The 288,358-nt window shown below is 33.9% G+C and overlaps 11 protein-coding genes and 7 long non-coding RNA genes across 23 annotated transcripts in view; 8 read left to right on the top strand and 10 right to left on the bottom strand.

Annotated features, from left to right (window-relative positions):
* LOC135844559 (uncharacterized) overlaps positions 1 to 75,632 on the bottom strand; it is a 76,048-nt gene extending 416 nt beyond the window's left edge. The window contains exons 1-3 of one of the 3 annotated variants that reach the window (XR_010558569.1): positions 75,012 to 75,632; positions 1,244 to 1,878; positions 1 to 507 (exon numbers count right to left, since the gene is read on the bottom strand). The exon at positions 1 to 507 is cut by the window's left edge and continues 416 nt beyond it. This is a non-coding gene — a long non-coding RNA (uncharacterized LOC135844559). Of the gene's footprint in view, positions 1,879 to 75,011 lie in introns of all 3 variants that reach the window. The other 2 variants (XR_010558568.1, XR_010558564.1) reach the window with 2 other exon arrangements.
* A 413-nt stretch (positions 75,633 to 76,045) lies between these two features.
* LOC135841850 (uncharacterized) lies at positions 76,046 to 77,655 on the top strand. The gene is made up of 3 exons (XM_065359059.1): positions 76,046 to 76,807; positions 76,879 to 77,080; positions 77,148 to 77,655. Exons 1-3 carry the CDS (start codon positions 76,291 to 76,293, stop codon positions 77,272 to 77,274), a joined length of 846 nt encoding a protein of 281 aa, XP_065215131.1. The 5' UTR covers positions 76,046 to 76,290; the 3' UTR covers positions 77,275 to 77,655.
* A 22,575-nt stretch (positions 77,656 to 100,230) lies between these two features.
* LOC135844552 (cytochrome c oxidase subunit 2-like) lies at positions 100,231 to 101,732 on the top strand (the record flags this gene model as incomplete). Its single annotated transcript, XM_065362778.1, is given in 1 exon segment — positions 100,231 to 101,732. A coding segment is annotated over 1 exon segment (651 nt), but the record flags the coding sequence as incomplete, so codon positions are not given.
* LOC135843236 (cytochrome c oxidase subunit 3-like) lies at positions 101,732 to 102,436 on the top strand. The gene is given in 1 exon segment (XM_065361056.1): positions 101,732 to 102,436. A coding segment is annotated over 1 exon segment (705 nt).
* A 5,983-nt stretch (positions 102,437 to 108,419) lies between these two features.
* Positions 108,420 to 110,437, bottom strand: LOC135844540 (uncharacterized). The gene is made up of 2 exons (XR_010558560.1): positions 109,582 to 110,437; positions 108,420 to 108,749 (listed from the first exon to the last, which is right to left on the bottom strand). It is a non-coding gene; the product is annotated as an uncharacterized LOC135844540 (long non-coding RNA).
* Positions 110,438 to 112,290: 1,853 nt separating this feature from the next.
* On the bottom strand, positions 112,291 to 113,240 carry LOC135844547 (uncharacterized). The gene is made up of 2 exons (XR_010558563.1): positions 112,697 to 113,240; positions 112,291 to 112,622 (listed from the first exon to the last, which is right to left on the bottom strand). It is a non-coding gene; the product is annotated as an uncharacterized LOC135844547 (long non-coding RNA).
* A 3,696-nt stretch (positions 113,241 to 116,936) lies between these two features.
* LOC135844528 (uncharacterized) lies at positions 116,937 to 117,771 on the bottom strand. Its single transcript, XM_065362755.1, has 2 exons — positions 117,667 to 117,771; positions 116,937 to 117,554 (listed from the first exon to the last, which is right to left on the bottom strand). The coding sequence occupies exon 2, from the start codon at positions 117,536 to 117,538 to the stop codon at positions 117,071 to 117,073; it is 468 nt and encodes a 155-aa protein (XP_065218827.1). The 5' UTR covers positions 117,539 to 117,554; positions 117,667 to 117,771; the 3' UTR covers positions 116,937 to 117,070.
* A 3,102-nt stretch (positions 117,772 to 120,873) lies between these two features.
* LOC135844505 (uncharacterized) lies at positions 120,874 to 121,869 on the bottom strand. Its single transcript, XM_065362728.1, has 3 exons — positions 121,721 to 121,869; positions 121,484 to 121,630; positions 120,874 to 121,405 (listed from the first exon to the last, which is right to left on the bottom strand). The coding sequence occupies exons 1-3, from the start codon at positions 121,751 to 121,753 to the stop codon at positions 121,160 to 121,162; spliced, it is 426 nt and encodes a 141-aa protein (XP_065218800.1). The 5' UTR covers positions 121,754 to 121,869; the 3' UTR covers positions 120,874 to 121,159.
* Positions 121,870 to 126,751: 4,882 nt separating this feature from the next.
* On the top strand, positions 126,752 to 127,570 carry LOC135844515 (uncharacterized). The gene is made up of 2 exons (XR_010558552.1): positions 126,752 to 126,900; positions 126,970 to 127,570. It is a non-coding gene; the product is annotated as an uncharacterized LOC135844515 (long non-coding RNA).
* An 11,555-nt stretch (positions 127,571 to 139,125) lies between these two features.
* LOC135844522 (uncharacterized) lies at positions 139,126 to 141,895 on the bottom strand. Its single transcript, XR_010558554.1, has 2 exons — positions 140,471 to 141,895; positions 139,126 to 140,284 (listed from the first exon to the last, which is right to left on the bottom strand). It is a non-coding gene; the product is annotated as an uncharacterized LOC135844522 (long non-coding RNA).
* Positions 141,896 to 143,174: 1,279 nt separating this feature from the next.
* LOC135844477 (uncharacterized) lies at positions 143,175 to 236,449 on the bottom strand. 3 transcript variants are annotated; one of them, XM_065362696.1, is made up of 17 exons: positions 236,067 to 236,449; positions 234,689 to 234,816; positions 168,052 to 168,066; positions 163,288 to 163,546; positions 161,128 to 161,195; positions 158,811 to 159,029; positions 158,564 to 158,697; positions 158,392 to 158,476; positions 158,207 to 158,302; positions 157,911 to 158,083; positions 152,347 to 155,290; positions 150,011 to 151,459; positions 149,706 to 149,903; positions 149,446 to 149,617; positions 149,201 to 149,356; positions 148,976 to 149,125; positions 143,175 to 144,860 (listed from the first exon to the last, which is right to left on the bottom strand). In XM_065362696.1, the coding sequence occupies exons 1-17, from the start codon at positions 236,149 to 236,151 to the stop codon at positions 144,520 to 144,522; spliced, it is 6,672 nt and encodes a 2,223-aa protein (XP_065218768.1). In that variant the 5' UTR covers positions 236,152 to 236,449; the 3' UTR covers positions 143,175 to 144,519. The 3 variants fall into 3 exon arrangements, with proteins under 3 accessions (XP_065218768.1, XP_065218774.1, XP_065218783.1); XM_065362702.1 differs by lacking the exon at positions 168,052 to 168,066; XM_065362711.1 differs by lacking the exons at positions 168,052 to 168,066; positions 234,689 to 234,816; positions 236,067 to 236,449 and adding an exon at positions 229,497 to 229,523.
* Positions 172,008 to 175,358, bottom strand: LOC135844466 (uncharacterized). The gene is made up of 4 exons (XM_065362687.1): positions 175,015 to 175,358; positions 174,549 to 174,886; positions 174,135 to 174,404; positions 172,008 to 173,970 (listed from the first exon to the last, which is right to left on the bottom strand). The coding sequence occupies exons 1-4, from the start codon at positions 175,057 to 175,059 to the stop codon at positions 172,206 to 172,208; spliced, it is 2,418 nt and encodes an 805-aa protein (XP_065218759.1). The 5' UTR covers positions 175,060 to 175,358; the 3' UTR covers positions 172,008 to 172,205.
* LOC135842674 (uncharacterized) lies at positions 175,699 to 187,239 on the top strand. The gene is made up of 10 exons (XM_065360247.1): positions 175,699 to 176,863; positions 176,955 to 177,071; positions 177,142 to 177,192; positions 177,263 to 179,247; positions 179,347 to 179,753; positions 185,532 to 185,811; positions 185,897 to 185,930; positions 186,229 to 186,326; positions 186,410 to 186,560; positions 187,172 to 187,239. The coding sequence occupies exons 6-10, from the start codon at positions 185,734 to 185,736 to the stop codon at positions 187,237 to 187,239; spliced, it is 429 nt and encodes a 142-aa protein (XP_065216319.1). The 5' UTR covers positions 175,699 to 176,863; positions 176,955 to 177,071; positions 177,142 to 177,192; positions 177,263 to 179,247; positions 179,347 to 179,753; positions 185,532 to 185,733.
* LOC135844499 (uncharacterized) lies at positions 220,327 to 229,689 on the top strand. Its single transcript, XR_010558549.1, has 3 exons — positions 220,327 to 220,489; positions 220,635 to 220,811; positions 229,112 to 229,689. It is a non-coding gene; the product is annotated as an uncharacterized LOC135844499 (long non-coding RNA).
* A 12,957-nt stretch (positions 236,450 to 249,406) lies between the features above and the next one.
* Positions 249,407 to 270,012, bottom strand: PGAP1 (GPI inositol-deacylase). 2 transcript variants are annotated; one of them, XM_065362651.1, is made up of 16 exons: positions 269,713 to 270,012; positions 269,377 to 269,618; positions 258,379 to 258,532; positions 258,078 to 258,298; positions 257,723 to 258,001; positions 257,286 to 257,459; positions 256,738 to 257,009; positions 256,470 to 256,620; positions 256,097 to 256,362; positions 254,936 to 255,061; positions 254,580 to 254,798; positions 254,213 to 254,398; positions 253,764 to 253,923; positions 253,454 to 253,653; positions 253,228 to 253,332; positions 249,407 to 251,128 (listed from the first exon to the last, which is right to left on the bottom strand). In XM_065362651.1, exons 2-16 carry the CDS (start codon positions 269,527 to 269,529, stop codon positions 250,741 to 250,743), a joined length of 3,054 nt encoding a protein of 1,017 aa, XP_065218723.1. In that variant the 5' UTR covers positions 269,530 to 269,618; positions 269,713 to 270,012; the 3' UTR covers positions 249,407 to 250,740. The 2 variants fall into 2 exon arrangements, with proteins under 2 accessions (XP_065218723.1, XP_065218732.1); XM_065362660.1 differs by lacking the exons at positions 269,377 to 269,618; positions 269,713 to 270,012 and adding an exon at positions 266,582 to 266,700.
* LOC135844459 (uncharacterized) lies at positions 266,847 to 268,738 on the top strand. Its single transcript, XR_010558531.1, has 2 exons — positions 266,847 to 267,069; positions 268,118 to 268,738. It is a non-coding gene; the product is annotated as an uncharacterized LOC135844459 (long non-coding RNA).
* A 321-nt stretch (positions 270,013 to 270,333) lies between the features above and the next one.
* Positions 270,334 to 280,345, top strand: LOC135844450 (pyridoxal-dependent decarboxylase domain-containing protein 1). The gene is made up of 15 exons (XM_065362673.1): positions 270,334 to 270,502; positions 270,672 to 270,848; positions 270,926 to 271,128; positions 271,211 to 271,400; positions 271,480 to 271,621; positions 271,703 to 271,830; positions 273,813 to 273,893; positions 273,989 to 274,090; positions 274,174 to 274,275; positions 274,366 to 274,437; positions 274,518 to 274,616; positions 278,818 to 278,976; positions 279,039 to 279,270; positions 279,343 to 279,495; positions 279,602 to 280,345. Exons 1-15 carry the CDS (start codon positions 270,467 to 270,469, stop codon positions 279,922 to 279,924), a joined length of 2,199 nt encoding a protein of 732 aa, XP_065218745.1. The 5' UTR covers positions 270,334 to 270,466; the 3' UTR covers positions 279,925 to 280,345.
* A 3,356-nt stretch (positions 280,346 to 283,701) lies between these two features.
* On the bottom strand, positions 283,702 to 286,763 carry LOC135844432 (uncharacterized). The gene is made up of 3 exons (XM_065362638.1): positions 286,682 to 286,763; positions 284,543 to 286,486; positions 283,702 to 284,429 (listed from the first exon to the last, which is right to left on the bottom strand). The coding sequence occupies exons 2-3, from the start codon at positions 285,774 to 285,776 to the stop codon at positions 283,867 to 283,869; spliced, it is 1,797 nt and encodes a 598-aa protein (XP_065218710.1). The 5' UTR covers positions 285,777 to 286,486; positions 286,682 to 286,763; the 3' UTR covers positions 283,702 to 283,866.
* Positions 286,764 to 288,358: the final 1,595 nt, after the last annotated feature.

Raw genomic sequence — 288,358 nt, 5'->3', positions numbered from 1 at the left:
GTACCTAGGTATCATCACGGTCTATCCTAGGGAAGTCATCCAAGAGGTTACCTACGTAGCGAACTCGACAAGCCATCGAAATCAGGGAAAAACTTGGCACAATAACGAAAATAGGTACTTAGAGATGAAAAAACTTGTGAAGAAGTGAGAAACACATCTTGCTGTTTGGATTTTCTGTTTAGATATAAATATGTAGTAGGTAAGTAGGTAGACATCAAATACAAAGCTGAACAACTGATGGAGATGTCACTGTATGCCCCTAGCACGTACATAATAAAATATGAAGCGCACTTCGAAATAAAATGATGTATTTAAACATATCTACAAAAGAACAAATGTGTACAGGAAATAAAAACGGTAGAAAATCGCCATAATGCGAACGTTAGCGCGATCCGAACATTAGTTAGAATATTCGAAAATCGGAATCACAAGTATAAAAATATTACAAAATCATCTTCGATCTTAATTGACTTGACGAATACAACGTATCTCTATGAGACGAATTACCTGTATTTACAACGAAATAAATAAATGGATGGGTAATTCTCAAAAAAAGGTAAATATCGTGTAAGGTAAACTACCAATGGACCACTTTTTTACAATTAATCGTCAAAACATCATTCATAACTCAATTTTGATTTTTTTAAAAATAATCTTTGACGCTTCCTCTTTCACTTCAAGGTGTTCAGTTTTGAAAAAAAGTAATTTTCATTTCCCGAATTCCTATTTGAAATACCGTCTAAAAAAAGGCAGTTTTTGAAGAGGTACCAATTAAAAATCATGCAAACATGAACGGAAGCGTTTAATTTTTTTTCACTCTGAGACCAGTTATAGTACCCTGAGAACCACATTAGAAAATTTTCATCATCAAAATTCACAAATGAAGCACGGAAATACAATGTCGGCTAAAGTTGTACTATGGAACACCGAGAGATAGCGTTTTCTATAAGATGTACCTGTTATGCGAACGCGTTTACGCTCTCCCATAAAAAACGTGAATGGTGCTTAGCCGACATTGTATTTCCGTGCTTCAAATATTGAAGTTGAAAAACTACCAATTGTGGACTGGTCGGTAATTGGTACCTGACAACCCCTTTGAAATTGAAAAATTCATAGGAGAAAAAAATTAGCTACCAATTTCAGATCAAACCAATTACGGACCAAAACTGAATTTCACAATGAAAATATATATGGTATTGTGATATACTACTATGCCGTATGTTACATGTATAGGGGAACCCACCTGGTAACACTGCATTGTACTGGCAACACTGCGTTCTGTATTTGTAAGCTGGCCGCTTGAGCTGAGCTACGAGTGTAGGAAACGTCAGTAATGTGTTCCAGTGCACGCGGGCATGTTATTCATCTGCTAATCGGTTAATTCTTCATTTAGTACCTATATAAGTTTTACTCTCCAGTGTTAAGTGTTTATGTTTAGTACTCGGTTTAGTTTAGTTTAATTAGTGTTATTTAGGATTAAGGCCAGTTTGGTGAGAAGGATTAGTGATCTACTCACAAGGGATGGGATGGTGTCCCATTCCACCCAAAGGTAAGATCGTATCATTGAATATGACTGGTACTCTCACCGGAGAGAACCTTTTTACACCATACACCGATCGAGTGTACTAGATTAGTAATACACTCAGTAAGTTTGTTTGACGAGTGAATTTGAGCGTAATTTTTGCAATTTGATCGCCTTTAGTGAATTCGTGTTTTAAAATAATGTTTTCTGAAACAAAAGGATTCAATATCACAAGAAATGAAAGTATTTGCGCTATTATTTGGTGAGTTTTTACCGAATTTTGACCTCTCAGAGACACTAAAACGATCGTAAAATCTGTCTGTAAGTACTTAGCTCGTACAATTTAGTTCATTTTTCTTCAGGACATTAAAAAAAAATTAAAAAAAAATTAAAAAAAAAATATAAAATTAACTAAAAATTAATTAAAAATATTTAATATATATAGGTATTGGTATCCAGACATGTCAACTATTGAATGGGTTAATTTTACTATACAAGTGGACTGACCAACTTCTCAACTATAGTTGACAAGTCATGGGTTAATTTTACTATACAAGTCAACTATGAGTTTTCAGAAACTTCCACCAGAGGGCGCATGGCTTAGAAATCAAGGCGCGAGGACGAACACAGGGTCTATAGTCAATTTGTAGTGAGTAGAATGCGATGTGCTGGTGGAGATGTATGCAAATACATCGATCCTGAGTGTACACGACAACAAATTTGACTTGAAATTTTTCAGTATTTTATTGGCCTATGGAAAATTTAAAAACATCAAAAATTTTTATGCTGTTTAAGCTTTCTTTTGGTGTCTTAACTTTCTCAAAATTCAAATTACTTTGACTCCATTTTCAAAAATTTTCTTCAAAATTTAGCCTAAAAATCTGATTACTTTTTTCAAAACATAGATTTTTTTAATATTAGACTGAATCTGCAAATAAAATTTTAATAAGTGATTTAGAACAGAAATTATACCAATTTTAAAGTTTTGTCCACTTTTCTGCATATATGCCAAGCATAGTTGACATGTCTGGTCGCTAGCAAATATATATATATATATATATATATATATATATGTAAATATAGTGCAAAACGAGATCATAAATATATATACATAGTGCAATACGAGATCACCGACTCATTTTTGGTGATCTCGGTTTTTTTTAGATGGCGCACGTTAATAACGAGATCACCTACTACCCCTGTGCAAAGTTTCAGCTATGATCTCGGTTTTAGCGTGAATCATCTACGGATATACTTTTGTAGTTGAGTCGGATGTTCACTCGCAGCGCCGCGGTCGTGTCGTCGTATATTTCGCGGGACACGCCGCGCGCTAATACCGAGATCACATTATTTGACAACGTTGCATGCGTACCAATGCGGTTGTTTTTATTTTAGGTACCTACGTGAGATTTTTGAAAAGATGTTCACTACCTATCGGCTATAATTATTCACAATAATTAAAGTTTCGAATTATTTTCTCATGTGTTATTTCCTCATTCCAGTGAAAGTTTTTGGAGCTCAAGTTCATGTTCTAATTATTGTGAATTTTTGAAAACCAAATTTTGTTTTTCTTTTACTCGTTAGTTAATGCACCTTTTTTGAGCAGTGAAACTTACTTTTTTCGCGAATCGAATCAAAATTTTGGCAAGGGGGTTTGTAGGGCGGCGAATTTATTTTCGATGTCAGATTCTCATTATTGCGCTTTCTTCTCCGTAAAAATAGCTCAATTTTGAGCTTTAAAATAAACTATAAAAAATTGATGAAATATTGAATTTTTAATGACGTTTTCTGACTAATTTGAGATCGCTGGGCACGAAAATTACCATTATTTCGCAATTCGACTGGTAGTTTGCGAAATAATCACAATAAGCCAATTTAAAATGGAATTTTTCAGGCTCAAAATTTTAAAAAAAGATCCAAAAAAATGATTGAAAATTGGCGAGCTTTAACTTTGGAAATCGTTTTTCTTCTCATAGGTAATTCAATTTTTTTTGAGTTTTAGTACTATTTCTAGTACGTGTAGTTGAAGTTGACTTTCTTAGATCTAAAATTTTCAAAAAAATTATCCAGAAATATCGGATAAATTTAATTGGCACACATGAACTTTGTAAATTCCTATTTCTAGCCATAGCATAATTTTCCTAGCGTTTTGGTGGGATTTTCTATAAGCACAAGTGCTTGAATTGGTATTCTTTGAGCGCATTTTTTTTTAGTCGCTGGAAAGAGTTGAAAAAAAATTTGATGTACAGCTTTAACTTTGGAATCCATAGCTTTTTTGACTGAAATTTCCAGTAGGTACACACATTTAAAATTATTATTCTTGCTGAAGAGAACTGATGAAATACCACGATATTTTTGAACGGGACATGTCCACACAGAAAAAGATGCGAAGATACCGCTCACCCAAAGTTTCAGGTGTTAAAGTGCATTTTTTGAATCTTGGAAAATTTTCAGAAAACAAATTTGACTTGAAAAATCAAAATTTCACCGACTTGACCTTTAACTGTCAACCCTCTGAATCGTTTGGAAACGCTTCAAATTGTTTTGAGCATTTCAGGTGTCTCCTACGTACATTAAAAGCTGAGATTTCCTCAAAATTCTTCCAAAAGTTAAATTTTCAAAAATCTGCTGTATACTTCAAAACTGCTCAAAACCACTTCAAACTATTTCGAATCGATTTATTGGGCTGAAAATAGGATATAAGTATTATGCTGAATTTCAAGTTTTCAGGCAATTTAGAGATACCTATGTATTTTAATTTTTTTCTAAATTTTTATCCCATATTTGGTTTTTAAAAATTCACTAAAAATTAGAAAATACGCTTAGGTGCTTAAAATTTTGGCAAGGAACTTAATTTTTCAGGCTTTTTCAATCTACATAGCTTTGTCTCGTTCATAAATTTTATGTCAATTGGAATACCTCTCTGAAATCATGTTTAATTAGAAAGAATGATTTCCTAGTTGAAGCTGCCCAGTCATATTTTTCGATTTATTTCCGGGTGATTTTTTTGGGCCCAAATGTAGGCGCATGTTCAGAAAATCCCATCAAAACCTGAAGAAAATGTTGCTACATGCAACTGAAAAGGAAAATTTTCAATGTTTACCTCTTCTCAGGATTACATTTTCGGCTGTTATTGGATCATTTTTTTCAAATTTCAACCTAAGAAACGCCATTTTAATTCCATTGGGCAGCTCGCGCTTAAAATGGTATTTTCAGGCATAAAGTTTTCAAAAACTTATTCAAATAGTTTGAACTTGAAAGTCGTCCTTTCTTTGCCTAATGATAATTTTCCGAGCATTGTGGTACAAATTCTTGCACATGTATTCAGAATAATAATTTTCGAGCCCAAAATTTTCAAAAAAAATTACCGAAGAGATTTTGAAAAACTCAATTGAGCAGGTTGAATTTGGGAAATTGCTTATCCCATTCATTGTATTATTTTCTTGGCTTTTTGAAAGTTTTCCAACACGCGCGCTAAAATTGTATTTTTTTGGACTCAAAAATGTTGAAAATCATTCAAAATCTACTAAAAATTTGATTGGAAACTTTAGAAATTGTTTAAGAAATGCAGAAATTACCCAAAATCCTAAACTGGCAAAAAATTTGTTGAGAAAACTACTGATCATTTCAGACGATTTCCAAAGTAAAAAATTCCTTATTCCGAATTTGAAGCTGCCTAATCCTTTTCTTTCAACATGTACCAGCGATTTTTTTGAAAATGTTAGCCCAAAAAGTAGCTTTGGATTTTTTTTTGAAGTTTTTGGATCTAAAAAATATACTGTACTGAGCACACGTATCAAAAATTGCATTCAAAAATCACAGAAAATTATATTACGAGGAGAAAGGGCAATTTACAAATTAGAAGCTGCTCTATCAAATTTTTCAAAATCATACAGGCGGGCGAATTTTTTTCAAAATTACGTGCTCCGAAAAAAACATTTCGTTCCATCATGGCTGTCCAAACTGTCGGAAAGAATTTCCAAAAACTGAAGCTGCATAATCGATTTTTAAAATATTTTGGAGTGATTCATTCAAATACCTAGGTACCTAAAAAGGCTAAGAAAATTTCATAGATCAAATTACGTCGCTGAATTTTTTGGTGTCTTCTTAGGGTAATTTTTTGAAAACTTTTCGATTACGTGTTTTTTGAAAACTTTTCGCACATAATCGCATAGCAATGCTGAAAAATCATTGTATATGACAACGGAAGGACGATTCCCAAAGTCAGAGCTCCCCAATCAAATTTTTAATTCGATTTTGGATAATTTTTTGGAAAACTTTAGGTCATTAAAATAAAATTTTAGAGTGTGAGTGTTGGAAGTTGCTCGCAAAAGGCTACAAAAACTAACTAAAATGATTACCAAGTGTTAGGTTATGTAATAACATTTTTTTTTACAGTTTTTGGATATTTTTTTGAAAATTGTGGCCTCAAAAACTACCGCTATGGGCTTATACGCACAGAAAATCGTACCAAACGTTTGAAAAACTAATGAACGGCAAGGAAACAACGATTTCTAAATTTTAGAACTTCTAGATCAAATTTTTCAGTCATTTTTGGGAAATTTTTCAAACATTTTGAATCTGAAAATGCCATTTTTGGGTGCATGTTAGAGATCGCTTTCAAAATATTTTTTCAAACAAATTTTGGCCCTTTTTTCCGAAATTTGGGTACCCAAATCACATCAAAATTGTAGAATAATTATAACCTGACGAAAAAAATAAAGTGAAGTTACCTATTTAAGCACTTTTTGAATATTTTTTTCAGAATTTTGGGAATGAAAACTCCGTTTATAATGCCAAAAATTGGGCGTCAACTGAATTTCATCTTTTTACCTCAAACGGAGGCGGGATGGTGAATTTTTAAAATTTTAAAATAAGCACAAACTCGAATAAATCGATGCACAAAAATAATTTTCAAACTGGAATGCACAAAATACCAGGTACTTTATCGATCATGAAGGTCATTAACAAGCACCAGTTGCGACTGCGAGCACGCAAGCTTAAGAATATTGGAACCGGTTTTACGGCGTTTTTTGGAAAATTGAAATTTCTAAAAAAGTAGCTGGAAGCTTCAAAACCACTTGAAACCACCTACAGTCCACTTCATATCGTATTGAAATTAATTTGCGGAGTAAATTTCGGCTTTCTAACTTCATATTTGATAATACATTTATAATATGAAAATTGAAAGTTGCAAAAATCTGCTGGAGACTTAAGGAATTTTTAATAAAGTTGCGGGAGGTTCCAAAATGACTTGAACCCTCTTGAAGTCGTCTTCAGGGAGTAAAATTCTTGTGCCAAGTAAATTTCGACTTTCCATTTCCATTTGATGAGAATTTCAAGTTTCAGAAATTCACTGGAGGCTCCAGTAATTGCTAAAAAGTCGCAAAAGGCTCCAAAAAACTTGAAATCCACCTGCAGTCGACTTCGTAGCGTATTGAAATTAGTTTGCTAAAATGAAGTTTGGCTTTCTAACTCCATTTTGATGAAATTTTGTGGAAGTTCAAGTTTCAAAAATCTGCTGGAGGCTCCAGAACTATTTAAAATGATTTGAAACAGTTTCCAACCGCACAACGATAGGAAAATCGCCATAAATTATAAAGCAAAGAAAGGACGATTTTCAAGCTTGAAGCTTCCCGAATTATTTGAATAAGTTTTTGAAAATTTTGTGTCTAAAAGTACCGTTGTAAGCACAAATTTTGAAAATGGCTTTTAAAAGGAAGCTGCTTAATAATTTTTTTTTGAATCCTTTCCATTGGGTACAATTTCCAAAACGCACGCTCAAAGAATGAAATAATTTGGGCTTAATTAAAATTATGAAAAAATCATCCAAACAAAGTGCAACTGCAAAATTTGATTAGGAAATTTCAGCTTCAGAAATCGCTTTTTCTCGTAGTACACCTGCCAGCCCACCTAATACAATGTTTTTAACATTGCTTTATAGTTTCCGATACAATTGTGTTTAAATGGTGCTTCTTGTTAGGTTAAAATTTTCAAAAAGTATGCAATAACAGCCGGAAAATGTAATCGCGAGGAGATAAATATCGGAAATTCTCCTTTATTTTATGTAGTTGCATGCAACTATTAACATTTTACATTACCAGAAGAAAAACAATTTTCAAATTTAAAGCAACTCCTTCAATTTTTTTGGAAATCTTACAAACGATTTTTTTTCCAAAATTACGGGCGCTGAAAAAACATTTCGTTGTAACATAACTATTGACTGTCCATGACTGTCGAAAACAATTTCCAAAAGTTGAAGTTGGCTAATCGATTTTTGAAATCCTCTACAGCGATTTTTTCGAGTGCCTGAAAGGGGAAACATTTACTACTGTAAGTTGAGTTGGGCAACCGAATTTTTTAATATTTTTTTGGGTAATTTTTGGAATATTTACGCCCCCTAAAAATATCATTACCTGTGGGTAAACGCGTAAAAAATCGCATCACAATGCTCGAAAAATCATTGTATGACATAGAAATTATTACGATTTATAAATTCAAAAGGACTTAAGCTCGATAATTTTTACTAATCAAGTATGTACTTTTTTCAAAAAAGCATCAATTACCAAAAACAGTCAATTTTGAATTTTCAAACATTCGCCAAAAATCAAAAAATGAAGTTAAGCAGCTGAAAATGCGGTTTTGGGGGTTTTAGACCATGCTCTTTTCAAAAATCGCGGTCTCGTTCAAATCGGAGTGTGACACCCCAAGAGGTTCGCTTGTAAGATCCGATCTGATCAAAACCGGGCATTCCTTGTTCCAATTGGAATTGAGCAAATTACTAGATTAGGTCTGATCAGACGTGATCAGATCCAATCGTTTCCTCATGGGTGAGCAATCAAATTTTTGACTTCTCTTGGATTTTTTTTGAAAATTTTGGGTTCAAAAAATATCATTAAGGGCAAACGTATAGAAAATTGAACCAAAACACTCAAAAAATTGTTAGACTTACGACAAAAAAAGCAGGACTTTGAAGTGCAGAGCTTTCGATAAAATTTTTCAGCTGCTGTGTGCTTATAATAATTTTGTGCTCAAAATGTACTCCTCTTGGGTGTGCGTTAAAAAAATTGTAGGTACTTAATGTAAGGGGTTTAAAGAATTTGACTGAGAAGTTTCAATTTTAAAAATTTCGTTTTCCAAGACACAGTATACATTTTTCAAGACAATTTTCGCGTTCCATGACAGACGCTTAAAATGGTACATATTTTATGATTCAAAGTTTTGAAAATTATCCAAAAATTGATGAAAAATATGTAGTTTGGAAAGCTATGAAGTAGAAAATCATCTTTTCTTTGCCAAGCGATAATCTTTCGAGCGTTGTGGTGCGATTTTCTAAAATTTCGTCTTAAGTGACATTCTTTGTGGCCCAAAATTTTCAAAATAGTAACGAGAAAGAGTTTGAAAAATTTGATTGGGCAAGTGCACATTTTGAGCATTAACTTTTCAAGTCATTGTAGGTATTATTTTCTGAGCGTGAGTGAATTTTTCCCTCAGGCGAAGCGAAGGCAGAAGCTTTCCGAAATTTCTTTGAGAAGTAAAAAAAAGATATTTCTTATATGAGGAGTTGGTCTATATTTTTTTACCATCAACATTTTAGAATTTGAATTGTTTTTGCTTTGAAAATTGTAATCATTAGACTGAAAATCAAACAAGTTTGAGGAAGCGAGGGCAAAAGCGTTAGAAAATTATTATTTCGAGAGGTAAAAAAGCTGTATTTTCTGTGTTTTTTTACGGAGGTGTTTAGTCTAAGATTTGATTGGACCAAGTCCAATAGGGAAGACCTGTTCAGATCTGACCAACTGAACAAATCTGAGCAAATCTGAAGAGATCTGATCTTTACCAGGCCAAGATCAGATCCGATCAACACTGGACATTCCTATGTAGTTCTAATTATTAGAGTTGGGCAAATTAGATTACATCTGATCAGACGTGATCAGATCCAATCATTTTCTCTTAGGTATGGAATCACGTTTCTTGATCTGTATTGGATTTTTTTTTGGAAATTTTGGAATAAGTCGGAAATTGCTTTCAATAAGTATGCCAAAGAAATCACACCAGGTACAAGTATAAATAACAATACTGTAATTTAAAACATTCCAATCAATTTTTTTTGAAAGTTTTGGCCTCAAAAAATACGCTTTTGAGCACGCATATTCGACATTGCACACAAAATTTTTAAAACTTATATTTTGACAGATAAAAGAAAATTCTGAAATCGAAGCAACACTTCAGCCTTTTTTTCAAAGATTTGTGCTCAAAATCATAATCAAAACGCTAGAGAATTTTACTGTGATTAGAAAAAATTATTTCTAAACTTTAAGTGATCGAATTGAATTTTTTGGATTTTTTTGGATGACCTTTTGAGAATTTTGGAAACGAAAAATTCCATTTTGAGCGTAGGTATGAGAAATGGCGCAATAACCTCAGAACAAATTGAGATAATTCTCAGAAGTATGATTATTAAAAGTAATATAAAACTTGCATAAAATTTATTTAAGAAATGGTCAATCACGCAACTGAAATAATTCCAAGCTCTTGAGAAATAAACCCCGACCAACAAAAATCAATCATCAATTTATCATCATTAAGAACGGCAACAGCGCACTGATCTCGATCTATGCTGAATTTATATTCGAGAAAAGTATATATATAAATGGATCTCGGTTTCAACGTGGATCATCTGATCTCGGATTCAGCGTGTGCTATATACTTTCAAAAAAATGCACAAATGTTCAAAATAGGGACAGAAGTGCCCTCTATACTTCTCCAAATGACACAAAAACTTGGAAGATTTCAACATACACAGATTGAACACATACATTATTGGGCTTCACCGAAGTGATCTCGGATTGCACGTTGTATATGACTGATCTCGGTTTGCTACAAATATGTCTATATATATATAGGTATTAGTATCCAGACTTGTCAACTAATGAATGGGTTAATTTTACTATACAAGTGGACTGACCAACTTCTCAACTATAGTTGACAAGTCATGGGTTAATTTTACTATACAAGTCAACTATGAGTTTTCAGAAACTTCCACCAGAGTGCGCATGGATTAGAAATCAAGGCGCGAGGACGAACACAGGGTCTACAGTCGATTTGTAGTGAGTAGAATGTGATGCGCTGGTGGAGATGTATCTAAATACTTCGAACCTGAGTGTACACGACAACAAATTTGACCTAAAATTTTTCAGTATTTTATTGGCCCAATGAAAAATTAAAAACATCAAAAATTTTTATGCTGTTCAAGCTTTCTTGTGGTGTCTTAACTTCCTTAAAATTCAAATTACTTCAACTCCATTTTCAAAATTTTTTTTCAAAATTTAGCCTAAAAATCCGATTACTTTTTCCAACACGTAGATTTTTCTAATATTAAATTGAATCTGCAAATAAAATTTTGATAAGTGATTTAGAACAGAAATTATGCCAATTTTACAATTTTGTTCACTTTTCAGCATATATGCCAAGCATAGTTGACATGTCTGGTCGCGAGCAAATATATATATATATATAGCCGCATACAGGCAAACTCGTAACGTTTTGTATAAACAGCAATCTCAAGACCCCTCTATAACTTCGTTGCTGTGCATGCGCTCGACGCGTCACCCCATAGGCCTGATAGTACTCGATGTTAGGCCGCGTTATATTCGTTAACTCGATTTTTTGGTGACCGGTGGAAAGTGTCTCATTGCCGAAACATCTATTTTTCAAGAAAGCTTTTTTTTTTTAAGTCTCATATGTCTCTGTTTTTCGCAAGTACCTTTTTAACAAAGCATCCTACAAAAAAATAACCAGCTCTGAGCAGAAAGGAAATTTTATTCTCTACAATTTCCTTCATGGCATTTTTTTTCCTAGGATGCATATTTTTCCCATAAAATCGATGTTTAGGTTGAAAAACACGAAAATTCGGACCTGTATAATCAACTCTAGATTAAAATTGAGCAGTCAAAAATTCATTTTAGACGATTTTTGACCACGCCATGTGAAAGAGGAGACCTTCAACCACCAGAATCACCAAACAGAACTTGAAAAATGAATAAAATGGTTCTTGGCAATAAGCACCTTTTTCTCATGTCCTCGTAGATAATAATTAGGCTATGCACTCATTTGAAAATTGAGTCAAATGAGAAATTGTATAAACAGCAATCTCACGTCCCTGCTCAAACTTTGCCAGTAGACTCCCCACACCTTGTAGATTCATATAGCACCTCATCGCAAAGTCACGTCCTAAAAAGGTTACGAGTTTGCCAAAACGTTATGAGTTTGCTGGTTAATCTAGAAAAAGGTTACGAGATTGCCCCCTAGAATATGTATATATATATATAAATATTCTAGGGGGTAAACTCGTAACTTTTTTCTAGATTAACCAGCAAACTCATAACGTTTTGACAAACTCGTAACCTTTTTAGGACGTGACTTTTCGATGAGGTGCCATATGAATCTACAAGGTGTGGGGAGTCTACTGGCAAAGTTTGAGCAGGGACGTGAGATTGCTGTTTATACAATTTCACTTTTGACTCAATTTTCAAATGAGTACATAGCCTAATTAACAGGTATGAGGATATGAGGAAAAGGTTTTTATTGCCAAGAATCATTTTTTACGTTTTTTACGTTCTTTTTGGTGATTTTGGTGGTTGAAGATGTCCTCTTTCACATGGCGTGGTCAAAAATCGTCTAAAATAAATTTTTGACTGCTGAATTTTAATTTTAAGTTGATTATACAGGTCCAAATTTTCGTGTTTTTCAATCTAAACATTGATTTTATGGGAAAAGTATGCACCCTAGGAAAAAAATGCAATGAAGGAAATTGTAGAGAATTAAATTTCCTTTCTGCTCAGAGCTGGTTATTTTTCTGTAGGATGCTTTGTTAAAAAAGCATTTGCGAAAAACAGAGACGTATGAGACTTTTAAGAAAAAGCTTTTCTGAAAAATTGATGTTTTGGCAATGAAATACCTTTCCACAGGTGACCCAAAAATCAAGTTAACGAATATAACGCGGCCTAACATCGAGTACTATCAGGCCTATGGGGTGACGCGTCGAGCGTATGCACAGCAACGAAGTTACAGAGGGGTCTTGAGATTGCTGTTTATACAAAACGTTATGAGTTTACCTGTATGCGGCTATATATATATATATATAGACATATTTGTAGCAAACCGAGATCAGTCATATACAACGTGCAATCCGAGATCACTTCCGTGAAGCCCACTAATGTATGTGTTCAATCCGTGTATGTTGAAATCTTCCAAGTTTTTGTGTCATTTGGAGACGTATAGAGGGCACTTCTGTCCATTTTTTGAACATTTGTGCATTTTTTTGAAACTATATAGCACACGCTGAAAGCGAGATCAGAAGATCCGCGTTGAAACCGAGATCCATTTATATATATACTTTTCTCGAATATAAATTCAGCATAGATCGAGATCAGTGCGATGTTGCCGTACTTGATGACGATAAATTAGTGATTAATTTTTGTTAAGTCGCGGATCATTTCTCAAGAGCTTGGAATTATTTCAGTTGCGTGATTGACCATTTCTTAAATAAATTTCATGCAAGTTTTATTTTACTTTTAAAAAATTATACTTCTGAGAATTGTTTCAATTTGTTCTGAGGTTATTGCGCCATTTCTCATATCTACGCTCAAAATGGAATTTTTTGTTTCCAAAATTCTCAAAAGTCATTCAAAAAAATCCAAAAAATTCAATTCGATCAGTTAAAGTTTTGAAATGATTTTTTCTAATCACAGTAAAATTTTCTAGCGTTTTGATTATGATTTTGAGCAGAAATCTTTGAAAAAAAGGCTGAAGTGTTGCTTTGATTCCAGAATTTACTTTTATTTATCAAAATATAAGTTTTTAAAATTTTGTGTGCGATTTCGAATATGCGCGCTCAAACGCTTATTTTTTGGGCCCAAAATTTTCAAAAAAAAAATTGATTGGAATGTTTTAAATTACAGAATCGTTGTTTATACCTACTTTGTACCGGGTGTGATTTCTTTGGCATACGAATTGAAAGTAATTTCCGATACGAGCCTATGAAATAACATTTCTTGGATCCGAAATTTAAAAAAAATTATTAGCACAAAACAGCTCAACATTTTTACCACGAGGCTCTGCACTTGAAGTTGTGCATTCTTTGTGGTAAGTATAGGATAGGCTAATAATTTTCTGAGCACTTTGGTTCCACTTCATAATGATACGTTCGCCCATAATGGCATTTTTTTGAACCCAATATTTCCAAAAAAAAAATCCAATAGAGATCAAAAAACTTGATTGCTGACCCAGGAGAAAATGATTAGATCTGATCACGTCTGATCAGATGTAATCCAAGTTGCCCAACTCTAATAATTAGAACTAGGAATGCCTAGTGTTGATCAGATCTGATCTTGGCCTGGTAAAGATCAGATCTCTTCAGATTTGCTCAGATCTGCTCAGTTGGTCAGATCCGAACAGGTCTTCCCTATTGGACTTGGTCCAATCAAATCTTAGACTAAACCCCTCCGTAAAAAACACAGAAAATCGTAAAGCTTTTTTACCTCTCGAAATAATAATTTTCTAACGATTTTGCCCTCGCTTCCTCAAACTTGTTTGATTTTCTGTCTAGTGATTACAATTTTCAAAACAATTCAAATTCTAAACTTTTGAAGGTAAAAAAGTATAGACCAACTCCTCGTATAAGAAATATCTTTTTTTTTTTTACTTCTCAAAGAAATTTTGAAAGGCTCGCTTCGCCTGGGGGAAAAATTCACTCACGCTAAGAAAATAATACAATGACTTGGAAAATTAATGCTTAAAATGTGAACCTGCCCAATCAAATTTTTCAAACTCTTCCTCGTGACTGTTTTGAAAATGTTGGGCTCCAAAGAATGACATTTAAGACTACATTTTAGAAAATCGCACCACAACGCTCGATTATCGCTTGGCAAAGAAAAGACGATTTTCTATGTACTTCAAAGCTTTCCGAACTATTTTTCATTAATTTTTGGATAATTTTCCAAACGTTGAATCATAAAATACAAATATGTACAATTTTAAGCGCCTGTCATGGAACGCGAAAATTGTCTTGAAAAATGTATTGTATAGGTACTGTGTCTTGGAAGACGCAATTTTTAAAATTGAAACTTCTCAATCGAATTCTTTAAACCCCTTCTATTGAGTACAATTTTTTAAACACACGCCCAAGAGGGTTACACTTTGAGCACAAAATTTTCAAGAAATTATAAGCACACGGCAGCTGAAAACTTTTATTGAAAGCTCTGCACTTCAACGTCCTGCTTTTTTTGTCGTACCTAAGTCTAACAATTTTCTATATGTTTGTTCCTAATAATATTTTTTGAACCCAAAATTTTCAACAAAAAAATCCAAGAGAAGTCAAAAAATTTGATTGCTCGCCCACGAAGAAACGATTGGATCTGATCACGTCTGATCAGACCTAATCTAGTAATTTGCTCAATTCCAATTGGAACAAGGAATGCCCGGTTTTGATTAGATCGGATCTTACAAGGGAACCTTTTGAGGTGTTACATTCCGACTTGAATAGGATCGCTATTTTTGGAAAGAGTATGGTCTAAAACCCCCAAAACCAAATTTTCAGCGGCCCAACTTCATTTTTCGATTTTTGGCTAGTGTTTGAAAATTCAAAATTGACCGTTTTTGGTGATTGATGATTTTTTAAAAAAAAGTACGTATTTGATCAGTAAAATTGATCAAAATAAGTCCTAAAACTGATATTAATTCCCAAAATCCAGGTTTCATCATTTTCAGCCATTCTGGAGCCTCCAGCGCGATGTTCAATTTCTCAAGAATTTTGAATTTGCTCCAGAAGGCGTGAATATGAAGTTGGGCAGCTAACAATTGAGTTGTGTGTTATACTCGACCTATTTCAAGCCCTCTGAAGCAAATTCAAAATTCTGGAGAAATTGAAAATCGCGTTGGAGGCTCCAGAATGGCTGGAAATGATGGAATTAGGATTTGGGGAATTAATATCGGTTTTAGGATTTATTTTGATAATTTTTACTGATGAAGTACGTACTTTTTTTTTAAAGAGCATCAATCACTCAAAACAGTCAATTTTCAAACGTTCATCAAAAATTGAAAAATTAAGTAGGGCAGCTGAAAATTTGGTTTTAAGGGTTTTAGACCATGCCCTTTCCAAAAATCACAGTCCCGTTCAAATGGGAGAGTGACATCTCAAGAGGTTCCCCTGTTAGCCTGATCATTATCAGATCTCTTCAGATTTGCTCAGATCTGATTCAGCTGGTCAGATCCGGTCAGGTCTTCCCTACGATCTGATCAAGTCTTATCAAGTCTGATCTTCAAATCTGGCTAGATCCAATATGGATTTCCCCACTTGATCTGACCATGTTTGAGTAGACATTCCCGATCAAAGTTCTCATCTGACGAGATCTGATTAGGAATGATCAAATCGATTTTTGTGTACAATTTCCAATACCATCGCTCAAAATTGATTTTTTTTACTCAAAATTTCAAGAAACACGCTATAATCGCTGAAAGATTTTTCTAAAGGTCCTGAACTTGGGAAACAGTATTGCGTAACTATGCTATGCTATGGATTTATTACTTTTTTGAGTAAAATTTCCAACACCTGCACATAAAGTAGGGAAGGTAGTATTTTTGTGGTCTAAAATTTTCAAAGAAATATCCAAATACCTACAGCTGAAAAGTGAGAATGGGAGCTCTAAATTTAGAAATCGTAATACGCGCACCCATAAATTATTGTTTTTGTTAAAACATTATCCTCAAAAAACCAAAAGTTCAATTACCCAGTTGACCAAATGCTAGCAAATTTTACGCTAGCACGAATGGTGCCGGAATTTGAGACACTTTTTTTAAAAATGCTAGCAAATCAGTAGTGATTAGGTCGCATTAGCGTAGCAGAATTGAGCACAAACAGCTAGGGTATAGCTAGCATAAAGCTAGCGAAAATCTAGCATTTTGTTAGCACTTTGCTTGCAATTCTACTACGTAAATGCGACTAAATCGCGACTGATTTGCTAGCATTTTTAAAAAAAGTGTCTCAAATTCCGGCACCATTCGTGCTAGCGTAAAATTTGCTAGCATGAGGCTAGCATTTTGCTAGCGCAGGAAAAGTTTGATGATCAGGAAAATTATTTTTACTAATTAACTTTTAAAAATACTAGGAGGTGTTTTCAATCAGGTCAAGGTAGTTCTCCAATATCCAAAAATAGGCAACTGGCCTCCTATGCTAGCTCACCGCTAGCATAGCGCTAGTGAGGTGTGCCAGAGTAAGTAGAGTGGTAGCACTCTTCTTACTATCATACAAAATACTACCTTGAGCTTATATTCAGATTGACTACATACTTTATCTAAGAGTAGCAAAGTATACCATGAGAGAGAACAACGCTAGCAATTCGCTAGCATTAAGCTAGCGCTTGGGTTAGAAGTCTCTTTATTGAAAAATAAAGTTTTTTTTTTTAAATTAAAAAATTGCCAAAATTTAAAATTTAAAAATTAAATATCAAACAAACTAAAAATAAGAAATTTCAAAAACATTTGAACAACATTTTTAATGAACAAATTATACATTATAAAAAATGAAATAATTACGAGAATGATTTTTCAATAATGGAATATTCTTCAAAATTATTGTTCAAAGTTGAAAAGTAGCCAAAATGGAAAGGAAAAATACCTACCTGTTAAAATGAAAAGCATTAACAAATTTGAAATTTTTTTAAAAATGTAAATAAACAAATCATTAACAAATCATTGAGAAACGAAAAATTACGTATTTAGGTATCTGTTGAAAATATTTAAAAATTCCATTTTAAAAATGAAGATATGGAAGTATTTTTCTGAAAAATGGGTGAAAGAGATTCACTGAAGTTTTTCTGTACTTGCATGAGTAGGCTATGAAGGAAATGCCAGTGAAAAACATGCTAGAAAAAAAATGCCACATATACTTGCTCGCATTTTGCTAGAATCTAATTCCATACAGAAAGCTAGCTGAAAAGTGAGGGCAATCAGCTAGCGTTTTTCTATTGCTAGATTGCAAAGTAAAAGCTAGACGAGAGAGACTAGAGATCTGCTCGCATTTTACTAGGATTAGATTGCTAGATAAATGTAAGCAGATAAATGCAAGCATATTGCTAGTGTAGAAAAGCAAGCAATTATCCGTTAGTAAAACGCTAGCATTAAGCAAGCACAATTAGTGTGATACAAATGCTAGCTGAAAAAAGCGAGAGAATTGCTAAAGAATTGCTAGAACATAATTTGCCAGAAAAAAAGTGCTAGCAAATTGCTAGCTTTTTGCGAAAGATTTAATGCTAGCTACAAAAAGCTAGAAAAATGCTAGCACTTTCCCAAAACGTGAGTAAAATGCTAGCAATCCGCTAGCACTTGGTCAACTGGGTAGTCAACACAAACTGTTCAGTTAATTTTTTTAGTTTCTTGGAAAGAATTATGTACATAGTACATACCAACACGTGTGCTATAAATGGTATTTTTAGACTCAAAAAAATTCAAATATGATCAGAAATTAAATTAGAAATCTTCAACTTGAGGAATTGTGCCCTTTTTTTGTCATATTACCTATAACATTTTTCCGAGCGTTCAACTATGGAAATTATTTTTCCTGGCACTTTTTTTACTGGAATTTTAAAAAAAGTTATCCATGAATGACCGAAAAATTTTACTGGTAAGTTTTACTGTTGAAGATCTTCATTTATAATAAGAATGTAATTTTTTGTGGCGATTTTGAAAGCGATCACTAACACGCACCCCAAAATGGCATTTTCAGACACAAAATGTTTGGAAAATTTCCCAAAAATGGCTGAAAAATTTGGTTGAGGAGCTCTAAAATTTAAAAATAAGTATGGTAGTTGTTTCTTTGCCATACAGTAATTTTCCAAATGTTTTGGTCCGAGTTTCTGTACGTGAGCCCATAGTGATAGTTTTAGGGACCGAAATTTCAAAAATATTATCCAAAAACTGTAAGAAAAATTTGATTACATAACCTAACACCTAGTAATCATTTTTACTAGTTAATTTTTGTAGTCTTTTGCGAGCAACTTCCAACACTCACACTCGAAAATTTCATTTTAATGGCCTAAAGTTTTCCAAAAAATTATCCAAAAGCGAATTAAAAATTTGATTGGGGAGCTCTGACTTTAGGAATCGTCCTTCCTTTGTCATACTATGAGTTTTCAGCATTGCTATGCGATTCCATAATGACAGCTTTTGGGTCGAAAAGTTTTCACAAAATTACTCAAAGAAAACACCAAAAATTTCAGTGACGTAACTCGATCTATGAAATTTTCTTAGAGTTTTAGGTAGGTATTTGAATGAATCACTCCAAAATATTTGAAAAATCGATTATGCAGCTTCAGTTTTTGGAAATTCTTCCCGACAGTTGAGACAGTCATGATGGCTTAGGTAGCTTCAACTTTTGGAAGTTGTTTTTGACAGTTTGGACAGTCATAATGCAACAAAATGCATTTCCAGGGCCCGTAATTTTGAAGAAAAAAAAACGCCTGTAAGATTTCAAAAAATTTGATAGAGCTACTTTAAATTTGGAAATTGCCTTTTCTTCTCGTAATATAATTTTCTGTGATTTTTTGGCGCAATTTTCGAAACGTGTTCTCAAAATGGCGTTTTTAGATCCAAAATTATGAAAAAAATTATGCAAAAATGACGAAAAATGAAATTGGTAAGCTGTAACTGTAGGAATTGTGTCCGTTCTTTGCCATACGATCATTTTCTGACCATTTTAGTACGATTTTTAGTAGTGCGCCGACCTTATGTTATTTTTGAGCACAAAATTTTCAAAAAAAATCCCCAGAAAATGTTGAAAGAAAAGGATTGAGCAGTTTCAACTTTAGAATTGGGAATTTTTTGTTTTGGAAATCGTCTTAATTAATCTGAAATTTTCTCATCAAATTTTCGTTAGTTTTGGATTTGAGGAAACCTAATGAAAATTTCAGACATGGGAAATGAATTTTCGACATAATTGTGCAAAAGGTTTCAAAAAAATTGATTGAGTAGCCCTGAATCTTGCGTTTCTTAGACGATTTTCAAAATTCAAAGTTTCTAATCAAATTAAATCTTGAATCATTTTTTGAAATGAGTCCAAAAAAATGCAATTTTAGCGCGTATGTTGAAAAATTTTACTCAAAAGGCCAAGAAAATAATACAATGACTAGTGAAAATAATTTACAATGTTGAACCTGTCCTTTCAAGTATTTTTAATTTTTTTTTTTAATTTTGAGTTTAACAAATATTACTTAAGTACCTATTACAAATGCACGTGTATAGGATCATTATAAGGGAAAGAAAGAACGATTTTCAAATTGAAAGCTTCCCAAATTATTTGAATAAGTTTCTGAAAAATTTGTGTCTTAAAATACCATTTTAAGCAATCATTTTGAAAATTGCTAACAAGAAATTGAAAAATCATATTTCAAGTTGGAAAAAGCATTTTGTAAAGCTGAAGCTGCTCAATAAATTTTTTTGAATCCTTCTAAAACGCGATACTTCAAACTGAAATTTTAAAAAAAGTTATCAAAAATGAAAAAATGTTCATTTATAGTGGAATGTAATTTTTTGCAATTTTAAAAGGAATTTCTGACAAGAGTGCCCAAAATGGAATTTTCAGACCCAAATTTTTGAAAAATTTGATTGAGGAGGTCTGAAATTTAAGAATCGTTGTTTCTTTGTCGTATGATAATTTTCCTATACGTGCACCCATAGTGATAGTTTTTGATGCCAATTTTCAAAGAAATATCCAAAAATTGTAAGAAAAATTTGATTTTATAGGTAGGGAATCTAACTCTTGGTAATCCTTTTTACTAGGTAGTTAATTTTTGTAGTCTTTTTTCAACACTCACTCTCGAAAAAATCATTTTTATGACCTAAAATTTTCCAAAAACTTATCTAAAACGAATTAAAAATTTGATTGGGAAGCTTTGAGTTTGGGAATCGTTCTTTTTTTGTCATGCAATGATTTTCCAAGCATTGTGATGCGATTTTCTATGTTCAAAAAATTTCCCAAAGAAAATATCAAAAAAGTCAATTGCATAACTCAACCTGGTAAATTTCTCTATGGCAGCTATAGCTGCTAGAAAAAATCACTGTAAAAGATTTGAAAAATTGATTAGGCAGGTTCAACTTTTGGAAATTGTTTTCTACGATCTGGGCAGTTATGATACAACAAAATGTTTTTTCGGGTCCCATAATGTTTTTGAAAGAGCCGCTTTAAATTTGGAAATTGTCTTTTCTTCCTGTAATATAATTTTCTTGTGTTTTTTGTGCGAAATTTTCGAGACAAGTGCCCAGATGGCATTTCTAGATTCAAAATTTTCAAAAAAAAATCACCGGGATTATCAAAACATTTGACTGAGCAGCTTCAAATTTGAAAATTATTCTTCCTAGTTCAACATGGGTTCCTTACAAGACAGATATCCTAATTCCACACAAGACAAACCTAGTTTGAAAAAGCGTGAAATATTATACTGCCAGCCAAAATTTTAGGTGCCTAAGCGCATTTTTCAATTTTTGGTGAATTTTTAAAAACCAAGTAAGGGCCAAAAATAAAATAAAATCATCTCCAAATTCACTGAGAAAGTTGATATTTAGTATGATTTGATATAGTCGGGGAGCCCGCTTAAGGATCTATCGCACCTTCCCCCCTCGTCGATCCTCTGGGGCAACTTTTTTCTTAAAGGGGGAGTTCTGAGGAACATTTCTAGCCCTTGTTATCAAAATAAAAGTGGCCCTACTTACAAAATGGCGGCCATTTTGATTGACAGATCAGTCGAAATCGTAGATTTTGCGTTCCAACATAGGACTTGCACAAAATTTTTCAAACCGTATAAAGATGGATCGAAAGATCAGGAAAAAATTTATCATCTGACAAAATTTCAAGTGCCAAAGTGCGTTTTTCGATTTTTAGTGAATTTTTGAAAATCAAATTTAGTCCAAAAATGAGGGAAAAATCAAAATTTTACCAAATAGACCAAGAAAGCTGAAATTTGGGATATACCCTATTTTTGACATGCCAAATCGATTGGAAACTGTTTCAAACCGTTTTGAGCAGTTCTGGAGCCACCAGCAGACTTTTAAAACTCGTACAAAATTTCATCAAAACGGAGTTGGAAAGCTGAAGTGGGTTCAAGTCATTTTGGAACCTCCAGCGACTTTTTGAAAATTACTGGGGCCTCCAGTAGATTTTTTTGAAAATTGAAATTCCCGCAACATTTTACCAAATGGAGTTCGCTAGCAGAAATTTACTTCGCAAATTAAATTCAATACGATATGAAGCCGACTGCATGGTGGTTTCAAATGGTTTTGAAGCTTCTAGCTATTTTTTGGAAATTTTAATTTTCCAAAAAACGCCATACGACCTTTCAAAAAGTCGCTAGAGGCTCCAAAACGACTTGAAATCCATCTGCAGTCGACTTCGTAGCGTATCAAAATTAGTTTGCAGAGTAAATTTTGGCTATCCAACTCCATTTGATGAAATTTTGTGGAAATTTCGAGTTTCCAAAACCTGCTGGAGGCTCCAGAACTGCTCAAAACGGTTTGAAACAGTTTCCAATCGATTTGGCATGTCGAAAATATGGTCAACTTGTTCTGAAGCCTGCGGTCGTGTTGATATTTCAGTGTCCCAAAAAACACCGTAAACTCTCCACAAATAAACTCTAGCTCGTATGCTCGCGATTGGTGTTTGCAAATTTCCGCTTGGCGGATTTTACACCATTTTTCCAAATTCTGTGTGTATTTTCGTACAGCGATTTTCTATTTGAAAACTTGTAGGTGATTTCTAGTCATTTTGGGGCCTCCAACGGAATTTCTAATTCTTTACTTTTTTTCAATGAAGTATGAAATCGCTGAACAAGGTTTGATTCCAAACTAGCACAAACCGATTTTGGAAAAAAGGGTATATAATTTGTGAAGTTGGTCATCATCGTGAGTGTACTTGGCAAAGATACTTTGAACACACTTTTTGGCGTTTTTTAAAATGCTGGAGTTTCCAAAACAGCGCTGAAGGTTCCATAATGGTTTTACACCACTTGCGGTCAACTCAACATGTTGAAATTGGGGTACCTGGTACCTACTCAGCTATTCAACATCTCCTGGCAAAATTTTGAGTAAATCTTAGCTGTCAAAAATCTGCTGGAGAGACCAGAATTGCTCAAAACGATCTGAACCCATTTCCGATCAATTCAGATGTTCAAAAGTACATAGAATAGAATCACGCCGATATTCAGCTTTCTATATCAAGTCGGTAAAATTTTGATTTTTTGAGGCAAATTTGTTTTTTTTTAAATTTACCAAAAATCAAAAAATGCTCCCCAGCGCTTGAAACATTAGCTAGATAGTATCTTTGCATAGTACTCTACTAGTTTCGTTCGAAAATTTTGGGCCAGTTTGTGATATCTTTATAGCAACAATTATCATTTCAAATGAGAGTACTGGAAATTGCAGTTTAAAAAGCTGGGAAAATTATGTTCTAAAAACGTTAAAGCTGTACATTTAAATTTTTCAAACCCTTTCCGGTTATTAAGAAAAAAATTGCGGTCAAAGAATACCATTTCAAGCGCATGTGCCTGTAGAAAATCCCATGAAACGCAAGAAAAATAAAAATAATACTATGGCAGAAAAAACAAGTACCAAAATTTATGTGTGCCATTGGATAATTTTTTGAAAATGTTGGACCTGAGAAAAGCCACTTCAAAGGCACTTGACCGAAATTGTACCAAAATGCTAAGAAAATTCATTATGAGTACTTCCTAGAAAAAATGATTTCCAAAGTTGGGGTTTTCCAATCAAATTTTCTGTCACGTTTTTGGTTAACTTTTTTTTCTTCAATTTTGAGGCAACAAAATACCATTTCAACTTCGCTTAATGGAAATCGCACCCCTTGAAACTAGAAAAAAAAAACAATTTCTAAGATGGAAACTTCCCAATAGAACTTTTCATTTCAAAAATTACTGCTTGAAACTGACAAATAACATTCCGAAAGCTTCAATTTTGGTATTCAAAAGTTGAATGTGGTCTCAGGGTGTTTACACAATTTTTATTTGGGGGAACTTTTTATTTTTTCGAAATTTCAATCTTCAGAAATTGGCTTTGGAAAAATTTTAATTTGTTCTGATCTTTTGATCAAATTTGATTTTCAAAAATTCACAAAAATCAGATTATGGACTTCTGCACTAAGAACTTTCACTGAAATTTTTCCTAACATGCGAAAATAAAATTCAACGCTAATTAAATTGTGAACAGCCGATGGCGAACATCTTATAAAAAAATCTCACGTACCTACAATAAAAACAACCGCATTGGTACGCATGCAACGTTGTCAAATAATGTGATCTCGCTTATAGCGCGACGTGTATCCCGCGAAATATACGACGACACGACCGCGGCGCTGCGAGTGAACATCCGACTCAACTACAAATGTATATCCGTAGACGATTCACGCTAAAACCGAGATCATAGCTGAAACTTTGCACAGGGGTAGTAGGTGATCTCGTTATTAACGTGCGCTATCTAAAAAAAACCGAGATCACCAAAAATGAGTCGGTGATCTCGTATTGCACTATGTATATATATTTATGATCTCGTTTTGCACTATATTTACATATATATATATATATATTTGCTAGCGACCAGACATGTCAACTATGCTTGGCATATATGCAGAAAAGTGAACAAAACTTTAAAATTGGTATAATTTCTGTTCTAAATCACTTATTAAAATTTTATTTGCAGATTCAGTCTAATATTAAAAAAATCTATGTTTTGAAAAAAGTAATCAGATTTTTAGACTAAATTTTGAAGAAAATTTTTGAAAATGGAGTCAAAGTAATTTGAATTTTGAGAAAGTTAAGACACCAAAAGAAAGCTTAAACAGCATAAAAATTTTTGATGTTTTTAAATTTTCCATAGGCCAATAAAATACTGAAAAATTTCAAGTCAAATTTGTTGTCGTGTACACTCAGGATCGATGTATTTGCATACATCTCCACCAGCACATCACATTCTACTCACTACAAATTGACTATAGACCCTGCGTTCGTCCTCGCGCCTTGATTTCTAAGCCATGCGCCCTCTGGTGGAAGTTTCTGAAAACTCATAGTTGACTTGTATAGTAAAATTAACCCATGACTTGTCAACTATAGTTGAGAAGTTGGTCAGTCCACTTGTATAGTAAAATTAACCCATTCAATAGTTGACATGTCTGGATACCAATACCTATATATATATATATATATACATATTCTAGGGGGCAATCTCTTAACCTTTTTCTAGATTAACCAGCAAACTCATAACGTTTTGGCAAACTCGTAACCTTTTTAGGACGTGACTTTGCGATGAGGTGCTATATGAATCTACAAGGTGTGGGGAGTCTACTGGCAAAGTTTGAGCAGGGACGTGAGATTGCTGTTTATACAATTTCTCATTTGACTCAATTTTCAAATGAGTGCATAGCCTAATTATTATCTACGAGGACAAGAGAAAAAGGTGCTTATTGCCAAGAACCATTTTATTCATTTTTCAAGTTCTGTTTGGTGATTCTGGTGGTTGAAGGTCTCCTCTTTCACATGGCGTGGTCAAAAATCGTCTAAAATGAATTTTTGACTGCTCAATTTCAATTTAAAGTTGATTATACAGGTCCGCATTTTCGTGTTTTTCAACATTAACATTGATTTTACGAGGAAAGTATGCATCCTATGAAAAAAATGCAATGAAGGAAATTGTAGAGCATAAAATTTCCTTTCTGCTCAGAGCTGGTTATTTTTTTGTAGGATGCTTTGTTCAAAATGTATTTGCGAAAAACATGGATGCATAGGACTTGAAAAAAAAAGCTTTCCTGAAAAATTGATGTTTCGGCAATGAGCAACTTTTCCACACGGCCCCCAAAAATCAAGTTAACGAATATAACGCGGCCTAACATCGAGTACTATCAGGCCTATGGGGTGACGCGTCGAGCGAATGCACAGCAACGAAGTTATAGAGGGGTCTTGAGATTGCTGTTTATACAAAACGTTATGAGTTTGCCTGTATGCGGCTATATATATATATATTTGCTTGCCACCAGACATGTCAACTATGCTTGGCATATATGCAGAAAAGTGAACAAAATTTTAAAATCGGTATAACTTCTGTTCTAAATCACCTATCAAAATTTTATTTGCAGATTCAGTCTAATATTAAAAAAATCTATGTTTTGAAAAAAGTAATCAGATTTTTAGGCTAAATTTTGAAGAAAATTTTTGAAAATGGAGTCAAAGTAATTTGAATTTTGAGAAAGTTAAGACACTAAAAGAAAGCTTAAACAGCATAAAAAATTTTGATGTTTTTAAATTTTCCATAGGCCAATAAAATACTGAAAAATTTCAAGTCAAATTTGTTGTCCTGTACACTCAGGATCGATGTATTTGCATACATCTCCACCAGCACATCACATTCTACTCACTACAAATTGACTGTAGACCCTGCGTTCGTCCTCGCGCCTTGATTTCTAAGCCATGCGCCATCCGGTGGAAGTTTCTGAAAACTCATAGTTGACTTGTATAGTAAAATTAACCCATGACTTGTCAACTATAGTTGAGAAGTTGGTCAGTCCACTTGTATAGTAAAATTAACCCATTCAATAGTTGACATGTCTGGATACTAATACCTATATATATATATTTGCTTGCGACCAGACATGTCAACTATGCTTGGCATATATGCAGAAAAGTGAACAAAAGTTTAAAATTGGTATAATTTCTGTTCCAAATCACTTATTGAAATTTTATTTGCAGATTCAGTCTAATATTAAAAAAATCTATGTTTTGAAAAAAGCAATCAGATTTTTAGGCTAAATTTTGAAGAAAACTTTTGAAAATGGAGTTGAAGTAATTTGAATTTTGAGAAAGTTAAGACACCAAAAGAAAGCTTGAACAGCATAAAAATTTTTGATGTTTCTAAATTTTCCATAGGCCAATAAAATACTGAAAAATTTCAAGTCAAATTTGTTGTCATGTACACTCAGGATCGATGTATTTGCATACATCTCCACCAGCACATCACATTCTACTCGCTACAAATTGACTGTAGACCCTGCGTTCGTCCTCGCGCCTTGATTTCTAAGCCATGCGCCCTCTGGTGGAAGTTTCTGAAAACTCATAGTTGACTTGTATAGTAAAATTAACCCATGACTTGTCAACTATAGTTGAGAAGTTGGTCAGTCCACTTGTATAGTAAAATTAACCCATTCAATAGTTGACATGTCTGTATACTAATACCTATATATATATATATAGATTTATTCAGGGCCCATCTGGCATCTTTTTTTTTCGTTAAACGGTAATCTGGCTTCTTTTTTACAAAGTGGCATCATTTTACGGATGCCGGATTAACATCACTGTTTTTTGGCCAAGTCTAGTCGTATAGATGCCGGAAAACTGGTCAAATTGTTGATGCCACAATACCATATATACTACCACCCCTTACCCCTATGATGTACGCTCCAAACGGGTAGAGTGCGCTGCTCGAGCGTTTGTATGACGGTTTTGGAATTGTTGTTAAGGGACAAACTCGCATCAATTTTTGGCAACGGTGCTAATAGACGATAAATGGTAATGCGCCATCATAGTTTTTCCTGGAAAGGCTGATGCATTGCTAGGACGATGCACAGTTGGCTGTGAGCACCCTCAAAACGCCTGTAATTCAAAAACTTACAATGAATCCTAAAACAATGGTACAGTAATATTCTCCCTTATGTTTTTGGGGTCGCAGAACACGAATTTGACAATATTTTTTTTATAGGGGTGATGGGTGAGGGGGTGAAGGGGGTGAAAAATTCAAAATTTGACAATAATGATGTGCGATATGTCGAAATGTATGTTTTTGAGGGTGTAGATCACGAATCTGACAATATTTTTTTCGTAGGGGTGAATGGTGGGGGATGAAGGGAGTGAAAACGGTGAAAAATTCAAAATTTGACTATAATGATGTGTGATATGTCGAAATGTATGTTTTTGAGGTCGCAGAATACGAATTTGACATTATTTTTTTCGTAGGGGTGAATAGTGGGGGGTGAAGGGGGTGAAAAATTCAAAATTCGATCATAATAATGTGTGATATGTCGGAATGTATGTTTTTGAGGGTGTAGATCACGAATCTGACAATATTTTTTTCGTAGGAGTGAATGGTGGGGGATGAAGGGGGTGAAAACGGTGAAAAATTCAAAATTTGACCATAATGATGTGTGATATGTCAAAATGTACGTTTTCGAAGGTGAAGGAAGGGTGAAGGGTGGGGGATGAAGAATTTTATGTTGAGGAGTCGTCAAATTCCCGGTAAGAAAAAATTTGTAACATTTTAACAAAATTCACTACGATTTTTCACTACAATTGACTGTGGAGGTCGTTGGGTCACTTTCGGTCAAAAATGGCAATTGACAACTTGAAATACACTATCTCAAGAATTACCAGCCACTGGAATTTCCCGATTCACCCCTACGAAAAAAATATTGTCAAATTTGTATTCAGCGACCCCAAAAACATAAGGGAGGATATTATTGTACCATAGTTTTAGAATTCATTATAAGTTTTTGAATTACAGGCATTTTGAGGGTGCTCACAGCCCACTGTGCGCCGGGACGTTCCAACTACTATCTCGAGTGTTTTAAATTTTTTTCGTTCAACTTTTTGATGTATTGCACCTTTGAAAACATTGACCTGCTTTTGACATTTTTTGAAGTCCATTTAATCAAATGTTTGCTTTTGATTTGAAATAAAATAGCATTTGCCTACATGTAGCAGTTGTTTAGCGACCTTTGCAAAAATTCTTGGTGTTTTTCTTGAACCATATTGAGCTTTTGAATGCGATAACCTACTTTTGAATTTATTCAGACTAATTTTATCAAACTTTCGCATTTCTTAGGAGAAGGGAACGCTAATGACAGATGTAAAAAGATTTTCCGGCGACTTTTGCAAATATTTTATTTTTTTTAGATTCGCTTTGGAGTATTGATCTTTTGAATGAGCTGTACACGTATGGGAAAACTATTTCCATCTCAAATTAAATGCGCAAAGTCGATTTAAAGGGGTCTGAAAAATTTAAATCACTCGCAAAGATCGTCGAATTACCTTTACACACCTACCAAAGCGTTTCTATCTCGATTCAAATGCAAAAGCCTGATTTAAAAACTTCAATGGTTGATCAAAGACAGAAAAAAAGTACAAATTCTCGCAGAATTACTCGAATAACCAGAGATGGGGTGATTCGAATCGCGCATCAATTTTGAATCGCATTCAGAATCGAAATTTTACCAGAGCTGGAAATTCAAGGTTTACTCTGTACTCCACTATCAACAAGATGTAAAATCCACTGTAGATGGGTTCAAATCATTTTGGAGCCTACTGCCTTTTTCTTTGAAATTTCAACAAAATTTCTTCAAATGGAGTTAGAGAGCCAAAATTCAATCTGCAAACTAATTTCAGTACGCTATAAAGTTGACTGCAGGTGGTTTCAAGTTGTTTTGAAGCTTGCAGCTACTTTTTGGACCTTCATGGATGACAGAGACACAAAATTTTTAGTCTTGCTAAAAGTATTTATTTGCCGAGTATTTTTGGAACTTGAATAGCACATTTGTGGCTCAGGCTCAGGCCTGTCTGTTTTTTAAAAATCAAACTTTTTAAAAATCTATCATTCAAACTTTAAAAAATATTGATCAGTAAAAATGATTTTTACTGACCAATGCAGTAGATTTTTCACTGTTTTGCAGTAAAAAACTACTGCTTTTAAGAAGCCAAAATGTCGTGACTGCTAAGCAGTGAAATTTCACTGCTTCAAATTTAGAGAGTAGGTAGCTGTGTTGCTTCGATTTCGGAAATTGCTTTATTATCAGTGATAATGTAAGTTTTTAAAATTGTATGTACAATTTCGGATACATGCGCTCAAAATCGCAATGGTAGGTAGTTTGAAAGAGCAGGCAAAAATTCATCACCTGTAAAAATTTCGAGTGATAAAGCGCCTTTTTCGACTTTTGGTGAATTTTTGAAAATCAAATTTAGGCCAACAATGAGGGAAGAAATCAAATTGACGTACTCGTAGAAAGCTTAAGTTTAGGGTATACCCTATTTTCGACCTGCCATATCGATTGGAAACTGTTTCAAACCGTTTTGAATATTTCTAGATCCTCCAGCAAATTTTTGAAACGTGACGAACTTCATTCCGCAAACTAATTTCAATACGCTACGAAGTCGGCTGCAGGTGAATTTCAAGTGGTTTTGGAGCCTCCACTGGCTTTTTTTAAATTACTGAAGCCTCCAGTAGATCTTTGAAACTTGAAAATTTTCACAAAAATCACATTAAATGTAGGTGGAAAGTCGAAGGGGCCAAGTGATTTTGGAGCCTTCAGCAACTTTTATTCCTTGAGTCTCCAGCAGCACATTTTTAAAACTTGAAATTTTCACACAATCTTATCAAATGGAGTTAGATAGCCGAAATTTTCAATTCGATATGAAGTGGACTGCAGTGGTTTCAAGATGTTTTAGAAGCTACCAGCTACTTTTTTGAAATTTAGATTTTCCAAAAAAACGCCATAAAACTCGTTCAAATAATCTAAAGCTTGCTTGCTCGTGAGTGGTGCTTGTTAATGACCTTGACAGATTACGTACTTACCCGTTATTTTTATTTAAAAAATCGGCATCGCGACTCCTGTTTGAAACGTATTTTTGTGCATCAATTTATTCGATTTCACACTTCTTTGAAAATTTCAAAAATTTACTCTTCCTCCTTGGTTTGAGGGAAAACGATACAATTCAGTTAACATCCTCTTTTGGCATTTCTCCGAAATAGATTGCTGGTAGTTTCAATCCATTTTGGAGCCTTCTACACCTTTTTGAAAACTTTAGTTCTTTAAAAAATGCGACAAAATCTGCCCGGATTGATAGTGCGTACTGCGCATAGTGAATTTCGGCTTTCCAACTCCATCTCATGAATTAATTTTATTAAAATTTCAGGTTTCAAAAATCTCCCGGAGGCTCCAGTGATTTCTAAAATATCGCTGGAAGCTCCAAACGATCTGAAATTCACCTGCAGTCGACTTCGTGGCGTATTGAAATTAGTTTGCAGGATGAAGTTTGGTTTCGATGAAATATCATGGAAGTTCAAGTTTCAAAATTCTGCTGGAGGCTCCAGAACTACTCAAAACTGTTTCAAACATTTTGCAATCGATTTGACAGGTCGAAAACAGGGTACATCCTAAATTTCAGTTTTCACATCAATTTGATTTTCTCACTCATTTGTGGCTTAAATTCGATTTTCAAAAATTCACCAAAAATCGAAAAGTGCACTTAAGCTCTTGAAATTTTTGACAGGTGTTAAACTTTTGCCTGCTCATTCGATCTTACGAGCAAGTCCTATGTTGGAACGCAAAATCTGCAATTTCAGCTGATCTGTCAATCAAAATGGCAGGCATTGTGTGCGCATGGCCAGTTTTTTGAGGACAATGGCTAGAAATGTTCTTTAGAACTCCTCCTTTAGGGAAAAATTGCCTGGGAGGATTGGCAGGGATGCTCAGTAGATCCTTATGCGGGCCCCCAACAATTTAGGCAGCTTCAACTTTTGGAAATTGTTTTCGACAGTCTGGACAGTTATGATAACTTACAACGAATTAATTTTGAAAAAAAAGTGTCTGCAGTATTTCGAAAAATTTGATAGACCTGCTTTGCATTTGAAAATTGTCTTTTTTTCTCGTAATATAAATTCTGTGATTTTTGAGCGAAATTTTCAAAATGTGTGTTCAATATAGTACATATTTTTAAATCCAAAATCTTCAAAACAAAGTTTCCAAAAATAACGAAAAATCAATTTCAGAAGCTGTAACTGTTATTTTTGTGCACACTGCTTCAACTTTGGAATTAGCAATTTGTTTCCTTTGGAAATGTCTCAAATAATCTAAAGTTGTCTCTTCAAATTTTTTTGTAGTCTTGGATTTGGGGACATTTTTTTTTGAAAATTTTAGGCCTAAGAAACGTAAATTTTCAACATCAATTATTCAAACTTTAAAAAATGTTTAAATTCGAAAATAAACTCCTCACATAGGTAGTATACAATTTTATTTACTTCTCAAAACGTGATATTTTGAGAGCTATTGCCCTCACATTGTTCGGACCTCTTTGCCATTCTTTTTCAAAACTGAAACTTCTAAAAAAATCAGTCAAATTTTGAAATTTTTAAGCCAAAAAATTGGTGATTTCCCATAAAAAACATCGCTCTTTTACTTATCAAAATAAGAATTTTCAAATGCTTTTGCCCTTGCTCTTCTTAGGCTAATTTGTTTGTTTGTTTGTTTTATTTTTTTTACAAAATCGAAAATGAAATGTTCTTATATGTAATTACAGTCAGGGAGCCCACATAAGGGTTAATTGCACCCCCTGCCGATCCTCCGGGACAACTTTTTTCTTAAAGGGGGAGTCCTAAGGAACATTTCTAGGTCTTGTCCTCAAAACAAATGGCCCTACTTACCCTACTTACAAAATGGCGGCCATTTTGATTGACAGGGGTTAGCTGAAATCGAAGATTTTGGATTCCAACATAGGACTTGTAGAAATCTTTTAAACCGCACAAAGGTAGATCGAAAGAGCAGGCCAAAATTCATCACATGTCAAAATTTCAAGTGCTAAAGTGCCTTTATCGATTTTTGGTGAATTTTCAAAAATCATATTTTGGCCAAAAATGTGAGAAAAAATCAAAGTTTTACCAAATTGATCTAATAAAGCTGAAATTCGGGATATACCCTGTTTTCGACCTGCCAAATCGATTGGAAACTGTTTGGAGTCGTTTTGAGCAGTTCTCAATATGCTACGAAGTCGACTGCAAGCGGATTTCAAGTCGTTTTGGAGCCTCCAGCGACTTTTTGAAAACTACTCGAGCTTCCAGTAGATTTTTAAAACTTGAAATTTCCCCAAAATTTCATCAAATGGAGATGAAAAGCCGAAATTAACTCTGCACTCAAATTTTAACACCCTCTGAAGACGACTTCAGGTGGGTTCAAGTCATTTTGGAGCCTCCAGCGAATTCTTGAAAGGTTTCATGGCGTTTATAGGAAAATTTAAATTTCCTAAATGTAGCTGGAAGATTCAAAATCTTTTGAAACCACCATGCAGTCGACTTGATACTGTATTGAAATTAGGCAGAGTATTTCGGCTTTCCAACTCCATTTTGATGGATAATTTCAAGTTTCAAAAATCTGGTGGAGAATCCAGTAATTTTAAAAAAGTCGCTGGAAGCTCCAAAATGACTTGAACTCACCTGCAGTCGTCTTCAGAGGGTGTTAAAATTTGAGTGCAGAGTTAATTTCGGCTTTCCATCTCAGTTTGATGAAATTTTGGGGAAATTTCAAGTTTCAAAAATCTACTGGAGGCTCGAGTAATTTTCAAAAAGTCGCTGGGAGCTCCAAAACGACTTGAAATCCGCTTGCAGTCGACTTCGTGGCGTATTGAAATTAGTTTGCAGAATGAATTTCGGCTTTTCAACTCCATTTGATGAAAGTTTGTAAGAATTTCGAATTCCAAAAATCTGCTGGAGGTTCCAGAACTGCTCAAGACGACTTCAAACAGTTTCCAATCGATTTGGCAGGTCGAAAACAGAGTATGTCCCAAATTTCAGCTTTTTTAGGTCATTTTTCTCACATTTTTGGCCAAAATATGATTTTTGCAAATTCACCAGAAATCGATAAAGGCACTTTAGCACTTAAAATTGTGATGAATTTTGGCCTGCTCTTTCGACCTACCTTTGTGCGGTTTAAAAGATTTCGGACCTGCTTTTTAAATTTTTTAGAGTCCATTTAATCAAATTTTTGCTTAGCAGTTGTTTATCGACCATTGCGAAAATTCTTAGTGTTTTTCTCGAACTATATCGCGCTTTTGAATACAATAACCTACTTTTGAATGCATTCGGACGGCTTTTTATCAAACTTTCGCATTTCTTAGTACAAGAGAACGCTAATGACAGATGTGAAAAGGTCATTCGACGGTTTTTGCGAATATTTTAATTTTTTGTAGTGTCGCTTCGGCATACCTAGTTACTGATCTTTTAAATGAGCTTTACGTAGGTATGTGAAAAGCATTTCCATATCGAATGAAATGTGCAAGTTCGATTTATAGGGGTCTGAAAAATTCAAATCACTCGTAAGGGTCGTCGAATGACCTTTACACACCTGTCAAAGCTTTTCTATCTCGATTCAAATGCGAAAGTCTGATTAAAAAATTTCTGTGATTGGTCAAATACTGAAAAAAAAAAAATACAAATTCTCGCAAAATCACTCGAATAAGTAACATTAACTAAACTGTTGAATAAAATTAGACAGCTTTTGACCTAATTTTGAAGTATTTTATTTGAACTGACGCATTCGATTTGAGATAGAAACTCTAGATCACGAGTCGTAGGAGATTGATTATGGCTGAGGCATCAAAAATATATGAGGTAATTTGGCATCACTCGTATACGTGGTAAAGTGGCTTCATGAAGTATATAGGGTAACCCGGCATCACCAGTATATGTGGTAACGTGACATCATGAAGTATATGTGGTAAAATGACATCATGAAGTATATGCGGTAACCTGGCATCACGTATATATGTGGTAAAGTGGCTTCACGAAATATATATGGTAACCTGGCATCAATCTTTTTGGCAACATCGCATGATGCCACAAAGTCGTTTACACACCAGAAGCCACATTACCAGCAAAATTATTTTCTGCATACCTGAACTTCGTAAGTGAATATAAGTCTTCAGTTGATAAAATAAAACATAACTGTGCCTTCAAAGTTGAAAAAGTGCAACACTGACATAGGGATGCCAGTCTCCCGTATATATTCTTGGATGCCAGACTACCATCCAACGACTATATATATATATATACATATATATATATATATATATATATAGGTATTAGTATCCAGACTTGTCAACTGTTGAATGGGTTAATTTTACTATACAAGTGGACTGACCAACTTCTCAACTATAGTTGACAAGTCATGGGTTAATTTTACTATACAAGTCAACTATGAGTTTTCAGAAACTTCCACCAGAGGGCGCATGGCTTAGAAATCAAGGCGTGAGGACGAACGCAGGGTCTACAGTCAATTTGTAGTGAGTAGAATGTGATGTGCTGGTGGAGATGTATGCAAATACATCGATCCTGAGTGTACAGGACAACAAATTTGACTTGAAATTTTTCAGTATTTTATTGGCCCATGGAAAATGTAAAAACATCAAAAATTTTTATGCTGTTTAAGCTTTCTTTTGGTGTCTTAACTTTCTCAAAATTCAAATTACTTCAACTCCATTTTCAACATTTTTCTTCAAAATTTAACCTAAAAATCTGATTACTTTTTTCAAAACATAGATTTTTTTAATATTAGATTGAATCTGCAAATAAAATTTTAATAAGTGATTTAGAACAGGAATTATACCAATTTTAAAATTTTGTTCACTTTTCTGCATATATGCCAAGCATAGTTGACATGTCTGGTCGCGAGCAAATATATATATAGACATATTTGTAGCAAACCGAGATCACACATATACAACGTGCAAAACGAGATCACTTCCATGAAGCCCAATAATGTATATGTTCAATCCGTGTATGTTGAAATCTTCCAAGTTTTTTTGTCATTTGGAGGAGTATTGACCGCACTTCCGTCCCTTTTTTGAACATTTGTGCATTTTTTTGAAACTATATAGCACACGCTGAAAGCGAGATCAGAAGATCCGCGTTGAAACCGAGATCCATTGATATATATACTTTTCTCGAATATAAATTCAGCATAGATCGAGATCAGTGCGCTGTTGCCGTACTTAATGATGATAAGTAGTGATACATTTTTGTTAGTCGCGGTTTATTTCTCAAGAGTTTGGAATTATTTTAGTAGCGTGATGAACAATTTTTTAAATAAATGTTGTGTGAGTTTATTTAATTTCCAAAAATCCTATTTTTGGGAATTATTTCAATTGTTCTGAGTGTTTGTGCCATTTCGTATACATGCGCTCAAAATCGAATTTTTTTGTGTCCCAAATTCTCAAAAAGTCCAAAAAATTCGATTCGATCAATTGAAGTTTCGAAATAATTTTTTCTAGTTATAGTAAAATTTTCTAGCGTTTTGATTTTGAGCACAAATCTTTGAAAACCAAGGCAAAAGTGTTGCTTTGTTTTCATAATTTGCTTGTATCAGTCATATTATAAGTTTTTAGAATTTCGTGCTTGATTTGGAATATGCGCGTTCAAAATCGTATTTTTTGGGCTCAACACTCAAAAAAATTCCAAAAATGACCAAAATATTTGATTGGAAAGTTTGAAATTGCAGAATCGTTGCTTATACTTGTACCGGGTGTGATTTCTTTGGCATAACTCGACCTGTTTAACGAGTTTATCCACATTCGAGCCGATTTTGAAAATAGTATCACATAATATAACACGAAAAATTCAGAAAATTGCGCTGGAGTCTCCAAAAACGGCTCGAAACAGTGAAATTCACCCTCGAGGGTTAATTCTAGAGAAAATACGATTCGTGCAAATTTCAAAAATTTCCTCGCAAACGGGAAACTTTTGATTTTTTGGATAGGTATTTTTAATATGAAAAAAGCTGATCAAAAAACCACTCTTGAGCAGTCACTCCCTAAATCGGCTCAAATGTGGATAAACTTGTTTTTGACCAATTGAAAAACGAATATTTGTGTTTGAAGATCTATTAAGAAAATTAATCATGAGTTCAACCTCTGAATAAATGGTGATTCAAAAGTTAAAGCCAAAAATATGAATCGAAAGCATTTCCAAGAATTTTTGAAAGAGCTGAAGTGTTTTCACCGCGGAAAATATTGTGATGTAGCTTTCAAAGTCGAAAAGAAAATTCCTTAACGCGATTTTTATTTTTTGACCAATCAGAAATGAGTATTTCTGTTGAAAGATGTTTTAGGTTGATGCATTATAATTAATAGTGCTTTCAAAATCGAAAAGAAAATTAAATAGGTAACAAGATTTTTTTGACCAATCAGAGACGAGTATTTAAAGCAAAGATACTTCGAGTCTCAACTCCAGCTGAAATCTGTTCTTCTCATTGGTCAAAAAATGAAAATTTCTCATTCAATCTTTCTGAGTTTCAGTTTCAACGGCTACTGTGCTGTTTCATGTATTTTTCAACATTTCCCTTTTTGGATTTTGGAAACTCGTTCGAAAGCGAAGTGGAACCTTTGTTTTGCAAAAACCCTGCAATTTTAATTTCAGTTCTTTTCGTGATTTCGGTACTGTGTGATTGATATTTGCTTTTGACCAATCAGAATCAAGAATGAGCTATTTGATTATTCATCTGTTGAATAATCACTTGGAATATGGAATCACCCTTGATAATCAATCACAAAATATCATGAAACTATACCTAAAATAATAATCAACTAATGATTTTTCAAAAAAGTGTGATATCCAGCTTATCATCAAAAAATGATCACTTGGAATGTTGACCGATGTTTGATTTATTTACTAAATCATTCTCTTATTGCGAACTTTTTTGATTTTTACCCAATCAGAGAAGAGTATTTTCGTACATTGAAGAACTCGATAAAAAACGTCTCGTTCTTGTTAATCGTTTCGATTTGTCGGGTTTGTGAAGGAACAAATTTAGAATGAAATTTGTAAGATCGGAATTTCAAGGGAGACTCCAGAATGGCTGGAAATGGCGAAATTTGGATTTGGGGAATTAATATCAGTTTTAGGGCTTATTCAGATCATTTTTACTGATCAAGTAGGTACGTATTTTTTTAAAAGCATAAATCATCAAAAACAGTCATTTTTAAATTTTCAAACATTCGCCAAAAATCGAAAAATGAATTTGAGCAGCTGAAAATTTGGTTTTGGGGGATTCAGACCATGCCCTTTCCAAAAATCATGGTCCTGTTCAAATCGGAGTGTGACACCTCAAGAGGTTAAACCTCTCCATAAAAAAACACAGAAAATACAGCTTTTTTACCTCTCGAAATAGGAATTTTCTAACGTTTTTGCCCTCGCTTCCTCAAACTTGTAAATTGGATTCGAAATCTTCAACTTTGGGAATCTTTTTCTTCTTTGCCATATAGGTAACAATTTTCCGAGCATTGTTGTGTAGGTACGACCTAATGTTATGTTTTGACCCCAATTTTCAAAAAATCTCTCGAAAAGGTTCGCGAAATTTGATTGGGCAGCTCCGAATATTGTATTTATTTTCTTGTAGGTTTAGGGTTAGTTAAATAGGTACCATTTCATGGTTGTGCATCAGTAATGGTACCAAATCACTACAAACGATATGTAGGTAGGTATTAATATAACCAGAAAAGGCTGTTACCAAAGTTATAAATTTTCCTGAAATTTTTTTGGTAGCTTTTGGATAATTTTTGAAATTTTTGGCCCTAAATCAGTTTTAGCGCGTGCTTTGGAGAATTTCAGTCCACACACTAAGAAAATAATTTTATGACAATAATGCCTAAGATGATCAATCTTCAAATCCAAACCAAGCTAATCAAATCTTTCAAACTATATCTCTGACAACTTTTTGAAAACTTTAGTCTCAAAAAATGTAAAGTATCGGTGCGAGGTTCTCAAACAAGTATTCAAAAAGTACTTAAAAATTTGATTGAATAACCTACCCTTTATTTTTCCCGCCAGGTTATAATTTTTCTAGCGTTTTGATGGCATATTGGTACCCAAATTTCCGAAAAAAAGCTGAAATTTGTGTGAAAAATTTAATTACGTAACATCAACTTCGAAAATTGCTTTTCCTCGTCATAATACAATTCTCTCAGGTGTTCGTGTGCAATTTCCAATACGTGCGCTCAGAATAGCATTTTTTGTACTTAGAGTTTTGAAAAATTCATCCAAAAATCACCGAAAAGTTTTACTGGAGAGTTTTACCTTTAAAGAGCTTTATTTATAGTGAGAATGTAATTTTTTTGGCGATTTTTGGTAAGCAATTTCCAACACGTTGCTCAAAATGTCATTTACAGACCCAACACTTTTGAAAAATTTATTTAATAAGACTGAAAATTTTGGTTGAGGAGTTTTTAAATTTAGAAATAGTCGTTTATTTGGCGTATGATAACTTCTCAAATGTTTTGGTTCAATTTTCTATACGTGCACTCGTAGTGATAGTTCTTGAGGCCAACATTTTCAAAAAAAATATACAAAAATGGTAAGAAAATTTGATTACATAACCCAACTCATTCTTGTAGCTTTTTGCGAACAATTTATAACACTTGCACTCGGAAATTTTATTTTTATGGTCTAAAATTTTCAAAAAAATTATCAAAAATCATATGAAAAATTTTATTGGGAGCTCTGACTTTGAGAATCGTCTTTTTTTTGTCATAAGTTCAATGATTTTTCGAGCATTGTGATGCGATTTTTTACGCGTTTACCCACAGGTAATGATATTTTTTGGGGGCGTAAAATATTCCAAAAATTAACCCAAAAAAATATTTAAAAATTCGGTTGCCTAACTCAACCTAGTAAATTTTTCCCCTTTCAGGCACTCGAAAAAACCGCTGTAGAGGATTTGAAAAATCGATTAGGCAACTTCAACTTTTGGAAACTGTTTTCGACAGTCATGGACAGTCAATAGTCATGATACAACAAAATGTTTTTTCAGCGCCCGTAATTTTGGAAAAAAATCGTCTGTAAGATTTCCAAAAAAATTGAAGGAGCTGCTTTAAATTTGAAAATTGTTTTTCTTCTGGTAATATAAAATGTTAGTAGTTGCATGCAACTAGAAAGGAGAATTTCCGATGTTTATCTTCTCGCGGTTACATTTTTCGGCTGTTATTGCATACTTTTTGAAAATTTTAACCTAACATAAGAAGCACAATTTAAACACAATTCTATCGGAAATTATGAAGCAATGTTAAGAAAATTGTATTAGGCGGGCTGGCAGGTGTACTACGAGAAAAAGCGATTTCTGAAGTTGAAATTTCCAAATCAAATTTTGCAGTTGCAGTTTGTTTGGATAATTTTTTCATAATTTTAATTAAGCCCAAATTATTTTATTTTTTGGGCGTGCGTTTTGGAAATTGTACCCAATTGAAAGGATTCAAAAAAAAGTTATTAAGCAGCATCCTTTTAAAAGCCATTTCCAAAATTTGTGCTTAAAACAGTACTTTTAGACACAAAATTTCCAAAAACTTATTCAAATAATTTGGGAAGCTTCAAGCTTGAAAATCGTCCCTTCTTTGCTTTATAATAATTTATGGTGATTTTCCTAGCGTTGTACGATTGTAAACTGTTTCAAACCATTTTAAATAGTTCTGGAGCCTCCACTAGATTTTTGAAACTTGAACTTCCACAAAATTTCATAAAATGGAATTAGAAAGCCAAACTAATTCAATACGATACAAGGTCGACTGCAGGTGGATTTCAAGTTTTTTGCAGCCTTTTGCGACTTTTTAGCAATTACTGGAGCCTCCAGTGAATCTCTGAAATTTGAAATTTTCATCAAATGGAAATGGAAAGTCGAAATTCACTCGGAACAACAATTTTACTCCCTGTAGACGACTTCAGAAGGGTTCAAGTCATTTTGGAGCCTCCAGCAACTTTTTTTAAATTCCTTAAGTCTCCAGCAGATTTTTGAAAGTTGCAATTTTCATATTATATTATCAAATGGAGTTAGAAAGCCGAAATTTACTCTGCAAATTAATTTCAATACGATATGAAGTGTACTGCAGGTGATCTCAAGGGGTTTTGAAGCTTCCAGCTACTTTTTAGAAATTTCAATTTTCCAAAAACCACTGTAAAACTTGTTCAAATAATCTTAAGCTTGCGTGCTCGCAACTGGTGCTTGTTAATGACCTTCATAATCAATAAAGTACCCGGTTTTTTTTATTTTCAAATCAGTGTATTCCAGTTCGAAACGTATTTTTGTGCATAGATTTATTCGATTTTGTACTTATTTGAAAATTTTAAAACTTCACCACTCCGCCTCCTTTTGAGGTAAAAAGATGAAATTCAGTTGACACTCAATTTTTGGCATTACTCCGAAGTTGAAAAATCATATTTCAAGTATAGGTAGGGAATCTAACTCTTGGTAATCCTTTTTACTAGGTAGTTAATTTTTGTAGTCTTTTGCAAGTAAATTTCAACACTCACACTCGAAAAACTCATTTTTATGACCTAAAATTTTCCAAAAACTTATCTAAAACGAATTAAAAATTTGATTGGGAAGCTTTGTGTTTGGGAATCGTTCTTTTTTTGTCATGCAATGATTTTCCAAGCATTGCGATGCGATTTTCTAAGTTCAAAAAATTACCCAAAGAAAATATCAAAAAATTCAATTGCATAACTCAACTTGGTAAATTTCTCTATAGCCTTTAGCTGCTAGAAAAAAATCACTGTAAAAGATTTGAAAAATTGATTAGGCAGGTTCAACTTTTGGAAATTGTTTTCTACGATCTGGGCAGTTATGTACAACGAAATGTTTTTTCGGGCCCCATAATGTTTTCGAAAGAGCCGCTTTAAATTTGGAAATTGTCTTTTCTTCCTGTAATATAATTTTCTTGTGTTTTTTGGTCGAAATTTTCGAGACGAGTGCCCAGATGGCATTTCTAGATTCAAAATTTTCAAAAAAAAAATCACCGGGATTATCAAAACATTTGACTGAGCAGCTTCAAATTTGAAAATTATTCTTCCTAGTTCAACATGGGTTCCTTACAAGACAGATATCCTAACTGATATAAAATTTCTACACAAGACAAACCTAGTTTGAAAAAGCATGAAATATTATACTGCCAGCCAAAATTTTAGGTGCCTAAGCGCATTTTTCAATTTTTGGTGAATTTTTAAAAACCAAGTATGGGCCAAAAATAAAATAAAATCATATCCAAATTCACTGAGAAAGTTGATATTTAGTATGATTTGATATAGTCGGGGAGCCCGATTAAGAATCTATCACACCTCCCCCCTCGTCGATCTTCTGGGGCAACATTTTTCTTGGGGAGTTCTAAGGAACATTTCTAGCCCTTGTCATCAAAATAAAAGTGGCCCTACTTACAAAATGGCGGCCATTTTGATTGACAGATCAGTCAAAATCGCAGATTTTGCGTTCCCAAGTGCCAAAGTGCGTTTTTCGATTTTTAGTGAATTTTTGAAAATCAAATTTAGTCCAAAAATGAGGGAAAAATCAAAATTTTACCAAATAGACCAAGAAGGCTGAAATTTGGGAAATACCCTATTTTCGACATGCCAAATCGATTGGAAACCGTTTCAAACCGTTTTGAGCAGTTCTAGAGTCTCCAGCAGACTTTTAAAACTCGAAATTCCTACAAAATTTCATCAAAATGGAGTTGGAAAGCTGAAGTGGGTTCAAGTCATTTTAGAGCCTCCAGTAGATTTTTTTTGAAAATTGAAATTCCCGCAACATTTTACCAAATGGAGTTCGGCAGAAATTTACTTCGCAAATTAAATTCAATACGATATGAAGTCGACTACATGGTGGTTTCAAATGGTTTTGAAGCTTCTAGCTACTTTTTGGAAATTTTAATTTTCCAAAAAACGCCATACGACCTTTCAAAAAGTCGCTGGAGGCTCCAAAACGATTTGAAATCCACCTGCAGGCGACTTCGTAGCGTATCAAAATTAGTTTGCAGAGTAAATTTTGGCTATCCAACTCCATTTGATGAAATTTTGTGGAAATTTCGAGTTTCCAAAACCTGCTGGAGGCTCCAGAACTGCTCAAAACGGTTTGAAACAGTTTCCAATCGATTTGGCATGTCGAAAATATGGTCAACTTGTTCTGAAGCCTGCGGTCGTGTTGATATTTCAGTGTCCCACAAAACACTGTAAACTCTCCACAAATAAACTTTAGCTCGTATGCTCGCGATTGGTGTTTGCAAATTTCCGCTTGGCGGATTTTACACCATTTTTCCAAATTTTGTGTGTATTTTTGTACAGCGATTTTCTATTTGAAAACTTGTAGGTGATTTCTAGTCATTTTAGGGCCTCCAATGGAATTTTTAATTCTTTACTTTTTTTCAATGAAGTATGAAATTGCTTAACAAGGTTTGATTCCAAACTAGCACAAACCGATTTTGGAAAAAAGGGTATGTAATTTGTGAAGTTGGTCATCATCGTGAGAGTACTTGGCAAAGATACTTTGAACACACTTTTTGGCGTTTTTTAAAATGCTGGAGTTTCCAAAACGGCGCTGAAGGTTCCATAATGGTTTTACACCACTTGCGGTCGACTCAACATGTTGAAATTGGGGTACCTGGTACGTACCTACTTAGCTATTCAACATCTCCTGGCAAAATTTTGAGTAAATCTTAGCTGTCAAAAATCTGCTGGAGAGACCAGAACTGCTCAAAACGATTTGAACCCATTTCCGATCAATTCAGATGTTCAAAAGTACATAGAATAGAATCACGCCGATATTCAGCTTTCTACGTCGGTAAAATTTTGATTTTTTGAGGCAAATTTGTTTTTTTTTTAAATTTACCAAAAATCAAAAAATGCACTCCAGCGCTTGAAACTTTAGCTAGATAGTATCTTTGCATAGTACTCTACTAGTTTCGTTCGAAAATTTTGGGCCAGTTTGCGATATCTTTATAGCAACAATTATCATTTCAAATGAGAGTACTGGAAATTGCAGTTAAAAAAGCTGGGAAAATTATGTTCTAAAAACGTTAAAGCTGTACATTTAAATTTTTCAAACCCTTTCCGGTTATTAAGAAAAAAATTGCGGTCAAAGAATACCATTTCAAGCGCATGTGCCTATGCAGAAAATCCCATGAAACGCAAGAAAAATAATACTATGGCAGAAAAAACAATTACCAAAATTCATGTGTGCCAATCACATTTTTCGGATATTTTTGGATAATTTTTTGAAAATGTTGGACCTGAGAAAAGCCATTTCAAATGCACTTGACCGAAATTGTACCAAAATGCTAAGAAAATTCATTATGAGTACTTCCTAGAAAAAATGATTTCCAAAGTTGGGATTTTCCAATCGAATTTTCCGTTACTTTTTGGTTAACTTTTTTTTTCTTCAATTTTGAGGCAACAAAATACTTACCATTTCAACTTCGCTTATTGGAAATCGCACCCCTTGAAACTAGAAAAAAAAACAATTTCTAAGATGGAAACTTCCTAATAGAACTTTTCATTTCAAAAATTACTGCTTGAAACTGACAAATAACATTCCGAAAGCTTCAATTTTGGTATTCAAAAGTTGAATGTGGTCTTAGGGTGTTTACACAATTTTTATTTGGGGGAACCTTTTATTTTTTCGAAAATTCAACCTTCAGAAATTGGCTTTGGAAAAATTTTAATTTGTTTCGATCTTTTGATCAAATTTGATTTTCAAAAATTCACAAAAATCAGATCATGAACTTCTGCACTAAGAACTTTCACTGAAATCTTTCCTAACATGCGAAAATAAAATTCAACGCTAATTAAATTGTGAACAGCCGATGGCGAACATCTTATAAAAAAATCTCACGTACCTACAATAAAAACAACCGCATTGGTACGCATGCAACGTTGTCAAATAATGTGATCTCGGTTATAGCGCGACGCGTATCCCGCGAAATATACGACGACACGACCGCGGCGCTGCGAGTGAACATCCGACTCAACTACAAATGTATATCCGTAGACGATTCACGCTAAAAACGAGATCATAGCTGAAACTTTGCACGGAGGTAGTAGGTGATCTCGTTATTAACGTGCGCTATCTAAAAAAAACCGAGATCACCAAAAATGAGTCGGTGATCTCGTTTTGCACTATGTATATGTATTTATGATCTCGTTTTGCACTATATTTACATATATATATATATATATATATATATTTGCTTGCGACCAGACATGTCAACTATGTTTGGCATATATGCAGAAAAGTGAACAAAATTTTAAAATTGGTATAATTTCTGTTCTAAATCACTTATTAAAATTTTATTTGCAGATTCAGTCTAATATTAAAAAAATCTATGTTTTGAAAAAAGTAATCAGATTTTTAGGCTAAATTTTGAAGAAAATTTTTGAAAATGGAGCCCAAGTAATTTGAATTTTGAGAAAGTTAAGACACCAAAAGAAAGCTTAAACAGCATAAAAATTTTTGATGTTTTTAAATTTTCCATAGGCCAATAAAATACTGAAAAATTTCAAGTCAAATTTGTTGTCGTGTATACTCAGGATCGATGTATCTGCATACATCTCCACCAGCACATCACATTCTACTCGCTACAAATTGACTGTAGACCCTGCGTTCGTCCTCGCGCCTTGATTTCTAAGCCATGCGCCCTCTGGTGGAAGTTTCTGAAAACTCATAGTTGACTTGTATAGTAAAATTAACCCATGACTTGTCAACTATAGTTGAGAAGTTGGTCAGTCCACTTGTATAGTAAAATTAACCCATTCAATAGTTGACATGTCTGGATACTAATACCTATATATATATGTAAAAAGCGTGCAAACCGAGATCAAAAATATATATACATAGTGCAAACCGAGATCACCGACTCATTTTTGGTGATCTCGGTTTTTTTTAGATAGCGCACGTTAATAACGAGATCACCTACTACCCCCGTGCAAAGTTTCAGCTATGATCTCGTTTTTAGCGTGAAACGTCTACGGATATACATTTGTAGTTGAGTCGGATGTTCACTCGCAGCGCCGCGGTCATGTCGTCGTATACATCGCGCGTTGCGTTTCGCGCTATAACCGAGATCACATTATTTGACAACGTTGCATGCGTACCGATGCGGTCGTTTTTATTGTAGGTAGTTACGTGAGATGTTTTATAAGATGTTCACCATCAGCTGTTTACAATTTAATTAGTGTTGAATTTTATTTTAGACTGTTGTGAAAAAATTCAGTGAAAGTTTTTAGTGCAAAAGTTCATTATTTGACTTTTGTAAATTTTTGAATATCAAAGATCCAATGATCAGAACAAATCAAAATTTTTCCAAATCCAATTTCTGAAAGTTGAAATTTCCAGAAAATAAAACGTTCGCCCAAATTCAAATTGTGTCAACACCTTGAGACCACATTCAACTTTTGAACACCATAATTGAAGTTTTGGGATGTTCATTTGTTACTTTCAAGCAGAATTTTTTGAAATGAAAAATTCTATTGGGAAAGTTTCCATCTCGGAAATGGTTTTTTTTTCTAGTCTCATGGATCTTACGTCATCGGGTGGGATTTCCAATAAGCGAAGTTGAAATGGTATTTTGTAGCCTCAAAATTGAAGGGAAAAAAAGTTATCCAAAAAGTGACTGAAAATTTGATTGGAAAACTTTAACTTTGGAAATCATTTTTTCTGGGAAGTACTCGTAACTAATTTTCTTAGCATTTTGGTACAGTTTCAATGGCTTTTCTCAGGTCCAAAATTTTCAAAAAATTATCCAAAAATATCCGAAAAATGTAATTAGAACACATAAATAATGGTAATTGTTTTTTCTGCCATAGTATAACTTGGGTTTCGTCGTATTTTCTACAGGCACATGCGCTTGAAATGGTATTATTTGACCGCAATTTTTTTTTATTTAATTGCTGGAAAGGGTTTGAAAGGTTCAAGTGTACAGCTTTAACGTTTTTAGAATGTAATTTTCCTAGATTTTTTGACTGCAATTTCCAGTACTCTCATTTAAAATAATTTTCTATAAAGATATCACAAACTGGGCCAACATTTTTTGAACGAAACTAGTGTACTATGCACAGATATCTAGCCAAAGTTTTAAGCGCTGAAGTGCATTTTTTGATTTTTGGCAAATTCAAAAAAAAAACAAATTTGCCTCAAAAAATCAAAATTTTACCGACTTGATATAGTACTAGAAAGCTGAACATTGACGTAATTCTATTATATTTTTAAACATTTGAATTGATTGGAAATGGGTTCAAATCGTTTTGAGCAGATCTGGTCTCTCCAGCAGATTTTTGAAAGCTTTTCCTTTTCGATGTAGGGATTCGAAAATTTTCCAAAAAGTTTCTCCAGGTAATGCCAACATAAAATTTTGAGAAAAAATAAAAAATGATTTTCTGCACAAGTTGTGACAATCACAAATGTAGGAGTGACATAATTACCTATCAAATCAAAAAATTTTTGGTCAAAAATAAAAAGATGAACGGTGGGGATTTTCATTTGAAAAAAAATATCATTTTTTATAGAAATGAGATATTTTGAAAAATTTGCATGCATAGCTGAAGATATAAATGTTCAAAGAATCTAAGTATAATGTGAAACTCACTCACTTGAGTCAAATTTCATTTTGGAATTTTGGGTCTGAGTGAGATACCTACCTACTGTAGATCTCACCTCAACATACAATAAAAGATCGACTGAAAAAAGTTCCAAATCAAAATTTCATTTAACCTGATAAATTTTCACCTCGTGTTTTCAAACTCTTGTAGCCGAGATCTTTATAAAAAGTTTTCTAACGTGGGCTTTTGTTTTGGAATTACAATTTGAGCGAGGACCTTGAAAAGTTTTACAGAAAATGATATTTTTCATAATGGACCTTAGAACAACATTGAAACTTAATTTCCGAGATAATTGTTTTTTCAAATAAAAATCCCCACCCCAAATATTTTTGTGATTTGAAAATTATTTCACTCCCACATTTGTAATAGTCAAAATTTGTGCAGAAGACCATTTTTTATACTTTTCCCTCAACATTTTCGAATTTTGACTTCAATATTTTTTGAGGCAATTTACCTATTACTCAAAATTTTCTAATTTTTATGTTAGCATTGCTTGGAAAAACTTTTTGAAAAACTTTCATATCCCCACATCGAAAACTATTTTGTAAATTGGGATAGAAAAAAATGTCTATTTTGAGCATTTCCTCAAATTCCAAAATGAAATTTTGAGTAAACCTCAATTTTTTTTTTGAAAATCTGCTTAACGAAGTTATACTCCTTCCCATATAATGAAATTTTTGGATCTCAAAGGGTTAAGGATAAATGATACCCTATTTTTGTACCACCTCTTAACATTTTCATCAAACACTTCTGATGAAAAATAACCAGCAGAGCTTATAGACCAGAGTGTGTAGAATTTAGCGAGGTACTCATAAATTCTCTTTGATGAAAATTAGCGCTTTGAATTCTTAAAACTGAAACACACTTTTAAATTTTCAATAAAGAAAATCTACTTAAAGTCACATCACATTTTTCAAAGTCATCACAACCATGAACATTGAATGGAAAATGAAGCATTGATGAAGCTATTCAATTTTCAAAGACTTGGTGTTTTAATATGTATGTACAAGAGCACAAAACATGCTATTGTCCGTCCAACATAGCTCCAGCTGAATTGTGTCAGTCCGTCAGTCGCATTTTATGGAAACTAAAAAGGAATAACAGAAGGGTTTCCCAATTTGGATTTTTTTTTTCAATAAATATTTTTTCAGCCAATCAGCTATAAATAAACATGTAAAAAATACATAGCCAATCATTTTTACTTTCTAAAAATTTTGGGAACCAAAAAAATTTGGAAAAATTAGCTGGAATTCGGCTTATGCAAATGACACAATTCAGCTCAAGCTATGTTGGACGGATATAATTATGTGGTTTTCAAATCGATTCATAACTTTGGTGACTCATTTTTCGCAAAGTAAGATGAGGAGGTTTCGCGAAATTGAAATAATTTCAAAAAGGATTTAAACATAATCGTCGTCCATTTAAATTAAGTACCTAACAAGAGACCTACCTGAAGTGGCAGAAACGAAAATAAACGAATCAAAGCTAGATCGAAATAGGACCACCTCAGGACCACAAATCCAAAATATTTTCAAGTGCTGAAATGGATTTCTCGATTTTTGGTGAATTTTTGAAAATTGAAAAATCCGAAAAATCATCAAATAATACCTACCAAAAATAGAAAATATTGATTAAAAATGGAATTTCCTCGGGAAGTGGTTCAGATGGCGTCCCTAAAGCCCTCATTTCGACCATTCTAGAGCCTCCAGCGCTTTTTATAAAGTTATTTGTGCTAAAGTTAATTTTTATATACTTATCCATTCTACAGCAATTTCAAGTTTCTAGAGAAATGATAAAAAATCGCTGGAGGCTCCAGAATTACTGGAATTGGGGTTTCAAGAATTTCGATAGTCGTAAATGAGTTAGGCACGCCATCTGAACCACTTCCCGAGAAAATTCCATTTTTAATCAATATTTTCTATTTTTGGTACTTAGGTATTATTTGATGATTTTTCGGATTTTTCGATTTTCAAAAATTCACCAAAAATCGAGAAATCCACTTCAGCACTTGAAAATATTTTGGATTTGGGATCCTGAGGTGGTCCCCGTTCGATCTAGCTTTGATTCGTTCATTTTCGTTTCTGCCGGATCAGGTAGTTCCCTTGTAAGGAATTAACATTTTATTGAACAAGTTTCAAGTGTGACAGATGAGGAAAATAAATTTATTTTTGAAAGTTCAATATGTCTTGTAGTAACTGGGCTGCAAATAAACTTGTTGAGAACTGTGAGGGGGAAGGGACGGAGGAATAATTTTATAATCGTGTGCGCTAGGCGCTGTAACCAACACTAATGAAAATTACTCAAACTGATTGAATGCTTCCAACAATTTTCACGCCACCATTTTTTTCAAAAAGGGGCGAGGAGGAGCTGCACTAACGTTGGGAATAGCTGCACTAACCTGCACTAACGACGCACAATCGATGTATATGGGTTTCACCCAATTTCACGTAATGGGTGGGGCCACTGAAATATACCTAAATGTAATTTTTTAGCCTCTTGGGAGCAATTTTAAAAAAGCTTGCTTAAAATGACTGTTTTTAAAAACTTATTCAAATTAATAGTTTGGAAAGCTTTGAATTTGAAAGTCGCTCTTTCTTTGCCTTGTAATAATTTTCTGAGTGTTGTGTTACGATTTCCTGCACGTGCATTCATATTAATATTTTGTTGAGCCCAATATAAAAAAAAATTGCCAAAGAGATTTCAAAAAACTTTATCGGGGATGCTCAACTTTAAAAATTGTTTTCCCTAGTCATTGTATTATTTTCTTGCCCTTTTGAATGGAATTTTCCGACACGGGCACTAAAATTGTATTTTGTTTTGGACTCAAAATTTCAAAAAAAAAAAAAACATTCAAAATCTACCAAAAAATTCAATTGGAAACCTTCAAAGCTGCCTAATTCAATTTTTTGAAATTCCCAATTCCAAAGTTGAACCTGCCCAATCCTTTCCTTTCGGCATTTTCCGGGGATTTTTTTTGAAAACTTTGAGCCCAAAAAGACCAAAAATAACATGAGGTCGCGCGTTCAAAAATTCGTACCTCGTAATACGTTCGGAAAATTGTCATATGGTAAAGAAAGGATACAATTCCCAAAATTACAGTTTCCCAATCTGATTTTTTGACATTTTTGGATACCTACTTTTTTTTGAAAGATTTTAAATCTAGAAATGCCATCTTCGGCACTCGTTTAGAAAATTTCACCCAAAAATCACAGAAAATTATATTACAGGAAGAAAAGACAATTTCGAAATTTAAAGCGGCTCTTTCAAAAAAATGATGGGCCACGAAAGAACATTTTGTTGTATCATAACTGCCCAGACCATCGAAAACGATTTCCAAAAGTTGAAGCTGCCTAATCAATTTTTCAAATCTTTTACAATGATTTTTTTTTAGTAGCTAAAGGCTATAGGGAAATTTACTAAGTTGAATTATGCAACTGAATTTTCTGATATTTTCTTTTGGTAACTTTTTGAACATAGAAAATCGCATCGCAATGCTTGAAAAATCATTGCATGACAAAAAAGGAACAATTCCTAAACTCAATGCTTGTCAATCAAATTTTTAATTCGTTTTGGATATGTTTTTGGAAAATTTTAGGTCATAAAAATAAATTTATCAAGTGTGAGTGTTGAAATTTGCTTGCAAAAGACTACAAAAATTAACTACCTAGTACATATAAAGGATTACCAAGAGTTAGATTCCCTGGACCTACAAAATCAAATTTCTCTCACAGTTTTTGGATATTTTTTTGAAAATTTTGGCATTAAAACTATCATTATGGGCGTACGTGTAGACAATCAGGCCAAAACGTCTGGAAAATTATCATACGACAAAGAAACAACGATTCTTAAATTTCAGACCTCCTCATTGGGTCTGAAAATGCCATATTTTGGGCGCGCTTGTCAGAAATTGCTTTCAAAATAGCAAAAAAATTACATTCTCACTGTAAGTAAATGAAAATCTTTAAAAGTAAAACTTTCCAATAACATTTTTTCGTCAATTTTTGGACAACTTTTTTAAAATTACAGTGCAAATTATTCCGCGTTTTAGAAGGATTCAAAAAAATTTATTGAGCAGGTTCAGCTTTAGGAAAATATAATTTTTCAACTTCTTGTTAGCAATTTTCAAAATGCTAGCTTAAAATGGTATTTTTAGACACAAATTTTTCAAAAAACTTATTCAAATAGTTCGGGAAGCTTTTAATTTGAAAATCGTCCTTTCTTTCCCTTACAATGATCCTACACGTGCATTCATAATAAGTAATACTTATTTGTTAAGATCAAAATTTAAAAAAATTAAATAAAAATACTTGAGTGATGGACGGCGGAATTACTTGTATTTAATTTAAATGGAGGTGTGAAAAAATTTCACTTAAATTCTTATCGAATTAAAGAGGCATGAAAAGTTGACTCGAATTTGAAACGATCGTATGAATACAAATTGTTTGATTAATCGAAACAATGGCAGGTATATCAGGTTCAACTTTGGAAATTATTTTCCCTAATCATTGTATTATTTTCTTGGCCATTTGAGTAACATTTTTCGACACGAGCACTAAAAGTAGGTATATTTTTTTTGGACTCATTTCAAAAAATGATTCAAGATTTACCAAGAAATTTGATTGGAAACTTTGAATTTTGAAAATCGTCCAAGAAATGCAAGATTCAGAGCTACTTAATCAAATCTTTTGAAACCATTCGGACAATTCTGTCGAAAATTTATTTCCCAGGTCGAAAATGTTCAAAATTTACCCCAAATCCAAAACTAACGAAAATTTGATGAGAAAACCTCAGATTATTTAAGACGATTTCCAAAATAAAAAACTTCCGTCGGGGAGCCCACATAAGGATAAATTGCACCCCCCCGTCGATCCTCCGGGACAACTTTTTTCTTAAAGGGGGAGTCCTAAGGAACATTTCTAGCCCTTGTACTCAAAAAAAAAAGTGGCCCTACTTACAAAATGGTGGCCATTTTGATTGACAGGTCAGCCGAAATCGCAGATTTTGCGTTCCAACATAGGACTTGCTCAACATTTTTCAAACTGTACAAAGGTAGATCGAAAGATCAAGCAAAAATTTATCACCTGTCAAAATTTCAAGTGCCAAAGTGCGTTTTTCGATTTTTGTTGAATTTTTGAAAATCAAATTTAGGCCAAAAATGTGGGAAAAAATCAAAATTTTACCAAATTGACCAAGAAAGCTGAAATTTGGGATATACCCTATTTTCGACATGCCAAATCGATTGGAAACTGTTTCAAACCGTTTTGAGCAGTTCTGGAGCCTCCAGTAGATTTTTGAAACTCGTAATTCACACAAAATTTCACCAAAATGGAGTTGGAAAGCTGAAATTTATTCTGCAAACTAATTTCAATACGCTACGAAGTCAACTGCAGGGGAATTTCAAGTGGTTTTGGAGCCTCCAGCGATTTTTTGAAAATTACTGGAGCCTCCAGTACATTTTTGAAACTTTAAATGTTCACGAAATTTCATGAAATGGAGATGGAAAGCTGAAATTTACTCTGCGCTCCAATTTTAACACCCTCTGAAGACGACTTCAGGTAGGTTCAAATCATTTTGGAGCCTCCAGCGCCTTTTTGAAAATTACTGGAGCGTCCAGTAGATTTTGGAAACTTGAAATTCCCGCAACATTTTACCAAATGAAGTTGGCAAGCTAAAATTTACTTCGCAAACTAATTTCAATACGATATGAAGTCGACTACATGGTGGTTTCAAATGGTTTTAAATGGTTTTGAAGCTTTCAGCTACTTCTTGGAAATTTCAATTTTCCAAAAAACACCATAAGACCTCTCGAAAAGTGACTGGAAGCTCCAAAACGACTTGAAATCTACCAGCAGACGAGTTCGTAGCGTAGTAAAATTAGTTTGCAGAATGAATTTTGATTTTGTGATGAGCGGATATGCCCTGACCGCCTACGCGTTGCTTATTGTAATTTCCCCTCAACGTAGTTTTATGATCTTGCCGGCCTTAGGCAAGATTATGCGAATCTTACTGTAGGGGCGTGATCAAGGCTATCGTGCGACAATTCTGTCGAAGCAGAGGCTAAGCTCCTGCTTCGTATTCTCTAGAAAAATCAGTCTTAAAAGTAACGAGTTCGCGATAGTTCCTCTTAAGCTCACCTAACCAGCTAAATAGATGACCAGGGAGCCCTGCCTAGGCTCTCTGGAAATCAAACATTGAAGTACCCATCTCTGGATGGTGATTTTGTACTTATAACGTGTCCGTCGTTAATTTCCTGCGTACGGGCATGGTACTATTTTATATAACGCGATCGTCGTTAATTTCCCGCGTACGATCGTGGTACTTTTTTAGTCACTGGTATTGATTTATCCGGAAATCATACCTTTGTCTCTACAAAAATGGATCTCCGACCCAGACCTGCCGAAGCGACTATTATTGGGGTCGCCAGGGAGAGGCAGGCAATGTGAATATTGCTAAACAGAAGTGTACTCAGACCAACCTAGGTAATCGTGTATCCTTTTATTCAGGGTTACGTGCACCCTTAATTTATCTAATTACGTTATAATTATATCTTACGTAATTGTATTAATTGGTAGATGACGATGTGTTAATCATTTACCAATTGATCTATTTGTACCTTAGAAGCTGTTGTAATTCGCCTATATGTGTACTTTAATTTATCCACCAAACCAATCTTCCGAGCCTAGCTTGCTAGCTCGCGTGCGTTGTACTTTGCCGCCTAATCTTGGCCGGTTAGGCATGCCATTGTATCGTCATGGCAAAACAGAATAATTTACGTTTTGACCCTTTGTAAATTATTTGGTATAATCTGCTCATTTTTGTATATATTTCTTGATTAAAATAATTGTACATAAATGCTCCTTGAGTTATCATTTCATTGAACCCTAAAAGGTAACTAAAGGATTGTTCTTAAGTGAATAGTGTAGTTAGATTGACTAAAGTCTCTCCATCTTGAGCTAAGCAGGCGTCTAAGAAAGATTTTCTCTCTTAACGAATATTTCTTAGAATTAGCCTAACACAAAATTATAGGAATTTCTCTCATACTCGATAAATATCACAATCACTACCATAACTAGTCTTTCTCCTCTTCACTATTACATTTTGGCGCCCAAAGCGTGAGGCATATGCTTTGACTTACGTATTCTTGTGAAATTAGGGAGGCCTACATTAAGCAATTGATGCTAACGTGTGTCTTTTGTGTAGGCCGCACTTTCATTGATTTTCACGAGTTATTTTATTCACAGAGAATGATGGTACTCCCCATTATCCTGGATAGGTTGTCTCCTAAGTGAATAATTTACACGTGAAAATCTTTGGTTTTTCTCTATAGGGAGGCCTACATTAAGCGATTGATGCTAACGTGTGTCTTTCGTGTAGGCCGCACTTTCATTGAGTCTCATGAAGTTATCTTCGTGAGATTCTTTGGTTTTTCTCTTCACCTGAAATGCGTAAGACCCAAAGTCATAGGCCTAGATGCGCGAATCCATCCTAAATTTTTCCTTTCCGAAATCCTAATCGCCTCTGAACCCAAAAAGTTCCCTAAGAACACGTTCGAGACGATTTACTATCCTTGTAACAAGTCCAAGAATTTTTCAGATTTCTTGGCACGCAAAATTTATTCTTTCCAACACGTTTGATCATTTTTTGAACGGAAAAAGCTCGGAAAAATGAGCACAGTTCAATACAAAATTAACTCTTTATACTAGTTCGTTTCGAAGTTCTGTTTAAATTCATATGAGCTAGGTCTAAATTATAAAAACTGTCGTTTTTTGAGCAATTCTGTGGAGAATATTTCGACACATTGCTGGCAAAGAGGAATTTATCTGAGCCACAGTGAATCGAAACATTTTCGGATCTGTCGTGAAATACATCCTAGCGAAGATACGAAAATAATAATGGTAATTGGGTGAGATTTCATTTGTGACCCTTTTCGCCGAAATGGCATTAGGCTAACGAGTGATTTCAAACTTGAAAACCAGACTGAGAGAAATTTCAATCTTGATCACATTCGCCGAAATGGCATACGGTCTATGAGCGATTTTAATCTCATAAAAAACATCTGCAAAATCGAGGTATTGTTCACGTTTTGCTCAATAAAACGACAACCCAAAATATTCCCGCCCAATACGGTGTATGGTATCTTCGAAAAATGGAAAGTTTCGAAATATTGTCCACTGAAAGATCCTATTTGACAGTCATTTTTCAGACGTGGAATTTGATCTGCTCAAGTAGAATCGGATTCGTCTTTACTTAGCCTAGGTTAGAATATTTGCCCCTAATAGCTCTCAACCAATGCTCTTTGTTTCGTAATTTTCTTCGGAAAAGGATGAAACATCATAGCATGAGGTATTGATATTATCACAAGCATTTTTCTCCCTAAAAACGAGAGTTATGCAACCTGATAATACCAAGTAATTTATTTAACTTTAGTTAAAGTACCACCAGGCATTCGTTGTGTTGAAATTTCGTGATCAAAAATGAAATTTCAGGGCAATGAAAACCTGTACATATTGTTTAAGGATCATTTTCATACATTTATGAGAGACTTAAAAGAGATGTTACATGTCCAAATTGACTATTTTCATGTAGTCTGGCGCCTGACGTGGTATGAACCCCTTTCGGAAAAATTCATACATGTCACGTCTCTTCGAAGTCAGAATATTTGCTATTGAATTCCGAAAAAGTGAAAAAATGATGCCTTTAAACAATATACCCAGCCCTATAATCTAGTCAGCTTTTTAAGCTAGTTATTTTATAAGTTTTCAAGCAATACTTTTCGTTTCTGGATTTTCAAAAAAGCATGCATACGAAAATGTAGAGATGACAAGTATTGAACAAAGGTATTATTTGAGAATTCGTTTCTATTTGGGAATTCGTTTCTGAACAATTACGAGACGAAAATCAAGTAATACTCTGTATGTATTTGTTTTTCAGGATCCCACCTTCTAAATTCATTTATTTTTCGAAATTATCTCGCACTTTTCAGGTGCAAAGTCCAAAATTCGTTCCCGAAAACGCAAAATCTGAGAGACAAAATTTTACAGTGTCTGTGATCTTTCAAAATTTTTTCAAAGCGAGTTCGTTTTAGGCTAAAAGAACCATGTTTTCGAGTATTTTTTCCATTCTTAGAGCTAAAATTCTACATCATGGTACATCCATTTGAAGCGGATGTAACCAAGGCCAAATTCAACTCGAAAACAACTTCAAGGATTTTCTTCTAGCTTTGAGCTATAAAATTAATTATTATTCAAGGATTTTTCTCTCGCCTTGGATAATAAAATTTTGCAAAACAACGCCATAAATCCTAAGCTGTCAAAAATCTCTCGCTTAAGACTATTAAATTCGTCATTTTGGCCATGATCTTAACATTGCGCCAAGGCTAAAGCCATCTTAAATCCGCTATTAAATCCATTGAAATAACATGCTCAAAGGATGCCGCTATGTCGTCCTAAAATTTTAAGGTTCTTCTCACTCACATTCGGCTATAAAATCTTATTTTTTAGCCTTCAACCAAGGCCAAAATCGTTATAAAAATCCGCCCAATATTTCGATCAAAGAAGCCGAAATTACTATATAAAATTTGACAAGGTCTTTTTTCTCGCTTTTGGTTATAAAATATATTTAAATCGCCAATTTTATAGCTTTGTTTTTAGCGAAATGGAGCTATAAAATTATTCCTCCCATTTAAACTGAGTATAATAAAATCTGTTTGTCAGGCCATAAATCCATCTGCCTTGATTTTTACGAGGTCCAAAATTATTTAACATCACCGACCAAGGTCTAAATCGCCGTAATTTCGAAATACATGCGGCGAAATTCAAAGAAAATACTCTGAGAATTATACCTCCCTCACCCCACCGCCTCCCAGGTAATTTTTATGTAAAAATTAATAGTTTTGTTTGTCAAGTTTAGATGACCACAGGTGCAAAAGGCGATGATATTTACGACCATATTTTCGGAGATGAAAGGACAATGCCGACCCCTCAAGGTCCGATTTGGTAACCCCACCTCTGAAGAAGGAAAATAGCGCCAATATCACGGCCATTCCCCACCAACGCTCCTAATTTTCGTGGTCAAGTTCAACTCAGAATCTGATCTGGAGATTAGTGTGTGCAACGCTCCTGTGACCAGTGGAACTCTCTTCTTGACTTTCATGTTCACTCCACCAGCTCTAAACACTCGCAGTAGGGTAAGCAAATCTAATAATTTTTTCAAAGCTTTAGATTTTGATCGAATTAACTCTTGTAAAAAGTCAATCGCAAATATGGACAAAAATGGTAAAAACATCCAAGACAATGACTCTTCATTCACCAGTATTCAATCGCATGACAACGATAAGAATGGTTCATCTGACGATGAAAACACCTCCTTGCCATTGTCAGACGAGGGAATTGATACTCAATTCACCCCGCCATTTAATTACGACCATCTAAAAGATACTACTGATGCCGAAGTGTACAAAATATTCAGAAAAACCTGGGACTGGAATCAAAAAATCCAAACCGAAGTTCGAGCCAATCATGATGAGATCAAAACGGAACTGGCAAATACCAACCAATTAATAACCACTGTTGAAAATGTCGCTAAATCTGCCAATAACAAGGTTGACCAAATTGCTGTAAGATCCGAGAATACCATGCGAACTACAACTGCATGGTATGAAGAATTGACTCAAAAATTGAATTCCACCCATATCTCGATCAACGAAACCAAGAATAAGATCTTCGAAAATAAATCCGAAATCAAGAATATCTCTGAGGCAATTACTCAGATGAAAAATGATACGAGAATGCGTGATGAAGGATGTACAAAAGTTATCGAGGAAATCAATTTAATCAAGGACACGATTCGGAGAACTCCTTTCTCTAGCCCACCTTCGAAGCCAAAACCATTTATTGTCGATGCTGGATCAGTCAAAAATTCAGGTGTCTGTTTCGATGACGATCAACTATTCTTTCCCCACGAATTCCTGGAGGAATTTGATGGATATTTCGAAGAAACCAACATTACCGAAAGACATAAAATTTTGGCATTCAAGGGAGTCATTTCCACATCCGATAAATCGTCATTTTTGGAAAACGTTCGTGGTGTTGAAAAATACCAGGAAATAAAAGACAGATTTCTTGAATACTACTGGGATCGTAGAGCCCAGAACGAAGCGATGAAATACTGTCGGTACAAATTCATCTATACCAATGATGAAAAGGATATGGTAAATCAAATGACTAGATGGGCTAGGACGTTGAGGCAACGCCAATACGCCAACAACTCTGAGATTATAGATATCCTAATTGGAAAAACTCCTAGGGAATACCACCAACAACTAAAAGAAGATGGCCAATCCCTGGAACGATTCCTTCGAAAATTGAACCAGCTCACTAAACTCCAACGTGATCCTGATAATGAAGTCCCCATTCAATTTCGTCGAGGTAATAAAAGATTATATGACGATAGCAATAACTTGACTCCTTCAAAACCACGCTATACCTCCAATCAACCACCTAAAGAAGACCAATTGCAGACTCTCGCTAAATTATTCTACCAGAAAGCGAAGTCTAACACCAACCAGAATTACGATCGTACGCCGCTCCAATCCGATAATCATCAAAATATACCGAAAAATTCACAAACTTATCCTTCAAAAGATAAGTCCGACAAAAGGGATCTGGATCAAACCACCCCTCCGCATACTAAAACTCCGCTGAATCAGAATTCTACTTCTTGTCCAAAACCATTTAATATCGACAACAAAGGAAATCTCATTATGAAGAGACCTAATCAGAGAATTCCGCCTCAAACCCAAGTAGCTCCGGTTCAAACAGTTCAATTTGATGAGGAAAAGAACGAGTACGTTGTAATTCAAACTCCGCAAGAAGATCTACACGAGCAAGTAGCGATATGCAATATGCTAAACACCATGTTTCCCGACGACACTAACGATCTAGATGTCCAAACTATCACCGCTGCTGTTCAAATGCTGACAGCAAAATCCTTATCGGATGAATACGATGAAGAAAAAACTGCTTCGGGAAACGAGAATCACTAGGTAGCCGTGGGGCACCGCCTAGTGCTATGAGAGCCCCAAATGAACCATCCTTAGACAACTTTATCTGGGTTGGCGATGGAATTTCCCACTACATGGCCAGAGGAGAAGTCTCATTTGCTGCTGACCTCCCAAACTACCTACGTGATCAAATTGCATTGGAAGAACTGCTCCGTAGACTATCGAAAGCAAAATTCCCAGTTAACTCAGAATTTATACTATCTGCTGCTCAACTCGAGTTAAATTACTCAAGAAAACCATACCACGTTATCCAGCAACAACTGAGCAATGTAATTGACTACCTGCTCGCCACTGGCGCGAAAAGCATAATATTGCTATTTCCATTAGTTAAACCAAGAGGAGAAGGAGACTTCGACATTAAATTACATCGTTACATGGATTTTAAGAACATGTTCTTACATATAGCAGCTGACCCTAGGGTCATTTTTTGGAGAACACCATCGATGAAATTTCTGAAAACTGAGAGAATGCAGAATGCGGAAAGATGTTATCTACGACCACAGATAGGACGAAATAATGAAGTCCTACCCGACCTACAGAAATTCCACTATATTTCATCGTTACGTCGATACTTTCCATCCATAACGGAGTACCGCGATGTACGTAATTGCATTATGTCATCGCTTTGTCATTTCGACAAATTTGTAGAAAAAATGAAAAAGTTGAATCTTCGTAACATTGAAATAATACCAGAAGAAGAAGAGGATCAAGTAGTACCTACCACCTCTAACGAGAAACGTGAAGAAATCGAAGAACAGGTGGAAGTTATGCAAATTACATCCTGCAAAGAAACACCTGCATTCGATAATATTAATTCGCCAATGAATCAGAGTCTAGGCGACCTATTACTCGCCAAAATAAATGAACAAAAAACACTTCCTTCTGTTGGAAATAAAAGAAAACGAGAATGGAAGAAAACACAAAAAACAAATAAAAATGTTCATTACATCGATGCCATAGACAACGCGTCAGTCGCACTCGAAGAACCTGATTCATCGACCTCTTCTCAACTGGTTACGGAAAACACCGACGATCCTGCCTGCGTCATCCCTGTGCTCATCGGTGCTAGAAAAGTTGCCTTACAACTGGACTCAGGGGCACTTCCTAATGTAATGACTCGAGCAATCGTAAAAACGTTCATTGAGGAAGCCCCTGGATGGATAAAATTCATCAAGTTAAAACGCAAAGTGCAGCTTAAATTAGCTGATAACTCGTTAATTCGTGCAGCTACCCATATCGTTGAAATTCAAATGATTTTGGGCGATAAAGAAATAAAGGTACCTTTCTACATCATTGACGCACCTGGCCAGACATTCATTCTAGGTAGGATATCAATGGACTACCTAAGAATGACATTGAATGTACACGATCGAGTAGCAGAGTGCAATCCGTCCTTTTGTGATAAATTTTCAATTTCATTTATGCACCCAGACAAATTTCAAAATGCTCTAACTGTCTTTGCTTTGGAAGCAACTTTCGAAGACGAAGATGGTTCTGATTATGATATATCTGATGACATGTCAGAAACGAAATATACTATTGCCGAGCAGGAGATTTTCGATGAAAGAAAACTTGCACAACAAACCTTTATTGAAAATTTACACAACGATCTTCGAAATGCAGCGAATAAAGATCGAATCACACAGGAACAGGCTAACGAAGCATTTGATAGACTCCAGATATTCGAAGATATTTTTGACCTAAACCCTGGTAAATACTCTGGGGCAAAAGTCAAATTTAACTTTGAGGGCGATGAACATCTTAAGCCCTGGAGAGGTGAAAAATTCCGACCGAGCAAAAAACTATTACCTGCGTTACGAAAAGCGATCATTAAAATGCTAGCTCTCGGAATCATTCGCCACTCCCATTCGTGTTATATCAATACTCTCGCTCCTGTTGTGAAAAAGAACGGAGATATACGCCTCTGTCTCGACGCAGACGAACTCAATAAATACCTGATCAATGTACTCACCGAGCCGAATACAATCGCCAGCATGTTATACGATAACGCTGGTGATATATTTTTCTGTACCCTGGACTTTACCGCCGGATTTTGGCAACTCGTACTTGAAAATGAGTCCCGAAAATTTACTGCATTTCAAGTTGAAGGCCAAGTGTACGAGTTTACCAGACTCCCATATGGACTGAAGATTTCTTCGGGAGAATTCGTCCATATGATAAACCAAGTTATTGAAAATGAAGACGGAATTACAAAATACGTCGACGATATAAAAGTCTCAGGTACCACTTTTGAAGAAACTCTAGAAAGGCTCGAAAAAGTTTTCAACCTAATTCGATTACATGGCTTGAAACTTAACCCGACTAAGACCCAATTTTTCCGCGACAGTGCAGATCATCTAGGTTTTATCATTTCCGACCTAGGAATTGGTAAACAGAGCGAAAAGATCAAAAAGCTCGATGACTTTGAGAAAAAGCACACAAAACGCGGAAAATTCTCGATTAAGACTAAAAATGATATTCTAGCTCTGATTGGACACACTGGATTGTATCGTGATTTTATTCCGGAATACTCCCAGATCGTGAATCCAATCTACAACCTAACGAAAGGTGATGTGCCAGTAGAGTGGACAGAAGTCCAACAAAACGCCTTTGAAAAACTTAAAGAAGAATATCGAAAAGACTTCAAATTAAGACAAGCTCCGAAGTCAGGCGACCTCTACTTGGACACAAAGCTATCAGAAAGCGCTATGAATGGTGTTCTATTTTACATGGAAAATGACGAAAAACGTATCATCTTATTCGTATCCATTGCATTTAAAGAGCACCAGAAAAACTTCACTCTTTTCGACTGTGAGACCATGTGCCTGGTAAAATGCGTCCAGAAACTACAAATTTGGCTTCATGGTCGAAGAGTTCATATAAGGTCCAATTTACTACCCATTATCAATCGCTTTCGAGAGATTGCACAAACACATCGCAAGGCAGCTCACTGGATTACTGTCCTGAACTGCTATGACCTTATTTATGACATGAGCCTATCCAATAACGCGCTATATAAGATTAAAGCACCTGAGCTAGAAATCAATAACATCAGTACTCAAACACCTGTACTACCCGACGAAGTAATATGTGATCCTGATATTATTTACGACTCTGAAGACCGCTCACTTGAAACAGACGAGGTACTATTATCATCTGATAAAGAGTTTGCCTCTGAACCAAACTCCACTGTTCAATCACAAGCTCGAGAGACAGAGGAGCCTGAATTTGAAACCGCCATTGAACCATTCGAACTCAAATTTTTGGCAGAAAATATCCCTGAACTACATCAACGCCTCAGGAATATCTCGCATTATCAACAAAACAGCCAGATGTGCAAACGTCTTGTGGAAATTCTTGAAGAGAAAATTCCACCTAATAATAAAAAACAACGAGATATCCAGAAAAATAAACTTTCTAAGTTCGCAGTTTGCAAAAACGCTTCAGGTGATAAAATTCTTCACCGAAAACTCGAATATGGTTCTCTAGTACCCTGTCTGCCAGATGAGCTCTTCTACGACACGGTCGATTATTTACACTGCGCCTATGGACATATAGGGGCTGCCAAGCTCGATGTTATATTTCGACGAATATACTACCATGTTAATTCACTCGCTTACATCCGAGACATATGCAACATGTGCATCATTTGCAAAGTTAATAAAAACTATGCAAATCATAAGACCATCGAATATGCGCAGATTGAAGCATACAGTCTCGCTGATGTACTATCCGTCGATTTATATGGCCCCCTACCTGCCATGAAAAACGACCCAAAATACCTTTTGGTCGTCAAGGACGTGTTTACAAATCGAACGTGGCTTCGTACACTTTTCAACATCAAGAAAAAATCGATTTGTCAACAAATGACCACCGTTATTCTTGACATTGAACAACATCAAGTAAAAATCAGGAAAATCATCACTGATAATGGTTCCCAATTCATCTCGGAATCATGGTACAAATTACTTGAGTCATTCAACATCCAAGTGGCTCATACAAACGCCTATAATCCTCAATCGTCATCGGTTGAGAGGACTATGCGCTGCATAGGTGACAAATTGAGAGTGAAAATTAATAAAACATTTGATCCGCTACGTTCGCACTCTGATTGGCAAGATTTAATCATTGAAATTGAAAATGAATTAAATAATACGCCTACATCCTTTGGCTTCAAACCCAACGAAGCCTGGGGCATGACAGATCCAATCAGTTTGCTATTTCCACACGAAACAACAAAGTTCAACTTTGAAAAAGAACTCACTAAAATTCATGACAAGTTAGCAAAACGTGAATTACCCTCTACCACGTCAGAAATATGCCTACGAGAAGAATTAAACCCAGATGTAGATCTCGTATTTGATACCGACGGTTATGTACGCGTTACAGCCGACGGTGCCTGTTCTAAAAATGGAGATGTAAATGCTGTGGCTGGTATAGGCATTTGTTTTGCACCTGATTCTGTCATGAATATCTCTGAACGTATTACACATTCTCAATATCCACTCTCAAATAACCTAGCTGAGCTCGTCGCAATACGCACAGCTCTCGAAATCCTCAGAAAAAATGAAATAAAAAAGACAAAAATACTGAGTGATTCGAACTACGCCATTAAAGCGCTCAATAACACCTGTTCTTTCTGGCAAACCAATAACTGGAAAAATTCGCGTAATAAGCCTGTTCATCACGAACACCTATTTAAGGAAATTTTAGAACTAAAAAAGGACTTTGATAACGTCGAGTTCATACACGTATTTGCAAGGAAACATGAATTTACCAATATTATTGCTGACTCCCTAGCGAAGAAAGCAGTCTATACAACCGAACAACATCAAATACGTACTATGAACATGACTCATCGTCAAACTGTAGAGACCTTTATTCGCGAAAAACGAAGGTTAAAACGAATCGAAGATGAATACGCTTTTAATAAGTGTCATCCCGATCCTACTTTCTTTCAACCAGGTGATTGGGTGCTTATGGCAAACCATAAACAGTCATCCTCCAGCAAGCGTACGTCTGGAAAACTTTACCAGAAAAAGACAGGTCCATTTATCGTGATCCAACGAAACGGACACAATTGTTATTTGCTACAGCCTACAGACGACTCTGATATCAATAGAGTCGCAAATGTTCGTCAACTGACTCTGTTTGTGACGAAAGAAAACTTACAAAAGCTGAGAAATGAAGCCTGTCTCAAATCTGGACTCGACTCTCGTTCCCTGGAACAACAAATAAAGGAGTTCCTTACTGACTACCAAAATGACTCAGACGATGAAAGCGAAGACGAACCTCGCTTTGACTCAGATCAGGACGACATCTCTGAGATCATTATAAGCAATAGAGACTTCAAACGCGCATCCGAAGCAGTTCTCAAGGAAGTGAATAAAACCGCTCGAGAACTCAGGATTGCTGCAAGACAGGAACGAGAGAAAACCACCAATCTTGACACCCGACTACCAGGAGGTTCAACTTTATTTCAACCTCCCCCCTCTACTTCTTCAGGGGCACCTGCTACGCCTCAAACCGAAAAGAAGAAAAGGGGCAGACCTCGAAAAATAAGACCCGAAGATGAAATTCAAACTTTCGAAGAAAGTATTAATCCAACCCCCAGTGACGTCATTTGCCTAGACACTCCATCCATCTCCCAGAACGTGAATGAAGACGATTCTCAAAGTACGAATTTTTCTCAAAATTCTACTACTTCGCAAAACATATTGGATTCAGGGTTCAACGACTCTCTACCTGATTCTCTACCCGAGTCACAGCAACTAATCGTCATCACTCCGAAATCTGGGTCAAAAGCTAAACGACCTACCTCCCTCCCTACTCGAAAGCGTTCGGAGCGGCTTATGGAAAGGCAAATGCGTCCGGGTACTCGCCAACACTGGAAAAAGGCTCTTGGCACGAATTTTGTAAATTATGTCTCCGACGACGACCAAGAACCAGTGGCTCGCTTTTACGATATGAACCCTGACGAAAAGTCAGATACTGAGGAGGAGCAATCCGAATCAGGTAATTAATTTAACCGATAAATATGCCTTAAAAAATGCTTTAATTTCGCTTCGAAATCGTTATTTAACCAAACTAAACAACCCATGTTATCTCATACTTGAGCATAATAAAGAAAACTTACAAGGTCATGCACTTGATCGCATCTATCCTTCCATACCATGGGTTGCAACTTATTCTCAAATGCCCTGTGTAGACTATTTACACACGATTTCGACTTTTGGCGCATGGGTGTCGATATACTAGACACACCTTTGTCGACCAAATTCATGTTGGTCATTTGAACGTGCATACGATACTGATCACTAACCAGTACAGTTGTCACATAAATCGTGCATTTTTTAATCAAACTGGTATCGTAGTCGTTGATCCAAACTTCATCCAGCCTTGCCAATATGAATCAAGTATTCGATAATGCACCTTGGTTTGTGTAAATGCCACCACTATACACTGCCTTAGACACTTTCGCGCTTACAAGTGTTGATTTTTCATCAGTGTTGTCGGCAGCCTCCTGCTGCATTTTTCAGTCATATTGGCATCGACGGCTTATTTTCAGCGAAACCATTCTTTGATCGTCATATTTAATAATCGAATCAGTTTCGCCAACGCCGAATTTTACACTCCCAGGACGACATAAAACATCATCGGTTTATCCGGATCTTTAATAATATTGACACAGTACATTATTTACCCCTAAGTTATCTATATGAATTCGTCGTAGTAATAAGACGAACCATATGTTGCGTTAAAGGCCGCGTAGGTAAACAGCCTCGCTCAACTAGGGTAGCGGTTCACAACCTTGAACTGCTTACCTACTGCTGTTGTGACGAATACGACGAACGACCCCGCCTAAAATTCCATCAAACGTTTTGCCGACACGTCTGTTCGTTCACCAGGAAATAACCACGCGACCATTGACTTATGCACTTCGTAAACAAACAATACACAAACTCCTTTTCCGATGATTTCTAAAATTTCGGAACGGTTATCTATTTATTTACACTTAATGTCTCATTAGCCAGACACAATTTCTAAAATAAAACACAGAAATGCATTTCGATGCATCGTGTGAAAAATGCACTTTCATAATCCTGCCATGGTCTGGCACTTCTCTTTACACAATACATTGCTTAGATAACCTTAATTATATCACCTCAAGGAACCTGGTCACCTAAATTTTTTTTTAATTTCACACTAATGCTCCATAGGTAGCCAGGAACTCCTAAAAAACCACGTTTTTGTGGGGCAGTTGTTATCATAAACTACCCCAAGTAACCATTACCGTTATTGGAGTGATTATTCCAAAATTTCTTTCACAGATGTCCCATGGATAGTTGCTCCAATAACCCCTTTTTTATCCATGTTTTCGTGGGGCAGGTGTTAACATTACCTACCCCAATTTATTCAACACGCCTGTGAGGGGAATTTATCGATTCCATTTGCTAAAAACACTAATGAATCGATCCCCCTCACACCTTTTTTACATCTTATACATTTGGTGGTCATTAGAAGAATCTCTTCACTAATGCCTTACGGCCACCACTCAACACTTAGATATCGCTTTTGTAGATTAGCCACTAAATTGCAATCAAATGCCCTAATAAGCTACTCTACATCACCATATTACTCTCATTGGTTACCTGAAAAATTCTTTACTGAAACCCTCTAGACTAGCCAACTAGAATGGATGCCAGAAAAACGCGGTTCGTATACATATTTCACAGGTCAACCATCTAAAATAAATTACGACTCCCGAAAGTAGCTAATTCGTGAGTATAAAATTACTACGTCAGTAGTGTCACTCAGTCAGTTCGAAAGAAGAAGATTTCGTTGTATTTATATTACGAAATCTCTAGCTTCTTAAATGAAATCCAGCAACTGACCAGCATCACCCATAGTGCCCATATGGCACAACTTAGTTTTTAAGCTTATTAGATTTAGATTTTATTCTTAAGATTAATATGAACCAAATACCTCGCGTATTTATTTTAGTCTTTCTAGCAAGGTACTTGAAACAACTTAGTATCCAGACCAGATTACACTCATTCGACCTCCGATCAATAGTCACAGTTATAATTGTCACCGCAATACTGTTGCCAGTACCAATACGCAATACACCCATCTGGAACGTCTCCTCGTTCCTTGCATCAACGAAAAATCTACACACCAACTCGTAGGACCGCTACATACTTACACAGCCGCGGCTTCAAATTACAAAGTCGCACATCATTTACTTTGATGCCTGGACATTAAAACACGCACATTCGTAGTAGGTAATTATGAGAGCAAATAGGATTCGACACGCTCGTAAAATCGAATTCGAGGACCTTTATTCCGCCTCTTCGCACTCTGTCTTTTGAGAAATTTGTCAACAAAATACACGATCTCGCATCTTTGTATAAATGATGCGTCTGCATATCTTTGATAAGCAGTTTGATTTCAATGATTTCATTCATTTTCTATTTCATAATCTCGTCGCGATATTAATTACGACGATTCATCGTTTTTTACACAGCTCAGACAATTTCTCAATCGACTAAAATGTTGCCAGACCCTCGAAATCTATGCTAACCAACAAGGCGGTATAGGTTTAAAAACGACACTCTTGCTCTCTCTCACGTCCATCCATCCATCCGTTACTCCATAAAAGTCAAACCATTTTTCCAAAATATCCACCTAACCTTCCAGCCTCGTTTACGCCGTTAATGTTCAATTTTATGCGTAAAAGGAGGGACATTTTTTCCTATTTCGACTACCTATTCCATACTCCTCTCTTGAAAATTTGTCCATATCCTAATCTGAAAATTACGATTCCAACTCCACTGTTTCTTTATCTAATCATTCTATTTTGTGCGACCTGAGAGAAGCAGACCTCGATTTCGTGAACGTTGCTCCGAAGGATACTATTTGCTGTGGCGAGTTGTACTTTATCATATCCGATACGTGTATTAACTTTATAATTTTGCTTCATTTGTGTACTGTTGATCATCTATTGTTTTTCTGTTTTAAAACGCAGAGAACAATACCTAAATTGCTGATTTTTTTTTGTATTTCAACTCATCGTGTTCTTTCCCTACCCTATGTCTAACGTAGAATTGATTTGCGAAAGGTGTCGATTGCCCCTGGCCATCTCAGGACCAGCAACGACACCTGCAGATCCTGACGACTTTGTGGCGATGTCGCATTGCCGACACCTTTATCACCTTCGATGCATCCTTCGTATGCACCAAGATTCTCCTTATATCGATCAGTCCAACATTAAAGTCACTTATTGCGAAGGCAATAACTGTAAAAAGGCAATTCGGGGAACCGAATTCTTCGCCATACATCATTCCACACGACCTGTCTATTTTCCGACTGAGAATCAATACATTTCCGAATTGACTATGCAACTATCCGCGCAGCGAGACTACACCTCGCGCATGGAGACTGCGTTTATCAATGAAAATTTAGAACTTCGCAGCCGAGTACGCGAATTTCAACAGGAATATTCAAATCTCCTAATGAAATATAATAAAGTGCTCGACTCTTCGATCGGAAAACTTTTTGATAATATTAGGCCAATGTTGCATCATTCAGGCGCTACTAGTTCGCGCGCCAATCCTAATATTCCAAATCTCAGAATGATTGCACCTGGGCCATCGACATCCCGCCAGGTACCGAATGCGTCACCTTCGCCCCAAGTTCCAACCTCAACCACGGCACCTTGGCTACTCAAAGCAAATGCTTTACCTCAAACTATCGATCAAACACCCCCAACTCCAGCTCCTACCGTGGTAGAGATGGACAATTCCAACAAACGTCCTATTAGTATTTCGTCATCGGAAACTCCTCCACCTCCGACACCCAATGTCGTAATTCCAGAGACTGCTAAGACACCTCGTGAAGTTACGCCACAGAAGCGCCCCCGAGGTCGTCCTCCGAAGAAAGTAGCGAGCCCCCTTGCAAGTCAGAGGAAGTACCACCGAGCTTATTTTCGGCGTTTCGGTACAAGTTCTGCTGCTCTTCGTCCATACTATCCCATCGACTCGTACCCACATTACTTCACAGCGGCTGGATACGAGCTCTATGAGGATACATATGTTGTAGCATATTTTGCCTACAATGTTTTGTTAATGGGCGACGGCCATGCGGAAGGCATAGCTCGCTACCTTGGCAATACAAAACCATATGAGTCGCAATTAGACCGTGAACTTTATTGCCGAGATCTGCACGTTTCTGAATTACTAGGATACCTCTTTAAATTCGATAGCCTTCCACCTCGCATAATGCTTTCGATAGGAAATTTCGATGTCCACCAACGTACATCATATGAACTTTTCTATCGTGATTTTAAACGATTAATCGCATTATTTCGCGAACATTTGGTTCAACAGGTGTTTTTACTACCTTTGATACCATACCACCAGGAAGGCAGAGACTCGTTCGATATTATAAACGACATTTTATCCCTTGACTGGTCCTCAGTTCTTCGAGGCACTTTTATTTGCATACCAGACGTGTTTGATGTATTGCATACTCAACTCGCTGGGCGCGACCCACTTGGTCCTTATTACCCCACGTGTATGTATAAAAACGTGGTACTAAATCTGAAAGATCGATTCATCCCCATTATCGCCAGTCGTCGTATTTCTAATCCATCATCGGATATTGAGCAATCGTTATCCGATCACGATGATGTACCCCCTCCTAGATTAGTTCCAGATACACCAGCGTCACCGGTTCCGGCACCACCTCCTCCGGCCATCTTAAACTTGTCAAGGCAAAATGCCAGCTCGGTACCACCTGCGCCTATAGAGCCGTCTTGCTCGTCCGTCCAACCAACTACAAACATGGGAAAGTTGGACAAAGTACTACGTCACAAAGAAAATGTGCCTTTACCTGCTGACGACAACGGTATCCGTGAACAGCATGAACATTGGTTCAATCAATTGTTCAAGATGCCCACTGAAGATGATCATCTGACTCGTCTGGAACATCAAGTGAGCTCTTTTAACCTGTTTAATATTAATATAGCGCAGGCATCGACATCGGCAACCACGATAGCACCACCCAGAAATTGGGTTGGAGAGATAGTCGCTGAGAACGACAATGAAATTTTGAGACGCGCCGAACGTCTAGACGATTTGAAATCGAAAAAGGATCAACAGCCACCGGAAAAGAAAGAGTAACGTATCTTGGTCATGACATGCCAAACATCATGTCGTTATTTCACCATTATTAACACGCTACGCTTACTTACCCCTCTCTCTTTCAGGTGCATATGACCACTGTAAAGTGGCCACAACGTATGCCTTTAATTTTGTAAATATTATTTCTCTAATGCTCTCTTTGTTTTTTGTACGAGTACTCTATGACCTCAAGACAACGTAGTTTAATGTGTACATACTGTTGCCTACCTGTCAATAACGCCTGTTACATCGGCGATGAGATACGATACCTATTGTGGAGCTTAGAGATATTATATCGCCCACCTGATCGAGATAAACTTTGTCAACTACATCGACAATTATTATATCGTCACCGAGTTCGTAAATTTTGTATAAAAATTTGATAACATTTGAAACGTGTAAAATGTACTCTTGTAAATGTGTATTTTGTATCAACCTGGTTCATACTATGTTATAAGTTATATGTGTAATTTCTGTTAGATTTACGATTCAATTATTATTCATATTGTCAATACATGTTCCCCCCTCTTTTCCAATAACCAATAACCGTTTTTTCTAAATTCTTCCCGTAGAAAATAAGCTAAATTTGCCACCAGGTGTGACGTTAAACGACTTGGTTTTGTATATACTATTTTAAGATTTAAAATTACGAATTTTTTCAATTTTCTTTTTTCTATCCCCTGTAAATCGTCACACCTGCAACTATTTATACATCCCCGTAATTGAAGTGGTATGACTTTCTAAATTTTAAACGTTATAAAGCACGCTTTTCGAAAATAACGATCATAAACCGAAAATATCCGGAATTGTGGCCAGTCATACCCTAGTGAAAATTTTTTACCATCGTCAAAATTCTAAATTGTTGGGCTAAATTAAGCTGTTAGAGTGAAAGATGAGCTATCGCACACGAATACGTTATCAACATCGATGTATTCGTTCCAACCTGCTAGAATCGCCGTAGCCTACGCCCCTTGCAGCTTTTTACTTAACACAGATTAAAAAACAAAAATTTATAAGAAAATTATGTTGCTTACTCAGCCAAGAAATTTTACACAGCCAGGAATCGCGTTATTGGAAGCTTTTATGATATTACGTCTACGATTTTTTCGAATACTTTTGCCAATTCGCATGAGGTTTCACTACCTCTTTTTAAATAATTAAATCAAATAATATGTATTATGTTATTAAGCAATGCGAATTAATTTGAAGATCTCCACCTCTATGGAGCACATTCAAAAATTAAAAAACTAAAAAATGCTTCCTCTTAAGGTAGGTTCCTTCTGATGCTTTTGCATCTTTCAATTTCGTCTCTAAGCTCGCTTTGAGCGATAAATCTAGTAATGAATAAAAATTTCTTATTCCAAAAATCGCAAAAATTAAAAATGCCTAGAATTTTCTTAAAAAATTATAAAAAAATATATGACGCCAACTTCTCTTAGGATTCGCAATCCAAAAGCCACACCTTTTTGGCCCTGTTGGGAGACTATGGCTTTTTCTTCTTTATATGTAGTAATTTAGTAGGTGATTCTATGCGGTTTATTCTGCATGCTACTAGCCTTTGCATTCAAAGGACTTAATATAAAAAATAATGCAACTCATTTCGCGCTGTTGCGAAATATACGAAATGAGTATAAAAAACACTTAGTAGCTTCTTGCCTATCACTAGACTATCGAGGAATACATCCTCTTGATTATGGATCCATACGTTTCAGTCGTGGATCCACGTTGCCTTACTTGCTAATTACTACTTATTTATTATTATTAAAATGACATTTACTTAGCCAAAAGCCAAGTCACCCTCCAAATTTTACTCCTCCGTATTTCTTTTTTAGCACTCTTTTATAGTACTAGTTTGAATATTAAGAGTGGTCTGATAGTCTGCGGACAAACGCACCAAGTACGGAGGGGCAGTGGCTTGTCCCTAGGGTCAGGTACGTTGAGGGGTGCGGGGTGGTCAAAGGTCATATCCCTAGGGTCATCTTTTCTTTTTGATCCGTGCTTTGAACATTTGTCCTACTTCTGGTCAAACCCACGAAGGGGCATTTGTGATGAGCGGATATGCCTTGACCGCCTACGCGTTGCTTATTGTAATTTCCCCTCAACGTAGTTTTATGATCTTGCCGGCCTTAGGCAAGATTATGCGAATCTTACTGTAGGGGCGTGATCAAGGCTATCGTGCGACAATTCTGTCGAAGCAGAGGCTAAGCTCCTGCTTCGTATTCTCTAGAAAAATCAGTCTTAAAAGTAACGAGTTCGCGATAGTTCCTCTTAAGCTCACCTAACCAGCTAAATAGATGACCAGGGAGCCCTGCCTAGGCTCTCTGGAAATCAAACATTGAAGTACCCATCTCTGGATGGTGATTTTGTACTTATAACGTGTCCGTCGTTAATTTCCTGCGTACGGGCATGGTACTATTTTATATAACGCGATCGTCGTTAATTTCCCGCGTACGATCGTGGTACTTTTTTAGTCACTGGTATTGATTTATCCGGAAATCATACCTTTGTCTCTACAAAAATGGATCTCCGACCCAGACCTGCCGAAGCGACTATTATTGGGGTCGCCAGGGAGAGGCAGGCAATGTGAATATTGCTAAACAGAAGTGTACTCAGACCAACCTAGGTAATCGTGTATCCTTTTATTCAGGGTTACGTGCACCCTTAATTTATCTAATTACGTTATAATTATATCTTATGTAATTGTATTAATTGGTAGATGACGATGTGTTAATCATTTACCAATTGATCTATTTGTACCTTAGAAGCTGTTGTAATTCGCCTATATGTGTACTTTAATTTATCCACCAAACCAATCTTCCGAGCCTAGCTTGCTAGCTCGCGTGCGTTGTACTTTGCCGCCTAATCTTGGCCGGTTAGGCATGCCATTGTATCGTCATGGCAAAACAGAATAATTTACGTTTTGACCCTTTGTAAATTATTTGGTATAATCTGCTCATTTTTGTATATATTTCTTGATTAAAATAATTGTACATAAATGCTCCTTGAGTTATCATTTCATTGAACCCTAAAAGGTAACTAAAGGATTGTTCTTAAGTGAATAGTGTAGTTAGATTGACTAAAGTCTCTCCATCTTGAGCTAAGCAGGCGTCTAAGAAAGATTTTCTCTCTTAACGAATATTTCTTAGAATTAGCCTAACACAAAATTATAGGAATTTCTCTCATACTCGATAAATATCACAATCACTACCATAACTAGTCTTTCTCCTCTTCACTATTACAATTTCCTAGTTTCTACCTGCGTTTGATGAAGTTTTTAGGAAATTTTAAAGTTTCAAAAATCTACTGGAGGCTCTAGTAATTTTCAAAAAATCGCTGGAGGCTCCAAAACCACTTGAAATTCCCCTGCAGTTGACTTCGTAGCGTATTGAAATTAGTTTGCAGAATAAATTTCAGCTTTCCAACTCCATTTTGGTGAAATTTTGTGGGAATTACGAGTTTCAAAAATCTACTGGAGGCTCCAGAACTGCTCAAAACGGTTTGAAACAGTTTCCAATCGATTTGGCATGTCGAAAATAGGGTATATCCCAAATTTCAGCTTTCTTGGTCAATTTGGTAAAATTTTGATTTTTTCCCACATTTTTGGCCTAAATTTGATTTTCAAAAATTCAACAAAAATCGAAAAACGCACTTTGGCACTTGAAATTTTGACAGGTGATAAATTTTTGCTTGATCTTTCGATCTACCTTTGTACAGTTTGAAAAATGTTGAGCAAGTCCTATGTTGGAACGCAAAATCTGAGATTTCGGCTGACCTGTCAATCAAAATGGCCACCATTTTGTAAGTAGGGCCACTTTTTTTTTTGAGTACAAGGGCTAGAAATGTTCCTTAGGACTCCCCCTTTAAGAAAAAAGTTGTCCCGGAGGATCGACGGGGGGGGTGCAATTTATCCTTAAGTGGGCTCCCCGACTATTATCTTATGGCGAAGAAAGAACACAATTCTTACAGTTACAGCTTTCCAACGTCATTTTTGCATGATTTTTTTTGAAGATTTTGGATCTAAAAACACCACCTTGAGCATGCATTTCGAAAATTGTGCTAAAAAATCACAGAAAATTCTATTACGAGAAGAAAAGGCAATTTCCAAATTTAAAGCTGCTCTATCAAATTTTTCGAAATCTTACAGGCAATTTTTTTTCTTCAAAATTAGGGGGCCTGGAAGAGCATTTTGTTGCATCATGACTGTCCAAACTGTCAATAACAACTTCCAAAAGTTGAAGCTACCTAATCGATTTTTCAAACCTTTTACAGCGATTTTTTCAAAGATAGAAAATTTACTGGGTTAAGTTATGTAACCAAATTCTTTTCTATTTTCTTTGGACAATTTTTTGAAAACTTTTCGTGCCAAAAAATATTTTTTTGAAAAATTTTAGGTCATAGAAATGAAATTTTCGTGTGTGAGTGTTGGAAGTTGCTTGCAAAAGGATACAAAAATTAACTAATAATAATGATTTTATGTTATTTAATCAAATTGTTCTTACCATTTTTGGATAATTGTACATGAAAAGCTAAGAAAATTAAGCATATTATTATGACTTGAAAAATGAAAAGGCAATTTCCAAAGTTGATGCTACAGAATTAAGTTTTTTCAAACAAATTTTAGCCTTTTTTCGAAAATTTGGGTACCAAAATCGCATCAAAACGCTTGAAAAATTGTAATCTGACAGGATGAGAAATGACGAAACAACCTGAGAACAATTGAAATAGGAGTAGTAATGGGGCGCCTATGGTACACTCGAGGTACTTTAATTTTTCGGCGAAATTAAAATACCTCGAGTGTACCCCAGCAGCTCCGAGAATGCGTGAAGCGTGACACAAACATTTTTAATACTTGATGATGATAAAGGCATGAATTTGTATTGTTTTTTGTTAAAATTTTTAATGAAATGAGATCGATCAAACAGGAGAAGGGAGGACCTTGTCACCAATTTTATTCACAATCGTTTGATTTTATTTTTTTCAAACTTACGTTGCGAGTGTTTTTCTGCCACCTAAACAGCCATTATCGAGAGTCTCCGTGACGTGAAAATTACTTGTTGAGAAAAATAAATACTGAAATTGCTAATTGAAAAAAATTATTGTTTCGTCGATTTTTTTAAAATTTTAAACGTACGAATTTTACTATCCTATCAATTAACACGTAATTCATTCAAACACGAGAATCGAAAGTAAATTCATTCTAAGCTTAAGTAAATAAGAATTCGTTGAAAATAAAAAGTGTATGTGAACATCTCGACGCAATATTAATACAGGAAAATAAAATTACGTTGAGTCCGAACACATCGTCATAACACTCGCGAATTACTGACTGATGCAAAAAAAAACTCTCCTGTTGGGCTGCGATTGCAATAGTTGGCACAAACAATGTCGGATAATTTTAGATGCAATCATGTGTGTGATTTATTTTTTTTGATGAAGCTCGACAAACTATAATAATTAAAATTAATACCATGTCATTTAAGTACTCATTTAGTCTGATTCAATGCGTTTAGTAGATTTTGGCACTTTATCAAAACATTAAATGAAACAATTATACGTTGAAAGATTTTTTTTGGAATTAATTTATGTCTCGGGAGTATGCAGCTTCAAAGGGAAAAGATATTATTTTTCAACAATGCATATAAATGTGCAGTTACAATGTATCTAGTTGACAAATCAGTCTTAAAAATATTATGCATGTTAGGTGTAAGGAGGTGTGTGTGTGTGTGAGAGAGAGAGATGCAAAGAAAATGTCATGCTGCAAATCTGCAGTCAAGTTTTATGAAAATATATTTTTTACGTAAAAAATATTATGCATGTTGTTTCTCTGTGAGGTGTAAGGAGGTGTGTGTGTGTGTGTGTCTGTGTGAGAGAGATGCGAAGAAAATGTCGTGCTGCAAATCTGCAGTTTATAAAAATATATTTTTTACATAGTGCAGTTAAGTTTAAGAAGAAAAACAATTAATAATTTTTTGCACACCAAGAAATTTGAGCATATAATGCATAATTTTCTTGATGCTAAGAAAATAGCCATTTCCATATTTGTACAAGATGACATCTCTTGTACGAGTATATAAACTCGAAATGCACTGTGCATTCTTCAGTACTCAACAACTACTCTGTTTAAAGTAACTTAGTAAAGACCTAGTATTTTCATTCGCGGTAAAGAGTTGATTATTTTCATTCAGTTCGGTACAACTCTCCGAAAAACAAAGTTTCATTTTTTCATTTACTGTGTCAAAAAAACTGAGTTTTAATTTTTATTACAAATGGATAATGCCCAGTCACCCCTATCGGTGTCAAGCATGTCAGCGGATGAAGAGGGGTCGCAGTCGCCGATGTCATTGCTTTCTTTTGAGGATCAATTCCCACCTACACCGCCGGGTTCACCATCTGCGTCGATTGTATGCCAGCCTTCTACGTCAAGAGAGATGGCTGATCAATCGACACTATATAGACAACTAGATGACTCAATATTATTATGTGATGAAAAACAGCGAGCTGTTGCTGGAAGCTCCTCTATGGATCCTTCTGCTGCTCCTCCTGTGCTTAGAGAACTAGCATTTTTGACACTAGATGATGATAAACGTATGCAACTGATCATGAAAGACATTGATAGCATATGCCAGGGGGTGAAGTACCTCCCCTTCCTCAGCTTAACCCGACTGCCTGAAAACGTTCTTTTTACTGTCAGTGACGTAACTAAAAGATATAAGGGCAAGGACAACGCGCCATTTACCGGAATACACATATCTTTAGACAACCAAATAAGGACGAGCTTGCCAAGTAAGCAATTTTTTTATAAATTAAAAGTCAATCAATTTGACTGAAAACTAATCATAATTTAATTTGTACAGAACGTATTGAAGAGCAGTTACTCAATAACCTGGAATATTTCAACATTTTCTCTAGAACGGCTAAAATTTTCGAATACAAGGGTATAAGGGAGCTGTCGAATAAGAAGAGTATGGCCCTTATTAAATTCAGGAGTATTCACCTTAACGGATGTCTTTGTGACGACTGTACATCCTGTAACTGTCTCTCAAGGAACTATGTCGAGTAAGACTTATCATTTTTTAAATATTATTTCTTTTTTTCATTGATTAATTTAATGTTTTTTTTATAGATCAGTAATGTGTGAATGTTTCAAAACTTTGAAAGTAAACGACGGAGAAAAGATGAAAAATGTCATCACTGCTGTACTACCAAATATTTCAAAGAATTATATCAGTACTTTGATAAATAATCTTTGAGTTGTTGCGTTCTGTACAAATTAAATTATGATTATTTTTTCAGTCAAGTTGATTGACTTTTAATTATTGGTTACTAATGTTATTTGTTAATTTATATCACTAACCCATACTTAATTTATAAAAAAATTGGTTACTAATGTTATTTGTTAATTTATATCACTAACCCATACTTACCCCCCACTCCACCAGTGACTCATCCCTTCTTTTTTTTTGCGGTCGTAGTGGGATGAGTCACAGAGTCCCTAGTGGATGATGTATATCTCTTACGTACGTGGTGGATTTAACACCTGGGGGAGGTGTTATTATATAATTAAGTATGTACTATTTTATTTATTGTTGTATGTGAAAAAAATGAATAAATATATTATGGTTCTACTGAAACACACTTGTGTATGTTAATTCACCATGGTTCTCAATTACAAAAAAAAGCAAAATATCCGCCTTACTTGAACTACCTGACCAAATTTTTGAAGATAAGGACACAACAACTTGTTGTATCTGTATGGATGATGAAAAATTTTTCATATACGAACCGTGTGGTCATTTTTATGTGTGCAAAAAATGCAATCAAAACATAAAAAATTGTCCAATCTGTAGAGTTGAAATTACTCTTAGTTTTCCCAAAACAGCTGTTATTCAGTAACATGTGCAGTAGACATTCTGATTAGATATTTTAAATTTTTTAGGTACTGCCATTTCTCCATGTCAATTGCGAGAAAATCATTTTTTGATTCCCACACAAAATCACACAATTCTATGAAAACATCCAGATCTAAACCAAAAATTTGTTCCAAATGGAAAATTTCAAGATTATTTTGATTCTGATGGAACAGTATGGCATAATTCAAATGAAAACGAAGACATGATGGTACATTTTCATATTTTTTGCACAGATAAATGCATGAAATATGCTTTTGAAGACAGGTTTCCAATTGTTTACTATCTATTCCATCAAAAATGACTAAAGAAAAAAGTGGAACATTTTTTGGCAGGGTCTCACATTTAGTAGCCTTTAATTCAGAGAATTTTTCAAGTTCTTTTGAACAAATGAATACATTCTTTATAGCACAATGTTTGATAATTCGAGAAAGCAGATCATATTTTTTGTTGTCACCAAGGATAACACATCTCATAACAGTAGGAAAGAGATCCATTTTAATGAAAGAAGTATCTCATAAATGACTAGTATTTACTTATTTATAGATTCCAAATATTGTTTTTTTTGCAATTCTTCCCTGTAGAATGCGCTAGAAATTAAATAACAGCTTGAACCTGTATTTATAGCATGAACATTCATACCCTTGCTTTCCACAGTGTTTCTTCATATTTTTTTCTCGGTGATCTTCTGAAGCATGGTCTGTTACGATCACGATAACATTCAAGGCCTTGCTTTTTACAGCGCCTACATATTTTCTGCTCACTGTAACATGTAGAACATGCTTCACACCCATCACAGTAAAGGGTATGAGGGCTACATCTATCACACAATCTACATTTTTTACAAAACCATTCTGGGTAACTGAAATGTTTTTGTAAACATGATAAACAACGAGTGGGAGAGAGGTCATCTAATAATTGATTGATCAATGTTTTAGGAATTGGGAGTACTTTGAGTGGTAGGTATGAATTACATGTTTTAAGTATTTGCCATGAAACTATTTTTTTGCACTTCTTTAGTAAGGATTCAGGTTGAAATGGCTCAATATTATGTTTAAGTAGAGCCAAAATCAAGTCTGTCTTCTTCAACTTATCATAACGATGTATTCGTTTTAATTTTGAAGGACCATAATGTGGTTGTGATGAAGCAAGTTGTTTGAGCTGAACTAGAGTAAAGCCTGTAAAAAGTATGCTATTGTCAGGCTCAATATTACCATCAATCAAAGCATTAATCAATTCCTGCTTCCCCATCTTGTTGTAACCAGGCACAGAAAGAGATTTTGCAATACGCTTGAGCATAGGAAGGGTGTATCCTTCGTACACTTCCATCTCAAAATGATGAATTTTTTCAAATTTCACTCTTATTTATAGATTCAAAATTTTGTTTTTTGCAGTTCTTCCCGGTAGAATGCGCCAGAAATTGTTTCACCGTTCTTATCAATTAAATTATATGTAATTGGATCAGTGTATCGAATGTGCTTAACAATAAATATTTCATTAGTCCATCTGCTGGAATATTTGTTGGAAAAAGTACTCAATTTTTTTGTTATACGCACCCGATCACCTAATTTGAATATTGGTTTACCAAGATTCAGCTTATCCACAGGATATAATTTTGTAAAAATTTCCATTTCATTTTGTTTGGTCACTTTAGCAGGCTGCATACCAATTGAACGGTGAATTTTTACATTATTGTACTCGTGAAGTATATCAGGTAGATAGGTTACCCACTTGTGATTATTATTTATTTCAAAAAAGATTTTCAATTTTTCATTCATGGTTCGATTCCATCGTTCAACAATGCTAGATTTAATTTCATTGAAGGTATGATACATTTTGATTTTATTTTTTTTGAGCATTTTTTTAAATGTTGAGTTTACAAACTCTTTGCCCATATCAACATGTAACAGTTCAGGTTTACGTTTTGAGTTTTTCAATATCATTTCAAACCCATCAGTAACCTCAGCTGCATCCTTTTTCTCCAAAGCCACACTCCAAGCGTATTTACTGAAGCAATCAATAACATTCAGCATATATTTGTAACCATCATTTTCCTTTGCATAATTCCTCATGATTAGAAGGTCAGCAGCCCAAATATGATCTTTTCCATTGGTGATTATTCTACGTGTTCTGAATTTTTTTCTTACAGCTCTATGTAATTCAGTAGCTTTTTCAAGAGCAGTTTTTCTCATGTTTTTTGGTGTACTAGTCATTTTCTTCTAGATTTACATTTACACATACAATAACTGAAATGCCAGCACTTTCTGCAAGCTAATCCATCCACTTGATAGATGGGAACAGTGAAACATTTTTTCAGGCAACAATAATACACTCCATTTTCTTCATACTCTGGTAATTTAATTACTTCTTGTTTTGTCTTACAACAACAAGTGAACATGAAACTCATTTCTTACAAAATTTAGATAAGAATAATAAACATAAATGTCCACAAATTACTTGATTTAATTTTTGATCTTGAACATAATTATATGAAATAACTGCACCTCTATTTATGCCTAAATAATTGCATAATTCCTGTGGCGGAGGAGCTGCAAATGAATCATAGTATTGTATTTTGTCCCCTTCTTTGAAGTAACAGGTCCAATGACTTCCTCTTCCTTTTGAAGTGTCTAAATTAACAACTCCTGATTCATTTTTCAAAATTCTCTTAGGAAGGGTGTCCCTCATGAAAACACCTCTGAAGTGTGGAATAGCTAATTTATCAGCATACCATAAAATGTCGAAATTACTCAACGGAGTGTCTTTTTTTTTTCAATAATTCTTGCAAAAGACCATTTCCACTCAAAGCTCTTGGTTTTTTTAGGATGTATAAACCTTTACCTTTTGGGCTCGTTGAAGACTTTGGTTTTTTCTTCTTTGAGCTAGACTTTCTCTTTACACTTCCTCCAGTTAGAGCCTTAGGTTTTTTGAGAATGTATAAACCTTTACCTTTTGGGCTCGTTGAAGACTTTGGTTTTTTCTTCTTTGAGCTAGACTTTCTCTTTACACTTCCTCCAGTTAGAGCCTTGGGCTTTTTATTCAAATATAAACCTGTACCTTTTTTCTTTACACTTCCTCCAGTCAAAGCTCTTGGTTTTTTCAGGATATACAAACCTTTGCCAGCTGTTTGCTCTTCTAAAGCATGATTGTGGCGAATTTTCTCTTCAATCAACCTATCATTAGCCTTTTTGTTGGAGTAACTGTTGTAAACAGTTCCTAAAACACTAGCCACAGCTGGAGCAGCTGCTAAAAGCAGAGGCAAAAACCCACCTTCTTTAAAATGTTTCAGTTGTTTACTGGATATTCTCAATTTCACTGTAGCATTGTTTTTACTTTCCGCAGTTTTGATCTTATTAATTTGATATTTAGTCAGAGGTAAGTGTGTTTCATTCATGGCAGAATTTTTGGACCTCAATAGATGAACAGTCACTTCAAGAGGTTTTGTCGCATTGAGAACTCGAATTTTATCATTTTCACTCAAATTTATTGGATAATTTGTTGTTCCAACACCAGCCCCTACTTTACGTTTTACCTTCATTGCATTTGTTGTCAACCAGGCCACAGCTTTCTCCCCCAAGGAGGCATCAGGGGCAGAAACACGTTTCCACGCCTCCTGTTCAAGTTTATAGTCAGCAGCATGTCTTGATTTCAAATCTTTATTTTTACTATAAGCAATGTCATGCTGTAATGCTGCACTGTCTAATTTATTTGATGGTTTTATACTTTTTTCTAAACGTAGATCTAAATTAGTACCAGGACCTAGGAAATTGTAACCAGGCAAATGAAGCTCAAATGGTAAATTATTGATTAGCTTATTAACAATTCCACCACCCTTAGTGGTCTTAGGGAGATGTTTTTTCAAATGAAGAAGTCTTTTTTCTTTATAATTCATTTTTTCTCTCAATTCTTGCAATATATTTACAAGTTCATTGAATAATGTTGGATTTGTATTACCAGATCTAATTTCACCCTCCACTATTAATAAACGATTCCATAATTCTTCTGGATCATCGTAATACACATACTCTACTGGAGAATTGGTTACAATTTTTCTCAAACCTTCTCCAGTTTGAGCACTAGGTATTAAAGATGAAGCATTATCCAGTTCTTCTTGCAGTGTTGGAGGTTTTTTTGGTACCAAAATGTTTTTTTTCTCCAGTAATGGTTTAATTATTTTTTTATACTTTGTTGCTCTACTAGCCTTTACTTTGTTTTTTTTTGAATTACCTTGAGCATAGGTTTCTGTAACCAATACTATTTCTCGATAATCTCGCAAATCCTCTTGGGTATAGTTTTTTGGATGTTTCAGTGTTAATAATTCCCACAAACCTTCTGTTCCAGGAACTCTAAAATAATCATCTTCATTTTTTGGTTTTATTAGAATGTCATCATAATCCACTATAACATTTGCATTACCAATTTTTAATCTTTGATTTTCAATGTATAAACCATATGAGTTATCAGTCTCTTCACTTCTCTTTTTTGATGCATAATAGCTCATGTATTTTGATGCAATAGGTCCAAAATTTTGGATCAAATCAGTTTTTTCCTCTATTGGAGCTGGAACCAATTGATTGCTGATTTGAGTCAATGGTTCTATCAGAGGTTTGTATTGTTTTTCCAATAAATCCCTTTGTGTAGCTACTCCAGTATGTATTTTTTGAAATTTTTCTTGCAGAGCTCTACTAGTCTCCACATATTGTTGTACTTTCTTATCCATTTTTTAAAAATTTATCACAATTACTACCTATTTATGTTTTTTTATGTCTACTTTTACATCAGGCATGCTTTTTGTCTTGTAAACGTCAACTTTTTTATCAGCAAGGCCTGTTAGAACTGATTCAAATGAGTCACTGTTATGTGCCACATACTTTGAAACAGCGCTATCTGCGTTAATATCATTAATTATGATGAAGATGGCATTTGATTTGCATTTAGAAAACATATTATCTGCAGGTAAATTCCCCTTAACATTGGAATAACCTACAAACAAATTCAATTTTTTCTCAAAATCCAGAAATGTGTGAACATTTGTTGTGTCAACTGTATTCATTGCTAGATTAGGATATGTATCTTCATGACCTATGGGTAATTTTTTAAGGATGGCTACTGAATAAAGCGGTAATTTGAATTGAATGATTCTAACATTTTTACTGTAAGTGCAAAGAAAGAAATTTTTTATTTTTTTTTCACCATGAGTATATATGCGGATGAAAATCTTATCATCTATGGTATTATCCAATAAACTCTCCCAATTAAAGTTACTAGGGTTGATATGTGTATTGAATGCTTTCTCATCAATCAAAATACCAATTTCAACAGGAGGGTCCTTATACTTGACCTTCAACTGATTTTCTAGAAATTCTATTCTCTTCTCTAATCTCTCAACCATCATCGGTATACAGGTCTAAAATCTAAAGTTAAATTAATTTCTTCGTCACGAAAATTGATCAAATTATCCTTTTGATCACGGATTGTTACAACCAGTTCGTAAATTATATCAGTATTTACTGGGAAATAACAAATTGGTGATGGTCTAACAATAATTTTACCTCCTAGACTTGATGGTTCCAGAGGAAAATCATACAGAGTATTTACATTAATTTTCAAATCTTCAATATTTGACTTAACAAGATTACAGCATACCTTTATGGTATTTATGCTTAAAATGTCAATTGGTGCATCTGAATATGCTTTTTCAAATGGTGCAATTCTTCTTCTTTTTGAAAACCCTAAAACTTCTCCTATAGATCTCTCATGGGTGAAATCAATGAACCAACTGGAGGATAGTTTAATCTTAAAAGTAGGCTTTGATAACATAACCTCAGTTTTAGATTGCTTTATTTCGGAATAGTTATTGTTTATTGCTGTTAGCAAGTCATCTAATTCGTAATAACCAGGTACAATAGCAACATTATGGGCTATCATCTCAATTTTATTTGTGGTCGCATTAGTCTTTGCCTGTACAAGAGGAAAAACATTATTCTTCTCACTGACATTGTATAATGTATTCCAACATGTGAAATGTTTCAATCCCACTTCATATGGTCCATTGAGTACAATACCATCACGGTATTCTCGAATAATTTTTGATGTTTTATTTCGAAGGGAAATTTGAAAGGCCATTTTTTATCATGTTTTTTCAAGAGAATAAAATGCTATTTATGCTTTCTGTGACCTTGAAAAAAATTTTGACCAAAAAAAAGCTGCTTCCAGTTCTTTTCAGAACTAGAAACAGCTGTTTTTGTTGTAAGCTGATTAGCCCTGAGAAGGGCTGTTTTTTTGTTGTTTTTTCATCTTTAATTTGACCTGAAAAAGGCTGTTTTTTGAAGTTCATCTCTATAAGTACATGCTTTCTTCAAAGCACATCTTAGAGTACTATGTTTAGAGAACACAGAAAGATAGCATGGATTTTCTTCAGTGAATGAGAAGTAGTGCTCATTATTTCCAGTATCTAATGTGTTCAATTTGTTGACCTGATTAGATGAAATGAAACAGACTTGTTTCGGAGTGTTATTTTTAAAAACATAATCCAGATCTACCACATGCACTGTATCAAAAAGTAAATATCTGAGGAAATTAACCCTCTCACTTCCTTTAATGTATACTTTATCAGCATTTTTCAGCCGATTCCTAATAGCACATTTCACATCAAGTTCACTATAAACACCACAATTCCAAGGTATACCATGAATGTAATTTTTCAGATAATCTACTCTACTCTGCATTTCTGGCTCTAATTTTGAAAATGGAACTTTATTTTTCACCACATAATGGTAAACATTATTTGTTTCTAGACTGGCAATGCAAACTTCTTTCATTAAAAACTTGTTCTTTAAGGATTTGAATCCTTGAATGTCAACAACAAAGGACCCCATGTTGTAAGATGATTTCTTAGGTAACCCTCTTGCTATTTATAGTTTTTTTATGAGGGTAGGGGTCATTCACCTTTTTCAACTGATTTGAAATATTCTTCCACTTCTTTTTTAATCATACATTTCTCCTCATATGTTTCAGGAGGATGTAGTAGTTCACATAATTTATAATAGGCATCATATAATTCTTCCAAAGATCTCGCATTTGTAATAGTGATTTTTCCAGAGGGAAAAATAATCATTGTCATTTCATCTCTATACACCAAAGCTGAGAAAAGTTCTGGCTCGTATTGAACTTTGTGTTTATTTTTCTTGTGAAGTTGATAAAATTGGAACATGGATGGACATTTGATCTTGATTTTTTTAAATTTGAAACTCCAAGAGACATTAATTTTAGCAGTACCTACAAAATTTGAAATTTTAAAATTTAAAAATTTCACTGGAAAACCTAGTTTTTGAATTATCCTAGCATATCTTCTTGCTGCTATATGTGTACTTTCTTCATCTGTTGTGCCAGTAATAACTATTTTTCCTGAAGCAAAAATTAATGCAGTACTTCTTGGTTTTTTCAACCTCATTATTATAGGATTAAATTTTTTAGGATTATATTCAACATTAAATGCATTTGATGCAATATAGACTAAATCTAATCTGCATCCTAAATTCACACTTGACATAATGTTCTTCACTTGAATAACCATTATGAAAGAATGAGGCTTGATAAGAAAACAAAACCTATATTTATAGCTCTGAAATCACCAGGTTGTGGAGAGGGTTATAGCTAGCAGCGCGCTCTACAATTGTCACACAATGAATTACCAGATTACTGGGAGTAGCTGAGTCAAAATCCATATCTATTTTGAGATTTACTAGAGAGTCCTTGATAGTATCTGGTTGGTGTGAACAGTCAATAGCAAAGAGAGGATATTTGTTAGCAAAAGCATTGTAGTCAATCATAGGTTTAGTTTCTAAGGGATTTTTATTGTAATAAGAGTTTTTAAACTGTGTGAACATGTGATAAGCAGCACCCAATCTATACTCATCAACATTCAAATTCATGGGTTCTTGAGGGTAGTATGTGTTATTATTGATTCGAACATGAACACTTCGAACCTTTACAGCATCATACTGAGCATTATCTTTTTTAAAATCATTCTCCCTTTCACTTTGGAATGCAACCAAAACATACTTTGTTCGAGAATAGGCAACCTGTAGGTCCCATGTAACATAGGTTCCACTTGGAGGGTTCAAAGTCTGATACATCCAATGTCTATAGTGTAATTGAAAAGTAGTATCCTTGAGAATCTGATTTCTGAGTTGAGTGGTATATTCTAGCCCAAATTTAATTTGAGGCATGAACCATTTAATTGATTTGAGATTAATTGTCACCTTATTATATCCTTCGGAAGGAACATGAAAAACATTTAAAGGCTGTGAGTGATTTGATTTGTAGAAAACAAGTTTCTGTTTCATATGAGGTATGAAGTCTAAGTTATCCTCACAGCTTCCAAACAACATGGAAAGGGGGATTTGAAGTGAAAAGTTACCCTTTGTATCCATAATGTTGCTAGCATCTTCTTTACCTACTCCAATTGTCCAACCAGCCCTATTATAAGGCATACCATCATCAAAGGAAACTAACCCTTTCATTTGAGCAACAATTCCAGGTTTTCGAATTACATCAATTTTAACCCCTCCTAACTCATACTCTATTCTGTCAAAAAGGTGCAAAAAACCCAAGTTAACCACATCAATTTTAGCAAAATCAAGGGTTGTGACCTTGGTTTCTGATTCAGTTGTTGTTGTAGTAGCTGCTGTAACCTTTGCCACCTCAATTTTCCCACTAATTGATAAAAAACTTCTTGATGGATGAGTCACTATATCCTCATTGTGAATAGTGATACTGAATTCCACCCCAGAATCATTAATATTCTCAGACACTGGGGGTTGGTAATCAACAAGTTCAGATCTTTCAATAAAATTTTCCATTTTGTCAATGATAATATTGTATAGGTGTATAGCTATTTATGCTTTTTTCAAACAATATTCAAATTTTTTTTTATACCTACACTTTTCTTCCTCCAAGTCCACAGTGAGAAATCCAAATGGTTCTTTCCAACACATATCACATAAATTACGAAATTTTTCAAATTGCCAATCTGTTACATATTCAATGAAAATTTGACGCAAGTTTACTAGATCCTGCCTAAACAAGATCAAGTAGTTGAAATTCTCACGGATGCCTGTTTTCTTGGGGATTTTGGTGTAGGTTTGACTTAGGTAGAAACAAGAAATATTACGATGTCTTCCTCTCAGGAAAAAATTTGCAATTTCATCCTGGCTTTCACCTAATACATCATCAAATATGATAATTGAATTCATTTCTAGTTCCTCTGGTCTTGAAAGGTTGGTAGGTAGCAAATGAGTGAATTTTATTTTATTTTTTCCCTTGTTACTATTGTATTGATTGATTAAATCTTCTAAAAGCCTATATTTTTCCTGATATGCTGTTGTTGAGCACAGGTATAAATTTGTGAATGATCTCATGTGTAGTAAAATGGTCATCAGTACATTTGATTTTCCTGAACCACTTGGTCCAAAAATACCACAACGTAGAGTATTTGGAAACATCTCAACCTCACGTTTTTTTTGTGAAGTTGTGTCAAAATTCATGACATCAATACTATTTTTCAGTTTAATCATTGTTATTGTTTTTTTTTTAGATTTTATTAATTGTATTTATACTCATTCCATGATTTCATCTTCAATCATTTCAAACCAGTCAAGAAACTCAGCAACTCTTTTTTTATCTTGGTCAGTGGAGGCTAAAGTTGCTAAATTATTTTTCAAATAATACGCATCAATGAAGGAATATTTTGTACCCTCACACATATTATAACCATCACAAACCTCATCTTGTATGCTAGTCCAATCATAGCCACCAAGATGGTCTTCAATTTCACATCTACAAACTGGTAGTAGATGTAAAACAAAATTACTTTTCAAGTATGTCACTTCATCAGTTATATCATCAGTGAAAATGGTAACTTGAAATGTTTTGAGGCCAGTTCTATATGAAACCTGCTTCTCACCCCAAAATTTATAAGTTTTCACAAAAATCATTTTTTCAAAATGAATATCTCAAAAAAAACACTAGGCTACTATTTATAGGTAGGTACTACTACTTCTTCTACAACTTCTTCAAGTACAACAGCTACCTCTGGAGGTTCAAGTTGAACTGGAATTTCCTCAGGTACTGTAGGTTGAATTACTTCCTCAGAGATGTTGTTAAAAAAATGGACCATATTTAAAATACCTTCTCCATAATATTTTTTAATTTCATAGAAAAGTTTCATCACAAGTACATAATCCTTATGAATTCCAACTCCATCTTTTTCCATCAAGAACACATCTTGTAAACAGGATTTCAATTTATTTGCTTCATTTTTCCTCACCTCCTCAAAAATGTAGTAGTAAATTTTTTCAGCAATGGGTGTGTATGTCGCAAGCAGATCAGCTGTTTGCATAACACAGTGTACAAGTGAGAATAATTCAATCCACTCATCCCTATTCAAGTGGAAAGTTTTATTGATTAAAATATTCCTATTCCCATCAGTACCTAGTGCAAAGTGAATTTCAACCAAATGATTGTAGTCTAAGTAGGGTGAATCTACTTTACCTGTCTTAAACCACTCATCAATTACCATTTCATACATAAAACCTTGAAAATCATCTGGTTTCAAGACTAAAAGTACAGAATTGTTATGATCAGTAATTTTTATCAGAGGAGTAAAGATTTCTACTTGACCTATGTAAGGATATATGAGTGCTGGGTTACCAAGACCTACATATATCTTTCGTCGGTTTGAAACCGGAAAATAATTGTTACAGATTAAATCCATTCTTTAAAAATTAATTCAAAGTTAAGAAGGTGTACATCTATTTATAGTTTTTTTCACTGTGTCCCACCATCCGCCCGCGACTAGCATTTTTTTTCATTATTTAAAGTCGCTCACAGTGACCTACCTACTTAAAAACCATATGGAGTAGTGTTGAAATCCTTACAAATTAATCGTTTATCAAAGTTGAAGGACAAAGTCTTAGAGTCAGGCTTATTCAGCAATTGTTTAGAAACACGGTCACGATATATTTTTGAATTCTCAGTTTTAATCTCTTTGATTTCATCATCCACCATTTTTTCAAAGGCTTTACCATTAATACTTTTAGCATTATTCTTGTGAAGGCGGAAGCCTTTTGCTTTGGTACATTGATCCCCCTCATTTGTTATGTAATAATAGGTCTTAGGGCCAATGGTTACAAATTTTTCTATGAAAGCCCCTTTTAATTCATCATTCCATTCACCTAATAAGTCCCCAGTTTTGATCTTATTTTTTTCATTACAAAGGTATACTACTGAATCTGTATCACAATAGATAGCATCTTTACCTAATTTATCCAAGACTTCAAATAAACGCAAACGAGCATTTGAGGTGGTAAACAAAGCAATCAGTACATTAGTGTTGAAACAATTTTTGATGAATTGCTCCTTGTAGATGTAATTGACCTGAATCAAGTCTTCTGAGACAAAAAATGTATTGCTTATTCTTATACGTTCATCTAGTAACAACTCATAAAATCGTGATGGCTCAGTAATAAATTCAGTTTGTGTGATATTTTGCCTCTGTCCAAATTTTCCATACAAGGAGTTCATACATAATTTGGACAAGTTTCTTTTTATAGGATTTGGCTTAATATTAGAGAGGTCTAATTGTATACCTTGTCTACTTAAAATATCTTTAGCATACTCTTCATTTGAGGGGTAAGAGTGAGGACTACTTTCTAGCTTGATTTTCATAAAATCTTTAATATAATCCTTGAAAATATTGTTACTTGCCTTAAAATGCCATACTTCATAAATTTGTTTGATTTGATAACCCTTTTCTAAGGCTTTAGCAACCTCAATAGTACTCCATGTACCAATGAATGCTCTCTCAGATTCATTATGAATACACTTATACAATTTATTTTCTGCACACTTACAACACAGACAAAACAGTAATTTCTCCACTGATTTTCCAATTCTTACTTTTGTAGGTAAAATTGGTATATGTAAACCACGAGGAGCAAGAATTTTACATTTGATTATTCCAAACCAGTTTGGGTTATAATATGTGGGGTTGTAATATTTTATAGGGTGGCCTACTGGGAAATCGTCATAAAACATGACAGTGGGATAAAGAGAACAGACATCAATATAATTGATTTTGGTAGTTTCTGTTGAGGTTGCTTTGAGCCTGAAAGCCTCAACTCTGCCACCATAATAAGCATCCCTACTTTTTATAGGCTCAACTACCTCAATATCTTTATAAGTTTTATACAAGGGGGAATTGATCCAATCACATTCCCACATTTCAACCAAATTATAACCAGCTTTCTTAATATTTTCTGATCGTTCCAGAGTTTTTCTATACAAATCACCCATACATTGTTTACTCTTAGAATTAAATCTATCAGAGGTAAAACATTTAGGACAACCATGCCAAAAACACCCATGAAATTGATATACAGTCTTGGTACTGTTATCATAACCATCCACCTTAGTACCACAAATTTTGATTTCACCACCTAGAGTAGCACTCTTGATATTATCATTTTCAAACGATTTTAACCATATTATTGAAGATTTTGAATACTGATCACTAGTATCGTCATCAAGTATACCAAGCAAGTTAGGCTTTAAATATTTTGACCGAAATATAGCCATGCATACTCCTGGCAGGGTCATGTATCTGAATGGGTCCACATTGGCAATCTCCAAGAATTGCTCCCTCAATGCCATACAACTGCGACGTAAAATGTCAACATCCGAGTCACAGTACTCTTGGATTTCCTTTTGGAAATCAAACACATAATTTTCCTCGACTCTTTCCTTGTACCATTCCTTAAAGGGTTCTCTGACCTTCTTCATCATTGTATCATAACAGTAGTACTCTCTATCTGGAATGGGTCCAACATAATTTTGATTTTCCCTTGTGTTGAATAAATGAGGAAAATATCCCTTTTTCAGTTCAGTGAGACCAAATGTTTCTGGGAAAGAAGAAAGGGGTGCTGAGATGAAATTATGTGAATCAATAATTTTCAAACCAAGAGTAGGAACTGCTAGAAGCATTAATTTACTTCCACTATAAATTGTATAAGGCTTCATTGTGTTTTCTACCATATATTGCATTATGAAGTAAGAGTCATATCCCTTGGCATAATGAGCAATTGCAGTAAAGCCTCTATGTCTAGTGGAAATTAACCATTCACAGAATTCATTATTTGTTTTGAAAACAAATTTCTTACCATTAAAGTAATGAGCAATTATTAAATTTGGTATGTGTACTCCATCTTCCTGTGTAGCTTCATAATCAAAGAAAATGTACTTTTCTGTGTAAGTACATTTATCATTAGCTGTTCTACAACCACATGATATTCCTAATGTCTCAAAATCGCTTTCATTTTTGTGAAATTCCTCAGAAGAAATAGTAGAATGAAGCTTGGGTTCCAATTTTTTATATAGTTCATATATTTCTTGAAATTTGTACCTATCACCACCTTTATCAGGATGATGTGTCAAAATAGCTTTTCTGTAATTATTTTTAACCAACTCAGAAAAGTTTGTGTTATTTACAACACATTTTCCACATTTTTTACATCCCTTCTCACATCTACCTCCCCTTGCAGACTTGATTTGTAAATAACATTGGTGTGTGGCAAAGTGTACAATTTCTTTACAATTTTGACACAAACGATAACCACATTTATGATAATGTTCACGTAAACATATTTTTGAGCATATTTTACACTTATATGCTACATAGCAAACACCGAATTCATGTTCTCTAAAACAGTCTTCATTAAAACAATCTCGATTACACTCATTACAATGAATTGTATTTTCAGTGTTAAGGTCATGTGGTTCTCCCATGCATAGGAGACAGGGTGACTTTTTGTTCTTATTCTTGCATTTATGTTCCCTATTTTTATTTTGATAAGGTGTGTTGCAATCATGACAGAAATATGACTGTCCAAAGAATGCTTTCATTTTACATATCAAGTCAAAATGGTTACCCTGCTTATATAAGAAAATTTTAATTTCCTTGTCTTCTCTACCATTATATATGACAGTGTTGAAATTTTCGGCACACACAATTTTAATTTGAATGTCCAACAATTCTTCCACCTTTCTAATGTCCTCCAAGGTGAACCCTTCTTCATTATAATCATCTAACATGGAGCACAACATTTGCGCAAATTCTCCTTGAATCTTTCTACCAGTTCGGATTTGTTTTATGTCAGATGCATTTAATTTTATTCCCAAAATTTCATCAGTATGATAAGTCAAACCCACAATAATGGCACGAGGGGCACATAAATTATCAGAATTTCTAATTTGTACAATGCTACGTTTTGTTCTCTTATCACGAGCTAAATTGAGAATTCGTTTTGGATTTGAACTTCCACGGGGCATATTTATAACATTTATGTGAAATATACATTCTTCAATATTTATGCTGTCATCTGAGGTAACAATTTGCTGTAATTTATCAAGAATTTTTTTTGTATGATCATCACATCTATATCCAGTAGAGACACAATGGAAGAACTTTGGATTACTCACGACTAAATTTAATTTATCACCATCCAAAAAATTAGTTTTTGATTTACCATATTGTACCATTTCCTCTAAAGCTTCCCAAATGACATTCTTCTCTTCAGATGGTAATTGCTTCTTGATTTGAATTTTAATGCAAAGTTCATGAGCTTTATATTTTTTATTATAACGTGTTGATATATTTCTTATGTTGATGTACTTGAATGTATTATGATTCTTAGATTTAGTTGAAAACAAATCCTCTGAGAAGCCTGCTCCAAAGAACATTGGTTTATAAAATCTGAAGAAGTCCTCTAAGAAATGGGTCCATATCGACTTCGACAGTACCAAAGTTGATGTAGCCTGCCTCATGAATGGGTGAGGCAGGTGTAACTTTAATTCGGGGAACAAAAAAAAACCTCGTTTTCTTGGAGTCATACAAAAATCCAACTTTCGTGGGCGAGTGGGTTTCCTCTGAAACATCGCTTCACTCAGTACAATAGCTTGTTTAGTTTCAGGTTCTTCTGATGGTTCAGGCTCTGGTGTTTGTTTAGGCTCCTGGTTGTCCAGTTCTGGCTCTGGTGCTTGTTCATGTTTTGGAGGGGTAGGGTGATCATCATCATCATCACAATCTTTATGTTTCAGTATGACTGCTTGATCAGCATCTTCCTCTTTGTCACTAGATTCATCATTAATAATATCACTCAACCATTTAGGAATCTGGCGAGGTTTTCTACATTTAGTGAATAAACTACTATTAAAAGGGAAAATATTTCCTAGCTTAGGTTCTAATTTTTTCTTAGGTTTTAAATTTTTCTTAGCATAACTATCTAAACTAGCCATATAATTAGCCAAACCTGGCTTTTGCCAGCCATTTCTAGTATATTTATTGAATAAACTACTATTAAAAGGGAAAATTTTTCCCAGCTTAGTTTCTATAATTTCCTTAGGTTTTAAATTTTTCTTAGCATAACTGTCTAAATTATCCATATAATTACCCAAACCTGGCTTTTGCCACCCATTTCTAGTATATTTATTAAATAAACTACTATTAAATGGGAAAATTTTTCCCAGCTTAGTTTCTATAATTTCCTTAGGTTTTAAATTTTTCTTAGCATAACTATCTAAACTAGCCATATAATTAGCCAAACCTGGCTTTTGCCAGCCATTTCTAGTATATTTATTAAATAAACTACTATTAAATGGGAAAATTTTTCCCAGCTTAGTTTCTATAATTTCCTTAGGTTTTAAATTTTTCTTAGCATAACTGTCTAAATTATCCATATAATTACCCAACCCTGGCTTTTGCCACCCATTTCTAGTATATTTATTAAATAAACTACTATTAAAAGGGAAAATTTTTCCCAGCTTAGTTTCTATAATTTCCTTAGGTTTTAAATTTTTCTTAGCATAACTGTCTAAATTATCCATATAATTACCCGAACCTGGCTTTTGCCACCCATTTCTAGTATATTTATTGAATAAACTACTATTAAAAGGGAAAATTTTTCCCAGCTTAGTTTCTATAATTTCCTTAGGTTTAATCTTATTATTCACTAATAAAATAATTAAATCTGTCTTACATACCTTGTAATGAAAACGAAGAGAGTTGAGTCTAGCTTCATCACGTAATTTTTTCACAGTATAGCCCTGAAAAGGGCTGTTCTGAATCATTCTGACAAATGACTGGGCCATTTCAAAATCAAAAATCAGTATAATATTCAGGTGTATCCAAATTGGAAAAGTGAGCTCAAATCACAAGGTACTCTTATTTATACTTTTTTATCCAAAATTCTGACCAATCAGAAAGCTGGATTTCATCCCCACCACTCTTAATTATTTTGGCAAAATTCCACTAATCAACAAAATGGTATCCTCTTACATTTCAATTCTATTTTTAGAAATTTCATCAGAATGTAGTTTCTTACAAAAATTCTAAAAATAGAATGGAAATTTAGGTGGGTAAAAAATGTCCATGTTTGGTCATCTTCTCAAATTTCCATTTCATTTTTGAAATTTTGCCAAATGAATGTGTTTTCTTTACAAAAATTCTAAAAATAGAATCGCAAGAGATTTATTTGAAATCATCACAGTTTTCCGATCAAAAGCAAAATTTATAGATGAATTTTTAGATAATATTCCCACTTTAATAATCAGCTCAAATGAAAAATGAAATTATCACTTCCAAGCTGTTTCATGATATTATAGATAATTGTAAATTAATGCTCCGTGAAAAAATTATCGAAAAACGGGTAGAAAATAATTTTTTCTACACATCTTACACCTTTACGTGATCTCACTGCCAAGAGTGAAAAAAAAACAATAATAAACACCACGTGCATTTTTGGTAGACTGCCATACATTGTACAAATCGTTGCAGTGGCTGATTATTTTAGACCAAGGTCAAGATCCTTGCACTTACAGAGTACAATGTCTTCATAACGAAAATAAAACCGTATACACAAATATTGAAGAGCAGCATGCATGGTATTGGCCCAGATCCAAATTCATACAAAACCAGCGGTACATAAAAATTAAATTTCGATAGAAGAATAGAGACTATTCGTTTATGAAAACATTTCATGTGGGATTTCAACGACTGTTCACACGCACACACACACACATACACTTTTCGCAAAACGTCATCATCAAGTATTTTAATTTTAACCGAAAAAATGCATCGCGCATTCTCGGAGCTGCTGGGGTACACTCGAGGTATTTTAATTTCGCCGAAAAATTAAAGTACCTCGAGTGTACCATAGGCGCCCCATTACTACTAATAGGTAATTACCAAAATATGATATTTAAAAATAAAATAAACGTGCATGAAATTTATTCGAAAACTAAACAATCACGCGCAACTGAAATAATTCCAAGCTCTTGAGAAATAAATCGCGACTACGAAAAATGTATCACCAATTTATGATCAATAACTACGGCAACAGCGCACTGATCTCGATCTATGCTGCATTTATATTCGAGAAAAGTATATATATAAATGGATCTCGGTTTCAACGCGGATCTTCTGATCTCGGTTTCAGCGTGTGTTATATACTTTCAAAAAAATGCACAAATGTTCAAAAAAGGGACAGAAGTGCCATCTATACTTCTCCAAATGACACAAAAACTTGGAAGATTTCAACATACACGGATTGAACACATACATTATTGAGCTTCACGGAAGTGATCTCGGTTTGCACGTTGTATATGACTGATCTCGGTTTGCTACAAATATGTCTATATATATATTTGCTTGCGACCAGACATGTCAACTATGCTTGGCATATATGCAGAAAAGTGAACAAAATTTTAAAATTGGTATAAAATTTCTGTTCTAAATCACTTATTAAAATTTTATTTGCAGATTCAGTCTAATATTAAAAAAATCTATGTTTTGAAAAAAGGAATCAGATTTTTAGGCTAAATTTTTAAGAAAATTTTTGAAAAAGGAGTCAAAGTAATTTGAATTTTGAGAAAGTTAAGACACCAAAAGAAAGCTTAAACAGCATAAAAATTTTTGATGTTTTTAAATTTTCCATAGGCCAATAAAATACTGAAAAATTTCAAGTCAAATTTGTTGTCGTGTACACTCAGGATCGATATATTTGCATACATCTCCACCAGCACATCACATTCTACTCACTACAAATTGACTGTAGACCCTGCGTTCGTCCTCGCGCCTTGATTTCTAAGCCATGCGCCCTCTGGTGGAAGTTTCTGAAAACTCATAGTTGACTTGTATAGTAAAATTAACCCATGACTTGTCAACTATAGTTGAGAAGTTGGTCAGTCCACTTGTATAGTAAAAATAACCCATTCAATAGTTGACATGTCTGGATACTAATACCTATATATATATATATATATATATAGCCGCATACAGGCAAACTCGTAACGTTTTGTATAAACAGCAATCTCAAGACCCCTCTATAACTTCGTTGCTGTGCATACGCTCGACGCGTCACCCCATAGGCCTGATAGTACTCGATGTTAGGCCGCGTTATATTCGTTAACTTGATTTTTGGGGGCCGTGTGGAAAAGTTGCTCATTGCCGAAACATCAATTTTTCAGGAAAGCTTTTTTTTTCAAGTCCTATGCATCCATGTTTTTCGCAAATACATTTTGAACAAAGCATCCTACAAAAAAATAACCAGCTCTGAGCAGAAAGGAAATTTTATGCTCTACAATTTCCTTCATTGCATTTTTTTCATAGGATGCATACTTTCCTCGTAAAATCAATGTTAATGTTGAAAAACACGAAAATGCGGACCTGTATAATCAACTTTAAATTGAAATTGAGCAGTCAAAAATTCATTTTAGACGATTTTTGACCACGCCATGTGAAAGAGGAGACCTTCAACCACCAGAATCACCAAACAGAACTTGAAAAATGAATAAAATGGTTCTTGGCAATAAGCACCTTTTTCTCATGTCCTCGTAGATAATAATTAGGCTATGCACTCATTTGAAAATTGAGTCAAATGAGAAATTGTATAAACAGCAATCTCACGTCCCTGCTCAAACTTTGCCAGTAGACTCCCCACACCTTGTAGATTCATATAGCACCTCATCGCAAAGTCACGTCCTAAAAAGGTTACGAGTTTGCCAAAACGTTATGAGTTTGCTGGTTAATCTAGAAAAAGGTTACGAGATTGCCCCCTAGAATATGTATATATATATATATTAAATATTTTTAATTAATTTTTAGTTAATTTTATATTTTTTTTTTAATTTTTTTTTAATTTTTTTTTAATTTTTTTTTAAAAATTATTTTTTTTTAAATTTTATTAACCTAAAAAATTAAATCATTATTTATTTTTAAAAAATTATAAATATTATAATTAATTATAATAATTTTTAATTATTAAAAATTTTAATTTAGTTTTTATTAAAATTAAATTTTAAAATCATGTTTAATTTTATATTATATTTTAATTAAAATTAAAGAAAAATAAGCTAAAATAAGCTTTTGAACTCATAATTCAAATATAAATTATTTTTTTTTCTTTATATAAAGAATTTAATTCTTTAATAAATTTACAATTTATTATTAATTTATTTATTTATTAGAATTAACTAATCTATTAATTTTCAAAAAATTAATTTTAAATAAAATGCCTGATTAAAGGATTACTTCGATAAAGTAAATTATATAATAAAATTATTTTTATTAAATTTTATTTAAATTAATTATATTTATATTAACATTTTTTATATATAATTTTATTTTTTTTAATTATTATATTATCCATAAATAATTGATTTATATTATGAATTTTTTTAGAAATTACTTTTTTTTATAATAATAATTATTTCAATAAATAAAATTTTTGAAGAAATTTTTATTTTTTTATTAATCAACTTATTTTATCGATAATATTATTATATTTTATTATATTTATAAATTCATTTTTTTTAATAAAAATAAATTTAAATAAAATAATAATATTATTAATTATTTTATTTAAAATAAATTTATTTCCTTTTCATTATTGAATTATTAATATAAGAACAAAAATTAATTGAATAAATTTATTTATTATAAATTTTATTAATAAAATTCCTATTTTAATTATTATTTTTAATTTAAATAATTCAAATAATTTTATTTATATAAATTTTTTCTATTTTTTTTATTCTTTAAATTATATTAATTTTAAAAAATTAATTATTTCTTTATCTTTAATCAATTTAAGATGATTCATTAATTCATTAAATTATATTATAATATTATTTTTAATTTTTTATTTTATTTATAATTTAATAAATTATATTTTTATAAAAATAAATAATTTAAATAATATAAATTGAATTAATAATTTTTATTGAATTAATATAAAAAATAAAATTTTTATAATTTTTTTTATTATAAATATTATTAGATTGCCCCCTTGTTTTCTATTTTTATTTAAATGAATATTAATTAATTTAATGATAAATAATTTAATCATATTAAATTTAATTTATTTAATTAATTTAATTTATATAATTTATATAATCAAATTAATTATTATTATAATAATTATAATTAATTTTAAAAATAAATGAATAAATTTAAATTTTAATAATTTATATTTTATTATATTTTTTATTATTAATTTTAACTTTATTCTTATTTTATAAGATTTTAAGTTAAATTAATAAACTATTAATTTTCAAAATTGAAAATTTATAAATCTTAAATTTAATTTTAAATTAATCATTAAATGAATATATTCAACTAATCATAAAAATATTAGATTAATATACCTTTTATTTGGATTTTGATCTGGATTAATGGGTTTATCAATAAGATTTATTATTCGAATTGAACTAATAAATTTAAATAATAATTTTAATAATAATATAATTTATTATATAATAATTACTATTCATGCTTTTATTATAATTTTTTTTATAACTATACCTATCATTATTGGAAGATTAAGAAATTGACTTTTACCATTAATATTAATATCATCAGATTTAATTTTTCCTCGATTAAATAATTTTAGATTTTGATTATTAATTCCATCACTTATTTTAATAATAATAAATATAATATTATCTAATAATATTAATACCGGTTGAACACTTTACCCCCCTTTAATTAATCAAAATTTTATTACATTAAATTTTATTATTTTTTCTTTACATTTAAATGGAATTTCTTCTATTTTTAGATCAATTAATTTTATTTCATCAATTTTTATTATCAATAATAATAATTTTTTTTTAAATAATATTACTTTATATATTTGATCTATTATTATTACAACTATTTTATTAATTATTTCTATTCCAATTTTATCAAGAGCAATTACTATAATTATTTTAGATAATAATCTTAATATAAATTTTTTTAATCCATTAGGAAATGGTAATCCAATTTTATACCAACATTTATTTTGATTTTTTGGACACCCAGAAGTTTATATTTTAATTTTACCAGGTTTTGGAGCTATATCTCAAATTATAAATCAAGAAAGAGGAAAAATAGAAATTTTTAGTAAAATTAATATAATTTTTGCTATAATTTCAATTGGAATTTTAGGTTTTATTGTTTGAGCTCACCATATATTTACTATCGGATTAGATATTGATACACAATTATATTTTATATCAGCTACAATAATTATTGCTATTCCTACAAGAATTAAAATCTTTAGATGAATAATAACTTTAAATGGGAAAAAAATTCTTAATTCATCTATTAACTTTTGATCAATTGGATTTATTATTATATTTACATTAGGAGGATTAACTGGAATTATTTTATCAAATTCTATTATTGATATTAATTTACATGATACATATTTTGTTGTAGCTCATTTTCATTATGTATTATCTATAGGAGTAATTTTTTCAATTTTTTCAAGATTTATTTTTTGATCACCGTTATTATTTAATGTTTCTTTAAATAATAATTGATTAAAAATTAATTTTTTTAATCTATTTTTATCTATTAATTTAACTTTTTTTCCTCAACATTTTTTAGGAATAAATGGAATACCTCGTCGTTATATTATATATTCTGATTATTTTATTTTATGAAATAATATTTCATCAGTTGGTTCATCTATAACAATTATTTTTACTCTAATTTTTATTTACATTATTATTGAATCATTAATATGTAAACGTTTAATTATATTTAAAATAAAATTTTTTAATATTGAATGATTAAATAATTCACCTAATTTAAATCATACATTTAATGAAAATTTATTAATTATTAAATAATTAATATGGCAGAATAATATGCATTGAATTTAAAATTCAAATATAAATTAAATTTTATTAATAATTATTTCTTGATTTATAATTTATTTTCAAAATAATTTTTCTTTTAATATAATTATATTAAATAAATTAAATAATTATATTATAATTATTATAATAATAATTATATTTGTTATTATTTATATAAATTTATTTATCTATTTAAATAAATTTAATAATAAAATATTAATTGAAAATAATTTAATTGAAATTATTTGAACAATTATTCCATTAATCATTATCTTATTTATTGCTATACCTTCTATTAAAGTTTTATATTTAAATAATGAAATAAAAACTAATATTTTATCTATTAAAATTATTAGAAATCAATGATTTTGATATTATGAATATTTAAATTTTAACAATAAATTTAATTCATATATAATATATAAAAATAATTTTAATTTTAATATAATTGAAACAGATAATAAAATAATTATTCCATTTAATATAAATTTACAATTAATTTCAACTTCAATAGATGTAATTCATTCTTGAACTATTCCATCTATAAATTTAAAAATTGATACAATCCCAAATCAATTAAATAATCAAAACTTTAAAACAAATAAACCTGGATTAATTTTTGGTCAATGTTCAGAAATTTGTGGGATTAATCACAGTTTTATACCTATTCAAATTGAATCAATCAATTTTAATTTTTTTATCAATTGATTAAATTAAATTTAGATAATATTAATCTTTTAAATTAATTCAGTTAAATTAACTTCTAAATAAAAAAATAGTTAATAAATACAATATAACATTAATTTGTCAAATTAAAATAATTTTTTTTTATTATTCAATTTATACCTAATATATGAATTTTATTAATAATTTTTAATATAATAATATTTTTAATAAATTTTTTCATTAATTATTTTTCTTCAAATAAATTTAAATTTTAAATAATATATTTACAATTTTTGATCCTTATATTATAAATTATCCTATAAATTACTTTTTAACAATTATATTTATAATTTATTTATTTAAAAAAAATTTTTGATTAAATAATTTAAATATAATTAATCTATTTAATAATAATTTTAATAATAATATTAATCAAAATAACCCTATTATAAATAAAACTATTTTTAATTTATTTATTTCTTTATTAAATTTTTTTTTATTAATTAATTTAATAAATCTAATTCCTAATTTTTTTTATATTTCTACTTATATTATTTTTACTTTAAATTTTTCTTTTTGATTTATTAATAATTTTTTTATTTTTAATTTAAATAATAACATAAATATTTTTTTTATAAATTTAACTCCTAAAAATACTCCTTTATTATTAATTCCATTAATCAATCTAATTGAATTAAATAGATTTTTTATTCAAATTTTAACTTTAGCTTTACGTTTAATAATTAATATAATATTAGGTCATATTATCATTAATTTAATAAATAATTTAATAATAATTAATATTTATATATTAATTGAAATAATAATTATTTTCATTCAATCTTATGTATTTTTTATTCTTAATTTATTAAACTCTAATAATATATATTAAATGAACTTAAACAATTTTTATTTTAATATTAAAATTTCTCCTTGACCAATTATAATTTCTATTAATATAATAAATATAATATTTAATTTAATTTTATTTTTAAATTTTAAATTTAATATAATAATAATTATTATTTTATTGATTAATTTTAATACAATAATATTATGAATTAATCATATATATTTAATTAATTTTAAAATAAATTATTATAATAATTTTATTAAATTAACTAAAAAAAATTTTTTAATATTATTTATTTTATCAGAAATAATATTTTTTTTATCATTTTTTTACATTAATTTTTCTATTTATTATTTTAATAATATTATATTTAACTTTACTAATTTAAATATATTTAATTTAAATTTTTTTATAGCTCTAATTAACTCATTAATTTTAATTAATTCAAGTTTAACATTTATAATAACTTTAATATATAATTTATCATATAATCTAAAAATATTTAAATATATTAATTTAACAATTATATTAAGTTTATATTTTATTATTATTCAATTATTTGAATATAAAATATTACAATTTAATATTAATAATTCAATTTTAATATCAAATTTTTACATACTAACTTCATTTCATATATTTCATGTAATAATAGGATCAACAATTATAATTATAATTAAATATTTAAAATTATCTTCTTTAAATAATATAAATTTAGAATTTAAAATAACCTGTATCTATTGACATTTTATTGATATAATTTGAATCTTTATTTTTTTAATTTTTTATTAATATTAAATATTTTATTAATATATTATTAAGTATATTTAATTTCCAATTAAAAAGATATATAAAATAATTAATAATTTATTAAAATTTATAATAAATATTTTTTTATTAATTTCATTAATTATATTAATAATTAATAAATTAAACTTAAAAATAAAAAATAATAATTTTATAAATAATATTGAATGTGGATTTAATAATATAAATAATAAACATATTCCTATTTATAATAATTTCTTTATAATTATAATTATTTTTTTAATCTTTGATTTAGAATTTTTTCTTTTAATTCCTCTAATTCTTTTATTTAATAAATTAAATTGATTAAAATTAATAATAATAATATTAATTATTTTTTTTTATTTATTTTTCTTTATTATATGAAATTAAAATAAATTGTATTAATTGAATTAAATTAGATAAATCTTATTATTTGCAATAATAAATTATAATAAATATTTAATTATATTATCTTATATAAAACCAACTTTAATTTCGACTTAAAATTATGAATTAATTAAATTCATTATATAAAAAAAATATTTAATTGAAATTAATATTACTGTTAATAATATAAAGAATTAAAATTCCAATTAAGATAAATATAAATTTAAGCTTCTAACTTAAAAAAAAATAAATTTTTCATCTTTCATTTTTATAGTTTAAAATAAAACATTATATTTTCAATATAAAAATTTATTTAAAAATAATTTATTAACTTTATTTTTTCAAAATAATATTATAATTTTAACTATTTAAATTACTTAAATAAAAAAATTAATATAAAAAATAAATAAATAAGATTAATTAAATTGATTTTATTTAATAAATTTATTAATAAAATTAACTTAAAAAAAAATCTAAAAAAATAAATTTCTAATCAATTTAAAAAAATTATATAATTTAAATATATAAAATTTAATAATTTAATTAAATTAATTCTAATAAACGAAGTTAATATTATATTTAACATATTTATTTTGATTAAAATTTTTAATTGAATATTAAAAAAATCTAATATTAATAAAAATATAAAAAAAAATATTATAATAAATATATATTTCATTTTTAAACTAAAAAAAACATAAATTAAAAAAAAATATAATTTAAATAAATATTTTATTAAAAAAATATTTAAAAATAATATAAAAAATAAAATTAAATTAAAATAATTTAAATCTTTATTATTTATATAATAAACTAATATTCTATTAGTTAACAATAAATTTAAAAAAATTTTCATTATATAAATTATTCTAAAAAAAAAAAAAAAAAATTATTTATATACATTATAAAAAAATATTCTATAAATAAATCTTTAAAATAAAAAAAGATATAAAAAATATACCTATTATAATTAATTTTACTATAAAAAAAAAAAAAATAAAGGTAAATATATATTAATAAAATTAATTTACGAATATCTTGAATATCAAAATTAAAATAAATTATAACTCCAATACATATAAAAATTATTGATTTAAATAATGCATGAATCATTATATATATATATATATATATATTTGCTCGCGACCAGACATGTCAACTATGCATGGCATATATGCTGAAAAGTGAACAAAATTTTAAAATTGGCATAATTTCTGTTCTAAATCACTTACCAAAATTTTATTTGCAGATTCAATCTAATATTTAAAAAATCTATGTGTTGAAAAAAGTATTCAGATTTTTAGGCTAAATTTTGAAGAAAAATTTTGAAAATGGAGTTGAAATAATTTGAATTAAAAAAAAGTTAAGACACCACAAGAAAGCTTGGACACCATAAAAATTTTTGATGTTTTTAATTTTTCCATGGGTCAATAAAATACTGAAATATTTCAAGTCAAATTTGTTGTCGTGTACACTCAGGATCGATGTATTTGCATACATATCCACCAGCGCATCACATTCTACTTACTACAAATTGACTGTAGACCCTGCGTTCATCCTCGCGCCTTGATTTCTAAGCCATGCGCCCTCTGGTGGAAGTTTCTGAAAACTCATAGTTGACTTGTATAGTAAAATTAACCCATGACTTGTCAACTATAGTTGACAAGTAGGTCAGTCCACTTGTATAGTAAAATTAACCCATTGATTAGTTGACAAGTCTGGATACTAATACCTATATAAATTTATTTTTATATAAATAAAAAATATTATTAATCTTATATGATTTATAGTTGATAAAGCCATAATTTTTTTAAAATCCATTCTTACAATTATATTATAACCAAAAAACAATAAAGTTAATATAGATAAATAAAATAAAATATTTAAATTGATAAATCTACTAAATCGAAATAAAAAATATAAACCAACTACTACTAAAGTAGAAGAATGAACTAATGAAGAAACAGGTATTGGAGCAACTATTGCTAAAGGTAATCATAAATTAAATGGGTATTGAGCACTTTTTAATAATAAACTAAATAAAAATCAATTACTATAATTTAAATTTAAATTTAAAGATAAATTTAAATTACAATAAGATAAAAAAAATTAAACTTAATAATATAAAAAATCTCTTAATCGATTTAATAATATAACAACTAATCTAAAATTAATAATTTTATTTCTTTTATAAAATAAAACTAATAAAAATGAAACTAATCCTAATAAATCTCATCAAATTAATATACTAAACAAATTCAATCTAAAAATTAAAAATAACATAATAAAAACAAATAATAATATTAAATAATTAAAAAAAATTATTTATATAAAAAATCCTATATAAAAATTATTAAAAAAATTATTATTAAAATAAATATAAAAAATAGATTATATTTATCAAAATAAAATATTAAATTAAAATTAATATAATTAAAATTTAAAAATAAATAAGTTAATATAATATTCTTATTTATAAATAAATAAAAAAAAATTATTTATAAAATAATTAAATTTATTTTTAATTTCACAAATTAATTTTTTTCTTAAAATATATAAATATAAAAAAAAATTAAATAAATCTATTTTAAAAATAAAAAAAATATTTATTATAAAATAAAAAAAAAATTATATAAAATTTTATATAAATTATATTATTTAATATTATTAAATTATTATAATTAAATAAAATATAAATAAAATATTTTAAATTATACATTAAATTAATTATAAATATAAAAAAAATTATAAATAATAATAAATAAAAAAATTTATATAAAAATACTATTATAAATAATTCTCTAATAAAACCTATTATAATAGGACTATTTAAATTAAAATAAATAACAAAAAAAATAAAAAAAAATATTATTAAATAAATAAAAATTTCCTTTAATTAAAATAAAATTACGATTAAAATATAAAATATATAAAATTCCAATAAAAAAAAATATCATTATTGAATTTAAACTATGAAAAATCAATACAAATAAAATAAAATTTAAATTTATTTTAAAAAAAGAAAATAATAAAAAATTAATTATATTTATATAAATCAATGAAGAATTAGCAATCATTAATTTAATATCAAAATTTAAAAAATTCATTAAACTAATTAAAATTATTCCATAAAATCTAATTGAAAAAATTAAAACCTTTAAATTAAATAAATTATTATTAATTAATAAATTAAAACGTAAAAACATAAATCTACCAATTTTTAATATTAAAGATGATAAAATAACAGAATTAACAATTGAAACTTCAACATGAACTTTAATTAACCATAAATGAAAAATAAATAAAGATATTTTTACTAAAAAAAGCAAATAAAAAATTAATAAAACTCATAATTTAAAATTTAAAAAATAAATTAAATTTAAATTTAAATTAATATCTATATTAAAAATAATTTACAAGCATGAAACAAAATTTGGCATGTTCTCCCTCCCCACGCCTCACCTCTACACCTACAAAAAAAAAGTCCAGATTCGAACTCTGCGGAGTGAAAAACATGAATTGACATATTACAGGATAATATAAGCAAAATCTGAAATTTTTCCCCTCCCCACGCCTCACCCTCCATCTCTACATGAAAAATAACGCCAGATTCGAATTTTACGACCTCGAAAATATATGTATTACCAATTGACATATTACACATCGATGAGGGTCTAATCCTAAGTACTAGTAGGATAAACATTTTTGATCATCCATTATGGGAGGGGTATGAATACGTCATAGTCCGATAAGGACAGTGACTCAGTACATCTTCTTGTGTTCATGATTGTTGATTATTAAACGTTTTGCTCGTTACTGTGTATGTTCTTTGTTCGCTCTCATACCTCGTATCTCTCTAAATTTGAAGCAGTCAATTTTATTACAGTCTTATTCGGTAAATTTGAAATTGTATAGAAAAAAAACGCGTTATTGAAAGTCGATTTTCATTATTTTATTCTAGGGGCGGACATAGGTTCAAGGTACATGCTAAATTAGCTGATCAAGTTTCTTCAAAAGCTCTGTGTCAGCCCCAATTATTTTTGCAATTTTTTTCCGTGTATTGAAAAATTTTATGAGAAAGGTGTCTCAAAATCGAATTATGATATTGACTTTTAAGGAAAACTTGGAGAATTTGGAGGGAAAAGGGCGGCCTTTCACATTATATCATCACTTTTATTACTGCAATTTTTAAACAATTTGCTGTAGGTAAGTAAGTTATTGTGTACAATGAGCAAGTTCAAAAGAAAGAATTTTTTTCATTTTTTTTCAGTGTTGGCATATTGAAAATTTTATGAGAAAGGTGTCTCAAAATCCATTTACGATGTCGAAAACGGCGGTTTTTCACATTAGGTAATAGGTATATCATTACTTTTGAGAATGAAATTTCTAAACAATTGTTTTTTGCGTAAAAGAATTTATTTTACGTTTGCGTTGGTGGAGCTGGAGAGCGGGGTGTTACTTCTTTTTTGGAGAATTTTTTGAGGGATTGTTAAATTTTGTGCAGAATTTCGTAAAAATGGCACTTTTTAAACATTTGTGCCTGTAAAAGGTCGCAAAGTTGAAACTTGGAATAATAAAGTGAGATATTTGTGTTCAGAGTGAAATCGTATTGCTTTTCAACACCTTGTTTGCAATTTTCGTCACAACTCATTTTAGGGGGTGTGGCGTCCCAAAAAGCTCCAAAAAAAAGGGGCAAGGCATGAACGGATTTTTGCAGATTTTGGATATGTTTTTACGTATTTACAACTTCGCTGATGCCTACATTTTTTTTATCGGTAACACGCCAAATCTCCCGCACCATCAATTCACACCTTGGGAGTACTAAGCTTACATCACAAAAAAGTGAAATTTTACAGGAGAGTGATTTTCTTTTTTTTAAAACTTGATTCATTATTTTCATCAACTTATAATTAATTGTGAGGAATGAATAGCACTTCATTTTAAAGATCTGGTATCCTACCTTCATTTAGCATAAGAACACATTGAAAAATAAAATCTTAAAGAGGAAATATTTCAATGTTTGGAAAACATTTTGAGTTATAACCTTTCATTAAAATTGATCTGGAGGCGAAAGGAAGCGTCCAAAAAAATTTCATGTTATCAAAGTTATAGATAATTAATTTTCTAATCTACATACTTAATGTCGTTAATTTTTTTCTAGATTGCTTAGTTTTTGAGTTTTTCTCAAGAAACTAAAATTTCATTATAAGTAGTATGTGCAAATTCATTTTTCTGAAAAATGATCAATTTAAAAAAATTTTTCCATTTGGTACAAACCAATAAAAAATAGGTAACTTTCTTGTGATTATTTCTGACAAACATTCAAAACAATCAAAACTGTTTTTTAACACTAACTTTGTATTATGTACAAAATTTACTCAAAAAGGCGGAGTTTTTTTGAAAGTGCCCTTATAACTCCAAACAACTTGCAATGTTGATGGGATTTTGAGTTAGGCCATTCGAGTTTTTACAATATCTAGATAACGTACCCAACTAAAAGTGTTATTTTTGGTTGAGGGGGGGGGGGCATACAAACCCCTAAAAATGCAAAAATGTTAAAATCTATTTATTTTTTTTGAGGTGTAACCTTATTACTTCCAACGTGCGATTTGTACCCAAAAACGGCTCAAGAACTTCTTCAACTTGAATTCTTCGGTGAATTCTGGTATGAGCTCGTACTTCGTGTATGGCAGATTCTGTTTCGGCAACAAGAAATGTTGCACAAACTTGAAATGAAACAATTTAGCTTTATGGACGAGCTTTTCGATTGAGCCCTTTCGTAACTCTACGGACATTTCTTGATTTTGTAAGCGACTGAGGCAGCAGGAATTAGCGAATCTTTCTGTTCGTGTTGATGTCCCTCTGGACAGATACCATTAAACTGTTGATAGAGCAAACAAATAACAATTCTGTTAGTTACATGAAATCTCGAAAACTATTTGTAATACTACTATATCTAGAAATCTAAATCTAAGAGACAGGAGGAGGATCGGGGGGCTTTTCTTTGACGATTTCGTAGATATGTATGTAAGTAAGTGTTTGATATTTTCTCGCATTTTAACACTTGGATTATCTATGAGTTCCAGCTCATACACGTTCGAAAAATGGTTACCAATAACTTGGAATGGACCATGCCATTGGTAACTGGTAAGACAGCTTCGATGAAATGTCAATTTCTTTATTCGATAATATTCGTTGTCGGAATTGCCATTACCGGCAACTCCGCTGCTAAGGCTTTAGGCAGCCATATCACATGAAATCAGCTCCAAGTAATAAATCAAACTCGCAAAAATCGTAATAAACGAGAGATAAATCAGTTCAAATCATTGTAATATTATCGAATATTACACAGAAAACATGTCAAAAAATACAATATAAAATAAGATATAAATCAACGCGAAAAACCCACATCTGTCTTCATAAATGGAAAATCTTAATTTACTTGAGCCAAGATTCAAAAGTTCCAATAACCAGCACGAATCTAGTCTCAAGTAACGCAATCTAGCATCCATTTTATTCAATTAGACGAGTGACCTACTAGATATAGGGACCTATACCACAATACATAGGTAGACTATATATGTAAACACTCGAAACCTCGTCGGCATGGTTGCGGGGGCTAACGCCCTCGCTGAAATGTGGCAATATTCAGGGAAAATCTTGAATTAAACATCGGTTAATAACTAAAGTAACACCAGGTTTAACAAAATTACCTATTACCAGCTTCTTTTTGATCGGAGTTTTCTTGATCGGCTTTTCCTTGATCGGTTATTTTTTGATCGATTTTTTTTTTGATCTGTGTGGGATGCGCAGCGAACTTACTTCGTATTGCTTCTCGATAATTTAAAAATCCACTTCTATTCCGATCAGCGTCTATAAAGTCCCTTCTGAATATCTGATAATTCAAAATCATACCTATGTCTGCATAATATTGCCACACCTCATTGAGCGAGAGATGTCCATCATTATCAGTGTCTATCTTACGGAAGTCTTCTAAGAAGTCACCTGTGAAGCCGGAGGGATGTATCTGAATCGTAGCGAACTTACTTCTTCGTGCTTCATAAAAACTTAAGTATCGATCTCGATTCCGATCAGCGTATCCAAAGTCCCTTCTCAATTCGTAAATATCGTATGAAATGCCTAAATCTCTATAATAATGGTACACGTCCTCAAACGAGAGATGCCCATTATTATCACGGTTATCCTACGGAAGTCATCCAAGAGGTTACCTACGTAGCGAACTCGACGAGCCTTCGAAATCAGGAAAAAACTTGGCGCAATAACGCAAATACATATGAAAAAACTTGTAGAAAAACACATCTTGCTGTTTGGATTTTCTGTTTAGATGTAAATATGTAGTAGGTAAGTAGGTAGATATCCAATACAAAACTGAACAACTGACGGAGATGTTACTGTACAGTGTACATCCCTAGCACGTACAAACATCTTATATCTATGTAGTACTTAAATTTAGGTTTCACTTAATGAATTGCAGAGTAATAAATCTCGATGAATCAAATAATTACCTCATTATAAAAGTGAAATTCATAATTTAATTAGAACGAGTTCCGTTTGAGAGAAGTAGTATAATAAAAATTTTTGATTATTATCCATTATTGGAGGGGTATGAAATACGTCATAGTCCGATAAGGACAATTTCTCAGTACATATTCATGTGTTCATGATTTTGATTATTACCTAATCTTTTTGCTCGTTACTGTGTAGGTAGCTAGGTACCTACCTATGTTCTTTCTTCGTTCTCATGTACCTCGTAGTTAATCGAGTCTATTATGATAGCAGAACTAGGTTACCACTGGATCGCGTTTATGTTCATGTTATTAAATGAAAATTTGTTGTGAAATAAAATCAAAACATAGGTATTTCGAACAGACGATTTTGTGGCATTTTTTTTTAAAAACAGAAGTTTCTAAAAATCTACTGGAGGCTCCAAAACGGATTGAAATTACCTGCAGTTCACTTCGGAATAATGTTAAAAATTCTTTGATACATTTTTTCTCGGTAACACGCCAAATCTCCTGCACCATCATTTGTACCCAATGTTGAATGCTTTCAAGAAAACAACACAGCTGATAGGTAATTTATAAGAATCAATGGTACATAAACTAAACACTTCGGAACCTTGACATGGTTGCAGGGGCTAACGCCCTTGCTGACATGCGGCAAAATATAGGGAAAATCTTAAATATTAAACATTGGTTTATAACTAAAAGTAACACTAGGTTTAACAAATTACCTATTTTTGATCAGTATGTACGGGAATCGTAGCGAACTTACTTCTTACTTATTGCTACTACCCTCCTTCACGAAAAGTTCTAATCCTCTCTGTCCCAATCAGCGCACACAAAGTTTTTTATCGATTCCCGACGATTGTAAGTATGTAGTTCCTATTTTGGAATAATAACTCAGCATATCCCAAACGTCGATATGCCCATCATGATTATTATATCTATCTTATCGAAGTCTTCTACACATGAGGTTACTTTTGAAGGCTCATCTACTACGGGGAAATGTACGCGAAACGTATTGATTTCATTATACTCCTTCATGAGTATTAAAAAATGGGAAATATATAATCGAACGATAAAAAAGGTGGTTAGCACGATAACCATTCGAACGATAAAACGTGGCTTAGTAATGTACTTACCTCAACCTAGTTTAGGTGGTAAGCACAGAATTTTTCTACCATTGAAACAGGTTATTAGCCCGATAATTGTCATTGATAAACACGATATTTTTCATTGACAAAAGAAAACGCTGGCACACAGTGGGACAGATTCATTTTTAAGGGTGTCAAAAATCATATTTCAGAAATGAATGCAAATTTTGACGTCAATCTTTTTGATACACGGGTATTTTAATGCGCTGAATTCATTTTTGTCGTTATTTTTGTTCGAACCTCAAATGGGGGCTCCAGGGGGGTGGGGTGCACAGGGGTAATTATTTTGAAAAAGTCGAGTGGCGGGGTATCAATATGCACATTTTTTGAGCTCCAGAATTCATTTTTGACGTTATTTTGATTCGAAACGAAAATGGGACCTCAGAAGGGGGTGCAAAGGCCATCAAGTAGGTAAAAAAAATAGAATATTTCGTTATTTCATTGAAAATCTGTGATTTTTCCAAGTCCAATTAGGGGAGAATCGGGACATTTCGGGAAATAGTATTAGGCTCAGGTGAAAATTTATCGAATTCCAACTCTCCCTTGGCAGCAAAATCCATCCCATTGTGTCAAAAACGTAAACTAGGTCGTCCGGCGTTATCTCGTAAAGCTTTTTTGAAATAGGTACCTACTAGAACACTTCATTTTTTATTCATTCGCGAAAATCTTATACTTTTTGTCCTTAATTTATCTTTATTTATCATTGACTTGACATCACTTATTTATCGTTCATTCTGTCAAAAACTTCTCGTGGAAATTGTTTATTTTTTATTGTTCTTACTATCATATTTATCTATGTATATCGTGGATACCTACTACCTAATTTATCATTCGTTTTTTAAGAAATCGTGCAATACATTTTTTTATTGTAAAATAGTTACACTTTTTTATTGTCCAATCTTCTTTTTCATCGTGAATACTTATTTATCGTACTAAGCCCCTTTTTTAAAGTAACGATAAATTGCACCTTTAAAAAATCCATCTTGATTCCGATCAGCGTGTCTAAAGTACCTTCTCAATTCCTAGTAAGTACATAATTCCTAGGTACTTCTCTACAATAACGCCGCAACCGCAACTCTGTTAACGAAAGAATGCTCATCATCATTAGTGTCATACTGTCTATCTTATTGTAGTCCCATACTTAAGGTTACCCTGGAAGCTGTTTATGGCGGCACGTTCTGGAGAGTGAATCGTAGCGAACTTATACTTGGTCCTGCTTCATCATGATTTAAAAATCCATTTTTATCCTGATCAGCGACTCTGAAGTCCCTTCCCAATTCGTGATGATCGCAACTAACAAACAAAATGTTTATTTATCGAATAGTATACCTAGTCGTCTATGAGGTTATCTTATTCGAATGGCCTGTCCCAATAAGACGTCAAAATCGCCTTCAGGAACAAACTTGACACAATAATGAAAACACAAATAAGAAAACTTGTAGGGAAACACGTCTCGGTGTTTGGGTTTCCTGTTTAGATGTAAATAGTAGGTAATACAAAACTGAACAACTGATGTAGATGGTTTCGCTTAAGGAACTACACAGAGTAATAAATCTCAATGAATCAAATAATTAGCTCATCATAAAAGTGATCATAATTCAATTAGCACGAGTTCCGTTTGTGACAAGTACCTATAGGATAATAAAAATTTTTGATTAGGTATCCATAAACTCTACTTCACGGACAACTTTTGTCATTGAGGTTATCAAAACAGGATAGCTAGTTACCTAACTAATCTAAAGTTGAAATTTTAAAATACCTACAGATTATTAGCATCTCGTAATATCTACTCGTAGTACCTAAGAACATGCTTTCGTCATCGTGTAGTTTCAGGGTTCAAATCTGTTTTTCAACAACATTTTTACTTGGTGAACAAACATCAGGTATTTTAGTAATGAAATTTGACATTGTTTTCGGTTGCTTATTTTGAAGATGTTTCTTCAGGTTTTTTTTTCAATTTTTATCCTGTCCCCTGTCGTATGAACTAATAGGCAGGTTTTATCAAAACGATGTATTCGCCAATATGTACAGTTTGTTGTACACTATTCAACTGTCTCAGTGCAAACTTATGGTCTAACTTGATACTAAGTAAATTATTAAACAGTATAAGAACGTCATGTGTCCTACTTCCGAGACAAATTTTTTCTTAAAGGGGGAGTTCTAAGGAACATTTTTAGCCCTTGTACTAAAAAAAAAAGTGGCTCTACTTACAAAATGGCGGCCATTTTGATTGACAGGTCAGCCGAAATCACAAATTTTGCGTTCCAACATAGGACTTGAACAAAATTTTTCAAACTGTAGAAAAGTAGATCGAAAGATCAAGCAAAAATTTATCACCTGTCAAAATTTCGAGTGCTACAGTGCGTTTTTCGATTTTTGATGAATTTTTGAAAATCAAATTTTGGCCAAAAATGAGGGGGAAAAAATCAAAATTTTACCAAATTGATCAAGAATGCTGAAATTTGGGATATATCCTATTTTCGACATGCCAAATCGATTGGAAACGGTTTCAAACCGTTTTGAGCAGTTCTGGAGCCTCCAGTAGATTTTTGGAACTTGAAATTCCCACAAAATTTCATCAAATGGAGTTGGATAGCCAAAATTTATTCTACAAACTAATTTCAATGCGCTACGAAGTCAACTGCAGAGGGATTTCAAGTCATTTTGGAGCCTCCGGCGATTTTTTGATAATTACTTGAGTCTCTAGTAGATTTTTGAAACATGAAATTTCCTCAAAATTTCATCAAACGGAGATGGAAAGTCGAAATTCCTTCTGCAAACTAATTTCAATATGCTACAAAGTCGACTGCTGGTGGATTTTAAGTCGTTTCAGAGCCTCCAGCGACTTTTTGAACAGTCGTATCAGTCGTATGGCGTTTTTTGGGAACTTGACATTTCCAAAAAGTAGCTGGCAGCTTCAAAACCCTATGAAACCACCACATAGCCGACTTCATATCGTATTGAAGTTAGTTTGCGAAGTAAATTACAGCTTGCCAACTCCATTTGGTAAAATGTTGCGGGACTTTCAAGTTTCAAAAATCTACTAGAGGCTTCAGTAATTTTCAAAAAGTCGCTGGAGGCTCCAAATTGACTTGAACTCACCTGAAGTCGTCTTCAGAGGGTGTTAAAATTGGAGTGTAGAGTAAATTTCAGCTTTCCATATCCATTTGATGAAATTTTGTAAAAATTTAAAATTTCAAAAATCTGCTGAAAGCTCCAGAACGGCTGACCGGTCAATCAGAATGGCCACCATTTTGGAAGTAGGGCCACTTTTTTTTTGAGTACAAGGGCTAAAAATGTTCCTTAGAACTCCCCCTTCAAGAAAAAATTTGTCCCGGAGGATCGACAGGGGGGTGCAACAGATCCTTAAGCGGACTCTCCTTATTTTCCCTGTTGAATTTATGGAAGTTTCAAAAATGGATTTTTTTGGTTTAAAGAGGAGATAAAAATCAACCCGAGCAAAGCGAGGGCAAAAGCATTTAAAAATTCGTATTTCGAAAGGTGAAAAAATGATGTTTTTAAAAAAATTGTTCACCTTTTTAGCTCAAAATTTTAGAATTTGAATGACTTGTTTTTAAAAAATTTCAAATTTGAAAATGAAAAGCAAATAGACTCAGAGCAGGGTGAGAGCGATAGCTAATTTCGAGAAGTAGAAAAATACTTACTTAACGTTGTTTGAGATGAAAAGTGTGTTTTTTGTGGTTACAACATTTCTTGAAATTTGAATACTTACCTAATAGATTTTTATAAAAATTTGATCTAAATTTGAAAAAAAAACCACGGAGGCCCAAGTGAAGTGAGCGCAGAATATTTCAAAAATTTGTATCTTAAGAGGTAAAAAACAATGTTTTTTGATGTGACTGATGAGTTTATTTTTTTCACCACACAATTTTGGGATTTGAATGTACTAAAATTGAAAATTTGAATTTTTAAAGAAAGAAAACTGGCCTGAGCGAAGCGAGGGCAAAAGCTTGCAAAATTTTTTTTAGAGAAAGTGAAAATATCATCTTTTTTGGTTTAAACATGGCTGCGGGGTCCCTTGGGGTCTCGGGGCCCCTGGCGATCGCCAGGTAACATCATAGGCCAGTCCCCCTCCCTCTGGTGACTGTGTACTTTTTACTGAAACGCTTATTAATTCTGTCGTTTTCTTTCTTACAAATAAAATGTCCCGGTAAACACATAGTAGGTGATACGCCAGCGAATAGAAGGCGATCATCCTATTGGCAGCCGGCGTTGAAATAGAACGCGATTCGAAGGCGAAAATCGCAATGATGTTTTGTTTTGGTTTTTTCCTAGTTTTTACTTTTTTCTACCACATTAGAATTAGAAAGTATTCTTTACACTGATATTCTTATGGTATCACCAAAAAGCCTTTCAAAACCCTTAACATTGGAAAAAGTTGCATTTTGGTAGGCATCACGGTTATCGAGTAATCCACTGCTGAAATTGATGATATTTCAAGTTCACTGAAAACTTTGACACCCCCTAGTATAGCCTTTAAAAAAGGGCTAGAGGGCTGCGATTTGCGCCATTAATCATCCCTTCAGAAGGTCTTTCCACAGGAAAAATTTCAAAAAAATCGCCGACCCCTCCTACCATTTCTGGGTCGAATTTACGATTTTTAGTTTAGAAAATAGTGAAAAATCAAAATATGTCCAAACTAACCTAGAAAGCTGAAAGGTACGCATCTTTTTTTTGATCCAACAAATCGATGAAAACCGTTTCGAACTATTTCGAGCGGTTCTGGAGCCTCCAGTCTTATTTTCGATATTCCAGCTTTTGAAGAAACGCTCTAAAACCTGCCCAACTTATTTATAGGTATTCATATTTTATAGCTCGTATAAAATTACACAATTGATGCTTGTCAGTGACTTCTATGACCGATCACACACCATTTTTCTAAAATCGATTTCTGATGATTCGAAATCATATGCTCCTGCAGAAATTTCATAATTTGGCTGGAGAGGCTCCAGAATGATTTGAAACCATCTCGTACTTAAATTCATTCTCGGTGCATGTCTTTTTTGTTGTGATTTTAGTTGTGATTTAGAAAAAAAAATCGATTATTTTTCAATTAAATGATTGAACTGTCTTAAAATAAAGATTATGTTTTCTAATGCATCGGTGCGTTGAATTCTGCAGCTGAACTAAGTATGCAAAGAGCTTTGCTCAAACCTTCAAAATCTGGCTGTTTTGGGAGAAATTGCGAATATACGAAAATTACGAGGCCCACATCTTCAGCTTTTTGTAGAATTGTTGAAGAAATCTCGTCAAAATGAAATTTGAATAAAAAGTCAAAGGACTTCACTTCATCTTTGGTTCAAATGAGTATAAAATAACTCTCGAGAAAAAATAATAACTTCAATAAATAATTCGAGAAATAGGTACAGCTACTTTTTAATCACATTTATTTCGAATAAAAATTATACTAATACCTACAATTATACAGTTTCGTCTATTTTAATAGTTTATTCAATAAGTAAGTACTTAAGTAATTCAAAACGAGACATTCGCATCAAAAAAATTTACGCATACCTACCACTCTTGCCCCATTTTACATTGGATGCATTAGCGTTTCTTTTAGACCTGTCACGAGTGTCACGCCTTACGATATTTCCAAACCCATCGTATCCTTCAAACGGAATTTCTTGAAACGAATTCGAATTCCCTTGGAACGGATCTTCTTGAAACTGATATCCTTGATACTGATATCCTTGAAACTGATTTCCTTGGGATGAATTTCCTTGATGCGGATTTCCTTGATATTGATATTTTTTGGGTGGCACCAATTCAACGTCTTTTGTGAGGATACCTGGAGTAGATTCTACTTCTCCGAAATCAAGGTCGGGATCGTCGAATTGCAAGTTCGCGCAAGGATCTGTTACTATCGGTGCCGGTTTAGGACGAGGAGGATATAAATCCCTTTCCTTGACGATACATCTGCACTTCATCACTTGTTGATAGCATCTTTCGTCGGGTCGGTCGTAGTTCATTCCGATTTGCTGGATTCTGTAATGACAAAAATTTCAAGTGTTTAATATCGTTTTATACTTACAATTTGCTCGACGAGTTGGAGAATTAATCTGTTATAATTTTCATAATAATAATGCATTAGGTATACCATTTTGAAAAAAATTGTCGATTGATATGCACTGGTATTTTTTTTCAAATTTGAAATTACAGTTGAACTGTCCGTTTGTAAATCAGAATACTGAATGATTTTTTTTCTCTCGTGGCTGTCGTATTTATAGTATCGAATGCGGCGATATTATTGTTCAATGTTTTGTTTTAAAATTTGAAATATTTATGTTGTTACAGCCTATCTCGTTTTGTTTTGGTCATTTCAAAAAGATGATTTTTTGCGTTTGCGTCTTAAATTATTTGAGATTTGAATCAATCGATAAAATTGATTATGAAGTTAGGTCAATATGCTTATAATTCGAAATTATGTTTGGAAAAAACAAAAAGAAAAAATAAAACTCGATGTTGAATATTATTGACTTTGGATGTATTGTAAACATTTTTGCCGGCGAAAATGAATTTAGGTATAAACATTTTTTGGATGGATCAGTTCATTTTTTCAATCTACATATTTCATTCATGCTCAATTGTTCAAAGTAGGGTTTTTAGGGATGGAGAGAAAGTTGAAATCGAATGTTGAATTTTTTTGGAACATTAAATTTCAATTAAATCAAATACTTGTCTTAAATTTTTTGAAAGAGTAGCGGATAACCGGGTGGAATGGGCTCGGTTGAAGGAGACTTTCGCTCGACAGGGGGCTTGGCATCGGAGATATAACATTTGTACATGTAATTGAATGGTGCTATTCAAGAAGGTCCTATCGACCGATAGGACCTTTTTGAGGAGTTCATGAAATTTGAATCTCTGACATTTTCTGCACACAATGGTGCAAACCGCAGCTCACCATGTGGTGTTTTTCACAAACAGCAGCCATATGAATTTGGTGAGGACGGCTCACCACAGTGACTTGGATGGCAAAAAAAAGGGTGCATGGGGTTTTACAACAAAACTCAAGAGTTGGAAGTAGTGATTTCGTAGTAATTTTCAACGAGGAATTCGAATCCGATGTCCTTTTTTTTGCCCGACCCCTTGGGAGAGGGGAGTGGGGTGCGACGGAAATCAAATTTTCTAAAAATGACAAAAATCGAGTGATTCTGAATTTAATTTTTTCCTCAAGAGTTGGTGTTTTAACCTTGTAAATTACGTACCTAACAAGTTGTCTGAACTATTTCATGTTTTTGGTGGGTTTGAGAAGGAATAAAATCGATTTTTAGGTGGAATAACCGCAAGAAGGTCTTGTCGTTTCAAGAAGGTCCTATCAAGGTCTCTTTTGTAAAGCGCTCCCATGGAAATATTGGTGGTGGAAAAAAAAATTACTACGCAGGAAATAAATAGTGGAAAGATGCTTCTGTTCAACAAAAAAAAACGGAGCTCGCTATATCATTGTAAACCAAAATAGCAAAACACTGAAATATAAAAATGTGTTTTTCTCAAAACCAGTTTTTTGGCGATAGGACCTTCTTCAATAGCACCATTCAATTGTTTATCTGTATATTGTGTGCCAATAAAAAAAGTTTTTTGATTTTGATTTTTGATTTGATTTTGATCATTTGTGGGATGAAGGAAATCGTGCCAATTATTTGCAATTCCTCGTTCATCTCAATTAGGTATACGCATGCGCTACCCAAGTACATTTTTCAATTTTTGTACAATTTTTGAAAATTTGTGAGATTTAAGAATTGAGTGTAGGTAGGTGAGAAATTTTGTTGTTTTTTTTTCAACACATTGAAAATCCTAATTAAATGGAATAAAAATTCAGAATCTTCCATTTCTGTAGAAAATCATTCGTAACTTCCCCTACCCTCTTCGTTATCTTGTTATTCGATTCCTTGATTTGATTCATACTACTTTCAAGCCAATTAAGACGAGCACAGCTATTCCCAAAAAAGTCCATATTTTCAATAGATGCAATGGAATTTTTGCAGAACATGTAGGTAATTAACAAAGCAATCGCATGTATGATCGACATCCAGTTGGATTTAAAATACAAGTCAACTGTTGTGCAAAAACCGATTTTTCAGATTTATATTTCAAGATTTGATACCTACTTACTTAACCTACTCTTTCTGTAAATTTCAGCCATATTGAAAAATTCTGTAAAAGAATAAACTTCAACAGTCGAAAATTTGGTTCGAAGAAGTTCGCATGACATGACATATCAATAAGTACCACTTTAGCTTAATTCGAGTTGACAAATTATCAATTCTGGCTGTAGATATTCCGAATTTTTAGAAAGTTTTTCAAGTAAAAGATCTCATCTAGGTACCCGGTATGTAGATAATTGCTAACGATTTTCAAAAAACATAAAAAATGTCTAAAAAGTTGAAAAACATTATAAAATTTTAATTGCCTAATAAATTCAGTTCTTTGAAACGTCAGTCACCTTAAAGGAAATGCTGTGTATGCCCATGAAAAAAAATCATCATTGTGCGTTACCGATAAGACTTCTGGGATGCCCTGAAATGGAAAATTTGAATCTGGGTGCAGTAAAAGTCAAAAAGTGAACCACGGAAGATCCACAAAGCTAACCGATGTTCAATCACGACTCAACGAACCCTTTCGAGCATTTCTGAACCTTGAACGGCATTGCCTTTAAGGTGATGAAATAGTAATTTCATATCTTGAGTTTCCTGGAAGAAATTTTTGCTGTTCTAGTGAAAATTGTGAACATTTTTTGTTAATTTTCTCGGATTTTTTTTTTTTTTTTAAATTGACTTTTTCAAAAAAAAAATCTAAACGAACTTGAAAAAAATGTAAGCATTGTAAAGCGGTAAAAAAAATCCCATGAGGAAGGGGGATTTTGTGTAGGTATAACATTGTGCAAATTAATTTAGACATTTAAAAAAAAATGAAAAGAATTTCATTTTTTTTTTTTAAATTTTCTGATTCATTAATGCAAGTATCATTGAGTATTTTCTAAAACTGGTCATTCTAGAAAAAATCGCTAGGTACCTATCTTTTAGCATATTTTTCAGATTATCGGATAAAGTAGGGGGTAATCTTGACGGAGTTAGGCAAGGCCAAGAGGTATGGCCTCTCTGCATTTGAACTGGGTCACCAATGCATTATATTTTACGAGTATTCCCTTCCCAACTACTTGCTGGTGTGAATATTCTGAATCAAACGATGAAAATAATGAAATTCCTGCATATTTTTTTTTTAATTTTATTTTCTTTTGAACATTTTGAAATCGATTCTTTGATGAAATGCTGAACATCCTCACTTCATATTACTAATTAGTAATATAATAATAATCGTGTATTTTTTTTAACAATATTTTATTTGCGTTAATTTTTTGCTTTATCGATTGGAGTACAGTGTTCATCTTAATTTTAATTTTATATTAGTGTACTTTATATATATATATATAAAAAACAGCCATTTGAATAAAGTTGTGTAGTGTGTACCTACTACCTACTGATGCAGCAATATTTTATCCTTATTGACGACGGCGACCCATCCACCCATATAAAAATTTAGGTATCGAGGATGACTCTGGGTACACATGTACTGGGCCTTTGAGTTGATACGGATCACTGTCCAGAGGACCTCCACGATTTCCGTATACTAGCTGGATCACCATTCAGTTGATATGGCGCATTTCCGTGTATTGGTCCATTGGGTTGGTATTCCACACTACTCGAAGAAGGGCCGGAGTTAGTGTAAATTTGACCCTGTTCGCTTCTACCCAAAGGACTGCTTTGATTTATTATAACTTGTTCATCTTCTACGGACTGATTTGGCGGTTTATTTGAGTACGGGCTACTTCGAGGCATTGCCTGTGAATAGAAAATTCTGTTAAAATTGTAACGTATCAATGATCGATACATCTAACAATAAGTTCTCTGTTATCATACCTGATAAGTTTCAGCTGGTGGAGCTTGAGCTCTAATCGGATAATATGCTTGCGGTGGCGCCGAATATCCAGCATGTACAGGTTTTTCAACAGAGAAACAACTAGGCCTACTACATTTTCTTATTTCTTTTTTGGTGACTCGTTTTGGCTGTAACCATCACAACAATATTTTGTGACCATGAATCTTGCAAAATTATAATAAGAGATTGAAATAAATTTATATAAGTCGACTACTTACTCTGATTGTTAGCACCCAGTTATCGCAATCCATTTTTTACAATTTTAAGTTTTCACAATTGATCTGTATGATTCGTTAATGCCACGATTAATGACCCACTTTCTTTGGGAGACTCCTTTTTTAAAGGATTCTGGATCTACGAGTTTGGAAAATATTACTCTGTACGATTATTTTCCTTTCAATATGTAAGTGTTGTGATTTTCAAAATAAACAGCATGTTTTGGAAAAACATCCGAAATAAATAAACACTCTCTCTAGTTTATATTTTGGAATCATTGGCTCGGAATTATGTAAACATTTATATTGTGCGTAGAAGTCAAGTTGAAATACGTTACGTACACAATGGCAAATTTTCCCTGCCAACACCATACCGAGAAGTATTGAATCAATTTTCTTTCAGCTAGCGTCCGATTATAACCGCATCAATTCTCAAAATCAAAATCGAAATGATTAATAGTTCAGTGGCAAACTGTAAGTAAGCGGCAAATTATGATAAAGCTTTGAAATTTGGTATGATGAACAAGGACACCAAAAGAAAATTTTTAAGCCCGGGAGGCAATCGCCAAGTCCCATAGGAGGGGAATGGGGGTGATTTGGGGGGAGGGTTCAACCCCCCTTTTTTCCAAATGGGGCTAACGGGGCGATATTGGTGTCAATTCCATATGATTGAACCCCGCTGAGTTCGAAAATATCATTACTTTCAAAATCTGAGGAAGAGGCATGCCTCAAATTTGAGATTTTCTGAGTAAAGTTTTTGCATTTTTCTCAAAAATACCCCAAAATTACAGTTTTTTAACCCTAGACGACACGCTGACCTTCCATCGACATTTTTATGGTCATTTTCGGATTCTACAGGTCAATTACAATGCGAATCGACCATCAATACTTTCGCATACCTCTACCGTGGGTGTACAGAGGGGTCTGAAGGGGTTAAAAATTGACGTTTTTCGGCATTTTCTCGCAAAAATCGGGGTTTTTGAGCTGTGCACCGGATACAATTAGCGGGAGAAGGTTCTAATGTCGATTTTCGAATACTACAAAGCAAATACCATCGAATAAGACTCGGAGGCACTTTTTACACCCCTCCTGGGAGGTAGTAGAGGGGGTCAAATTTGACCCTTATCTTGCTTATGTTGAATCAATTTTAGAAATGTAATCAACGTAAGTGTACATTTTTTTACTACCGAGGTAATGATGTTTGTATCAATGTTTTTTGTACTGTAGAACCTAAATTTGCAATCATTTTTTCGATTCCAAGGGGAGGGGGTGAGACCATATAGGGGAGTAGGTCTACATTTCACAAAAAATCGACATGTATATCAAAATGTAGGTTTTCAAGGACGCTTATTTCAGAAATGCTATCAATTTTTCATTTTGGTTGAAGCTAAGGGGATGATACTGCATTCAAGGGGTGGGGGATGAAATTTTTCACAAAAAATTGACATTTATATCGACATTTGGGTTTTCAAGGACGCTTATTAAGAAATGCTATCAGTTTTTCATTTTGGTCGATCCCAAAGGGATGATACAGCATTCGAGAGGTGGGGGATGAAATTTTGCAAAAAAAATCGCCATGTACAAAAATCTTTTTCTTTCACTTACGTTTTGTGTTCCGGCTCAGAGAAGTGAGAGTCTGAATAAATAATTCGACATAATTTTGTTCAAATATTTCCGATTATTCGTGGTATTTATGTGAGTGGCTAGTTAACAGATGAAGATTTTTTAGAATGAAAATTGTGGCATAAAAAATTTGTGCATCTTGAGTATGATTTTACTAGGGGGGTTGAACCCTCCCCCCAAATCACCCCCATTCCCCTCCTATGGGACTTGGCGATTGCCTCCCGGGCTTAAAAATTTTCTTTTGGTGTCCTTGTTCATCATACCAAATTTCAAAGCTTTATCATAATTTGCCGCTTATCGCCCAAAATATACATTTTGCCACTGAACTATAAGTATTTGTGGTGAATTTAAGAGAATTTAATGATGAGAGTGAACTATTTTTTGCTGAGAATTTTTTTCAAAACATAAATATTATTTTGAATCAGAAAAAAATTGTATGTGTTTATTCAAAAATTTTTAATAATTATTGATTCTTCATTTTTCTATTCACTTATTTGTTGCGTACTCTGAATTATGACACTGTAATTTTTTATAGGTATTTTTGTAAATTAATGCTAATCCTCCAATATTTTACAATTTTTTTGGCTTGATTTTTTTTCTGGAGTAGAGTAATTATCTTGATTAGTTTTGAGTAAAATGAAATTTCATCGCAATTTTTGCAATGTTTAGCATATAGTTTCACCAATTTTAAACTAAGGTTATGCGCATGCATAATTTTTATGGAATTTTGAAAAAAAACATTTTTTCCATTGTCTTGCCAAAATGTTGCCATTTCTGTAGGATTACTTCACAAAATGTCTTATCGTGGTCAGCTTTTTTTAATTTATGCTCATTTGTTCCTTTTAGTACAATTTTCGCAGCAATGGCGTAGCCAGGAGAGGGTGATGGGGGCCATTGTCCTCATGCGAGCAAACATTTGAAATAAAACATGCAAAAATGGACGTTACTTCGTTTTTTGGAGACATTTTTTGAAAAATGTTCGCTCTCTTCATTTTTATAACATCCTCATTCAATAAAATATCTATACATCACGAAAGGTTTTCAAAAAATTATCTCTAATTTCAATTTTTCATGCCTAAAAATCTGATTCATCCCTCTTCTTGCGAAAATCCTGGCTACGCCATTCTTTGTTATCGCAAGTACTTTGTTTTCAATGATTTTTATGCTACCTAGTGCCAGATAGGTTATTTTAGACGGAGAGCTGGGAAGCCATTCGTATCGCACCTGTGGAGTAATAAGGTTACATCTCAAAAAAGTGAAATTTTACAGGAGAGTGATTTTCTTTTTTTTTTTTTGGAACTTGTTTCATTATTTTTATCAACTTAGAATTAATTGTGAGGAATGAACAGCACCTCATTTTAAAGATCTGGTATCCTACCTTCATTTAGCAAAAGAACTCTTTGAAAAATAAAATTAAAGAGGAAATATTTCAATGTTTGGAATACATTTTGAGTTATAACCTTTCATTAAAATTGATCCGGAGGCGATAGGAAGCATCCCAAAAAATTTCATGTTATCAAAGTTGTAAAACATTAATTTTCTAATCGACATAATGTCGTTAGTTTTTTTCTAGAATGCTTAGTTCTTGAGTTTTTCTCAAAAAGCTAAAATTTCAATAGGTAGATATGTGTGCAAATTCATTTTTCTGAAAAGTGATCAATTTAAAAAAATTTTTCCATTGGGTACAAACCAATAAAAAATGCACATCTTGGGACCATTTCTATCTGACAAACATTCAAAACAATCAAAACCGTTTTTTAACACTTTGTAATTTGTATATGAAATTTGCTCAAAAAAGGCAGAGTTTCTTGAGATGTGCCCTTATAACTCCAAACAACTTGCAATGTTGCTGGGATTTTGAGTTAGGCCATTTGCGTTTTTACAAGATCTAGATAATGTACCCAACTCAAAGTGTTATTTTTGGTTGAGAGGGGGGGGAGGGGTCATACAAACCCCAAAAATGCAAAACCATCAAAATCAATTTTTTTTGAGATTTACTCTTATTACTCCCGAGGTGCGATATTAACTGTATGCACAAAATGTCAAATCAAACCATAATTCAATCAATACCTTCAATCGTTTCAATATGATTTATTATTATTTGATTCAAGATGAAAATACACCTTAAAAGGGACTAAAAATATAACTACATATAATCTAAATCATTTCAATATAAAGAAGGGCACTAGCCTAGCCCATACTATACAACTATAACTTGCTTTAATGAATTAGGCTATAACAATCATCTGATGTACCTATATAGATACCATATTTACAGAAAGAGTAGGTTAAGTAGGTAGGTATCAAATCTAGAAATATAAATCTGAAAAATCGGTTTTTGCACAACAGTTGACTTGTATTTTAAATCCAACTGGATGTCGATCCTACATGCGATTGCTTTGTTGATTACCTACATGTTCTGCAAAAATTCCATTGCATCTATTGAAAATATGGACTTTTTTGGGAATAGCTGTGCTCGTCTCAATTGGCTTGAAAGTAGTATGAATCAAATCAAGGAATCGAATGACAAGATAACGAAGAGGGTAGGGGAAGTTACGAATGACTTTCTACAGAAATGGAAGATTCTGAATTTTTATTCCATTTAATTAGGATTTTCAATATCTATGTTGGAAAAAAAACAACAAAATTTCTCACCTACACTCGAATCTTAAATCTCACAAATTTTCAAAAATTGTACAAAAATCGAAAAATGTACTTGGGTAGCGCATGCGTATACCTAATTGAGATGAACGAGGAATTGCAAATAATTGGCACGATTTCCTTCATCCCACAAATGATCAAAATCGAATCAAATCAAATCAAATCAAAAATCAAAATCAAAAAACTTTTTTATTGGCACACAATATATGTACAGATAAACAATTAGATACATGTACAAATGTTTATCTCCGATGCCAAGCCCCCTGTCGAGCAAAAGTCTCCTTCAACCGAGCCCATTCCACCCGGTTATCCGCTACTCTTTCAAAAAATTTAAGACAAGTATTTGATTTCATTGAAATTTAATGTTCCAAAAAAATTCAACATTCGATTTCAACTTTCTCTCCAGGATCCCTAAAAACTCTGCTATATGTAGATTGAAAAAATGAACTGATCCATCCAAAAAATGTTTATACCTAAATTCACTTTCGCCGGCAAAAATGTTTACAATAAATCCAAAGTCAATAATATTCAACATAGAGTTTTATTTTGTCTTTTTGTTTTTTCCAAACATAATTTCGAATTATAAGCATATTGACCTAATTTCATAATCAATTTTATCGATTGATTCAAACCAATCTCAAATAATTTACGACGCAAACGCAAAAAATCATCTTTTTGAAATGACCAAAACAAAACGAGATATTGTAACAACACAAATATTTCAAATTTTAAAACAAAACATTGAACAATAATATCGCCGCATTCGATACTATAAATACGACAGCCACGAGAGAAAAAAAATCATTCAGTATTCTGATTTACAAACGGACAGTTCAACTGTAATTTCAAATTTGAAAACAAATACCAGTGCATATCAATCGACAATTTTTTTAAAAATGGTATAATGCATTATATTATTATGAAAATTATAACAGATTAATTCTCCAACGAAATTTTTGTCATTACAGAATCCAGCAAATCGGAATGAACTACGACCCGACGAAAGATGCTATCAACAAGTGATGAAGTGCAGATGTATCGTCAAGGAAAGGGATTTATATCCTCCTCGTCCTAAACCAACACCGATAGTAACAGATCCTTGCGCGAACTTGCAATTCGACGATCCCGACCTCGATTTCGGAGAAGTAGAATCTACTCCAGGTATCCTCACAAAAGACGTTGAATTGGTGCCACCCAAAAAATATCAATATCAAGGAAATCCGCATCAAGGAAATTCGTCCCAAGGAAATCAGTTTCAAGGATATCAGTATCAAGGATATCAGTTTCAAGAAGATCCCTTCCAAGGGAATTTGTTTCAACAAATTCCGTATGAAGGATACGATGGGTTTGGAAATATCGTAAGGCGTGACACTCGTGACAGGTCTAAAAGAAACGCTAATGCATCCAATGTAAAATGGGGCAAGAGTGGTATGCGTAAATTTTTTTGATGCGAATGTCTCGTTTTGAATTACTTAAGTACTTACTTATTGAATAAACTATTAAAATAGACGAAACTGTATAATTGTAGGTAGTATAATTTTTATTCGAAATAAATGTGATTAAAAGGTACCTAGTATGTATTTCTCGAATTATTTATTGAAGTTATTATTTTTTTTCTCGAGAGTTATGGTGTGTGATCGGTCATAGAAGTCACTGGCAAGCACCAATTGTGCAATTTTATACGAGCTATAAAATTAATACCTATAAATAAGTTGGGCAGGTTTTAGAGCGTTTCTTCAAAAGCTGGAATATCGAAAATAAGACTGAAGCTCCAGAACCGCTCGAAATAGTTCGAAACGGTTTTCATCGATTTGTGGGATCAAAAAAAGATGCGTACCTTTCAGCTTTCTAGGTTAGTTTGGACATATTTTGATTTTTCATCATTTTCAAAACTAAAAATCGTAAATTCGACCCAGAAATGGTAGGTAGGAGGGGTCGGCGATTTTTTTGAAACTTTTCCTGTGGAAAGACCTTCTGAAGGGATGGTTAATGGCGCAAATCGCAGCCCTCTAGCCCTTTTTTAAAGGCTACTAGGAGTACTAGGGGGTGTCAAAGTTTTCAGTGAACTTGAAATATCATCAATTTCAGCAGTGGATTACTCGATAACCGTGATGCCTACCAAAATGGAACTTTTTCCAATGTTAAGGGTTTTAATAGGCTTTTTGGTGATACCATAAAAATCAGTGTTGCCACTTTTTTCCGTACGAAAAATTGGCACGAAAAGTTTCAAAACGTTGGTTTTCATGTGGTTCCGACTCTCAAAAATTCTAAAAAAAATATATATATTTTAGACAACTTTTCATGCTGAACAACATATTAAAAAATTGGGATGGCATTACTTCGTAAAGTCGATTTAAAGAAATTAAAAGTTTGCAAAAACTGCGATTTTTTGATTTGAGACATGAAAAAAAATTTTGACTGGCAAAGTTGACCCCTATTTTTTAGGAACCGTTGAAAAATTTGAAAAACCCTCTTCACTCGTTGAAATAAACTCATGATCCCAATGCGGACTCACGCTGCTGGAAAATCGTTGGGGGAGGTGGCCGGCGGCGCACCATCATGAATTCTTTTTGCGGCGGCGAGTCAACCACTCAGAAATCCATTGGCGGCGGTGTGAGTCGCAGACCTCGACTCACTGCAGCTTTTCTTAAAAAATGGATTTTTCACCATTTTTTGAGTATAATTAAACTACTTCATTAAGAAGAGCTATAGCTTCAAATAGGGCACAAATCATGCTGAAATTTTGTTCAAATATACTTTGAACATCGTAGAAGTGCCTTTTGATATTCGTATTTCTATCTCAGCTTTTGTTTGGTTGTACTTATAAATAATATACTTACTCATCATTTTTTCAAATTTTCCCATTTATCAGTATCTTTAAACGCACCTCAAGCTTGATGTAATTGGGCTACAAAGCTCAATTTTTGCATGAATATCAAGTTTGTGGTGGAGAAGTGTCTTTTGATATTTTGGGTCAATTTTGAGAATTTTTGGGCCCCAAACAGGGGGGGGGTGCAGGGTAAATTTTCAAAAATTTTACAATTTTTTGCCCTTAGTCAGTAATGACTAATGGTTAACAAATCAAAGCTTTATTCCAAATTTCATCGAAATTGGTTCGGCCATCCTTTTCACTTTGAGTGGAACTTGAAGAAGAATTTTACCAAAATGACAAAAACCTGAGTACCTACTTCAAGTTCAAAATTCGCGAATTTTCATCGTACAAAAATTATTCTTATATATTCTGAATAAGGAAAAAACTATTCTTCCGTTTTTTTGAATAAACGCATAGTTTTTGAGAAAATTGCGTTGGAAATTTCGCGGCTAACATTATGAAATGATTTGAGAATATAACTCCCTGTGGCGTTGCGCCGCCTAGGGTAACGCGTTTCATGACGCGTTTGAAACCGTGGAAGGGCGGGGTGGCAACGCTACCTCGTCACCTGATACCCAACTCAAAGTGTTATTTTTGGTTGAGGGGGGTCATACAAACCCCAAAAATGCAAAAACATTAAAATCAATTTTTTTTTAGGTTTAACCTTATCACTCCCAAGGTGCGATTTGTAGGCACTGCACGAATTGCGTCCCAAGTAATATTTTGTTAGCCACGAATTGCGTCCCAAAGCAACCATTTTGAGATCATTAGAATTGGACACGAATTGCGTCCCAAGGTTAGGGTGTTAGATATGTTGGATGGTCGTTTTTAGAGAAATAAGAAGAATATGTACAAATTAACGTATACGAATATGCGTTGTTCTGACTTCGATGGGACCTTTTTGCTTTTCATTTGTGGAGCTGAAATTTCTAAAAAAAAAATCATTCAAATTATGAAAATTTTGAACCGAAAAAATCAATCTCCTCCCATGAAAAATAATTGTTCTTTTACTTATAAAAATACAAATTTTCAAAAGTTTTTTCCCCTGCTACGCTTGGGCCAATTTGTTTATATTTTGTTTTCATTTTTATAAAACGAAAAAATTCTGCTTGAGGTTTCTAAAAATTGAAAAATGAACATGCAAATTTTTTATAAGTCATAATGGGCTATGAATATACGTAACTTAATGGCTACTACCCATCGTATGTGTTGAGTACTTATATCAAGTGGCAAAATTGTCTTCTCACTCTTCATTTCACATTAAAAAGCTCAATGTTATAATCGGCAAAATAGGTATAGGTATTTTTTTGTCACATTAGTCGGCAAATTTCTGATCAAACACCCCCCCCCCTCCCCCAAAGAAAATGCCTGGTTTCGTCCCAGGACAAAATGTTTCTAAATTTTGACATTGGTGGTTTTTTTTAACAAATCCCCCACGCTCGATTTTTTCATTTTTCAGCATTTTTTTTTTTTTTTTTTTCAAAACCCTGGGACCCTAGTGTTGTGTTTTCAATTCTTTTAGAGTTCAAGCGTATGGATATCAAGTTATTTGAAATAACATTGGTAATGCAAGACGAAATGGTACTCCTTACTTTGTGAGTACATTTTTTTTCTATTTTGACCCACTTCTTTTGTTTAAAATATACCTGCCCCAGCGGACGCAATTCGAGCCTACCCATTTGTACCACCCGTGGCGCGGGACGCAATTCGTGTCCAGCCGATTTGTACCCAATGTTGAATGCTTCCAAAAACAACAACAACAACAACACAGCAGGTAGGTAATTCATAAGGCCCGTAACACACTACTGCGATGCGATGCGATGCAACGTTTTCAAACGTCCCATCGCAATGTTAGTTGCATTGAAGTATATGGCGGACAACACACTATGAGATGCGATGCGATGGGACGTTTTTCAGAAGGCTAAATCCTTGCAACGCGTTGCAAGGTTTGTAGTTGATGTACAAAAGTCTGAGACGTCGCATGCGATGCTTTCCTGTGATTGGTTGATTTTACCTCCACGAATTGTGATAATCTGATAAGAGAGATGCACTTGTAATTTTAGCAGTACATGAACGGAAAAATTATTATTGTGATTTATTTTCTATTCTTTTTTGAAAAGATTTCTTCATCACATAAGTATTATTGAAAAATAATAGCAACACTTGAGAATATTAAGCACACAGACAAATGATTGAAGTGCAAGTGAGTTGGCCAAGATCACAAAATTTGACTTCCAAATTACTTCCTACAATGGAAATACAGTTCTCGCTATTATTCTTTAGTGACAAACCACAAATTTATGATTCTTCTACGTTATTTACAAGATCAAAATTGTTAATCTAATTCGGGTGATGGGTACATGATAACGTTGAAAACATGCACACCACGGAGATATATTATGTAGTGTGTTGTCTTATGTTGAAATGCGATGCGATGCTACGTTTTTGAAAGCATCGCATCGCATTGCATCGCAGTAGTGTGTTACAGGCCTAAGAATCATATAATACCACTAGAAACCTTGGCATGGTTGCGGAGGCTAACGCCCTCGCTGACAGTGACAAAATTTAGGGAAAATCTTAAATTAAACATTGGTTTGTAACTAAAGTAACACTACGTTTAACAAATTAAGTACCTATTACCGGCTTCTTTTTGGTCGGTCTTTTGTTTATGGTTTTTTTTTATCTGTATGGGATGCGCAGCGAACTTACTTCGTATTGCTTCTTGATAACTTAGAAATCCTTCTATTCTGATCAGCGTCTATAAAACCCCTTCTGAATATCTTATAATACAAAATCATACCCATTTCTGTATAATATTGCAACACCTCATTTAATGAAGGTTGCCCATTTAACGAGGGTTGCCCATTTGACGAGGGTTGCCCATTTGACGAGGGTTGCCCATTATTATCAGTGTCTTTCTTACTCAAGTCTTCTAAGCGACCTGCGAACCTGGAGGGAAATACCTGATCGGTACCGAAGTTACTTCGTTGTGCTTCATAAAAACTTAAGAATCCATCTCGATTCCAATCAGCGTATGCAAAGTCCCTTTTCAATCTGTTATAATTGTATAGAATGCCTATATTTCTATAATAATAATACACCTCCGCAAACGAGAGATACCCACTACATATTATCATCGTCTACCTTACTGAAGTCATCCAAGAGGTTACCTTCGTAGCGAACTTGACGAGCCTTCGAAAACAGGCAAAAACTTGACACAATAACGAAAATACATATGAAAAAACTTGTAGAAAAACACATCTCGCTGTTTGGATGTAAATATGTAGTAGGTAAGTAGGTAGATATCCAATACAAAACTGAACAACTGACGGAGATGTTACTGTGCATCCCTAGCACGTACAATCATCTTACAGGTAGGTAGTACTTGAATTTAGGTTTCGCTTAATTAACTGCACAGAGTAATAAATCTCGATGAATCAAATAATTAGCTCATTATAAAGGTATTCATAATTTAATTAGCATGATTGTTGATTATTATTCGTTGTGCTCGTTACTGCTTTCTTCGCTCTCATGTACCTCGTAGTTAATCGAGTCTATTATGATGGCAGAACTAGGTTACAACTGGATTGCGTTTTTGTTCATGTTAAATGAAAATTTGTTGTGAAATAAAATCAAAATACGTTTCGAACAGATTTTGTGGCATTTTTTAAAAAACAGAAGTTTCTAAAAATCTACTGGAGGCTCCAAAACGGATTGAAATGGCCTGCAATTCACTTCGGAATAATGTTAAAAATTCTTTGATACATTTTTTTCTCGGTATAACACGCCAAATCTCCTGCACCACCATTTGTACCCAATGTTGAATGCTTCCAAAAAAATATAAAAAAACAACACAGCTGGTAGGAAATTCAGAGTGTAATTTTTGTATGATGACCCAGTGTACTTGACAACAACACTAGACATCATAAGGGAATCGCGATTAGTCACAAAAATTAATAACTATGTACACAAGAATGCCTGAGCTTTTTCAAAACTTTAAGCTGTCAGCTACTCATACTTCTAAAGCACATCTATATAAATTTCACACATCGTTCGTAGCAATTTGGATAGTGAAAGGAGTCCCGATAAGGCCACTTTTTGGGCCCCGCACAGTTATCTACTCGACTACTCTTGAAATGTTGTAATGAATGCGGTCTGAATGTCCCAAATACGAATCCGTGGTTGGTTAACCCAAAATGACTGTTTTTTGGGCTCCAGGGGTTCCCAAAGTTGTGAATAAAAAAATAATTTTAGGAACCACTGAGTATTATTTTCAAAAACTTTTTAAGCGTAAAATATCTGTTTTAACCAGATAAACGTTATGCGAGGTGATTTTCCTATTTTCGATCCTCAAAGGCAGACATTGGGGGGTTTCAATTTTGAGAACATTTTGGAATCGTCATATCGACCTTACCCCTTGAACCCGGCTAAAAAGCTTTTTACAGTTCATTAGTATCCGAATGACCTTCATCCTACCAAATTTTGAGCTCAATAAAATTTTCCGCTGGTACTCAAAAATCCAATTTTCCAATTTTTTGTAATTTCGATATTTTGGGAACCCCTGGAAAACTAGAAACCTGCGATTTGCGTCAAACGTAACGTTTTGAGGTATATACCTATTCAATAATTTAGGTGAAAAAATTAAATTAAGCTCCCTGTCTATTCGTAATTTTGAACCCCTTTTTTAGAGCCCCCCGCTTTAGGCACCCCTAAAAAAAGCGTTTATGCATATTTTTTCAAAAAAATTGAAGAATTTATATTTGAAACACACTAGCAAGTGCTCGATAATTTTTCATTTGATTTTTCCTCCAGATCTAGCCGACGGTAGTATGTATTAATCGAATAGGCATCAAGCATAAACCCTTTAGCCAAAATTTCAGCTGCTCAAGTTCATGTGTTGGGGAGAAACGACCATTTTTTAAATTCCTCGAAAATATGAGAAAAAAGTAAAAAATTCTGCTTTCTGACTGGAAGGCCAGATCCGGCCAATAGTAGTGTGTGTCGATTTGGTATCTAGCACAGATCGTTTGGCCAAAATTTGAGCACTGCAAGTGCATTAGATGAGCTGCTTTAACAGGGTTTTCAATTTGTTCAATGACAGGCATAAAAAACCAGATGGACAAAAAATATGATTTCTGATGATAATTCCAGATCCGGCCGACGGTAGTATTAATCGAATAGGCATCAAGCATAAACCCTTCGGTCAAAATTTCAGCTGCTCAAGTTCATTTTGTGAGGAGAAACGGCCATTTTTCAAATTCACCGAAAATAAGAGAAAAAAAGTAAAAAATTCTGTTTTCTGACCGAAAGGCCGGATCCGGCCAATAGTGGTATGAGTCGATCAGGTATCTAGAAGACTACCTTTGGCCCAAATTTTAGCTCCGGAAGTTGATACGCGGGAGAGATGGATATTTGTAGTTTTTTCCAGTTTTCTGAGTTGAACAGCTATACCTGTGTACATAAAACTTCAAACACTCGCCAAGAATCGAAAAATAAACTTGAGCAGCTGAAAATTTGGGGATGGGTGTTTTTTGAGGTCCTCTTTCCAACAGTTCAAGTTTCATTCAAATGGGAAATTATCGTGCGGGGGGCTTCCCTTGTTAGCACCTATCCTTTTTGAGAGGATAAGTTATTTCTTTGAGTCATAATTTTCCTTTTCAAGAATTTTGAGTTCAAAATTACTTAGTTGGAGATTTCTCAAATTGCTTCAAAAAATTTCTCGTACTTTCTTTATTCTGGTCATTCAAAACTCTTTCATAGTCGCTTTTGGTGGACTACAGGTAACTACAGGCGATTTTTTCATGATTATTCGGAGCAATACCTGTTTTCTTTATCTGGTAATCTTCTTCTTTACAATCACAAGAATTCTACTTTTTCAACTTGGTCGATCTCCTTGTTCTCATCTTCATCCTTTATTAGACCTGTGAATGAATTCTCACAATGCTCTTTCGGCAGTTTCGGCTCAAAAGTCGTTTTCAATCATCTTCTGGTTCTTGCTTTGTGAACTTTTCAAAGATAATCTCAATATTTCCAATTTTAAAGAAGACATGACTTTCTTATAAAGATGAAGGTGATCCGATAGAGAATTAAATTCTCTACAATTTTGTTCATGTACAATTTTTTCCTAGGACGCTCTGATTTTGAACTACACCTCTGCGAAGTCGAGCCTGTTCTGACTTCCCCAAAATTGGGATGAGTCAGAAAATTTTATATTTTACTCCGCCGAGCGAAAGCTACTGTTACAATCACGTTCACATTTTAACCTTGGGTAAATGAACCCTTATGGGAGCCTACATAATAAATTTGAGCCATATTGGTTCATTATTGGGAGAGTTACAGCTGGTCAAAGTTGAGATTGTGAAAAACCCGTTCTGACTTACCCCGGTGCACCTTATCATTTGCAGTACCAAAAGAGGATACTTGATACAAATTTGACACGATAATGCAACATATTTTTTAGATGAATGATGGAATGAGTTTTGAGTAAACATTAGACCAGAGTTCACCAGTTACCTAAAGCTTGAGGAACCAATCTTTACCTATCGGTGACGACCTGACTAAATTTCCATATCCATACAGTTTTTTAGCTCTTTTACCTGCTATAGAAAATTTTAACAAAAATAAAAAATTTCAAAGGGGGTATCCCACCTGGCAGAAAATTTTTTAACTAAACAAAGCTAAATCGAAAGAACATGCAAATATGACACCATCCAAAATTTCAAGAGCTGAAACGCATTTTTCATTTTTTGGTGAATTTTGAAAAAAAAAATCAAATTTTGGCCCAAAATGAGAAAAAAAATATCAAAACTTCGCTGAATTTATCTAAAAAGCTGAAATTTGGAATGTGCTATAATCATGACCCGCCGAGTCGATAGCAACTCTGCAGCCTCTAGCAGATTTTTGAAAATCGAAATGTCCACTAAGTAGTAAGTAGGTACCTAAATTTTACACCAAATGAAGATGGGATTGGAAAGCTGAAATTCACTGTACCCCAATTGCAACTCGCTGATTTGACTGACAATGGTTTTGAACTGTCTTGGACATTCCAACCGCATTTTGAAAAATTCCGTTTTCGGAAATTGCATAGAACCACCTCAAATCAATTTTTGCACTTATGCTCGCGATTGGGGGTTGTTAGAGACTCACTCGATCAATCAGGCAATTGCACACTGTTTTTCCAAAATTGTCGTCAGCCAGTTCAAAATCGAATTTTTGTCCAATGATTTCATAAATAACCTATCGTGATCTTATGTTCTAAATTTAATTTTGGGCAAGTCCTATGGTATTTTTTGGAATACTGAATTTTCCAAAATGCTGGATGGGATCTCCAAAACGGTTTGAAAGTGAAACCAATGCCAGTTGACTTGGCATGCTACAATAATTAACAAGATACATACGGTTTAAATTTCAGTGTTTCAAATTTCAAGAACGGTAGGTTTACATAAATAGGTAGGCCTAATGGTATTCTTTCACCCTGATGCATGCAATTTATGCAACTCTTTCTATGAGTAAGTATTTTTTTTAAATATGAAACCAATGAAGCTGAGCTGGAAATATGCCAGAGTAAAGTTGGAGTTTCGTGCATGTTTCTGAACTTTCAAGCAGGAAATAATTTGTTCTATTCTGTTCTGTTTTGTTCTGTTCTGTTCCTGTTCTGTTCTGTTCCGTTCACAAACAGGTTTTCTTCCGATTTGTTTTGTTCTGTTTATTGCTCAGACAAAATCACGACATTTTTGTGTTTATGGTTCCTTTTATTTGTTCAGTTCTGTTCCGTTCCACCAGCCCTGCTTTTTTTGAGTGATAAATGCTTTTCTTTTGCTACTTTTTCGTAATTTTTTTTGCGTTTGAATATATGTAATACTGAATTTTTTTCAAGTGATGACATACTTACCAATTACCTACCTGTGAATTTTTTTGAAGTGATTTCAAGTGAATGATTTGTGGTAACTACCACAAATCATTCACTTGGTAGGTAATTTAGATCGGAGTGCTCAATGAGGAACTTGTTTTGATTGAGTAGGTACCTATTTCAAATGATTTTTTTGTAATGCCTAGCAACTCCCGAATTTTTGATAACCAATTTTTTTGGCGATTGTCAGAATGAATTTTCATGTAACTAAACGTATGTAAATCATGTTTGTTTGGACTATTTTTTGTGCGGTGAAATTATGTATACATGTAAGAACAGGTTTTGCCTCCTATAGGTGTTTACTTAAGGAGAGAGAGGTGTGGTGGCAGGCTGATTCGCCCATAGCAAAAAAAAAAAGAAGGAGAGTAACTGTCGCATCTGATTTGTGCACTGGATAATTAACTGATCTTCACGGAAAAAATTTTTAACAAAAATTATTACTTGTCAAATAATAATAAATGTCAGCAAAAAAATATACCTATCCTGAAATTAGGTAAAATTTACTAATCTCATAGTAAAAATCACTCAACGTGTGGTTCAACCAGGGTTTTATTTTAGTATTTTGTACCTACATACTTATAAACTAAATTTCAGATTTTTATATTATGTAACTACCATTTTCCTTAAATATTACAATCTAAGTATGGTGTAATACCATTTACCTATTTTATGAAATTATCCCACATATCAGCAATGTAAATCACTTTATTGCATTAAGTAGGTACTTGAATTAATTAATTGAATACTTCCGCGAGTAGTGAATCTACGAATCTGGTAATTATATCAATTTAAAGAGGAGAAAATGCTGAATACCTATTTAGATAATTGAAAAAATTGGGTGTTACTACCTACCTATGTATTCTTGGTGGATTTTCAAAAATAAGTTGCAGAATAATGAATAAACACTGAAAACAGGTGGAAACTGTTATTATGAAAAATAATTTGTCGCTTTGGAAATCATCAAAATTATTTTTTTTTATACAAAAAAAAAAAAACAAAAATTAGGTAAATTATTCTCTTTGAATACTGGCTTTTACAAAATTGCAAAACACCCTTCCATTTTTGGGTAAAAACTTGAGAAACGCAATTTCTTCCTGTACACTCTGTAGTCTGTACAACTTACTGTACAAGTGGACAGGTTTAATGCGCTCACTCTACAAAACGGAACTAAGCGAGGACCACTGAGAGGCCTGGAAATTTAAATATTTGACATCGAAAATTTTTGTCTTCCTCTACACTGTCTATATTGGGAGGTAACATCCGGCAATGGTAAAATGACGCGAACTACACGATTAAACTTTTATTACTCGTATTATACTTGTAGTTCACAAGCTTATTTTAAGACTGAAGTTTACTCTAAAATGTACTGATATTTATATTAGAATAAAGTAAAAGTAAAAACCACCACTAACTATGTATATTTGTGAGAAGGAGAAGAACAAAGGTTTATTAAGGATGAAATCGAGAGTTATGTAAGAAAAGGAAAAGTGAATTTTGGAAGACAAGATAGCTAAAGGTTAAAAATATATAGGCAATTAGTCTATTGTAAGGGTAGGTATATAGGTATATATACAGGGTGCCCAGAAATATCGAGTTCCCCTAAAAAAGTTTTTTACTAAAATAAGGTGCACCGGGGCAAGTCAGAATGATTTTTCGCAATTTCAACTTTGACCAGCTGTTACTCCCCTTCTAATGAACCAATATGGATCAAATTTATTATGTAGGTTCCCATAAGGGTTCTTAACCTATGGTGAAAATTTGAGCGCGATTGACACAGTAGCTTTCGCTCAGTGGAATAAAACATAAACTGTAGATCACAAACGGAGCGTCCTAGAAAAATTGCATAGAAACAAAATTGTAGAGAATTTAATTCTCTTAGAGAACACTCTCATCAGATTTTCACTAGAACGCACGGTTCGTCCGCTATATGCGAAAAACTAAGAAATAGAAAGTCTGTATTTTAGAACAAATTCAAAACAAGTTCAAAACAACAACAAAATACAATTGAACCAAAGACATCTAAAATGAAACTGAATCGCGAAAATTTTTATGCCGTGATGAAGCAGAGGTAGTACCCTCAAATCACCTTTAGTGGCACTTCACCAGATATAAACGGGTGCCATTTATCGGCACGACAGATTAAATGATTGAACGACAAAAAAAAAGTGTTTTGCACGACAGATGCTAACGTCCCAAAACCACTTTTCTAACGACAAAAACAGTTTTCAACCATTGCACGACAACAAAAATTTAAGTGCACGCCAAAAAAATCAAGTGAACGCCAGCGTATGCCCGACAAATTGAATAAAATGCATCGACGACTTAAGGAAATGAACGACGACATAATGATAAAAGCGACGAATTTATTCACAAAATTAAAATTTCCAAAAACAATTAATTATAAAGATATCAACGTAACATAAGAACAGTACGAATAATTATTATATAAGAAGTGTCTTTTTTGACTTGTTTGGTCTACCCCTCTTCCTCTTCTGCCCTAGAGGCACATTTTTTGCTTCTATTGCAAGGTGTCCACTCATTTCTGGAAATGATTTTCCCTGACTTTTCCAGGTTTTCGAGACCATTTTTTCCAATTTTCTATGCTTACTCCACACTTTAAAAAAAAAAGTTTTTTTTGAGGAGGGAGGGCGAGAACTTCTGAAAATTTTTATTTTGAGATGCCTTAAAGACGAGTTTTTTTTAGTGCGAAGAGTTTATTGTTTGGTTTTTTAAATTTTAATATTTGAATGATGTTTTTTTGAAGGGAGTTACTTTTGAAAAAGAAAAGAGAATAAGCTCGAGCGAAGCGAGGGTGAAAGCTTCCGAAAATTTGCATTTCAAGAGGCATGAAAACGAGTTTTTTATGTGAGGACAAGAAGAGTTGACCTTCAGAAGAACGGGAATCTTCTACAATGGGGGACATCGATAACAGCCCATTGATACAACTTCGTCCAAATTGGTAGTGAGATGGCCACCTCACTAGAAAAACGTACTTACACAATTCAATCGGGGAATTTAAATACATTCGTCGGGCTTTCCCATGTTCGTCGTGCATTCACTTTCTCGCGGCGTGAATTTTTTATCCTTGTCGTTCGAGGTCTGTCGTTCAATGCTGCTGTTTTAATCACCAAAACTGTCGTTAAATCGCTGTCGTTCAAAAACACGATTTCGTCGTGGGATTTTTCTGTCGTGCAATTCACTTAATCTGTCGTTCAGTTAAAGTTTTCCCGATATAAACCACTAGGCGCTAGAGCAAGTTTTCTAACTTACCCCGAATTCCAACTTCCCCCAGTGCACCTTACTTCGGTTGGTCACAGTGAATGATAATAATGATAGCACATCATTGGTTGTTGGACTGGAGAGATAACATTCCACCAATCATATGCATCTATTTCACGTTGCCAACCTATATTTTTAATGAAAAACTTTCTTAGGGGTACTCGATATTTCTGGGCATCCTGTATACTTATGTATAATAGGTATGATACAATAAACGGCAAGGCTATAACAAACAGTAATTAGAAGGTAGGTAATTAAGAGGGTTAATATATGAGTATTTACATAGTATAGTATACAGTGGTGCGGACATAACAGATAGCGTTATGTTTACCTCACCCGTATACATCAATTTTCGGGGCATATATCCACGGACTGGGATCATCTGTGTTAATCTGAAAGAAGTACCTACCTCGTACGTCTATTATTTCTCTGCGACTTAACAATCTATTTCTATTCAGATCAGCCTTTCTGAAGACCCTTCTCAATTCCTCAATAGTGTAAGGAAAACCTACTAATGTAAGATAACGCCGCACCTCCTTAAACGAGAGCTGGCCATCATGATTAGTGTCTATCCCATCAAAGTTGTCTATGAAGTCATAAGCCATCGAATTCAGGAACAAACTGGGCACAATAACGAAAATACAGATGAAAAAACTTGTAGAGAAACACATCTTGCTGTTTGGATCTTCTGTTTAGATGAAATATGTAGTAGGTAAGTAGGTGGTAGATATCCAATATAAAACTGAACAACTGATGGAGATGTCATTATACGTACCTGGCATGTGCACCCATCTTGAATATATGTAGTAAGTAGGTACTTAATTAAATTTAAGTTTCGCTTAATTAACTGCACAGAGTACCTAATAAATCTCAATGAATCAAATAATTAGCTCATACCTAGTTCAATTAGCACGAGTTCTGTTTGTGAAAAGTAGGATAATAAAAATTTTTGATTATCTATAAGCTCTACTTCAAGGACAACCTCTCGTTACCCTAATACATAAAATAACATAGCCAACTCCATGTTTTCCCTAAAAATGAGTTATGAACGCCATCTGAAAAGTGAACACTTCGTAGTTTATATACGCAATTTCCGACCTTGAAAATACCTCTGGTGAATTCATCGGTGCGCTAGGTATTCACATTTGTTCCATTCAAAGAGGCTTAAAACATACATACCTACAAAATGAAAAAAATTGTTACCGATTATCTTTTTTTTTTCAAATAAATAAGTATAAGTATAGTTGGTTTTCAAAGGTGACACTGATATACAACTTCCATGGATGCTCATTAGAGAGGTGCAGGGGTGTTTCAAACTTTTTCAACATTTTCCATTTTCTATCTGAAATGAGGTACCTATTATGATTGTGCATGATTTGTAATGATGATACTATCAATGAGGAGGTGCTGGCTGGAGCATTTCAAAATTTTCGAAATTTTACAATTTTACCAATAAATAACTGGACAGCCATGCTTATGTACAAGTGGATATCAAATTTGATGGAAAGGCCCAAGTGAATTCTTAACAAAAAGTGCTGGGAAGATTCAAAAATTTTAAATTTTTTTCCAAAATGAGGTAGTGCCAAACTGACAAGTGTAGCGAATACAAAATCACTAGCCAGCGTTAAATTTGCCCACAAACCCCCGTGACTCCAAAAGGGGCACCATGGGGGCTCATCCACACATTTTTGGAATTTTCAAAAGATAAATTTTCACATCTCCTGGACCATAAGACTGACTGGCCAGTGTCTTTTCATCGCTACCTCGTTTTGTTGGTGAAATTGGAAAATTTTGAAACACCCCAGGACCTCCTCATTCGTTGTTATGGAGGTTTCCTAGTCTATGTACTTTCAATATTCCCTCATCATCACATCTTATCTTATGCACAATATTCCACTTGCCGCTATCTTGTATCTCACTTCAAAATTAAATCAAGAATTTCAAATTTGGGAACTGCCCTAGTATAGGTACCTCCACAGTGAGCGTCGCTGGTATTGTATTGTGTAGGTAGGTAAGTACTTGTATAAATAAATAAATATCACATCTGTGCGCAGGCATTTTTGTTATAATAATAAAATATATACTTGGAAAATAAAAATTAGAATTATAGAGAATACATTCATCTTGTAACTAAGGTACATGAACTCCCCCCACTGTCCTTCACTATTTACTTGTAAGTGGAGGATTAGTAGTTTGGTACTAAACACTTGATCTGGAACTATGCAACCTGGTTTTCATTAATTATGCTGACTTGGCTCTGCGTGGTTGTATGCATTTCACTGTGGGTGAGGATGTGGATGTGGATAACTTCAGCCACGTTGGTTGAGCGAGGTTTTGGAAAATAATGGAATTAGGCTATGTACCTACTCATTCAAAAATTGAGTTAAAAGTAAAGTGTATAACTGTATATACAACAATCTCATATCCTTGCTCAAACTTTGCCAGTAGGGTAGACTCTCTACACTTTGTAGATTCATATGGCACCTCATAGCAAAGTCACTTCCTAAAAAGGTTACGAGTTTGTCAAAACTTACGGGTTTGCTGGAGTATATTAAGAAATAGGTTACTAGAATGTTGCCTAGCACATTTCATATGTGTTTATGTACCAATTTTCAGGCGGATTAAATTCGAAAGTTGCATTTTTTGAAAAAAGTTCATTATCGCGCAGGATTCTTGTATTACTGAAATTTTGAGATTCTGAGTTCTATCAGAATCGGTTCAGGTGTTGCTGAGATAATAATTATGTGTATTTCAGTTTAATTGGAATTTCAAGGCAGAGACATTTTAATATCACCGATGAAAAAAATTAAAATTTTTTCCGTCTGAAGTTGTCAATTTCGTTCGACCTTTCCACAGTTCACTACGGAATACTCGTATCGTATACTTCCCTCCGACCTAACCTATCATACAAAAATTCACGTTGAAATAAATATATGTGAGGGCGCATACGGAAAGGGTCCTTATGACCAAAAAAAAAAAAAAAAAAAAAGTTCTCTAAAATTGTTGTAGGAACCCTTTACAGAGTTCCTACAACAATTTCAGAGAACTTTTTTTTTTTTTTTTTGGTCGAATTGTCTCTTTTCGTATGCGCCCTCACATATAAACTCCAGAAATAAATCAAAAATTCATTTAATAAATTTACACTTTATAAATTAAACGATTAAACAATATCGTTAACGCTTATATGCGTACGATTTTTTAAAAAAAAGTATACACATGATGAAGAACGAAGAAAAAAATTACGTAGTACGTACATACAAAAAAAAAAACAAATATATACAAAGCACCACGTACTTCTATAGGACGGTTACAAAAAAAAAAATATATTAACAAAAATTATCATAATATACTCAACAATAACAACGTTTCAATCTCAAATTGATACATTATAGAATACCTACAAAATACATACGTAAAGGAACATGACTGCATAGAGATTAAAATATTGAAAAAAAGAAAAAAAATACGACTAAAACAATTCACTATTTTTACACGTAAATGTAAACAAAAACTTCTCCGATCTTTATACATTTGCTCTAGCATTAAAATTTGTAAAATAAAATAATTTTAAAAAATACCCGAATTGTATTCGGTTCACAAGTGCTCATCCGGAACACCTGATTGACTGGCAAGAGAAAAGAAAGCTAATAAAGTGCAATAAAATAATACGTTTCAGCTTAAATGTGGATAAAATCTTACTACCTAATAATAAAATTTCTCAATACGTACAATTATTAATCATAAAAACATAAAATAGAAAAAGAAAAGATAAAAGTACATAATTATAACTAGGTAGGTACTACAAAGTTTTTAAACCCTAAAATCACAGCTCACATTGCAATTTTACGAGATGTACGTAATACGTTCAAACGTGAAATCGAAAATGCAAAAAAAAGTATCTTTATACTCGCACGATTAGTCAAATTATTCATCGAATAATTCATACATTAAAAAATAATTTGACAACAATTACCATGTTTAGCGTATTTTCAACTTCAAAACCATATTTTTCATTTGTCATTCGAACGTTTATGTGGTGGCATGGAAGACAATAACCGAAACTGAAAAAAAAAGGAGGATAAAGGAAAAGCATTAGTTTGAATTTAGTCGATGATATTAGAGTTGAATACGTAAAAAAAAAAAGTAACAATTAAATACAGTGAGAAAACACAACTTTCAAACCGCGTCAATACAAAACAAATAAAAGATAAACTAAGTAAATAATACAATGATCGAAATTTTTCTCAAATAATCAACAATCAATGATCTTATTATACACTGTAAATCATCAGCAACTAACAATCAAGCATTGAGCATTAAAAATTCAACACATCGAATACGTTATTAAGTAAATGTAGGTCAAGATACATTTTCCAACAACACTAAGATAGAAATATCACAACACAATCGTAATACAAGAACCATTACAAAAAAATGAACCGTATCACCAATTTCAGCTCAGGCTACACTAGCCGATGTTAAAGATTTGGGTAATTCAACCACTGGAGATATATCGCACGATTTGAAGTTAAGCCCGTAATTAAAAGCGTTATTCTCAGCATCTTCATCGTTCACATTTTCATCCGGTTCTTCTTTAGCGTTGGTAATAGTTGTTGTACTTCGTTTATCTTCATTTCTGGCGCTGGCGTTTCCGCTCAAATCTAATTTCAAACGATTTTTCGTATGTTTCAGTTCGCCGAGGCCGGGAGATGGTAAATCGACGTAGTCGTCGCCAACTTTTGATCCATTTTCTATTCCTTTGGCATTCAAATTCAACTCTTTGAAAGGATTGCACTTTTCTGAAAACAGAAATTATATTCCATTGTTAGTCAATGGCACGATAACTGAAACGATCCCATTTAGGTAGATGCCGCCAGCACTGCATGCCTATATCAAATTAAAAGTTGCAGGTGCACCTGCACACCCCTTTTTCCCACTGTAGAAGAAAACCTTGGGTAATGCTGGCGGCATAGTAGCACTGCCCATCACAAACGTGCACTAACGATGCACAAACGATTTAGTTCAGTGGCAAAATGTATATTTTGGGCGATAAACGGCAAACAATGATAAAGCTTTGAAATTTGGTATGATGAACAAGGACACCAACAGAAAATTTTTAAGCCCGGGAGGCAATCGCCAAGTCCCATAGGAAGGGAATGGGGGTGATTTAGGGGAGGGTTCAACCCCCAATTTTTCCAAATGGGTCTAACGGGGCCATATTGGTGTCAATTCCATATGATTGAACCCCGCTGAGTTCGAAAATACCATTACTTTCAAAATCTGAGGAAGAGGCATGCCTCAAATTTGAGATTTTCTGAGTGAAGTTTTTGCATTTTTCTCAAAAATACCCCAAAATTATAGTTTTTTAACCCTGGACGACACGCTGACCTTTCATCGACATTTTTATGGTCATTTTCGGATTCTACAGGTCAATTAAAATGCGAATCGACCATCAATACTTTCGCATACCTCTACTGTGGGTGTACAGAGGGGTCTAAAGGGGTTAAAAATTGACGTTTTTTCGGCATTTTCTCGCAAAAATCGGGGTTTTTGAACTGTGCACCGGATACAATTAGCGGGAGAAGGTTCTAATGTCGATTTTCGAATACTACAAAGCAAATGCCATCGAATAAGACTCGGAGGCACTTTTTACACCCCTCCTGGGAGGTAGTAGAGGGGGTCAAATTTGACCCTTATCTTGCTTATGTTGAATCAATATTTTAGAAATAATGTAAGTAATCAACGTAAGTGTACATTTTCTTACTACCGAGGTGATAATGTTTGCATCAATGTTTTTTGTACCGTCGAACCCAAATTTGCGATAATTTTTTCGATTCCAAGGGGAGGGGGGTGAGACCATACAGGGGAGTAGGTCTATTTTTCACAAAAAATCGACATGTATATCAAAATGTAGGTTTTCAAGGACGCTGATTTCAGAAATGCTATCAGTTTTTCATTTTGGTTGAAGCTAAGGGGATGATACTGCATTCAAGGTGTGGTGGATGACATTTTTCACAAAAAATCGACATGTATATCGAAATGTAGGTTTTCAGGTCTAAGCGTGCATTTACATGGAAATAGTGTCTTTGGAATGAAAAAATGAGATATGAAAGGCATTGTTAAATTATCATGATTGATTATGGAATAGTAAAATCATATTCAAGATGCACAAATTTTTTACGCCACAATTTTCATTCTAAAAAATCTTCATCTGGTAACTAGCTACTCACGTAAATACCACGAATAATCGGAAATATTTGAACAAAATTATGTCGAATTAATTATTCAGACTCCCACTTCCCTGAGCCGGAACACAAAACGTAATTGAAAGAAAAAGATTGATGTACATGGCGATTTTTTGTGAAAAATTTCATCCCCTACCTCTCGAATGCTGTATCATCCCTTTGGGATCGACCAAAATGAAAAATCGATAGCATTTCTGAAATCAGCATCCTTGAAAACCTACATTTCGATATACATGTCGATTTTTTGTGAAAAATAGACCTACTCCCCTGTATGGTCTCACCCCCCTCCCCTTGGAATCGAAAAAATTATCGCAAATTTGGGTTCGACGGTACAAAAAACATTGATGCAAACATTATCACCTCGGTAGTAAGAAAATGTACACTTACGTTGATTACTTACATTATTTCTAAAATATTGATTCAACATAAGCAAGATAAGGGTCAAATTTGACCCCCTCTACTACCTCCCAGGAGGGGTGTAAAAAGTGCCTCCGAGTCTTATTCGATGGCATTTGCTTTGTAGTATTCGAAAATCGACATTAGAACCTTCTCCCGCTAATTGTATCCGGTGCACAGTTCAAAAACCCCGATTTTTGCGAGAAAATGCCGAAAAAACGTCAATTTTTAACCCCTTTAGACCCCTCTGTACACCCACAGTAGAGGTATGCGAAAGTATTGATGGTCGATTCGCATTTTAATTGACCTGTAGAATCCGAAAATGACCATAAAAATGTCGATGAAAGGTCAGCGTGTCGTCCAGGGTTAAAAAACTATAATTTTGGGGTATTTTTGAGAAAAATGCAAAAACTTCACTCAGAAAATCTCAAATTTGAGGCATGCCTCTTCCTCAGATTTTGAAAGTAATGGTATTTTCGAACTCAGCGGGGTTCAATCATATGGAATTGACACCAATATGGCCCCGTTAGACCCATTTGGAAAAATGGGGGGTTGAACCCTCCCCTAAATCACCCCCATTCCCTTCCTATGGGACTTGGCGATTGCCTCCCGGGCTTAAAAATTTTCTGTTGGTGTCCTTGTTCATCATACCAAATTACAAAGTTTTATCATAATTTGCCGCTTACTTACAGTTTGCCACTGAACTAATTAGTGAATATTTCAACTTCAAATTTGATATGGGCAGTGCTGATGGCATCTACCTATGAAATTTCAAATGTGAGCCTCGAAAATGAATAATTTTTGCCCTGTTTTTGACTAACAACCACCTCCTCTTCTTCCCCCATTCTTCTAGAAAGTTTGAATTTCACACATCTAGATTGAGAAATGTTCAGAAATGTTTCCGTTACAGATTTTTATTTTCTAACCAGATTTCATCTCTCTCCAGATCTTTTTCAAATTCATGGCGCGCATACTTCTGATGATAAGTGGATAATGCTATTCAAAAAAAACACACACACACAATAGAAATGGGTACCTGGACCCAAATGAAAATAAATTCATTGAATTGGTCAGTACTGACTCAAATTTTTTCAAAAAAAAAAAAGTAACTTTAGTAATCAACAAAATTCAAAAAAATGACCAAAAAAGATAAAAAAACTTTAGAAAAACATTTCAACTCACAAAATAAGTATGTAAAATAAAATAAAATAACCAAAAAATCCAGCAAATCTCAATTTAAAAAAAAAAAAAAAAAATACGAAACAATAAACATACTAATTTAAATCTAATAATGAAACTCGACTGAGATTTTAACTACACATTAGCACAGAACAGGACTTTTTGGCAATTACTGACAAAAAAATATACATTTTCTAAATTTTTTTCAGAAAAGTGAGACTATTTCGCAATTTTCTGATAATACAGCAAGACTTGTTGCTGGCAACTTTCAGCGTTAAATTGACTATTTTTTATGATTTTTGGAAAAACAGCAAGATTTAACCACGTTTAGCAAAAGACAGAGCTATTTGCACAATTTTCTGCAAAAAATAAAGACTTCGTAGCAATTTTTGAAAAAAAAAGTTGAAACTCTTTCGAATTTTGTTGGCAATAAAGTGTAACTTTTCAACAGTTTTTGGCATTTTTAGATGAAGAAGCATAATTATTCAGTAATTTTGGTAAAATGCGAGATTTTTTGGAAATTAGTAGCAAAAAAATGATGAACAATTTTTATTTTTTTACAACCATTTGATAAAAAAGTGACTTGAGTTGAATCACTGTTTTTGATCTATGATTCGAATCCTATTTTTCGTGATTTAACCAGACCCTCGTTTTTGAAGAAGGTAAACACGATTGCAATTTTGGAATTTTTAAAAATTTAAGATTTTCAAATATTGAAAAAAACAACAACAAACAAGCCTTAGATTTACAATTCACCTGCCCTGATTAGTTCAGAAACTCGAACGTTGACATGATTTAATTTTAAGCGACCAAAGTTGATTACAAAGTCATCTGGAGCAACTCGAAATTGATCACAATCGATTATAGGCATCAACTTTGTGTACGAACTGATTTTTAAATTCGTGCTCCAAAATTTACTCTTGTAGAAAATTTAAGCAGGCCTTCAAAAATTAGTCAAAAATTGAAAATTCAATTTTGGCAGCTCAAAATCTAGTTTTGAGATATGGATAACATGATACATATATCAGAGAGCAGAATTTCAGCGCAATCGAAGACAAATCAGTTTTAAAACAAATAAATGACACAGTACTTACCAGAAATTGTGGTTTCTTCGTTACGTGTATCATTGCTGAGAGGAATGGAGGAAGAGGAGGAGGTGGTGGTCGTCGGCGATGGGACACTGGACGATCCAGGACTAGATAAATAATACGTCGAAGGGTTATCTTCGATAGCTGAAGTTAATTCTGAAACACGTACAAAAAGAATCGAATAATTTCATAATCGAAGGATCACACATCATTAAATTTTAGTGTTCTTACTGATAGAAGCATCCAAGTCATAGGCACCAATTGTATAGAATCCTAATTTTGTAGAAACACTATTGCCCTTAGAAGTAACCGTGGTTGGTAGACCTGGATAAGGCATCAGATCATCACTACAGGTCTGTGACTCTTCGCAATCATCCAGTTCCCAATCTGAGTAGTAAAACGTACAGGTAATTCATGAAATAAGAAGTTAACTAAAGGTCTAGAAACTAAGACATCGAGAAAACTAGATAATTTACCCGAAAATGATGAATAATCTGCGTATAAGTTATCTCTGTCTAAACTCCACAATCCGAGCATACGATCTTGAAGTATTTCATCGTAAGTTCGAACGTAATTGGTTTCATCTTTGGGATACTCATAAACGCAGTGGTATTTCTGCTTTTTAAACGAGACGTTCTTCTTGACACCCTAAGCAGTTCGAAAATCATGAATTAAAATAACATCAACTTTTCGAAATATAAGAAGTACACTTATATATGAGGAGGGGCATCCTTACTTTGATTTTTTCTTCATTCTTGAGAGCGGATTTCTGCGGAACAGCTCCAATATTCCACGAATATGGTACAAAGTCAGCCAACTCTTCGTCATCTTCGTCGTCATCGTCGTCATCATTATCGTCAACATCGTTACCGTTCTCGTCTTCGGAATCGTGATGGAATTTTTCTTCATTAGCGTTATCGTCTTCGTTAGTTTTCTGGAAAAAAAAAAAAAAAAAAAAAAAAAACGAATCCGCATTAGGTACATATAATACATAATTATGAATGGAAGAAAAACAATCACCAAATGGACCAATGTTCTCACCTTCCACTCGAATTCATCGTTGGTACATTGTTCTTCACCGTCCTCAGACTCGGTGTCAGATTTAATATCATCTTGATCGATAGATCCATCTTGACTACCACATTCGATGAAAGAAGTGGACATCAAATCGTTTACGTTGATTTCTTTCAGACCAAAATTGTCCAAATTTTGCGAATTGAGGAACGCGTTTAGAGGAGGTTTCCACGTTTTCTCTGAACTTTGGTTCGAGTTGGCAACGTACGAATCGACAATGTTTTTCGGACTAGTAGGAGAGGTTTTGGAAACAAACGCGTAGTTGTCGTCTTTTACCAATGATACGTGGAAGTTGCGAATTTGTTTGCTGGTGTTGCCGAACAGAGCTAAAGAATTTTTCACTTTGGTTCGAGTCGAATCGAAATTATTGGATGAGTGAATGCCAGCTTCGTCATTTTCACGATGAGTTTCTGATTTTGGATCAGTCGAATCGATTTGATCTACATCTATCGTAGTATCTGCGCTATCATAAGGTTCAACTGCAATCGGTTTTTCTTGTTCGTTAGTCGGAGTTCGATCATTAGAGTCGCACAGTTCGTCCATCGGGGGCCAATTTTCAGATTTAAAATCGGCAGGTAACGATTTACACTCCGATTCGGAGATATCGGACATGCTGTTAAATTCGACCAACGAACACGTATCGTGATAAGGTAAAAAGAACGACTTAATCCAAGAATCATCTCGGACACATTGAACCGGATCGATGAACTCGTTAATCGCGGCGGTAGCTGCCGCCGAATTATCACGAAATTCGCGTGAATTCTTCAGCAGTTCGTCGATATTGGTGATGGCCTTCTGATAATCGTTTTTATTCGACGAACTCGGATACAGCAGCGTATTCTCCGGCGTGTTCAGATGTCTGGTATCGCATGACGAGGATTTTTCATCAAATTCGTCGAAGTTTTTCGACGACGAGGGAGATAGAAATACATCCGATAGATTACCAGATTCCGAAGACGAATACGACAAATGAGCTCCAGTTTTACTACTAGTGCCTGGTGAAAGGCTATCCGGAGTTGGAACGCTGTCTGAATCCAGATTATCAGCGATTTCTATCGTATCGTCTTCGTTTTCTTCGATTTCGTACGTTTCGTTGAGTTTCGGTTTCAAGAACGATGCCAATGTGGCTGATTTCGAATCGCTTTTGTCGACGATAGACGCTTCATTGGTAAGAGTGTTCACTATTAGAACGTCGTCTTCGGGTAAGAAGTATTTTTTAGATGTTGAGCAGTCCTCACTGTCGCTGTCGCTGCCATCGCCACCGCCGTCGACATCCACATCTTCGTCACTGGAGCACATTGAACGGATTGACGATAGTGAAGAGTATTCTTCTTCTTCTTCTTCCAGAATTGGTGACAGCTGCGAAGGATACGTGTTGTACTCGATAGTGATTCTGGGGTTTTCATCCGACGATGCCTATTAAGAGAAAAGATAGAATTAAAAATACATAGGTACGAAGAGACTGAAACGATCGAAACTTTTGAGTTATTCCGAATCAAATCAGGCCAGCTTTGGATTCAAGTACTCCGATTTTGCTTTTTAGTGACTTTGAGAGGCTAGACACATGGGTCAATAACCTTGAGAGGCTAGAAAGATAAACTCGACAGCAGACATACAACCTTAGGAAGTCACACAGGTAGGTAAATGCCATTCAGAATTTCGAGACGTAGGTCAATGATTTTAATAGGCCAGACAGACTGGTCAATGACCTAAAAAGGCCAGAAAGACAGACAAATGACCTTGAGAGGCTAGATAGGCTGGTCAGTGATCAGCGACTTTGAAACTCCAGACAATATCCTCTGTGTCTGTATCCAAAATTGCAGATGCTAAAAATCAATTTTGGATTTTTGGCGAATTTTTGAAAATTAAAAAAAAATTTCATTAGGTAGATAATCAAAGAGAACCAATTTGAATGATTTCCTCAATAGTTGTGAAGCCTCCAGTGATTTTTTAATTTCCTCCAGAAATTTCAAATCTCTCTGGAATGGTCAAAAATGAACTTCGGCATCTACAACTTGGGTCGGTGATCATTTGACACCATTTCGACTGTTTTAGGTAGTACCTGAAGAATTCCGCAGGAATGAGTTCGAAAGTAAATTTTTAACTCATTTGCATCCAGAAAAAGTGAAAAAATCAAATTTTCAAAGAAGATAAATATAAACATAAAGCGTGTTTTTTCGACAATATGTTCAGACTTTATGTGGTGTATTTACGTGATACCCATTCGAGGCTGATTTGACGCGGAATGACCCTTTTTGAAACCGAAAAATGGGATAAAATGTACTCTGACGCTCAACACTTACCTCTTCCTGCGGTTCAACGATAGCCAAAGTCGACGACGACGTGTTCGGTAACTTTTCGAGTAATTCGTTTCGAATAAGTTCGACAAATTTCTCATCCATATCTAAACGTCTTCTATAATCGTCGTCGATCGGAGAAGGTAGCCAGCTGGACTCTGACGAATCTTCATCGCCTTCGCCATCGTCTTCCTCGTTGATCGAATACGGTAACGAGATAGGTTCGCACAGGCCTTCCAAAATATCGCTAATTTCGTACGCTTCTTTCGGATGTTGCTCGTCGTCAACATTTTCTTCGATTTCATCTGGAGAAAAACTGCGTCTTTGTTGCAAATCTGAGTTTTCTTGGTCGATGTTGTTTTCGGTAGAGGATTTCAACTGTTCCATTTCCTTTTCTAGTTTCGGATCGACGGAAAAGAACAGCTGTTCGACTTTGACGAAATTTCCACTATCTGTGGTCGGACTGTCGGAAGCTGTGGCAGATTTGGAATCAAGCACGGAGGGGCAGTTACCCGAGTCCTCGGATACTTGCGATTGCAACTTGACGCAGGTATCTTCGTCAACTGACAACGAGACTTCGTATTCTTCGGAAGTGGCGAACGACGATCCTCGTCTGGATATGGCGCCGTTCTCATCTTCCATCGGTTCTTCTATTTTCACTGAGCATTCGAGTTCATTGTCGACAGTTTGGTCATCGGGTAGTTCTTCGATTTCGATGATTTCGTTGACAACTTGAGTTGCTTCTTTGTCTTCCTCCAAACTGGAGCAGTTATCGTCGCTGTCGTCAGCTACGAATTTGGCAATTACGTCTTCCAGGCGATTTTTTACCTCGTTCATTTGCACCGAAATCGAACCTTCGAGCGACTTATCGCTGCTGCCGTCTCCGCTGTTAATCTGATCAGTGCCTCGGCCCGAATCATCTGACTGGAAAGGGCACGAATTCAGGGTCGCGCAGTCGCCGCTGCGGAATTTCTCCAAATTATCGAAACTTTCGCAAGAGCAATTATCATCCAGACATCGGTCTTTACAACATCTCAGACACTCGTTGTTGCTGAAATGACACTTGGCAAAGCAATAGTCGCAATACTGGGTTCGAAAACGAGTTTCTGGGCCTCTTCTGATATCTTCGTCGCATTTATAGAAATAATCGTCGCATTCGTTGAGGAAATCGTTGAGCGTACGAGGCGATTCTTCGTACTGGACATCTTCACTGGGTTCTTTGCTATCTTCGGGCTGGGCTTCTTGAGCGCTCGGTTTGGCATTGGCAGCGTCGACTAGCGTGGTCTTCAGACCTTTGAAAAATTCCAAGGTGTGACTTTCCGAAGGCCCTATCACCACCGAATCGAGATCGTTGGCGCTAGATGACGCGTCCGAGTCGTCGTTCGACGCACACGACTCGGATGACGAGGAAGATGAGGACGAGGAGGACGAGTAGAGGACGTCGTACGATATAGAGGCGGTCGTTGGGTCGTTGACGGGTGATAAATCTTCATCATCGTTGGCATTCTCGCTCGAATCGTTTGCGTTTACGTCGGCCACCCTATCCTCCGTTGTACGCGCACACGATCGAGCTTCATCGACTAAAAAATTACTCTCGTCTGATTTGGATTTTTGGCCTGCCGCTGCTGCACCCTCGTCGCTCGTCTCAGCCGCACATACCACTGGTAACTTGTTATCGGCGCCGCTACCGCTCGCTTCGGCCACATTTTCACGACTAATTTGACTAGAAATTTGCGAAGAACGTTTTTTCGAGGCTTCATCGGCTAAAAAATGGCCACCTTTGGAACCGCCGGCGCCGTCTTTACTCGCAACAGAAGGTAAATTGGCGCTCGTCTGTAACGACATGTAGCTCAGCGAGTCTTCCAGGTCACCGCCTGCTGTGCCGCTGATTTTGGCAATTTGGATTTTTTTCAACGTCTCCTGGAACTGTTGATCTTTCTCGACAACCGGTAGATTGCTTTCGCTGCCGAAACTCAAACTATTCATCAACGAGGACGCGGTCGCGACCACGTTACTTTTAGACCCTCGACGGGTTGACTTGAAACTACTTTGGCGGCTGTGAAACGAAGGCAACGAATCCGATTCGCTACTTTCGCTGCAGTCGATATGCGTCAAGATCATCAAATCGGCGACGCTCTTCGATTTTTCTTTAACCTTTTCGGTGAATTCGCCTCGTTCTATGCGTCTGCGCCACATCTCGTCTTCGGTATCCGTTCCCAACGAGTCGATTCTTCTCGTCAATGAGTTATCTTCGATCAAACTGTCCGGCTGGAAGAGCTGATGGTTATTCCAAAGCACATCCGAGTCGGTATTCGACACCAGTCCCAGTCGGAAGTTCAGCTTCTGCTCTTTGCCAGATCTAACGGTGCTGCTGCTGTCGCTATCTCTGCGTTGTTGGTACGCTTCTCTGGGGTACCAAGAAAACTCGCCGCCGCCACTGCCGCTGCCACCAGCATATTCGAAAACGTCGTCTCCGCGCCGACCCGAGCAAATATTATCCAAAGAACCGTGCAAATTTTCCAAACTAGGCGACCGATGATGCTTCATGGAAACCGGAGATGAGAATAAATCAGCGGTAGAGCTGTTTGAGTATCGCCTCGAAGACGCTGGCGAATCTCCGCTGCTGTATTCGTCGTTCATGACTCGATGTCTAGGTGAACCGGAGCTGGACTGTTGTAACTGCTGCAGAGATAGACCTTTAGATAGTTTCGGATTATCCAAGTCGATACCCGAATCGTTGTCGCTTTTGCTGGCTAGTGCGAGTCGCCGTCTGTTTGACTTATCGTCATCGTTATCGGTAACTGGGATCGAGTTCGGTTTCGACAAATGCCATCTGGAGTCGAAATCTTTATTCTTGAATCGGTGCAATAACGCCGACAATGCGTTGATAACGTGAATAAACGAGGGCCGATCCACGTAGTCTTTCCAACATTCTTTCATTATTTCGTATCTGTAAAAAAAAAAAATTGTAGAAAAATGTTATTAGTAGGCCTACGTAAATAAATACTGCTGTATTTCACATAATTCTGATGGAAAAGTTGAAAATATCTTTGAAAAATTCAAATATAGATCCGATATTTCTCCAACAACGGGGAACTGATGGAAAATTGTTAAACTGCGCAACGCTAAATCGAAAGAGCACGAGGGGTTACAAAAAATTTCTGGAAGTTTCAAAACGACCTAAAACCATTTCTAGTCGATCCGACACAGCAAAAATAGGACATAAACGGAACTTTAGCTTTCCACCAAAAATTTCATGATTTAGTAGCTGCCAAAAACAATTTTGAACCTTACAAACGTTCAGTCAAAAATTCAGTTGCCAACGTGCATTTCTTGAATTGTGATACATACATAATTTTTTTAAAAAATATGTGTTTCACCAAAGTGAAATATAAAGCTGAAATTCGGGAAGTATCCTAAGTATTTACAACCCCCCCCCCCCCCCCCGGTCCCTCCTAATAAATTAGGAACGTTTTCAACCATTTTGAGCAGCTCTGGAGCCTCCAGCAGATTTTACACACATCAATCAAGATTTCAGTCACCGAAGTGCATTAACATCAAATACGGCTTAATCAAAATTTGGTAAATTTCGCATTTTTGCCTCCCCCCTCCTCATTGAGTGTAAATGGTTTCGAACCATTTTGAACATTTCTGCATAATATGTTTGAAGGTTGACATTTCGAGACAAAAAATTTATTCGATGAAGTTACAAACCAAAATTTACTTCATAGATACCCTAACTTCAACATGCTGGGTCAACTGGGAGCGCGGTTTCAACCCGTTTTAAAGTCTCTACTCTCTAGCCATATTTCAAAAAAATTCTAAATTTTCAAAAAATGCGATTTTGGAGCCTTCAGAAATTTTTTTAGAAATTCCAATTCTCCGACAAACAGTCACAAAATTTGCCGAAATGAACTTCAGCACTTATAATCACATTTAGTGCGTGTAAGTAGGTAACTCGCTTGACCAATTGCTCAGTGTCATTCCATGCCAAATCGGCGGATATTTGCACGAGGGGTCTTCGATTTTTTTCAAAATCAGATCATTTGTAGAGGTCATCAAACGATGACGAATGACACAAACCGGACATTTTTCGATTTTTTTTGACGGAGCTGTGGCGCCTCAAAGTTCTCCAAATGGCTGAAAATGAAAAATTTCAGTTGCAAATTGCTCCGGTTGTACGAGGTATAGAATTTTCAACTTTTTTCAAATTGTAGTACTTTGAGAGGGTAATCGACGAATGGTGTTAAAATCAGTGTTGCCACTTTCAAAAACCTAAAAAAATCGATTTGAAAACTTATACTTTGAATATAACCATGGTCTTCGAGAGTAAAAATTCTGAAAAAAATTCTCAGTTTTAGTCCTTTTTATGTAAAATAACATATCAAAAATTGGACTGGTATTTTTTTCATTTTCGAGAAAAAAAAATTACAAGTTTTACAGTTGTTGCAAAAATACCATCAGAAACCTAAAAAATGGAAATTTTTGCATTTTTGAAATATTTTACCAATTTGTAGACGAATATGGGAAAAAATCCCCCTCCTCCCCAATTTGTCAACGAATCGACGAAAAGTGCAATTTTTCGTGCTATACCTAATTTTATTTTAAGAGTGAAGTAAATGCATTTTTCGTCGATTCGTTGACAAATTGGGGAGGAGGGGGATTTTTTCCCACATTCGTCTACAAATTGGTAAAATATTTCAAAAATGCAAAAATTTTCATTTTTTAGGTTTCTGATGGTATTTTTGCACTAACTGTAAAACTTGTAATTTTTTTTCTCGAAAATGAAAAAAAATATCAATCCAATTTTTTGATATGTTGTTCTACATAAAAAGGACTAAAACTGAGAATTTTTTTCAGAATTTTTACTCTCGAAGACCATGGTTATATTTAAATTATAAGTTTTCAAATCGATTTTTTTAGGTTTTATTTTGAACGTGCCAACACTGATTTTAACACCATTCGTCGATTACCCTCTCAAAGTACTACAATTTGAAAAAAAGTTGAAAATTCTATACCTCGTACAACCGGAGCAATTTGCAACTGAAATTTTTCATTTTCAGCCATTTTGAAAAACTTTGAAGCGCCACAGCTCCGTCAAAAAAAAACCGAAAAAAGATCCGGTTTCGGTTTGCGTCATTCGTCATTGTTTGATGACCTCTACAAATGATCTGATTTTGAAAAAAATCGAAGACTCCTCGTGCAAAAATCCGTCGATTTGGCATGGAATTACCCTCACTGATTTCCCAAAATTGGTTTTTGCTGGTTCAGAAGAGCATATTTCACAAATTATAGGGTATCTACCAAATTCTAATTTTGATGATTTTTTTTTCTGATTCTCGGCCCTAATTTTATTTTTGAAAATTCTTCAAAAATCGAAAAATTCACTTTATTATGGGAAGTTTTGGCTGAAGATGTATTTTCGCATTATTTTTCGAGTTTTCTTTCTAATTCAAATTTTTTTCTGTCAATTTGGATACCTCCCTCGTAAGATGGCATTACTTATCGTATCATCATCGAGGATACCTCAAATGCGACCAAAGAGACAAGCAACGTTTTTTTCTACTCACATTTCCTTGGTAAATGGAGTCCTCATTGAGGGACACGGCAAACGCAATCCTTCGCTACCGAAAACTCGACTAATTACTTCATCGTTAGATAATTCTTTATACGGTAATTCCGCCCATTCTTCTAGTTCCCACAGCAGAACTCCATAACTCCATATACACGACGCTCCAGTAACCTATAAAACACATAGTACCACAATATGTAAGCATAAGTACACATAAGATAGGTATAGGATAACCAAGACATGCATCTGGTCCTGTCATGTCACGTCACATAGTGCATATCGCACAAGCATTACCTGTTGTGGTTCTATGGTGGTTTCAGTACATTTCAAAGTTTCTGGAGCGCACCATCTAATTGGTAGAGCGATATCGCCGTTAAAATAATATTCTTCCTGCAAAAAAAAAAAAAAAAAATCATTAGGTCTCATTCAAGATACGTACTGCGGGACGACTCAATTGACCGCTTCTGCGACTACTGTACCTTGTAATTTTGCAAACTTATCCCGTAATCGCCGACTTTAACTTTGAGATCGGCACCAACCAAGCAATTTCGAGCCGCTATGTCGCTGAAAATGACACGCTCGTTGAATATGGATCGCACTCATAAAGTCGTGAAAGATGACTAAGTACAATATAAAGGTAAGTAAACTTACGTATGGACGAAGGTATGTTGTAACATGTAGCTTAATCCACTGGCGATATCGATGGCCATCCTTAAAATAACACCCTGATATACCAATGCATCTCTATTACCAATGTTCTGTTTGAGGTAACTCTTCAAATCACCCTGAAACATGAGAAACCAATGATGATGAGTAAAATTATTGAACAAGAATAATAAACATAACAGATCCATAATGTTTAATTAGATAATCAGTAATCGACTAATCGCACACTTACATTCGAGCAAGCTTCGAAAACCAACAAGAAAGGCACATTCTCCAAACACCGGCCTAGCAATCTGAGCACATTGGCATGGTTTAGATCTCTGTATGGTTTGGCTTCTCGAAGGAAGAAAGCTTGCTCAGACGGGCTTGCGTCTTCTTTCAGTATTCTAACGAACACTCGGTGGATTTTATTGCTGTTTGCCACGATGCCACGAGCTTCGCCTTCCACCACCTGAGCAAAGGGTCGAAGATAATTTCATACAAATCGGTTACGAATGGTTACTAGGGTGTACCTTATTCAGTTATTTATATGGTGAAAAATTCGTTTCAAATTTTTTTCGCTCCCACCCCCCACCCTCGTTCCAAACGTGACCGCAGGTGAGAAAATAATACCCTGAAAATTTCAGCCCCCAAGGGAGGAAAAAAGTCGTGCCGGTGGGCTCCCTAATTTTCCCACAGGTATATGAAAAAATCGAAGTACATATCAAGCAAAATTTATAAAATTGTGAACTTTCTAGTTCTAACACCTCAGTCAAGTCCTTACTTGAATAAAATCAACTTATATACCAATTTTAGCCCCGTATTATCTCCACCCAAGACTAACCAGTGAATCAGAGGGGAGAGCTCTTATTTATAATATGTATATGTATACCTACTTAGGTATACTTGTGAAAAAATATTTTAATGACGCCCTAAATATTGTTGTTGGGTTTCATGAGAAAAATGTCTCCAATCACGTTAGTGAAAATAAGTCGTGCTAGGGAGCACGCCTCTCCCCCTCCCCCATCTCAAAATATATAAGAAATCAGAAAAATTGAATTTTTTACCTTTATTTAAAAATAATAATCCTTATTATAGATTTGGTCCATTTTCATTAGAAATGCTGTTAAATATTTCATGACCTGTCTACATGATGAAAATGTGGAACTTGTCTCTTTCGTCAGAAAATGAAAAAAGATGAATAATACTAGGCACATTTTTTCTTCCATATTTTAATCCTTGGATTTGGTCGATCTTCATCAGAAAAGCGTTATGTAAGACTTTTAAAAACTTGTAGAAAAAGGACCAATTTCTGACACTTTGACTTTGAGAAACATTGAAGCGGACGTTTTGTAATAAAATTATGTCAAATTTTCACAGAACACTTATTGACGTTCTGACATATTTTAATGCAAGACTTGAAAAGTTGGAAAAAAATCTTCAAGAATCCCTATCAATGAGATTTCATTTTTAGGTTTAAAGCAAAAAAACATATCCACGACTTGAAACTATCTTCGCAGAAGAGACTTTACCTCCATTCCAGAAATTTTTTTTCAACTTTGCCCGGAGGGACTGAAGAAAGATTTTTCTGGAAAAAAGATCATCTAGAAGCATTCTGCTCAGAGATAAAAAATGTTCATCTAATTGCGAGTACCTAATACCTATAGATATCAATTTTCATCTTTCTCGATATTCTTCAATTTTGAGGGTCTCATAAAAAGGGGACCACCATCATTTGGATGACGATGACAAGAGGGTGTTATTCTTGAAAAAGTGGTTATCTAAAAGTACTCTGCTCAGAAATGAAACATTATCAAAAAATTTGTACAGATATAAATTTTTCATTTTTTTATTGATTTTTTTCAACTTTGAGGGGCTTTATAGGTAACCAAACCAACATAATTTCGGAGACCGAGAGGGAGGTTTTTCTTGAAAAAGTGCTTATTCAGAAAGATTCTGCACATAAATAAAAAATATTCAAAAAATTTCAACAGACATCAATTTTTAATAATTTTTTATTTTTCCCAAATTTGAGGGGCTCCATGCAAGAGAGCCAACATCATTTGGGGGTTCAACAATGTTGTTTTTTTTTTTTTTTGAAAAGGGGATTATGTAGAACAAACTCTAATGTAGAAATGAGATATTTTCAACAAATTTCCCATAATTTTATCATCATTTTTTCCAACTTTGAGGGGCTCCATACTAGGAGGCCAATATGGTTTGAAGGGCAGGGAAAGTTTTTTCTTGAAAAGAGGATTATTTAGAAACAGTCTAGCGCAGAAACAAAGAATTTTCATGAATAGAACATTTCTTTGATTTTTTCCCACTCAGGGAGCTACCGGCATATGCACCACTTCTTTTAAAGCTGGGGAAAAATGAAAAACAGGGAATTATTTTCTCACCTGAGGTCATGTTTTTTGGGGGGGAGGGGTGGGAGCTACAAAATGCCAACTTTTCAAAATAAGGTACACCCTAATGGTTACTTATCCTTTAAGTACCTACATATTTAGATAGAAAACATGATTATTCATGCAAGATTACAATACATGAGTTAGCATCATCTTACATACCTTGCCGAACCATCCTTGGCCACATTCTCGAAGATAATGCAGTTGGTCTCGAGGGAAATCTTTGTCACCTGTAAACAAAATGCAAAAACTTTCATTACATTTTAGCTTTTATCAACTTCAGCCGTCTGAAATTTTATTATTTTCATTCTTTCTGCATGGGCCATACAGTGATGTTCTAATTAAAAACAAAAACGAAAACAAAAAACAATTTCTTGTGATGAAAAAAGATTGAAATTTGAAAATTTTCACCCAACATTCTGCACGAATAAGTAATCGAAATTATTGCAAAAATCCGCCATCTTTTGAAACAGATCTGAAAACATTAAATCCAAATCTTTTTACCATACCCTCCATACAAATGCGTTACTTAGGCAGTTACCCAATAAAGTTACGTGTTTCTAATGACTGAGACTACCATAACGCATTTCTCCTCTTTTAATAACTTCCTGAACAACTTAATTTGTGAATTTCTCCAAATTGGTAATTTTCAACGATTTAAATAACATTCTGGTGTTTTTATTTCATTTTTACAGGTTTTTAAACAAGTTTTGTGCAATTTTTGTCAAGTGTTGCAAAATATCACCAAAATGTCACCATTTTATGCACAAAATTTTAGAAACCGAACAAAAGGGAATCGATAGAGGACCAGAGGGCTCTAAAATACACCAACAGCCAAAACATGAGGTGCTGAAATTCATTTTTTATTTTTGACGATTATATGTATTATTTAAAAATCGAAGCTGAAATTTGATTAGTGCTCTATTTTCGACTTCCCGAGTCGATCAGTGATGATTTCTAGCTGTTCTAGAGCCTGCAGCGGATTTTCGAATTCTCCTGTTTTTGGGGGAAAAAAGAAGAAAAAAGCTACAAGTGGAGTGAAAATTAAATTCATCATTTATAACCTCGACTACACCATCTTTGTGACCAATTCGATCAATTTAGACAAATATTTCCCAACGAAAGTGAAGTTTTTTTTGAAGGTGGTGGAGGTGGAAATGTGCAACCGAAGATTTGCTGACTGATATGAAAAAAATACCAATTTTGCCGAATAAAACGAAAGATGAGAAAACAATTCTGTTAGGTAGTTGACTGACGTTATAGGTAAGTAGGTCTTCTTATAGCCTATCATGACCTGTAAAAAAATTTCGTTTTCCCTGTTCAGTTTTTAGAAGCCTCAAACATGGAGTGTTTTTTTTTTTGTAAGAGAGAAGCGAAGGCGATAGTTTCAAAAAATTCGTATTTTGATAGGTGAAAACACAATGTTTTCTATAGGAAGATTTCGGCCAGTTTCATCAAAATTTGTCGGCTTGCCAAACTTTTCTGATTTTTTCAAAATTTGACAACTTAGAGGCTACTTCTCTTCGTTAAAAAAAATAATAATACTGACTGGAGAAAATTTTGGATTTGAACCGGCACAAAAAAATTTTAAAATACGTATGTGTTGTGCCTGAATCGACCGAATGGATCACAATGATGGAAAACCCAAGTTTATAGGCGCTGAATTTCATTTTTATCGTATTTACAGTATTTCTTTCGAAAACTGCCAAAACTGGAGACTCTGAAAATTGTTTGGAGGCTCCAAAACAGATAAAAACCATTACCAATTAAGTAACCCGAGTGGTTAAGAATAGACTACAAACCAAATTTTAACTTTCCAGATCAATTTGGTAACATTTTTTCATTCTTTCCCATTCTTGAAAATTTCTCAAATCTCAATAGAGAAATTATTCCCACTTGTGAAATTTCTATTTCTTATACCTAGGAAAAAAATTGGAGAATATGAGATATCTGTGCCAAAAATTTGAAATATGCTGGTCATACTTCAAATGACAAGAAAAAGGGATAAAATCTATAAAATTGCTGTCAAATAGTTACGAGTCAGAAAAAGGAACCTTCCACACACGATCAGCTCAACTCCACATAAAAACGAGTCTATAAAACAATTACTCGAGAAATTTGAAAACCATCTGATTAACCTGGTTAACCTTGTCGAACCAAGCAAACACATAAAATTTCAAACAACTATTCGAATCCGAATACGATGAAATTAGTATCAGCGCACATTTTCTTTCCATTTTTCACTCAAGGGCAAATTTTTGGTAAGATACGCACGCAGACATGGACGAAAGAAATGGAAGAAAAAAATTCAAAAACACTCACCAAGCCAATCTTGAGAAACGCCAACTCCGTCAGTGTAAACGTTGAATTGCGGTAACCTTGGATTACTTTTATTCGGCAAAACTCTGGGCAATGGTTCGAAGGTGACCACGGATTCGGGTTGCTTGGACGACGTCGACGCGCTGCTGACAAACGACGAAAAGATCGAATATCTCGATGGTTGCTGATTGATCACCTCTTGCAGCGGATTAACAAAATCCAATCCGACGCTGTTGGCATTTGATTCCGGATTCCTGAATTCCTGCGCAACCAAAAAAAAACACATTTCTGATTAGTACATCGTTGAGTTATTTTTTTCTCCGGCAAAATTTTCTACAAGAAAAGTTGAATTATATATTTAATATTTAGATAAAGTAAGCAGACATTTATACATAGATAAGCGATATTCGAGCAATTTTCAATTAAATACGGTCCAATTTTTTTGACTATGTTTTCCTAAAGAAATATCCTGAAGCCTGTATCACCTATACTCTTCTAAGTAAATCTCAACCACTTTACCACAATGAAAGTACTACGCACGCGCCACTACACAGTACACAGCATGTCAAAAAAAGCAAATACTTATTATCGTTATGAAATCTTTCAATATCCATTTTCATTAATGTAAACACGAGGCGTTTCGATGCGATACGAGTAAACGTACTCACCGTTAAATTAACTTTCGCTCTATACTAGCGCTAAATAGCTCGCAAGGGCAAATGTTAAAGAAAATAATCTCGCATAACTACACCTACACGTTTCACGCGTGTATTCATTACCTACCTAGTACCTAATACCTATGTATATGTATAATTATACCGATCACAACAAATTTGTAAAAATCGTATATGTATACATAATATCATTCATTTTTTTATTCGAATATCGTGTCAAACTACTAAAAAACTAAAAGAGAAACAAAACATCAATCAAGCACAATATGAATAGTATCGGTTTCAATATGTGTTTTTCAATCGAACAAATTAAAAGGCAATCTAACAATAAGGTGATTTTACCGTTAACACAGTGCCTTATTAGTGATGGAAGAGTCAGAAGGAATGATCGTCAATCAGAACGAAACTTCGCCTAGATGTTGCAAATGGAAAAGCAACTTGCAGCTGATACTAGCTTTTTCTGGCATCAGCCTGATCTGGAAATTGAAGGGGCCGGCCGGGGTATATGGATACTCGAATTCGAAAATTCAGTTTTTGACCATGGATTCAGACATAAACTTATCGAGACGAAAAAAACAAGTTCTCGCACAAAATTGTCTATCTCTAAGACCGAAGGAGTAAATACGCAACCATATTTTTGCGAACAGAATAAACTTTTTTTTGGCAAATTCCTCGGATGACTCCTATTTGAAAGTTCCAATGGTACCGTCCCCTCCCCTCCAAAAATTTGGCCGAAAAAATTTAAGCAAATACTTCAATTATTTTTTTTGAGTATCGGTATCTTAACACAAAATAAGGAAGGGCTGCGGATAATTGCTCTAAAAATTATTTTCAGTAATTTTTAGACATTTTGACGTCGCGCAAGTTTCTTTAATGGGAACCAACATTTTCAAAAACAGCGAAAATTCGTCTGATCCAATGACTTTCTCGACTAAAAAACTGAAACAAAGGTTCTTGAGTTATAAACACAAATGTTCAATGTTTTCAAAAATTTTGAGGCACACAACCTCCAGTTGAGTTTCAGAGCTAAAAAAAAATATATATGCAAAATGTTCGAATAAGAATATAATACTGATCCTCAATATTTTGAGAACTCCCCCACCCCTCCCATGATCGTTATTAACTGATATAAAAACATTTGAACTGTATGAAGTGAAATCTAAAAAGCATGTAAAAATACCTCACATCACCAATTAAAGTTTCAGGAGCCAACTTTCATTTTTTGATTTTTGACGAATTCTTGAAAATCAAAGGCCCGAAGATGTGAAAAAGCAAAATTTTACCAAATTGACACAGGAAGCTGAAATTTAGTTTGCGCCCCTTTTCAACCACCCAAATCGATTGAAAACCGTTTTGAACAGATTTTAGTAGTGCCTGCCGGAGCCTCCAGCAGGTTTTTAAAAAGGTAAAAATTTCTAGAAAAATTTACCCAACGACGTTGAAAAGCTAAAATTCATCTTTACGTACGTAGATCTTGGAATTTTCTGAAATTCACATATTGTAGTTCCTTTGAGTTGAAATCATCCCAAAAAAAATTTTAGCCCCCCGCGACACGATGGGGCTGAGCCACGTGGCCTCAAAGTAGGGTCATTTTAGCTAAAAATTCACGTTTTACAGGTTAAAAGCTCCAAAATAGATCTTTTAAATTTAGCCTTAGCACAGAATCTCCATGTGGGGTTCATTTTTTTCTTCGGGGTTCACTTACGTCTCCGACAAGTCCTAGAAAGTATGCAAATTGCCAATTTTTAGGTGTCGATGTCGCGAAAACGTTTCCACAATTTTAAGTGAATGATGTTTTTTAGGGGGACATGTGGATGTACTAATGACCCTATACTTCAAGGCCACATGGCTCAGCCCCATGGCGTCGTGGGCGGCTAAAAAAATTTTTGGTGTGGTTTCAACTCAAAAGGAACCACATTTATGTGAATTTCCGAGATCTACGTTTTTTTTTGACCCACTCTAATATGTACCTATTACTATTTTTTTGCATGGGTTTCAACTTTCAAAAATCTGCTGGAGTCTCCAGAACTGCTCAAACCGGATCAAAACCATTTCCAATCGATGTGGTGGGTTGAATGGGAAATTTTTACAAGAAAATCAGTAGATGAATACGAATTACCACAGAAGTAGGCCCCCTAGTTAAATTATATTCATGAAATTTCCTAATTTTGAAACCATCATCCGAAGTCTGACAACGATAAATAGGTACGAAATTATTCGATTTATCGTTAAATGGCCAATGTCTGGAGAATAGATAGTCAATAGGTAGTCACTATATTCTACGTATACGTCGTATACCTATCAAAAAAAAAATCTACGAACAAATACAGTAATGTCCTATAGGTAGGCTCAGACAGCGTTAACGACGGGCTTCGTACGACTATAAAAGCAAAAAACGAGGGCGTAACCGTCGAGCTACGAATCTGACCTCTTTTAACTTTGAAACTTGTGCGCGTTAATACGAATTAATTATCTAAAAAAAAAACAACAACAACAACAACAACCGCGACGACTACAGTTGAGTACACAAAAAAGCCACTTTTCAGTAAAATCTTCAAGCTCGAACACTAAGCAAAGTAAAATAAAAATAAACATGGATATCGAAAAAATTAATGGGAGTGTGGCTGTTGGCTTCATCACTTATTTCAATTGACATTTTCGGCGAGATAAGTCAAGTACATCTACCTACTGTACAAATTCAACGTAATATCACACATGAAGTGCACTCGTACATTATTTTCATCAATTTCGTAGCACACGATGGGATACAGGCAGTAGGCACTAATTGTCTAGTGCGTTATTAGATAATCATTTTGCAATCGAATACATCAGAATCGGCTAGAAAAGGCGACCTCTCGTCGTATAGCGGGTTTCTCGCATGCAACATTTATGCTTCCCACCTTCTCCTATGAGTGGGTTTTCAATTGAGCCCACTCGGAAGAAAGCTTGAACGAGTATTTTGAAAAATGCATTTAAATTTATACCTATTAGGTATTCCTTCGGTATTCGAGTTCGACCTCGCACATGACCTAGCTTCGACAATAAATTCGCAACCGAAGTTCATACTCGTGGTTTTAAGTTTGCGAAATTACTCACTTCCACCTCGATCACGTTTCTCGATTGGATCATTCACTTTACAAATGATAGACCAGGGAAGAAGAAATGAGATATTCTGACAAGAGAATCACTTGAACTGACACACTTCGATTCAAATGAAACCAAGTTGTATAGAAAGAGCATCGTTAAAACCCCGTACCCAAAATTTAAAGAGCTAAAGTTCGTTTTTGGAATTTTGAAGAATTTTTCAAAATTTAAAAAAAGTGCAATTTTATGAAAAATTTTTAATTATAAGAAAATTTTTGGGCATAATTGCATCGGTTTAATATCCGAGAATCGCCAGTTTTAGACCATTTTGAACCCTCCAGTGAATTTTCAATTTTCTCTAAAAATATCAAATTCCTGTTGAAGGGCCAAAATGAACTTCAGCCACTATAGCTTTACATATTTGATGCTCATTGGGCACGCTTCCGACCGGTTTAGATCTTTTTTTGGAAAATAATCGCTTTTTGGCCATTTTCGATCCTCACAGCAATTTGAAGACTACCTGCAGACTCAAAAATAATCGAAAAGCCATTATATTCAACTCGATCCGTCATTCAAACTCATCCAACAATATGTCAACAAAAAGAATGCACTAATAAGACGCGAACGTTGACGTAAATTTCTACAAAAAACATATTACATACCTAATTTGAAAATTTTCAAACATCCTGCGATAAGAAGCGTAAAACTGAATTTTATTATCATGCAAATGTTTGAGTCATGCTATACGAAATACAACAGAATAAAAATAAAAACAATAAATACATATTAATTTCTCTCGTATTGTTGTTCGCTAAAAGAACAACGAACAAACGACAAGATAATACCGGTATCAAAAAGCCTCTAATTACAAGCAAAAATTACACAAAAACCTATTTCAAGCGAATAATCAATCAGGCCAGCTTCAATATTTTCAAAAAATTCGCATTATAACGACTTAGGTAGGCCGAATTTCAGATAAAACTGGCGTAGCAACAGTTGAAAAACTTACCGGTTCATCATCCTTCTATAAACGATACGATAGCGTGCGTAACAATAAAAATACACATAAATGACAGTACTTTTATGAATTATTATGATTACGATACGTGTGTATAATACTACAATACTCGTATTATAAAGGGGAATAACTTCGCTATAGAGTCGTTTTATATATGTACCATTTAATTACTCGCAATCTCGTTAGTCGGTGCTGCAGCTATAAAATGCAACAATCATCAGCCATAATCAAAAATTAATTGTAAAAAAAACGGTCGTATAACATACGTTTACGAACTTGGCGCATTGTCTCCTTCGCCTCCGCCAGTCCACCTTCGCAATTTTAAAATCGCCTAAATCATCTAAAGTATTCACACGCTGTGCAAGTTATACGAGGTAATTCCGCAATATATCGCACTTCGAAAACTGTTATCTTTTTTTCCTCTTTCACCTCTCCCTCTCATCCTCCTTTATACAGAAAGATACTGTAGCGAACGTACAGGAAGAGAGGTACCCGTTACGCGAATTTTCACATATATTTGCGACAATCAGCCAAAAAAAACAAAAAAAACAAAAAAAAAACGTACCTAAGATTTAAATTACGAACATGGAAACTAATTGCTTCGATAACAAACGACCACAATTGGAACGTCCACATTAACGCACGAAAAATGTACTCGTATAATAATTAAACGAGCGTAATAATAATTATTTACCCAGTATTATAATTACTCTTAATTTGCAAATTTTGCGAAACCATTGAAATACAAAGCCAAGTAAGTATGTAGCGGGATATCATAGGTGATTTGGTCCTCGGATTTTGAAACTACAACTAAGTATTGGGAGCTGTTTCTGAAGGGATGGAATTTGTCAGGGTGTCCAACAAGATTTACAAATATCAAGAAGCAGAGCTTTTGACAGGACATTTTTCAAACACTCGACGACTCCTTTATAGGAGAGGGTGTTCAAAATTTTTCGCCTTAATTTTTCCCTTTTTCATTGTCTTTAGACAATCTAATTATTCGGAGGGAGGTGTCAAAAATTCTTTTACCATTCGAATTTTTCATGGGCGAAGTATTCCGCAAACACTTCGTGGATTTTTTTGAAAGAAGAAAGAGGGGTCAAAATGTTTAATATTTCACACCTAAATATTTCACTTCTCCAGTTAAGTAAACAAAAACGCTCGAAAAAGTAATCAAAAAAGTGACAAAATGAGAACAAAACAATAATGCACAAAAAATCACAAAAAACCAGAACATTAAGAAGTACAAACTGAGATAAGAGGTTGAACTATTTTGAAACTTTCTGTCAATTTTTGGCAAAAATCGAGACCTTGACAATTTTAGTGAAAAAAAGGTGTCTTTTAGTCAGCAATTTCTGATAAAAAAGCGAGGTTTTTGAACAATTTTTGAGGTTTTTTTTTCTAAAAGCAAAACTATTTGTAAAATATTGGCGAAAAAGTGACACCTTTTCAATAGTTTTGCTAAAAAGCGAGAATTTTTTGTATATTTTTTGAAGGTGTAAGCGATACAATTAGTACATTCTTTATAAGAAATGAAAATTTCAAATCAATAATTCTTTCTTCTAAATATTATTCTTTAAGAGCTTTGATGATTTTCTTTTTAAATTTACTCATGTCTTAAAATAGAGTGTTTCCTCGACTATTTTTTTCAAAACTATCCAAATCTTCAAATTGTGATTTTGTGTAGAAATAGCTCAAACGATATTCCAATAATATTAAGTATGCAATTTTCGTTAAAATTTGGTCGAAGGCTTCGAGTTCCATCGACGCGGATTTCACTTCTATTTCACCAGGAAATCGATTTGTATACTGGTAAAATGTGATCTTACAGCTTAGTAATAAACAAAAAAGTAAAACTTTTAGCTTTTGGATAATTTTTTGAAAAAAAACTCAAAACTTTTGAAGCCTTTTTTTCCAAAAGCGCTATTTTCATTTTTTAGCAAGAAATGAGACATATATACTCGATAATTTTAACAAAAAGCGTAATTTTTTTTTACATTCAGCAACTTTGGTAACTACAGTATTTGTTTGCTTATGATATTTTCATGCTCAGAATTGTTCTAATGACTTTAGGAATACATTTGAAATAAATCTCACACCAAATAATAATTACTTTCGAACTGAGAAACATTTCGATCTTTAAAACGCTCTCCTGTAAAATTTGCAATATACCACTTATGCCGTTCTTTCCCTATACCCTTCACTTACCAACAATCCGTGAATTAGAATATTTCATAAAAATCATTGTTTCTGTACGAAAACGTAACACATTTTTACACCAAAAAAGTCGAAAAAAAGAATTTCTCCCATGGAGGTAACCAAACACTTTGGAATGAAAACTCCGAAAAATTGTGCTACATATTACGCCATCATAAGGAGTTTCCAATTTTGCAGCAATGTGGTTTTGAATGTGTTACTACGTCAAGCCCGTATCCAGGATTTCCTCCTGGGGGGTGATGAATGACTCATAAGTAGGGGACAAAAATCACAAAATTCTCAATGGGCCCATTATGTATAAAAATTTCAATAGTATGCACATTCAGACATTTTCATGCTGAATTTCAGATGAGGTTTTTCAAATTTATCCAGTAAATTGTTTAAGTATACCTATTTACTCGTATAATGAAATTCAGACAAGCACAAGCGAAGCGAGGGCAAAATTTTGGAAATTTGTCAATCCAAAGAGTAAAAAATACTACATTTCTGATTGTAAAATTGATTTTTCTGGATTTAACTTGACACACCTCACGTGTTCAGACTTGAATTAGTAGTTTGTTCAACTAGGGAGCAATAATGATTTTTGACGATTTTCGAGGTTTATTGCCCAAGAATCGCGAGGAAAATAATTCAAAATTGTCAAAAATCATTTTTACTCCTGAGTTGGATAACATATTTTTCGTTATGAGGGAGAAAAATCCCAGTACCTATTCAATTCCAATAATGATCAGTAAGCTGGAGCAAAAGGAGCACTTTTTCTCCCTTATAATCGAAAAATATGCTTCCAGAAATTTCAATTTCAAAAAAGGAAAGCAAACAAAAGCATTGGAAATTCATAATTCAAGAAACAAAAATAATTAGTACATAGATTATGCAACTACCTAGGGAGATAATGTGATTTTCAATGAATTTTGAAGTTTGTAGCAAATTATCTCCCTAGAAACGTAAAACAACATGTTTTTTTCCTGTGATTCAACGCAAGAAATCGTAGGAACTTATATTATCCGAAGAATTTTTTGGCCCTGGGGGGTGATTGTACCCCAAATCACCCCCCCCCCCCCTGAATACGCCCTTGTAACTACGTACATACATAAAGTCTTGCAATAAATGATTTCTGATTGTTTCTTTCAATTATTGGTTTATTTTATTGAACGCATTGTTTTTCTATCGAGTAGGTATGTGTTCTGTTCATCATGTTGCGTTGTAATTTTTCTTTTTGTTAGAATCTTGTAATTTTCTCTTTGCTAAAATGTTGTAAGTTTTTTTTGCTCTTGGGTAATTCATGGAATTCATTTAAAAATATTGAACTACAGAAAAAGTCAAGTACGAGTAACTACTTCATTCTACCAATGGAATTATGGCAGAGAACTCGAGATTCTTGCGATAGCTCAGATCGTATAACTAGATTCAAATTTCCTGAAAAACATTGATAGCCCAAAAATGAGTACCATAATTACAATTTTGTTTCAGTTTTCGCTTTAATTTTGGCGTTTCATGTTTGAACAAGTATGAATAGAAATTAGAGAACTACTGGCCTTATGTCTTGAAATGGAACCCTTCGTTTGTAATTAATAAAAATTATTATTTGTTTGCTAGGAAAAAAAGGAAAATCATTTCAATTTCCAAATGAATGGTCTAAAAATGCAATATTGCATATTTCAATTTCTTGAACTTTCCCAGCTTGATTTTGAAAGATCAAATGTCGCCAATTTCACAATAATACAGACACAGGCATTTGCAACTGTATTTTTTCCAACTTTTCAAGTATAATTAGTGGGTAAGTATCTATAAAAAATGGTGAACTTGAAAATAACAAAAGAAACTTCACTAAACAGCAAACAAAATAATTAGATTAGGTACAAATTAGAATAAACGTAAAAGCAAATCAAGTGCCAAGAGCTATGTTCTCTGTAACACAGTAATGAAAGTCAATGCGGTGCTTTGTTCCGTTTTGCGTTGGTTTTTGCATATTGGTGTTCACCACATCCGTGATTGTATGATCTTTTCAAGGGTCTTCCACTCCGTACTCTACCTACACCACCTACACGTGATTTCCTTCTAGCAATTGAAGTAGACTGCACATGGATCGCTCCTCTTTTATTCTTACGTATTTGTTTTGCAAACTGATCGAATGCTGATTCAATCGAGGCATCTGTGCTAAGTTTTTCGAAGTGTTTAAAAAAATTCTGAGTGGCCACGTAGCCACTTTTTGTCTGGCATACTTGTCGAATTCTCATCTCAAAAGTTTCCAGTTTCTTCTCAAGGAAATCTCCAGGAATAGAAACATCAGCATTTGTATCAATCACATCAAGTTGAGCAGAATTGCAAGGTTCTTCAATAATTTCAATGCTACCAGTTTGTGATGTTGAATTTGATGCACAGAAATTCAAATCAGTTGAAGTAGAATCGGCAGCAGTAGGTACAATTTGATCGTTTTTGATGCGACCATCATTAGTTGTAGGTAAATACCAGCCAGGAGGTACATTCGCAGTTGTTCCTGTAGCTAATGCTTGCAATGCAAGCCTCTGCTCCTCATTTTCAGCGCCAAGATAAGAATTATCACTATTACGCTTCAACTTGGTTAAGACAAAGCTCTGGTGTTTACAGGGAGCGCCATTTATTCCCATGTAGCAGGTACATATCCCAATACTGGAATCAACAGTGTAGGCTGTATTCTTCTTGGAATTAATCACAACGTGCACATTCTCAGAAATGGTGCGGTAATCAAGATCAAGTAGTTTTTTCGGGTCAATTTTGTAGTGTGTCTGAGTACATACATTTTTTCCAGAGGCAAAATCAATCATTTTTCGTTTGTAGTAATTGTCTAACCTCGTTAAGATAAAATCGATCAACTGAATGACATTAAATGCTCGTTTCCGATGAAAAATTTTTTCCTTGAGTATACGCATGGCTGATTCGGCATAACTGTTTGTATCATTTACTCGGACTACACCATCTTTCCAAAAGCACAGAGCCCATTCTTCACGAATATTCCAATAATCACTGAAATATCGTCCCACCTCAGGGTATTTATTCATAGTGTGATTTTGTACCATCAGCATGTACTTCTTTTGCAGCTCACCTTCATCATTTGCATATACGAGGGCCTTGAATAAATGATAAATTTCATTTTTATCATTTTTTTGAACACCATTTTCACTTTTATATAAGAATCTCCAAACACTTCGTAATATAAGGAAAATGCACAGCAATACATTGGCCTGAGGAAAAGCGCAGCGTAAACCATTTCGTTCTGATGAAGAGTGACCAGCTATGATAATTTTTGGACCTTGTTCACTTCCAAAAAAGGCACCTTGTCCGATCAATTTTTTCATCATGTTGATACCCAAGGACACAGCATCAGCTTTCTCTGTAGTAGTTACAATAATTCCAAGAGGCAGTGCACCAATAAAGCTGTGAGTAAGTAAAACGAATACTCTGTATTGTTGTCTGTCAAAATTCTCAGTTGAATCAACAAACGCAAGCTCAGCACTGTACGGCCACTTCTGGTGAATTCTTTTCATAAAAGGAGTTACAATTGCAACAACTGGTTTCTGTTCATAAAGACTAAATTCAATATATTCGGCATAATTTTTCTGAATTTCTGGTAAATGAGTGCATAATAGTGAGCTCTCTTTTTCAGCATCATCACAATACATGCCAGACACTGAAGTCCGAATTGAATTATATAATCTGTAATAAAAACAACACAGATTGGTGTTTGGTGCCTATTGAATTGTCAAAATGTATAGTAGGTATGAGCATAGCAGCTATATTACTGTTTACTAGTACAGTACCATTTATTACTTGCTTGAATTTTTCAAATCAACCTCAAAGTTACTGAATTTCAAACCTACCGATAACACCATTGCAGATCTGGGCATTCAGAACGATCAGAAATGTGAATAAAATATTCCTCATCGCCGTATTCTGCAAACAAATCCTCTTTATGAGTATCAAGAGCAGACATTGGACTATGACCATTTTCAAATAACGCAATAAACTTTGCACAAATTTCATCGGACACATCCTTGTATTTTAAATGATCAGCACATTGAAATGCATGATTATGCGTTGAAAGAAATTTGATAATAGTTGGGAACTTTGGAAGGTGGTGATCTTTGGACCTGTGAATTTAAGAAGTATTCTGATCAATAACCATCACTTAACTGTATAGGCATTGTGGTATTTTAATTAATTAGTCATGAATAAAGTGTTTGCTGCTCACATACACTCTCAGGATTATATTTCTGATAATTAAATATACAAACCTGCACCTATGGCCAATTCTTTTCACGGTGATTTGCATTCTAGCCTGACAATTTGTATGCTTCGAGTGCGGCTTTTTGGTATCACTTCTGACTCGCATATTCGAGCTTTGACATCTATATTGTGTGTAGAATATATTTCTTGTTCCTGCGGACATATCTTTGGGGGATGTTCTTAATACACGCCATGTTATATGACATGTATCATTCATGTATTTTAAAAAATGATCAACTTCAGCAACAGTAGTCCAGTTTGCTCGAAGGGTCAATGTATCAGATTGTTTACAGACATGGAAATGTAAGTTATCCTGCACACTGTTGTTTTGAAGAATACCGCATGCCTGACAAGAGATGATGAAAATATTAGTTAAGAGTGTTGATAGCTGAACTGAGCAGTGAATAAATATATGTAGATACTTGAAGTGGGATATCAAAAATTATGACAATGAAATTGATATGAATAGCTTACTTTTAAAGCACAAACTTTTTCTTCGGGTGACAAATCACATTCCATTCTCTGGCGATTTGCGATGAATAAAAGTATAATAAAATGTGAGAGATGCGATATTGGTGATGTTTACATTGGATGAGAGTTGATATGCCCGTGCTTGTGACTGGGAATGGCACAACTAGCGTACACAAAAAAAAGTCACCAAAAGCCACACAAAAATTTAAACAAAACTGTAATTACTCATTGTAAGGTTATCATTGTTTTTCAGGAAATCTGAATCTACCTAGTTATATGATTTTCACTATCGATGAGTGTCATGTTCTCAATTCCACTTGTAGAATGAAATACCTAGTCTATACCATAGTCAAGTTTTTCTGCAGTTTGATATTTTTCAATAAATTCCATAAATTACACAAGAGCAAAAAAACTTACAACATTTTAACAAAGAAAAAAATTACAACATATCTATGTAGGCATTGAACAGAACACATACTCGATAGAAAAACAATACGTTCAGTAAAGTAAACTAGTTGAAATAAATTATGAGAAATAGTTCATTACAAGACTTTATGTAAAAGAACATCCAAAACCACATTGACCAAGAATTGGAAACTCCTTATTGATGTCGTCATAGCACTTGGTACATCCCAATGTTTTTTTTCTTCTTCAGAGTTTTCATTTAAAAGTTTTTGTTTAGGTAGGTCTAGGTACCTACATGGGAAAAATTCTTTTTTACAACTTTTCAGTGGAAATAGACGAATTTACGTATAAATTTTGATAAGGACTTTTGTTGAATAAAATAAAATTTCTCATCTAATGGTGTGCAAATGTGTTGTTATCGCGCGGAAACCACGATTTCATGAAGTATTCTCATTCACGGATTGTTATGTAAGTACACATTGAATTGAAATAATTTCTGCAAATTTTTAGTGAGCACATAGATGTTCCAAAATACCAAAATGTTCAGAATTTTATCCTAGTCAAAATGATTTTTATCAAGTCATTGAATCTTAAAGTTGTGAAAAATGGTCATCCGGAGTAAAAATCAAGCTTTGAATTGGAATCACTTGAAAGTAAGCATTTTAAAAAAGAGAGATATGTATATGTATATTCGCAATTTTGTCCATTTTGCCTTCTTTGTTTTTTGTTTTTAACTCCAACTTCTAAGCTTACATAGTTTTGAAAGTAATTGCAGTTCGAAGTCATCAAAAGTGGATGATCCGTGTACTGCTAATTACCTAGTAATTTAATGATAAGTAAATCAACTACAAAATGATCATTCGATTACTTACCTCAAGAACACCTACAAGGTAAGCAATAGGGCGGGTTGAAACAAAACGTAGGTCTCAAAATTTTGTGAAATTCAAACATGCGGTTCCTCTCGAGTTGAAAGAGGCCAAAAATGTTTGCTTTCCCCCCCCCCCCACGACACCATAGGGCTGAGCCATGGTGCCTCAAAGTGTGGTCATTTTTATTTTAGCTAAACATTCACGGGTGTTAGGTTAAAAGCTCCAAATTTTTTTTTTTTTTTGGTCTTAGCACTCAACCAGTTAAGTACCTACCCCTACCTAAATCATTTATCGCTGACAACCATCATCAATGACCGAATTTTACATGATTATTTTTGATATTCAATAAGGTATGTATTTAGGTTGTAGCGAACACTAGGTAGGTCTAGGTACATACACATTGCATTAATAGCTATATAATGTAAAAACAAATATGTACGTACTATTCAATTTAAAATCATCATTCCACGATGAAGGAAAGTCGAAAGAGGACTTATCAAAAGAATTGAAAGAAACTCGAGAAGAACTGAAAAAATCTAAAGAATACGAAAAAGTTTTTTCAAAAGAACTTCTCGGTGGTAAGTTGAAAAGTCGATGTTTTTTCCTTTTCACTAAAATCTATAGACTATTAACAATTCGGGGTAAATTATAATATTGTTTAATTTTCAGATTGTGTATTTTGAAATGCTTCGCCCTGAGAAAGCTACAGAATTAGCGAAAGAAGTTTTCAAACGCTGAATGGGTATATGGTATCGGGTATTTATTATTTCGCTGAATCCTTTATAGGTATAATATCTACTGATATTTTATGTACACGTGTTATATTTTCATTTTGATGTATCTTTTATGAATCTAGATAAGGAAATAATCACTCAGTTTTTCAAGAAAATGGAATAAAAATAACATAGTAGGATCTCGATCATCTAATGTAAGGTGTGAATTGTTTATTGTATAATAATGCAGTACGCTTTCGACAGAGATGAAATATAGGAAGTACCTATACACTACACGAGCATGAGCACGCGGATGAAGAAAAATTACGTATTTTAAATAATGCCTATGCCTATACACAGGAAGTCATCGCGCCGCCGCACAGAAGCTCAGTCGGATACGAAGCGTAGGAAGCCCGCGTTCAACAAATGAGAAATAACTAAATTTTTTACGTATATGTATTGGACTTCAATAGAGATATAGGAGCATTTTTATGTCAAAGCTCCAAGCTGCACATAGGCTAAGTAAGAATTCTGTTACACAAGAGCGGAGCAATTCACAAAAAAAAATTGCAAAAGTATCGATTAATGACCTAATCGCAGGGTCAATGCCACGTTTACGAGTACATGAAACGTACCCGTTATTATTATATGTACGTATGTAGTCTGAAATCGCGATTGTCACCATGTTGGGAATTATGTATTTTCAATCAAGCATCGAGATATTTTTGTAATTAGGCGATTACTGTATCTCGTTATCGATCATGCGGGGAAAAGTACTTGAAAATGTAACAGCTCGTTGCGATTAACGTTGGCGAATTACCACCACAATTACGATCGATTATCAGATTTCTTTGTACCTATGTACTGCACTACTGCTGGAGAAGGGCAAGAAGGCGTTATCAGTATTCAAACGAGAGAATTTTGCTGGTATCATTTTCCCTTTTCACTTTCAACAAAGGTGAATTTTTTCGCGTGAGTAGAGTTATCTATAGAAGACTGGCTGCCTTTGGCCAAAATTTGGGCTTTAACAAAAAAAATAAAATAAAGTATTCACATGCACACATTTTAGCTTTCCAGAAAATAGCCAAGAAGAACTTAAAAAAAAAATTATTAAAAGAACCCTACTTTGAGTACTCCTGACTCACAATCAGTTCCGTGCGCTTATAGGTCTCAAAATTTTTCTGTGTAGTTTCCCTTTCAAAGCAGACTTTCTCAACAATTTCTATCAAAATCTAGGACATTCGCTTTCATACGACTCTGATGTGTTATCCGTCATTTTGTCTCGTTGTTAAAAGGGTTAAATACTTAATGTAGATATATTTTTGAAAAAAAAAAATTATTTTGTGCCAGAATTAGGTTTTGAGATATGAAGGTTTCAATTTTTACTTGTCATCATCTTCCCCACTGGGGAGAAGGGCTAAAAAAAATTGAAAAAATTCACGTAGCTAGATAAGAATAATGTCTCCTCTGCAAATTTTGGGTGAATTCTAAACTCGTTGAAGTATTGCCATTGTGTGCAAGAGGAGAGGGTGGGGGAATTTTTGTGGCTCCGAGATTGTTTCAAAGGTACCCGACAATATTTTGTCAAAATTTCAAAAATCTAAGGACAGAGGCATGCCACACCCTTTAGTTCAACCTTAGACTCATTTTTTAAAATTTCCGACTTATCTGAGTCTTTCCGTGTACTCTTAAACTCGAATGCATTTTTTCTGAGTATATCTAAATAGGAGAATTCAAACGATGAAAATTTTTATACTCGGAGGGATGGGTATTTTCAAAATTTACACGAATAGCTGTATCTTGTCCACAAATTAACCACTAGAATCCGAATTTTTCCATTACGGGCCATTCTGGAGTCTGTAGAGCGATTTTCCAATTCTACGCAATTTCGAAATTCGTCTAAAAGGAACGAAAATCAACTCGGGCAGCTAAACATCGAGTTGTGACCTATGCTCGACTTATTTGACGATTTTGATTTCCAAGCGGACACCTCGACTGGAGAACGATGGTTCAGAAAACACACTCAAAGTGGCCCTGTGTAAACCGGTTCAAATGTAAACAAACTCTTTAAACAGATATATCGATTTTCAGCTGTCCTAATTCATTATCCGCGCATTTTTTTGAACGAGTTTCAAAATTCTGGAGGCTGAAAAATCATTCTCTAGTAGAAATGTATCCCGATTCAAATGAACACCTTGTAGCTCGCTGGAAAGTAACAAGAGAAAGCGATCTATGGTTATCATGAAATGGTTAGTTCGCGTAATATTTTCATTGTATTTGTCGTCACTCGTATGACCACAAATAATTAAACCTTGATAGTTCAGTAAAATAATGTTGTTATCGTATAGAAAAAACGTTGTCACCAAGAATTTTGTCTCATCTAAGCGCACACTACTCGCACAGCCAAGATACACCCGATCAATGTATCATCATAGGTAGGTATACTACACTTTATAACAAATTAACTTTTGCCTGCTGTCTGCAAAACAAAACAGAAAAAATACAAATCATCGTATACTGGCGCTGGCTGACTGGTGAATATTGTCATCACGGGCAGGTTCATTCAACTACGGTTACATCGCTTGATACAGAATGAAAATTGAGTAAATCGCCAGCTCGACTATAACATGGACGTTTTCCGACTCGCAAGCTTATACGTGATTCGCGGCTGTTCACATTTAATACGAGAAGTACTCCTCTCTCCTTGGTGCAGATCTGAAAATATACTCCGCAGAAGAAAACATCTCTTCCAGTAGTGAGTACCTCTATCTTGGCTTCTCGATATAATACGCAAGTTCAGTTAACGAGATTGAAATAGCTTGAATTTTATGTGTACTATATCGGACCTTATTCGAAACTTGTAAGTGAAGAACCTCAATGTACGAGTGCACGGAACGAAATACGTAGTAGCGTATCTAATACCTTTAGTTTCGCTTCTCCTCTGTGTCGTCCCCTTATTATACGTACCTTCTCGTTCTCCTCCCGCATTTTCGTATTGCCCATTCCACATAGGCAAAGGTAAGGTACTAGCTAGTTGTACAGCTACGAAAAATAAGCAAGCGAAATTCAATCGAGGTTTTTTCTGTTTCTTTTCTCAACCACGTATGTAAGAAAATGATCACGTCGGTGTTGTTCCTAATGGTACATAAAGAGCCCATAAGAGGGGGAAGGCTAGAATAGAGGGAGCCAATGTGGCGTGAAAGATTCGTGGGAATTATATAAGCCGGCGTCGGCGACGAGTTCAATTTTATCGACATTATGGCCGGTAATTTGAAATTTTCGCGGAAAATTGTATAATGCAGAATGGTGAGTCGATACCTACTCGTATATATATAGAGTTGGTACCAACAAGAGTATCATAAATTAGACATTGTACAGTTTTCAGAGCACCTACGCTAACACAAGCCACACAGCTAAAGGCTACAATGCAGTGTTCATCGAATCGTATTCTAACATTAATCGCCTATAAATCATTCACGCCACCTCAAATTAATGAATTCCACAATAATCATACTTTTAGGATTTAATTTTTTTTTCTTGAAATACTGCACGTTTTTGGTTCATCCAATAAGAAGTGGTACAATATTTCGAGGTGTTTGCCTGAAATTTGAATAAGAACGTGATTTTTGCGCTCCCTCTCACACCTCCACTCCAAAAAAAAAAACTTTCAGCCATCCAAATTGATTTTCTACGGTTTTGTCGGATGCTCAAAAATTCAAAATTGACCCATTTTATTAAAAATAAGTAAATATGTACGAGTATATTCAATAAAATTGATGAGAATTAGTCTTGAAACTAAAAAAAACTCTCCCAACCCGAATTCTGCCATTTTCCAGCGATTTGTTCTTTTTTTTTCAATTTTAAAGTTGGTTTAAGTAATTTCTGTTGAATTTTAAAATTTTTTTGTAGTTTTCATTCAGCAATTTTAAATTTTTTTGAAGTTATTTTTGGAAAATGTTGATTTATTCAATTTTGAAAATATGTATTTCATCAATTTTTGGCGATTTCCTAGATTTCGTTCGATATATTTCACTCAAATTTTGAAATATGTACATAATTTATCAAACTTGATTTATTTTCAACTGTTTTTACGCGGATTCTAAAACATTTTTCAATCAATTTTCGCAAAGTTGCTAAAGTTGTGCCGATTTTTCTTTATATTATGATAATTTTCTGATTTACTCGTGAGAACTGAGAATGTTCGTTAAATTTTCTATACCTACTCTCAGGGACTTTCGCAAGATTTTACTCAAATTTTGATCAAGTTTTGGTTGTTTTTAGATTTTTTTCTCATTCCAACAAGTTTTAACGATGCTTTAATCGATTGTTGCAAAGTTTCGCGTAATTTCACCGAAATTCCATCAATTTTTAGAAACTTTTAAGTGATATGTCTATGCCAATTTCATAAAGTTTACGATACTTCACGAGATTTTGTCACGATTTCATTTCATTTTGAATATGCATAAATCAATTTATCGTAATTTTCAATAATTTTTCTTCGAGTAAAAGAGTTTTGGCGATATTTTGCCTATTTTTCGTGAAGTTTCATCGCTTCTCTGACATTTCAACCATTTTTATGGCATTTCAACAAATTTTAAAGCAATTTTCAAAAATTATACCCAATTACGCTGATTTTGTTTTTATCGATTCAAGGTATAGGTATTCCTACAGGTTGCCCAGAAATATCGTGAACCCCAAATAAAGTTTTTCATTAAAAATATAGATTGGCAACGTAAAATACGTAGATGCATATGGTTGGTGGAATGTTATCTCTCCAGTTCAACAACCGATCATGTGCTATCATTATTATCATTCACTGTGACCAACCGAAATATTTGGCAGAAAACTTTTTTAGGGGTTCGCGATATTTCTGGGCACCCTGTACGTATCTACAAATAATTCGATAAGTTGGAATTTTAATAATACTAACTTTTTGAATTTTTGACAACTTCATCATTCAATTTTGAGGATATTTATTCAACTTTTGACCGATCAAATGATCAATCTAGTCCGTGTAGCTACTTCATGCGTCAAAAACTCGTCCAACATACGACTCGTCACGAGGAAAAATAACACAATTCGAGCGAGCTGAGCATCCAATCGACTGGGTTGTGATACGAGCGTCATTTGACGGTTAGTTTCTTAATGCTTAAGAGGCGTATTTAACAATTTACCCCATGTTTACCCTTGGTTTGCCTTTTTTGATATTGAAATTTTCCTCTTACAGGAAAAATGACAGCCGCGGGAAACCAACGCCTTGTTCGGCGCCTATCGACGCGTTTCTTTCGTTTTTCCGCCGTCTGCTCTTTCTCTTCTCTTCCTGTCCTTGTCGCTCGTTCACTATCAATCAAGGATTATGGCTAATCGATACAAATGTCGAGATATAACGAGTAATTTTTGTTCCTAATTTCAACGTCGTCGTTGTTGTTTAAAAAGTCGTAAAAATAATGATACTCGACACGTCGAAACTGATTGAATAAGAGATGATCAGATCAACTCTGATCGATAGACAAAATTGTTCATCAGTAAGAGGAAAAGAGGACCTCTTATACTCTATCGTTGTTAAACAAAAAGAAACGTTTTAGAGTAGAAGATGAACTGACTTCTTATTCTTTCGAACAGTTCAATGACCTTTCGCAAAACGTACTGACATTCTCTCGACTTCGATGTGACTAAATTAGATTCGTATTTGACGAGGACAATGTCGCGTACTCACAGCAACTAGCGTATTTTCGAATAATCTTGTTAGTTTGACTGTTAATTTCGCTTCGTTTAGTCACAATTCACTTTTTGTTTTATCTTAATCGCGCCACAGGGCAGGAACTGAATAAACTTGGTTTGACGAGCTCGCGTTTGCGACACCCGGAAATAACACACGATTACAAATTTTGCCCAAATGAGAGGGGGGAAAGATTACACTATCTAGTTCTACTGACAAACTAACCAGTCTGATACCGCACGATAGGTGTATGACTGTATATGTACATAAATCCGTAAAGTATTTTTAAAAAGAAGAAAAAAGTGGCAAATTAATAGTACTTTGACCTTGAAACTGTACCGAATGACGAAGGTTAGAATGATTCATTGTGGGAATGATTTTTGCACACACATACCTACATGCGGCTACTGTGTCGAAGCGTTCCACAAAGTAAATACACGTATGGGTGTCGAGTATATTCAAAAAAATTGATGAGAATAAATTATTTAAACTTTAGTAACTAAAAAAAGCTCGAAAAATAACCAGAATGCAATGAAAAAGATACGAAACACACAAAACAAATTTAATGCAGAGAAAAATGACCAAAAAAAAACTAGTGAGATAGCTGGACTAATTTTGAAACTTTTGGTAGGTAAGCGAAAACTTCTTGATACTTTTTGGGAAACGAAGTAAGAATTTTTGCAAATTCAAAAATAAACATTTTTAGCAAAAAGCAAGACTTCGACAATCTAAGAAAAAAGCAAGACTTGGTGGCAATTATTGGAGAAAAAAATACTTTATAGCGATTTTGGACAATTTTAAATAAGAAGAGGAACATTTTGGAATTTTCTGCAAAAAGCGACACTCATTCGCAATTCCTATAGAAAACGAAAATTTATGCAAATATTTGAAAAAGTGAGAATTTTGAGGAAAATGCGCAGTAGGTCTCAGAATGTCTTGAAACAGTGGGGTACAATATTAGTGGGGAATCGATATTAGTCTCGGAATCAATTTCCATAATTTTCCAAAAATAAATTCGAGCAGCTGGAATTTTATTACATGTAAGAGTTTGAGCCGATCTCGCCTCTCAGTTGGCTAGACTCTTTCCAAAATATCTCCTATAGGCAACATTTTTTTCAATCACTTTACTGAAATTATACTATTCGAGCCATTATGCTGAAAAATCAGAAAATGTGATTCGGACATGTAAATATATACTCATGTCATGTCAGGTAAAAGCAGGTAATATGAGGGGTTGCTAGTAATATGGATTATGGGGTACCCACTTTTTTCCTATTCTATGGATGCTATCCAACAGGAAAATTTAAGGAGTGTTTTTAAATGATTCTAAGATGATCAGACCAGACCCGGAGGCGATTGGTCACGTGTACTCTTTTTTATTTGTCGGTGGCGACTTTTTCGTGCAACCCCAAAAGAGATACCTACGTCAACTGTTTTGAACATTTTTGCGAAAAATATATATTTTTTTGAAATTTCAAGTACAGTGCCGGAAAGAGCCATGATTTTACTATCTATTTCATACTTTACTTTTTCAGTGAATTGTTTTTCTCAATTGAAAAAAAATAGAACATTTTTGACGTTAAAATTTTAACAATGCTGGTAATATGGGGTGCCTCGTTTTTTCGCAGATTTTTGAAATATTCTGAACCAAAAATGCCTAAAAAAAAAACACCAAAAGACTGACATGTGTAAAAATGATGAATAAAAATCATTTTTTAATGTTCGTTTTATTCGTTTATCTTCATTTTTACAAATAGATACTTCATGTTATCTACCATTTTTTTGGTAAATTTTCAATAATTTTTTCAAAAAAATCAAAAAATTACGACAAAAATCATGGGAAACCATAGTTTGTGCGTGACATAAATGTAAAAACTGGAAAAAAAATATTTATTGGCTTTTTAAAAGTCATTTTATTGGTACACCATATTACCTGCAACTTTTTGAAATGTTTGATTTTGAACTTTTTTTTTCAAACAGTATTAAGGAGCGTACACACGATCCAATATATTTGACAAACCAGGTTTGTCAAATTGACATCGTTGATAAAATTTATCAACATATAATCAACACATATTTGGTTGCATGGAAAGTCAAATATATTAGATCATGTAAACGCTCTGATAATTTAAGTTTTTTTTCCAAATTTTCAACGTTTTGTTGATCGATGACACCAATTCTGAAAACAGAAATTATTTATATTTTCAGAATTATTTTCAGAGTTGTGTCTATGGTGTCTCCGATCAACAAAACGTTAAAAATTTGAGAAAGACATCATCAGAGCGTCCACACAACCGAATATGTTTGATTAAATTCAATTTGATTTGACAAATCGAGTTTGTCAAATATATTGGATCATGTGTACACTCCTTTAAAGATTCGGCGTTGACGAACAAGTGTTGCACTCTGGTGGTGGAATGTATGAAATACATGTTATCATGCTGAAAGGGCATGAAAGGGGGACATTTCCACACGCGCACACTCGATTTGTCGAGATGCGAATGAATGCGATTCTCTACAAAAAGTCCCCTTTTCGGAATTTCTATCACGAATAGATAGGTAAGTAAATGTTTGAATTTTCGATTGTCGCCAAAATTTTTATTTTTCATCAATTTCTCTTCGTTCTGGAAGAGTTTGAATCTATGTACCCCATATTACCTGCGCTTACCCTACAATATTCATGACCTGAAATCGAAGCATTTTGGTGCGATTGAGCGTTGAGAGAAAAAGTACAGAAAATCTTCCAAGTAATCTTAAGAAATTAAATCTCATACCTCTAAAAAAAAAAAATAATAAATAAAATTTGAATTTTAGATCGATTTGAATCTGAAAATAGTTGGCTATGAAATCCGCCAACACGTTAAATTTCTGCAACTTATACGCGATGCACAATTGCACATCCGTTCATTAGATAATGAGCTGATTTAAATCAACGTTTGCAATACGCGGTACAACACGTTCGTACAAATATCTCTGCCACAAAAAGTGATTTACCTAAAGACAATTTTCTATCAAGATGCCTATAGTGAATTCTTGTTGCATCTGTTGCTCCTTGCGAACGGGCACAATTATCATTTTAATCGTCACTATATTGGTAAGTTGAAATAGGAATGTATCTACCACTTCACGCCTGCAATATTTGCACAAGTAAATCTAAAATTCATAACATTCGTTTACAGAGCACTGGATACATTTCAGTAGGAAACAAATTGGGTAAATATCCAAGTTGCAATCATTAACTATGTAGTTAGTTGTTTTTTGTTTCTTTTTTCTCAACAGAGTAGAATAGGTAAGTAGTAAGTATATAATGTCAAAACCGGCCAAAGATGCTAGAAATTAATTGAACGCGCTGTACTCGTTGAGCTTTGTGAATTTCATCATGTTTCAATCAGTTCATCAAAAACGCTTCGAATTTTGATCGAAATTTGAAACATCTACGAGCAAATTTTCAAGACTTGCGACATAAATGTAAACATTTTCAATTAATGAGAAAAAATTTTCAACATTTTAGTGGAACAGCTTAGCCTGGGATTTATTAAGAGCATGACGAAAAAAATCGCCGTGGCGTATTTGGTGTGCGCTTTGCTAGGAATTTTTGCTGTATGCGTGGTAGGCATTAAAAACTGAACATTACGAGGATTTTTTGGATTCGTTACAGCTTGATATAAGTAAATGAGCTTTTATTTTTACAGGAACGGGCGAAATTTTTTATACCGGTTTTAATAGGGCACGCGGTTATTTTGATCGTCTATGTAGGATTGACTGTGCTTATTTTGTTCAACGGGTCAGCTGCGAAGCCTACTGATAAACCATTGGACTTGGGTAGTCACATAATCTCAACTAGTAAGTAATTGTTTATTCGGTTCTATTTATTCTGATCAAGCACATGATTACTAGGTATATCATCATAAACATCAACAGTAGGCTTAGTATAAATTTAGGCCACGCGATAAATTAGCATATCTCCTCAAAGTATACTTCTACTGGTATCTGTGAACTCAGTGAAGTGCCCAGTAAGCATTGTAATGTCACTATGACATCATGCAATATCACCGTGGAGATATGTAATATTGCATTGTGATGTCTCTGTGACTTACTAGTGATGTAAAATTATGATACTTATTTGAAAGAAAAAATTAAATTAAAATGATAGAAATTTTAATTTAACAAATTGAGAGTGATGTTGTAAAATGAAAAATTTAATTTTTCCAAAAATTTTCTCTCCTCTCAACTCCTAGAGTTTGGAGTTGAGATTTGAGACTTATGACATGACTCTGCCCGCAACCTAATTGTTGTCTTTGATCAGTATAGGTATTTTTGAGAGTGAAGGATCGTAAAAAGAAACCTCAGTAATAATTTGCAAAACTACGCAACGTTTCGTCTTGTAAATCTGCTCGAGTCGTAATTGTGTTTTGTGTATAGCCTAACGTTGTTTGTTTTTATTTTTCCAACAGTTTTACAATTTTATTTCTTCATCGTCTTATACAGTTATTATCAAGAATTGACTGGAAAAGGAGAGTAACCATCGGTTGTATACGAGAAGAATATCGCCCAGTAGATGACACCTGGTGTGATGAGTTTCATCGTGTGCATTACCTAAATGCAATATTTTTCCAATTGATTTTCTATTTATTATCATTTTATGTATAGGTAATAATAAAATTATTGTTGTTGTTATTGTTATTGTTTTTTTTTTTTTCAATGAAGGATTACTTAGTGAATTTGGTATTTATTATACGACAAATTGAATGTTTTGTGAATTACTATTGTCTGACGCTGACAGAATTTTATGTAGGATTCTAGTTGAAAGTTGAAACTTATAACAAAATTCATCTACAAAAAGAAAATTTTCGAATTTTTATTTTTTCCTCTTAAAACATAATGCCGGTCAAAAAACAGGTATAGGTACATACTAGGTGTAGGTATCCCAACTAGCAGAAACTAAATTTCCGAACATAAAGCTAATCGAATAAACATGCCAACGAAAAGAATTTTTAGATTTGTAGCGAATTTTTGAAAATAAATCAAACATGCGATTAAAAATACAAAAAATCCAAATTTTTACAAATTTATCTACAAAACTGAAACTTTGAATTCGCCGATATAAAACATTAACAAGCGAGGTCCGGGGGACCTGGCAAGAGGGTTCCCCGCCCCCAGATTTGCATAAAAAATCCAATGATTAATTTTTTTCAGATTAAAATTCTGTTCAACCATACACAGGAATAAATGTACATACAAATCCAAAATCGTTAATAAGAGTTTTTCAATAATTCAAAAGTTTGAAAGCAAAAATTAAGAAAATTAATATTCAATTTGTACATCAAGTTTTGTTTTTTCTTTTTCTTTTCTTCAACACTGTGGAAAAGAAAAGAAAAATGAGAAAAAAAAGGCATTTGTTATCGTGAATAATATTCGAATTTATTTTTCAGATTTTTAGTGTCCACAATTTGGCAGCTTTTTCATAAAATTTTTAGGTATAAAAATATTGATGATACAAACTATTCGCAAATCGCAGTAGGTTTTCGGATTATTTAACCTCAAACAAACGTTCAAAACAATAATAAGAAATTTAAAAAAATACTCGTTCTCTTCGATTTTAATTGGGAGAACCCTAGAAATTGTTGGCTGATAAAACCGAAGTTAAAATGCTCGCTTTGTTGAAGAAACTGAAAGTGACTTGGCAAGTAGAAAGGTCTCTTATGTGTAACGTAATATGCAACACGTAAGACACCTTTCTAAATAACGTGACGCACTGAAGAATTCTTGAAAGCGATTTTAATAGGGTTCCCCTTGGTGGAGGAACCCTAAAAATTAGGTACATGAAAACATTTTTTCGAAAGCAATAAAATCATCAAAAATTACAAAAAATAACAAAGTTGCACGCTAATTCTCGAAACTTCAAGTCCAAAATTTTGTGCACCCTCTCTTCACCTCAAACATTCAAAAAGAATCGATTTTCAATTTATCCGTTTAAAAAGTCCTCTCTTTGTTCCAAAAAATAGACCAACAAAAGTTCTTTTTGGGGGTGAAGGGACTGCTTATAGAGTTGTGATTTTTTTTTGACCGAATTTTCTCGAGTCAAAAGTGTCCATTTGGCGGGAGGGGGGGGGGTCAAAAATTGAAGTTTTTGGCACAATACTCGAAAAGCGTCAATTTTATTTGTCAAAATTGTCGGAAAATGTTCGTTTTAGGTCAAATTGTCAGGGAGCGTTAATTTTAGACGAGTTGGCAAAAAGTTTTAATGTTTTTTAATCAAAACTTTCGGAAGATAGTTTTTTGATGAAATAGTCAAATTCATTCAATTTTTTTCAAACTCGCAGGGGTGTTGGACATCACTAAGGGTTATTCTTGGAAATTTTTTTGACATTTTTTTAAACTTTCAAACAGATTTTTTGGTCACTTCTTTCAGAGGGTTTTTTTTCTCGTATCCGGTCGACATGCCTAAATTAACATGAAAAACTCAATCTAAATCTTAATCTAAATCTAAATCTAAATCTGAATATCCTTCTCTTGCCAGTACCCAAGGAATCTAACTGCTTCATCGTCAAGTAGCGTCCGCTTTAATTTTTCAGGATTGATTTTTCCTGATAAGTGATAATTCACACTTAGATAAGTGTTTGTCAGTCTGAACATCGCCGCATTCACACAGATCATCATCAGCCAACTGCCATCTATGGAGGTTGTACTTAGATCATTCCTTCAATTTTTGGCTTCCGGCTTTCTCTGTGCCTGTGTGTTTCTTGAATGGCGATCACGTCTATGTTCAGGTTCTCAACTATTTCACCTAGTATAACTTCCTTCGGCCCTGACAGGGCCTCTATGTTTATGGACATGATCCTTAAGGAAGGTATCCTCGTCGGAGGCCCTGAGAAGGGCCGTTTTAACCCGGGCGTAGGGTGCATGATCGACCAGTGATGGGATGATTGGCCAGTAGCTGAACTACTGTTTCCAGGGGGCGCCAGCTTATCGAGACAATTTATTCACAGTTCTTTAAAAAAAGGCATTCGCGGAGGCTCATCCTTTGCCCTCCCCTTCAGAGGTGCGATTATGAAAAATAGGTACTTACATACGATATTATGTATCTCGCCTAGAGGTACAACATATATTTTTTTAAATAATTTTCTATACCTACTGGTGAAACACCTTTAAAAATGCAAAAAACTTATTTTTTCGTGGTTCTTTTCGCCCAAATTGATCATTCTAACTTCCTCTATGTTTACAAAAAAATTATTCTCACCATTTTGGGAACTCCTGAACCCACCACCTTCTGGGCGATTCACCAGGTAAACTTGACCCTGCAAAACTAAATGGGACACTTGACGACGATGCAATCAGATACCTCATAAATATTGACAAGAGAATGGTAGGTATTTAGATTCAGTTTCATCTTTTGTTTTTTATTTTTCATGTTATGTTCTGCAAGTCGACTGCTGATACCAGAAAAAAAATCTAAAGACTAATATGAACATCATAATACGTAAATACCAATTTCAGGGAAATTTGAAGTTTCCAAATTTTTCTCATTTTTTCCAAAGTCAGATTTTTTTCAGCCTGGAAAATAATGTACTCATCGTCACAAGTGAAAAAAAAAAACAAACAATCAACCATAGATAAGTTGAAATTTTCACCGAAAACTGAGGGTGCGCTTACTTTAAAGTACAAAACACATTATCATGTTACATACGAGTAAATCGAAAAAGTACTTATGTAGAATGAAGTACAAATTCTGATCTGGAATGAAATGAAATATTGAATAGAGGTATTTAGTTGAAATGAAATGGGAAAATTGACGTGAAAATGAAATTCAGTATTGAAAATTTGAATACTCTCTTGCTGTTTATTCTAAGCGTACCTCAAATTCTCAATGATGGCTTCAATCGCAACGCAAATATTTGGCCGCAAACAGAAAATTTTCTGTTCAGCTCGGTCCCTTCTTTCGGTGAACAGACTAAGCCTGGTACAGACGATCCAATATATTTGACAAACTCGATTTGTCAAATCAAATTGAATTTATCAAACATATTTGGTTGTGTGGACGCTCTGATGATGTCTTTCTCAAATTTTTTAACGTTTTGTTGATCGGAGACACCATAGACACCAACTCTGAAGATAATTCTGAGAATATAAATAATTTCTATTTTCAGAATTGGTGTCATCGATCAACAAAACGTTGAAAATTTGAAAAAAAACTTAGATTATCAGAGCGTTTACATGATCTAATATATTTGACTTTCCATGTAACCAAATATATGTGATAAATTTCATCCAATTTGACAAGCCTGTTTTGTCAAATATATTGGATACGTGTGTACCAGGCTTAAAATTGTTTTTTTTTTCAAATTAAATAGCGCGAAAATAAAAATAGTTGGCTATGGAATATGATTGTTGTGTTGCGCTGTGTAACGCGCAATAAAAGTTCCATTGCATTTTCACAGTACCCCTTGAAAATAATTCATCTTTGCTACCGAAGACTGTATTCTTTGATACGACTTTTTCTTTAATTGTGAATTTTTCAAATATACAGCACAAGGCACAATATACCAACATAAGCTGTTCGATTTGAAAGGTGATCTTCCAAGAACATGCCTTACCTACGAAATTGCTGTTGCGGACTTAACGATCTGAGATCCGGCACAGTTATCATTCTGGCCGTCTACTTCTTTTTCGTAAGTTAAAACGTACATATATGTAAGCTGTAAGCATTATCCGTCATCTTATACACTCGATAAAAAATCAAAATTCACGAATAAGTAGGTACGTAGGTAACTATTTGCGAAATTCTACATCAAACTAACAATCTTTGTTTATTTACAGTTACAAGTTTCACCATATGTGTTCGCAGGAATGGGTAAATATTTCAATTAAAGACGCGAGTAGTTCATTGTTTTTTCATTTATAAATAATGTACCTATAATTCATAACTCAGACTCGTATCTTTTATGAATTTAAATAATCATTTTCTGATTAGCTGGTCAAAAGGAACTGAACTTATTCATTTACGATCTACATTTAAAGGAGGGGCTATACTGAATTTAAGAATATACTTATTCCCTTAACTTATACTTTAGCTTGGTTTATACTGAATTTAATGTCCGTTAACCTAAAATTTGCCTTTGTTTAACTTCTAGGGTTAAGTTTAAGTTTACGGTTAAATTCAGTATAGCCCCTCCTTCAAACGTTTACAAGCGATTTTCAAACATTTGCGGTTTGTTGTAACAAGTCCAATATAATAAATAGAGAATTTTTGACATTTCAGCTTTTCTGGTGGGCAAATTACTGGGAGCAGCAGTCGGCATATTAGTTCTAGTCGAGGGTATATGGTTCTACGTTGCAGTTTACGCAGTATACAAAGTAGATATTGAAAACAAAACAAAAACATTACACTGTATTCGTTTCGAGTTGAATTATAATTAGGTAATGTTGTGTTTGTAATTTGTATGTTACAGACCCAAGCTAATTTGTTCTTTCAGTACGTAGCAGTACACGGAATTCGTATATTGTTATCTGCGTTGGTTATCCTTATTCTGATAGTGAACGGCTTTCCAGAATATCAAGGAAAAAGGTTGGATAAAGACTACGAGCAGGCAATAGAAGTTACATTGGTTGTTTTGATAGGTACGCGAGTGTTGCTTCATTTCTTTTCATTACTTACTAACAAGGTCACATACGGAAGTGTTATCCTGGTTGTGGGGGGGACACACTTTAAGGCAGTAGTTCAATCACGATTGTGCCGTACAATAAATGGACAATGGACATTCTATGTGTAGAATAGACTGAAATCCTGGAAAAATATGTAGAATGCGTAGAATAAGTGAGCAGGTGACATTTTTGAAGATTTTTTTCATCATTTTATGTTAGAAAATTGACAAAACGTTAAAAATCCAATTAATCGAAATTGTGAATTGAAAAAACGTAAAAACTTGACCTAATAATAATTTAAGCATATCGGATCTAACTAAAACTGAAACATGGTTAAAAACTGCATGAAACTAAAAACGAAACAAGTAAAACTGATTTTTGGTAGTTCATTTTTTCAATAAATTTCCAAAATATTACGAATTTGACGAGGAAAAAAGTGAAACTAAAAGTGATCTGAAATTAGCAAAACTGAAAAGCAAAAGTTTTGCCATCACTGAATCTGATCAAGTGATGACTGGGATGGTTTCAAAAAACGAAACAATGAGTAAAAAAATAGAAAAACAATAGAAAATGATCACTCGAAGCATTATGGTCCTTAATTTTCAAAGTATTACAAATCAGAATGTGGTAGTTATTGCTGCATTCTACGTATTCTACATCAAAATGTAAAATAGACAATTTTACGCGTAGATACCCAACCCTGAGTTCAATCACACACTCTACAGCAGTGATCCTACGTGCTACCAGTCTTGGGAAACCTTTTATAAGACGAAAAATTCAGCCATAAAACATCCGAGGGTCGAGGTATGAATTCCTACGTAGCCTTCGTGGAACAAACATTCGACGCCCGGGCGTTTTCTCGCAGGAAAATATTCAAAAACGAATTGTCTACGAGTAATGTCAACTGGTGGCACCTGTAATTATTGCACTAGAATGGGTAGGTGGACTACATACTTCCAAAAAGGGTGCCCCCCACCCCCACCCCACACACTCAATTTCTTAATTACATTTACACAACAAAATTGACAAAATGAAGATTGCGTAAATGAAGGGTGCGGGGTACACTTTCAGGAATTAGGCTGGTCCACCCTCATATTCTACACGTAATGGTCCTAGACATTTTTTTTTCAATTCCACGCGATAAAACGTCCGGGTGTCGAATGTTTGTTCCACGAAGGCTGCCTGGGAATTCATACCCCGACGCACGGAGGCTTTAAGGCTGGTTTTTTATTTTCATTTTTTTCCTAACCTGGTAAGCACGATTCAGGAGCATATTACATCAACATGCGGTAAATCTAATCGAAGAAATTTTTGGAGGGAGGGGAAGGTGAAATGATGATATTTCATCAGGGTTTTCTTTCCAAAAACACCGCTGTTTTCGAATTTCCAACTGAATACTGAACAAATACCTACATATTTCATGAAATAGCATTTTGAGTTTTGTGATTCACTCAATCTTTAATATTATTTCGTTTGCTTTTTTGTTTTTGTCAATAGCCATCGAAGGATATTTTTGTCTGGTGATGTACAGTAGGGTGGCCCTTAAAAAAATTTTTGGAATTTTTTTTGGGACACCCCCTAGTTTGGTGCTGTTCTATGAGAAAATGACGTACACAAATTTTTAGCTCAATCCATGCATATTAACCCGTGCCGCACGCCCCTTTTTGAAATGTAAGCATCAGGCGCGCGAGTTCAGGATTTCTCCACGATAACGCGTGGGGAATGAGACTCCTTGTACCCCGGTCCTTTATTTCTTACATGTTGTAAGTTGGTTGTTGATTCCAGGTAGCTTATCAAGTTCTTTATTGGGTGTATGCATGCATAGGAGGGAAGAGAGATATGTCCTTGAAGATCAGTGTTTGGTTTTCCCCACTATAGAGATCAGTTTGCTGCCAAAAATTGCCAAATAGTACCATTACTTTTTGTCCATTATTCCTAAAAAGGCTTGAAGTCCATTCTGTTAATTTACCATGAAAAAAATCTTGCTACATAAAAAGTTTCGCTTTTGAGCTGAGAATTGCTATGAAGTCCTGCTTTTTCCTGAAATTATTGTCGCAGTCTCGTTTTCTATCAAAATGGCAAAAAAGCTCACATTTTACCAAATTTATGTAGAATTTTCTTTTTTTGCCAAAATCTGCTAATAAGAATTGTGTTGTTTTTTGCATCAAAAAGCTCCCACTCTTTTCCAATAAATTGTTCTAATGTGTAGTTTTTTGCCAAAAATCCCTAACTAACAAACAAGCCATTTTTTTTGCTGAAATATTCAAAAGTCGCATTATTATTCTCAAAAATCGCGAAATTTTCAATTTTTAATCCAAAATTGCCAAAAAGTACTTCCTTGGCATGTACCTAATTGCCAAAGAGTCCCGCTTTTTGCTAAAATTATTGAATTTCATTTTGACATTTTGATTAAAAGTGAAAAGTTCTAGTTTTTTTGGTGATTTTTTTGTGCATTAAAATGTATTGCACATGTTTTGTCACTTTTTTGGTTACTTTTTCGAGTTTTTTGGGTTACTAATAAATGAATGCTGGATTGGCCTTTTTTTTTTTTTGGAAAAAATGAGTACGAGCCCTGCAATTTAAAAAAACTATTGATTAAATTTTAAAAATAATTGCTGATATTAGAAAAACCCATTGTTTTGAAGTAAATAGTTCTATTTTTTGAATTATAAATTTTCCAAAACGTTTGTTTTCAGTTCGCTTGGGTCGTTTAAATTGAAAAATTATATAAAATAATACATAAAATAAAAAAAAATCGAATTAGTATTGTATTTTTTTTCCAAACAGTATCACTCCCTTTTTTAACATTTTATACCCATCAATTGGGTTAAAATCTTGAGTTTTGTCTCAAGAATTACAAATATTGTCGGCAAAATGACATGAACACCTCACCCCAAGCAGCATGACTTCGAACATCCTCTAGTTAGGACAAACCCGAACGTTTAAGATTGAAAAAACAAGTTGAAGTTGAGGCGCGTTAATGTACGTTTCGTTTGACACGGGTCTGTAGTGGAATAGTACTGAGCTCGCGCGCGTGACGCTATCATTACAAAAAGTGGTGTGCGGCACGGGTAAATATGCATCGATGGAGTTGAAATTTTTTATGCGTTATTTTCTCATGGAGTGGCACCAAACTAGGGGGTGTCCCGAAAAAAATTCAAATTTTTTTTTCCCACCAAGTATAAATAAGGGCCACCCTAATGTACAGTTATTATCAACAATTGACTGGACAATAGCTGCGTAATTTGAAGACCTTAATAGACGCTAGACGCATACGATAAATTTAAGTACGTCATGTAAGGTAATATTTTGAAAATATAGTTCTTTGAAATTATTCAGATTTTTCATTCACGAATACGTATTTTGGAATGTTTTTTCGAGCTCCTCAACTGGTAAATTTTTGAGAAATTTCATAGTTGGTACCAACGAAAAATCGTAAAGAAATGCAACATATGCTTTCTAGCTAATTGCTCGATGAATCAAATATTACCCTTTCCTCCTCTCCCCCCCCCTTATAGGATGAAATACCGTATTCGAGTAGAAAAATAAATTTTCTCGTTGAATAAAATATAATACTAGCTATTATTTTTGTAGAGCTCTTGATCAAAAAATAAGAATTTACCAATATCAAAAGTCCAATTGTTTTGAAGTGTGTTTTTCCCATTGAATTTGAGCCGCAGTGATATTGTACGTACTACGTAGGCTCACTATAGATGAAAAAAAAAATTACCTAGGTATATCGATAAAAATAGTTTTGTAATTCCCACCATTATCGAGATGAATGAAGATACGATGCGGACAAACAACAGCTCAATACAACTCGTAGATTGGCGGTTTAGTTTGGTTATCTAATAAGTATCTAATCACCTGTGAGTTGCAGCGAATGCGGATACGAGGCGACTTTGCATCGTCAACGCCGCACTGACCACCGCGTCGTCGCTGTTCAGTGTTCATACACGAGTACGTCCAAATAACAAATTTTTCCATTCATTGAAATAAAGCCACATCGTATGTATAAATCGTCCAACGTCCCTATTTGGGTCACGAAAGCGCCAAATAGTTTATTTTTGTCGGCAGTAATGAGCGAGCGGTCGATTAGCCACCGCTGCGGTGTCTTTTTTACTCCGAAAGTCAGCAGAAGACGCGTGGCTCAGTCAGTGAAGGCGAGAAAAGAAATCTACACGGTGTACTATGAAGAATGTAAACATGGAATGTGTCCTGTCCATGTACCGGGTGTTTCGAAACAGGAATTGATAATTCATCTGATGATACAATTTTTAAGCAACACAAATGTAAATTGGTTTCCCGATCTTAGAAATTGAAGAGGCGAAGGCTATCTTCGTTCCACTTAATATCCGTAGGTACAAATCACGTAGTATCAGAGTTTCTACATACGAGTAATATAGCCCACTAAATTAAACTCAACACTTTCGATCACTTGGAAACCAACAACCCCTCCCCTCTCCTGCCCAAAAAAAAAGAGGAGAAATTGAGTTTCTGGGCGATAAATCACTAGAAAATATAATGATTGTGATTTCTAATTGAGTATCGTGCAGTCTACACTTCTTCAAACCGCATTCGTTTCAAATAAGATAAATTAAAGGAAAACTTGAATGATGAGTTTCGCGCGTACGCAAAGGTGCAAATTACTCGCGAATTTTTGCGCTTTAAAAAATCACGAATGACTTACTTATTTTAACGAGTGATAATACGATTGTACAACTCCAATAATAATAATTCGAACTCACCTGAAACAGATAAAAATACAATGTCAATTAGCTGATCTGAACTGATTACTGAACAATTCTACATAATATTAATTACAAAAGAAATTTATTTATGACGATCAAAATTGATGCATGGCTCTCATCAATCAAAAAATAGGAAAAAATTGCCAAAATTTTCATTTTTAGAAAAGAGTACACTCGAGAAATTTTGGAATTTTAAATCAGTCTTATATCTTCCATTTTGAAAATCATCAAAATTTGATTGAATAAACTGAGACAGATATATGTATGTACTTGGCTCACATTTGATTAGGTATTATACCTTTTTTCTGGCGAATTGATTTTGGGTATAATTACTGAGCACTCGAGGCTATTTTGGAAAATTCAAAACCCAACAAGCCCTACAATTATGTACCTACTTATTTAAATTTCGGACAATTGAAATTTTTCTGGGAGCTTCACTTTCTGACTATTATGTTTTAAAATTACAGTAAATTGATTAAGAAAAAAACAACATAATTGAACAAAGTTTTGCAAAAAAATTACATAAACATTTGTGAAAATGTCATAAAAATAGTTGAAATTGACTAAAAATTGGCGAAACGTCACGGAAAATTGAGAAAAATTTAGCAACACAGCTCAAATGTAGGGTACGTAAAAAAAATTGTTGAAAATAATGACGCATTATTTACAATATCATCGAAACGGAATAATTAATGCTAACAAGGGAACCTCTTGAGGTGTCCGCCTCCGATTTGAACGGGACCGCGATTTTTGGAAAGAGCATGTTCTAAAACCCCCAAATCTAAATTTTCAGCTGCCCAAGTTCATTTTTCGATTTTTGGCGAATTTTTGAAAATCCAAAATCGACTATTTTGGTGATTTATGCTTTTTTTAAAAAAAAGTACGTACTTGATCGGTAAAAATGTTCAAAATAAGTCCTATAAGACTGATATTAACCCCCCAAATCCAAATTTCGCCATTTCCAGCCATTCTGGAGCCTCCAGCGCTACTTTTAAATTTCTCCCGAATTTTTAATTTGCTCCAGGAGGCGTGGATATGAACTTGGGCAGCTAAAAATCGAGCTGTGTGTTATTCTCGAACTGTTTAACGAATTTATTCACATTTGAACCGATTCTGGAAAGGACACCTCAAGAGTGGTTTTTTGACCAGTTTTTTTTTTCAAAATAAAAATATTCAAAAATCAAAAATTTCCTGTTTGCGAGAATATTTTTGAAATCTTCCACATTTGAGGCGATTCTGGAGGGGCACCTCAAGACAGGGTTTTTGACCAGCTTTTTTCATAATAAAAATATTCAAAAATTAAAGGGAGGCCCCAGAAAGGCTGGAAATGGCGAAATTCGCCCTCGTGGGGTTAGTTCATGACGAAATACTGCGATTCGCGCAAATTTCAAAAATATTCTCGCAAAAGGGAAATTTTTGATTTTTGAATATTTTTATTTTGAAAAAAAAAACTGGTCAAAAACCACTCTTGAGGTGCCCCTTCCAGAATCGGTTCAAATGTGAATAAATTCGTTAAACAGTTCGAGTATAACACACAATTAGATTTTTAGCTGCCCAACTTCATATTAACGTCTTCTGGAGCGAATTGAAAATTCTGGAGAAGTTGAAAAGTAGCGCTGGAGGCTCCAGAATGGCTGGAAATGGCGAAATTTGGATTTGGGGGGTTAATATGAATTTTATAGGACTTATTTTGAACATTTTTACCGATCAAGTACGTACTTTTTTAAAAAAAGCATAAATCACCAAAATATTCAATTTTGGATTTTCAAAAATTCGCCAAAAATCGAAAAATGAACTTGGGCAGCTGAAAAATTTGGGGGTTTTAGAACATGCTCTTTCCGAAAATCGCGGTCCCGTTCAAATCGGAGGCGGACTTCTCAAGAGGTTCCCTCGTAAGAAAAAAATCATAGAACTAAATACCTGAAAACGTCCAAAACTTAATGAAATATGCCGAAATGTGAGTAAAATTCTGCAAAAGTCACTTAGATTATTGAAGATTGATGAAATACTTATTCTAGACATGACATTGCAAGAAAATATATACATACAAAAATTGCGTAAAATTTGAAAGAATTTGTCAAACTAACTTCTCTTAACATCGAATCATAATTTCAATCACCCTCAATCCGGGTGAATACTACATGTACCAACAATTGATTTGAGATGCAATAAATAAGGTGTAAACCAAATTTCAGCTTAATTTGATTTGTTCCTGAAAAATGAGCCAAATTTACAGTGGAAAAATTTAAATCAATACCTCAAATTAGGTAATGACAGATGACTCGAGTTCAGAGTGTCTTTATTTCCAACCTTCAAGCAGGGAAATAGGGAATGAAGTACATCGCAAAAGGCTGCCAAAAGAGGTTCCCGTGCTCATTATTCTAAATATTTTAATTTTCATTATATCGTTATACTTAATTAAAAGTAGATAAGACGACTCTCAGGCAGGATGCGAGCACACACCGCTGATCAACGTCAGACGTTTTCATCGATTGTATACATAGATCCATTTATCTAACCAAGTGGAAAAAACAACGAGAATTGGCGAAGGCCTTCATAACGTTTTAATTTTACGTGCGTCGAATTAACGAGAGAGAAAAAATAGCAAAAAAAACACATGCAAATACCACCGCTATCGCTGTAGGTATCGATGTACAACATACTCGTACATTCGACTAGCGGATGGATTTTTTCCAACGTGTATTTTTTATTTTAATTTTTTCTTTAACCCGTTCTTTTATTATTCCTTCATCGACATATCGGTAATTTTAGCGGCGTTTAAAAAAAACAACAACATCGAACTTCTGAGCGTCGCGACGATGCTTCGTAGAAAGAAACACACGTTATGTTGTACCCTCCCAGATATACCTATGTACCTACCTATAAATAGCATAAGCATAAACTGTGTAAATTTACTGCACGAGTATCTCACATGGTTTTTCATCCAGTTTACCTAATATGTACAAATATTTTCACATATCACCGACTAATCAGAAAATTTGCAAACTTGAGCGTTTACTAAATTATACAAAAAGTCAACCCTTTAATTATGTATTGTCACGAAATTATCTCTCCGGAGAAAATGGATCAAATGGTATTAATTAGCGGATATGAAGTGTCCAAAACAACACGCCATCTACTCGTAATTGCGTCACGTTAATGGCGAATTTCAGTCAAAAAAAAAGTCTTCCTCACTTTTCGTCGCGCTAGCTCGATTTAAAAATACTCGTACAATTTGGCCAAATCAATAACAAAAAACAAACTACTCGACGAATTCGTTGATATGTCAAGCTACCGCCATTAAATTAAAATCTCGATCGTTAATAGGCATAATATGGGAATTATCGTTCGAGTGCGACATTCGACATTGCCAAACGAAAGAAAGAATAAAAAAAAAAACGAAATAAACATTCGAATATTGTCATCGTTGACTTGGTTATCTTTAACGTTGCGTTACAACGCAAAACGATAAAGACGAACGCGATTTTTCGGCAGTCTTAACATGAAGAAAATCATTTCACTTCGAATAATGGAAAATTTCACAGATTTTGTGTTCATGAACTTGAAAAGTATCGAAGTCACGAGCACGGTTCTAGTCTCGATGACAAAATATGCCAGCATATACTTAACTACGTAGAAAATCAAAATTAATTAAACACAAAGTCGAAATTATACACGCTTTTCGCTGTGTATCTAAATCCATTACTTTTTGCATCCCAAACAAATGCAAAAAGGCTACATATAGGTACGTACATCATCGTGTCACAGAGCACAGAGCTCTCGTGCATGATACATGTAAATGTGAGTTCATGTATACGTATAGCTGGCTTTATTATATTCCGACGAGATTTCGTTCAGATAATGCACTCTGCGATGACATCTCTTCAGTGCATATGTAGTTAGGTACGTATACACTACATATACCCAATACTTATGTACTTTTGGAAAAAAAAAGACGACGCAGCTGATGTCTAATCTAAAGCAATTCATATATTTCGTATAACTCGCGTGTACGTTTGTAAAAATGCTGTCGGCGAGTCGAAGCGAAAGTACACATGTGTCTTGTATTTCGAAATCACCAGCACACAACGTGACGCCGGCAAATGAAAAAAAGCATCGCAGATTCGTAGTTTGCTGTACGAAGGAACGATGCTTTTTGCATAACGTATGATTTCGATTTCACAACAAACTTTTCTTTGTATACGACCAATAGATACGTACAGCAATTAAACTTTAGAAATAGGTGTAGCTCAGTCACACGCATTGAGATATGCAAAGGCTGCAAGAAACGCAAATCTAAAACACCAGCAGATACTACGAGTAAATTCCAAATTTTATGCTTTCAAAACCAATTTCAACGTTCGAAAAACGAGACAGATTTAGACGGCTCACCAGTTTCAGAAGGAGAGAGGCTCCCTTGAATGGATAGGGCATGTTAGAGAACCTAGTTCGGACATCAGAGCAGCCACCTTCTCGTCATTAAAAAAAAAAAACCTCGGTAGGACTGACGAAAAGATGGCTCTACATATCGCACCTCGGGAGTAATAAAGTCACATCTCAAAAAAAATCGATTTTGATGTTTTTGCATTTTTGGGGTTTGCATGACCCCCTGCAACCAAAAATAACACTTTGAGTCGGGTATGCTGCTTAGATCATGTAAAAAATGCAAAGGGCCTAACTCAAAATTTCTACAACATTGCAAGTTGTTTGGTGTTATAAGGTCACATCTCAAAAAACTCCGCCTTTTTTGAGCAAATTTCTTACATACAAAGTGTTAACAAATAGTTTTGATTGTTTTGAATGTTTGTCAGTTAGAAATAGTCACAAGGAGTGCATTTTTTATTGGTTTGTACCAAATGGAAAATTTTTTTTAAATTGATCACTTTACAGAAAAATGAATTTGCACATATCATGAAATTTTAGTTTTTTGAGAAAAACTCAAAAACTAAGCACTCTAGAAAAAAACTAACGACATTACGTCGATTGGAAATTTAATTCTCTACAACTCTGTTGCCATGAAATTTTTTTTGGACGCTTATTTCCGCCTCCAGATCACTTTTTATGAAAGGTTATAACTCAAAATGTTTTCCAAACATTGAAATATTTCCTCTTCAAGATTTTATTTTTCAAAGAGTTCTTATGCTAAATGAAGGTAGGATACCAGATCTTTAGAATGAGGTGCTATTCATTCTTCACAATTAATTATAAGTAGATAAAAATAATGAATCAAGTTTTAAAAAAAAAGAAAATCACTCTCCTGTAAAATTTCACTTTTTTGAGATGTGACCTTATTACTCCCGAGGTGCGATATGCAGCCAAAAAATAAAGAAAAATCATATTAGAAGATAGAACATCGGTAGAGCTGTTTAGAACGCTCAGTCCTAACGCTAGAGCACTCCCCTCTCCACCCCACCACATTTTTAAAAAATCTTCGGGTGGAGCTGGTAAAATGGTAGCCCTACCAATGCGCTCAAAAGTCAGTGAAAATTATGTTAAAGGATCTAAAAAAAAAAGTATCGATAAAAGCTGTCCAGAATACTCAGTTTGATGTTAGACCACTTTCTTTTCCCCACCACCAAAAAATTGTTTTAGCCTGTCTGGTCATCTGTCTGCCTGTCTGGCCACTCAAGGTCATCTTACCCGTGAGGCCTGGTCATTTATCTGCCTATCCGCGGCCTCTCAAGGACAATAACCTCCCTGTCTAGTGTCTAGCTTTTCAAGTTTATCTGTTTGTCTGACCTTTTAAAGTCATTGACCCGTGGGTCTGTCTTCTAAAAGGTCACTGACCTATACACTTAATCTGCCTAGATCATCTCGTCTGCCTCTCTGGCCCCTTAAGGTCATTGCCTTGTCTATCTGCCCTCTCTAGGCTGCCTGTTTGCCTGGCTGGCTTGCTTTCCAAGGTCATACGTCTGCCTGACTTCAAATCAAATAAAGTTCATTTTTTTGCAATAGGCAGCGTATATTATGCTGTACTTACAAAGTCAACTTATTAGCTAACATTACAGGAGATAATAAAGATACATAAAAAAGAAAAAAAAATGAATAATAAAATAAAATGGAGGCGCCGGAAGATAAGCACACATATTTAAATCTAATATAGGTAGGTATCTTAAAAATAATAGTGCACTCAGTTATGTAACAACGTCCATATACTCAGTGCTGTAAAGTCATCTGCAACTACCCCATGGGCAGAATAAATCGGAGATAAGGCCGTTTTTTTCAGAAGCGCCAGTAAATTATGCGGCACTATGAACAAAATCATCAAAGCGGCCGTGTGTTGGTTCAGAGAATTATTTTGTGTCAATTTCACGTAAGGTAATATTGTTGTTAGTGAGTTCGCAATTACCTATTTGCATACGTCTATGCAAGTTTAGTTCTTTCCAGAATTTTGAATTTTGCAGAAAGTTTTTTGTGTTGTGTTACGTACTGTGGAATGTTAGGGTTTTTTCCTTTTAAATGTTCGTTTATTCATATTAGGTGATATTGGGTGACCTGCATAAGTTGCACAATGCACAAGTTACATGCTGTGTGAAGTGTGCATTTTGCTCTCATTACATTTCAGACATAATGCAGCAACTTTTGCAGAACTCCCAAAATCACCTATTATTTAGCCTCACTTTTGATATGTTTGACAGTTGAAATTTGAATTTTTCAAAATGTGATGGGTTTAGTGATGAAGCTCAGTGAATTCAATTTTCATCTTCAACCAGTAAAATATTTCAAACACTGAGAATGAAAATCAAATTCACTGAGCATCATCACTAAACCCTTCACATTTCAAAAAATTCAAATTTCTACTGTTGAACGTATTGAAAGTGGACGGCAGACCGCGCGTTTCAAATACACGCCCCTAAAAGGACGACTATGTGGCAGTAAAAATTGCGGCCTTATGCGCGCAAATGCGAATATTTTTTTCAGCACTCGGATTAGCGTCACAATTTTACGCACGTAAGTCCGAAAATTTTTAGTGCCATATAGTTGTCCGTTTACGGGCGTTTTAAAAAAACGGACTTCAAATGCCCATAGGGTAGGATCAAGTTACTCCTTACATTTTTTGGAAGGTCATTGACGTAATAGATAAAGAACAAAGGTCCTAATATTCCCCCTGTGGAACTCCTTGCTCAACTGGATATTGTTCACAGAAATGGTATGCTCCATTTATATCTTTTGTCTTAACAATTTGAGTTCTATTTTTGAGAAAGGATGCGGTCCAGTCCAAAGCCACCCCTTTAATACCATACTTTTCTAGTTTACCTCGCAATATTTTATGATTAATCATAATCAAATGCTTTTGAAAGATCACAAAATATCCCTATTATGTCATTTTTGTTGTGGAGATTTTCCAAGATATTGTGAATAAGTTGGTAAATGGCACTCGTTGTATTTTTGTTTTTGCAAAATCCAAATTGGGAGCTGTGTAACAAATTATTATCACTGAAAAACTTGGATATACGTTTATAGAATAAGCTTTCTAGAACTTTGGAAAACACTGATGTTATAGATATGGGTCTGTAATTATTCATGGCACTTCTATCCCCCTTTTTTAACACAGGTGTCACAATATTGACCTTCAGACATATTGAAGAGGCTGGCTGATGGTTCAGCAATGCGCGGCGCAGCACTGCTATTTTCACTATATAGGTATCACTGGTATCAAGTCCATGGCTATATGTCTGTTCTCTTGAGGTCATTAATCCATAAAGGCTTCTCAATGTAGTCTTTCTGGCATTTTGGAGTCACTCACCAGCTTGCTTGACCTCTCAAGGTTGTGTGTGTGCCTGTCTTGCTTCTCAAGGTCGTCTGTCCGTTTGTCTGCGACTTTTTGGACAACTCGCCAAAAATTGCCACTCTCTGATAATTTTTTTCAAAAAAGGAATTTTTTGACAACTGTAGCAGGAACAGGATTTTTTGAGTAATTTTGGCAAGAACAGCACTGTTTGGACAATTTTTCCCAAAATTGTCCCCTTTCGACAATTTTACCAGAGATGGACACTTTTTGAAAATTAAAAAAAAAATAGAAACTTTAATAATTGTGCCAAAAATGACGCGTTTTGTCATTTTTTTCTCAAACATTGAAACTTTTTGACAACTTTTCCAAAAATTGATATTTTTTGACTTGGACAAAGGAAAAAAAGCAGAACCTTGTTTAGAAATTTCGGAACAAAAAGAGAAAGGGGACAAAAAATTGTGAACTTAGTCAACTTTCGAGAATTGGCGCATGCCTTCAAAAAAGGCCTGCTCATCTCACATAGAAATTTGTAGTAATTAATGAAAAATATCGTGCAAACCACCTATTATATCGTTCAATTGTATATTTCCTACACATTTTTTGTAATTTAGAAGCCATACAAACTTCAAAAATTTTATTGATTTGAAATTTGAAAATTTGGAGACTGTGCGAACCACAAAAATTGATTTGATTTTGCTTTTCCATAGTTAGGCCATTAGAAATCCGAAAAACGATTTCTAATTTAGAAATTTGGAAACTATGCAAGCTCCAAAAATCAGTTCGAAATATTGTGATTTCGAGGTCATGCTCTAGCTCTAAAAATCAAATTAGAATTTCGTATCACAGTTTTCAGTGCAAATTTTTTTAAATAAAAAATATCAAGGCGCAAATTAATGAACACATTTGAAGAGTGATATTCCAAAACTCGCTTTGTCCATTTTTATCAAAGTTGGGTTTTCAGTGGTACCTGGTAGATGAAGTATTAACTCACATTCCTACATCATCAACCTACCAAAATGAGGTGTTAAACCCACCTAAATAGCCAATTCACTAAAAATTTAAAAAAAAAATTATGTTCCAAAACGTGCTTTGTCCATTTTTATTGAAATTTTTTTAGCAGTATTTAGTGGATGAAATGTATACCTACACTCCTACATCATAAATCCACCCAAATAAAGTGCTAAACTCGCCTAAAAAGCCAATTTACCCGTTTAAAAGGAAACTGTTTTTCCTCTCTCCTGAAAAGTTGTGAAAATGGACAAATCGAGTTTTGGAATATCACTTTTCATTTTGTAAAAAATTGAATTTGAGTTACAGACGTTAGCTAATATCAAATAATGCTAAATAACGGAGTTCATTATTCAATTTTTTTTAAATTGAGCCACAAGGACCACATATCTGCCTCCCTCCCAAAACGCACGAATTGACTTTGGGTTGGAAAATTATATTTATTTGATTGCTTTATTGTTACGCCATTATTTCCAGAAAAAGTTAATCCAGAAGAGGAACTTGTCAACCAGGCCACTATCCAAATTCAACTCAATTAAGAAATGTTTGATGCATACTTGTAATTAGCTCGTATGAATGTAATTCTTGGCATTTTTTTCCCCTCACAGATTGAGAAACGAGATAACGCTTGGCGCACATTTTTGGCTAAGTGCACGTGTAATCAAAACACTCGAAAGAAAATGTTAGCGATGAGAAGAAATTATTTCCCTTTTTCCTACCGCATTCCCTACAAGGTAGTGTGCCTATACTTACGAGTATAACGTTCTTGCAACTTTTTCACCTTAATAATATTGATACAAATACCTACGGTACATACACTTTGGCGTATTTTGTGCGAGCAAATTTGTAATGTACCTTTGCACAATATGCGTTGACATGTAATGTAACGATGACAGGATGCTGTGTTCGTAAATACTCGTGCGTATACATTACGTACGTATGTTGATAATTACATGCGAAAGAATGATGTTTGGCGCTTGGTGCTTTGGCATGACGCATTCTCGTGGCGAGACGACAATGTTTCTTTGCTTATCCGACGTTCAAATTAAATACACATATTATGTAAATTGTAAATGCATTGCATATCTATGAGAATTGTGAGAAGGTAAGGTATCGTATTCGTGGGCATCACAGACACAGATACATATGTCAGATAAGTACGCCGTTTATACAGAAGAAAAAGTGCGAAAAACACGCGGCGTATTTTAATTACTTTCTATTGCGGCGAATATTCTTTTTTTATACTTATCTTTAAAGCGTGTTCATAAAAAACCATCTGCGGTAGCTTCATCGTAGACATCGCGTTCAATTTTACTCGAGTCTCGAATAGATGTACGATCGATGATTATGTCTTTTTGTAACTGGAACGGAACAGGGAACGGGAACCGAGAGCCACGTTTCGATTCTCGTCAGCCAGAATCATTAAGTGGTGGTATGGTTTAATTGATGATAGAAAAGACTTTATACACTGCACACGTTCGTATTTGATTAGTTTTCATAAGACTTTCGTCTCAAATCATCTGAAATAATAACAATAGGAATAATTGCACCCCCCCCCCCTCCGATCATCTGAATCAATTTTTTTCTTAAACGGGACATCCCAAGGAACATTTTATAGCAAACTTGCCAAAAAATTGAGCTTATCAACAAAATGGCGGCCAGTTTGACTGACAGGTTAGTCGAAATCGCAGATTTTGCTTTCCAAACATAGGACTCGCACGAAATTTGTTGAACTGAACAAAGCTAGATCAAAAGAGCATAAATTTAGACCAAAAATGAGAAAAAAATCAAAATTTTACCAATTTACCTAGATAGCTGAAATTTTAGACGTACCCTGTTTTCGACAGCTGAAATTTTAGACGTACCCTGTTTTCGACCTGCCAAATCGAATGCAATCGGTTTCAAACCGTTTCAAGCTGTTCTGGAGTCTCCAGTGGATTTCTGAAACTTGAAATTTCCACAAAATTTTATTAAATGACGTTGGAAATCCGAAATTTACGCTTTACTCCAACTTAAGCATGCTATGAAGTGGACTGCTGGAGGGTTAAAGTAATTTTGGAGCCTCCGGCGACTTTTTAAAACATGAAATTTCCAAAAAATGTCATCAAATCAAATGTAGTCGGAAATCCGAAATTTATTCTGTAAACTAATTTCAATCTACACTATACAAAGTCAACTGCAGGTGGATTTCAAGTCGTTTTGGAGCCTCCAGTGGCTTTTTGGAAATTACTGGAGCCTCCAGCAGATTTTCAATGCTCAAAATTTCTATGAAATTTCACTATACGGAGTTGGAAATCCGATTCAACGCGCTATCAAGTCAACTGCACGTGGGTTCAAGTCATTTTGGAGCCTCCAGCACTTGAAATCCAGCTGCAGTCGACTTTATAGGGAATTGAAATTAGTTTACAGAATAAATTTCGGGTTTCCAACAACATACATTTTTCAAAATGACTTAAACCCACCAGCAGTCAACTTTATAGCGTGCTCAAGTTGAAGTGCAGCGTAAATTTCGGATTTCCAACGCCATTAATTTCAAAAATCCGCTGAAGGCTCCAGAACAGCTCAAAACTTTCCAGGTGAATTGGGTAAAATTTTGATTTTTTTTTCTCATTTTTAGTCTAAATTTGATTTTTTTAAATTCAATAAAAATCAAAAAATGCACTTTGCCACTTGAAATTTTGGCTGGCGATGGATTTTTTACATGCTCTTTCCATCTAGCTTTGTCTAGTTGTTCATAAAATTTCGTGCGAGTTCTATGTTTGAGAGCAAAATCTGCGGTTTCGACTGACCTGTTGATCACAATGGCCGCCATTTTGTTAATGAGACCATTTTTTTTTTGTCAAGTTTACTTAAAAAAGTTCCTTAGAGGATGTACCTTTTAAGAAAAAAGTTGTCCCGGAGGATCAGAAGGGGGGAGGAGCTATTATTCCTATTGTCATGCCAGACTATATGTGAGGGCGCATACAAAAAGGGACCATACGACCAAAAAAAAAAAAAAAAAGTTCTCTGAAATTGTTGTAGGAACTCTGTAAAGGGTTCCTACAACAATTTCAGAGAACTTTTTTTTTTGGTCATTTGGACCCTTTCCGTATGCGCCCTCACATATATTATTTGTACTAGAAACGTCACTTTAGTCTATTCAGTGCCTATCATTCGCATGTCGGATGTGCTGTATGTACAAGTGAGTACCTTAGAGTCAAACCCAGAATTCTCCACTTTTCGTCATTTTGAGAAAAACACAAAAAACTGCTAGAAGGTTGGTATCAGTAGTAGCAGGTTTCTAATCTCGTCTATAAATAGTGCTTTGGGTAACAATCGAATTGACGAAAAAAAATTTTTTTTTCAAGTCTTTCCATAGCAGTAATTCGCGATACCATTTTGGAGAATTCTGGTTTTGACTCCAAGTCTGTAAAAAATCAAAAAAAATGTCAAAAATACATGATAAAATGAGGGATAATTCTGGATTCAAGTCTGTTGAAAGTATCTCAAGGTTGTTTACAGTCGACTGGAATAAAAAAAAAATTTTTTTTGAAGTATTTTTTTCAAAGTTTGACTTGAACCCGGGACTTTGGACCCCCTCACCATCATGGCATCGAATGGGGTAAAATGTAGAATGGCAATTGATGCGTACCTACTAACTGTACCCAAAACAACCATAATCTCATTTTTGAAAATTTTGGACTTTTTTCGGAATTGGACTCGGACCCGGGACTTTGGACCTCGCTGACTGCGTCATTATGTCAGATTGGTAAAAACGGAGAATGGCAATCGATGCATACCGACTAACTGTACCCAAAACGACCATAACCTCATTTTTCAAAAATTTGGAGAATTCTGGGTTTGACTCTAAGGTACTCAAGTATTGTATTGAGGTACGTGTAGGTGCGTTACCCTATTCAAGTACCTATGTACGATACTTTGAAACCTAAAACACATGACACATGAAGAGGTATGTTTGGACGTCATTGCATCAGACTATCGTCGTATACTTGTCTATGACGAATAACGCAGACATTGTTCTAGCCAGCTTGATTATGTAACCTGGAAATATTCATACCTCCAGTCTAACGCTATCCATGTCTGTGTAATCAAGCCGATGGCGATTGTTTCTGCGACGACTGATGATCGAATCGTGCATCAACCTCAGGTCTTGGGCTTTGATTCGATTCGCAAATCTTATCATTACAAGTTAATCGACGCTGTAAACAGTCGAACTCGAATACCGAACGATGTTGTCGTGCCGATCGAAAAACAGTAATTTTGTAAATCTACTGTCGAGTTTAATTTAATTATTCGATCGACCGGTGTCGAGTGGCCAGTTCGAAGGGGCTGGAATAACCTTGGACGACATTGTGGCAATTTGTCGATGAAAAATGACCGCGATAAAAGTCCATTTGACTAGAATACGAGTACATAAAATAAGTTCAGTATACGGCACTGCACGCTAAATAACTATAGGTCGTTTTGTGCAAGTAACAGTATAATTAGTTTGCGAGTAAATTTCATCGCTTCCATCTTCGTTTTTCACTGAAAAAGAGCCCCATCGAACGGGTAATTTTTTTAATGGATGCATTTGACACATTGAGAATAGACACGTCGATGGGATAATTTCTCCTGCTACTTTGCTCGTTTCCAGGTTAATAAAACGAACTAATGAATTTTCTGCTGCGTGGCGTCGTCGTCGTCTCCTCGCCTCACAAGACATATGGCGATTCGCATTTCGTATACAGAGAAATGCGAATGCGAATGTTTGTGATGGAACAAGTGCGCTCGATATAGGCAATGGGTCAATCGGCAATACGAACAATGATTTTATTACTGCATTGCCAATTGTACACTGACGTGATACTTCTGTTCTCCGAACGTGCATCTTGACTCGAACGAACTTGTTTTATTCTTGTTGTGATTCCAAATTTAGAAGCCACGTGGATGTAAAATATCGCGACGTAAAAAGAAAATGATCAAACGTACAGTCTACATTGCCCACAAATACAGGTATACCCGAATTCCGGAGAGCAATTTATAGCATCGATAACGACCGTTTTATTAAACTGGCGTGTCTATCGCTGTATTATGCGATAGGTAAGTAATAGAGGTATGTATTCAAATACATCCTGATTAGTGACGGCAAATGGCAGGTGGCAGTTTGGTTATCACCTCTCTTACTCGAATACTTTTCAACGTATGGTCCTACATAAGGTTGCTTTCAATCAGGTCAAACTCGTATGTTTGTTTTTGAATGGTAGGTACTTTTTCAGTATGTCGCCCCACCTAGTGCGTATTTAGCTCGTATTTTAATTTTTATCCTACACATCATTGATCGAGAATAGAGATATTTCAGCTATGAGAGAAAAACGCCATAAGAGAGCGAATGATTTGTTCTCACGAAATCCTAATTAGCGTCGTTTCGAGATATCTACGATTTCTAATACTGTTTTCATTCTATCCTCAAAAATGTATATGAAATTTGTAAAACTGATACAAAAAACATTACAAATAAAATAAAATCTTAATCAAAATTCAGTTTAATTTCGCACTATTTGTTGAAAATAGAAGCCGAGTTCGAAAACTGGGATCATCTCGTATTATGAAAATAATTTGGCCCATAAATAAATCACACAGGAATTAAAAATTGAATTTGAGACGCTTTTTTTAATTCAGTACAGAAAGCCAATTGTGAAAGTAAAAATTTCAGCAGCTGAATATCGAATCTCAGGTTCAGGATCACTTTCTTAATTATTATTGAATGTTTACCTATTAGAAGGGTGCAAGGAGAAGGGACCTTAAATGCAAATTTTTCCAAAAAAAAAAAAAAAAAAAAAAATCAACTGTATTTAGAAATTCATCACCAACACTAATAAGTTCCAATTAATCAAAAGCAATCTAGAAAATCATTCATTTATTCATTCATTCATTATTCACTCGACCAAATTTCAGTTTTCTACGCACTTTATTTTACTAAAATTTTGATTTTTGTCATTGGAAATGGATTGAATTTGAATTTTTCAAAATTCATCAGAACCAAGGTATCAAGTTTTTCAGAAAAATAATTTCTCTTGACTTGTTTCGATTTGCAGACCACTTTTTCCAAAAATATCGACGGCACACAACAAACAGGTGGAGTGGCTCAAATTGTTTCAAACGTGATCAGCGGTCGACTTCTCGATCAATATGAAGCTGGAGTTTGCCAGGGGAATGGCCATCATTTTGAACATTTGAATTTTTTCGTCTCCAATAACATACACAAGTATGTAAATGGTTTTTATTTCAAGAACTTTTTCAAAAAAAAAAAAAAAAAAATTGAAATCAATCAAAATATTGGAACAAACTGTAAAAGGAAATGGGGTTAATTGTCCTGAAAATTTTAAAAATCGGTAATTCAGTCATGTTTGGACTTTTCGCCCTCGCATCGACTTCTTTCACCTCCAAACGCAAAAAATACTCGTACATAAAAAGCTTCAAAGAATAATTTCAACCTCATCAGATGCATTTGAAGTAATTTGTGATGCATGAGCAACATTTTTAAAAACGGCAAAAATTAGTTCGATTCTAGAATTTTTTTTGGCTAAAAAATTGAAAAAAAAAATCTGAAAAAAGGGAGTGGACTAGAGTGACTGATTTTCCCTGACTTTTTCAAGATTTCCAACCCCCTTTTTTTCAAAATAAAAACGCCGTATTTTAATTTTTAAAATTACCCCTCCTTTGCATTAAAAAAATCACGTTTTTCAATACGTTCGATTTCAAGACCGAATTGAACGAAATTACCCGAGCGAGGCGAGAGAAATTTTTTCCAAAATTAAAAAATTACACATGAAAATTCCCTGACTTTTGAGGGAAAATTGCTAAAAATTTCTGAAATTCCCTGACTTTTTCAGGTTTTCTAAACGTGTGGACACCCTGTCTTGGATTTTACGAAAAAATAATTCTCCATTTTTTCCCCCTCCAAGGTCAAAGAAATTGTAAAGAGAGCCTCTCTCCCTCCCTCCCCCTTAAAAATGAAAAAATTCGTTTCCGCAGCAACATTTTTAAAAATTATCCTGTTTTCAAGAAGATACCTCCTCAGTCTTCCAAGATTTCCGTATTTTTGTTGAAAAACAAAATCGAATGAATTTCGACCCTTCTTTCAAGAAAACCCCTTCCTGAGTCCCCCAAACAACTTTGATCCTCTTGTATGGACATAGAGTCTCCAAAACTGAAAAAATTTCCCCCAAAAAAACGAATATAAAAAGTTGAAGTTTGTAACAAATTCCCAAACAATTTTTCACCTCTGGTCAGGATCATCATTGAAAATACGAGTAACCCTCATTTTTAAGAAAGAAGCTTCCTTAGTTCAGCTAAACAATGTTGGTGGTCACTGGTCACTCTGTATGCAACCCCCCCCCCCTAAAAAAAATTAAAAATGGGAGTTGGTACATTTTTTTGAAAATTTTACATTTCTAATCTCAGTATTTCTAAACTATTTTTCTCCCCCCCCCCCCCGCTGAAAAAATGTTCTTGGTCACTCAAATGATATTTTCAGATTTTAAACAATTTTTTACAACTTTTAGGAGACTATATGTACCTATAAAGAAGTACCAATAATGTTTTGAAGAAATAAAGAAATGTATTTAGAAGGACTTTGACCAGAAACGAAAGTTTTCGAAAACTTTTTACTTATAGACTTTGAAATCTCTTACTTCACATTAAGGAGCCAAAATTCATATAGCTGGTGGGACCGAGAGGGAATTTTTCTTGAAAAAAGGATTGTTGAAAATTTTTTAATAAATTGAATTTTTTAAAAACTCAATTTCGATGTTGGAGGACTAAAAATTTTCAAGGTTTTCTCCCTCCGCAATAAAAAACAACAATGGGGATGAGGAAAAATGAATTTGAAAAAATCTTCGCAAATAAAAATAAAAGCCTCGAGCATAGACATTCAAAATCCATGTGTGATGAGAGGGAGAGGAAAGGGTTTGAAATATTCCAAAATTTTAAAAATCACGCACTTCATTTCCAAACAATTTGTTACCGCGTGTCGACTTTTTCAGTTTTGAAAGAATAATTTTCTGCACTGTTAAATGTTTAAAAAATTGGAGAACATTTAAACCACTTCCCTCGCCCGTAGCAGGTCTCTCGTGCCCTGCATCATATGCAGTATTTATTTAAATTTATAGATCAAGAATTATTCTTGAATGAGACGAATTTTTGTATTCTTGAGTAAAAAGCTATTGTTTTTTCAGCTTTCTAGCGCAATTTCTTTTTACAAGAGATGCAGTAAAATCTACTAAAATTACCACAAAATCATCATCATCTGATTTCAGTGTTGGTACTGAAATCAAAAATCAGAAATTAGCACCTTTTTGGTTTTTTTGGCTTTTGATTTTTAAAAATTGAATTTCAAAGGAAAAAATAGCGTTCTTTTTTGCACAAGCGCAGAGAGGGAGTAACATTTTAATAAAATTTTCGATCTAGGGCAAAAGCTTTTGAAAATTCACAATTTAGTATGAGATACAAAAAAAAACATTTTTAAAATCAGAAGTTTTAACGCCAAAATTTTGCACCTTTTTCGTTACCTATTTCGCACTTTTAGAACCAGTACCAACCCTGTGATTTTGAAAAGAAAATTGCAAAATTTCGGCGATATTTCGCTGACTTTTCTAGAATGGTTAAACTCCTCGACTTTTGCCAATTTTCCAGATTTTTCAAAAACTGAAATTCTTGTAGAAGATATTGCAACGTTTTCGAAATTTCACCATTTTATGTCGAACAACTCAACCAAAACACACCATGTGAGATCTTATCTCCAAAGGTGAAAACAATATCACAAAAATAGTATCCGCAACTCGAGCCAATTTGGCTGCTAATTTACTCGTATATCAACTAGAATACTCATAAAAGTACGTCGCAAATCAGCGTAACGTACGCAGAAGTTTAAATTTAACCATTTTTTTTCTTTTTGGTGTTTTTGAACTCACGTAAGTTCAACTTGATACTCGAATCTTGTTCGTTTACCGTAAGGATTTTCTAATACATATTAAATGCGGCAAACGTATGGAACATGTTCATCGAGCATTACTTGGACGGCGGAATGTAATACGATGTGTACGAATACGAATTACGAATAGTAGGTAAAGATATTAGGTAGTTGTACGTACATTCATCCGCACATCGTACGTCTACTCGACTACTCGTAAATAAAACCGGCATCTGGTGCGGACTGCGCGACCGCATCATCGTAAGTAGGTCGTTTAATATGTATACTGTGCGCATTATTATTATAAATGTACGCGAGATACACGCGGCTTCGGCTTTGGCTTCGTCATCGGCATCGAAGCGTTTACGAGTATACGTTGAATTTTTTCACCATCAATTGCCGTGTTTTACTAGTTGTAGTTTGAGAACAGTTGGACGTGGTAGCCGGAAGTATACTTACAACCTGCAGAATGCTGATTGCTGACCAGTGACCAACTCCGTAACCAGTAAATTAGCCAAAAAGTATAGCCATAATCGACGTAGATATAACAGCTAGACAGACTCCGTTTTGTCCGTCATCTTCGGCTATGTTTTAACGACTAAATCGAATAATCTTTCATTTTTGGAAAGCAACGAGCTGCCAATCATATTCCAGATGCGAAACGATGAAAAAATTCACGATGTTCGACCAAATCAATTTTCTATTGCACTTGCTACGAAAATAATTACGTAGTGATACCCAAAATATGTTTCACTTATAATAAGGTTTGCTATAAATGGTTGTACGATATTTGATATTACAGGCACTGTTTATCTCTAGAATCAGAAAATGTACTTCATATCCAGTAACGTCGCGAATGGGTATCTCGGGGGGGGGGGGGGGCGAGTACACGAATTGGACGATTGAAGTATTGATGTATAGGACGACTGAAATATGGAAAATCAGGGCTGCGCAGAAAAAAATCTGTCACCGGAGGGGGGGAGGGCGAAGAAAAGACAAGTTATGCTATTTCAGAGGATGGGTGCATCGTCCTTTTGCCGACAAAAAATTGTAATTTTGCCCCAATAATCCAAATTTTAACGTGCTGAGCACTGATGGTATCAAAAAAATTACAAAATCTAATGGTTCTGTTCCGAAAAAGTGAAAAAATTGTATTTTTCATACGCTTCGAGTATTATGAGTATTTTTGGAATATTTGTGTTCAATTTTTATATTCTTAACATTTCGCACCTCGGGAGTAATCAGGTTACCTCTCAAAAAAAAAATTGATTTTGACATTTTTGCATTTTTGGGGTTTGTATGACCCCCCATCAACCAAAAATAACACTTCGAGTTGGGTACACTATGTAGATCTTGTAAAAAACGCAACTGGCCTAACTCAAAATCCCAACAACATTGCAAGTTGTTTGGAGTAATAAGGGTACATCACAAAAAACTCCTCCTTTTTTGGGCAAATTTCGTATAGATATACAAAGTGTTAACAAACAGTTTTGATTGTTTTGAATGTTTGTCAGATAGAAATAGTCACAAGAAGTGCATTTTTTATTGGTTTGTACCGAGTCAACCGAGTGGAAAATTTTTTTTTAATTTGATCATTTTTCAGAAAAATGAATTTGCACATAATATAATGAAATTTTAGGTTTTTGAGAAAAACTCAAAAACTAAGCAATCTAGAAAAAAACTAACGGCATTAAGTCGATTGGAAATTTAATTCTCTACAACTTTGTTAACGTGAAATTCTTTTTGGACGCTTCCTTTCCGCCTCCACATCAACTTTAATGAAAGGTTCTAACTCAAAATGTTTTCCAAACATTGAAATATTTCCTCTTCAAGATTTTATTTTTCAAAGTGTTCTTATGCTAAATGAAGGTATGATACCAGATCTTTAAAATGAGGTGCTATTCATTCCTCACAATTCATTTTAAGTTGATAAAAATAATGAATCAAGTTTTTTAAAAAAATAAAATCGCTGTCCTGTAAAATTTCGCTTTTTTGAGTACTCCCGAGGAGCGATTGGTAAAAGTAGGATCATGATTGGCCCGAGCAAAGCGAGGGCAGAAGCCTTGGAAAATTTGTGATTTGAACAGTGAAAAACAACAAAAATTTTAATAAAAGAATTCTGTTTTTCGGATCTCAACAATTTTCAAATTTATCATAGGCCTAATTTTCTCGATATTGTAACTCTGTAGAAGAGAACCAAATTGACCCAAAGCTTGCTTCTGTTCTTAAAAAATGAAAAACTTGAATTTTTCATACGCTTTGAGTATTATGAGTATTTCTGCAATTTTGAATTTTTCTGTTAAATTTTTATATTTTTCAACATTTTCAAAAGAAGTAGGTAGTTTGAATGGCTCGAGCGAAGTGAGGGCAAAAGTTTTGGAAAATTTGTGATTTGAAAAATAGAAAAACATCAATTTTAATGTAACAATTCGGTTTTTCAGACCTCAGTTTTTTCTCAATCTTATCAATGGTTTCTTGAGTTTCCAAGTGAAAAGAAGGGAATCAAATTGGCCGAGCAAAGCGAGGGCAAAAGCTTTTCAAAATTTATAGTTTCAAGAAGCAAAACAGCGCGCAGTAATTTTGATGCGAAAAGTCAGTTTTTCCACCGCTCACATTTTTAAAACTATAAACAAAAATACTTTCCAAGCACAATTGAGCCCACTAGAATCAAATGTCTACTTCTCCATTTTTGAACATTTTGAGAAAAACGCAAAAAACCTCCCTAGCATTTATCGTAACATAAAATACCGAGGTAATATGTCCAATATTTTTGTACCAACATGACAATAATGACACACATGTTTGTTTTACTCTACGCGTTGCCGTAAGAGTTCCTGAGCGTGCCTGAGCAGTTTCAAGTTTGGAGAAGTCAAGTTTTGTCTCGAACTGTACACTTTTACCGACTTTTCTTAAGAAAAGTGGAGTACTGTATTTGTTGGGATGGTGGAAGTTGGGTCGGGGAGTGACTTTTCTTTACGTTTTGAGGGTCTGGGATCACGATACGACTATTCCCGAAAATTCAGGTTTCCTTATTTATAAGGTTTATAGTATATAGGCATCGCGGCAGACATATGAGAGCCAATTTCAGAAAATTTTGAAATTTTGAAAATCTTTTATTTTCTGTTTTAATAAACAAATCTCAATTCTAATTGCACAGTCACTGAAATATATAAATCATCTCCATCATGAGCAAAAATGAAAATTTTTGGAGAAAATTTGGTCAAAAAAATTTGAAAATTTTTTGAACTAAATTGAATTTTGTAAAAATTGTTTTATTGCAAGAAAGTCTGACCCAAAACAAAATTTTTGGTATCAACAATATTCCCATAAAGCAATACGTAAAATGCAGAAAAATCATTAGTCAAATTTATCATCATGCATACCCAATTTTAACAGGGCTTTGTGTATGCCGACCAGCGCTTCCTATTCTATAGGCCTCGCGTTAGTACTACATCTAGTGAACATCTCTGAGAAACAAATCAATTGCTGTACAAGTGTTTAAAAAAAACAAAACGAATCGATTCGTTCGTAAAATATTTTTATTTAGAGAAAAGTCGGTCACATGTTTCTAGTAATATGGTGCTAAAAGTTGAAGAAAGCTTGGAAAGTTTGAGAAATTAAAATAATATTGCATTTTTAGACCATTCATTTGGAAATTGAAATAATTTTCCTTTTTTTTCAAAGTAAAAAAAAAATAATTTTTATTAAGAGGGTACTCTAGGTTATGCGTTTTTTAAATATAGCATAACCAAAACATGCAAGGCAGAGTACTGATTAGAGGCGATGCATTTTTCGATTGCATATAAATCAAATAATTGTGTAAGCATTTAACAAAATTTTTTTTGAACAATATTTTAATTTGAAGTTTGTTTCAGTGAATGAAAACCATTCAACACCGCAAACAAACATTATTATCGAAGTATTTGCCATTTCAGAAAGTTATTGAAATTATGCGAGTTGTGTCGTTGACACACGATTTCTCCAACACTACTGAATGAAATTCGCTGAAATTTGACTATGTTATACTTGAAAGTATTCCTAACAAGTTGACGTTCCCCATTTTTCGATTTTTTTTCTTTCGAGTGAAAATATAACCATTTAAAAACACCCTCAGATGATGCTAATTTCGTAATGACGGTAACATTGATATAATACGAAAAAAATCGAAAAATGGGCAACGTACGTTCAAGTATAACACAGTCAAATTTTAGCGAATTTCATTTAGTAGTGTTGGAGAAATTCTGTGTCAACGACACAACTCGCATAATTTCAATAACTTTCTGAAATGGCAAATACTTCGATAATAATGTTTGTTTTCGGTGTTGAATGGTTTCATTCATTGAAACAAACTTTAAATTAAAATATTGTCCAAAAAAATGTCGTTAAATACTTACACAATTATTCTATTCATACGCAATCGAAAAATGCATCGCCTCTAATCAGTACTCTGCCTTGCACGTTTTGGTTACGCTATATTTAAAAAACGCATAACGTAGAGCACCCTCTTAAAGCCAAAAAATGGACTCCTTACAAAAAAATTGTTTTCATGCCCTCGAATATTAATTTTTTAGAGCTTTCGTCCTCGCTTGGGCTGTTCGTCTTCTTTTTCAAAATCAACTTCATTCAAAAAAATATAATTTAAATTCTACAGTTTTAGGTAAAAGTCAAAAAAACCTACTTTTTAGGTATCTCGAAACAAAAATTTTCAAAAGCTCTCGCCCAGTCTTTCCCTCCTTTGCTAGGGCGAATTTACTTCTCATTTCAGAATAAACAAATTTTACATTTGAGATCTCCAAAAATAAAAAATTAAATTAAATAAAAATTTTTATAAGACATAATTATAAACGTTATATCAATTGGCAAAATATATATATTATCTCCCACAACTGTGAGCAAATTTTAAGTCGACACCCCCACCCTTAAAAACTTCAATTTAGCTTCTGCTTAAGAAATGGGGCCCAACATGATATTTTCCCCGGGCCCGCATTGGTTATCGACAGCCCTGCCGAAGTGTTTGTGAAAATGAGGGTGGCGAATGGGCCCCTCACAAAGTAATCCTTTAGATGATGCGGTTGCGAGACAAATTCGTTATTGGAATCAATATATTTCGAAAATCATTTCTAAGTTGGAATTTGGTTTTAAAAAATGGAGCGCCTAAATGCGGTAACTTTTTACCCTTCGCGGCATCCTTTGTTGCGCTTGCGATGCATAAATTTTCGTGCATTTGCGCTTGCAATGCGTTTTTTGTTAGGTAATAGCGCTTGCGATCTACGCCCGTTTTGAATGATTTGTGTTTCTACATACATGAAGTCTCGTAATAAATGTTTTCTCATCGCTTCTTTTGATTGGTTCATTTTATTGAACGTATTGTTTTTTCTATCGAGTAGGTATTTGTCCAGTTCAATAAATGTTGTACTTTTTTCTTTGTTAAAATGTTGTAAGTTTTTTTTTTGCTCTTGTGTAATTTATGGAATTTATGAAATACCTAACATTTAAATATGGAAAAAGTTGAGTAGGCTACTTCATTCCACAAGTAAAATTGAGAATTCAACACTCCTCGATCGCGAAAATCGTATAACTAGATTTCGATTTCCTGAAAAACAGTGATAGGTACCTAGCCTAATAATGTGTAGTTACAGCTTTGTTTCAATTTTCGCGTTTATTTTGGCGTTTTACGTTTCTACGGGTAAGAATTTATCTTGTGTACTTATTTGATGAAATGCAACATATATTGCGAGTGAACAAATATCTATTTACGCCTAAATGTATTGAATTAGTTAATAGTTTGTTCGCGTAAAAATCATGTTCTAATCGTTAATTTTTTAATGTAGGAAACGCTGATGGTACGCCGGAGCTAAATTGTTACGATTGTGAAAGTTTTAGTTATCATCCACAGCGAGACTGTATAAATGTGAATTCAAGAACCAGGACATCAAAGACAACAACAGATATTATGCTTTGGGCCTCTACGCCGCAAGCATGCGTATACAAAAAAACACCCTTGGAAGGTAGGCAGTAAAATAGCACTCATGAAAAAAAAACTACTAGTATCGCCAAAACCACTGCGCGTAATTTACTATTTGTAGTTTACAAGTACCTAGCTACCTACTGTTTAATGCATAACGAAATACACGAAAACCAACTCGAAAAAATACTTCGAAAATGAACAAAAAACATTTTAATTTTCAAACTACATACATTACGCATAAAGAACATAAGAACATAAATGCACCATTTGGTCAGGTAAAAAATTACATATGAACTCCAAGTACGAGATAATTCATGTGAGAACACCTTCAAAAGACAAATAAAACGAATCAGCAGTCGGCACGAACATCGCCAAATAGAAACGAATAATTACTCATTAATTATTACCCCAACAAGTACTACTCGTATGTTGGAAATACTATGTACTAGCAAGTGAAATTACTAAGTATCATTTCACATTTCACAACTAGGTACCTACATATGATATTAGGTATGCAAAAACTACTAGATATGTTGAATTCAAGTTCACTAGTAGTATGTCAGAAATACTACTAGTAGGTATGAAAAACCACTATATTACTTACTTCGCCAGTACCTAGTAGGTATTCCGCAAAAAGGTGTTAGCTCAACAGTAGATTACGATTAATATTTTAGAAGTATGTACTCACTATGCACTAGTGTTTGAAAAAACAACCATTTTTCCAAAACAATTGTTACTACGAGTAGAATGGAGCAAGAGCGAAAACTTCTCAAAAAATTTATTCAAAATTACATACCTACTTAATTTCACAATTTTTTGATTTCAAATTTTTTTACATTACCGATTTTTTTCTACTCACATTTGAAAGCTCAAGAGATCATTTTAAAATCTTCTTACAATAGATAAGTAGGTACAACGTGAAGATGATAATTCAATTTTAAGTAATTTTTCATTTTACTTATCATCATTTGACTTGAATACTACTAATTTATTTTTTTGATTTGGAGATCTTCGATTTTTTAAAATGGTACCGTAGCTGTTACTTTTTAAATACCTACCTATTAAAAAAATTACAATATGTACAAAGAATTGAGTGGAAAATGAAAAATCTCGTTGCCAATTGTCACATAGGTATAGTATAGATATTTTGAAAAAAATCCCCACTACCTATAAAATTAGTTACAAAGTTGATAAGACTATATGTGTAAGTAGAGAATTATTACCAGGGCTCGGATATTCTTTCCCTAAGAAACCCAAAATACGCGCTTAAATATTCCCCAACGATTTGTGTGTTGTTTAACACTACAGGGAAAATCAATTCCATGACGATTTTACTAATATTGTTGTGTAATTACCAAGAATTCACGAACAAAAATGCAAGACGGAGCATTTTATTTCATTATAAAACTGACAATTAGGTACCTAGGTAATTAGGTATGTACTAAATTCAAAAAAAAAATTGCAAAAATTCATCAAAAACTCTAGGTCGCAGAGCGACCTCAACCACCAGCTCGCGCACTCGCTTCGCTCGTGCTGCTCGCCATTTCGGGGCTAGCTCTTTTGACAACTCACCTCATGCCCCTGCTACTAAATGCAAATCAGCTGAAATGTGTCAATAGCAAATTCTACTCTGGTTCTAATTAAAGTACAATGTTTAAAAACTCAAATTTTTCAAGAAAAAAAATTCAAGTTTATCAATTTTTACAATGAATTAACGACCTTTTTTTTCTCAAAAAACTTACATCTATTCACTTCAGATTTATACTTTGGGGTGTTGAATTACTCTGGTATACTTACTGACTTGATAATTATCATCATTTTTAGGAGTAAAATTTCTGAAATTCTACATATACATATGTAAAATTGGGTAGAAAAATGTTTGAAGTTCTTGTAAAATGATGGCATAAAATGAGTGGGTAGTGAGTATGCTGGAGTAATTCAATCCTATTAAATGAAAATCTGAGGTAGGATAGACAAATTTGTATCCCAAGTACATATAGAAACCCTATACCAGTGGTGGCTTAGCTAAGGGAGGGACGTGACTTCAGCCACCCCCCCCCCGCGAGTAAAAATTAGAAATAATGCACGCAGTAATGAACCGTTTTTTCGTTTTTTCGACCCATTTTTTTTTCAAAAAAATTTCGCTCTCACTTCACTTGAGCAGTAATTGCACCTTCATTTCCATACAAATTATCATACATTACGAAGGGTTTCCATAACATTACCTCCAATTTCGATTTTTCATACCTAAAAATCTGGTTTTGGCCTCTCTTTGAGAAAATTCTGGCTACACTGTACTGAACCCTTCATCCCCATCTTCACTTCAACTTTTTTACAAACAATGTTCCACTAAACATTTAAATTTGTGCTGTTGAAATAAAATCCTAACCCAAAAATGATCTCAAGTGTAGAACCTCCTCTCCTTATTATTTTAACAGACACCACATTCCAGTTTTGAAAATAGTACATTACGTGACAGGAGCGGAAAGTTAATCGCATTACTGTCCAATCCTGTCGCGTATACTATTTTAATTTCATATGAGAGGAAAATAAATGCTAAAATTTTTAAAAATCGTTAATTTCTAATTTGTAAACATGTGCGGAAAACAGTTACTTTCCTCCCTAGGGAGGAAAGTAACTGCTTTCCGCACATGTTTAGATGGCTGCGTTAAAGACGTATTTTCCAACCACAAAAATGTCTAGGAAACTACTCATTTTCCGATCATATGAAATTAAAATAAAATACTATAGCAATGAATGTAACTCGCAACACAACAACATCATTCCCTCCTCAACACCCCTACGCTGTAAACACTCCCACATAGCAACGTTCTAATAAGGTTACATCTCAAAAAAGTGATATTTTACAGGAGAGTGATTTTCAATGTTTGGAAAACATTTTGAGTTATAACCTTTCATCAAAATTGATCTGGAGGCGAAAGGAAGCATCCAAAAAATTGTATGTTAACGAAGTTGTAGAGAATTAAATCCGCCAAAAAAGTACCTCATGCTAAAAAAAAGGGGGCGTTGAAAAAGAACGCGTGAGAAAGGTTCATCGCCATTACAAAAAAACTTCAAAAAAATCTTCATACTTAATACAACTGAAAAATATCCAAAAAAAATAACCCAAAACAAAAAATTACTGATATCTACATTGCAGGGAGTTGGAGAATGATTGGTGGTACCTACCTACCTGCCTACGTACCTACTTCAGAGTTTGCAAATAATGAACAAAAATTTCCCAACTTCCGCCCACTTCTTTAGACAACTAGGTAGGTACACTTCCATTTTCTTCATTAGAAAGTGCGCGGAAGTTGGGAAATTTTTGTTCATTATTTGCAAACTCTGAAGTAGGTACGTAGGCAGATAGGTAGGTAGGTACCACCAATCATTCTCCAACTCCCTGCAATGTAGATATCAGTATTTTTTTTGATTCACGGACAATTTCCCAAATCCATTTGCCTGAACGAATTTAAACCCGAATTACCTTTTCCCGAATAAGTTTTCCCCGAATTCTGCCACCCCGAATGCCAATTTCCGAATCCATTTCCCCGAATTTTTGGTTCCCGAATCTTTTATACCCGAATTTTTGCTTCTCGAATGTTTTTTACCCGAATTTTATGGTTTACCCGAACAAAATTTCAGATCATTACCATGGCAAGGCGTTTACAGTTTACAAGTAGGAAGCACAGTATTAGAATATTGAGCATGGGACGCAGGGTAAAAGCACAACCAAAAAAGAAATGGATCGACCTCCAGAATCAAATAAGTGGCATCGTAAGAAATCACCACGACTACGTTGACCAAAACGAAGAAATTGTATTTCTGCGAAACTTAAGTTACATGTCCGTGTGTAAGTTATGAAAAATTAAAAGTTTTTAGGTTTAAAAATTGATTAGAAGTTTAATAAAAATTGGAAATTTATTAGAAGTTTAATCAAAACTTGAAAATTCATTAAAAGTTTTATAAAAAATTACAAATTTATTAAAAGTTATAAAAAATTTTAAGATCTATTCGGGAATCAGTTCATTCGGGAAAAAAATTCGGGATAAAAGTATTCGGGAAAGTTGTTATTCGGGTAAATTTTGGTTCGAGATTTTTCCATTCGGGGAAAAAATTCGAGGGAAGGGCCGGGAACCATTTTTTGTTTTGGGTTATTTTTTTTGGATATTTTTCAGTTGTATTATGGAGAATTTTTTGAAGTTTTTTTGTAATGGTGATGAACCTTTCTCGCGCGTTCTTTTTCAAACCTCCTTTTTTTACCGTGGGGTACTTTTTTGGGGGATATCGCCAATTTTTTCTGAAGACTTTATAAACAAAATATTGGGTTAGATTTGTATTCACTTTCACTCAAACATGGTTTCCTTAAAAACGTTGTGGGGGCGGGGGTTCAAATCTCTTCTGGAGATTTTTTTTCTAGTGAATGTTATTTATTTATTTATTTATTTGTCAAAATTCCAACATTCAAAAACCTGTTGGAGGCTCCAGAACTACTCAAAATGGTATGAAACTATTTCCAATCGATTTGAATTGCCTGAAATGAATTTACATACAAAATTTTAGCTTTCTAACACATGGTGAAATTTTGATTTTTATCATTTTTTAAATTATTTCTTTTAGATTAAAAAAAAGCAGAACCAATTTTCTAGTATGAGATTCAAGAATATAAAACGCAGTGATAACAATTTTTCAATTAAAAAAAAATAATTACTTGAAAAAGAAATGAACTTGAAAAAAATTTTCAATGTAGGTACAGGCGGGATTCGAACCGAGGACCCTCTGTGTAGTAAGCCAAAACTCAAGTCATGCAGCCTCTGGGGCTGCGTTGTAGATCGCACGTTTCAACTCCATACAACGCCGAATGCAACGTATATATAATACATACGTTTCAAATATATAACGGCCATTCTGATTGCTACATATAAAATTGACGTTGGTTTGAGTTACTTAAACAAAGCTACAGACTTTTCAACTCAAATCATTTATAATGAAATTTGGCATATAGATTACTAAAGCTATAGAGAAGTGCCTTTTGTACATTTTAGCTCACTTGCAAAAATACTTTCTGAATAATGAGCGTTTGAAAATTTCAAATTAGGTAAAAAAAGTGGTTAGAATTCGTTTTTCAAAAAATCCCTTCATAGTGACCTGAATTGTGTATAAATACACCATCACGCAAAAAGGGTATTCCCGGATAAGATAGGTGAAATGCCCCTGTCCTCGGATTTTTAATTTTTTGATTGAACATTGTTGGGTACCTCTAAAAAAAATTGTAGACCCAAAAATTTGCCCCCCACCCCAGCCCAGCCCCCTTCTCCACAATGACGAAAAAACACTTTTTTCAGGAAAAAAATCGCACTTCAACGAGTTTTGAATAAAAAATTTTGATTTTACCCAAAATATATACAGGAAGCATGGGTCTATCCACATGAATTTTTTCGAAATTTTTCGCCCCCCGGGGGGGGGGGGAGATATTGATAAAAGAAAATTTGAAACCGCCATATCTCCGAACCTAATTCTTGTGCCCAAAATTTTTTTTCTTCTAAAAATATGTTCAGGTAAGTAGATACTATTTTTGGAAATTTTTTCAAGTTTTTTCTTCGAGTGGGTCATCTTCAAAAACTCAAAAAAACTCTTCAAAATGTGCTTTTTGTGTCATAATAGCACCGCCAATTTCAAAAATACTCGTAGTGAAGTTCTGAAGCTTTGCACGTGAACCTTGAAAAACTGTAGAAGATGCAACAATTCCTCTAAAAGCTCATTTTGGGCCCATGGGCACCTCCCCACCCAATTTTGGGTCTGAAAAATGTTGGCAATATGGGTGTCGTTTTCATATAAATCGAACCCCCTGAACACGAATATGAAGTTGGATTTACAGTTGGACCCTTCCAAGGGCCTCATTTGGGGAGGGGGGTACAGGGTCCCAAAATTGAGTTTTTCACAAAAAATGGTTTATTTCAGCGTTATCTAAGTCCTGTAACTTCCTTAATCAAGGTTGACCCACGGTTTTTGTGGCGAATACCATTATACACTCCCTCTCCCTATCTACCCATGTTGGCTACTATCACAAGATGAAAAAAAATATTTTACTTTCTCGTGGCTGTATGCTGACTGGGTCTTCGTTTTTAGACAATTTTTCATTGTGTCTTGTCAAACTCTGTCCTAAAGAACACACTAAACTTCTAAAAAGTCGTTTTAGCAATAGGTATGCTGAAAACATCATACGAGCCTACGTAGGATGTACACAATAGCAATCACTGAACACAATTACAAAGGACATACATTCCATTCGAAAGTTAGGCAACATGATGATTGGTATGCCAGTGGGAATGAACATTTACGAGTACATCTTGAGCTAGAGGATATCACTGTAGTTATTGTTGAGTGAGCTGTTGAAGCGATTTATTGTGTATCTAGTACGTTCGATATGTTTCAGTGATCAAGAAGATAGTGATGATGACTTGTATGGCTTCCCCCCCCCGCCCCCCGGGAATACTTTTTTTGACCATTCAAAGAACCCTTATTCTTAAACAACTAGTTTCGACGAACCTATGTCATATTTTGATACATGTAAAATAATTTCTTTTTTGTGTATTTTGTACCCGAGCACTAAAATAACCCGTTTTTTGCGAAAAACTCAATTTTGGTACCCTGTACCCCCCCCTCCCCAAATGGGGCCCTTGGAAGGGTCCAACTGTAAATCCAACTTCATATTCGTGTTCAGGGGGTTCGATTTATATGAAAACGACACCCATATTGCCAACATTTTCCAGACCCAAAATTGGGTGGGGAGGTGCCCATGGGCCCAAAATGAGCTTTTAGAGGAATTGTTGCATCTTCTACAGTTTTTCAAGGTTCACGCGCAAAGCTTCAGAACTTCACTACGAGTTGGGTCTACAATTTTTTTTAGAGGTACCCAACAATGTTCAATCAAAAAATTAAAAATCCGAGGACAGGGGCATTTCACCTATCTTATCTGGGAACACCCTTTCATCGAATTTCACCCAGCAGATTTTATGAAAAGTGTATGTATTGAAGAAAATGAAGGAAAAAAACGGTGTAAAAACGGCATTTTTGTAGTTCTGGTGCACTTTTGTTACTAATCGTACAGCTTTCAAATTTTGATATGTTGATAAGCTCGTCAAGATCTTCAAAATGACGTACTTTAAAATTGGTGCGATCGTTTTTGAGATCGAAAGGTACTGATTTTCGCGTTTGTTGGTCTCAGAAGAGTAGGCGTTTGCGGTAGCGGCGACGTTCTTTTTCCCAACCCCCTCGCCGTGCTACCACCCGGCCTGATTTCAAATCGACATAATGTCAGTTTTTTTCTAGAGTGCTTAGTTTTTGAGTTTTTCCCAAAAAACTAAAATTTCACGTATGAGCAAATTCATTTTTCATGAAAAGTTATCAATTTAAAGTTTCTTTTCCATTTGGTACAAACCAATAAAAAAATACACTTCTTGTGACTATTTCTACCTGACAAACATTCAAAACAATCAAAATTAGTTTTTACACTTTGTATGTGCAAAATTTACTCAAAAAAAGCGGCGTTTTTTGAGATATAGGTATCTAGCCTTATAACTCCAAACAACTTGCGATGTTGTTTGGAATTTTGAGTTGTACCATTTGCGTTTTTATAAGATCTAGATAATGTACCCAACTCAAAAAGTCATTTTTAGTTGCGGGGATGTAACAAACCCCAAAAATGCGAAAATGTCAAAATCGATTTTTTTTTTAGATGTAACCTTATTACTCCCAAGGTGCGAAATCTTAGCGAAATGTAGCCAATAAAACATGAAATTTGCCCAATTTATTCCTCCTTTGACACAGTCGGGGGGTGGGGGGCTTTGGCAGCACTTGAGGGTCAGCAGACCTTTTTAAGCAGATTCAATGCGAAAAATGCTATATTTAGACACCAACTTGAGCCATCGGTTTTCTCGACTGAAAGTTCAGAAAAATTGTGAACTTTCAAGCTTTCACTGAGTTTTAAAGTAGCAGCTGTGGATCAGCAGACCCAGTGATTTCAAAATAGGGGTACGTATACTAACTTTTGAGACCAGCCCTCGCTTTCAGTTATTTTGGCCGGATTGCGGTAGGTACAGCTCTCAGGCTGTTTTTGTTAAGTATTTATATGAGAAGATGCGGGGTTCACAAAAATAATTCTGCGGGTGCCACAAGATTGTCTTTCAACGTAAATACATTTGCCTTTTTGTGATTCCATTTTTAGTAGAAACTTTTCTGCTCTTTATTTCAGCATTTAATAAACACAAAGTATGAATCATTATAATCTACAACAAACAAAATGTTCTAAGCTAATGTAAATAATGTTGGCCTTTTCAGATGGCTCATATGTTATACAACGACTATGGTATTCCGCACAAAGTATAAGAACTTATTGTTCAGATTATAAAGCGGAATTTCCAGGATCGGAATGCAAAATGTGTTTCACAGATTTATGCAATTCTTGGTCTGACAGCCTCCAGGCACCTCCAACCACGTAATCACCAAAGGCAAAATCGAAAGAAACCACAATTGATGGTACTCGCTACCTCTGTTATCCAAGGGTGTAAACCTCAACTACAGATAGGTAACAGAAAACCGTAACCAAACGAACAACCACCATGCCATGATTCTCCTCAACTCCAACCATGTTATCACCTACTTACAATCACATCACTACCAGAGATGGAACAGATCGAAATCTGGATTAAGAGTAATTCATTACCTTTGTTATCATCAGTAACGATTTTTAATGAAAACTGTGAACTTTGGACAGGGATTTTGCAAAAACTATTGGATGGATTTTTGTGGAGTTTGGTTCATTCTATTCAGTCTACAAATAAAAATTGAAAAATTATAATAACTTTGACTATTTCCCAGTAAAAAATATAACAATAATAAAACCAAGGATCTCTTTCTATCAGTGTATAGTTATTGTTATTAATTAACAGTGTTTTTTAATAACCAACCATATTGGCAATCATATCACAAGAGAAAGACAGTTCTTGCTACTACACGAACGCATTTACTTGATTACGGGATTTGAATCAATTTTCAAGGCACGTGCATTGTACATCGGATGGTATCTATAGCGATGCGAAATTCAATAAGCCACACAAGTTCGTTAGAGTAGGGCAAAAAACAAACATATATGTCCGTCTAACATAGCTTGAGCTGAATTGTGTCATTTGCATAAGCCGAATTCCAACAAATTTTTCATGAATTTTTCCAAATTTTTTTGGTTCCCAAAATTTTTTAGAGAGTAAAAATTATTGGCTATGTTTATTTTGCATGTTTATTTATGGCTGATTGGCTGGAAAAAGATTTATTGAAATAAATCAAGATAAAAGCTAATCAATTTGGGAAACCCTTCTATTATTCCTTTTTGGCTTCCATAAAATGCAACTGACACAATTCAGCTCAAGCTATGTTGGACGGACAATATCTCGGATTTTCGACAACATTTTGAGAAGTTTACTACGAGTGGGTCACCAGGCCGGGAAAATTCAGAGCCTCCAAGCCGTACACAGAGCTCAGCCAGAAGATCTCAAAAGTCACAAAACAGCAATTTTTTTTTAAGTAATTTTTTGCTCATGTTTTGTGCCGATGTTATCTACGCAGTATTTTTATTACCCCCTCCTCCCTGCCCAAATGAAAATAAAAAACGATTTCAGTTTCTTAATCTTTGCGATCCACTGATTTCAAAATTCGATGTCAAACATGTTTCAGCAGTGAGCAACAAAATAGAGTCACACAATCTCGTCAGACCACTTATCACGAAAAGTTCATAATCATATGTACATGTAGATGTAAATAATTATTATGAAAATGTACGTTTCCTGGACTTCTTTCAAATTTTCAAATTATAGCTTAAAAATTTGGAAACCTTCCGAAAATTGAGCTATCAAAAAAGCTCAAATTTGAAATTCGAAAATTTTTGGCGAATATCTTAGAAGCTATATACTCTCATAATACCTCCAAAAACGCTATAAACAGACTTTCTCCAAGTTACAGATGTCCTTAACAATTAAACTGCAATGCTGAATACTACATATGACGAGCCATTCCAACTGCTAAAAAAAACCATTCCTCATATCAACTGCTCAGAAAAGAGGTAATTGGAGGGCCAATGTGAATCAAATTATGAAATTTTACAACAAATTCTTACACAGAAGTATGTCACCTTTCATTTCATGGATTTTTAAATAATTCGACTTTGAAAGTCCAAAAAAAACTCATTTCGAGCAAACATCAATTTCCATACCTCATCTGAGAGGTTTGAAATTGCCTACATTGAAATTTTCCAAAAAAAAGTGAAGAAATTTCAGTAGAATTGAAAAAAGGTCACAATTCAGACAGACTAAAAGTGATATAAAATGACTTGAAATTTAAGCAGATTTTGCAAAAATTGTAAAGATGATTGAAATTTACAAAAAATTGATTGAATATTATCAAAATAAAATGAAATTTTCCAAAAATCACATCGGAGGATCACAAAAACAGTCAAATTGTTTGGAAAATTTCACTAAAAATGGCCAAAATTCCGGAAATTTGCAAAATTTGCCAAAAGTTAGTTTCAATTATTTAAAAATTTGATAAAATTATACAAAAATGGACAGGAACGACTAATACAACATGATGAAATGTTTCGAAATTGAGAAAAGTCTGAAAAAATTGTTACCCACCAGAAATTGATAAAAATATTGTATCCGCAGAATCGTACACCTACCTAAATTATCTAAAAAATTGTTAAACTGACTTACCTATGCTTACGTATCAGTTTTTGAAAATTACTTTTTTCGAAAATCACATTAACGGATCCCAAAATTCGTACAAATAAAATTGCTTGGAAATTAAACTTACAAAAAATGAACATAATTTCCCAAAGTTTGATCAAAACACCGATGGGATGTGCTAAAACGGCATAAAAATAATTAAGAACGACTAGAGCTTGATAGAATGTTTCAAAATGTAAGCAAAATCCAACAAAAATCGTTCAGATTATAGAAAAATTATGTAAAAAATGAACAAAATTCTGTCAAATTTCGCAAAAAATCATTTGAAACATTCATAAAAATTTGTAAAATAATTCAAAACGTTCAAAATTTAATGAAAAATTTTGGGATTTGAATAAAATGTTGCAATAATTACATATTTATTGTCAGAAGAAAATGAAAAAATTGATTAAATACCAAAAAAATGGCATGAAATTCTTTTGAATTCGTAATAAGTATAAAGGAATCGTAAAAACTGTGAAGCTGGTTAAAAATTTATGAACTGTCAGAAAAAATTGAGCGAAATATTATTGAAATTTGCTAAAACTGGAACGAAAAGTAAAAACAAGAAAAATCGACTAAATAAAGATAAATGTAGGTATCTAAAATTCAAAAAAAAAAATTACTGAGTTTTAAAAAAAAATCAAGAACTAACTGAAAAGTTTTAAAATTGAAGAAAATTTCGTCAAAATTATACGAAGCAGCACCATTGTTCGCATTTTTTTTTTTTTTCGACAATGGAATCGAGTTCAAAAATGAGGTCTTTGCAACAGAAAATCGAATTGAGCCTTTCCTATTCAAAAGGAGGAGTTGCGATAAGGACATTTTTTGGCACCAGCTAGTTATCGACTCAACCACTCTTAAAATGTTGCAATAAATATACATACAAAATACAAATCCATGGTTAGTTAACCCAAAATGACCAGTGGTTCCCAAAGTTGCGAAAAATAAAATTATTTTAGGAACCCCTGAGCATTTTTTTCAAAAACTTTTTTAGCGTAAAATATCTGTTTGAACCCGATAAACGTTATGCGAGGAGATTTTTCTATTTTCGACCGTCGGGGGCAAAAATTGGGGGGTTTCAATTTTTTGAAAATGTTGGAGCCACCATTTTGGACCTACCCCTTCGAAGACCGCTAAAAAGCGTCTTACAGTTTATTAGTATCTGAAAGACTTCCATCCTACCAAATTTTGAGTTCGATAAAAATTTTCGCTGGTACTCAAAAATTCAATTTTCCAATTTTTCGTAATTTTGATATTTTGGGAACCCCTGGAAAACTAGAAACCTGCGATTTGTGCCAAACGCGACGTTTTGAGGTATATATTCAACAATCTGGATGAAAAAGTTTAGTTAAGCTTCCTGTATATTCGTAATTTTGAACCCTTTTTTTAGAGCCACCCATCTTAGGCACCTCTAAAAATGACGTTTGTGCATATTTTTTCAGCTAAATTGAAGGATTTACATTTGCAACACACTAGCAAGAGCTCGATAATTTTTCATTTGGTTTTCCTGTAACTTTCAAAATTGAGCTATTTTAAGTCGAATTCTGGCATATTTACTTCGTTGAAATCATGAAAACGATTATTTTAACGCCTTTTCGAAGAGTTTTTTTTTTTTTTTTTTTTTTTTTTTGGGGGTGTTTATAATTACAAGATTATTACACCCGTAAGGGGGGGGGGGGTTAGATTTGGTTTGTGAGGCCGATGTTTTCTACTAGGGAGATGAATTTTTGTATTTCTGAGGGATCGAAACCTCAGAATTTGATCCAAAATTGCTCAATTTTGACAGTTACAGGAAAAATTATATGAAAAATTATCGAGCACTTGCTAGTGTGTTTCAAGTGTAAATTCTTCAATTTAGTTGAAAAAATATGCACAAACGTCATTTTTAGGGGTGCCTAAAATGGGTGGCTCAAAAAAAAGGGTTCAAAATCACGAATATACAGGAAGCTTAATTAAACTTTTTCATCCAGATTGTTGAATATATACCACAAAACGTCACGTTTGGCATAAATCGCAGGTTTCTAGTTTTCCAGGTGTTCCCAAAATATCAAAATTACGAAAAATTGGAAAATTGAATTTTTGAGTACCAGCGAAAATTTTTATCGAGCTCAAAATTTGGTAGGATGGAGGTCTTTCAGATACTAATAAACTGTAAGAAGATTTTTAGCGGGGTTCGAAGGAGTAGGTCCAAAATGGTGGTTCCAAAATTTTCAAAAAATTGAACCCCCCCCCCCATTTCTGCCACCAAGGGTCGAAAATAGAGAAATCTCCTCGCATAACGTTTATCGGGTTCAAACAGATATTTTACGCTAAAAAAGTTTTTGAAAATAATACTCAGGGGTTCCTAAAATTACTTTTTTCTCGCAACTTTAGGATCCCCTGGAGCCCAAAAAATTGTCATATTGGGTTAACTAACCACGGATTCGTATTTTGTGCATTTATTGCAACATTTCAAGAGTGGTTGAGTCGATAACTAGCTGGTGCCAAAAAATGGCCTTATCGCAATTTTTCCTTTTTCTTTTAAGAAACGCGTGTTTTCGAACTTTTCTAAACATTCTGTACACGGCTCTAGAGTTTTTAGAACTTTTCATTAAATTAAAAATCGTTCGAACCACATATTTCGCTATCTTTTCGCAGTAAAATATTGAAGCCACCGATCGAGACTTATAGGACAAATTGTATAATCGAGTTTAGGTGCTTGACACGAGAACGACGACGACTTCCGTGTACGAAACATGAAAAACACCTCCGTGTAATGTCATCGATGAATCTTCACCGCCGCGTAACTCGACTTCTCTTCGCCGTTACCCTCGAATAATAAATTATCTCGAACATTAACCGCCTAATAAAAGTATTCGTTTCGTAATTTTTTAACAAAGATGCAAGTCCATTAGTGCTAAGGCGGAATTAGGTACATTTTTCTCATATTTTAATAGGATCGTGATTATTGCATAAATGTAATTAAGTTCGCAGATGAGGTGGGGGGGGGGGTTTCTGATATGGTAAAAATACCTGAAGATATGAATTTTTTGATTTTTGGTCGATAATACATAGGACGAGAGGTAATTTGGCTCGCAGGGTGGCTGATTATTTTTTGAAATCAACGCTTGGTATTTTTTAATCAAATGAAGCCACAAACCTTGAAGCCAGCTCGTTGTTTGCAGCAACTTAAGCATCCGAATACTAGAATGGCGCAGCTTATCGTGAAAGCTAACGCCAGCAGCAGATTCCATGATGTTGAGGTTTTCGCTTCAGCTAAGCTCGATCCTGCAAAAACAAAATAATCGATTAAAAAACGAATGTTTCGATTTCACTCTAATTTTCTTGGCAAAATTTACCATAATACGATTTGGGATTCATAATTCATTAATTTTGACCACTTTACAACACTGGTTTCTCAATTTTTGAATTTTTTACAGTGTTCCCTGATTTCGGCGAACTTTTATGGATGATTTCATGAATTTTCTACGAAAAAGGAAATTAGATTGGGGGGGGGGGGTGAAAACTGAACATTGCCAAATAATTCTGAAGGTTTATCCTGTAGCAGTGCGGCTTTTTAACTGCAGCCAAAGGCAAATTAGCAAATAGTACATTATCGATTAAGGCGGAGTTCGAAATGCCACGACACAATATCACATTTCGTTACGGTAATTCGAAAACAATACACTTCCGGGTTGATTGTATATAGTAGTTTTCACGCCATGCCACCTCAAAGGTGCCAATCTAAACGAATTTCAACAATATAAATTCAAAGTTATGCAAACACAGCGAAGTAAGCCCAAAATCATCAAATCATGAGATGCTGAAACATTGATAAAAACATCCAAAGGGGTTTGTATTGATGAAAAATATGGAATAGTGTGGTTTGGAGAATCCTCATAATATATCGACAGATGGTTTTTGGGGGGCAGGGGCATAGATAATGTACAACTCAATTCACATAATAGCGCACCTGACGAACGGTAAAGGATTGTCAAGTATTCTTATCACGCTAACAGGAACTTATGCGAGGAAAATATCGTTAGCGAATTATAAGATTTATATTTATAATTTTAATCGTTATCGAATCATTGAACAGTGGCCTTGATTTATCAAAATTGATTTTAAGCGAGTAAAAACACGAGATAAACACAATCAGAAAAACTTCAAAAAAAAAAACACTGGCGAAGTTGTTGCAAACACGTCGAATGAAAATTAAGATAAACTATGATGACTAATAGCATATTAAGAACGCCTCGTACACATTGTTTTGGCAGAATATTACGATTTTCACCGAAATACTAATTAGTTATCTACTCTAGATGAAGCAGTGATATGATTCGGATCATCCTCATCATGATATCACTTCTTGGGAACTCTCACAACATTTAGAAACACATCGAGTTCTGACGTCTTTGATCATTCACATTGAAAAGTGATCGCGACACAAATAGAAACACTTCGCAATATGGCACATGGATTCGAATTGAAGTAATAGCAAGAGCAAGTTTACCAATAGCATTGACATGAAACTGTACCTGAATTTGGTATAGGATGAGAGTTGACACGAATCACACAAATGGAAACGAATAACGCGAAAATAATCACACATTTCGAAGCCATTTCACCGACAGATAATCACACTAATCGATGGCATTATTTATTACACCGAACAAATTTATGTGACACTATAACACCACCACACAAGAATTTTACCATTGACACCGCAGAATTAATAACGATTATGGAATCGATCAACGCACATTTCACTTTTGTAAACCGAAATTAAAACACAAGAATAATATTAAAATAAACACAAACACATCGCACCAAACAATTTATTTTACGATTACATTTCGCGATAAAAATTTTCTATTTCACGCAATTTCTTTGACTGCACTTCATATTGATAATTTTCCCTACGACCCGACCCGATCCGATCCGAGCCGAAAAAAATTCCGAAGTACCTGTGTGAAGGTGCTTGGCCAAGGAAAATCTGAAATCGAAATCAAATTTAGTTTCCATAATAACCGTTAGAAGCGCTAGTTACTTTACAAGGGAAATTTCAAAATGATTTTTAATTTTTTAAAAATTTTTTTTAGTTTTGTAAATAAATAAGTAGCAAACTAGCAATAGCCAAGCCATAGCCAAATAAAATACCTTATGCTTCGAAAAATTATTTGATGATTGAATGTGTTCTTTTTAGTTTTTACATAGATTTTGGCAGATTTACGAAGAATCCATAAAAATCTGTTTGTGCTCGGGTAGGGTAGCGGGGTAGCAACGTAGCATCAGGCTTAGCAGCTCAGCTTCTGAAAATGAATTTTGGTCCTTTGGATTTTACTTTTAAAAAAGAAGACTTCTTGGGTTTTGAAAGTTGTACTTGTAATATAAAAACTAAAAAGTGTAAAAAAAGAGATTTTAAAAAGCGCCCAAAATCCAGATTCTCGAAAATCTGGCAAAGGCAAAAGCAAAACATTAACCAAAATCCCTGTAAAAAAAAGGTATCACCCATCACCTCATGTGTCAAATACTCAAATTGTTTTGATTTTCTTGCAAACTAATCAATGAAACGAAACTAACTAACTTTGTTTTTTGGTAGTCGAAGTCCTAAGATGTATTAGAATTATTAGATGCATTTCATGAATGCCAAGAGGAGTGAGGACACTCGTAATATAATAAAATGAAAAATAATAGCGTTTAACGAACCTGAAAAAAAAAAACGCATGAATTTAATTCACTAATTTAAATAAGTTTCTGTTTCATTAAGGTTTAATTTTTCAAATTTCTGTTTTCTATTTTCTTTCTCATTAATTTTGTTTAAAATACGTTTGCAAATGAGTTCTGGGGTTCTACGAAAATTGATCCCACGAAATTCATCATGTGAAAATTAATATTGCCGAAAATTCATAGTAGGGAAAATTAATATCGCGAAATTAATACCTAGGTACCCACTACCCAGGTGTTAAGACACATTCGTAGCATTTATTCTACACGTAGGTAAATGAAGTGAATATCTACGCTAACATGTAATTTTGTAGCTGATAGGTAGGATCTCATTCCAGCGTAGAAGAGCTCAGCGTTATCCATTGAAATTATGGAATTAAAGCATTATGTTTCCAAAATGCACTAAGTCCAAAAAAAATATTGATAAAAAATTCGCGGTACTTAATACAATTTGGAAACGTAAAAATGGCCCAAATTGGCTGATTTTTTGATATTATGTTGTAGCCAAGACCCTTGGGCACAACAACATATCAAAAAATCAGCCATTTTGGGCCACTACTTTATGCTAGATGGCTTTGCAATCTCACAAAGGCAACGCCAGTAGGCTGCTAAAGATTGTTTTAAGTTATGATGACTTGATGAGGATGAAATAAATGTTATTGAATATATTCGCGGTGTGGCGCATCATATTGCCTACTAAGGCACCTGTGTATCTACCTACTTGAAATTTTTACTCTGGCAACGACTATGATCTCAATTGATTGATTTTTGTGACATTTGTAATAAATGCTTAAGTTTTGTACAATATGAATTTTCCGCAATACCTATTAATTTTCACACGATGAATTTCGCAGGATAAATTTTCCAGTCACCGAGTTCTGGCACCATAAATATTTTCAATTACTCAAATTCGAGTCATTTAGTTGCAAATTTGAGTTGAAAAATAGTCACAATATTATTAACACTGATGAAAGCGTTTGCGCTCCACCCTCCATATTGAATTTCAATTTTGAAAATTCGTATTTTTTTTTTCAAGAATAAAAAAAGGCATTTGCTTTAATTTTTTCAAAGATTTTTAAATAGCAGTATGCAACTTTCATACCATAGCCACTGAGAAAAATTAAGCTTTCATCTTACCTTTGCGTTTTTCAGAGTTTTACGATTGAATTTGAATTATTGATTTATATGTCTTCAAATCGCCTCAAAATGGATCCGCTCAAAGTTCAATCCTTCTTGAGATAGGTAGGTACTGAACTAAATATCTAATGATGATTTTTACCTATGTTATTCATGTGTAGGTAGGTAAGTAGGTATGGGTATTTAAATGATTTTCATTAATTGAGAACGTCACTTTAACCGAACAATAAAGGGAAATCGAAAGAAGACCTCCAAACTATAGGTCTACTATCAGGGCCTATTCTAAGGTTTTTTTGGAGCTACACAATACTGACTGAAATTTTTTGAGATTCGTTTTAAAGGATATCTCCCCCCCCCCATCCAAAAAAAGAGAGAAAAAATTCAAAGCAATTTTTCATATTTTTTTGAAAAAGAAAACTTTTTACTTGAAAAAATACGTGATGTTGTTTTATTTTGAAAAATTATTAAATTTTCTAAAGCTTTTGCCCTAGCTTAGCTCCGGTCTTTAGGCCCTTGTTTCTATTTTTGAAATTACATATTATATTTCCCTGAAAACTATTGTTAGAATTTTTAAATGTTGAAGCTATGAAAATCAACTTTTTGCATCAGCCATTTTACTTTTTGAATTTGTCAATTTTTTAAATTATTCTATTGTACAATTTTTTAAAAATTTTCAACAATGAAACATTACCTTCAGAAATTTAATAGGCATAACCCAATCAATACAGGGTTGGTATGGGTGCGAAATAACGAAACAGCAAAAAATTATTCTATGTAACTCAGAATAGCGAAAAATAAGTGCGAGGATTCATTCGAAAATACCAAAAAGCTTGAAATTTAACGTTGAAACTTTTATATTGAAAATCATTATTTGAAATTGTGAGTTTTCTTAGTAAATCTTTTACCCTCACTTGGCTCGGAAAAAATTGAAAATTTTCCAAAAATTATGTTCTGTCCTCTTTTTAAATTTTGTTTTCACAGACCAAAAGCCGAAGAAAATCCACAAAAAATACGTAATAAGAAAAAAGGTGGGAATTTTTGATTTTTGATCTTACTACACCAACCTTGCAATGGAACAATTCAAATTTGTTGTGATTGTAGGTAGCATTGTATTTGAAAAATTTAAATTATTAAACTTTTTTGCTTCCAACTCCTGGCTAAATATCTTGAAAAATCCGTGGAAGAGGGGGGGGGGGTTACTTCGGGTAAAAAGTTGCAAAAATCTGGCGAAAAAAGTTGAACATATTTCAGTCTTACCCCCTCCCCCTGGAGCCCTGTAACTAAAATCAACTCCCATGAACTAACTTAAATTGTAATTTCTAGCCATTCAGTCATTCTGGAACTTCCAGCGCAATTCTTGTCCCCCCCCCCCCCAGAAATATAATTTCAAAATTGCTCTTACGAAATAAGTATGTGGAAATCAATTTGGGCAGCTAAAAATTGTGGTCCATTTTTGGGTCTATTCAACAAGTTTGTCCACATTAAATTTGATTTTCAGGCAAGCACATCAAGGACATTTTTATCAACCAGTATTCTCCACTAATCAATCATTTAAAAAAAGGTTGGTTAAAAAAATGTACTGTGTGTGACTGTCTGAAAATCAGCTCAAATTTGGATAAACTACTTTAATTTGTAGATCAAAAATAAGCTGGTTTCTAGCTCTTCAGCTCTTCAAATTTTTAAAAAATGTTTTTAAAATAATGATGGATCGACATTATTGTAAAACTTGAAATAGGTAATAGGCATACGTTTCCCCAAGATTTCTTCAAAAGAGCCTCGAAAGTTTTTTTTCTCCACAGAAATAGCTCATTAACAGTAGGAAGAGCGTTATAAAATTGTCTTCGGATTTGTTTTTTTTTTATCATTAGAAGTGAAAAGAACTGGCCCATAAAAAAATTTCACTTAACTCATGGCAATCATTAGGGTTTTTCTGAAAAAAATGGGGGTCCTCCTGAAAAATTTTTGGAACCCTCAAATATTCTGCAATAGCACATTTCCATTCACTGGGTGCCACTACTACTTGGTAATTTTTTCTACTACATTTATGTATCTACCTTTTACCTGATTATTTGTTTGATAGCATTGTGCAGTTTTTATATGTAGTGTACCTTAAGAATTTTTTTTTTTTTTAAATTTGGATTCTGAATAATTTTTTTCAACTGCACAATTTTTTTTCCAACTGCACATCGATTTTTTGGAGCTACACAATATTGTTGGAACTACACGTTAGAATAGGCACTGTACTATCAGCCAAAATTTCAGATGCTGAAATTCATTTTTCGAGTTTGGCTAATTTTTGAAAATTCAAATTCGTATGTACATACCAAAATGAAAAAAAATCAAAATTTCAGAGAATTGACCAAGAACGCTGAAATTTGGTTTATAGGTAGGTAGGTAGGTATGTATATTTTCGACCTCCCCAAGTCGACTGAATGACCGTTTCGAAGCTTTCTGAAGCCTCCACCGCACCGGTTTTTCGGATTCTCCTGTTTTTGAAAAAACGCTATAAACAGGGTGAAAATGAAACTCAGCAGTCAGCAATCTCAGCATAATATGTCAACTCGGATTTAACATCTTTACGACCCTTCCAATCGATTTATAGGCACATATTACCAATCAGAATCTTTTAGAACCAATTAAAATTCGAAATTTTCTCCAGCGATTATTTTTTGAAAAAAATGAAAGAATCATTATTTGCGAAAGTGTGAACGAAAAAAGCTGAAATTTGGTTCGTACGTTATTTCCGACGTACCAATTTCGTTTTCAACCTGATGATACTGTGGTAAAACGATCATTAACGGTCGTTTATCGTGTATAGGTTGTATAGGTACACCTATTATTCTCAGAGTTCGAAGTGTGTAACATTGTTTTTCTGTGGCGTAATTTCTAAGCAGGCCCCTAGTCTATGATCACTTCGCCAAGTAAGTAATAGGTAAGTATTAATTTTGAAGTAATTTTAATTTTCAATGTTATATTTTTGAAATAATAGGTACATAATTACGTACATAGTATGTACATTCGAATATGGTCGTGAAGTACGAAGATTTATTTTATTTTCGAGCAACGATTTACTATAAGTTCGAGCATCGAGGGTATACCGGTAGGTATAGGGGTGACAGAATGTCACATCCTTAAGAGTTGATGAGATGAATTACGTATGTCGAACTTGGCAAGTAGGTACCTATTGTAAATAACGAATTATGAATTAGTCAAATCGACTTAGATACCTATTTCATCGTAAAGAAGTTATTCAATCATGAAACTCGTTTTGAAATATCATAAAATAATTGCTTAAGTAGGTATGTGTAGAAAGTTTGAAAATTTTTATCATTTATTTTTTGAATGATTTCTAAAATTGAAGTTTGAATTCATTTTAGATTTATTCTAAACTTATTATGATTTTTTTTTTTTTTAATTTTTCATGAAAATATTTTTTTAGAAACTCTTCTCTCATTTTTTGGTCATATTTTATCTAAATTTCACGTGCCTATATTTTTAAGTACGTTTGTAAGTAAATATAAATTCATTATTTTAGGTGATGAAAATTTAATCATAAAAATGGTATCTACCTATGTGGTTAATCATTAATGGTTATCTAATTAGGTTTCTATACACTTCCTACTAATTGTTCCAACTCTCTCAGTCTCATCCACTTCATCATCCTATTAGTTTCCTATTCACGTCTGCAACTCATCCCTATCAATCTCGATCAGAAATTGTCAACCCTTCGCAAAAAAATTCCCACACTTTTAACACGTAACAATAGCACAATACCTAATTACCTACCCACACAAAAAATTTTACTGCTATACTTGCAGGTTTCACTCGAACGCTTTTCTGTATTAGGTTTAAAAATGTCTCTCGAACGAAATTTAGCGAGCACCATAAATATGCGCTACCTATTGAAAAGAAAAAAAGGTAACTCTTAATTGAAAAATAAATTTTTTTAGACAGAATTATACTCGCAGATGCGAGAATACAAACTTATAAAACTAGATACCTAACAACTACGCTCTTAGGAGAAAATACGTATGTACAGTGCGTAGTTGAAAATTTAACCTCTGGTAAAGCGCTAACGCCCCAATCAGAATCGTCCATTAGCGCTTAACCGGTGATTAAATCCTCAACTACACACTGCGCAACTAGCCCTTAGTATCTAGGAAACAATAATTTTCGCGACGCAGCCAAAGTTGAAAATTCTTCGGAGCACTTTCGTTATTAATTATTCTCATTATGAGAATTGCATAAAGTAACTATAAATCACCAACCAGGAATACGCGAGAAATGCTGTAAAAATCACGTAGGTTCTATAGTTACACATTTCTAGTATAGAATACACCAACACATTACACAATAAAATAAAAACCATATTTGACCGCTTGACCATATTTCTTTTTTTCATTTTTCATGCTCGTGAAGTAGATGGGTAATTCTCAAAAAAAAAAGGTTAATTTTGATATGCATAATTTTGAAAAACAAAAATAATTTTTTTGGAAAATTTCAAGTGGGAATCATTTGTATATGTGTCCCAGATCCCTTTTCTAGTGTTGGCCTAAATTCAATACCACACACCCCCCCCCCACTGTGGGCACTGACACCCTTAAAATGGCGATAATTAGGATTCGACCCTCATATAGATGTGTAATAGGTATACATATGTCGATTAATATGTTTTCGAGATCGTAGAATTCGAATCTGGAGTTATTTTTTTTGTAGAGGTAGAGGGTGAGGCGTAGGGAGGGAGAAAATGTCAAATTTTGCTTGTATTATCGTGTAATATCTCGACTAGCGCGATAAAAATACAGCTGTCTGAAATTTGACCAAGTCGAATGACAAATGAGTGCTGGACAAGCCGAAGGACAATCTCAACGTTTTTTCTTTTCTAGCCTTACTTAGTTAGAAACTGGACATTATTTGATTTTTAACACGTAATAAATGTGTAGGCCTACTTGTCATGTATGTAGAATAACTTCCCAGTTCTCAATTAGGTATCGTTTTTGGCGGGTTCATTAAGGTAAATAAAAACGCAAGTCGAAGGACACAGATTTTTCTAAATATCAAAACTTCACAGATATGTACATACGATCAGAACGAGCTGTAATGTAGTTTTTTAAAAAAATAGTGCGGGCTAACATTTCTATAAGAACAGTGAACCAGTGCAGCCACTCACCAGAAAAAAATATTGGATTGGGAAGTCAGCAAAAATAATTAAAAAGTGCTCTAAAATTGGCGCAAAAACTGTGAGACAGTTTTCAAATGTGAAATGTGAGCTTATTCCTATGAACTTATTGAGATTTGCAATTTGCACAATAATATATGTACCTTAGTGTTCTATGATGATGAGAATGTGTCAATTTTTTCAAAAAAAAAAGGATTTCATAACACTTTATAACATTTATTTTCAAAAACATGCTGTAAGACAGGCAAGTCGAAAGACATTTGGGGTATAAAATCGAATGTACACCAATAAAAGGGAGGGGCTGAACAGCTCAATATCAAGTGTAAAATGTGAGAGAGGTGATGCTTGTATCTATGGACGAAAAAAAAATCATGCTAAAACCATTGAGAAAGGGCCTTCCCCTATAAGATGGGTGAAACGGCCTTTGATCCATAATGGATCGAAAGTGGTCCAAAAAGTCACCCTTGATGTAAAAACTCTCCATAACAATTTTCGACCTCCTACCCCCTCCCCTTTTGGAGAAACTGCCCCCTAAACATCAAAAATTCAAAGATTTTTATCTCGGAGGGGGGTTGATGAAAAATTTTGAAATTTTCACAGATTGTGTACATCATGTAGGGGTACACACAGTAATTTTTTGAAAATTTTCCCCCACCATTTTCTTAGTTTTTCAGGGGGTTGAAAACTTTGAAGGGGGCAGAAAAAATTTTTGGGGGGGATACATGGCTGAATTTGTTTTCAAAACTTGCTCATACCCTAAGGTATAACATATAATTTTCCCAAGGTCCCAAAGGGGGGTGGAACATGGTCAAAAAAAACAAAGTTTGAAAAAAAACACGTATCTCCCGTACTACCGCGCGTTTTGTCAACACTGTTCCACGGCGCCACCGTGAGAAAACGTCATCTATCGCGCGCTCAAAACTTTGATTTTTTTTAGAACCCTACTGAAATACCATAAGTGCATTCAACATTTTTTTTGATGAATATTCTCTAGGGTGGCGTGGTGAACAACAGAGGTATACCTACAAGAATTTTCAACCCCCCTCCCTTCATATTTACCCTTCAAAATTGCGTTTTTCAACTAATTTTTTACTATTTACTAGCAATGAAAATTGCGAGGTATGTAAAATTTTTGGATGTATTTTTGAACCCTAAGTATCATAGGGTTATATTTTTTGGAAATTTTTGTTTTGGTGCGTCGTGGGAAAAAATTGAAAAAAGGTGTCGTAGAGGGGAGAAAATGAGAATTTTGGGAGAATTAAATATTAGATAATGAATGGGATGTCGTTACCCTAAGGCGTCAGATTTTCTGCTACATTAATCTAACCCCTCCAGAGTCTTTAGCCCCTCTCCCAATTTATTTGTGAAATAAAGTTACTTTGATGATATTGGCGTCGTTTTCATATGGTTCGAACCTCTCGAGCACAAATATTGCATCTGATTTTGTTTCACACTTACCCGGCCCTTCCATAGCCTCAGCCTCCTCCACAAATTCTAATATTTTTGAAATGCTGCTACTTTCATAATATTATTTGATGTCGTTTCCAAGACACATAAACGCAAATACAGACGTCTGATTTTTTTTTGGTCACACCCACCTTCTCCGATGGGGCTAAAATCTGAAGTCTGTATTTGCATTTAGATCACTTGCAAACGACGCCAATATCATCAAAGTAACTTTATTTCAAAAATATGTAGTTAAAATTGAGGGAGGGGGCTGAAGGCTCTGGAGGGGTTGGATAAGTGTAGCAGAAAATCTGACGCCTTATTCCTTCTCAACGGTATCAAATTTTCATTGCTAGTAAATAGTAAAAAATTAGTTGAAAAACGCAATTTTGAAGGGTAAATATGAAGGGAGGGGGGTTGAAAATTCTTGTAGGTATACCTCTGTTGTTCACCACGCCACCCTAGAGAATATTCATCAAAAAAAATGTTGAATGCACTTATGGTATTTCAGTAGGGTTCTAAAAAAAATCAAAGTTTTGAGCGCGCGATAGATGACGTTTTCTCACGGTGGCGCCGTGGAACAGTGTTGACAAAACGCGCGGTAGTACGGGAGATACGTGTTTTTTTTTCAAACTTTGTTTTTTTTGACCATGTTCCACCCCCCTTTGGGACCTTGGGAAAATTATATGTTATACCTTAGGGTATGAGCAAGTTTTGAAAAAAAATTCAGCCATGTATCCCCCCCAAAAATTTTTTCTGCCCCCTTCAAAGTTTTCAACCCCCTGAAAAACTAGGAAAATGGTGGGGGAAAATTTTCAAAAACTTACTGTGTGTACCCCTACATGATGTACACAATCTGTGAAAATTTCAAAATTTTTCATCAACCCCCCTCCGAGATAAAAATCTTTGAATTTTTGATGTTTAGGGGGCAGTTTCTCCAAAAGGGGAGGGGGTAGGAGGTCGAAAATTGTTATGGAGAGTTTTTACATCAAGGGTGACTTTTTGGACCACTTTCGATCCATTATGGATCAAAGGCCGTTTCACCCATCTTATAGGGGAAGGCCCTTTGCCGTGGACACAAAATTTACCTCTTTTTGAGAATTACCTAGATAATACTTACATAATTATGTACTTACATTTATTTCCTAGAGTCGGTGGATACCTAGATTTTTTATGAAGTTTTCGAGAAAATCAAAAAGCTAAATAAACACCGGTATTCTACTAAAATGAATAATAATAAATGAATAAATAACGAAGAACGCACTTATTACTTACCCGCGGCAATAATGCAGCCGCCTACAACACGGTAGTCTCTAATCTCCGTCCCCATAAAATTTTCTTTAGATATATCTTCAGCGGTATAAGTTCTTATAGTATATGCTTTATAAGTGAAGATGAGCAATATGACGAACGCAATAGGATACACGATCAAGGCAGGGTATAAAAAATCCCGTTTTCCCTGTACAATTCATAGGTAGGTGTCGAAATGAAAATACCTAATTCCTAACTATAATAGAAACAAACAAAGAAAGAAAAATATGTTTTCTTTTGTTACAAAATCAAACACGTACCTTGAAAGCTGCATGAAGTCCACAAATACTAGCGCATATAACAATTGCAAGGGGTATTGCAGCAAGCAATTCCCATTGTTTGTACGTTAATGTACTTTTATTAAATTTTTCATCAATTGCTTGATGAAGAGGGTCCACAAAAGAATGAAACTCTGCGTGGCCGTGCTGAGAATATACCAGTGCGGCTATTGAACAACCCTAGAAAAATAGAAGAATTTTCAATTCAAATTTTACGTTTTTCAAGATTCAATATCAATTTAAAAGAATTTTTATGCCACTTATAGAGTTACCATAGCAGTTAGCAGGCTCCAAAAAGCGCCAGTTTTCAAGTTGAGAGCTCCAAAGCAGTAAGATTGCAAAACAAAATCCATTATAAAACTTTTCTTGATAGCGTTTAAGGTAGAAGATAATGTTTACATGTATCAGAACGCTGTCACTTTTTTGAATACGTTATATCGTAAAAGTTTGAATCATTAGAAAAGTACGAGAAAAATCAACGTGAAATGGATGATTGCATATAGGTAGGTACTTTATTGATTATTAGGGCAAATATGATGTTGGTTTTCATATAATTGAATATCTACGCAACCGTTTATTTTTAGAAATTTATGTTCGCTGTATCCATCATTGATGGTGTACCTACAGACCTTAGATTTTGTTTTTTTGTTTTTTTACTCGGATTTTGGTAGATTTAAAATCCACGAGAATCTGCTAGGATAGTAGTTTTGAAAATGGATTTTGGATTTTACTTGAAACGAGAAGACTTCATCTTTTGAAAGTTTGTGGTGGGGATCTAAAAAGTGTTTAAAAAAGAGATTCAAAAAACGTCCAAAAACCAGATTATTTTGTTTAATGTAATAATGCAGAATAGGTATACTCGTACTCCCCAAACATATGAGGTTCCAGTTTATGAAGACAATTTAACACAGATCGATGTAGCGTCGCGTCATCGAATCACAAAACCAAGTAGGTACATATTATACCATAACAAAGCAGGAATAAAAAACAAAAAAAAAAAAATGAAAATTTTCTTGTGCAACTTCAACTAGTGTAACTAGGTACCTACATACAATACATACAAATCGAAAATTGTGTAACCCGTTTTCAAGCGATTTAGTTTCGAGGTACCTATTTGTTTCTGAGATGATGAAAAAACGCGAAGAAAATTCGAAAACTAAAGACGCAGCTGTAACAATGTACGTAGGTATATCTGGTTTTATTATTATTTTTACTTATGTTAGGGATTGTCCTTTCAATTAATTTAAATTTAATCCGCAATTTAGAAAAAAAATTTTAATCAAGACAGTATGAAATAATTTTGAAGAACATTGGGATATATCTACCTACCTACATACGAGTATATCAAATCTCATAAAAAGAATTAGATTTGAAATTGAACAACTAAAACGTGACCTAAATTAGACATTATGTACTATCGAAATCAATTTGAAAAATTCCAATTCCAATACTAAAATATCAAAAAATGGAAATTACAAAAATGTATCTTGGAAATACTAAAAAATTTGTAACGAACAGGTAAACATGCAATTTCAAAAGTTGATCCATAATTTTAGAAAATATAAATAATTTATACGTGTAGAACAAAACGTATCAAATTATTTTTAAAATTGAAAAAATTAAAACATTAACGGCAAAACGGTACCTAATGTGAAATTCAACTTGAAAAAATTTTAATCTGCAATAAGAAAAATCGAAATTTTGAAAAATCAATTGTCTATAAAATAAAATTATGGAAAAATCAGCACAAATAAACGGAAAATACCTAACTAGATAAATGAACATGTTGGTAGGTACCTAATAATCGAAAAAGATTGAATTTTGGCTAAATAACAGTTGAAGAAACGAAAAACTATTTCTGGAATTTTGAAAACTATGAAAAAAATACGTGAAACAAATGTATGTAAAAGTTGTGGTGTAAGTAGGTAAAATTGGATCAGCAATCAAAAAACCAAAGTTTTAAAAAATCAATGGAAAATATTAGTTTAAAAATGAAGGTCATTTTTTGAAAAATGGATTAAAACTAATGTAGAAATAACATCACAAATTATAATTTTAAAAACTGCATGAAACAAGTAGGTAACCATGCACAATACAATTAGTAGGTACATACATAGGTATTTGAAAAAAATTAAAATTAAATTATAGAGATCCCACAGCAATCAGAAACACCTTTCAACAACAATGAATTCCGAAACAAAATAAAAATAAGCATTGCAACTCCAAATAGGTTGCAATTTAAGTCAATACATATTACAACTTCTCGAGGGCAAAGCGAAATTACAAATGACTCACAAGAACTAGAATGCGCTTCGGGATAAGCCGTTATACCCCTACTACACAACCCTCTCCAAACCAAATTTTCTATAGTAAATACCACCTAATCAAATACAATGTCGTAAACGTGCCTCTTCATCTTAAGTTACCCTTTCAATTGTTCAATTTTGAAAAGGTGGATAAGACAGAAGGTTGATTTTTCAAAATTGAACAACATGACCGCGATGTCACATTTTTAAAATTGGCAGATAAGAAAATATAGGAGAATATGCACGCTCTAATAAAGACCAAAATATGCGTTTAAGTGTATGATTTTAATGATTTTACTTACAGGTACATCTCAAAGAATAAATCATTTAAAAAAACCAAGAACAAATTCAAGCATTTGACGAATCCGGAGTAGGTACATGAAACTAAAACAAGAATGTCGGCCAAAAAACTGAAGCTTTCTTCGCGGTTTTTCTGAGGTGAAATGCGGAGTTCAAGAAAGTAAAATTTGTAAACAAAAACATACAAGATCATATTCACATCAACATGCATTTATTCAGTAATGCAATGAACAAAAATCGACAAAGATTCGTCAATAGTACATTATAGGTATGTTCATCAATTGAAACATCAATTGAAACACCAAAAGCTTAAATATTACACAATCACACGATAGAATATTCGCTACAAAAATTTCAATCGTTTATACATCTTTTTTAAAAATCGTCTTGCATTTACACGATACAAAAAATATGCAAATAAGTAGGTAAATAAAATAAAATACAAAATGAATAAAAAGAGCAAGTACAATAGTCATGTCAAATCAAATTCATAAAGTTTTGCTACAAAGGTATTAATCATTTGAGTGAAGGTATAACGCCGAAAATAATCAAAGATGAAAGGTAAAAAAACACTTACATTTTAAAAAAAATCACACACTGCTGATATAACATAATTAAAATTATTTTTTTTTTTAAAGGAGATTCAATAAAATGGCACATGAGTTTCATAACTGGAAAAAATAAAATATACACAAATAATACTGTTCATGACCTACATAAATAAAAAAACAAAAAAAATTAATCTGCACGCTTGCGCGAATCGCAAGATTTAGAACCATAAAAAATAAAATAAAAAAAATCACAATTACGCATGGTAAATAAATCATCTTGTTTAAAGTTGAAATCGAGAGAAAAATACATTCTGGGCGCTCAAGTGAACCTAGGAACAAAATTTTCATCGAATAAAATAACAATTTAGGTAATTGTAATCGAACAGTCAACCCATTACTTAGAATTACATATTTGGGATCAACGAGATGATTTTTGAAACCCAACAAAATTACGTAAAATACATTGTAATAATTATGTACTTTATTCATTTCGATTAAAATAAAAATGGTTATCGTACGATGATTTTCATACATTTCGTGACTTTTTAAGTTGGAGGTTCCTCGGGTTCACTTGTTCACTCCCTGAGCATGCGTCGAGCATAATGAAATAAACTGTGGACTGTTTCGATTATTCACACATTCGTTACATGATATTTAAGTAATTAGACCAAACACTGGGAGGAAATTTTTTGATATGACTGTAACGTGGGAACATACGGGCACTTGGCATATACGAAAACGAGCTTAAAATAAGAATAACACAGATACACACACAACTAAAATGTAAGTAAGTAGTAAGTATGACTAGATAAGAAGAAAAGGATTATAACGAAAACAATAATTGGAAAATGATCGCACATCCGCACACCATACAAAGGAACGCGGACAAATTGCTCGTATGACTCGGCTATACTGACTTAGCTTAACCTTACATTCACGTAACGCGATTACTACGTGAAGGGGAAGGAAAGGAAATGTTAATTCTGCTTCTCCTTGGCTTGCTCTCTGGTATCGTGAGCTTTAGAACCATTTCTCGTGGACGAATTATTCGATTTGGAAGTCTGAGTCGATCTGGGATTATTCAACTGCGACGATCTGGGAGTAAAACTAGGCCGACCAGGGATTATTACATTTTGGCCGCTTTGAAACATGGTTGCATTATCGGCGGCTAAACGTTCAGCCATTTGGCGATATTCATCCGCTGCCCATTTACGTAACTTCACTAACCCTAGGTACTGATGTACGGCAATTGCGACAAATACTGCGCTTATTACGCTCGGTAAACGATAAATATTTACTTGGCACATTAGCAGAACGCTGCAGGTGGTAACGAATAAAGGATACACAACGATTTTGTAGTACGGTCTGTTAACAGAAAACGTTTTACAGACAAATTATAAAACCATATTTAGTAGTTTATAAATTGATAACAAAACGGTGGTGCACGTAGTCGCGACCTTCACAAATTAACGTTGCACGGTTTTTAGATCAGATTCAAAAATAAAATGTTATGGTACACAAGTCTTGAGCAAAAAAAAAAAAAAAAAAAATTAAGAAATACTTTTCTCCATTTTTTTATCATGCTATTCAAAAATTGATTTCGAACCGCTTTAAAGTGGTTATATTTTCATAAGATTGCTCAAAAAATGTCTTTTTATGCTGGGTTACTCATTAGCCTTCCTTTTCGAAAACAAGGAAAGAGAGGAGACCAAGGGGTTAAACGGCAAAATAAATAGAAATTCGAAATCAGCGACCTTATAAGTAAGACAAAAATCAACTGACGACAATATTTTCATTTTTTTCATTATTACAATTAAAGCGATGAACAGATGTGATTAAGAATGAATGCATATTTCGAGTCAGTTCCCTCGAAAATCAATTAAACAATGCGTAACTTCGCTTCAACATGAAAAAAAATCTGATCAAAATATAAGAGGAAACTACTGTGTTTACAAGCGATGTTGAGATTTCATTTCGAGATCTACATTTTGTATGAACGTTCAAAAAATACGATTTAAAACTTCCAAAGATAGAAATTTTGAACAGAAATTTCGATTTCACCTTCTGAAAATATTACCACGCATTTTTTGCACCACAAGAACCAACTTTCACTTGTAAATTTCAAAACCTCAGCTAAAAGCCGATTCCTCACATCAAAATTCAGTCATAGGCAAAATGAGTTTGTTGATGTTAATAAAATTGCATACTCTGTTCGCCGTAAATATGTATGTACAGTACATATTACATATTACAAATACATTTACGGCAAACCGAGTATGCAAATCTTTAGACATGAACGAGATTTCTTGCTTTGCCAAATTATGAAGGTGCTTAGGTAGGTATCTGAAGACTGATTGAACTTTGAACAGATCTGTTTGCGAGATTTCGAAGAAAACAAGCATGAAAATTCACTCGTAAGATTCTAAAAAGCTCAAATTGAACTTGTAAGATCAAACGAGGACGAAACTAAGAATGGGGGGGGGGGGTGCAAATTTACCGACTGATAGGCCTACGAGAAAAAAATACCAATTTTACCGAATAAAAAAGTGATTTTTTTTTTTTAATGTGAAAGAAAAGATAAGAAGACAATTTTGCCTATTGATAATGTGTAGGTAAATTAGGTATTCATAGATTATGACTCGTGAAAAATTTTCGTTTTCTTTTTAAAATTTTTGAAAGTCTCAAACATGGAATTTTTTCGAGGGCAAACGTTTTTAAAAATTCGTATTTTGGGGTGAAAGAACAATGTTTTTTTATGTGAGGAGTTTGATTGTTTTGGCTTCAAAGTTTTAGAATTTGAATGTTGTTTTTTTTTTTTTAGAAATTTCAGTTTTGAAAAATAAAAGCAAAAAAACTTGAACGAAGTGAGGGCAGAAGCTCTCAAAATTTGTTTCTTTGTGAGGATTTTACTTTTTGATTTAAACATTTTTTGAGTTTGAATAATAGATTTTTAGAAAGGTTGATTTTGAAAAATAAAAACTAACAGGCTGAAGTTTTTGAAAATTTGTAATTCAAGTACCTAATAAATTATTAGTACCTACGCAAATATTGGCAAATTTCCGACTTTTTGAAAATTCGACAAGGGAAGGGAGGGTCCTTCCTCACACCCGTCCTCTCTCCCCTTTTAATTTCAACTCTGGGATTAAAGCTCAACTTATCATAATCAATATAACAAATTGAACTGAATTTTATTTCCGAAAATCTAATTTTCAAAATAGAATTTCAATACTCCCACAGAGGCCACTTGAAAGTTTTCAATTTCGATCAAAATTTAAAATAATTTTAAAAAGACACTGGTGGCACATGGATGGTAACTGATTTGATGGCGCTAAATTCAAAGATTGATTCACTTTTTCGACTCGGCCACCTTTTTAAACCTTTTATGTTTTATACACTGGTATCACTTGAACATGATTTAAACTTGGTGTGTGACAATTCCAAGAAATGTAGGCTACGATACTCACAGAAAAACATACGGACAACAATCGCAATACCAAATCACAGAAATTGACAAGGCCAAGATCGCTGAGTATACATAGCTTGGATCTTCGTTGATAAATATTTCATAGCTGCGAAATCAAAAATTTGAATTAGTTGCGTTGGCGTGAACCAGATGGCTAACAAACAAGAATGATATTCTAATACGTTATAGACACTAGACAGGTCCGAGTCTTTTTGTACAACACTTACTCTAAATTTTTAAACCACATTGCTAAACTGGGCAAGTACACCACTGTGTTGAGAGTCCACAGCAGGAACAAAGTGACATGGAGGTGGACACAATCTATTCTGGGTAACTCCAAATCATCTGCGATTGTTCTAACTTTCTTTTCGAGAGTATCATTCATTAAAGTTTCTGCCTCCAGGCATTGTTTGTATAATCTGCAAATCTAAAAAAAAAAAAAAAAAAAAAAAAAAAAAAACATAGATATTGAGAGATTATTTTAACCATATACATATTAGTTACTGTCATATCATTCATAGCTAAATAAATTTTCACCTTTAAAAAATATATTACAAGTCCAACGAGTAATCCAAAACTGCCACAGGTAGCGAAACAAATGAAAAATACCAACATCCCTAAGGTCACGGGAAATCGCGCGTAGATTCTCCGAAAAAAGTAAAACTCCGTTAATGAAGGGATTTTAATTAATGAGAAACTGCAACAAAAAAAATGAATATTTGTAAGCACTAAACAATCCAAATGGAAAATCTATCGATTCAATCAATCCAAATTAAATGTCTGTCCAATTAAATCAGAAAAATCAGTTTCAATTGAAAGAAAAAAATCGCTCTTAAAATCCCGATAGTCATGAAAAAAAAATCAACGTGATTCTCCCAACTTCAAATAATCAAATTGAAGTACATAAATTTGATGCAAAGATCAAGTTGTTCCCTTCACTGATAAATCATCAGTGATCAAATGATCAATGATCATGGAAAACTTACCATTTGAAATACGTTCGATATGTTTTCACTCCAGCCAGAACAAATATCCATAATAACGTGGCGGTTATGTGCACAATCCCAAATGCAACGAAATACAATACGATAGGTACAATAATACCGTCCGCGGTATCGTCTTGCATAATTAACGTATCCCATTTAAATGGATAATTGCTCAAGTCGACGTTTCTACAACAAAGAGTGGATACACATGCGTTTTAAAGCGAAATAGACACATAGAATAGGTACTATTAAGCACACAGTTATGTTTATCTATCCATTATCCACGAATGGTTATCATAGAATTCGGACTGTAACATAATTTTAAAAACGAAATACGTTCAATAATACGAATATTTGTATAACTTACTCCCAACTGTAGGTAATAAATCTAACCACTGGCAACGTATACCACGGTCCAGCGCCTTCTTGCAAAGCAGTGAAAAATGATAAACAAAACCGGGTGGTTTGAAAGAAGGCATATTGTCGAACTAGCACCAATAGTAGAATAGTAGCTACATTGGCGAACAGAGCGAAACTGTAGCGAGTGGCTATTAATCCTAAGGATTCCATGTAGGACGCCTCCACTCTACAAAAATGAAATCAAACAAGAAACAAAAATTGAAACACATCGAAAGTATTCGTACGTCATAAATATGCAAATGTACGTTTTGGCTAGGTACTTGTAGGTATATTAGCTTAAATCAAAATATTGGCGATACTCACTGCACTGAATATCTGCAAGCTGGATCGAGAATTAATTCAACTGAAGGTACCAATTTTGCTTCTTCGGACATTTGATAAGGAGGTATTGTTAGTAGAATCAATTTCAATGGCTCTTCTTCCTCCCAACTACGATATACATATAAAAAAATCGATTATTTCGATGGTTTTTAGGGGTGAAGGAAAGGGAGGGGGACCACATTCAAATAAGGAGATATTTCATTTTGAGTTGAAAGTTACTCATTGCCAGAAAAATTTCAGCTCCGGAGGAGTGCCTGAAAAGGAGGTATCGATGTTTTTTTTTCGCTTTAGCCTCTACCAAATCTATTATGGAAAAATTGGGCCAATTCCAAAAAGTCGTATGCATTTGAGATTCCGCGTTGACCAAGACAATTGTCATCAAAATCCAAGACCATTTGTAGGGTTCTACCGAGCGATTGAAAATTTGCAAATCGCTTAATTTTAGGTAAATTCTTAAGTACACATTTTTAAAAATTTTCTCTTTTATTCTTAAATATTTTTCAATATATAATTGTGCTGGGGAAATATTTTGGAACGCATTGGTGGCAGTTTTCTGTTCAACATTGCTGATTCCAAAAAAAAAAAAAATGAAAAGTTGTTGGCAATCTCTCTCAGTGTTTTGAAATTGGCAATAATGACAAAAAATTGTCTCCACTGCGTTCCAAAAGATTTCTCCAGTTTTAGAAATGATAAATATTTCGACGTTTTTGCAAAATTATAGCGAAATATTTTAGAGAAAAAAATTTTCTTACGCCAAAATTGAGCGATTAGCAAATTTTCAACCATTCAGTTGTAGAATCCTAAAAGTGGTCTTGAATTTTGATGGTGATGATTTTGGTCGACGCGACGCATAATCTCAATAGCTAATTTTTGAAACTAGGCTACTTTTCCCATACTTAACAAGGTGGGTAGGCACTAGAGCGAAAGAAATTACGATTTTTTTCGAAGAAGGACCCCTCTTTGAAGAGCCTTTTCTCTCTTCCAGAGCTTTCCTCGGAGCTGAAACATTTTCGGCGTAACTTTGAACTCAAAATTGAAATTTCCGCCGAATTTGATCGAAATCCTTTCACATCTTGTTGTCGCTTTTCTATTTAATCGTACACCCAAAATGCCAAGTACATGTAATTTTATACATCAACCAACCTAGTGACAGCGTGCGAACTGTCGTGATTCCAAGGAGATTTGAACACCGCATAAGCCAGGTGCTGTTCATTGGTGCACTTATGAGGTGTTAAATACAAACGATATGCTTTCCACATAGCTACTAATCCGTTCAAGTAAATTTTATACCGTAATGCTCCTTTTTCGGTACTTTTTAGTATGGTTCTTTGTTTATAAAATGTTAAGAAATTGAGCTCCGCTTGCACAATTCGTGTTTTTCGATCATATATATCGATGGCGAGACCAATCTAGACAAAGAAATCTTTCATTAGAAACCATTTTCTAAATTTTTAGACCAATGAAACGTTTTTTTTTTTTTGCATTATTAACAGGCACCTAACGCAGCAATACCTACATCTTTTTTATGAGCGGGCAATTTCACAACGTAATGCGTTGCTGGAGAAATATATTCCTTTGTCGAATTGAACGTAGTTTGAAAATATTTTTTTCCCATTGTCTTATTGAATCCAATCACTCCAAATTGTGACAAATTCACACCATCTTCGCTGAAATTCAGAAATGTAGATTAATTATGGGAGAGTGGAATTTTTACAAAAAAACGCGTATTCATTTTCACATCTTTGGTAAAGGAAATTGCTTCTTATTTCTATTTGAATACTAACCAAGTAATAGTACCATCATCGTTTGAATTTCGACCAGCGCATTCCGCTATCCAATCACGCTTATCGATATTAGTCGCCTCTATTGTAATATCGTATTTAGCACCTAATGATCTAGCTGGTTTTTTAATCATTACGTAAGTATCTTCGTCCAATCCTTCCGGGTACTGTAATGAAATCTGAGTCTGTTTGATTTCTTTCCAAACGGTGTTATTCCGCGAAAATTTCAGCCTTTCTTGGTGAATTTCAGTTGTGTAATATTTTCCATTGCTACACTGTAAATAAAAACGACTAATGTACCTACACAAATAGTTACAACGTACCTATTCGAAGTATAAACATTCTGCCTTTTTTTGTTTGTTTTTTTTTTCTAAATTTCTTCAACTCGTAAACAATCAATTATCCCTTCATGTGTTATGGATGGCGTGTTTCGCCCAAAAATAATTGTTCGAGAACATTTCAATTTGTTCAGAAGTACCGGGTTTGTCATCGAAGTACAGTTTTACATTTAAAAAGTATAGAAAAATCTGTTAATGCGAGTACACACTTACTCGAACAAGGTGATAATAAAATATATTTTTCAATAGGTCTTTATCCAATGTGATTCCTTTCACTTCAAAATCCACAGCATCATACAGAGCTCGTGATAACGTTTTTATAAAATTGTTACACCAAACTATGCACAAGTGATCAGTGGATGTAATTACATTCGGCACCGCGTTTGTCTAAAAATGTTTTAAAAAATACATGTACACAATTACTAAACAAGAAAACATTACCTACTATGTAATTTAATAAATATTTATATAGCACAAGTAGGTAGGTATTTAATATTAGTTATTAAAAAAATATCTATAGTCGTATACCTACATGAACGGGTAGGTACTGCAATACTACATACTAAGTACTTTATACTTAGAAACTGAGGTAGGTACTTACATTAACAACGACTGTTTTTTTTTATCAATAAAAAGGTAATTGAACTTACCAAGACGTTCAAATCAGCGTATTTGTCGTATGTTAAGCCAGGTCGAACTAGCATATCTCGAGCACCTCCACCGATCGAAATCAACGTGATATTACCCAAACGACTAGATTTCCTCGTTCGTAATTTAGCCCAATACTCATCGACGATGTTATAAAAACTGTATAAATCTCCATCCATTAACAATACGGGTTTATGAGGCGTAGCTAAAGTAATTATCAATTTGACCCAATCCTTAACGAAATAACTACTCAAGAATAAACTTTTAGCCACGATACCGCCCTGCAAACATATACAGCATTAATAAAATTATCTATTATAGGTATAGGTGAATATAAATTCGCAGAAAATACTTTACCATCGAATGTCCTATAATAATCACAGATTCGGGTCTGTTTCCAGGCGGATATAGAGATAAAATTTTACGTATGCTGCAAATGATAAATTCGTGTTGTTTCTTCAACGTGCCACCATACAGGGCTGAATATTCACCGTTGAAGTCGCTGGTGAAAAAATCAAAGTGGAAGATCGATTGTAAGTCCATTGTACGATGAGTCGTGACGGAAGCCAACGAACGCGCTAAAATTAACATTGAATTTCATTTTTCAATTTCAAACCTTAAATAAATAGGCAATTATGCAACTCGTATGATAATAAACCTTGTTTAAAAGAGCCGCCGTGGCCCGGAATGAATAGAACTGGTATCCCGGTGAATTTCATCGCTCTGGCTCTCTCGATATATTTGCCCTCGCTGTACGCGTACAAACTGTACTTCTTGTAATCGTTGCCATGCTGATCGGTTACTACAATTTTCTGTAAATGTAAAATTATACAATTCTTTCAATTTCAAAAGTTGAATCCGCACACAATATCCATACACATGCCTACATTATTGCCATAATACGTAGTAAAATTGATAAGAAGGTACCTATTAGTAAATTTTATATAAATTTTGGCGGCGTAGACAGTATTTTTCTACAGGAAAGCAAAATACGGTTTTTAGGTATGAACAATTTTAAATCTTGATTTATTCCCGAAAAATACTTCATCTCAAGGCGTATTCACAAATTTTGAAATTTGAATTTGAGGCTATGTAAGGAAGTAAAGATGAAGGCAAATACTTCGAAATTCGCTAACAGTAGGAACGCACCCCTGAATTTCAATTTTTCATTCGCGAATTCACGCTAAGTGGCTGACATCTGGTGGATTTTTGCATAAATCCTGAAAAGGGGATACTGTGCAAAATTGTGATAAGACATTTTTATATCTATTGTAAGTAGAATATTTTTCAACTTAAATTTGCAACTAAATGATTCGAATTTGAGTAATTGAAAAAATTCATGACACCTCAACTCATTTGCAAACGTACGAGTATTTTAAACAAAATTGAGAAAATAGTTATATCAGCAAAAGAGTTGTTTGATGTCTTTGAATGAAGAAAAAAATGGCTGGCCACTATATAAATTATCAATTTTTGCGTTGTGAATTGTAATCTGATTGGTCTCCAGTATCATCGATCGATGCCCAGAACAACAGCGATCCAAGCCATGGAACTTAGTTCCATGATCCAAGCGATTCGTGAATTCGCGAATACAAAACCAAAAAAACGATGAAGTGGCAAGTGGTCGCGTATTATTGTTGTTTCCACTATAATGCAGAAAACTTACATTCGGCAATCCTGTATCCGCTTCTTCTTGATTTTAACTGTTTAAATAATTGATTTCTTGCGAATTTGTGAATCAATAAACACTTGATAATGCGTCATTACGGTTTGGGGTTTATTTACTGCTTGATTTTTTCGATTTTTATGTCAAAAGGTAAGAAAATCATTTACAAACTCGGTCATTACTTCATTGGAGTCACGTATTATTACATTGTTGAAGATAGTCGCATACTTAACAGTCCTACCCAAAAACTTTTCACAGCGACGCATTCTATTCATGGCACCGACTTTATCTTCTTTCGTATGCCAGACCACTTCATCGATTTTGACTTTAATTTATTCAAATTAGTTTTTTATTTTATCGGATCGGAAGTGAGCAATTACGGTACAAAGAGCAAACTTTCATCGCAAAAAATTGAAAAAATGACCAAAGTGCAAAACAAGAATTAAAGAGTAGGTAGAATCGCACAACTCGTGCGTTTTGCTCTTGCGTTTACTTCACTCGCATCCGACCTGTCGCAGAAAAAAATATGCGTTGAGCATAATTTTTGATACGCGTAATTAGATACCGTTTGGTTTAAATTTATACTTTTATTTTGTCGATTCTTGCATCGGAACGTAAATTTTAAGTACATGAAAGCTATATCTATTTATTCATAATGTAATTTTTCGAATTGTAGGAAATGGTTTGGAATGTTACGATTGTGAAGGTAATGAATATGATCCTAAAGATTGCTACGATGTGAATGAAAAAACCAACAAGAAGTCAGTGTTCGATACAGAAAAAGGATTTTTTTCTGGTGAAAATACAAAAGCTGCATGCCTCAAATCGAGAGGAAAAGCTCCAGGATTCGGTAAGGAATACCTACAATCGTAATTTTTTTACGTTAAACATGACAAAACCACAATCCCCGCTGTTTCGCATAGGTACTCTAAGGGCCGAATTTATAAACGTTTCCAATTCTCTAGTTAAGTACATACAACGTAATAAGTAATACTCATTGCTCAAGTTACAATGAAAAAAATCACGTATTAGCGGAAGCGCTATCACTGGGTTACAACAACATAATCTGAATTCATATATGTAGTCAATTCTTGATTCCTACATAAGTATTACTTACCAAAGAGACAGAAGCTGTATAGTATTACAAAATTTCCTATTTTTGATGCTGTAAAATTCAATTTTTCTTCAAATTTCCAAGTTTTGTTTATCAGTGACACCAGCTCTGATAATATTTATGTACTCGTAATAGCTCAAACCACATTTTGAAAATTTTTTGTTAAAAATGATAAATAAGGACTCAGAAGCCGAAATTCTGTACTAGCATATTTTCAATTGGGTAAGTAATACTCAGCACTTGGATTGACTATGAATAGAAATTCAGTGAGTATCTACTAGCTAGTTGAAGTTCACTTATTGTTATTTTGACCTGGGTAAAAATACTTAATACTAATCACTTGTGTGGGAAACGTTTATAAATTCGGCCCTAAAATTCATTCAAGAACCTAATCAAACGAGTTTAATGATAATGCAATATTAGCGCATGATTTTATGACATTCTCACGTCAATTGAACTTATAAATTACCTTTTTCAGCAAAAAATGAACCAAAAATTTAATTAGAAAATAATGTATCGTTGACATACAATTCACTAGTCAGTGAAATAGTCGCTAGCTAGCTACTTGATACCTAATACCTATGCAACAAACAACCTTTATGTTTGTGATTTCAGATATAGTTGGGGTTACACGAAGGGCAGTGAACGTACCAACAGGTCAGGATGAAACAACATTCTGTGATAAGAACCACAAGCCACCCGAAGGTATGCAAGACCATGCTTGTAAAATTTGTTTTACAGATTTATGCAATTCGTCCATCTCCAAAAAACAAGGGTATTTAACTTTTTACATTGCAATTGTAGGATTACTCGTAAATATCTATATGTAACAAAATTTTCAATAAGTGTATCAGGTACATATTGCGCATCTACATTTAAGAGTACGGAATTCTTGTAGCCTCTTATACGCACTCGCATTCATAATTATGCCATTAAATATTTGTCAAGTACACATTTGAAATTAAATATAATTCACACAAGCTGAACTTTTTTCTCCTTCTTAAATTAAAGCAAATCGGCATTTGATAAAATGTTGAGGTCAGTTTCACTGACATGAGAATTGAGAACTAAGTATTCAAAATACTATTTCTGGGAAGATGCCACTAAACTGATACCTATTAAGCACCTATTAATACAGAATAATAATTACTTTTTTTTCGTTATTTAGGGAGGAAAAGTGCTACTTTTGCTCCCGCTTCTGATTTTTGGAAGTAAATACTGGCGTTTTTCTCCCTCGTAACGAAAAATATAATTATTATTCAACCAGGGAGAAAGAGCGATTTTCGAAGATTTTGAATTATTTCCTTCGCTTCCCTCGGGCAATAAACCTCAAAAATCGTCGAAAATCACTTTTACTCCCAAGTTGAATAAACTACTATTTTATTCATTTTTTCATGAAAAAAAAAAAAAAAATGAGTAAGGTACCTAGTGTAGGTAAGGTACTTGCCACAGTAATTTGAGAAAGATTCTAGGTACATTACATATTACCTATTCATGAAAATTTCAATGTTTAAATTCACGGAAGTTACTTAAACCATCTTCTCGATGGAATGTATTTTTGTAGTTGATTTTTCCCATAGATCGAATTCTCCAGTCCTCAATCGGTTGAATTGTGGATCCAAAGATCGTAGCAGGAGCGCACCTAGTTTCGAATAAGGCCACTTCGAATTTCATGTCGAAAAAACTGATTAGAATACCTAATTCATTTTTATTGATCAAATTGGTAATCATTCTTGCAAGATATACGATACAGAATTTCTTTCTTAGATTTGAAAAACCTGGAAGTTTTACCTACTCATAGCTTAACTACATACATAGAAATGCAAGTTTCTACGGTGGTAAAGTCGCAGTTGAGATTTTGGGAAATCGGATCTCAAGTAATCGACTAATGTTAGGTATACATACTTTAAGGAATACCTAAACATTCGTGGGGAAACGTGGCGGTGGCTGAGTGGCCTCAGAAATATGGCTTCATTCGGTATCAACAATGTACTTACGTTAGAGTAAAATCCGCAACCTGTTACCAAGTAAAGTTTTCAAAAACCAGTAGTGGATTGTGGAACATTTTACGAACCATTACTCATCACTCAACTTGAAAGTCATGGTTTTCAAATAGTGCATTAAACCTCATAATTTTCAGTCAAATGCCTATTTCTACGATGGTAAAGTCGCAGTTGAGACTTGAGCTCTCAAGTGACCAAGCAATGCTAATTCGTGGAATATAAATATTTAAGGAGAAAATAATTTTCTGAGCCATTCCTTGCATAGAATAGAAAAAAACTGAACATCACTTTGTTCTTATTTTAGCCAACCCAATCCTTACCAGCTCCTCTCCAAGGCTAAATAGAAAAATCTATCAAGACACAAAATGTATTCACTGGATATTAGTTATACATATTTTAATTGTCTATAAAAATATTATTCGATTATTTCCTAGTTTCTAACCAATTAATCGGTTTCATGCATTATGTTTCATTTTACAAGTGAGAGTCGAATCAAAAAAAAACTATTGGCTTTCTCTGTAGTATCAAGCATGAAAAATGTAAATAAACTGCGTCATAATTATCACTTTCCATGATTCATTTTTCTGTTTATCATCCGTGATTTTATCATTTATATACCTAGATGATCTAAATACGCAAAATATATTTACAGCTAAGAAAATCGTTCAAAATTTGACGTAATGAAACGCGATGTTTATAATTTAATGTTTGTTTTTAACTGACGATTACTCGCGAAGCAAAATTACATACACAATTGTAGAATACACGTTATCGAGACAAGTAAGCTTATCAATGAGCGCGTCAAAGTTTGAAGTAATCAACGGAAACAGTAACTCGAAGAATGATGAGAAGTTCGAGATAATCTGATACGTAAGTTTGTTGATACTTCAACACCTCACTTAGAACATTATATTCAACAACATCTGCGATAGTAAAGGACTGGATGTACGACCATTATTCTGAAATAGATCAAATGATTCTTGAACATTGAAGGTTTTACTTGACTGGGGAAAATTTTGAATTTTCAAAATTAGGGGCACACCAAGTCTGGAAATTCTAAATCAAATTCACCTCGTTAATTTTGAAGATGGGTATTTTTTCATAACAACATTTCATCTTCGTTCAGTCGAGCAGTATCCATTAGGGTGATCATATAAATGAACCAAGCTTTGTTTTATTTTTGACGAATTTCTCAAAATTAGCAGATTTCCGGTAATTCCATCGATTCGATAGGCAATCAGGCATGATAACGTTTTTTGTTCGTCTCTTTGATTCACATTCAGAGTACCACCCACCACTTTTTGCCCTTAAAAAATAAATAAATAAACTAGAAGAATTAAATAATTATTGTGTTATGTACAGATACAGCAGTTATGTCGAATTCTCAACAGGTAATGGTGGTTCGTCAAGAGCCAGTACTTGGTCCTGGGCCAGTCACAGTAAGATGTCCCCATTGCACCAGGATTGTTAGAACAGTGGTCGAATGGCAGTATACTGCATTTCAACATTTACTATGTGTAACCATGTTTTGCGTTATGTGTTTCTGTTGTTCTTGTTTACCTTATCTTTTAAATGATCTGTACTCCTATAATCATTATTGTCCAAATTGTACCACGTTTTTGGGTAAATATTGTTCATCTTAGACTGTAACCTATTTAATGTGATGGTAACTTTTTCAAAATTATATTATACCTACTTACTTTTTTCATTCTTCTATAAGAACATTTACTGGATGAACTTTTGATCTAATGAGCCAGTGAAAAAATAAAATGCGCTTTGAAATCAGCGTACATTCCTCAATAGTTTCCAGACTCCAGTAGGCATTTGCAAAAGCATGAATTTACCAATTTATTTAGGTTGACCGAAAAAAATTATTGCATAATTACAAAAAAAATGACCTCGCAATTTTTTTACCCCCTCATTTATTAACGTGTTCGGTATCAATCATTGTAACAACACAATTCGAAGTTTTCTCACGAATAATTCATTTTGATGGAAAATAGCTCGTCCACTAGTTACTTAAGATCAAAACACACTTTTATCTTTTTCAGAAAATCGACTAAAATTCGAATCACATTTTTCAAACCCTCCTGAACCATGAACATTGAATGAAAAATGAAGTTTTTCAAGGGCATTGCGTTCCAAAAGAAGCACATTAAAACATAATTATAGTCCCGCAAGACAATAGGAATACATAATTGCACCCCCTCGGCCGTTCTTAAAGGGGGTATCCTAAGGAAAAGTTGGCCCTACACAAAACCGCGGCCATATTGATTGGCAGGTCAGCCGAAATCGCAGACTTCGCTTTCCAACATAGGACTCGCACGAAATTTTTTAAACATGGACAAAGCTAAATCTAAGAAGCATTCAGTCAAAATTTCAAGTCCAAAGTGTATTTTTTTCAATTTTCAGCAAATTTTTGAAAATATAATTTCCGCCAAAAATGAGAAAAAAATCAACATTTTGCCAAAGTGACCTAGTAATTTGAAATTTGGGATACATTCTATTTTCGACCTGCCAAATCGATTGGTAACGGTTTCAAACCGTTTTAAGCAGTTTTGGAGTCTCCAGCAGATTTTCGAAACTTGAAATTTCTACAAACTTTCATCAAATGAAGTTGAAAATCCGAAATTCACGCTGCACTCCAACTTGAACACATTATTAAGTCGACTACTGGTGGGTTTAAGTCATTTTGGAGCTTCCAACGACTTTTTCAAAATTTTTGGCGCCTCCAGTACATTTTTGAAACTTGAAAGCCGAAATTCTGCAAACTACTCTCAATACGCTATGAATAAGTTGATTGCAGGTGGATTTCAAGTTGTTTTGGAGCCTCCAGTGGCTTCTCGGACCTTAATGGCAGATAAGGTACCCGCTATTTTTTTCAAAATCGGTGTATTCCGGTCTGAAACATATTTTTGTCTATCGATTTCATACTATTTTGAAAATTACCTTTCCGCCTCTGTTTGAGGTACATAAAAAGATGAAATATAGCTGTTTATACCCTATTTTTGACATTATTCCGAAGTGGATTGCAGGCAATTCCAATCCATTTTGGGGCATTCATCGGATTTTTAGAAACTCCTGTTTTTCAAAAAATGCCACAAAATCTGTCCGAATTGATTTTAGCACGTATTGTGTAGAGTGAATTTTGGCTTTCCATTTCCAACCAAGTTTTAAAAATCTACTGAAGGCTCCGGTAGTTTCCAAAAAGTTGCTGATGGAGGCTCCAAAACGACTTGAAATCCACCTGCAATCGACTTAATTAGCGTATTGAAATTAGTTTACAGAGCAAACTTGAGCTTTGTAACTTCATTTGATGGAATTTTGTGGAAATTTAAAGTTTCAAATCGCTGCTAAATACTGTAAAATGACTTAACCCATCTGCAGTCGACTTAATAACAAGTTTAAGTTGGAGTACAGCGTAAATTTTAGATTTTCAACTTTATTGATAAAATTTTGTGGACATTTCAAGTTTCAAAAATCTGCTGGAGGCTCCAGAACTTCTTAAAGCAGTTTGAAACCGTTACTAATCGATTTGGCAGGTCGAAAATAGGGTGTATTCCAAATTTCAACTTACTAGGTCAATTTTGTGAAATTTTGATTTTTTTTCTCATTTTTTGGCCTAAATCTGATTTTTAAAAATTCGCCAAAAATCGAAAAATACAATTTATAGCACTTGAAATTTTGACTGGTGATGAATTTTTGCGTACTTTTTCGATCTAGCTCGCTGTCCAGTTCAAATAATTTCGAACGAGTCCTACTTCAATTAAGAAGGCCGCGATTTTGTTAGTGAAACCAACTTTTTTTTTGGCAAGTTAGCTTTAAAATGTTCTTTGGGATGTGTCTTTTTAAAAAAAAGTTGTCCTAGTGGTTGGGGGGCTGGGTATTATTCCTATTATTCTTACGTATCTTATTACTCATTGTTAACAATCGGTATGCACTTATTGTTTATATAAATCAATCCCCAACAACATATATGTATACATACAATGTACGAGTCATAGGTAGGTAGGTACGTACATACTTGTTCTACATTATTTTTGCTTAGGTAAATAATTTTTAAAAAAACATTTCATACCACGAGTCCTCGAATCTAATTTGCAGCAATTTCGATAAGAATTGAATAATCATTTGATAATAAAAATTCGAAGAAAAAAAAAACGATGCCTCAATGGCAATCAGGTCTCGGCACATTGTCGGCGGAAATACAATTGAAAAATTAACACAGTGCAAGTTGCACCTAAAAGTAAACGTGCAAGTAGTACGAATAACATAGATAAATGTTGCAGGTATTGGAGAGGGAAAGTCAACCTTCCGAAGCAGTAATAATTTCATACATCACTTTCTGCTACATACATGCCTCACATCTGACGTTGTGACTTGTGAATGTCAATTGAGAAATAAATCAGTTACTGTTTTTATACATAATTGTAATTCGACTCGTTGCTTAATTTAATGTGCTCATAATTGCTCATCGGGTGTATCAACGCGGAATAAGACACACGTTTCTAGAATTTATCATAGTGATTTCTTTTGTGATTTTCATTTCATCGAACAACTAATCTAGTGAGTACATATTATTTAGGCTATGTTCTCTACGTAATTTTTCAACATAGGTATGAGTAATAGTACCTGGCTACCTAGGTACGTGGATAAGACCTAGTTCAACTTATCAAGGCAAAAATTACCTCAACCGCGTCGTCGAACACTCGAACAGTCATAAAATAATCAGTTTTTTCCTCCATAAATTAACACTAATATTCAAGATTACCTATTGCAATGTAAATAGTATATTACACAACGAGGGCCGAAAAAGTGATTTTTGACGAGGGTGAGGTTTGTGACCCGAACGAAGTGAGGGGAACAACTCGCACGAGTTCAAAATCACTTTTTCTCCGAGTTTAGTGAAGTAATTTTTCCTGAACGAAGGTGGAAAGTACTTATTTTTACATCCGAGCGATCATCGCGAGGTTGGAAAAGTAGTACTTTTCAGCCCTAGATAGGAAAACGTTATTTCGTCTTCGTTATTATTTTTATTTTTTTGGGCGTTTCAAAACTCTGGATAGAATTTTGTGTAAGTATGTTAAGCTTCGTTCGTATTTGATCTTTTTTCAAATATATACTCGTAGGTACATAAATTTTAATAATCAGAGTAATTAAATCTGTCTTATTGTGTTTAAAATTATTCATAGGAAATTTTAATTATGTTGATAGTTGATACATATAGAACAAGGCCTTGAGTGCTTTAAAAAAAAATTGAGTGCATATTCCACGGTAGTGCGATGGGGGTGGTGCAACGTTACCCGGGGTTTGGTGCGATCATCGACAAAAGTACTATTTTATGGAGTAATCCGCCCCAAAAGTTGACTAATGAGTAAAGATGAATTCACTAATCGATTACTTTCAATTACACATTTAAAAATATTAAAATAATCTACGATTTTAGATTTTCGTGGTCGATCGATCGAACGAAGAAAATGGCCCAAAAGTACCCTAAAAAAAAAAACTGGAAAACTAATGTATTTTTTTGCATCGCACCTATGTACTTAAATACAGTGTTTGAACTCCATTATTTCTCAGGGTTTTATTCATTTTATTGTTTGAATTTTTGCAGGTCATAAAAAAATGACTCATCAACCGCAATATCCTCCCCCCGGCTTCAATATACCTCCACCTCAGTACACTCATGCTCACCATTCAGTCAACGTAGTAGTGCCAACTTCCTTTGGTGAGACTCCAGTTCGTATGGTTTGTCCAAATTGTCGAAATGAAATAATGACTAGAGTGTCGACTGAATGCTCGTTACCTCAACATATAGCTTGTTTCGTGATGTTTGTGACTGCTGCTTGTTTAATTTGTTCGTGTTTACCATATTGTATAACATCTTTGAGTAATTTTCGCCACGAATGTCCTAGTTGTAAACTGCATTTGGGGACATATAAACGTTGTGCCTAAAGCAAACATTCCTTAGAATTCGTATACAAGCTTGGCACTGAACGTGCCGAGTTCGTAAACAAAAAAATAAGCTGATGTAAGCAAATTCAATAGATACCTACTCGCACATACATATGTATGCCTACGTATTTTAAAAACCACTTTTGTATCAAATTTTGATTTTATAATTAGGTAATATTTTATTCGCATATTTTTACTATTTTATTCGATGCGAAGTTACATATTATGAATTACCTACTTATGCTGTGAAAAATGTTCAATAAAATGTTCGCATATTTTATTTTTTGATTTGCAAATTTTAGTACGTTAGGTTCGCTAGTGAGGGACTGAGGGTTGAGATGTTCATCAACTAGTGGTTATCTAATCCTCTTCTCTAACAGAGCACAAATCGAAAAACCATCTGCAAACACTATATACCATTTTTTCTTTGCAAACGATCATTATTTTAGTGTTCTTGACACGATCGACTTCCAGATATCAACAATGGAACTATACCAGCAACAGCAACAGAATTTTTATCCAGATGTTATACCACCGCCAAGATCACGTATCGAATCATTCCATGGAAGTTGGAGAAAAACAAGACTGAATACCAAGATGCAAACACCGGCACATCAAAATACAGCTATAGAACTACCCCAGGTATTATTTTTCCCTACAGTAGGGCCATATCCGACCGAAATGACATGTCCATATTGCAGAACCAACGTAATAACAGTTACTCGTTCAAAAATAAGCACAGAACAGAAACTTTACAGTATCCTATTATGCTTACTGGGCTGCTGTTTGTGCGCATTTATACCATGTTTGATAACTAAAATGAGCGATGTAGATCATTCTTGCCCGAATTGCAATAAGAGCGTGGGTATGTACTGTTCGCAGTAGAATAATTTAGCGAATGAATCAAAATTTACTCACCACGAACTGAGGATACTCGAACATATAAGTCATGGAGCACTTGTTATTTCCCACATCGGTGGTGAATAGATACGCAGCGTACGAGTAGAATCCGAGTACTACCAGTGAAATGGCACTCAAAACATTGTACTTTGAGAGAAAGTCTTCGGACATTGTATCAGGAGATCAGGACCAGGTAAAAGCTGCGGCCAGATTAGAACTGCAGCATGAACCACTCACGAAACACGAATACGCCGGTTAAACTGTAAATAGTCAATTATTACTGTAAATTATATCGTACTTCTTTCAATTTACAAGCTTAATTTGTCTTTTCCTGTTCATAATGGTGATACAAACCTCGGTTAACGAATTTAAAACACTTTTGAAGATGCTGGATGCTGCACATATGGAGTGAGTGTAGTGATAAAGGGTAAAAAGCGGTATTGATTATTAAGGTAAGGTAGAATGTGTTTGTTTTGATGTAGAAAAGCTTGAACTTTTGATTTTGATCTTGAACTTTGAAGTGTAACAAACGAACAGGAACAACACGAGTCACATTGAGTATTATTGTCACTCGATCATAGCTGATCAATTCGAATAAATTAATTAATTTCAATCAAAATCACAACATTCACCGATTTTATGATAAAAGATAAAATAATCAGAAAAAAAACACTCTCAGCGGTCTAGACGTACCTTTCGAGTTCTACTACGTGGCAACACTGTGTTTTCAAAACTTCCTTTCAATCGGTTACATTTTTACATTTTTTTTCTTGTTTTCCAAGCAATTAATTGAATTAATTAATATTTCAATGAAAATTAATCATTGCCGAATAATTTAAAACATCTTAGTTCATATTCTAATCTGAATAACCACGAAAAATTTCATTTCCATTTTATTGAAAACAAAACAAAAGTAGTCTGCGAGAAATGCAAATGTTTTTTTGGTGGCAACATTTGCATTGATAATGACGTGAAAAAACTAATTTGTTTTATCAACTTCAACTACTGCTAAGTTATTGCAATGTTGGAGTATTTAAATATTTTAATATAATTTTGCCACGGTTATGATCAACTGTGTAGCTTTTTGAAGGAATTTCCTCATCTCATCATGGAAGAAAAAACGCTGGACGACTCCCTTAAACCGGTATGTGTACGGATGTAGTATCGGTGGATGAAAACGATGATCGCAAAATGCAAGATTCTAAACCGATACTTCGTTCGATATCCGCTACTTTATTAAAAATTCCGGTGTATTTGCAATGTGTTAAGTGTACCATAAACTCATTTCGAGCTATACCTGTTTTTTTCCACAGAACGTTCCATTGAACGGTCACGTTCCAGAATTAGAATTCCAAGTATCCACTGTTTTGAATCGATTGGAAGAAGCAGTGGAAAGGTTTGACGGTAAAGGCACTATTACGTCTCTGAAAGTAAATCAAACGTTGAATTCGTCAGCTAAACCTCCTCATGAAATCATAAATATCATTCAAGTGAGTAAAAACACAGCTCATCTAACTCGCTGGCATGAGTTGCTAATACACAATCATAATTGTTATGTTTTGTTTAGGACGCGATTGTGAATTTAAACTTGTCGAAAGATGAAGAAGAACCGAACTTGGCTATTTTACCTGCGTTAAGGGATGTGGATAGATTGTCGCTTTTATCTCATAGTTTAAAACAGTATATTCTTTGCTTGGATTTAGCTCATTCCGAGTATCTCACCAACTGGATTCACAACGAAACTACAAATTGCATCAAACAGTTATTCGGGTACCTACGCCGGAATCGAGCAAACGATACATATTAATGAATTTGCTATTCTTATTAGCATTATATTTTTTAATTTGCGCAGATTCACGGATTGTGGTATTTCTTTCGACAATAATCACCTCGAGGGTATCTTAAACTTATTTCGTTTGCTACTTTTGAGAAAATATCGTACATATAACCACGATGGCTTCGAAGCTTTTGCGCAAAACGAACCTGTGATATATTATAATACACCGTCGATGTTTGTTGTGGCCCAATATCTTTGTAGCTGCGTAAGTAATTCGATGCGATATATGAAAATTATTTCTTTATACCTTACGTTAGTGTATTGAAATAATTTCGATTTTTTAGACCGGCCTGCCTTCAAAGTTTATTCGTGAAGTTCCTTTGTTCACATCATCTAAGAAAACTGAAGAAATGGAAGTATTCAAAAGAATCGTCGAGGAAGATAAAAATAATCACAAAGTTCCTCTGTTATTTTTATCTGGAGCTGGTTCGTATTGCATCAAGTTTAATTAATAGAGGTAGATGATATAATTTGGGTGATGAAAATTTTCAATTTTGATTTATTTAGAAAGTCAAATTGTTCCGTATATTTGTAATGTTTCCGGTATTCGAAGTGTATGCAAAGAATATAGTATATGGTTGCACCTTGTTGGTAGCTCGATTGCAATTTTACCAATACTACTTAGCAAACAATTAGTAAGTATTGTATAATAAGTATTAAGGTGCTTATTTTCTAGTCAACAATTGAAAATGTAATGAGTGATTAAATCCTTGAATGGGGAGTCGTAAATTTTAGCTATTTAATGCAACCATTGCAAAGAAATTGATTCATTCATAGGACGTTGAGTTTATTGGCCTTATTTCACTGCCTCGGATGTGTATGTTTTCAAGCAAGGGGTATGGATACTGCGATTATCTTTTGAAGTTGTAAAGATAAGATACAGATGTTTGATTATGGGTGTGCCTGAATGTGTCTTTGGGTGAAGGGGAATGAACTTCCCACCTTGTTGTTGTCTGGGCTCGAAAAAACGTTATTTTTATCATTACGTAGTTAGTTGGTTAGCGAATTTTCTGTCGTTGTTTTTCGATTTTATTGGTTTCGATAATGATCAATTTAAAATGTTCGAAGTTGGAGATACACGATTCGAACTGAAATGGTGAAATCGAATTTTAAGATACAAAAAGAGAAAAAGCGATTGGTGGAATAATTTGATAATTCCATGGTAATAATTTATATTACGTCTGTGGTTTCGGCAGCCAGAAAAACTATTTGGTTTAAAATTTTTCCTATAAGCCGCTCGCTGAAGGCGTGCACTGGTAAGGATGGTAGTATGGCATTGTCATTAGCGAATTTGCCACCCGAGTTATTATTACAAATATTCGAATACTTGCCGCTGAACGATGTATTAAGTTGCGGAAACGTCTGCGATGACTGGGCTCGATTAGCTGCGTACAAATGTCTGTACCGGGAGGTCACAGTTACTTCGGACGTACGGCTTGAAGAATTGCTGAAAATACTCTCTACGTACGCGAAGAACGTTGAAATAGTCACGCTGTCTAATCGAAACGATGCGAACATCATATTAAAAGCGTTAACTAAATGTCCGAAGCTGCGCTGCCTGAATATGCAAAACTGCAGCGGTACGAGCACCGACTGTGTTTCCACATCGTATCTTATAAACGTGTTCCGTAAAACCAACTTATCGCAGTTCTCCATCAAGCAATGCACGTGTTTCGTTCACGTGCTATCAATTTTACCGCCCGAGCCTCATTCTCGTAAAATGATCGGATTTTCGTCGGATGGCACAAACAGCGCAACCCAAAATTTACACTTTTTAGGGCCTCATTTTTTCTCGATGCTGGAAACGAGTGCCGATTCTTTGACCTATCTCAGCATAGTGGACGCGAACATCAACTTTGTCACGACAGATTTTACAACTCTGTTTCATCTGATCGGTAATTGTCGTAAGCTGAAAGAGTTGAGTTATCACGTTTGCTATTTACCCATCACCGACGATAATTTTATTCAGCTTTTCAATCTGAATTGCCTAGTTTCTTTGAGCTTAAAAAGTATAAGACGAGTATCGTGCGAAGTTTTGGAAAACTTTTTCCATCCTGATCGTACTGGTAGGATCAGGCAGCTTGAATTATTCGATATAGGACCGATGACGACAGCTACTCTGAAACGTATAGGTCACGGATGTCCGAACTTGGAGAGCTTGGCTTTGTATCAGTTAACCGGCGCCAGAGAAGCTCTGCTGAAACGCGACCTTCTCGAAGAACTGGCACGTAGTTTTACCCAGTTGCACAGCTTGATATTGTCGTACGTCGATGAAAGCATTATCGATATTGTCATTTTGTTGGCCAACAAGTTAACTCATCTGAAGCTCATTGAATTCGAAGTGCTGACTCGTAACGATTTCGTTTTCAAGTTAAAGTCCGCCTTGAGCGAAAGTTTAACTCAGTTTGATGTAAAATCTTCGTGTTTTGGCAGAGTAACGTGCCAATTGAAAAAACAGTTTTTGATCGAGTCTAATTTATTAAGTATTAAGTGCTGATATCCATTTAATCATTGCGTTATTTTTTATTTCGATTTTACCATAAAATAGAGGCTTATATTTGTTCATCCGATAATTTCATTATTTGTTTTTTTTTTAATTTATTTTTTTATTTTACAGGATGAACAATCTGTACAATCAGCCGATAGTATCACCGTCTCTTTGGGATCTTGGTTGAAAATACCTGCTCTTCCGTCTGTTGTATCCTTTAATAACCAATCCGAATTCTGTATAGTTATAAATTAAAACTGAATTTTGTATTACGAGAATATTTCCTTAATAATTTCAAAAATCAGACGTTATACAATCGTAATAAGGATGACGAAACCTTTCCTAATGTTGTAGAGAACGATATTATCAAAAATTCCATCGCACTTCCTTTATGGACCACATTAAAGGTAAATTTCGGTATAAGAATTGAACTACATATTCACATATTAAGTAGATAATCAATTTATATAGATACCTATTTTTTTTTCAGAGTTTGGGTTACGATAAAATCATCAGTGATTTTATCGAAAAGTTCGAATCTTGTCAGAGACTATACAACAGACTAGAAAAAATTGGTAGCCTAAAATTGATTGTAAGTACTAAACAGCACGTACGATTTTTTTTTCATAGTGACGATACTAGTTGGCGGTGAGAATTGTAAAATGACTATTATCAATTTCAGAGTCAACCTCCTGGCGAAGGTAATACAAATATATCAGTTACTGATCTCATCTCAAAACCATCGGTGCAAAGTGTGAGTACACTATATTTCTGCACTCGGATGAGTTTATTAAAAATTTTGTTAATGGGAAACATTTTGTATTTTTTTTGCAGGATGTATTTGAATTGGTGTGCAGTTCTGTGGTGTTCAAGTTTCTTCCTGAAAACAATGATATGTGGTCTTCGTCTTACTGTGATAAATTGAATTCTTGGGTAAGTGTATGAACATTGATAACCTAATCGTTAGTTTGTGAGTATTTTTTTTTTAATAATTGTGGGTCATTCCATGTCAAATCATCCTAAATTTGCTTGGTCCGTCGATTTTTTTCGTATTTTACAAGACGGCAGGGGTCATCAAATGATAAAAAATAGCGCAAACCGGAGGTCCTTATAAAGTTATAATTTTTTTTTGCGAGCCGAGCATTGTAGTCTAGTCGAATTAGCTCCAAAAAATGCCTCCGCTCGCACTGAATGTAAAAAGCGATCTGATGACTGATTCTGAATCTAGACGTCATTTGGAAAAAAATAAGCTTGGGTGCCATTTTTTTAGACCCCTCCCCTTCCGAGGGTCCACCCCCCTTTCTTGAAAATGCACGTATCTCCCCTTCTATTGGTCATATAGAAAAATGTTCCAAATGAAAGTTATTTCTTGAAGGCTTCTCTACATTTTTGGTTATTACAAAAATTTCATTTGGAGCAACCCTTGCCCCACAAATTTGAAAAGTCCACTTTGAAAAATACTCAAAATCACAATATTTGCATTTAACGGAGAAAATATTGAAGATAGTGCAAAAGTGATGATCACATGAGTTAATCAGAAAAAAATTTCCTATCCAGAAAGATTTTGATAAATTTCCCCAACCCCTCCCCCTCTGAGGACCCCCTGCCCCCTTGCACATATCTCCCTTCCTAATAGCCCCACAAAAAAAATTTCAAGTAAAAATTATTCCTTGAAGGCTAAAATTCATTTCTTGAGAAAAAATTTCATTTGAGAGCAGCCCCTATCGGCCGCCCCCTCCAAATTTGGAAAATCAATATTTTTGATAAAGATCACATTATTTGCATTAATTGCGAAAATTATTGAAAATAGCGCAAAGGTGATGATTACTTCAAGTATTCAGAGTGAAATTTCCTATCCAAAGACATCGTTATCACTCCTCTCTTCCCCCGCCCGTAGGTTCCACCCTTTCTATAAAATTTAATCCTTTTTGGTATGTACCTATGAGTACATTTGAAAATCACTTTGAAGTTTTGGATTTAGATTTTCATAGTTATTTGCAGAGCTCAGATATTCTTAAACAAAAAGAGAAGTAGGTACGAGTGAGTCGAGATTCTTAAAAAGTGAAAACAATAAAAAGTGAGGTAAGTGTTGCAGATCACGCGGCGAAATTTTGCGAAAAAAATGAAGAAATATCCAAATACATAAATGATACAAAAATTTGAAATTGAGCAAAATATTCCATAAATACTTAGGTACGTCAAATTGGTATTCTCTAAAAACACGAAAAATTAATTTCTACTTAAATGTCTAAATAATTATAGTTTTCTTTACTTACTTGTGATTTTAATTTTGAGGAATAGAAATTAAAATGACCTTTTCACAATCCTTAAAAATCAATGTCTACCTCACATTTAATAATGAAGAAGTTATCATTTCTTTTTCTTTCTTCAATTTTATGATGAAATAAAACGCTCTATTTTGCATTTTTGGTCATGATTTCTTGAAGGTTCATTTTTATAAGTGGCATTGTGGCAATAGAAAAGTTCCACAGACAAGGTAAATGTGTAGATTTAAATGGAGGTATTTTTACTTTTCATGTCATTTTCCAAGTAAAAGTTGCAACATTTCAAATTTTACCTGGACTGGGGATGGGGAACAAAATATAAAATTAAGAACTTTTTATCGAAGTAAATGATTAGTTATCATAATTTATAAGAAATGTTATTATTTTACAAGTTTATATAGGTTCAAAAGTCTTTAAAACTGGGTTTGAAAAATTCCTCGATTTTTCTGTAGAAATTTGCTATTGCCACTATAAGGAAACCTTAATTATTACTCAACAATATTAGTAAAATCGTCCTGGAATTAAATTTTCCAGTAAAATAACACCCATTTGTTAGGGAATATTTTACGTTTTAGAGCATATTTTGGTATTTTTGAGAGAATATTTAAGCGCATATTAAGGATTGTTTACGAAAAGAATATCCGAGCCCTGCTAATTATAACTATGAAAATCCAAAATCCAAAATTTTGAAGTGATGTTTCGATTTTTAATGAAATGATTAAATTTTTTGAAAAGGGTAGCACCTGTGGGTGGGGGAGGGGAGAAGTGACGACGAGGGCGGGGGAGAGAAGGTGTGATGAAGATATCTCTGGATAGGAAATTTCACTCTGAATACTTACTTGAAGTAATCATCACCTTTGCGCTATTTTCAATAATTTTCGCAATTAATGCAAATAATGTGATCTTTATCAAAAATATTGATTTTCCAAATTTGGAGGGGGCGGCCGATAGGGGCTGCTCTCAAATGAAATTTTTTCTCAAGAAATGAATTTTAGCCTTCGAGGAATAATTTTTACTTGAAATTTTTTTTGTGGGGCTATTAGGAAGGGAGATATGTGCAAGGGGGCAGGGGGTCCTCAGAGGGGGAGGGGTTGGGGAAATTTATCAAAATCTTTCTGGATAGGAAATTTTTTTCTGATTAACTCATGTGATCATCACTTTTGCACTATCTTCAATATTTTCTCCGTTAAATGCAAATATTGTGATTTTGAGTATTTTTCAAAGTGGACTTTTCAAATTTGTGGGGCAAGGGTTGCTCCAAATGAAATTTTTGTAATAACCAAAAATGTAGAGAAGCCTTCAAGAAATAACTTTCATTTGAAACATTTTTCTATATGACCAATAGAAGGGGAGATACGTGCATTTTCAAGAAAGGGGGGTGGACCCTCGGAAGGGGAGGGGTCTAAAAAAATGGCACCCAAGCTTATTTTTTTCCAAATGACGTCTAGATTCAGAATCAGTCATCAGATCGCTTTTTACATTCTGAGCGAACGGATGAGGTAATTCGACTAGACTATTGAGGGTATTTAAATATTTTGTTTTTTACTAAAAATATTTCCCTTTTTTGCAAAAAGTTGAAAAAAATTGTTTTTTTTTGCAAAAAATCCCAAAAAGTCATACTTTTTTTTACCAAACATTCTCAACAATTACTAAAAAGTTTCGCTCATTTATCAAAACGAGAAAATATTCAAAGTCTCACTTTCTTCACAAAAACTGCACAAAAGTCTCCCTTTTTACCAAGAAAATTTTTTCCAAAAAGTATATTCTTTTGCGTACACCTAATTTCTCAAAAAATCTCGCTTCTTGCTAGAAATTGAAAAAAAATTGCAAAAAGTCGTACTTTTTTATCAAAAATTGCCCAAGTCTCGATTTTTTCCCAAAAAAATTCCTTAAAGTCTGTCTTTTTCATTTAAAAATTTTAAATAAAGTTAAAGTCTGGCTTTTTGTCCAAAATTTTTAAAACAAAGTACGTAATTTTTTCGCCAAAAGTTGACAAAAATCTCGTTTTGTTCACAAAATTGCAAAATTTTGCTTTTTTAGCAGAAATTTAAAATAAAAATTTGACAAAAATTGCAAAAATTTAAAATAGGCCTATGTCAATAATTCCCATGGTTGCTATTTTTTGCTAAAATTGTAAAATGTGTGTCTTTTGATAAAACATTTTCGCTTTTCCGCAAAATTTTGGAAAATTTTTACTTTGTTCCTAAAAATTACGTGAAAGTTTCGTTTTTTGGTTACTTTGTTAGAAATTGTCAAAATACATATATGTCATTAACTTTCTAAAAATTCTGTTTTTTGCTGAAACTTTCAGTCTTGGTTTTTGCCAAAAAAATGTCAAAAATTCTCGTTTTTCACAAATTTAGAGCAATTTTTTCTTTTTATAAAAAAATAGTCTCGACTTTTATAGATATTGTAAACATTATTTTGGTAACCAAAAATTTTCGAAAAGTTGCAAAATAGTTCAACTTTTTAAAATTAAAATCGGGTAAATTTCAATTTGGAATGTGCTTTCTTTTTGTGAGACTTTTGAAAATATGAAAGTGAGTGTACCTCAAGCTCCTTGTTTCCAAAATGGGTTCGCTGATTGATACTGCCGAAAAATTTGAAACAAATAATTCAATTACCTTCAAACATTCGAAAATGATTACTAAATTAAAATAATCTTATAATGTATAATCTCTGTGAAACTACTTTGGATTGACAAGCTAGGGTAATATTTGTAAAAAGGACCTTAACGAATATGTACTTGATTTAAGACATTTTCGAATAACTTTATTGATGCCCATCAATCTTGAACAAAAATGATCTGTCTTTTTTCTATTCTATTTTTATTAATTTTTTTTTTTCAGTTGAGTCAAGTGCTGCACAGAGAACTTCCGGTGGTTCCTATCAGTGCGATGGAATCGAAAGATAACGGAACTGTCCTACGTTACGCCCCTTTTGCAAACACTCCATTGATTTCAAGCGCCGATTGGCAATCGTTTTATGCGTGTTTGGACCAGCAATTGGTAACGTCTAAAATTATCTAGACAAATTGTGACAAATTCTTGACGATCAATTTTTGTTGCAGGAAATTTTGAAATCGACAGTAGCTCAAAAAGAAGCATTGTATAAAGTTATTCAGAATTCGGCTTGTTTGAAATTGGTCGAGTTGCCAGATTGGGCTGGTTTAGGTGGTGTGCGTTATATTCCCGAAGCATGGGTTGCAGATTCGTCGGAAGAGGCTAATAAAGACGAACTGAATCGTTTAAATTTACAAATTGTTCAACAACTGCGGAATACAGATTCGGCTTTTTCAATTGGTAAATAGAATATTATTCTGATGAATTTCTTATTCAGCAAAGAGTTAACTAACCCTTCTTTGTATTGTTTAGGCGAATCTAGGGACGGATTTGCTTGTATTCGTTTTGGAATGGTTGGCTGGGATTCAGACGTGACCGATTTGATTAGTTTGGTCGAAACGGTAGGAAAACAAGAAGAAGATTCGTGGAATTTCATCGACACAATGGCCGAAGTCGTTAAAAAAGGTGATTTGAGCATCTCCAATTTTTTCTTCAGGAATAATTTACCTACTTGTGGATAAGTAATTAAAATTGAAATAAACCGGAAAATATTTTTATTGCTTTTGAACAGGTATAGAAACAGCCACTCTGGATTTACAAAAAGAAAACGAAGAGAAATTATGGCAAGAAGGTATCCTAAGACACGTTCCCGTATTCGGGAACATAATGAACTGGTGGTCTCCAATAAATAAAGATGGAGTAGGCGGCGTCAAAGGTCGCAGTTTAGATTTAACCGCCGGTGTCATCGAATCTACAGAAAATATTTATCGTTACCATATGCAAGGTGCTTCGAAAGTATCCAAATCATCGTCTCAATCCAGCGTTCAAGCACCTCCTACACCCACCCTCGCTGTTAAAAGTGACAACGAAGAAAGCACTCCAGCTGTACAATGAATGGCTAAAATGTTGTATACCAAGTGCAATAAAGTATACCAAATTTTTAGCTTTATTAAGTCGCTTTTTCAAGTTGTTCTGTTACTTGTTTGTTCTTTCTTTTTAGTTGAAATATTTTTTATTATTATTACATTGGCACATGTCTGGTTTACATCCATGTTGTTTGTTACTATTGTACAATAATTCCTAATTACTTTCAGTTCGTTTCTTTTTATTGACTTTGTATTAAGAAAAACAAAATAGCCTGCTGATGTGACTGATGGAAGTCGACTTTTTGTAGTTTCGCGTTTCCATAATTTTCTAGCTTCATTTGGCTTGATATTTGTCACCGTAAATTTTCGTTAGGAATTATTTTATTTTAAATATTTTCACTTTATTTTATACGTGTAATTTCATTATTAAATTTTATCCTTTTTTAAAAGCATTATTTATTGTATTACAATTTTATATTACTACGTAATGTATAAAGAGCTTACATTTTTTTCGAGTTAGTAAAATTAGAACTTAGTTTTGGAATTTTTTTTCATTCAAAAATTACTGAAACACGTTTAATTCGCCACGATAGAATTTACAATTGTAATGGCAAGTCATTTATTTGTATTCATCAACGAAATATATGTTTGTATTGTATTCTTGAAAAATTATGTCATTTTTACGGTTGAATCTACGTAACAATTAATACTTAAAATTGGAACCATCTGCTCCCTTTTGCGCCAATTGTACGGCCGTTTGTGGTTTTTGCGAATTAATTTTGACATTTTGACACCTCCGTCGCTGTGCGAATGCCCTCGACGGCCTCGACTAATTTTGAAAATCTCCTACTCGGAATTTTTTTCGATTCTCCTGCGTACAGCCATGTGCAAGAGTATTTTGTTTAAATTATTGAAATTGATACGAAATTCATTATTTTTACAATGACGTCATGTACTTACATTTTATGTAGCATTTGTTGCGGAATTCTCCGCAACTGGTCGACTTGTATTTTAGAATAATTCGTGAAGCATACCTTGGTTCATTCACCCTTCAAATTTTTGGTTGGGCAAACATGCATACTTGTGCTCATGATGAGTTGCCTACTTACTATTTTGAAGGAGGACTCTGGAACTGTTCTGAATTTTTCAACTTTTCATATGCCTAATGATAATGATCGTTGCTTTCAAAATGTGCTGAGTTGTAAAATGAAAACGTTTTCATGTTCAAATTGCGCCATATGTTTGCAATTAAGCGAATCCGTAGTTCTGATAAATGCATGCATACTTTGGAAATTTGGACGCAAAGTTGAAATTCCAACTCATTTTTAAGAGGGTGCAACGTCCCAAAAAACTTCGAAATAGAGGTGAGAGCATGAGGAGATTTCTGCGGATTTTGGATGTGTTTTTATGAATACCTTCTGCGATACAATGAGCCAGAAAAACCTTGTGTAACAAGTTTTTCCCCGGTTACATGCCATAATTGCCATATCTCCTACACTGCAGGGAACACAGTAAAAGAATTTTGAAGTTGATTAAAAGATGAGATAAGTGCCCGGTAGGTAATTATGTTGACAAATTAGATAAAAGAATAAATTAAAAATCACTCGTTAACTTACTTTTTGAACGCCCCTCGTAGATGAATAACGCAGCCCAAGAATAAAAAAGTTGATTGGCTATTTACAAGTTACCTACCTAGGTACTTGTAATCTTCGGTCGTCCTTTTAAATTAAGGACTTGAGATTTTATTGATCAATTAAGTAAGAAATTTTTTGAAAAGTCAATATTTCATGTACGTAATGTAGGTAACTGATATGTAAATTGATTTGTTGAGAATTAGAAGAGAGAGAGAGAAGGGAATGAATCGAACTATTTATGTGGAATTTAATGCTTTCAACATTTTTTCACACCTATTTCGTAAATAATTTATTGTGATTCCTCTCCACATTTTTTATTGGGGGATGGGGGTTGCACTAACGATCGCTTCGGGAATAGCTGCACTTGTTTAAAATAATATGCTTTTTTCGGACCTTGTTTTTCTTTGTTTGTTTGTTTTTTTCATCATTTATTAACCATAGAATTAAGTACCAAGAACTTTTATAAAAATGATTAATCACTCAAGTACCTATTTGATATCTGCCAAACTGTACTTAAAACATTAAAGGCAACATTTTTCCAATTTCATTTGCATTTTTTGATTGAACAATAATAACACAATCAAAGTTACAAAGTACCTACCTACCTACCTACCTACCTACCTACCAAATAAATCTCCCCCCCCCCAAAAAAAAACAGAATCTACTCAAAACCATTACACACAGGTAATTATATTTTTAAAAAACAATTTTTTTTGTTTTTAGCGTGTTAAAACACAATAAATTTTTCATTTGAGATTTTGATATAGTTGGGATAGGAAAAACTATGAAAGGGGGAAAGAGACGAGAATTACTTCGTAACCATTTCAGATAATAATTATGCGATGCCTAGCTAGCTCAGAAGGGTTGATTTTTCCCAACTGCACACTATACACATTTAATTACGAGATACCTACATAATAAATTCCTGTCTCTTTTGAGGGTCTCCCTACTAAAGGCGTCGACAGGACTTAACTATAAAAGAAGTATACATAACACTTTGCGTAAATCACCGATGTCCGGATACATCGCGAAGTACCAAAAAGATCCTATTTAATTGATCTTCGGATCGATCAAATATTAAAAACTAATTACTTTAACCACACGCGAGATGGGTAGCTACAAGACTAGGCAGGTAGATCACTAAGATTCCCATGGGCCTGATATTACATCAACACGACAAGGAACCAGCTAACCCGTATTACTGAGACCAAGTGAAGATTTGCCGCCAAAATAGATCGTTATATAGGCAGAAATCTTCTTCTATACCACATGACACATTTACTGAATTGATCAGTAAAAATGATTTTTACTGACCAATTCAGTAGATTTTTCACTGTTTTGCAGTAAAAAACTACTGCTTTTAAGAAGCCAAAATGTCGTGACTGCTAAGCAGTGAAATTTCACTGTTTCAAATTTAGAGAGTAGTTCTTTCTGGCACTCTATACTTAAAATTGCAAAAACAAATGTAGGTATATTATTTTATGGGAAAACTAGTTCAAAGAACTAGGCGTATTACTCTCAGAGTTGCACAAAAAAATCACTAAAGAATAAAAAAGAGCACACGTGAACGATCGACTTTGAGTCTAAAAATTTTATTTCTCTGAATTGAAGAATATTTAAGCATCGAGTGACGTCATTCACACAATTGTAATGGTTGAGAATGTTTATTTTTCGGAATAATTGGATGATTCAAATTGCTTTTGTTGATCACTGCTGTATAGGCGATTAAAAATTTTATTATGTTCCATAAAATTGATTACCTGGGTAATTCTCAAAAATTGGGGTAATTTCAATATTGAAAAAAAAAAAAAAAAAAAACACTTTTTCAAAATTTTCAAAATTGGATTCATAAATATGCATACCCTGGATCTCATTTTTGGTATTGGTCACGATCAATCCCCCCTGGGGTAGTGGGAGGGGGGCTTTAAAGATTTTTCAGACACGACATAAGAATTTCCATCGTCGTGTCGAACATGCCTTAAGAATTTCCATCGTCGTGTCGAACATGCCTTAAGAATTTCCATCGTCGTGTCTTTAATAACTTAATATTTTTTAAAAAAGAATTTCACGTCTATTTTCATATATCACGCTCGTTTATTCACGCTCGTTTGTTTGCTATACTACCATCAGCATAAAATTCTCACTCAGCAGTTATCCGATATGAAACGCCTAAATACAGAAAAAAAAACAAAAAATAACACACATGCAATTTTCCGAGTCGTTGTAGTAATTATTTGCAACAATAACAATACATGCGTTAAAGACATATCAACTTAAGTATATTGAGTAAGTTCGAAGAAATGATCAAACAAAATGCTTATTTATTCATTAACTGCTTATTTCAAGTCATCACAATGCACAGAAAACTTTAAACAACGCTGAAATTTGATAGGAGGAGGAATTCGTGAGATTATCTGAGTTTTATACACTGTATCTTCGTCAGGTTTGTTCGGATAAGTATAAATGAAGCCAGGGTGAAATTTAGTGGCCTTTGATCTCAAAAAAGTTATATGGTACGTGTCGTTCTCATTCACTCGCATAATTTTCCCGATCCATTTTCGTATTCCATTTTCTTCCTCCAGTTTGTATTCCACAATAACATAATCGTCTTCCATCAATGGCTCATCTTTATCATTGGCAGTAACGTCGTCATTACTCGCGGAGGCTTCATCATTACCAGCCAAAGCTTCATCATTACCAGCGGCGACTTTATCATCACTAGCAATCACTTCTTTATCCTCAGAAGGTTCAGTATTATCATTGGCATGATCGTAGTAAATTTGTTTGGTTCTATGGTAATGAACACATTGACCGATGCACTCGAAGCAAGACATAGTGTTGAAATATAATGTACGTTTTTCATCTTTCCACCAACGTACCTGGTGCACTTTCATTGTACCTGAACAAAAAAAAAAACAAAATACAAAATTACTATCATCCATACAAAAAAAAAAAAAAGAAATGAAATACGAAATAACTATCATTCCAGAAGCATGATTTTAAAATGTTCACCTTTAATTGCCGGAGAAAACAATTTCAGATCTTCCTTTCCGATATCACCAGTTGGGTCCACGGAAATAATATCAATGTTTTTTATTTGATCAATGACTGTTGTGGAAAATTGCGCAAAATTGGAAATATCATTATTCTGGGCGACTATTTTATCGCAGGTACGCTTTAAGGTGGCTCCAATACCGTCTGGAGCGCCCTTTCTGTGTCCTGCCTCCGAATAATTCCAAGTAAAATGTTCTAAATTATTAAACATAGGTATAATATGATTCAACATGATGTAGAACATATAACGATTCCTATACTGAGTAGCGGGTGAGTCGGAAAGAACGTGTAGTCTTTTTACATTTACGTGCGCTTGAAGGATTGGTTTCAAATGACCAAAAATCTCAGCTGGGCTGTGCGTCAAATTATCGGATATAGTACAGAACGCTTTTTTTTTTTTCTCAAAAGCTAAAGAATAGGCGACACCAGTATGGATAGTGACCTGTGATCGATTTCCACCGAAATGAATACTTTGTATTTCGGTTGCGTATTTACAGCTATAATTTTCGGCGAAATCTACATGTATTAATAGTTCATCCGTGGTCAAGTTTTTCTTCAACTCTCGAATGGCTTCTTTCTGGTGATAATCAGTCGCGACGTGTTCCAAGTATGCAGGCAAGATCTTTGATGAAAATCGTACCACTAATTCACGTTTTGTACAGTATATCCTTTGTTTTGCTGTACGGCGATGCTGTTTCTGATCTCTGCCAATTTCAACTGCACTTTCCCACGAATCGTAAAAGCACTCCTCAGAACCATCAAATGGTAAAATCGATACAGCTTTTTCACAGCAAGAAGCGCATTTTCGAAATCGACATGCTTCAGTCACTGGATCGCAGAGCATCTCATTTTTGATCAATTTATCGATGTTTTCTTCATTTACGATGTTCAGTCTTCGAAGTTGTTTACACATCAGTTTTGCGTTCTCACATTTGACACACAGACAAGTGTCTCGATCGCCGACTTTTTTTTCCACAACCCAGAACGGACGTAACTTACAGAAGGTGGAGAATGCAAGATTGAATGAACTTTTCTCGCAAAACTTCGTATACAAATATTGCAGAGAATTGGTCAAAAAACGCTTTTGCTTTTTGACCTTTTTAAAAACAATTTGATCACTTTTCGATGGGCTCATAAGAGACACTTCGTCGTCTTCGAAAAATCTACAAACCTCTTGTTTAACTAACGTCATCTGTTTTTTTTTTTGCACCAACGCATCGTTTCTCTTGAGATCCGCACCGGAATGATTTGAACGGAAAGTATGGTTTACAGGTGCCGAGGAAACAATATTTTTTCACAGATTTCAAATTTATACAATTAGACACCATTCTTCGTTTCTTGTAGCCTTTTAAAGTTGATAATGAGTTTCCAACATCGTTCATCACACTAGCACTGAATAAAAGTTGTCTTTTAACTTCAGGCGAAACAGATTTTCCTCGGAGTTTGCGATTTAAAGCGGTTCGTGGAGATCGTGACTTTTGAGCAGTTTCTTCTTTAAGCCTTTGATATTGTTTTTTGTATTTTGCGGCCTGTTTTAACAAGAGTGAGTTACTCTTTGTTAAAGCAGCAATGGTTCTCTGCTTAGCTTTCCGGTTAGCTCTGGCTCTTTTTTTACCCTTTTCTTGTCTGGTGCTGGTTGATGGTACGTTTTCATTTTGCTTCTTTTTTGCCAAATATTTTCTTTTAGCTATTCTCCACTTTTCTCGTCTTGCTTCAATGACACGTTTCGACTCTTTCGTTTTCTTCTTCGCGATTTCTTCTTTCTTTTTAGCGTACCTTTCTCGGCGTTTTTCATTTTCTCTAGCTACAGCTTGTGGATCTGCTTTGATACGAAGGCGTCGATTTTTTTCTCGTAGCTTCTTCCGACGTAATATTTCGCTCCTAGGAAGTGCCATGATCCTACTGAACAGTAAAACATGCAATAAGTTGTCATAAAACTGAAATTTTGGCGTTTAAATATGTTTATTTAGTTTAAACAGTTCTTAAAGACACGACGAGGAAAAAATTGTGTAGGGGAAATGTTGTAAAATCTCGAAAAAAAGGGCATTAGAAAATACCATTTGATGAAATTTCTTGTATCAATGTAACAGTACTTACCCATTAAATATTTGTAAACTTTTTTTCAGATGAAAATCGGTTCATTAGCATAAAAATATTCAGACACGTCTATGGAACTTGAATATCAGACATGTAAACATTTCACATGTGTTTTGATTTCTTACGAGCTAAATTAATTGGCATTCGGCTTTTGAAATGTGGATAGTACTCTTATCAACCATTCGAATCAGTGTGACCATTTATTCACATAAAAAAATATTTTTAAAATGGTAAAAAAAAAATCTGAAAAATGAACACGGCGATGGACGTTTTAGTCGGGGACAGACTTTGAACCCCCCGTAAGGTTATTTAATAAAAGTGTTGAGGTCTACTGATAGCATCAAAATGTAGAAAATGTCATCTAGAACAATTTTGTATCTATCATTTTTTTGATAAAATGCATATTTGTATCAGAAAAACGGGATTGAAAAAAAAAACCTGTGCTGGGACAGGACACGACTAGGAACTTTTGGCCATTCAACCGATTCGGGGTGGGGAGGGGGAGGGGGTCCAAGCATGTTTAAATGGTTAATTTGATGCCCGAGTGGTACTGAACCAAGTTCTGTAAAAAAAATCACATAATCTTGTATACTTTTGAAGAAATTGCTAGGAATTGTTTTGGGACAGAAATTTGCCCAATTTTTGAGAATTACCCACCTATTAGTACATAGAACACAAGCTGATTAGATAATGATTTAAATGGCATGTGCTTATAGGTATATAATGGGAATTGTTCAATCACTTTTTCAATTTCAAGTTACGTACATACCTATCGTGCATACCAATTTGGAATTTTCAAAGAGTCAAAATGTGTTCTTATAAGCATTTTTTCGTTTGTATTTTTGTAATTTTTTCATGTTTCGATTGGACCAATGGCCACTGTTGTGGAACCGTATGTTCAAGTTGGTTTCCTAAAAGTCTTCTGGGTTATGGACTATGTGGTGACTGCACAGATGGTACTCCTCATTGTGCATTTGGCTCTTGTAATATTTTCGGCTGCAATTGTCCCACAAACTGCCGAACAGGAAGATGCGATAGCGATTGTTCCGCAGGGGGAAGAAGAAAAAGAGAAATCACGCTCAGAAAAGAAAACATATCCATGTATTACATAATGAAGAACGCAGACAAAGATCGCGATGGTAGACTCCACTTGGATGAATCGATAGACTACTTGACCAATGTCGCCAAATTGACAGTTCCAAAGGGTGCTCTTATTGCGGAGTTCAACAAATTGGATCGCAATAAGGATGGATTTCTGATTCCTTCTGAGATTGATACTCCACAATGAATTATACCTACTCGTACATCATAAGTTTTATTTACCTGTCTAATTAATGTAGATGATTGTGTACTTTCCATCTCGAAATTCTTTACTAGAATAAATTGTTTCTAATTTACCAACATTTTCTTTTATTTTCATAAATGAATGTTCAAGTTTTCAAGTTTAAAAAAAAATCCTTCTGTGCTATTAAGTAGGTACCAATATGCCTCGTATTTCATATCATCCAAAGTATTACCTATTTCTTTACTTGTTCAACCTAGATAAGTGGAATCGCAAGGGAAACGGATTTTTCCCACTTTTGCATAGGTTTTCCGCTTGTGCTATTGCTACATGGTAATTAGGATAGAAAAAGTTTTCCACTCGAAAATAGTTGCTTGTCTTGAGCAGGTAGGATG

Source organism: Planococcus citri, chromosome 1 (genome assembly GCF_950023065.1).
Source record: "Planococcus citri chromosome 1, ihPlaCitr1.1, whole genome shotgun sequence".
Taxonomy (NCBI): domain Eukaryota; kingdom Metazoa; phylum Arthropoda; class Insecta; order Hemiptera; family Pseudococcidae; genus Planococcus; species Planococcus citri.
This window is presented reverse-complemented; position numbering and strand designations above follow the sequence as displayed.

Bases quoted from the DNA above. Each gene is read 5' to 3' on its own strand.
- LOC135844466 (XM_065362687.1), bottom strand. From the start codon at position 175,059: ATGGAATGTGATTTGTCACCCGAAGAAAAAGTTTGTGCTTTAAAA. The intron at 174,887-175,014 runs GTAAGCTATTCA...ATCTCTTGTCAG, and splicing joins AAAAAGTTTGTGCTTTAAAA to GCATGCGGTATTCTTCAAAA. The intron at 173,971-174,134 runs GTAGGTTTGAAA...TTTTTATTACAG, and splicing joins GATCTGCAATGGTGTTATCG to ATTATATAATTCAATTCGGA.
- LOC135842674 (XM_065360247.1), top strand. From the start codon at position 185,734: ATGCCTATAGTGAATTCTTGTTGCATCTGTTGCTCCTTGCGAACGGGC. The intron at 185,931-186,228 runs GTAAATATCCAA...TCAACATTTTAG, and splicing joins TTCAGTAGGAAACAAATTGG to TGGAACAGCTTAGCCTGGGA. The intron at 186,327-186,409 runs GTAGGCATTAAA...TTATTTTTACAG, and splicing joins GAATTTTTGCTGTATGCGTG to GAACGGGCGAAATTTTTTAT.
- LOC135841850 (XM_065359059.1), top strand. From the start codon at position 76,291: ATGGATAATGCCCAGTCACCCCTATCGGTGTCAAGCATGTCAGCGGAT. The intron at 76,808-76,878 runs GTAAGCAATTTT...TAATTTGTACAG, and splicing joins AATAAGGACGAGCTTGCCAA to AACGTATTGAAGAGCAGTTA. The intron at 77,081-77,147 runs GTAAGACTTATC...TTTTTTTTATAG, and splicing joins CTCTCAAGGAACTATGTCGA to ATCAGTAATGTGTGAATGTT.
- PGAP1 (XM_065362651.1), bottom strand. From the start codon at position 269,529: ATGTCCGAAGACTTTCTCTCAAAGTACAATGTTTTGAGTGCCATTTCA. The intron at 257,460-257,722 runs GTAAGTTCAATT...AAACATTTTTAG, and splicing joins ACGCTGATTTGAACGTCTTG to ACAAACGCGGTGCCGAATGT. The intron at 257,010-257,285 runs GTAAGTGTGTAC...TTTTATTTACAG, and splicing joins TTTATTATCACCTTGTTCGA to TGTAGCAATGGAAAATATTA.
- LOC135844432 (XM_065362638.1), bottom strand. From the start codon at position 285,776: ATGACGTTAGTTAAACAAGAGGTTTGTAGATTTTTCGAAGACGACGAA. The intron at 284,430-284,542 runs GTGAACATTTTA...TTTTTTGTTCAG, and splicing joins GTTTTCTCCGGCAATTAAAG to GTACAATGAAAGTGCACCAG.
- LOC135844450 (XM_065362673.1), top strand. From the start codon at position 270,467: ATGGAAGAAAAAACGCTGGACGACTCCCTTAAACCG. The intron at 271,129-271,210 runs GTACCTACGCCG...TAATTTGCGCAG, and splicing joins TGCATCAAACAGTTATTCGG to ATTCACGGATTGTGGTATTT. The intron at 279,271-279,342 runs GTAAATAGAATA...TGTATTGTTTAG, and splicing joins AGATTCGGCTTTTTCAATTG to GCGAATCTAGGGACGGATTT.
- LOC135844505 (XM_065362728.1), bottom strand. From the start codon at position 121,753: ATGGATTGCGATAACTGGGTGCTAACAATCAGA. The intron at 121,631-121,720 runs GTAAGTAGTCGA...TGATGGTTACAG, and splicing joins ACTGGGTGCTAACAATCAGA to CCAAAACGAGTCACCAAAAA. The intron at 121,406-121,483 runs GTATGATAACAG...TTCTATTCACAG, and splicing joins CACCAGCTGAAACTTATCAG to GCAATGCCTCGAAGTAGCCC.
- LOC135844528 (XM_065362755.1), bottom strand. From the start codon at position 117,538: ATGAACTACGACCGACCCGACGAAAGATGCTATCAACAAGTGATGAAG.
- LOC135844477 (XM_065362696.1), bottom strand. From the start codon at position 236,151: ATGGCTTCGAAATGTGTGATTATTTTCGCGTTATTCGTTTCCATTTGT. The intron at 158,477-158,563 runs GTAAGTTTACTT...TGTCATTTTCAG, and splicing joins CAACATACCTTCGTCCATAC to CGACATAGCGGCTCGAAATT. The intron at 158,303-158,391 runs GTACAGTAGTCG...TTTTTTTTGCAG, and splicing joins TAAGTTTGCAAAATTACAAG to GAAGAATATTATTTTAACGG.